The 248,163-nt window shown below is 40.7% G+C and overlaps 9 protein-coding genes across 19 annotated transcripts in view; 7 read left to right on the top strand and 2 right to left on the bottom strand.

The window, feature by feature from the left end:
• The first annotated feature begins 6,905 nt into the window (after nucleotides 1–6,905).
• Nucleotides 6,906–20,496, top strand: LOC131218613 (uncharacterized). 2 transcript variants are annotated; one of them, XM_058213260.1, is made up of 5 exons: nucleotides 6,906–7,292; nucleotides 13,698–13,934; nucleotides 16,979–17,062; nucleotides 18,908–19,037; nucleotides 19,234–20,496. In XM_058213260.1, the coding sequence occupies exons 1-5, from the start codon at nucleotides 6,997–6,999 to the stop codon at nucleotides 20,182–20,184; spliced, it is 1,698 nt and encodes a 565-aa protein (XP_058069243.1). In that variant the 5' UTR covers nucleotides 6,906–6,996; the 3' UTR covers nucleotides 20,185–20,496. The 2 variants fall into 2 exon arrangements, with proteins under 2 accessions (XP_058069243.1, XP_058069244.1); XM_058213261.1 differs by lacking the exon at nucleotides 16,979–17,062.
• A 26,670-nt stretch (nucleotides 20,497–47,166) lies between these two features.
• Nucleotides 47,167–55,734, top strand: LOC131218611 (uncharacterized). 3 transcript variants are annotated; one of them, XM_058213255.1, is made up of 3 exons: nucleotides 47,167–51,230; nucleotides 53,120–53,263; nucleotides 54,731–55,734. In XM_058213255.1, exon 1 carries the CDS (start codon nucleotides 48,241–48,243, stop codon nucleotides 51,082–51,084), a length of 2,844 nt encoding a protein of 947 aa, XP_058069238.1. In that variant the 5' UTR covers nucleotides 47,167–48,240; the 3' UTR covers nucleotides 51,085–51,230; nucleotides 53,120–53,263; nucleotides 54,731–55,734. The 3 variants fall into 3 exon arrangements, with proteins under 3 accessions (XP_058069238.1, XP_058069236.1, XP_058069235.1); XM_058213253.1 differs by lacking the exon at nucleotides 54,731–55,734 and adding an exon at nucleotides 53,352–54,535; XM_058213252.1 differs by lacking the exon at nucleotides 53,120–53,263.
• A 2,803-nt stretch (nucleotides 55,735–58,537) lies between these two features.
• LOC131218610 (uncharacterized) lies at nucleotides 58,538–77,545 on the bottom strand. 2 transcript variants are annotated; one of them, XM_058213250.1, is made up of 11 exons: nucleotides 77,067–77,544; nucleotides 70,587–70,765; nucleotides 69,705–69,927; nucleotides 68,412–68,553; nucleotides 68,138–68,335; nucleotides 67,774–67,908; nucleotides 64,996–65,124; nucleotides 63,859–64,274; nucleotides 61,974–62,190; nucleotides 60,037–60,227; nucleotides 58,538–59,138 (listed from the first exon to the last, which is right to left on the bottom strand). In XM_058213250.1, exons 1-11 carry the CDS (start codon nucleotides 77,417–77,419, stop codon nucleotides 58,961–58,963), a joined length of 2,361 nt encoding a protein of 786 aa, XP_058069233.1. In that variant the 5' UTR covers nucleotides 77,420–77,544; the 3' UTR covers nucleotides 58,538–58,960. The 2 variants fall into 2 exon arrangements, with proteins under 2 accessions (XP_058069233.1, XP_058069234.1); XM_058213251.1 differs by lacking the exon at nucleotides 64,996–65,124 and having other exon boundaries at nucleotides 77,067–77,545.
• An 18,564-nt stretch (nucleotides 77,546–96,109) lies between these two features.
• On the top strand, nucleotides 96,110–108,683 carry LOC131218609 (B3 domain-containing protein Os01g0723500-like). 2 transcript variants are annotated; one of them, XR_009157786.1, is made up of 5 exons: nucleotides 96,110–96,244; nucleotides 97,706–98,153; nucleotides 103,808–104,022; nucleotides 106,997–107,396; nucleotides 108,507–108,683. XR_009157786.1 is itself a non-coding variant. In XM_058213249.1 (4 exons), the coding sequence occupies exons 1-4, from the start codon at nucleotides 96,158–96,160 to the stop codon at nucleotides 107,270–107,272; spliced, it is 1,026 nt and encodes a 341-aa protein (XP_058069232.1). In that variant the 5' UTR covers nucleotides 96,110–96,157; the 3' UTR covers nucleotides 107,273–107,459. The 2 variants fall into 2 exon arrangements, 1 of the variants encoding a protein (XP_058069232.1); XM_058213249.1 differs by lacking the exon at nucleotides 108,507–108,683 and having other exon boundaries at nucleotides 106,997–107,459.
• A 4,511-nt stretch (nucleotides 108,684–113,194) lies between these two features.
• Nucleotides 113,195–129,555, top strand: LOC131218605 (B3 domain-containing protein Os11g0197600-like). 5 transcript variants are annotated; one of them, XM_058213240.1, is made up of 6 exons: nucleotides 113,195–113,456; nucleotides 117,748–119,155; nucleotides 119,278–119,453; nucleotides 127,341–127,843; nucleotides 127,993–128,083; nucleotides 128,527–129,549. In XM_058213240.1, the coding sequence occupies exons 1-4, from the start codon at nucleotides 113,382–113,384 to the stop codon at nucleotides 127,626–127,628; spliced, it is 1,947 nt and encodes a 648-aa protein (XP_058069223.1). In that variant the 5' UTR covers nucleotides 113,195–113,381; the 3' UTR covers nucleotides 127,629–127,843; nucleotides 127,993–128,083; nucleotides 128,527–129,549. The 5 variants fall into 5 exon arrangements, with proteins under 5 accessions (XP_058069223.1, XP_058069226.1, XP_058069224.1 ...); XM_058213243.1 differs by lacking the exon at nucleotides 127,341–127,843 and having other exon boundaries at nucleotides 128,527–129,555; XM_058213241.1 differs by having other exon boundaries at nucleotides 119,296–119,453; nucleotides 127,993–129,547.
• Nucleotides 129,556–132,351: 2,796 nt separating this feature from the next.
• LOC131218606 (B3 domain-containing protein Os03g0212300-like) lies at nucleotides 132,352–218,193 on the top strand. Its single transcript, XM_058213244.1, has 4 exons — nucleotides 132,352–132,466; nucleotides 185,169–185,565; nucleotides 216,717–216,832; nucleotides 217,742–218,193. The coding sequence occupies exons 1-4, from the start codon at nucleotides 132,392–132,394 to the stop codon at nucleotides 218,018–218,020; spliced, it is 867 nt and encodes a 288-aa protein (XP_058069227.1). The 5' UTR covers nucleotides 132,352–132,391; the 3' UTR covers nucleotides 218,021–218,193.
• A 13,111-nt stretch (nucleotides 218,194–231,304) lies between these two features.
• On the top strand, nucleotides 231,305–233,608 carry LOC131218608 (B3 domain-containing protein REM10-like). The gene is made up of 3 exons (XM_058213248.1): nucleotides 231,305–231,386; nucleotides 232,222–232,337; nucleotides 233,224–233,608. Exons 1-3 carry the CDS (start codon nucleotides 231,371–231,373, stop codon nucleotides 233,500–233,502), a joined length of 411 nt encoding a protein of 136 aa, XP_058069231.1. The 5' UTR covers nucleotides 231,305–231,370; the 3' UTR covers nucleotides 233,503–233,608.
• Nucleotides 233,609–236,701: 3,093 nt separating this feature from the next.
• LOC131218607 (putative B3 domain-containing protein At5g66980) lies at nucleotides 236,702–242,913 on the top strand. 2 transcript variants are annotated; one of them, XM_058213247.1, is made up of 4 exons: nucleotides 236,702–236,815; nucleotides 239,367–239,727; nucleotides 240,209–240,336; nucleotides 242,443–242,913. In XM_058213247.1, the coding sequence occupies exons 1-4, from the start codon at nucleotides 236,786–236,788 to the stop codon at nucleotides 242,686–242,688; spliced, it is 765 nt and encodes a 254-aa protein (XP_058069230.1). In that variant the 5' UTR covers nucleotides 236,702–236,785; the 3' UTR covers nucleotides 242,689–242,913. The 2 variants fall into 2 exon arrangements, with proteins under 2 accessions (XP_058069230.1, XP_058069228.1); XM_058213245.1 differs by having other exon boundaries at nucleotides 236,758–236,845.
• A 2,936-nt stretch (nucleotides 242,914–245,849) lies between these two features.
• Nucleotides 245,850–248,163, bottom strand: part of LOC131218604 (probable transcription factor KAN4) — a 3,997-nt gene continuing 1,683 nt past the window's right edge. Inside the window, exons 4-6 of the mRNA XM_058213238.1 lie at nucleotides 248,148–248,163; nucleotides 246,295–246,403; nucleotides 245,850–246,060 (exon numbers count right to left, since the gene is read on the bottom strand). The exon at nucleotides 248,148–248,163 is cut by the window's right edge and continues 123 nt beyond it. Coding sequence (XP_058069221.1) covers nucleotides 245,920–246,060; nucleotides 246,295–246,403; nucleotides 248,148–248,163 — 266 coding nt within the window. The 3' untranslated portion in view covers nucleotides 245,850–245,919. The remainder of the gene's footprint in view (nucleotides 246,061–246,294; nucleotides 246,404–248,147) is intronic.

Raw genomic sequence — 248,163 nt, 5'->3', positions numbered from 1 at the left:
TTAAAAATGTCATGTCTTTCCTATCAACCATGCGACCGCCCTGATGAATGGCCTCGGTTTCAGACATGCTTGTGCGTGTGCCATGGCAATCACTCGATTACAGTTTGCATTCCTCGTCCATCGTTAAGGGTGTTTGGCATCTCTAGGAATATGGGCTTATTGGCTTATATTTTTAAAATATAAGCTTTTAGATTGTTGGGTAAATCTCTAATTATACAACTTATTTAGAAAGTAATGACTAATGAATAACCTCTAATTTCATAAGTTTGGAGGATTCACTTTTTCTTTTAAAGCCTATTGAGCTTAAGTGGGTAGAGGTTAAAGCTTTTACCAATTTTTTAAAATGGCAAAACAGACCTTCACCTCCCTTTGTAATTTACCTCTCTAGCCCTTGGCCCACATACTGAACGATCCATATTGAAGTTGGGCCCCACTTGATGAATGGTCCTCATCAAGTTGGGCCCACGTACTGGACGGTTAACATCAAAGGTGGGTTCACATGATGGATGGCCCACATAAAAGTGTGGCTCCACATGGTGGATAATCCACATCAAAGGAGGGACCCATATGATCAATGGTGGACATTGAAAGTGGGCCTGCGTGATGAACAACACATATTGAAGATGGGGTCCTACATTGATTTTTGTCCACATTAAGGTGGGCCTATGTAATGGATGAAGTGGGCCTCACACAACGGGTGGCCCATATGAAAGTGTGGCATCATGTGATGGACAGTCCGCATCAAGTGGGCCCCACCTAATGGACTATTCAAATTCAAGGTTTTGCATGATGGGTGACCTATATCCAAAGTGGTCCACCATGATGGATGATCCACATAGGTGTGCCACACACAATGGATGGTGGACATCAAAAGTGGTCACATGATGGATGGTCTAAATCAGAGGTGGACCCATATGATGGATGACCTGCACAAGGGGGCCCCACCTGATAGTTTACATGTATTAAGGTGGGCTCCATATAATGGACAATTCACATCCAAGGATGGCCCTAATGGTGAATGATGCATGGCCCGCATGATGGACAACCTGTTTTGAAGGTGGAGCCCACAAGCAGGACACATATGGTGGGTAGTTGACATGGAAGGGGCCTACATGAAGGACAATTAACATTTATGGCCGCCCCACATGATGGATGACATACATCAAGGTAGGCCCACATAATGGGTGATCCACATCAAAGGTTGGCTCCTAATAATGAATGGTCCACATCTAAGGTGGGCCCGGCATGATAGATGGTCTACATCAAAGGTGAGCTCCACATGATGGACAATCCACATCCAACGTCCAACACCATGCACCACCAACACATCCAAGGTGACATGTATGAATTGCATGCTTGTTAGAGATGGAGTTGTTACAGTTTTAAAAACAACTAGTAACCCTAAAAAAAGCTCTTATTTAAATGCTATACCAATGGTGTTTCTTTTAAATAAGATTTATGTATGTGACCAATCCACGTTGTCCATTCGATTTACTGGCAGCTGTTACCATATCAGCCCAAAAAGAGACAGCCAAAACTCAAATGGACAGCACTGAAGGAAATAATGCTCCAAAAGATATCTACTTGTTCATAAGGTTACATAGGCATGGATAACGGTAAACACAAATATCAGCTTTCCAAAACTTCCAGGACATCAAGAAGTTTTCAACCAGTAGGCACACGATCTTCACCGTTTCTTATGACATGGTCCACTTCAGCTTTGGATCTGCCTCTTTTTCACCTCGGGCCCTAAAATGGGTTGGTGGAAGGAATGGACAATGTGGATAAGTTGCATCCATCATAGTGGGTCTCAAGTTTTTGTGCATTTCCACCTGATGTTTAGGGCTCATTTGGATGCCATCAAATAAGTTATTTTTTCTACTTATATCAATAAATAAGTGACTTATTTAATATAAGTAACTTTGATTTATGATTAGTTATAAGTAACTTCTTTACTTAAAAGTAGTAAATTACTTCAACTAATTTTATTTTTTTTTAGCTTTTTTTACTTTTCATAAGTTCCAAAACTGAGGCATTGGGAGAGACAAAAGAAAGAATAAGGTAATAAGTATGTTGTTTGCCAATCATATTTATCTTCTTAATAAGTAGAAACTAAGATAATTATTTACGGAATAAGTAACTTATTTTTATCAACTTACAATCGAGGAATGGATGCAAGAATTACAAATGTAAAAATGTGAATTTAATAGGGAGTTGAAAAATCCACCAGCGGCTCATCATACCATAAAAGCCAGTATTAAAAGTCCTATTTAAAAAGCTCTTATTGAATTAGATGAGAAAGGCCAAATAGGTAATAAATACATTGGGAAGCAAAATCGACAGAGTGGACGACTTTCATCAGCCTTGATTTTTGTCACGCTGTGGTTACCCCATTTTTATTTTTCAGAGCCCAAAACTAAAGCAAATCCAAATCTCAGCTAGACCCCGTGATGCGAAACTGTGATGATTGAACACTCATACTCAAAAACTTCATGGGCCCATTATAATATTTATTTGCGATTCAACCTGTTGGTAGGATAACACAGACATCAATGAAGGGAAAATACAAATATCAACAAGATGTTTTTATGGTTCAATCACAACTATTTTTTGTGGCGTGGTCCACTTGTGATTTGGAACTGCTTCATTACGTAACCGGTGCCCTAAAATGGGACGCGGTTTGGCTTGTGACGCTGTAGTCAGCTAGGTGGCTAGTGGTCGGTGCTATGTGGACACTACCATGATGTGTGTGTTTTATCCATGCCGTCCATCCATTTCAAAAAATAATTTTCAGGCTTTATCTCAAAAAACGAAAACAATAGTTATTGAATCTCCACCATTAAGAACCTCCTGGGGCCGTGTAATGGTTATTTGACATCTAACCTGTTGATTAGGTCATACATACTTGGATACATGCACACCTACGCAGCTTTTTACATATGTCATGGGCATCTAATACGAACAGCCTATATGATGTGGAATCCCATAAAACCCCAAAGTACAAAATTTCACCTGATCTAAAATTTAAATCAAGGGAGGAAACTGATTTTATTTTTCATAGCCTACCAAAGTTTCGGATCAAAGTGAAAAATTAGGACCGGAGTATTTCATGAGGTGGTGCTTCACGCAGACTCTTCAGATTTTGGAGTCACATAGCAATCGACAAGTTCTCAACAAAATTTCCACGGTTCCAAGTACAGTGCAAACTGGTGCACAGCTAACCATTCGTCTCTCTCTCTCTCTCTATATATATATAGACACACACGTGATGGAAAGCTTTGGTAGGTCGAATAGGTTTTTAATGGTGGGCGTTCAAACAACACTGTCAGACGGCGAGGATACAGAACACATAAAATAAAGTGGGCCCCACGGTCACCGCCCGACCGAACTCCGCGTTTCCCCCAACAATCTCACGGAATCCGCTCCCGAATTTTTCGGCATAGGAAATATAGGAAAGTGGAATGCCTGGTGACCCTCTTTCACTATGGATATCCCTCGTATTACATTTATATTTGTTTAATCCACTCCGTCCATTTGTTTTTACAGCTCGTTTAATATCATAAGCTAAAAAAATAAAGCATATAAAAATTCAAGTAGACCACACCACAGGAAACAGTGGTGATTGAAAGCACACCATTAAACATTTTTTGGGGGACAGGATAAAATTTTGGATCGATCCGATATTTCCATTTTTCCTTCATCCAAGTCAGTGTGATCTTATGAGAAGGTTGGATGGCATATAAATATTACGGTGGGCCGTACGAAGATTTCAACGGTGGGAGTCATTATCTCCAACGTTTCTAATGGTGTGGTCCACTTGAGATTTTGATCGAATTCATTTTTGGTATCATGCTCTAAAATGATCTGTTAAAAAGGAAGGACGGCGTGGATATAAAGAACATATGTCAAGGTGGACCCCACAGTGCCCGCCACCAGTCGCCAGTGGAGGAACCTTTTTTCTCCTCAGGCCTACTGGCCTAGGGGCATTTTCGTCATTAGAAGCTCTCTGCGCGGGGAACTTTTCCCGCCCTTTATTCAAGAGGTAGTAGAGAGATGAAGCGATTCGCGCGAGGAGAGATTTTAGCCGCTTATGTGCGAATACGTAATAGATGCGTAGCATCAGGACCATTCATTAGGGAAGGCCCAAAGTGGATATGTTATCATCTTTAATTATTTATTTTTATCGTACTACGTGTGATCATCCTAATAGTTAGACCGCTCTGATTTTTATACCTGAGAGGATTCACGCTGCGTTAATAAAATGAACGGTCCAGATCCCTTACACGTTTTCTCTGTAGTCAAGCGTACCGCGAAGCACCCATCCATCTCACTCGAGCAAACTTCACACTAGAAAGAACTCCGAACACGGAAGGCTCGGAGGCTCCCATGCTCGGGCGAAGTTTTGAGCACGTTCGAGCTTTTGGTACACGTGTGGGAGACCCCAAAAGCTAGTCTGATGGGCCACCCACACCTTGGTCCAAAATCTTTCGGATTTTGAGACGCTAGCTGTAGAATATTTGGTCTTTGGAAGCGGATTGCGTCCTGCCCCCGCCTGGACCGAAATCGGTCCAGACAGGCTCTGTGGGGCCCACCGTGATGTGTGGGATTTATCTATTCCGTTCATCCAATTTTACAGATAATTTTACAGTACAATGAAAAAAAAAAAATCCGTATCCAAAGCTCATCTAGACCACACCATAAGATGTTGCAGTGATAATGATGCCAGCCGTTGAAACCTTCCTAGGGCCCATCATGATGGTTATTTTCCATCCAACCTGTTCATAAGGTCACAAAAACCTGGATGAAGGGAAAGCACAAATTCCAGCTTGATCCGAAACTTCCGTGGCTTCCAAGAAGTTTTTAATGGAGGTTGTTCAATCCTCATTGTATGGACCACTTGAGCGTTAGATATGCTCATTTTTGGGTTCGTATACTAAAATAATATGGAAAATTAATGAACGGTATGGATGAAACCCGTACATCACAGTGGGCCCAAAAGAGCCCCTACATGGACCGATTTCTGTCCAGGCAGGGCAGGACGCAATGTTTAATGGTAAAGTTAAACTATATTTTATTACTGACCGTTCTTTTGTTGGCCACCTATTGAAATGTTTTAGATATTTTATTCTTGAAGAATTTTGGTGCATGAACGATGCATCTTAGGGACCATAATATTAACGGTTTGGATCAGCATACACGTGTGACATGTCTATGATGATCCTAACCAATCAACCTTCTGGCTCCGTCCATGGTTGGATCGGGCTCGTCTAATCGTCTGATGAATGGAACTTGTATCATTCCATCCAGATTTCTGATTAAGTTTGTCTTGTAGAGTTCATTTTTATACTCCCGATTGAAGGTTTGGATGGTCAGAACATTGTGATTTTTACAATGGGCCCACTCGCTGACGGAAATATGAAATGAACGGCTCTGATCGCTTCTCACTTCTACAGAAAAGACATGGTCCGGGGGCATCGGTATAAGGGCGATTCGGTCCGGACCGGGTACATCCAGTTCCGTCAGGCCGTGACCGTAGGATCCACTTAGATGCATGTGTTGTATATCCACGCCGTTCATACGTTTTTCAAGGTTATTTTAGGTCTTGGGCCAAAAAATAACATATATAAATTTCTCAGGTGGACCACACATTAGAAAAATGTGACTATATATCTTTAAAAACTTATTGTGGGGCACAATATTTTTTGATCAAATTGAAAATTTTTATTTACCTTCATCCATGTCTGTGTAACATTATCAACATCTTGGATGGAAAATAAACGTTACGATGGACTCTGGGAATTTTTTAATGGTAGGTGTTCAATCACCACTGTTTTTTGTGATGCGGGCCACTGATATTTTTATCTACTATTATTTTTTGTTTCATGCACTAAAATGACCTTTAAAAACTGATGGACGGCGTAGATATACAACATATAAATCAAGGTGGGCCCCACAGATACGGCCTGACCGAATACGGTGTTACCCCGACCCTACCGAAACCGCTCCCCCAGGAACTCTGCCGTACAATCTCTCGGCCCGAGCAGTGCAGTGCACAACTGGAAGACGAAACGGTAGCGGAGGATGTACAGGGATATGGTACCGCCATCTTTCTGGCGCAAGTGGCCAAGGGACGCATCAATCAGATCCGTCCATCTATAAAAACCTATCTTCAATGGCCTATATTTATAGATTCAAGTGGATTAGAACATTTATGATCCATTATATTTTTAAAAAATTACATGTAACCTTCTTTATTTTACTACCGTTTCTTTGAAATCCATTACTCTGATGGTTGAGACCATCTGATGGACATGAAATTTGACTTATTTTCCATCCAAAGTACGAAAGACCACATAGACGGTCTTGATTGATGATTCACCCATCTACGTATTGCTTTACCTTATTCCTGTTCTAACATGCTCTACCGTCTAATCTCCCATTATCTCTCGGCGAGTATTTGCTACTCTGGCAGCGTATGACTCTCGATACACAGGCACTCAGAAATATACACGTGGCATACAAAAAATTAAACCAAACCGGGTACATTGTGGAGCACGCTGTCCCTAGGTCAGTGTCTCAAAACCAGGTTGGTTGAAAAATCATCTTCTGATTTGTGGACACTTGTCTATTGAAACAGGTATATTTTTCATTTTTGACCGTCCAATAAATCTCCATCAATCCTACAGTCAGGAAATCAATCTAGTCGGCTTTATTTCAACAAGGGTAATTTTTTATTGTAGACACCACCTTTTACCTACCTAGTATATGCGACGGTGGAATTTCTTAGTGCCTGCGTATCAAGCGTCATACGAAGCCAGAGTATTATATACTTCTTTCTTTCTTTTTTCTCCTTCCTCCCACCTCTCTGCATACAGTCCAGGAGTCGACCGTTGGTGAGAGTTTTTCTCCTTCCTCCCACCTCTCTGCATACAGTCGAGGATTCGACCGTTGGAGAGAGAGAGAGAGAGAGAGAGAGAGAGAGAGAGAGAGAGAGAGATGGTGACTCTGAGGAAGAGGGTTCGAAGCGAAGAAATCCATTCAAATCCCAAACGGGCGGAAGAGAAGAACCCATCGAAGAAGCCCGCCAAGAGAAATGAAGAGACAATCCCAAGCTACGAGCAGTCGAGAGATGAGAGGATCAAAGAGAACTTGCTGCGAATGCAGAAGCTCGGCATTATCGATCTATCTCAGAAGCTCAAATGCGATATCGGCTCAGCCAAACGCCCCCCAAAGAAAATCCAGATCCGAAAATCTTCTCCCCCGATATCAGCACCTCCAAGACGCTCTTCCAGGTATTGCTCCTTTCTTGCTTTTGGTTTGCTGATTTTGGTTCAAGATTTCTGCATTTTTTCTGGGTTTTGGCTGGGATTGAAACCATTTTGAGTGTGGACTTTGATTTTGTGGGATTTTCTCTCTGCATTTTTTTTCTCTTTCGTTTTTTTTTTTTCTACATTTTCTTTGTTCATTTGTTGCTTTATATGGATCTTGGTTACTGATTCCTTGTTTTTGTGTTGTTTTTTCTTCATTCTTTTGTGGGATTCAGTAACGATTTCTTTTATTTATTTATTTAATTTTGCATTCCGTGGATTTTGATGAACGATTTCTGCATTTTTGTGGGGTTTTTTTTGGTGTTTCTGTACATTTTTTTTTCTGGGTTGTGGTGTTTTCTTTTCCCTACAGTTTGGTGGGTTTTCTGTGTTCTTGTGGTTTTTTTTTTCCTTCTCGTTTTGGTGTTGTTTCTACGTTTTTTGTGGGGTTTTCCTGCAATTTTATTTTTTATTTTTTATTTTTATTTTTTTTTGCGGGGTTTCCTGCATTTTTGTGGGTTTTGATTCTGATCCTGCATTTTTGTTGGTTTTTCTCTATAGTTTATTTTCATTTTTTTGGTGTTCTTTACTTGCACTGGATTTGACTGATGGTTGGTGTATTGCTGTGGGTTCTCTCTTCATTTCTGGGTGGTGTGTGTGTGTGTGTGGTGCTTCTTTTTTTTTTTTTTTGGCAATTGGATTTTGATTATTGTTTCTGCATTTTGGGATTTTCTGTACTTAAAAATCATTTTGGGTTCTTTTCATTATATAAGGTAGCTGTTTTTAACATGTGGATGTACAGTATGGGCTTCTGAAATTTTTTTTTTTCTCGTCAAAGAATGCAAATGATGCATATCTTTCAGACGTCAATGGGGATATTAAGATATCATTCATTGGGTGATGCGGCCAGCGGCTCTTCATTTTTAGCTTTGTTAGAAGTGTGTGATGTGTTATTGGTAGTAGTAATCGTTTGTGCATATAATCTCAAAGTCCTTGTAGAATGAGAATGAGTTTTTTTGGGGTGTTGGGATTTGACTGTGAAAGAAAAGGAGCTTAAATATGAGATATTGTTCATAGGCATTTTATAAAATATTTGAATTAATGTTAAATACATGAGATACTTTTTTAATTCACCTTGATAAATTCAATGCAAACTTCTACTTCCACAGTCATGCATTTATGCTCATTATCCCAAGTTCATAACTAGTTCCTACAGTTGTCAGCAATCACAGGGATGCAAAATGTTTCTTTGACAGTTGTTGCTACTTTATTCATCGTTGCTTTCCTTAAAAAAATGGTTAGACTATTACCGAAATGGGTTTCCTCGACCGGTAGGTTTATTCATATTATTCGTAAATGGAGTCTACCATATGTATGACCCCCCTTCTGGTTGCTGCTGCTAGCTTTTGCTTGTTGAGACATGCGATGAATAACAAAGAAATGAGTAGTTGATGCTGCTAGGAATAGTACATAAAATGCAATCAGGAAAGAAAACAATGCAGTCATATTACAAATAGCAATCAAATCATACAATGCAGCCTACATTCATATTTATAAATAAACAAATTTCAGAATACAACAGATTGGCATGAGCTCCAGGTTTCTAAATCTTTTTTTTTCCTTGTCTTTTGAAGGGTAATTGGAAATTTTATTAGGAGAGCAAAGCAAAGAGTATACTAAAGGGATGATGATAGATCATCTTGCTAACACAAAGAGGAAGAATCCCCTCCAACTGCCTTAAAAAACCTCTAATGAGCAACCTGCAAAGGATTTATCAGCTCCCCATTCCAAAACCATTTGACCTTATAGAACACTTGTTTTGGAGATAAAGCTTTCTCCTAAAAAGTTTTGGTGTTTTGGTTTGACCAGATTGACCATATGATCACTAACAAAACTACCCACCATATCGTCCTTTTCTCCTTCAGTTCTTGGAAGCATGCCTCATGAATGATATGTTCCCAAATTGATGAGGCATGACCCAAGAAACCTCTAATAGTGAAAAGAACCTTTCCCACACTTTCTTAATGAAGGTGCAGTGGACAAAAAGTGATTGATATTTTCGTTGTCTTGGAGACATAAAATGAAACCATTGGAAAGAATCATCTGTCTTTTCCTTAGGTTGTACGATGTTAGAATCTTGGTTCTTTCCAGCTAACCATCCAAAGGCCATCTTGGTCCTGGGTATCTCCATATTTGGCAAATTGGGTCCTTTCCTTGCTGCAACTATAGTTCTTGGAGCATTGAGCAGAAGTATATGACTGTGAAGGTTCCAAATTTCTTGGTTTCTAAGGCCAACTATCCTTTTCAGCAAGCAAATTTCCACAATTATGAAGGAACTCCATATGCCTGACATGCTCACTGACTTCCTCGTCCAGAAAGTTCCTTCTAAAGTTGGGATTCCCAACTAATTGTTCCCCTACTCTCATGATATTCTGAGCTATAGAAGCAACCCTTGCACTGGCCACTCAGTATAGGGAAAGATACTTTGAGGGGTCTTTCTCCAGTCCACACCAATAATCTTCCCAAAACCTAATGTAGGATTCTTCTCCCGATCAAAGCGAATCTCCTCTCTAACAGAAGTTGCCACCTTTAACAATGCCTTCCAGATACCCAATGCCCTGTATGGGGAGTAAGAGACTATGAATCAATGCCTGTTTTCATCTCCATATTTACATAATAAAACACCTTGTTTGCATAAGTTGTCCGTTTCGTCCCTGAATCTCCACAACCAATTTGACAATGAGAGCTAGACTGAAGAGCTTCAGTTATCTAATACCGAGACCTGTTTTCTTCTTTGGCTTACAAAAATCTTGGCCTAAATCTCATCCAGGTTTCAATTCTTCCCCCACATAGCTTTTATGATCCTTAATCTAAACGCTGCCCATTTCAGTCTCTCCTTCCTAGTCTTGCTGCTTCGGTATTTGCACCCCTTTCGCTTGGCCTCTCTTCAACACCTCACCTTCATCTATCTCCCGCTACCTTCATCTTCTTCCTCACTACCTTCCTTGGTCATTATCGAGGTTAAGATCACAATTTCCATTCACAATGTGATTATGTAAGATACAATATGTGAAGAGGCTATTTTCACTTGTGTATCTAATAGATAAGTTGGAACTGTCTTTATCATATGAAATTGTACTCTCAACATCCCTAGAGGCATGTTCTATGATGTTTGGCAATGGTGCATGCCAAAGATTAAACAACTACCAGTCCCGAGGCTCACAATCATGTCTAAATTCCTTTAGACGATACCAAACTCCATGAAAAGGGTGTGAGGAAATGAGGCATGTTCAGGAACTGTTACGAACTTAATACAAAATTTTCGACGTGATAAAGATTGCAACAAATAAAAGTGAGGAAATGAGGCATGTTCAGGAGTTTGGAACTGTCTTTATCATATGAAATTGTACTCTCAACATCCCTAGAGGCATGTTCTATGATGTTTGGCAATGGTGCATGCCAAAGATTAAACAACTACCAGTCCCGAGGCTCACAATCATGTCTAAATTTCTTTAGACGATACCAAACTCCATGAAAAGGGTGTGAGGAAATGAGGCATGTTCAGGAACTGTTACGAACTTAATACAAAATTTTCGACGTGATAAAGATTGCAACGAATAAAAGTGACTTCGATTGGGATGATAGTAAATGTGTGACTGCAGAAGCGGGAGCTTGGGCTGAATTTATTAAGATGAATTAAAAGAATATTTCATGTCTTTCACATTGATTTATATTTTTTTAGAAAATGCCTACAAAGAGTATCCCATAACTAAACTCTTGTTTCACATTCAAACCTTGAGGCTCAAAAAAATCAGAAACAAGTCATTCCCACTCTACAAGGAGTTTGAGATTATGTCTTTCACATTGATTTATATATATCTTTATAGAATGCCTACAAAGAGTATCGTATAAGTATAACTAAACTCTTGTTTCACATTCAAACCTCGAGGCTCAAAAGAATCAGAAACAAGTTGTTCCTACAAAGAGTTTGAGATTATATGCGAAGACAATTAATGTTACAAGAAACACATCATCTACTCCTAGGGAAGCTGAAGAAGAGCCCAACCACATCACTCGATTTATGACATCCCAATATCTCCATTGCCCTCTAAAGGATATGCATCATTTGCACCTTTTAACAATGAGTATTTGGAGGTGATGTATTCGCAACCTTAACAATCCGGGAGAAGTGGTCCTCCAAATTCAGCTCTGAGGCCAGTGAAGAATAGCAAGGTGACTCCTTATGCAGCTTTCATGCGGAGATTAGGAGTCCTTGCAATACAATAGACAAATACACTTGAAGGAATCCGAACTAGTTGGATATGTGTAGCAGGAGTTCCCTCTCAATCATCAATGGCGACATGATGTGGAAGGCCTCCAGCTACCTTGTGAAATGGCTAAATTTATCCAGGCGCTTCATTAAAATTCAGCTTGAGCTTAAACATATGTGATTTGAGAAGGACATTTTGTAATAAATATTTTTTAAATACACTTTTGGAGTAGTTTTGGATGATGTCTATTTAAACCATATATCTATTTTTACTAATTGCCAGTAATTTATAGTCAATAGTTTCTCTACATCAAAGGTCATTTAAAATAGTGAGCCTACTTTTGTTGTCCTACTTGATCCTTGGATTAGCTTAAGATTGACCTAAGGCTTTATCATGATGGGCTCAATTTAATGGCTTATCTTATATCAAGTCCTTTTTATGTGATCTAAGACTTTGGAGGGATTTACCTCTCCAAGCTCTGTTTGGTGTGAATCCACCTTCTAATTGGTAAACACTTTATAGTTTACCCAAATGCAAAAAATTGTTTACTTGTAAACACTTTACAACTTAAAGCTAAACAGTACAGACATGCATCAAAATGATCGCAATGCGAATGTTTTTTTTAAATTTTTTTTAAAGTAACGGGAGAATATATTGAAAAGAAGAGAAAAGTACAAAGGGAGAACAGCTAAAAACAGAAAAGGAGTAGCAGCACGAATCTGCTGAGATGACAGAGACACACTAAAACCCCAAGAAGCAAAAGTCAAGGCCATGCAAACCCTTGACGGATACAGCCCATTCGATCAGCCATCGTTTAGCTCTAGAAGCAACCGTTATCACCGAGGAGGAGGAATCATTGAAGCATCTGTCATTTCGTTCAAGCCAGACAGACCACCAGACTGCCAGGATCGCCATTCTCCAGACGGTATTCCTAGGATTACCCAACCTGGCACCATACCAGGAGGCCAGAAATTGAAGAGACGACCCCGGGGGACACCAGGAAAAGTTAAAAAGCTGACAGAATTCGTTCCAGATGAGCGAGATGAACGAGTAATGGACAAAAAGATGATCGACTGTCTCCTCGGCCCGCATACAGCATAAACAAATGTTGACAAGGATCATGCCCCTCCTTTTTAGATTATCGATGGTCAGAATTCTGTTGCATCCTAGGAGCCAGCCGAAGCATATAATTTTTGGAGGCACTGGAATTTTCCAGATGAAGGCGCAGGTAGGGCGATCAGTCAATATCCCTCAAGATCCCAATGCGAATGTAGCCCTCAAAGTGCAGTCAATATCCCTGCAACTCAGTCTTAAGTAGCGGAACTGTAAGTTTGAGACCAGAAGATCAATTTGAAGTTATTTCCCTATTATTAGACTAATGATTACAATTCAAATCTTTAGTCTACCCAAGCAAACACTAAGAGATTTCTCCATTTTCATAGGATTTCTCTTCTGGTATGTTTTTTTTATTTGGTTTGTTGCCTCTTTTTTTTCTTTCCATAGGACATATGGGCATCCAAGTGACTCCTCAATGTGAACGTAGCCCTCAAATTGCAGTCGAGATCCTTTCAAGTCTATCTTAAGTATCGGAATTGTAAATTGGAGCCCATAAGATTATTATGAATTCTAAGGAAGATACATTTTGGCTATTTCCATATTATTAGACTAATGCTTAATGTGAATGTAGCCCTCGAATTGCAGTGAAGATCCTTTCAAGTCCATCCTAAGTAACAAAATTGTAAGTTGGAGCCCAGAAGATCATTATAAATTCTAAGGAAGATATTTGGTTATTTGTGTATTGTTAGACTAATGATTGCAATTCAAATATTTAGTCCATTCTCTTCTAGCATGTTGTCTTGGGTTTGTTGCTTTTTTCTATAAATGGATTTTGCTTAAGTTGGTTTCTGTGGGTGCCTTTTTATCCTTAAGATTTTGATGACCGTTTCTATCATCGTACTTTGGGTTGAGATTTACTTAAGCTTGGTGAATTTTGTGGGTCCATAGGTTTGTTGTCAAATGATTTGGTTATGAGGATCTCATGCTTCTTCTTTCTATTTTTTTTTTTTTTCACAATTTGCTTATTGATTGATGTGTTCTTTTAATTATTGGGGGTGGTTAGGTTGCAGAGCATAACTCCTGTTAGCTATACAGAAGTGCGCCCAAACCAAGCTGAAAAGTCATCATGGAATGGAGAGATTTCATTAAAAGAAGGCCCACTTCCTGAGATTTATACAGAGGAACATGATAAGCTACTGGGTAACTGCAAGTTGAGTTGGGAACTCTTTGAGGATGGATATGGTGCAGATGGAAAGCGTATGTATGATCCGGTAAATGGGAAGACATGTCATCAGTGCAGGTTAGGGTCTTCTCTTTCTTTCTTGATAATGCTTCTTTGGTGATTTATTAGTTGCCAATTTTCCCAATTTCAGATTTTTGCATGCGTCTTTTATAGTGGGATTTTACTTCTTGTAAATTGTTGTTAGAACCAATTCAAGTGTTCTGTTGATTTTGTTTTTGATGTCCTGACCTATGATTCTTGTTTTTTTTTTTTCTTAAGTATTATTAGAACTTCGAAGTAACTATTAGGGGGATTGGAGCAATTCGAATACCCTGGTATTGTAATATCCACTACCGTTGCAATTCCCATGTTTGGGTTGATGGGCATTGGAAAACCTGGCAGTTTAAATGCCCACCAGTACTTACAATAACCCGAAAGGGGCACTTCTCTTCCAAAATGATGGTGGAAGTTCGCTCCAATGCCCGCTGAAGATAGATTCCCCAAACCTTGGCCGTGCAATTCGATACACCTCCTAAAGGGAACAGAATCCTCTACACCACATGTTTACGTTGTGTAAAATAGCCAATCTCTATGGGCCACCATGTTGTCTGTGTGACATCTACTCTGTCCGCTCCTCTATGCTAGGCAATAGGGCTAAAAACCAGTCTGATCCACAAATCAGGTGGGCCACAATAAATGGAACTATGGGGATGGGACGCCAATCATAGGCTTGTGTGGGGCCACCATGGTGTGTATCCTTCATCAAACCTGTTTATCAGGTGTTACTCACCATGACGAAGGCAAAGATACAAAAATCAGGCATATTGAGGTACAATTTTACATTGCTCCCATTGGTGCAGTCTATTTAGTTTTTTTTTTTTATTTTAAAATTTTTAATTTTAATTTTTTTAAATTTTAAATTTTAAATTTTATTTTATATCAGTCTGATCTTTTGTATTTATGGTGAACATAAGGGTTCTCATTTGATGGACAAAGTGGATTTTACACATATGCAACATGGTGGGCCGCAAATAGCTTAGGTGTTTTACATGCTGCACAAAACAGGTATTGGAGTGATGATTCTAGACCTCTTGAGGTTTCAAAGAGATACTTTGATACTGTGATGGCTGATAAACATGCCGTTGGAAATTACTGAGAGAGTGCATACGTGGCATACAAGTATTTCAAACTGAACCACCCAAATTATGGGTAGCAGTTTAGATGTAGCATGAACCAACAACTATTCCTAGTTGGCTATCTAGTTATTCGATAGTTGGACATTTATTGGTACAAAATGAAAAATATCCAATGGCATCCCAATGTCCACTGCTTCCTGTGGTAGGGCCCACTTGAGTTTTGAAGTAACCTGATTTTGGGACCACTTGGACATTTATTGGTACAAAATGAAAAATATCCAATGGCATCCCAATGTCCACTGCTTCCTGTGGTAGGGCCCACTTGAGTTTTGAAGTAACCTGATTTTGGGACCACTTGGACATTTATTGGTACAAAATGAAAAATATCCAATGGCATCCCAATGTCCACTGCTTCCTGTGGTAGGGCCCACTTGAGTTTTGAAGTAACCTGATTTTGGGACCACTTGAGTTTTGAAGTAACCTGATTTTGGGATCACATCCTAAATGGATAGGAGTGCATGTTGCACAAACATCACGGTGGGCCCCATAGAGTTTTTTGTTATATTTATTTATTTATTTATTTTTGAGAGATGTTATGGGTTCCTGTAACATGTGTTGTGGGAAACTCATGTCCTTTTGCATGTTGTGGGGCCTGCGCATACGCACACACACGCACAACCAGTATGGAACGCCTGTGCTGTGAGGCCATTTTTGTCCACTCATGACAAGCAAAGACCGTTGAATATGAGGAAACCATTACAGCTAGCATAGAAAAAAAACAATCATACAAGTAGGCATGTGGAAGATAATAATATTTGAATTGTTTTGATTATCCAATCAAGTTGAAAATGGGGATGATTGTGATTCATGGTAAACACTCCTATCTAATGGTCTACTATGATCATAGGTGGACTCATCTAGGCCGTTGAATATGAGGAAACAATTACAGCTAGCATAGAAAAAAACAATCATACAAGTAGGCATGTGGACGATAATAATATTTGAATTGTTTTGATTATCCAATCAAGTTGAAAATGGGGATGATTGTGATTCACGGTAAACACTCCTATCTAATGGTCTACTATGATCATAGGTGGACTCATCTAGGCCACATATAGACATGGCCGCATAGGCAAGCAAAGACCATGGATCAACAGCCTACAAATGAACTGTATGTGTGCGCGTGTGTGCGAGTGCATGCATACGCACGTATGTGTTTGGGCCATTTTGGATGCCATTAGTTCATAAGCGTCCATCAATGACGTCCTGTATGTATGCATGTATATATTTGTTTGTCCCTTTTTTTTTTCTTTTGAAAGGTAATGATTTCTATATTAGATGATAAAGGAGTGCACAAACAGGGATAATCAGCCCGCTGAGATAGCGGACAGACTACTCGCCTAGAAAAGATAAATTACATCCCTTCAAGGAACCAACATTAGAAGCCCATTCTACAATCAGGTATTTCACCCTTTTAACTAGAGATTCTGATGAGTTTGAGGTATCCCTGAAGCACCTTCCATTCCTTTATTCCCACACAGACCACCAGACAGCTAGGAGGGCCATTCTCCAAATCTCCTTTCTTTGATTGCCTAATCTAGCAGCTTGCCATTCATTGAGCAACCGACCTGTGCATTGAGCAAACCCTAAACCAACCCTACCCAACCAAAATACGTGCGATTATTCCCAACCCGACTCAAATTTGCTCAACCCAAGTCCAACCCTATTTCCAATCAGGTTATTTCCAGCCCTAACCCAACCCGAACTTGGGTTGGGTCACTAGATCCGAACCCAAGTTGCAACCTAATATGAAGGATTTTATTTAGTTAATAAATCTATTTGTTAATTAATCAATCTAACATTCCTCGACTAATGATATGGACAAGTTTGTCATTTGTTTTTCTTTGGATTTCTTGATTGGTGTCTTTGTTTCATTGTTTCCTTGCACCAAGTATTTTTCATCTTCATCCTTTTGTGAACTTGCAGGCAGAAAACCCTGGGTAAACGTACACATTGCATCAACTGTAACTTGGTCCAAGGTCAATTTTGTGGAGATTGTTTGTACATGAGGTACGCTATTTCTTTATAGCATTCTCTCCACAGAAGGTAGCTCATACCACCAATCTGAACAACCTAAATGATTATTTTGTACCTTTTTTACCTTTCAAAAAACAAATGTTTTGCACCTTTTTTCCAATGAAAAGTACCATATTTGCAATATCAAACTCAATTGTTAGTCTCCACAGCGTCCCTTAGTAAAAAGAAAGCACCTACAACACGCCAATCTATAATGATAAAAATGACCGGTTTTATTGATGTAGAGGGGAACTATATATCGGTATTAAGTATTTTGTGAATATTGGTTCATGTTTTGATTTTGAGGCCTTGACAAGTGCATTTGCCATCACTATTTTGCAATTGCCGTTTCTTTTCCTTTCTTCTTCTCATGCACTTCGGGTTGGCTACGTTTGGATGTCCCATAAATTCAGGCTTGTGGTTTTTTTTTTTTTTTTTTTAAATTTTCTTTTATGCTTTTCCACCCCAAATCAGTATCCATGGAATTATTGATAGGACCTGAAAAAGCTTGGATAGTGATGTGGAGCGGAAAAGGAGGGAAATGGTATTTATCGTGACGCGATTCCCATTTCAGGTGACACCGGAAACACATGGTAGAATGGTTAATCATTCATTCTTTCCAAATATCTATTCCTTTTGCAATTTAGGAATTATGTAAATGCACATTCAGCAGATTCATTGGACTTGGAGAAACTTACTGAATATAGCATTAAAGTTTTCTGGTTAACGTGTTTCATTGAGTTAAATTTACCATCCCTCTATCATTGTTTGTTCTTGTCACAATATGATTCTAGTAATCACTAGTTATGAATTGATGCGAATACTGCCTGCTTTCATGAATCATATTGCAAAGGAAGCAATTCACAGAGCCATGGAATGCATATCACCCATATGGTCACAATAACAAATCAGTGATGGAAGGGTGCCAACTTCAGCTTAACGAAGAGCGTTTACAAGAAAGCTTGAATGCTATTCTATTCAGCAAGTTTCTCCAAGTCCCATGATTTTGCAGTATGTACTTCCAAGGTAGCTTTAACAGTACTATGGGTGCATTTGGATGTACCCCAAATTGCATTTGGATTGATATGACTTTGAGAAACCTACTGAATAGCATTAAAGTTTTCTGGTTAATGTGTTTCATTGAGCTGAATTTACCACCCTCAATCATTGTTTGTTATTGTGACAATGTGATTCTAGCAATCACTAGTTATGAATTGATGTGAATACTGCCCGCTTCCATGAAGCATATTGCAAAGGAAGCGATTCACAGAGCCATGAAATGCATATCACCCATATGGCCACAATAACAAATCAGCGATGGAAGGGTGGCAACTTTAGCGTAATGAAGAACGTCTACCAGAAAGCGTGAATGATATTCAGCGAGTTTCTCTGAGTCCCTTGATTTTGCAGTATATGCTTCCAAGGTAGCTTTAACAGTACTATGGGTGCGTTTGGATGTACCCCAAATTGCAAAAAGAACAGATAAAGTTGGAAAAATCGAATTATCATACATTATTACATTCTACCATGCCTTTGGGGTGTAATGGAAAAGGATTGCCCATCACCCGTCTCAGAATGTGAGGAATAAGTGCATTTAAAACGTAACAAATCTTCCAGATGTTGCCAACTAAAGAAGCAAATCTCCAAAGATCCTCATCTGCTGAAGAGACCCATTTCATTGTGTTAAACAAAATCACCTTCCATTTTGAGGTTGGGCACACATTCACAATCAGTGATCCCAATATGCAACATACATCCCATGTAAATTGCCGAATCTGCTTACACCGGTAGGACACCACAGCTACTCATCTGTTCATTTCTTTCATCCTCTTTTTGCAGATATGGTGAGAATGTGCTAGAAGTCAACATGAATCCCAACTGGGTTTGCCCCGTCTGTCGTGGCATTTGCAACTGCAGCTTGTGCCGACTTAAAAGAGGATGGGCTCCCACTGGCCCTTTGTATAAGAAAGTAAGGCTAATGCATTTGTGTGTTCGTTCTCCTTTTCCTGCATTTTTATTCGAAGAGGTAGTATGATCGTTCATTAGAGGTAGTATGACCGTTCGTTAGATAGAGAGAGAGAGAGGGAGGGAAGGAGGGAGGGTTGTATATTAGTAGGTGGAGCATGACGGTGGCTATTTCCTCTCCTGCAATTTTCTTTTCTCAGGTTTTGAGCCTTGGGTTCAAGTCGGTCGCACATTATCTCATTCAAACCCGACGTTCTACGGCAAACGCAGAAGACCCAGTTCCCAAGCATCCCTCTTCTGCCAAGAGATCACTGGCCTTCGCAGATGCTGAAGACATGAACGTTGAATCCAATGACTGGGACAAGGAATTGAACAGTTCAGATCATCATGGAAGCAACCAAAAGATTGAAAACAAGCAAGCGGGGCGACAAACAGGCCTGGAGACTGTTGACAATGTAGGGTCAGGAAGCGAATTGAACATTAAAATCAAGCACAAGGCGAGGAAGCCTAGTCTAATAAGCCCAAAGCTCAAGAACAAGCACAGGTCTGCAAAGAAGTCTCCTGGAACTCCACAACGAAGCCTAGACAGCAGTGGCGACTTTGCTTCAGAAAGCGTGCCAGAGCCTACTGTAGCCCCAGAATCGATCCTGGGATGCGTCAGCGATGTGGGGTCCGCATTCGGATCAATGGTGAGAATCAAGCGCATTGCCAGGAAGTCTCATATGAAGCCTACAGCGGTCCTACTGCTGAGCTCGGATGGTGTTGTCCATTTTTCATTGGAAAGTGAGCCGAAGCCTACAGCAGTCCCACAGCTAAGCTCAGATGGTGTCCTCCATTTTCAATTGGAAAGCGAGCTGAAGCCTACAGCAGTCCCACAGCTAAGCTCAGACGGTGTCCTCCATTTTCAATTGGAAGGCAAGCTGAAGCCTACAGCAGTCCCACAGCTGAGCTCAGATGATGTCCTTCATTTTCAATGGGAAAGCGAGCCGAAGCCTACTGCGGCCCCAGAACTGAGCTCCGATGTTGCCTGCAATGTTGTATCAGGAAGCAAACCCAAGGCTGGAGTCCAGCACAAGGCAAGGAAGGCTTCTGTCGCCCCAAGCCCAGATTGCATTGCTCGAAGATTGAGGAAGAGGCATAACATGTCTTGAAGATGTGATCCACAACATTCTCCCTTTCGTGTCAATGTCATGCTTGCTTTTGGTACTCCGGAGAAACAAATCTTGATTGAACCTATATTCGAGGATTCTTGGACCCCACCATTTTGGTTTTGAAGCACTGGGACAGCGCGATATTACGTGATGAAGCAGGTGGGCCGTTTTGCTATCAGCGATTTGGGACTAGTCACTTGGCCAAGTCCGAGTCCTTTATCGTTTTGTTGTTTTTCTGCATTTTGATGTTCAAACATGAATCTTGGGGTCATTCGTCTTATCAGAATGTTGTGGAGCGGCCTTGATTTCTCATTGCCTATACTGTGGATCCAGCATTTGTCCACCATTGGATGCTTAATCGATCTCAATTTCAGCAATTCAATCCAATTGATCTCAATTTCGACAATTCAATTCAATAAAATGGAAACAAGTCACACACTATTGTGGAATTAGACTAGTGTGTGACTTGTTTTCCATTTCTTCAATATTGAGTTGGATTATTGCAATTTGGTTCGATTGGGCATCCAAACATGCCAGCCAAAGTCTCTAATTCCTTGTTTCAAAGTCTCTCACTAATTCACTTACAGAAGACTGCCCTGAAAACTCGATCTGATCAAATGCTAAGCGGTTTTACTATATAGTTTGCATGCTGGATGTGCCTGAGACACCTCAATGCATCTGCACCATGGTCAAAAGACTAAGCAACTCGGACTGAGTCAAGTCGGGACTCGCCTGAACTGGGGGTGAATCATCTGGGTGACTCGAGGTGTTGAATGGATATTTGTCCACAGAGGTCCAAGTCAATTCAACGAACGAGTCGTAAGAGAATTGTCTAAGTTGTAAAACCATGATCTGCATTGATTCATCTATGAAAATTTAGCAATTCTCTTGACCCAAGTTGCATGCCCAAACGGGCAGCGATCGGAGCTCCGAGTATGAAATTTTCATGTTTGTTGGTTGAGTCCAAATTGGATCCAGTTGATTGAAAATCTTTGATATTGGTGGGCAGATGAATGGGTTTTGAATTCTGTATTCATAAAGATTAGTGGGCCATCAGTAAACTTGATGTGCAAAATACGCGGCCCACAGCAACTACAATCTCAATCGTGCATAATGAGTGGCCCACCATAAATTCAATGGGAGAGCGTCCCATGTGCCAATTCAAAACAAACATTTGGGTGGCCATGCGCATCGATTCAAACTTACAGGTAGTGAACAAACATTTGGGTGGTAAAGAATGGCGGGCCATCGGCAAACTTGAGATCCAAAAATAAGTGGCCCACCATAATTACGATCCGAGAGTGTGCAAAATGAGTGCACCACTATAAATTCAATCTGAGAGCGCCCCATGCACCAATGCAAAACAAACATTTGGGTGGCCATGCAAGTTGAATCGAAGTAATGGGTACTAAACAAACATTTGGGTGGTAGGGAATGACAGGCCATCGGGGAAATTGAGATCCAAAATAAGTGGCCCACCATAATTACGATCCGAGAACCGGTGCAAAATAGGTGGCCCACCATAAATTCAATCCGAGAGAATCCAAAGCGTCTATTCAAAACAAACATTTGGGTGGCCATACAAGTCGAATGGAACTTATGGGTACTAAACAAATATTTGGTGGTAGAGAATGGCTGGCCATCCGCAAACTTGAGATCCAAAATAAGTGGCCCGCCATAATTACGATCTGAGAGCCTGTGCAAAATGGGTGGCCCACCATAAATTCAATCCGAGTGCATTGGAGGCGCCTATTCAAAACAAACATTTGGGTGGCCATACACGTTGAGTCGAACTTATGGGTAGTAAATAAACATTTGGGTGGTAGAGAATGGCGGAACATCGGCGAACTTGAGATCCAAAATAAGTAGCCCACCATAATTACGATCCGAGAGCCAGTGCAAAATAGGTGGCCCACCATTCAATCCGAGAGAATCCGAAGCATCTATTCAAAACAAACATTTGGGTGGCCATACAAGTCAAATGGAAGTTACGGGTACTGAACAAACATTTGGTGGTAGAAAATGGCTGGCCATCGGCAAACTTGAGATCCAAAATAAGTGGCCCACCATAATTACCATCGAAGAGCCTTTGCAAAATGAGTAGCCCACCATAAATTCAATCCGAGAGTGTCTAAGGCGCCTATTCAAAACAAACATTTGGGTGGCCATACATGTCAAATCGAACTTATGGGCAGTAAGCAAACATTTGGGTTGTAGAGAATGATAGGCCATAGGCCAACTTAAGATCCAAAATGAGTGGCTCACCATACTTACAATCTAAGAGCCTGTGTAGAATGAGTAGCCCACCATAATTCAATCCGAGAGCGTCTGAGGCACCTATTCAAAACTAACATTTGGATGGGTCATACACGTCGAATTGAACTTATGTGTAGTAAACAAACATTTGGGAGGTAGAGAATGGTGGGCTGCGAACTTGAGATCCAAAATAAGTGGTCCACCATAATTATAATCTAAGAGCCTGTGCAAAATGAGTGACCCACCGTAAATTCAATCTGAGAGCATGTGAGGCACCTATTCAAAACAAACATTTGGGTGGCCATCCATGTTAAATCGAATTTATGGATAGTAAACAAACATTTGGGTGGTAGAGAATGGTGGGCCATCGGTGAACTTGATATCCAAAATAAGTGGCCCACCATAATTACAATCCGAGATCCTGTGCAAAATGACTAACCCAACATAAATTCAATCTGAGAGCATCTGAGGCACCTATTCAAAACAAACATTTGGGTGGCCATCCATGTCAAATTGAACTTATGGATAGTAAACAAACATTTGGGTGGTAGAGAATGGTGGGCCATCGGTGAACTTGAGATCCAAAATAAGTGGCCCACCATAATTACAGTATGAGAGCCTGTGCAAAATGAGTGACCCACCATAAATTCAATCCGAGGCACCTACTCAAAACAAACATTTGGGTGGCCATCCATGTCAAATTGAACTTATGGATAGTAAACAAACATTTGGGTGGTAGAGAATGGTGTCCATTGGTGAGGTTAAAATCCAAAATAAGTGGCCCACCATCATTACAACCTGAGAGCCTGTGAAAAATGAGTGGCCCACCATAAATTTATTTTGAGAGCGTTTGACTTGCCTATTAAAAACAAACATTTGGGTGGCTATAGCGTGAATTGAACTTATGAATAGTAAACAAACATTTAGGTGGTAGAGAATGGCAGGCCATCGGGGAACTTAAGATCCAAAATAAGTGGCCCACCATAATTTCTATTCGAGGCCGTTGAAAATGAGTGGCCCACCATAATTCTATTCAACGGCATTGAATGTGCCGTTAGGAAACAAACATTTGGGTGGTAATACATGTGGAAGTTTTGAGATTTGCAGTTGGTTGTATGATAGAAACCAAAGGCCATCAATCACATCTTTTTGTGTCCAAAATAACATCATTAAGCACTAATCACTGTGATTAAGTTAATTAATCATGAGGATATTGAGGGAATTTGCACTTGGCCGCATGCCTTTGACTTTGACTTTTCTTTTTATCTTATGATGGACGGCTATTTTTCCATGAAAAAGACGACTTTTTCTCTTCTTTTGTAGTGGTAAGTCATTGAGAGCACGCTGGCCTTGTAAATGTATTGATGGGAATGGGAGGTGCACTTAAGGAGCACCGAATTTTCACGGTTAGATTACATGTATACAAGATCTGGACCGTTCATGAGGTAGGCCCCACTTTCCTAACCGTTCAAGAAACGTATTAAGGTCATGCTCATAGGTGGAATGGTCTAGATTAATTGTAAGGGTATGTATCTGTACCCACGAGATGATATCACACTAGTCATCATCACCGGTAGGATAGTACACGTGGCAATAGGGTTTAATCAATCTGGAGCATCCATCTAGTGGGCCTTATCATGGATGCCCATCTTTCAAGAATCACACCCATCCAACAATACAGTGAGTGAATGACTAAGGATCATCTGATCAATATATGTTTTGAACCATTGCCATTCAATGTAGGTGCAACTAGATGCACGGTGCGAATGATGAGGCACCTTGACACGTGTACGGTGGTGAGATGTCTCTACCATATTCAGGTTCAGGTTCAGAGGAGCACAATTTCAATCGGTGCTCCTTCAGTGTACGCTACTCGCCTAATCATATTGAACAGGGACACGACTTGCCTGTAAGCGAGGTTACAGTGCTCCCTTGTACGCTACTCGCCTAATCATATCTTTGGGACCCAAAAAGATGTTTTTATTATATCTGATCCGTCTATCCGTTTCTTAATCTCATTTTAGAGTATAAGAAAAAATATGAGAGAGATCCAACACTCAAATGAGCCACAAAAGTAAGGATTTAGAAAAAACTGTTAAAACCTTAGTTGGGATTACAGAAGTTTTGAATCAGGTTCAAATTCGTTTTTTCCCTTCATCCACATTTTTATCACCTTATTAACGGTTTTGATGGAATCTAGACATCAAGGTTGGCCCCAGGAAGGTTTCAACGGTGAGTGTCTCCATTCCAACTATTTCTTGTGTTATGGCCCACTTGAGTTTTATTTTTCTCTCTTTTTTGGCATAATATAATTAAATAATCTGAAGAAACAGATGAACGGAGTGGATATAATAGAAACATCTTTGTGGGTCCCACAGATATTTGGATTATAGGAGAGCCGTGTAACCCCGGGTTACAGGTAAGTCGCGCACATTTAAAAGTACATACACAAATCACCCTTGGATCGCATCATAAGCTTTTATTGAAATGACAAAAATACCCCTCGGCTCTTTTGCATCGATAGCCCCAAAGGAGCATTAATAGACGACACCATCAAGTGCATTTGCGTCATTTTGCTTACTACCGGCCAAAGGTAGTAGGTTAGCTAATTCTACACGCACGACGAAGCCCCTCCTAACCCCACACAAGCACACGTGCCAGTATTGAACACGTGTGCGAGATCTGAGCTGTCCATCCGTTGCGATACTCTGTTTACATCATATGGCCTAATAATCAGCTCTTTCCCTTTTTAGTGGGCCACAACATACAAGAGATATGGACGGCTAGAAAAAAAAATTAGCGGTCGAGCTTTATTTTTTACATCGTGGCCCACCTGAGGAGTAAAATTGCCTGGTCTAATCATTAGATCTAACCAGATAGAAAGCTCAGATCTCGCACGCGTGTTCCACATTGGCAAGTCTGCCTACGTGTGAAATAGCTCTTGTGGGGCCCATCTCAAGAGCCCAAATTGGATTTAGCTTTTATACTAGAATGGAATCAATGGCTTAGGAAAAAGTAAGCAGACAAGCATCCGTGGTGAGGAATAGCAAAGGCGAGCTATTTGATACTCCGGCAGATTAGTACACTTGATACGCAGGCACTCGACAGAATCGTACACGTAGCATATGTTAACTCAAAATAAATAGACTAAAGTGTGGAATCATCTGTGGCTAAGTTAGCTTCCAAAACCAGATTGGTCGAATAATCCTAACCTTTAATTCGTGGCCACTTGTTTGTTGAGATAACATCACTAGATTGTTTCATTTTCAACCGTCCAATAAATGCCCACAAATCTCATAGTCAGATGTCCAAATAATCCTGATTTTTTATTCCAGATATATCTAAACTGGGAATTATAATTTCGACAGTTTAATTTGAATCACTAACATGGCACGTAAGCAATTTCCAAGTGATTTTTAAGTACCTGAGTATCATTCATCACTCTCTGCCAGAGTAGCAAAAGAGGAAAGGGCACCAATAAAGTTACTAAAAACACATCATTCCACATCCAAACGAAAGCATATGTATGTGGGTTGTGTGGCCCACCATTTGCATACATCATGCGAATACAGTATTCCTCGCACGTGCCATGCATGTAGTAGTACGTGTGGGGGCCGGCATCAGATGGCCCGTGACATGGATGTGCAATATGCATGCCATGATGTACCCTGAGACACGTGGCATTGCTGGGATTGGCGAAGTGCTCCGCTACTCAATGCTGGTACGGTTTGTGCGAGATCCGGTCCGTTCATTAGGTGGGGACCAGCATAATCCTATCCTGGACGAGAAACTAGGTTGGTTTTCTGATCATCTGGTCTTGTCTGAGAAAAATGAATTCCAACGGTCATGTGGGACCCACCTGAAGAGCGGGCTGTCTTGACTTTGGGCTACCCTTGAATTACTTAAAAATGGCGGTGACCCATCATCCCTAAACTGTGAGCACCTATGCATGGCCATCCCAACCATTTACATTGTGGGTCCCATTGTTTGACGGAGAATATATTGACGTGTGATATCTCATTTTTAGGTAAGTTTATAATATAAGCTAACACAATATACGTATACATTAATTTCATATAATCATTATGATCAACCCTACACAGCCTCTTTAAGTGGATTAAGTGTAAGTTCGGCATTATCCAAGATCGCATGGCCTACTTTAATATATGTATTCTACGTTCATGCCATGCAGTCATTTTTCAAAATCATTTTAACACATGAGCTCACAGATGAAGTAGATACAAAACTCAAGTGGACCATATATACACTAAGAAATAGTGGTAATTGAATGCCATACCATTAAAAACTTCCAAAGGCTTACTGTAATGTTGATTTGCTATCCAACCTAGAGATAAGGTCATATAAACTTGGATAAAAGGGAAGAGGCAAATATGAGCTTGATCCAAAGCTTTCGTGGCTCATTAATAGACATTTACCACAGTTTCCTATGATACAGTCCATCTTAGAGTTGAATTTGCTTCATATTTTGGGGTCATGCCCTAAAATAATTTGAAAAAATAAATGAATAAAGTGGATTTAGATTATATGCATTAAGGCAGGCTTCATGGCAAGGGTTGCACTATTTTAGGTGAGTCCAAGTCACACCTAATTTGCTCCTTTGTACTGTTTATGCGGGCTACATCGAAGAGGAGATATATACCAAGGAGTAGGCTGCCCATATAAAAGTGAAATGACCAAAAAAAATAAAAAAAACCTTGGATTGAATGGCCACACATATCTCATTTTCTAGAAGTTAGCTCATGACTAATGCAAGGGAAATAAAGGCCAAACACTACTAAGGCGACACATGATAAAGATATTATCACAATAACTTATATGCAACATTTAATAGCAGTTGTCACCTTCCTCACAACAACTTTTAGAGTTGGCTTTTAAATGGAAGATGGTAGAACCTTCCTATTTCATCCTGGCCAGATAAGTCACTGGACTTAAAGCAGGCCGCCAAGGGCTGTACTCAAACATATGACTACAAAAAATCATTTAAAAAAAAAGTTCTTTTATATATGATTACCCACACCACGCATATGTCAATACAAATGCCTCCACAAACTATATCTATCTGTCGTTGGGCATCAGTTGGATTGATCTAGTGATCTTAACCGTACAATGGACGATCCAACTCCTAGGTGGGGCTTAGCCCAATGTTTCGTCAATTGGTAGTTTATACCGTTATGACAATTAGTAAATTTTTTTGGTGTCAGTTTCATGATCGAAATCAAAATATACAATGCTCAATGGAAACGGATTGGCTACTCCCCCTGCCACCAGCCAAGGGCAGGTGGTCGGTTCTCTGTGGGCCCCATCATGATGTATGTGTTTCATCCATGCCGCCCATCTATGTTTTTAGATCATTTTAGGGTATGAGACCAAAAATGAGATATATCCCAATCTCAAGTGGACCACATTACAGGAAACAGTATTGAATGAACATCGCCCATTAAAAACTTTTTGGGGCCCAAAACAGTTTTGGATCAAGCTGATCTTTGTTTTTGTCCCTTCATCTAGGTCTGTATGACCTAATCTAATTAACAGATTAGATTTCAAATAAACATTACAGTGGGCCTCAGGAGGATTTTAATGATGGATATCCAATCACTATTGTTTTCCTGTGGTGTGGTCCACCTGAGATTTATATACCTCTTATTTTTGAGATCAAGTCCTAAAATTATCTGTAAAAATGGATGAACAGCATGGATGAAACACATACATCATGGTGGCGCCACGTAGCACTGACCATCAGCCATCGGGCTAGTGGCAGGGGAGTAGCCAATCCGTTTCCATGCTCGATGGAGCATTTGTGTAGCCCCACAAACTCTACATGTGAAGCTGACCTTTCGGCGATCTAAACCGTTCAAATGGGGGGAATGGTGGATGGGAGACGACCCTTTAACAAGAACATTCTAGCAGTGAACGTAGATGCATTAAAGGTTCATTGATTCCGTCCTCAAGGTCCACATGGGAAATATGTGACCATCCTGACTGTTGGTCCGGTGAGATACTGTGTGAATGGACCATAGACCAAAAATCCAAGTGAGCGGACAATCCTGACCATCCAGTTGTGAGTTTTTTTAGCAGTTTAAGGTGGATTGCTCATCTGACTAGTCGTTTCGCGTAGGATGGCTTGGTTTCCCTTGGTTTTTAGGATGTGATAGCCCACCCAAAAAACAATGTCTTAACACGCCTGGGGTTGAGATTCTGGAGATCCTCAGCTGCATTTTATTATTTGAAAACAGGAGAATTTGAAGCAGCACAACTCTTTTTTAAGTGGTTCTATGCGGTCGACCTCATGGGAGCTTGTGGCCCCACCATGATGCGTGTTGAACATCAACACCGTGCATTTGATGGGTCCCCTTTCAATTATTGGATATCCCAAAAATCATCCATATACGGAACTCAGGTGGGCCATACCATCTAAAATCATGTGAAGATATGCCTAAAACATATAAAAGCACTTGGTGGAGCCCACATAAAATTTGAATGCATCTGAAACTTGTTCTAACTCCTGATCCAAGTGGGACACACATAATGGATGGTCTGGATTTGTGAACCACACCACGGTGGGCCCAAAAAATGATTATGAATGTTTTAATGGGAGGGTAACCCCTCTCAACTTTTGTACTAGGTGTGGCCCACAAAAGCCATCAATTTACTTGATTTTTAAGCCCAAGGTCCATCATGGAATGGTGCATCTGACTGATGGAGTAGATGTTCGACACGCATCATGGTGGGGCCCACACAGCTCAACCTCAAGGGAAGTTCACATGAGATCAACTGCATAGAACACGCATCATGGTGGGGCCCACACAGCTCAACCTCAAGGGAAGTTCACATGAGATCAACTGCATAGAACACGCATCATGGTGGGGCCCACACAGCTCAACCTCAAGGGAAGTTCACACCCCATATCCAAATGCAATCCTTCAGGCCTAATATTTATTTCTGTTCAAAACTTTGGTGGGCCATGAAAATGAAAATAATAGACTTCGAGGGCTGTAACTAGTGTTGCAGGTAGTGACGGATCATGCCATGAGTAGTTACGTGATTAGACCTCCAATAATAGATTGATTAATGATGCTAATTTGATCATTTTCAATTCTATTTACAGGCTTTTTTCATATATACACACCACATGAGCACTCAAAACTCATGAGCTCAGTGTTGAGACGCAAAGAGTTATGGGTTGGAACCCAACTCTATTTTTAAGCATAGGAGGTATTAGAAAGGATAACAATCACTTCTGTGCTTTTGTCATGTATCCTATGTCTACAATTGGGTGCCGAGGTTATATCGCATGTTGCGTGTTGCTAGCGACACACTCTATAGGACATGCCATGTGTTGCTGGTTTTAGCAGTTTGTCACAACATGGGCATGAACACTTGATTTTCACATCCTTTATTTTCCTTACTCATGCACTTAATGAGAAGAGAGTACTTTTGGAAGCATTTGAATTGACTCGATTATCATGAAAGATGAACTAAAGTCTAATTTTTAAGTGACAACCATGTATTTTAAAGCATGATCCATCCTTGCAAGAATTAATACTTATATGCAGAAGAAAGTGACCTTGATATTGGTGATTGTTTAAATCAAGGATAAGAAGATTTTACCCACCAAAAAATAATTTCATTTCCACTTATTCGTCATGTACACACTAAAGAAGGTATTATAATCAACTGATCATAATCAATCCATATAGTAATCTATTAGACTGCACCTGTGGGAGTTTTATACTCTCATTGCTGGTCCCAACCTGCATAGAAGAGGGGGGTTATGTCAAGTTCACACCTAAAGGAGTCGAACTTAAGCATTAGCTTCCAACATCAATCCTAACAAGATGATGAGATGACTTGATCATGATGAGAGACGGAGACGACGACGATAATGGGAGTTTTACGACAGCTCATGGCAAACTAGCTGTCCTCAAACCCAGGATCTCTCCATCTAATTATCCTTTGTAAATGGAACATTGGTTTTGATTGTCCATTTCATTAGATGGTTGAACCAATTACCTAAAAATGGCCCATAACTCAACCATTCTTGGGTCAGATAAAATATTTTGGTCATGAGGAAAAATCAAAAACAGAAGTAAAAAGAAAATTATTTTTTTAGAAGTAGAACCCAAAATAAAAAAATAAAAAACAAAAAACAAAAAACAAAATTCAATGAAACGTTTTTTGGGTTGGTTTGAAGTTTCGAAGTGAGTCAGATCAAAACTGACAAGAGTAGCTTAGTATAATATTGCATTTCAATTTCATTAAGAATAAAAAAATACATGTTGACTTAGTTATAAAATAGTGCTCCCAGTTGCATTTTGTCACTTGGACAAACCAATTGATTAATCTAAACTGTCCATTAAGTCCACAACATATTTCTTGGGTTACCATGAAAAATTCACAGTGATTGGGTTATCCAATCCACCCATGATCTGGACTTAGTTTTGTAGCCATCTGTTCTCCGATGTACGGACGGGATGGTTAAGATTGCTTTTAAAGTTAGATTTTTTAAATTTTGAAGCAATGCATAATAGGTCCTAATGAATCGATGGGTCGAACAGTTAATTTGAGCTATTTTTGTTAAAATGATCTTGACCGTTCATATCAAAAGCAATTGATCAGATGGTTAAGATTGTTCGATAGGTGTGATGTTATCATGGTAGCCGATGTAATGTGTGTTGGACCTGATGAATGGTCTAGATAAAAGGATAGGACTGTCTAGGTGTCCCATTGCAACTATGAGCACTGTAACTTATAGTGCTCTAAGAGCACTGGAGGAGCATCTCTCAAAACTAAATGATCAGAATGATTGAGAATTAAGTAAGAGATTAGTTCCAATTGCAACGGAACACAAGGACAGTCCAATCTATTGATCCGGACCATTGGTTAGGTACAACATGCATTTAATGGACCACCACGAAAAAATCGCACGGACCGGATGGTCCTAACTATGCAAAAGTAACCTATAAAATGCGGACACGATCACTCAGCAGTTCCAACAAACAATTTCCGCCGTCCATTTGTCGGGGGCCATAATGGATCAGGTAGTTTCTTGAAATGGCAATTCTACCAGTCCTATTCAGGCCTACCAAAACGGATGGCTATAGAAAGGAAAGCTAGCTTAAGAACGAGTTGAACCATCCAACCGGTGTGATTTTTGCATCATAGCCATGAAATGTTTCCTGGACCTAGTGGACGGTCGGGATTGATCAATCAGATTGTCCAAGTGTTCCTGTGCAACTAGGAGCACTGCAATTAACAGATCATTTGATGATTTTTATCCATATAAGTGAGCCCACGTACGATCATGTTGGACACTGGCCCCAATATCGCCCTGATCAGGTGATTAGGTCTACTCAAGTAAGGGCCTGCAAAATGGATGTAATTACCACCGTCAATTTTGCATCGTCTTAGTTGGATGGCTGTGATTATTAATTTTATTTTGGGTCATGCGCAATCTGCCGTTGATTCCTCCAACCTTTTGCTTATCACATGTAGGAGGTGTATACGAGTCCATCTGAGCTCGGCAAAGCCCAGCTCGGCTTGACTCGGCAGCAAGAGTCCTCAGTTCAAACTCGGCTCGGCTCGATTCGGTCATCGAGCCTGAATTGGCAGCTCGGCTCGGCTCGATTAGCAACTCGGTTTAGTTCGAGTTTAAGTTTTGGGGCATAGTCACCAGGCCAGTGGTCAGGTGAGGTCTGCTAATCGGATGGACACTGCTCATCACTCACTACACCCCGGCCAGAGGCAATGTGATAAGATGAGGGGAGGAGTAGAGGAGAGTACCTTTCGATTGCTGGTCGTCCAAACAGACGCTGAAGAATGGAGAGAGAGAAAGAGAGTAATCGCTGGTCAGGCACTAGAGAACGGCGAGAAAGAGAGAAGAGAAGAGTGGTCACCGATCATCGTTTAGGTGTTGAAGAACGGCAAGAGAGAGAGAGAGAGATGAGTTGGGTTAAGGCTATTAGGATTGGGTGAATGGTTGAGAATGAGCATTGGGGTTAGTTTTTTTTTTTTTTTTTTAAATATGTTTTGGGTGACCGAGTATATTACATATACCTAGTCAAAAATTTGATTCAAGCGGAACCGAGTTGACTTCGAGCTTAAGACCAAGTCGAGTCGAGCTCGATTCAGCTTAAACTTGACTTGAAATGTTTCGAGCTCAATAAAACTGGCTCGACTTGGCTCGAACACAATTTTAATCCGAGTCGATTCAAGCGAGCTAACAAGCTAATAGGTATGGGGATTTATAGTCGACTTGTGTACACCTCTAATATGTATGGGGATTTATAGTGGATGCAGACTGAGTGGTAAACAACTGTGATCCCATCATCATGTATGTGTTTTATCTATGCGGCCCATCCATTTTGGCAGCTTATTTTAGGGCATGACTTAAAAATGAAGCAGATCAAAATCTCAAGTGGAGCACATCACAGGAAAAAGATGTGATTAAATGCCCACCATTAAAAACTTCTCCGGGGCCACAAAAGTTTTGGATCAAGCTAATATTTGAGTTTACCCTTCATGCAGGTATATGTGACCTTATCACCAGGTTGGATGGAAAATAAATATTAGGGTTGGCCCTAGAAAGGTTTCGACGGTGGGCGTCAGTATCCACAGTGTTTGCGTCAGTATCCACAGTGTTTCATGTGGTGTAGTCTTCTTTAGCTTCCAATCTACTTAATTTTTTGTATCATGCCCTAAAATGATATGGAAAAACGGATGGACGCTGTGGATGTAAAATATATCTACCAAGGTGGGCCCCACAGTGCGTGGGGCCGCCACCCAATCCGCTTCCATCTGCAGTGTAGACCACTGCTAACGTGGCATTTCTTACTGGAGGTAGGTTTCACAGGCGTCTCCCCTAAGTTGTAAACTTCTGTGATAGCAACCGTTCATTTGGTTGGTCCAACAGCCTATGGGAAACCGTACAGACAGAGTATCATTTGGACAATATGGTGGACCCCATCTGGCCAGAAAAATGGATGGTTACAGTGGACAGGTCAACGGTTCCTATTGGGCATGCAACAAATCTATTATCTATACGATTAGACCGTTCCATCAATTGCAAACATTTCAGTATGCAACTCATAACGAGGAGCAGGGAATGAACGCTTTTGATCATAAATGGTGGGTCCCAAGTACATCAGAGGTGTCGCGGCCTACCTTTTAAGGTAGTCCTGCAATCTCATAAACCTTTCTCCTGTGGGTTAGTGTATTGTATTAACGATAAATGAGGGAGCAGATTCGACCAGGCGGGGGTAACGGCGAGTTGGACGTGGGGCGCACATTTATGTATTTTTTATATATCCATACTGTACATACGTTTTGAAATATCATTGTACGGCATTATCCCAAACTTTAAGAAAATCCAATTATTAGGTGGACCACACCACAAGAAACAGTGTTGATTGACCATTAAAAACTTCTTGTGGGCCAAAATCATTTTCTATAAGCTGATATTTTTTTTTAATCCAAATCTTTGTGACTTTATCAATAGATTGGATGGTAAATAAACTTTAAGGTGGGCCCTAAGAAGTTTTTAATGGTAGGTGTTTAATCACCACTGTTTCCTGTGGTATGGTCCAATTGAGATTTGGATCTGCTTCATTTTTTTCTATATGCCTTCAAATGACATAGAACAATAGATGAACGGCGTGGATATGCAATACATACATCAAGGTGGTCCCATGGTCACGGCCTGACCGTCCTTGGTGTCACCCCGGCCCGACCGAATCTGGTTCTGAGAAATGATGCTTGTACGTAATAAAATATCTATTCTCCCGAATAAATAAATAAATATCATAAATGCTCCGGTGCTCACTTATGGTCACTTGCACAGTCCAATTGACAGATCTGAGCTGTCCATTAGGTACAGAACACATTTCATGGGCTACGATGCAAAAATCTCACTGATCGGATGATCCAATCCATGCTGGCTTTGGTCTTTTTTTTTGTAGCCATCCATTTTCCAAGCCATGAATGGGATCGTTAGGGTGTCCTAACAAAAGTGACCCTTCATAATCATAAGCAATCTAGAATGTTACCCAAGTGATAGATGGACTGAATCATTGATTAGACCTGTTTTATGTACGCGATCTTGACCGTACATTTTAAAGGCTAGTGCTCAGATGGTTAGATTATCAAGTCAGTGTGATGCTTACGTGGTAGCAACTGAAATGTGTGTTTGATTTGATGAACAGTCTAGATTAATCGATTGGACTATCTAGGTGTCCCAATACAACTACGAGCACTATAAGTTACTGTGCTCCTTGTTGCATCTGATTCGACTTATCTGAGCCGTCCATTAATAATCAAATGGCATGGTTTTTAATTTAAATTTAAATCAAGGGTAGATATGTAACTCCAAAGGGTCAAAGGCATAAAGAAACCTCAGTCAAAATTCACAAGCTCAAAAGGAAATGCTTGATGTTTTTAGCTTTTAGGTTACTGAAAGACATAGGGATATGCGCCTCCTACCCTCATTTTGACTGTCTGTGGGGCCCCCTTGTATGATCCTCCACCAAAGGATGTAGGTGTTATCATTTGGGTTTTGAGATTTCACGAGTGGGGCCCATGGTTTCATGATGAATGAATGCCATTGATCTCATGGACCCCTTCTTTGGTGGGCCATCCACTTCCGCCTTTTTTTTTAGTTGAATATGGACCGTTGATGTATTTCTAATTCCCCCCACGGCTGACGTGCTGTAGCAGACCAATGGTATGGATTATTGAAACATGGACCCACTTGTCACAATAAAAAATTAATTATATAAAGAGTATAGAGTCTATCGAAATTCAATAAAAAAATCAAATCAAATCAAATCATAAAAGGATAAAATCTATAATGCAAGGCATTTTACTTTTTGTGTATATCCCATCTAAGTGGATGACCATTATAAATAGTTTGGATCTACTAAAGATGGCCCCACATTTGAAGGCTAAAGTTCATTTTTATTATACAAATTTTCTTTATGGCAGTACAAGTTATCCGTATAAAAATTTTAAAATGTTGAAAATATGCTCATATAACAGATAAAATATACATCATTGATGGAGATGAGCAAATAAATTCTCAATAACCAATTTTTTTTTTCTTTTTTTCACACACCCCCACACACTTACACCTCAGTGGAGTTTCATCACCTATGGATAGACGGACCCTTGACCGGGTGTTAAAACTCCTAAGAGTTTTCCACCTGAGCAAGCATAAGGATCCTCAATAATCAAATGCTTAGCACGAAAATCCTTCAAATTTAATTAAATGCTTTTCTTTTAATTCAAATTTTTTCTCATATACAAATCAAACTTTGTAAAATGGTTCAACAAATCTTTTTAGAGTAGTTTGAAGAAAAACATATTAATAGTCATCATCTATTGATAAAATTAAGAAGGTGAGAAGATTTATTAAAGGTAAATTGTTTATACTGGGTCTGCTTGAATATAAATGATTTGGTGGAAGCATAAAGATAAATGTATCTAATTGTCATTACCTTTTATATTTTGATCTTATTTTTATATAATGTGTTTGCCTATATATATAATTATTTTTTCCACTCCATTATTTCTCATTTAAATCAGGTTGAATTGAAATTTTGTCTAACATTTTACTAATCAATATTGAATAAAATGGGAACATTTCTACACCAATTTTTGTCCATGTGGCATTTTGCTAACTATAGACATTGGCCAATGGAATAAACTTGCTTTAGCTCAACTTATCAATGGCCTGTTTCTTGAATATTTTCCATAGGTACAACATCCAGGGCCATTATCATGTGGGCTATAAATGTGATGGTCCACAACCAAAGATTTACATCACATCAAACAATCCTAACCATTTAATCCAAGTTTTGGAGAGGAAAAATAGATGGTTATAAAGTCAATTAGCAAGTACAACACACAATACCTATGAAGGGATGGAGTCAATAAAAGACAAGGAAAACGGTGGATAACTAGAGTTGTAGATGAGCTTAATTGAGTTGAGCTTGGCCCAACTCTACTTAGCTTGACCAGCAAGTTACCCTAGTTTGAATTGGCTTGGTCATTGAGTCCGACTAATTAACTTGACTTGGCATCGTCGGCAACTTAGCCCAGCTCGAGTTGAATTTGAGTTCAAATATATATATATATGGAAAAGGTGCTATGCGCTCAACCTCACAAGACCGTCTCATGAGGTTGAGTTGTGTGGGCCCCACTATGATGTGTTTCGAACATCTACCCCATCAGTCAGATGCACCATTCCATCGTGGGCCTAGGTCTCAAAAATCAAGTCAATATGTGACTTCCATGGGCCACACCACATACAGAAGTGAGGAGGGGCCGTGCACCATTAAAACATTCATAATCATTTTTTGGGCCCACTGAGATGTGGTTTGTAAATCCAGCCCATCCATTATGTGTGTCCCAATTGGATGAGGGTTCAGACCAAGTTTCAGCAGCATTCAAAACTCAAGTGGGCCCCACCGAGCGCTTTTATATATTTTTGGCATGTCTTCAATGATTTTAGATGGTATGACCCACCTAAGTTCTGTATACGGCTGATTTTTGGGATATCCCATAATTTAGAGGGGACCCATCAAATGCACGGTGTTGATGGTCGACACGCATCACGGTGGGGCCCACACAACTCGACCTCACGGGAGCTTATTGTGAGGTCTGAGCTAATAGTATCTTTTCCCTATATATATATATTAAAAACCTTAATACTTAAATTCGATAAATTCAATCTCAGCTTGGCGCAAGTCAACTCTTAACTGTTGAAGTTAAGCTGAGCTTTCCAAATTTGAGTAGAGGAAGTTGACCAAGTTAACTTGTTTAATGTACAGCTCTATGTATAAACAACCGTAAAAAGGATTAAATCGATGTCCTTTCAATGACTAAAACTACCTATATGATCGGTCTTATCTTGGGTTGAGGACGAGATCTCTTACTTCCAGCTGACGAACGGGCCCTCATCGAACCTGTAGATGGCACGTTGGATCGCTGCGCTGAGGGCTCAGCTCTATTCTCTCTGGACATATTACTCTTTTGTGTTTTTGTTGGGTGACACCATGTGCGACCCCTTTATTATTTTTTTCTTGGTCATGTATATGTGTGTATATATAAATATGCTAGTTCTCTTTCATTTCAGTCGACAGGTGCATTTGTGCTTCATGTTCCAGGAACTCCAGGCTGCGCATTTAAACCCGATTAAATGCATATTAAGGAAAATCGATTTTAAGTGACCCCGGGAACTCGGGAGTCGAGCGTATGCACGACCCCTGATTTTCAGGGTGTTACAGTGGTCACCGGTCATCATTCGGGTGCTAAAGAACGGCGAGAGAGAGAGAGAGAGAGAGAGAGAGAGAGAGAGAGAGAGAGAGAGATGAGTTGGGTTAGGGCTTTTAGGATTGGGCGAATGGCTGAGAGTGAGCACTGGGGTTAATTTTCTTTTAAAAAAATATGTTTTGAGCGACCGAGTATATTACATATACCTAGTCAAAAAATTGATTCGAAGGGAACCTAGTCGACTTCGAGCTTAGGACCAAGTCGAGTCGAGCTCAGTCCAACTCGAACTTGACTCGAAATGTTTCGAGCTCAATAAAACTGGCTCGACTTGGCTCAAACATAGTTTTCTTCCAAGTCAATTCGAGTGAGCTAACGAGCTAACTCGACATGTGTACACCTCTAATCACAGGTGGGCGCTGGGCCGTAACAAGGTATGGGGATTTATAGTGGAAGCAGACTGAGTGGTGAACAACTGTGAGCCCATCATCATGTACGTGTTTTATCTACGCGGCCCATCCATTTTGGCAGCTTATTTTAGGGCATGAGCCTAAAAATGAAGTAGATCAAAATCTCAAGTGAGCCACATCACAAGAAAAAGATGTGATTAAATGCCCACCATTAAAAACTTCTATGGGGCCACAAAAGTTTTGGATCAAGCTAATATTTGAGTAAGGTTTCAACGGTGGGCGTCAGTATCCACAGTGTTTCATGTGGTGTAGTCTTCTTTAGCTTCGAATCTACTTAATTTTTTGTATCATGCCCTAAAATGATATGGAAAAACGGATGGACGCTGTGGATGTAAAATATATCTACCAAGTTGGGCCCCACAGTGCGTGGGGCCTCCACCCAATCGGCTTCCATCTGTAGTGTAGACCACTGCTAACGTGGCATTTCTCACTGGAGGTAGGTTTCACAGGCGTCTCCCCTAAGTTGTAAACTTCTGTGATAGCAACCGTTCATTTGGTTGGTCCAACAGCCTTTGGGAAACCGTACAGACAGAGTATCATTTGGACAATATGGTGGACCCCATCTGGCCAGAAAGATGGATGGTTACAGTGGACAGGTCAACGGTTCCTATTGGGCATGCAACAAATCTATTATATATACGATTAGACCGTTCCATCAATTGCAAACATTTCAGTATGCAACTCATAACGAGGAGCAGGGAATGAACGCTTTTGATCATAAATGGTGGGTCCCAAGTACATCAGAGGTGTCGCGGCCTACCTTTTAAGGTAGTCCCGCAATCTCATAAACCTTTCTCCTGTGGGTTAGTGTATTGTATTAACGATAAATGAGGGAGCAGATTCGACCAGGCGGGGTAACGGCGAGTTGGATGTGGGGCGCACATTTATGTATTTTTTATATATCCATTCTGTACATACGTTTTGAAATATCATTGTACGGAATTATCCTAAACTTTAAGAAAATCCAATTCTTAGGTGGACCACACCACAAGAAACAGTGTTTACTGACCATTAAAAACTTCTTGTGGGCCTAAATCAATTTCTATGAAGCTGATATTTTTTTATCCATTCATCCAAATCTTTTTGACTTTATCAATAGATTGGATGATAAATAAACGTTAAGGTGGGCCCTAAGAAGTTTTTAATGGTAGGTGTTTAATCACCACTGTTTCCTGTGGTATGGTCCAATTGAGATTTGGATCTGCTTCATTTTTTTCTATATGCCTTCAAATGACATAGAACAATAGATGAACGGCGTGGATATGCAATACATACATCAAGGTGGTCCCATGGTCACGGCCTGACCGTCCTTGGTGTCACCCCGGCCCGACCGAATCTGGTTCTGAGAAATGATGCTTGTACGTAATAAAATATCTATTCTCCCGAATAAATAAATAAATATCATAAATGCTCCGGTGCTCACTTATGGTCACTTGCACAGTCCAATTGACAGATCTGAGCTGTCCATTAGGTACAGAACACATTTCATGGGCTACGATGCAAAAATCTCACTGATCGGATGATCCAATCCATCCTGGCTTTGGTCTTTTTTTTTTGTAGCCATCCATTTTTCAAGCCATGAATGGGATCGTTAGGTTGTCCTAACAAAAGTGACCCTTCATAATCATAAGCAATCTAGAATGTTACCCAAGTGATAGATGGACTGAATCATTGATTAGACCTGTTTTATATACGCGATCTTGACCGTACATTTTAAAGGCTAGTGCTCAGATGGTTCGATTATCAAGTCAGTGTGGTGTTTACAACTGAAATGTGTGTTTGATTTGATGGACAGTCTAGATTAATCGATTGGACTGTCTAGGTGTCCCGATACAACTACGAGCACTATAAGTTACTGTGCTCCTTGTTGCATCTGATTTAACTTATCTGAGCCGTCCATTAATAATCAAATGGCATGGTTTTTAATTTAAATTTAAATCAAGGGTAGATATGTAACACCAAAGGGTCAAAGGCATAAAGAAACCTCAGTCAAAATTCACAAGCTCAAAAGGAAATGCTTGATGTTTTTAGCTTTTAGGTTACTGAAAGACATAGGGATATGCGCCTCCTACCCTCATTTTGACTGTCTGTGGGGCCCACTTGTATGATCCTCCACCAAAGGATGTAGGTGTTATCATTTGGGTTTTGAGATTTCACAAGTGGGGCCCATGGTTTCATGATGAATGAATGCCATTGATCTCATGGACCCCTTCTTTGGTGGGCCATCCACTTCCTCCTTTTTTTTAGTTGAATTTGGACCGTTGATGTATTTCTAATTCCCCCCACGGCTGACGTGCTGTAGCAGACCAACGGTATGGATTATTGAAACATGGGGCCACTTGTCACAATAAAAAATTAATTATTTAAAGAGTATAGAGACTATCAAAATTCAATAAAAATATCAAATCAAATCAAATCATAAAACAATAAACTCTATAATTTAAGGCAGTTTACTTTTTGTATATATCCCATCTAAATGGATGACCATTATAAATAGTTTGGATCTACTAAAGATGGCCCTACATTTGAAGGCTAAAGTTCATATTTATTATACAAACTTTCTTTACGGCAGTATAAGTTATTCGTATAAACATTTTATAATGTTGAAAATATATTCACATAACAGATAACATCATTGATGGAGATGAGCAAATAAAATCTCAATAATCGATTGTTTTTTTTTTTTTTTTTTAACACACGCACACACCCCCACACACTTACACCTTAGTGGGATTTCATCACCTATGGGTAGACGAACCCTTGACCAGGTGTTAAAACTCCTAAGAGCCTTTCACCGGAGCAAGCATAAGGATCCTCAATAATCAAATGCTTAGCACGTTAATCCTTTAATTTTAATTAAATGCTTTTCTTTTAATTCAAATTTTTTCTCATATTCAAATCAAACTTTTTAAAATGGTATTTTATTCAACAAATCTTTTTAGAGTAATTTGAAGAAAAACATATTAATAGTCATCATCTATTGACAAAATTAATAAGGTGAAAGACTTATTAAAGGTAAATTGTTTATACCAGGACTGCTTGAATATGAATGATTTGGCCGAAGCATAAAGATAAATGTATCTAATTGACACTGCCTTTTATATTTTGATCTTATTTTTATATAATGTGTTTGCTTATATATATAATTATTTTTTCCACTCCATTATTTCTCATTTAAATCAGGTTGAATTGAAATTTTGACTAACATTTTACCAATCAATATTGAATAAAATGGGAACATTTCTACACCAATTTTTGTCCATGTGCCATTTTGTTAACTATAGACATTGACCAATGGAACAAACTTGCTTTAGCTCAACTTATCAATGGCCTGTTTCTTGAATATTTTCCATAGGTACAACAGCCAGGGCCATTATCATGTGGGCTATAAATGTGATGGTCCACAACCAAAGATTTACATCACATCAAACAATCTTAACATTTAATCCAAGTTTTGAAGAGGAAAAATGGATGGTTATAAAGTCAATTAGCAAGTACAACACACGATACCTATGAAGGGATGGAGTCAATAAAAGACAAGGAAAACGGTGGATAAGTAGAGTCGTAGATGAGCTTAATTGAGTTGAGCTTGGCCCAACTCTACTCGGCTTGACCAGCAGGTTAGCAGGTTACCCTCGTTTGAACTCGATTGGCTCGGTCATGGAGTCTGACTAATTAGCTTGACTTGGCATAGGTAGCAACTTGGGCCAGCTCTAGTTGAATTTGAGTTCAAATATATATATATATATATATATATATATATATATATATATATATATATATATATATATATATATATATATATTAAAAACCTTAATACTTAAATTCGATAAATTCAATCTCAGCTTGGCGCAAGTCAACTCTTAACTGTTGAAGTTAAGCTGAGCTTTCCAAATTTGAGTAGAGGAAGTTGACCAAGTTAACTTGTTTAATGTACAGCTCTATGTATAAACAATTGTAAAAAGGATTAAATCGATGTCCTTTCAATGACTAAAACTACCCACATGATAGGTCTTATCTTGGGCTGAGGATACCCAAAATGACCATCAAATTAAAAGTATTTTAAACCTTATGTTATTTAAATGACATAGGGACCATTCAAAATTTTTTTTAAGAGTCAAATCATTAAAGGATAAAATATTTCCATAAGGATAAAATATTTCCATAAACAAGATTTTTTTTTTATTTTTAATTCACATCACTTAAGCTAAGACCCATCATATAAACGCCTTGGATCAAGATGACCGCAAATCCAAAGGCTAAATCCGAACATATCCTACAACAATTCCTTAAGATACCTACAATGATAATCAAATTAAAACATTTCAAACCTTATATTATTTAAAGGTTACAGTACCCTTAAAAAAAAATTTTAAAAAAGAGTCAAATCATAAAAGGATAAAATATCATTGATTAAATTACCAAAATACCCTCATTAGTACTAAATTCCTAGGAGAGAAAGGGTTAATTTGGTAATTAAATAAAGTGGTTTGCTGACTAATTTCCAATCATATGACTTAAACTAACCAAAATTATTATTATTAAAATAAATTCTTGAATTTGAGTATATTAGGACAGAAAATAGCTTTTAGAAGTTCCTATCTAGTGAGCTTTGATAGCCCCACACGCGACTCTACACGCAGACACGTGTGCCAAAATGGCATATGTGTAGGGCATCACTGCCGGTTATCAAGCAGTGACCCAAATACGAGATGATCTGGCAAAACAGTGTGGCTATCCAAATATCTGATAGGCCATACATCTAGGAAAACAATGGACGGCTTGGAGATGTTTACAGACATACGTGGCTTGTATGTGGGCTATCATGTAGCCGAAGAGCCTGGTGTTTTGGTCAAATGGTCGATGCAGATGGGTCCCACATGATAGACGGCTCGGCTATCCTACTCACATGTCAGTTTGGTACGTGTCCCTTCGTGTAGGGGTGCGTGTGAGTTTAGAAAATGTATTGATATTTGTACGGGCTCTCAGTTTGATTTAGATACAGATTTTTCATTTTGGAATCAAAATAGTACACTTTGGCACTGCTTTACTTTCAGTAATGAAAAATTGGGGGTACAAGAATCAACCGTTGTCAGGGGCAAATTTGTAAATAGAGGCTGCTTTTTCCATTGACTTTGGTCAGGGGCGGCCCACAACAACCAGATGTAGGGCTTGTTTGGTCCGTGGAATTGATTTGAATGGTATTGAATTGTATTAGATAGGATTAACATCATTATTGGGGGATGATTGCATGCCTTATATACCGTATGGTTATAACCATCCAATTTTATGTTTGGGATAAAAATTTTACTGCATATTGGAGTAAGCAAAATCTTGTTTGGTAGACATGAAATTATAATAAATGAAAAAATTTCACGAAAAAATTTCACAACAAATACCATTCACTTGTGCACGTATATAACTTGTATGTCACATATAAATGATCTATGTGAATAGATAGCAATGCATCAATGTGGGGCTCACGTGTATAATAAAAATCAAATCTATAGAAATTCTACCTGAGATTAGATGCAAGTCCATTGGAGTAAATGCAGTTTCATCCCAACTAATTCCAGCCTTTTCCATTTTCAACTAATGAATGGAACTGTATTGACCAAATGCAATTTTATCTCACTTAATTCCATTTGATACCTTGTGCCAAACTTCGCGTTGGGCTATATATTTTTTTAAATAGGTGTAAAATATCTTGTAAATGAGTAATTATTATTCTTTCCCCGTTTAAAAATCCATTGAAAATTCGGTCTTGAAAACCAATTTAAAAGGAGTAATTTAAATTTTTACACCCAATATGATGTATATTATATAGCTGTTCTGTCTTTCATTTTATCATTATATTTTGAGGCGAGCTAAAAAATAATACAAATTTAACATTGAAGTGCCCGTACCAAAATAAACAGGGGCCTTAAGAAGTTTTTAACGATGAGTATTTAATTCCCTTCTTCCGATAGTGTGGGCCACTTGAGCTTTGAATATACCTCATCTTTTTACTCATGCCCTAAATTCAATTAACATAATAGATGAATGATACGAATAATTCACATGTATATTACAATGAGCTCCAAGTATATCTGCCACATATATTTGTCAGCGACTTCGATTCTAATATTGAAAAACGTAGGAGTCGAATCAACCCTCTTACCACAAAAAGATATTAATGGCCACTCACCACCATTTTTGTACTATGATTTATATGGGATTTTCAAGTGCTTCATTTTTTGAATCATGCCCTCAAATGAACCACCGATAAGGATGGACGGCGTGGATGTAGTCACATACATCACAATGGGCTCCACAGTAAAGGGTCCCACCCACCTAGGTAGATCCCGGGTCTCACCTGATACGCTCCAGTTTGGTACAAGGAATCCCGATCCAACGGGACGCGGCTCGGCCAGTGACTCTGCCTACTGGTCGGTACTCTATGGGCCCTATCATGATGTATCTGTTCCATTTTTTAAATTCATGGATTGATACCGAAAATGAGGCAGATCAAAATATCACGTGGACCACACCACTGGAAACAGAAGTGGTTGAACGTCCACCATTTAAAAACCATCTAGGACCCACTGTAATGTTTATTTGACATCCAAAAACCTTTATGGCCTTCAGGAAGTTTTTGACGGTGAGTGTTCAATCAACACTGTGTGGTCCAGTTGAGATTTAGATCAATCTCATTTTTCGACTCATAACATAAAATGATCTGGAAATATTTATGGACAGCAGGGATGAAGCACACATCATGGTGGGGCCCACAGAGCACCGACCACTAGCCATTGGCTAGTGGCAGGGTCACTAGCCAATCCGAATCGGGCCCAACGGCTATTTTCCCGACGTATCCTACTATGGTACGTAGCGATGTACTCAGCTAGCCTCTTTGATACGGAACAAAATGTCCACTCGAGCGTGTAGCGATTCTAATTCTATATCCTCACACGTGCCAATACCTCGGAGCCGTGGGATTCACTGGCCGTTGGTGGACCCCACGAGTATGGAAAAGAGTCCGATCATCAAGTATGCCACCCGCGCATCAGATACTGCTACGGTTAGGATTGATCAGAGTTCAACGTGCACAATAAATGTGTGGCTCACATTCAGATGGACAGGCTTAACCATCAAGTAACGGGAAATATCAACTGGATCTATCTGATGAACGTATCGGATTTCTCACACGCTTACAATTGTGCGAGATTATCTTCGAATGTGTACTCGAGCGAGTTCTGGCGCAGAAGCAAGAAGAATAATAAAGTATATGAAAGTCAATGGGAAGGGTACAACTTTTTTAAAGAGTTATTTGATGCTCTGGCAGAGTATGATTTATCATACGCAGGCACTTATATCCGTACATGTGGAATACACATGGATCAAATTGAACCTTTGAAATAGTTGAATTTTTTTTTGAGGTTTCTGAATCTAAAATTCTATAAATTGAATATTTTAATATCCGATTTATAAAAACATTTTGTTGAGTTTGAACCGTCCATAGTTTTCATGTTAACGGTCCATTATATATCAAGTAATTGGCTGGTTAAGGTATTTATTTGGAATAATTATTGTTTTATAATCCACATAAGTGGGCCCACTACTTGATTTGTTTAATTTGACTTAAAAACATTCGAATTATGCAATTTCCAAGAGTCTGCGTATCATCAAGCCCAATCTGCCAGAGTATCAAAGTTTGTATTTTTTTAAATTTATACCTACCTTCATTTATACTTGCGTGCTCCCTTGACGCACGGAATGCTACACGAGGGTGCACCTAAAGCAAGGGCTTTCGTACGCAAGGATAGCTCGATCTTCGATCTGGACCGTCCATTAAGTTCAACCCCAGCCTTTATTGACCATCCAAAATTTCTCCTTATTTTTTTAACCGTAGGTTTTCGGAGCAACGAGTGGGATGACTATATCACCTGATCAATGTAATTCTCCCGAGATATAGGCTATCCAAGGTGGGCCCTGCCAAATGGATTATCTGATTTAAAAATGGACCTTCTAATTTCAATGATCCAAACCTTCCATATTGGCCATTGATAGTATATAAAAGAAGGTGTATAAAACAATCATCTGATCTGTGTGATCTTTTCAAGATGGCCCACTCGTGGATCTAATGGACTGTCCAGATCTCTCATTAGCTTGTTCAAGTGACAGTTCCCAGCAGGGCGTATTTAAAGCTTGAGTGCAATAAGGTGCACCTGAAGACTCCTCGAATGGATGATTGGTTTAATAAATGGGCCTTTTTGATCCAAACCTTCCATTTCTTTGGCCATTGATTATATCGAAAAAGATCATTTGATCCGTGTGATATTTTCAAGATGGTCCAGTAAGAGTTGGTTAGATCTAATGGACTGTTCTGATCTTTTATTAACTTCTTCAATTTCCTATTTACAGCCCGGTGTATTTAAAGTTTAGGTACAACAACGTGTACCTGAGGATTCCTCAAATCCAGATAATCATAAATTTTTATCTAAAAATAGGGTGGACTTTCTTATAAAAAATTGGGGGTAAAAATATCAGATCCGTTGTTTCTCTCTGTTAGGGGAGTTATTTGATACTCTGGAAATACTTCAATACAAAAACTCAATCTAGACCGTCCAAATCATGAGAAACATTTAGATTAAGTTAAGACCCAAAACCAAACCAACTTGAACCATCCTAACCGCTGATTAATGGACATTTCTTGGTTGAAATCTGACCGTTGAATAATTTTTAAGCTAGCCATCCATTAGATGTCAATCAGTTGACCATTTAGAATGTTAGTTGAGGAGAATTTTGATACATTGATCTGTTGAAAAGTGGGTCACTCATTTTGGACTTTTAAATTGAGTTTAATGAATGCCACGTGTACAGTTTCTAAGTGCATGTGCATGAACTACCGTTTTCTTTCAGAGTATCTAACAGAGAGAGAGAGGGAGAGAGAGAAAGAAGGAGGGATATTTTGAGAAGGAGGGGAATGAAAGAGGGAGGCAATCAATGCAGTCATGTTTGGATTGACTGTTGGAGTAATGAGGCTCTGATGGGGTTAGAGAGTTAGAGGCTCTCTGCTTTTAATTGCCTTTGCAGAGACAGAGAGAGGGAGAGGTTGGGTTGGTGAAGAGAGAAAAGGGGGTGGTTGGGACTTCTTTTCTTTTGTTCTTGTTGTTTTCAATCAGGGTTTTTTATGGGGTTTTGGCTGTGATTAGAGCTTTCTTTCTTTCTTCTCTCTGCAAGAGAATAAGAAAATTTAAGTTTTTTATTTAAAAAAAATTTTAAAAAAAATTTGGGGTGTTGGGGTAGAAGGTTTTTGGGCTCTTCTTTTTTTTTTTTTCATTTTGAGAAGTTGGGTTCTGGGTGTTGGATTGAAATGGATTTGAGCTTTGTTTGAATTTATTTGGGGGTTTTGGGATGTGGGTTTTGATGGGTTTTTAATTGGGTTTTGCATTTGTATGGAATTACTGGTTTTTTGAGGTGGGTTTTTTGCTATTGGTGATGAATATCTGAAAATTTTGAGTGTCGTTGGGGATTTGGGGTTATTAGACTTGGGTTATGTTTGATTTTGGGGTGTTTTGGGATGTGGGTGGGTTTTTTAATGGGGTGTTGGATTTCTATGTAATTTGGGTTTATGTGATGGACATCTGAAAATTTTAGTTTAATGGGGGATATTTATGGTGTTTGATTTGGAGTTTTGTTATTTTCTTTGTTTTTGATGATTTGTTAGGATTTGAATTGGATCTGTGGTTTTTAGCTCTTGAGGTGAGGCTAAAAGTTGGGATTTTTTTTTTTGAATATGGTAAAAGGTTGGACTGGAATCAGACCTCTGTTTTTTCTCCTTTTCCTTTTTCTCTCTTTTGGATGTGTTGTTTTCACCTCCTGCAGTTTGGGTTTTGATTTTTGAAAATCAGTGTCTTGATTTTGGGAAAGTTCAGATTCTTCTGCTTTCTGCGGGAGTTTGGATTTTGAACTGTTTGTGGTGGTGTTTGGCTCTTACATGGGCTAAAACCAGAGCTTTTGGTTGTTTTTCTTGTCTGGGTTTTTTGGGTCAGATTGAAGGGCATTCATGCATCTTTCTCTATGGAAGCCTATATCTCATTGTGCTGCTCTAATCTTAGAGAAAAAGAGCAGAAGAAGAGATGGGTCTGGTTTGAAAGAGGAAGGCAAGAGGAAGTCTTCGATCCTCCGGCAATTGCAAGAAAGCAAGCTGCGCGAGGCCCTCGAAGAGGCATCGGAAGATGGGTCCCTTGTGAAATCTCAAGACATGGACTCTGACTCGTTCGCCAATCTGGATGGGAGCTTTGGGCGGTCGAGATCTCTTGCCCGGCTCCATGCCCAGCGGGAATTCCTCCGGGCTACAGCACTCGCTGCGGACCGCACATTCGAAGCTGAGGATGCCATCCCCAGTCTCCTGGAATCATTCGCCAAGTTCATCACAATGTACCCAAAGTTCCAATCTTCGGAGGAGATTGATCAGTTACGCGACCGCGAGTACAGCCACCTCTCTGATATGGCCGCCAAGGTATGTCTCGACTACTGCGGTTTCGGGCTTTTCTCTTACCTTCAGAACATTCAAAGCTGGGAGTCATCAGCTTTCAGCTTATCTGAAATAACTGCGAATTTGAGCAACCATGCTCTCTATGGCGGGGCTGAGAAAGGCACCGCCGAACATGACATAAAAGCCAGGATAATGGATTATCTGAACATTCCAGAGAGCGAATATGGCCTTGTTTTTACCGTCAGTAGAGGGTCCGCTTTCAGATTACTCGCAGAATCCTACCCATTCCAAACGAACAAGAAACTGCTAACGATGTTCGATTATGAGAGCCAATCTGTGAATTGGATGGCCCAGAGTGCAAAAGAGAAAGGGGCGAAGATTAACAGTGCGTGGTTCAAATGGCCCACTCTGAGACTCTGTTCGACAGAGCTGAGGAAGCAGATCTCGAATAAGAAGCGGAGGAAGAAGGATTCAGCTGTCGGACTTTTCGTCTTCCCCGTGCAGTCAAGAGTTACAGGGGCGAAATATTCGTATCAGTGGATGGCATTGGCGCAACAGAACCATTGGCATGTGTTGCTCGATGCGGGATCTTTGGGTCCAAAGGACATGGATTCACTTGGGCTGTCGCTTTTTAGGCCGGATTTCATCATCACGTCATTCTACAGAGTTTTTGGGTCGGACCCAACTGGTTTTGGATGCCTCCTTATAAAAAAGTCTGTGATGGGAAGCTTGCATAATCAGAGTGGTTGTGCAGGGTCCGGAATGGTGAGGATTGTTCCAGTTTTCCCTCAGTATCTGAGTGACTCTGTGGATGATCTGGATGGATTTGCTGGGATTGAAGACGAGGGTGTCAATGGGAATGAAGAATTCATGCCCGAAGCTCGCCGTGGATCTCAGCTGCCAGCTTTCTCGGGTGCGTTCACGTCAGCTCAGGTGAGGGATGTATTCGAGAGTGAGATGGATCAAGATAACAGCTCGGATCGAGATGGGGCGAGCACCATCTTTGAAGAAGGGGAGAGCATTTCACTTGGGGAGGTCATGAAGAGCCCAGTTTTCAGTGAAGATGAATCATCGGACAACTCATTCTGGATCGATTTAGGTCAAAGCCCATTTGGATCCGACAATTCTGGCCAGTTGACCAGACCAAAGTTGGGATCACCATTGCCACCGTCGTGGTTTATGGGCCGGAAAAACCACAAACTGCTCTCTCCAAAATCAATGTCAAAGATACCTAAGAGCCCAATTTACGACGACAGGCAAGTAAACCTAAGGTCAGGTGAAGACCATGTTCTGTCATTTGATGCAGCTGTCATGTCAGTCTCACAGGAACTGGACCGTGTTAAGGAAGTCCCTGAAGAAGAACTCGCAGATGTGGACCCTGCTCCTGCAAACTCCAGGAAGGATCAGGATTTCCAGTATGTTCGGGAGATTGAGGAAGAACCCGAAATCAGAGAGGAAGCAAATTCGAATGGGGCGAAATTGGATTCTTCTGTAAATAGATCAGGAGCCACAAACCTGATTGGGCATGGTGGCCTTGAGAACGGCTCAACGTCTGAGATATGCCCGGAGGGTGTTGTGGAGACAAAGGAAAGTGCTATTAGGAGGGAGACAGAAGGCGAGTTTAGACTGTTGGGAAGGAGAGAAGGGAATCGATTCGGTGGGGGTAGATTCTTTGGTGTGGAAGAGAACGAGCGGGTCATGAGCATGGGCCGGCGGGTTTCCTTTAGCATGGAGGACAACCGCAGAGAACGGAATTCAGAAGCCGGGGAAGTGTCAGGGACTACTTTAGAAGACGATGACATTATTAGCGACGGAGAAGACGGGGATGCAGATGAGTGGAACCGAAGAGAGCCTGAGATAATCTGCAGGCATCTGGATCATGCGAACATGATGGGCCTCAACAAAACAGCTATCCGGTTGCGGTATCTAATCAATTGGCTAGTGACCTCATTATTGCAATTGCGGCTGCCCAGTTCGGATGAGGGAACGGGAACGCCTCTGGTTCACATCTACGGTCCGAAGATCAAATTCGAAAGGGGTGCAGCTGTGGCTTTCAATGTAAAGAGCAGTAGTGAGTCCGTAATCAATCCGGAAATCGTTCAGAAGCTGGCTGAGAAAAATGGTATATCTCTTGGTATTGGTTTTCTTAGCCACATCCGGATCATGGATGAGCAGAAGCAGCTTCATGGAGCATTAGATGCAGATGGCACATTGTTATGCAGACCAATATCGAACGGTCGGCACAACAGTAAAAACACAGTGGTCCGAGTTGAGGTCGTTACTGCCTCTCTTGGGTTCCTTACAAACTTTGAAGATGTTTATAGGATGTGGGCATTCGTGGCAAAGTTTCTTAATCCGTCCTTTGTCGAAGATGACAGATTATCCACCGTCCCAGAGACTTCAGAAACGTGAGAGGGGAGCCGGCTACACACGTCTTGTATCAAAGTTTCAACAGAAGCCCCTTTGCCTTTTGCACTCGCAGACATGGAAGAACCTTTGGGGTGTATTTTCAGGAGTGTGATGGTTGGGAGATGCAGAGGCAACAGAAAACACGCAAGGTATGCTTTTTTTGCTTTTTCCGGTGTTCTGTTTCTTTTTGTTCTTCCTCGAGAGCTTTACTATACAAAAGCAGGGTGATGGCTGTTGAATCTTTAGTTTAATTTGTTTATTCTTGTTTTATTTCTTTGGTATGATTTTTTCTTCTTTTTTGGGGGGGACTTCATGTAGAGTTTTCTTTAGAAATTGTAACACTCAGGGAACCATTTGGGACCCTCTTCAATCAGATGATGTTTGTTGGAGCAGCAGAATTTGAATAGGAATGGAGTCTGTTCTGGTATTTTTCAAATAGTTCTTGTACAGTTCAACTGCAAGGAAAATCTCTACTGTTTTAGTTTAGGGAAATTAAAATATAAATCAAACGTTTAGGTTGCATTTGGATGCTCAATTGAATTGATTTGCAATAGTTTGATTCAAGGAAGTGGAAATGACTGAATTGGGCTAGTCAATTTGCAATTTAGATCATCGTTCTAAAACTCGGTTTCTCGACTTGAAACTTGGCCTAGTCAACTCAACTTGGTCAGAAATCGAGCCAGGTCACTATGAAACTTGCCGGCAACCTCAATTTGGTTCATGCTCAGCATGACTCGCCAAGTTGGCTCGCCTACTTGGTCGACTTGACATAACTTGGCATGACTCGAACTGAATCACTAGCTGATTTGATCTGTTTTTAAATAAAGAAAAAATACATGGTTGATCGAACTTGAACTCACAAGCTCCTGCACTTAGCAAAGCAGCATCTGCCAGCTGACCAAGCACCAATTCATATTATTCCTAATTTAATTATTAAATATCGAGTCAAGTCTAATTGAGTCTTCAAGTCAACCCGACCCGACTTCCTAATTTAATTATTAAATATCGAGTCAAGTCTAATTGAGTCTTCAAGTCAACCCGACCCGACTGAATGTTGAGTCGAGTTGAATTTTCGAGTTTTTAAACTATGGCTCCAATTTGAAATGCATGCCACTGCATTGGGGATTGGTCGTCATTATGAATTAAAATGGCCCTGCCTCCATTTGGGTAATTTCCTCCATGTTGGATTGGATCACTGCAGAGCATCCAAATGCGCCTCTTGCTTCAATTTGATGTCCCTTTTTTTTTTGCCTCTATTGGAAAAATAGGAATCTGAAAATAAATAGGTTACAATCATTGGCTTTTTCAGCTAGAATGAATGCATTGTTCATTCTCAGGTGTAGGAATTGCAATATCAATTTGTTGAATTAGATGCAGTTGAACCAAAGTTCTTTTAGTTCTTAGTAGAAGCTGGAAGTGGTAGACAGTTTGAAGCCCATAGGATCCACTACATTCAATGTTTCCATAAATGCCCACTGGACATGACTAGATTTTTTTATTTTTTATTTTTAATATGGTTGCCAAAGGTCAAGGTATTCCATAACGGTAATGGTGGCCGTAATGGCCACCACCATTACTTTTACGATACGGGCTGTAACTGTCATTACGGTCTCTTTTTTTTTATTGAAAAAAAAAAAAAACCTATATCGGCCCTGTAATGGACCATTATGGGGGTGTTATGGCTTTTACGGGGAGCATAATGGGCCGTTACAGGGGTTGTAATGGCCGCTATGGGTCCCTTTTTTTTTTTTGGGTAACGGCTGTTACAACCCTGAAACTTGTAACGGTTGCAACCATTAACCTTTACATAACGGCCTTTACAGCCCTCTTAACAGCCGTTACGGCACACCATGGTGAAGGTGATATAGTACACCACCCTTTTTTCTTTCTCCTTCGATCTTTTATCAAATGGACGGTTAGATATAAGATGCTCAGTGGTTGAAGTTCTACAAGAGCAATCCAATCAGATGGTTAAATCATTTGTTTGGTATGAATGTCAGTCCATGCTTTATTCACATTGGGCCCATGATTTGGACAGGTTGCATTGCTTTACATGTATAGCGTAGGTGCGGTGAATGGGACAGATGACAATGGTCTGAAACATAACTACTGCTATTGTGGAATGAAGGATATTTCTCTGATACAGCTAGAATGCCACTAGGATATATAGTTCTGTTGTTAGGTCAGTATCAAAACAGTATTTTCCTTTTCATGAATATGGTAGGTTTTTGGTTGTTTTCATGATAGATATTCACACTGCATATGTACAGGATCTGGGCCGCTCATTAGGTGGACTGCACTGTGTACTCTGGTTCAAAAATCAAGTTGGTCGACTCATCGGGTAGGGAACATGTATGCAATAAAACTGAAGGGTTAGATAAGTTGACCAACGTCCATGTTGGGTATACATGTGCGGCCCATCTGATAAAGGGACCAGCCTGACTTTTGGGTGAGGGCAGGTTTGTGCTGGGGCGAGCCTGATGGATGGCCCATGCACGCCACAATGAGGAGTCTTGAAACTCTTGCAGAAATCCTTGAGAACTCATTGGCTCATGCAGCTCTGCATTTCCTGCCATCATGTCACTCGTGTAAGACATCTGAACCGTGCAAATGGAGGGCCCCACTGTACATTGAATGGTAAGTCTGTCAGCTGTCCATTGATTTCAGTGGCTCAGCCCTGCCCGATGCGTGGACCCAGATGATTTTTTTTCTCCAGTTGATCTTCATGGTGCGGTCCATTGCCTACAAATTGGTGACCGAAATGTAGCTGTATGCTAAGTTAGCAGGCAACTGGGCTGTAGCCTGTAGGTGATCAGTTCTCAGTATCCTTTACTTTGGTAGAAAGACTTGGTGACTTAGAACTCCTTCGGTCCTGACTCAAACCAGATCGGTCCCACTGAGTCTGAGACCGAGTCAGGACAAGTCACATCACCAAAAAAATTCTGCATCTGCTAACCATATCACAAAAATATAAATTCTCTGACTTGGTATTTTGTGAGGCTTCATGGGATTTGGAGAGGTTTGACTTAGGTTCCTGAGATTGGAGGGTAAAAATCTAGTTTTGATGACCATTGACTAGGGCTGCAACTTTGGGTTGGGTTGTCAGGGTCCTCAGGTCGGGTTCGAGTTTGAAAACGGCAACCTTTTTTTTTCAATTTTTTTTTTTTTTTACACGCACACACACCCTCACACACTCATGCTGTAGTGGGATTTCACCACCTATGGATACTCGAAAATGCCAACCTGCTTTGAAATCGGGTTGGGTTTTGGTTGAGCAAGTTCGGGTCAGGTTAGGTCACTGTATCTGTGTAAGATTGGGTTGAGTATATTGGAATTCTGGTTTCAGGTTGGGCATCTAGGGTTGGAATTGGGGTGTGGGTCAGGTTGCATTTGGATCCTCTTGAGGTTGGGTCGGGCTCGGGTTGATCCTCAACCTGACCCAACCCGCAGAAGTTGCACCCCTAGTATTGATGCATGAACTAAAGAATATTAGTAGACTTGGGTCTGTTTTATTCATCTCTAATTCAAAGTTAAGGTTCATGAACAGAGAGTTGTGTAGCTTAATTAATTATTTTATTTTTGTCCTTTCTAACCATTTAATCTTGTATAAAACATAAGAATCTCTACCATCACATGTCATTTTCTGCAGGGAATTTTTCAACCATCCTGTCATTTACAGCTGATATCTCTTCAAGAATTCAAGTATAAGATTGTTGTATGATTGCTTCGACTTTGCAAGATTAAATGGGGTTTTCTAGACGACTACGCTAATCTGAATTTGGAGATTTTCGAGGCCTGTTGTTGCAGTGTTTGGCTGATTGATTGGAAATTCAATGGTTTTCATTTGAAGCTAGCGTGAGCCTGGCGTGGAGATCGTTCAACAGATAAATAGTTTGTCTTTGAGATTTTTTCTTTCTTTCTCTTTCCCCTAATCTCTATCACTTCTCATATAGTTTGTTGAGAGACAAGATTCCATGCATGTGGGGCCCATGGCTTGTGTTCAGAGCCATTAATCCAATGGGACCCACCATGGATGGGGGTTGGTCCAGAAATACTCCAGATTTGAAGTCTCCAACCCTTTGATATCCTGGCCTACAAATAGATGTTTAAAGAGAAAAAAAAGACATCAATGATTCATTTTCAGTGCAGAAAAGATTATATTTTGGAGGGCCATGATTGTTTTATCTGGGAGGTTGGCCAATCATATCAATGGTCTGGATCATCAAACCATGGTCCCACATGTGCAAAGTCCAACCCCATAAATCCTCCTTGTCTAAAAAGGGGAGAAAGAAGCATCAAAATGCCATTTGAAGGCATCATTAGTTCTAATGATGGTTTGAATGATCAGATGATATTGTCCCTTCTTTTTTGGTTGCAAATGGTCCACAGCTATCTAGCCCTGTTGACCATGAAGATTGTTGGGACAAGGGGCCCACTTTATTCTTTAGATGTGATGTTACCGTACGTTTTGAGTGGGGCCCATCATCCAAAGATCACTTCTCTATTTTGGGTTAGAGTGCTAACCCACTCTTCCAAACCTTGCTTTTGATATGGTCAAAAGCTTTCTGAATATAAGAGAATGAATGTAATATTGAGGATTTTCAAGGGAACCAGTATTTATTTTATAGATTTTACTGAAAAATTCCTCAAGAATTCATTATTTTCTAAACAGTAGTCAAACACTATTTTTTTTTTCCTTGCTCCTTTCTGAAGGTGGTGGTAGTGAGCATTGTAGGGTTCATGTGGTGTTTTAAGAGATCTAAGCCGTCCAACAGGTGCATCCAACCATGATGATCAGAGGTACCGAAATTCATGCTAATCCAGCCATTGAATGGGTCACGCAATAGAAAACAATGTGCACCACCCAAAAGCTGCAAATTCACATGTGGCCCACATGATAATTGGGTTGTGTTTAGGAGATCTAACCCGTCCAACATGTGCATCCAACCATCATGATCAGAGTTACCGAAATTCAGGCTAATCCAGCCATTGAATGGGTCTCTCTCTCTCACACACACACACAAAAAACAATGTGCACCACCCAAAAAGCTGCAAATTCACATGTAGCCCACATGATAATTGGGTTGGAATGATTTTTGGTACTCCGTTCATCACGATGGGGGTGAGCATATAGGACTGGTTGGATGTCATTCTCTGACCATGTGGGCCCCACAACGCACCACCACAACGCACCACCTTAAAAGAAAAATGTATGAGGACGTGTGTCGGTCACTTCACCTCAAAAAAACACTTCTTCCTCCTAGTGTGTAGTGTCTGCTGAACCGATCGTCCGTCGGGTGGGTCCCACCACGGATTGGGCAATCCTAACCGTTGATAGTTCCCCATCACTATCTGACAACAAAGGCTCCATATTTATTTCTATAATGAAAAATAATCTGGTTTGCATCTCACATTTAAAATTCCATTGGACACATCCAAAGGTGATGATGATGATATACGGTGGGTGGGGTCCACATCCAATGTTTACAATGTTGGTCAATGAGGAGCAGAGGCAAATATGGAGGAATATGAGGTGTGATATGGACAATACTCAGAAAAGGTGGCCAATGGTGTTGTGTTGACAAAAGATATAACTGTTGAAATTTGGTTTTTATGCCTCTTTTCTGCTTCTTTTTTTTTTTCAAAGGAAAGCTTCAGTGGTGTGGGATGACTAGCTATGTTGACATACACATGGGGTCCACATAATACATGAATAGATGGTTGTCATTATCATCATCATCACCATCAAAGTGGAATATTTTTATTGAATGGGTTAGAATGTGGGAACATGGATTGGCTACTGACAGTGCTTTGTGGGGCCCAACATGATGTGTGTGTCTCCTATCCACTCCGTCCATTTATTTTTTCAGATTATTTTATATTATGGTCCCAAAAATGATGCAGATCCAAATCTCATACGGACCACACCACAGGAAAGAGTGGTGATTGAACACTCACAGTTGGAAAGTTCTTAGGAGCTACAAAAGTTTTGGATTAAGATGATGCTTGTGTTTTCTCTTCATCCAAGTGTGTGTGATCATATCAACAGGTTGGATGATACATAAACATTACAGGGAGACCTATGAAGTTTTTAATGGTTGACATTCAATCTCTACTTTTTTTCATGTGGTGTGGTCCACTCGAGATTTGGATCTCCCTCGTTTTTGGCCTCGTGCTCTATAATGATCTGGAAAAATAGATGGACGGCTTGGATAAAACACATATATATCATGTGGGGCCCACAGAGCATTGTCAGTAGCCACCTTGCTAATGACACTGTCAGTGTCAGTACGTAATCGGCGTCCCGAATGTGGTGATATAGGATAGGAGCTGATGTGGGCCCTCCAGATCATGGACTTGATTGTGGATGGACCACAGGTATGAAAGATATACTGACCAGATGTGCTCCTTGGGAATGTTTGGATAGCAACAATTCCATGGAAATAGAAATGTTTTCCATTGATTAAAAAAAAACTAAGGGATCTATCTCGTGAATATAAGATTTTTATTTTCTATATATATATATATATATATATATATATATATATATATATATATATATATATATGAAATTTATGTTTTAATATATGAAAATAATTATCGCATATTCATTACTTCCACTCTTCATTTTCCTGTTTTGTCTAAACAGTACTTGGATTGGCTAGTGAACACTTACACAGCACTCACATGCGTACTGTATATATATATACATTGTAAAATTGTGGGGCCCTCCATGATGTATGCATTTTATCCACACTATCCATTTATTTTGCCAGATCATTTTAGGACATGAGCTAAAAAATGAGACAGATCCAAACCTTAGAAGTAGGTGGGATAATGACGCTCACTGTTGAAACCTTCATAGGGCCCACCATGATGTTTACTGCCGTCCGACCTGTTGATAAGGTCATACAAACATGGACTATGGAAAAACACAAATATAAGCTTGATCTAAAACTTCATTGGCCCCTAAAAAAATTTCAATGGTAGGCATTCAATCCCCACTGTTTCCTATGGTGTGGTCCACTTGAGCTTTAGATCTGCCTAATTTTTGGACTAATGCCCTCAAATTATCTGGAAAAAAAAAAGATGGATAGCGTGGATAAAACACATACATCATAATGGGCCCCACAGTTTCGCCATGCATGCACAATCCCTCCATGATTGCTCTGTTCTACACTACCCAATCCGAGTCCATCCAAACATAGCCTAAAGTCCTTTAATTGTTAAAAAACTGGTCCGTGGTCCAAATTCAATGGGAAATTTTTGGTATTTTAGATTACCGGATCAAAATGAATTTTGGGTTGCAGGCGTTTCACAATGGGGCTCACCATCACCACTTGGATGGTCTGGATTGGTATGGATGAGTAACAGCCAAGGAAGACTATGGTATGTAGTGCATCATTAAACGTACACATTCTAAAAATTTAGAAAGCCACTCCATTCAACAACTACATGAAAATTAAGGGCTTTTCATATCAAAGAAAGGCCAGTAAATGCTTTTCATTTAAATGTAAATTCATGTTATCTCCTTGTGGACAGCTAAAATAAATCAAAAATAAAAATAAAAATAAAAATAAAAGGCACAAATAAACAAGCTGATTACTCTACATTAATAAAATTACAACAAATCAAGGCTCTTCCTCCCAATCAGGCTTCATATATCAGATGAGACCCACCTTTGGTGGCCGGGCTCGTCATTTTCTCATACCACCCAAACTGGAGATCTGACCATGCCAACATCGACAAAACCAATAAATTAAGGTATATTCTCGTGAGCCATCATTTCGATTTAGAATGTCACTCTGAACAGTCTCTGCGATTTGGGTCTTGATCTAGACCCTCCGTTGAAACAAGCAGATGCAATTTTGTCAACTAGCTAGGAATCCACCATCTTGATAAGGAAAGCAGTCTCTAGCGCAGATTCCTTGCACTGCAAATACCTGTTTTCCTCCACTATATCTATCGTTAGATTAAGCAGAATCGGACGTTGCGGATCATAGAGAGCATGTTGGCGGACCCTCGCAACCCATTTTGCAGCTTCCCATACTCCAAACCTGATGCATCAAATACGATACAGTTATGTATTCACTGCAATATATGTGGCATTTATGGGACACTTCTGCTGATGCTTTTGAAAGTGTGTAGTTTCCAGTACAGTAATTACAGTCACTGCCACCAAATTAACTAGAACCATGATTTAAGGTTTGCTAGTTCCACACATGTAGATCCCAGCCCTACGACGCACCACTCTATGTGCCAAACCAGCAAGTGTGGAGCATCTTTGTAATCTAGGTAGGCCCCACTGTGCAGATCTAGGTAGGCCCCACTGTGCAGATCCCCAGATTCAATAATCAGGCCAGACCACTCATCGTGCTGACAATTGTACAGAGTGGTCCATTTATGTCATACAATGGCTCCCCTGATGAGTGAAGTGGCCTGATTCTTGGGATAGGACGTACGCAGCAGGTCCCACATAAAAGGATAGGTTGGATCTCACACATCCAACAGCTTAGCACATGCTGCGACATGTAGAGATGCTGGGATCTACACGTGGAATAAGGCCCACAGTACTTCATACATGTTTCCTCTTGGAAATGTATTCTATGACCAAAAGAAACTAGAAATGTGCGAGACCATTCTATTTCCTGATCTAAAATGTAAAGTTTTGAAACTGGAAACAAATGCAGGTTTCTGTGCTATTCTCCATATCCAATTAATGCTAATTGTGACAATGGCCCGTTTGGATGTCACCGACTCGACCAAATAGGATAGGACCAGCCCAATCCATTTTGTTTTGAGCGGGAGAAACGAATCGGTAAAGGTGTGCTTTTAACATGCTTCTGCTTCTGCTCAGGGTGATTTGGATACACTGAATATCCAAGATTTTTTTTCCATTTTTTATTTTTTGGCATCCAAACAGACCTGAAAAATAAGGATTTCGAAGCATATTACCTAGTATTAAAAGATGATGTCACCAAGACCGCTGGATAAAGAACACCCTTCTGAATATTATCATAAGGGGAGTATCTTCTTATAGCCTGAAAATCTTCGACGTCCCCAGGATATCCAAACTCTTCATAGTCGACAGGTGTAAGAGGTAAAACAGGATACAGAAGCGTGTTGCAGGCATCTAAAAATGGAACCTGAAAGGAGAGATGAGAGGACATTATTTTTCAAAATGAAAACAAACATGAAAATGAATTTTGCATACTGGAGAAAATGAATAAAGCATATTATCAAAGAAAAAGATGGGTAAAAGATAAAGGTTCTTATAAGTAATTTAATTTCCAAAATTTTATGGTTTTTTAATGTTCTTAGGAAGGGAATGGCTGCTTTATTTTGATTCATAGATCTACATAATTGTGATAATGATGCAAGACCCCTCGGTCAAGCCTACTAATTCAACAATAACTATGACACTGTTTGTAATAAGGCACAATTTGCAGTTGTGCCCTATTTATAACAACAATAACAACTAAACTCAAGCATGGCTCATGGGGGCTTCGCTAAAGGGGGGAAATCAGTGGTCAATGTGTGAATGGTATCTGACAATATTATCCGTATTGCACATGGGTGATACAAAATCTCAAAGTACCTGAAAAGCCCCTTGTATTCTGGTTCCCTACTAGAGAAAGGAAGCTACCAGAACAACTTTGCTCCACTGACCAGACACTACAAGTACTAAGACTCCCACGTACTAGAGTTGCAAAGTGACTGGTCTTTTTAACTTATACCATACGCCTAACACTGTCAATACATGCTGATATATTGTGATATTTGCAATTTTTTGCCGGTATCATAAATATCTGGAAGATATTAGCAATTTTTCAACTTAAGCAGGCAGAAATCAGCAAAAATCAGAAAATTATATTTTTTGGCCTAAATTTTTGGTGATTTTTTTTTAGTTCTGTTTTAACAACTCCACTTGAGTTGTTTCATATCAAAACACGAATTTATTGGAGAAATAATGATCAGAGGGGGATTTTGAACCATGGTTTTGTTGTACCGCATTGTTTGTCCCTTAAACAATGGAAAACTATTTTGTGCATGTTTTTACTTCTTTTTCCCCTTTATTCTTCCTCTTTTCTTTTTTTCAATGTTTTGAGTTGTAAGTGTTGTGTAATCATGTGAATTCTTACATCTCTTAAAGTTTCATTGAAAAATTCCACCATTTTCCAAAGTTCCCAATATTTACCTTAGACTGAGATAAATGCGATATTTCCCCATTTCCTATCATGTTTCCATATTCCAAGGATGTCATATATAGTGCAATAATGATGCATAAAATATCAGGGGGAACAACTTTGCGTGCATGAGATCTACCCGGTCCATCAGGAGTGCAACCCCGAAAGCCAGGTTGATCCAAAACTCAGGTGAGCTACACCACACACAAAAGAAAAAATAAATAAATAAAAGAATTTTTAAAATAAAAAAATAAAAATAAATAAAAACAGGACAAAGAAAAGGTGGGGACGTCCACTGTTAAAATCTTCCACAATGTGTGGGGCCCACTGTGATGTGTATGTGTCGTTGAGTCCATTCAACTGACACGTCCCACTAGGGAAGGAACTCCCAAAAATTCAGGCCATTCCAAAGCTTAGGTGGGCCACATTCTGTGAATTTAGAGGTCTTAGCCTCTTAGTATGATTTATATTATTCCCCATAGTGTGGTCCACCTGGGTTTTGGATTGGCCTGATTGTTTAGAAAGTGAGTTCAATTCTTCAAGTAGAAGACTTGAACCACAGTGGATCAATGAGCATTTGTGTAAATTGCCCTTCTACTCAATACAAATATAGTAACTTCCAAACACATCCTAAAGAACACATACAAGAAAATGCTGCAGACACAGAGATAAAGAGAGTGGGTCAGAAAGTAGCATCATGGATACCTTCAAAACTGCAGCACGAAATAAATCAGGGCAACAATTAATGGCTGAAGCGACAAGAAGTCCGCCAGCACTATAACCCCAACCAGCAAGCTTGTCTTGTTGTACAATTCCCTTCTCGATTAGGAATTTAGCACAGGAAATATAATCATCGATGGAATTGCGCTTTTTTGTGCGCATGCCGTCATGATGCCATCTTTTACCCCCAGACCCTCCACCTCTAAGAACACATCATTCAGACTATTTAATAAGCGTCCAAATGCTGTAGAAAGAATGATTAGGCTCTAGGTCCAGCATCAACACCAAAAAAAATACTTCCAGTGAGACATTGCGCTTGCAGAGTCTAATACCAAATATATATTTTTCTTCTTATTATTATTATTATTACTTGATTGGTATGTTAAGGGCCAGCTTGGGCATTCCTAAGGGCCTGTTTGATTTTTCAAATACCGTGTAAATGCTTTGTAAATAGGTAATAATTACTTACCTAGGTAATTACAACATCACTCCCAAGGCTGACATTGGCACCTGCTTTTTTAACACTAAAACTGAGGACCAATGCCAAATAAATGTGGGGCCCACCGTGATGCATGTGGCTTATCCACACCGTCCATCTGTTATGCCATCTGATTTTAGGACATGAGCCCAAAAATGAGACAGATCCAAAATTCGAGTGGACCACACCATAGGAAACAATGGGAATTGAACACCTGTCGTTAGAAACCTTTTGGGGCCCCAAAAAGTTTTGGATCAACCTGATACTTGTGTTTTCCCCTTATCCATGTCGGTGTGACCTTATGAACCAGATAGATGACCAATAAACATCAAAGTGGGCCCGATATAGGCAAAAACTTTCAATGATGGATGTTTTAAGGCTACTGTTTCCTTTGGTGTGGGCCACTTGAGCTTTGGATCTGCCTAACTTTTTGGCTCACACCCCAAAATGTTTCGGTAAAACCGATGGACAGAGTGGATATGCCACATATATTACGGTGGGGCCCACAAATTTAAGTCAATCCTTTTGAACTCGTTTTCAAGGCGGAAATACAACCCGGTTTTCAAACAAGTTAAAACAGTAATAATTGCCTATTTACAGCCCATTTATGGAGGATATGAAAAATCGAACAGGCCCTAAAAGTGTGGACCAGAGTGGCCAATCACTGTCTAGAACGGACATTCCATTATAATGGGTCGGATCCATAATTGTTGTTGCATTTGCATTTTTGGGCGCATTTTGCTGACAGTAGCATTTAGTGCATGTTGCCATCCACGTTTGGTAGGATGTGGGCTAAATGTGCACAAGCTGATGCACATTTTTTTTCATCATCGTGGGTGGGCCCAAACAGGCAGAATTTGGCTCAAGATTTCAAACGACAACTAGAAAAGGGTTTTTTTTTTTTTTTTTAAAGCATAGACACTACAGAAGGGAAATAAAAACAGGGCCATTCACATGCAGCTGTACTTAGCATGAGAAGACTCCAAAGAAAACACTGAAATGCACTCTGGAGAACAATTCGAGCTGAACAGGAGAGAGAGAGAGAGAGAGAGAGCGCGCGCGCAAGGGGGGGAGGGGGAGAAGAAACAACGAAAAAACTGACGAGGCTTTGTTTGAATGCACAAGCGAATGGAATCAAGAAGTGTCGGTTTAAACAAGAGTAAAGACCAAATTATATAGGCATTTACTAGTATTCATAGCGAGGAAGTAACCCTCAGAAGTTGCGGTTATGTTCCTTCCAAGTCCTATTTGAAAGTGACATTGAAATTTGGAGCCCAATGCTTCAATATGAATACTAAGGTACTTACAATTCGGTCCTTTCCACTTATTGCTATTCATTTATATAGTTTGTCCAAATGCACACCAAAAGAACAATTGAAGTAAAGAACGAACCTGACATCAGCATATGCAATCACCCAACCGCGATCAAGCAAGCTTTTTAACTCACTGCGCCAGCGTTTGTCCAACAACTCACCGTAAGCCCCATGCCCATGAAGCAGCCCTGAACTCTGACCCTCTAGCTTCATTTTGTGTGAGTAAACAATAGTCAATGGTACCATAACCCCATCTTTTGAAGAAACATCATAATACTCACAGGCATAAAACTCAGAAAGATCATTCCATGAGCCATCTGCACCGTCGGCTTCAGGTATAGTGTCTGAGCTCTTTGAGAATGGTGCTTTCGCCATATGGCTAGCAGGAGAAGGTGTTCCATACAATGTCCTTGTCCTTTCGTGTAGCACATTTTGTTGTTGCACAATCACCCACTTGCCATTTGATAAGTTATAGTCTACCACAGCATCGGGCATCTGTAGCAAGTTCACATATGAAGAAAAATTGGCATCCAATGTGAATCTATGATCTAAAAAAGAATAAGGAATATTTTTCTTTTTCTTTGTTTCTTTCTTCTTCTTTTTCCTTTTTTTTTAAAATGTCAATGAGAACTTTTATTTAAAAAGAAAAGAACAAACAACAAGGCTGAAACAGCTATAACACAGGGAATGAAGGATCATCTGGAAATATAAAGTCATGACAAACCCCACCAAACAATAATTGATTCCCTATTGTACCCAGCAAATTCCTTTTGCCCGACACCCAACTCACAATTCTATTCTTAGTGTTTCAGAACTTCATGTGATTTGGCTTTTCAAGGCTCTCGAAGTTGGATCATCTCAACACTCCACAAGAAAGAGAGTCAGCTTCTTCCTCAATATACTTGGATGATGACAGTGGTGCTGTGGTGGTGACATGGTGACGATTGTTTGAAGCTAAAAATTGAAGTTAGGACCAAGATTTTAAGTTACCTTTGCAATTTACTGCCATGAATTTTATTTTTTTATTTTTTAGGATAATCTGATCTTTATTCAAAGGAGCAAAGTACAACACAAGTCCCCTTTTGAGTTTGAGCCCTTTTGGCTAGGGTCCCTGTATTTACTGACATGAAATTACTCATCAAAATGGATATTTACAGGGTGAGCGAACAATTCACAACAAACTTCAAAGAAGAAAATTCAATACCGACTAGCATACCACTGGTGAGGATATTGTGAATCGCATGGTTGAGGAATAGTAATCGTAATTGGGCCCAGGTGAGATTTGACAAACGTGTTTTGGAAGGGCTAGGAAACTCGGATTAACGTCAGCTAGATTCAGTGCTCCCTGCCAACAAAAAAAAAAAAAAAAGAGTCATGAAAAGTAGGAAGCAAAAAACAATCTCTTTTCATCAATGGGCCTTAAAAACTTTGAACCATCATTTTAACAAGGGATCCTTATGAAAAAGCTGGCAAGGGTTTCTCCAAGCAAGAATATTCCCATTGCCCGATGTTATTCAATCCCTGGCGATGTTGTGGTTTGGACTCATCCTTGTTGAAGAAACCTGTCAGACAAGGAAGTGGATGATGTTGTTAGGTTACTAGAGGGTCTTCAGTACATTTGCCCATTGGTAGGAGAGAGGGATGTGATGGTTTGGAGCAAAGATAAATCAAGCCAGTTCTCTGTTCATTCTTCAAGATGATTTGAAGCTGCAGGCCAGGGGAGAAATGAGACCACATTTCTCACATATGATTCTACAGGGCCTCCCCAAAGGTTGTGGCTTTCATGTGGTTGGTGGGAAGAAAAAGGATGCTTACTACAGATAATCTTTAAAAAAAGGGCAATTATCCAGAGATAATGTGTCTGCAAAACACGGAATTGGTGGATTACTTGTTCATTCATTGCCATTTTGCTTATGAGTTACGGGAGAGATTCTTGACTATTTTTCAAGCGTCATGGATAATACTTAGGATCCATTCAGGCACTTCTTTTGGTCTAGCACTGTGGTGGTGTTGGGAAGGAAGGAAAGGTGTTGTGCCCTTTAGTGAAGTTATTGTCCTTTGGGCCATTTGGGGGGAAGAAATAAGAGATGTTTTTAAAATAGATGTGGTACTGTATCGGAGATGTATGGAAAGGTTTAATAATGCAGGGGCATTTTCACACCGGGCTCGAGTGGAGTAGCCCGTGGGATGCGGGGACACACTCGGGGTAGGTGACCCATGTGATTTGGGGCCCACAGGGGAGGTCTCGTGTTCGAGACTCCTCACCAGGGGTGATTAATGCGCATTTCACACCGCACTCGAGTGGGGTAGCCCATGGGATGCGGGGACACGCTCAGGGTGGGCGGCCCATGTGATTTGGGGCCCATGAGATTTGGGGCCCACGAGGGGGGTTCGGCCGAGGTCCTAACCCATGAGATGTGGGGCTTGGGCTATGAGATAAAAGGATTAATTCGCCATACTCTAACAGTTCGAACTTTTAGAGCAAGTGGTTAATTGTCTTGCATCATATTGGTATCAGAGCGGAAGGTCTCGTGTTCGAGACTCCTCATCAAGGGTGATTAATGCAAGGGCATTTTCACACCGGGCTCAAGTGGGGTAGCCCGTGGGATGTGGGGACACACTCGGGGTGGGTGACCCATGTGATCTGTTAATGACACCCAACCGTCAAACAGGTGGACCTAACCACAACTATCATACAACCAAAAAATTCAAGCCCATCCAATCATTAGGTGGGTCACATAAAACAAAACATCATACCCCTTGATGCGGACACAGGTGCATTCAAGGTGTACCAACGAAGAAAGCGCCAACCACAAGTGCCGTCCTTGTGGATAGACGAATATTGAGGAGCTGAAGACCTTTTACATGTGATTGGACATATAAAAGACCCCACTTAGGGAAGACACATGTGAAGGAAGATTGGAGAAAGAAGACCGAGCGCCCAAACTTTCCCATATTTATGTTATTTGCACGTTTTTTGACTTAGTTAGGGGTCTTTTAGTAATCTTATATCTTCATTTGCTTATCCTAGGGGTATTTTAGTAATTTTGTCTTTATTTGCTTATTTAAGTGGGGTAAAGCCCTAAACACGAATGTCAACTATTGATTAATGAAAAGCAAACCCTTTGGTTGCCTCCTTCCTCTCTTCTCTCTAATAGTGCTTCTTCTCTCCCCTTGATCTTCTTCTTCTAATTTCTTCTTGTGCCCCTCCAACTTCCTCAAGGTAATAACTTTCTTTCTTCTATTTTTCAGTTTTGGCTAATTCCTCTTCGATCAAAATCTTGAGAACCGATCTAAACCCTAAATCCCCAAATTCTCAAATCCCTAATCCGAGAAACTTCTTGGTTTTTCGGACTAGTGATCTTCATTGATCGATTGGGTGTGACCATGCAAGATCGGGAGGTCTCATCCCTCGCCGGATCCAACCTAAGTAGTAATTGAATTCCATACTCCATGGTTGTAGTGATGGCCCGCTCCATTGCATGTTTCCTTTATGATTTTCTCAGTTATGATGATTACTGTTAGAATTTTAGATCATTTATTCCTTTTATTTCCGCTGTTTAATTATCTCCATGAGCATGCATCATAATTAGGGCTGTCCTGCGTCACCCCTCCCAAAAAACTCCAACTCCACGTGCGGCCCACCCGATAATTGGATCAACCAGTTTTTTGGGGCATTTGATTATCATGGTGGACCGTACCTTTTGGACAGGCTGGATGCCATGCACAAACCATGTCAAGCCCGCAATGCTCAACCAAAACCCTTTCTATAATAAAATACCTGACAAAGGGCATTTTTGTCAGTATCCCATCCAACCAAACGGTCAGAGGATCCTTTTGAAAATTCAAAACACTCAAAGGCCATTTTCATAAATTCAGATTTTTTGAGTTTTTTTTTTTTTAATAAAATCCCCTTTTAATAATAAATAGAAAATACTAAAGAATGAATTTAACAGAAAGAAAATCTTAAAGCATACATAAAATGCTTGCTTACCTTACCATCCATAGGCAAAGGAAGAGCTATCGAGCAAATTCGCAACCGCCGACCTTCCCTTAGAATAAGCACCAAATGTGTATCACAGAAATCGGCATCCTCAATTATAACATTCGGGTCATCAAGAAACACGTTCTACAAAAACATTCAAATCGAATTCATTCGCAGCAGAAAAAAAAAATGCATTTTCTTAAAATTTAAAATTAAATTAAATTAAATTTTTTTTAAAAAAAATTAAGGAGAAACAATTTGAGGGAGATGTTAGGTAGGAAAAAAACCATGGTTAAACCCAATCGATCAATTCAATGCAACTGGATTACGAATGCTCACTAAAATTGGTCATTGAGGGTCATAACTAGCAAACCTCCCAAGTTCTAGAACCAAAAGCTTCAACAGGATGCCTCAGCAGATAATGGGAATTGACTGGTTGTCCCCCTCTTGCAGCATCCGTAAAAAGATAAAGATATCCCTGATTATGCTCGATTATGCAGTGAGCTTGTGATTCGCATTCCCAAACTAATGTCATACCAGACAATGGATCAGCTGCGTTTATCAAATACACCTGCAAATAAAAAGCTTTGGTCAAAATACCAGTAACAATGGAGTGCAAATCTACAGCATTTTGATTCGAACAGTACCTTTGACGAAGTGTTTGAAAAAGTATTTACAGTCACAAACCGGAAATCTTTGCTGTTCCTAATATTAACATAGACATTCTCATCGGGTTCTTCCAGAACCAAGACATCATCTTTACCAGACCCAAGGACACTACAGTAGATCCTGATAGGAAACAGTAAACACTGGGTATAATCTATCTAGAATTGAGAAATGGTGGAATGCTATTGAAATAGTAAAGGGGCTTGCTCCACTGGTACCAGGCAGATGTGGGGCTCACATGATGTCTACACACCATCCAACCTGTCCAAAAGATGTGCCACCTCAGAAAAGCCCCAAAGTTCAAAAATCACACCTGATCCAAAACTCAGATGGGCCATAGCACAAGGAAAATATTGAGAGGGAACGCTTACTATTGATTAGCGTTGGGGGGGGGTATAATCAAGTCCATTAAGACCCTTCTTCCAGTCCAGATATGAACACGAAGGCTGTTTTGCGGCTCAGGTGGGCCCCTGTGAAATTCAAGGGTGGGCATTTACTCACGGCTCGTTCCCTTTGCTGTGGCCCACCTTAGTTCTGGATCGAACTGAGTTTTAGGTCCTAAAGGTTTTCTTAGGTGACACAGCCGATAGACGGGTTGGATTGTGTGAACCTCATTAGCAAAACTCCATTTTAAACTTTGTATTTTTTAAAAAAAAAGAAAAGAAAAGAAACACGTACGATTGATTACCTCCATATATTTTGGAAGAAGTCTTTTTAAAAAATATATATATAATAAAACACGTATTTAAAATATTTTTAAAAAAAAACTTTCGAGGGAAATTTTTAAAATAGAGATTGCTGATCACAACCCATTGATAAAATTGAGTAGAAGGAGAAAGATTTTAGTAAATGCGGTCTGACTTATATGCAGATTACTTGAAGGATTTGAGAGAGGCAAAGAACACCATTTGAGTATCTATGCATTATTGGTTATAAATAGACATACTAATTATCTTAATAAAAGGTTTCTACTTTAACCTTATTTATATATAATATATAGGCACATATAGGCACATATATGCACATATATAGCCTTCATTTTTTTCACCCCGTTGAGTCCAAACCGTATTAAACCCGAACTTTCATTCTCCGAATTGTGTGTTTCCTTTTTCTACTGAATTTTGGCTGTATTATTAACGATAGAGAACGAATTAGACATGAAAACTTCGCATGCCATTTTGATAACTATGAGTGTCCATATAACATGTGGGCCCCACATCTGCGACCAATACCACTGGAGGGTGCTCCAATAGTAAAAAAGTGGATCTACCAACCGATATGGTCTCTTTTCAGTGTTTGTTACAGTGTAAAGCAGTGCCTTCCCACCCATCACCCATGCCAAATTTGAAACTCCGTCGGCTTGAGGCTTGCTGCAAAGTGAACCCGTATTTAAATTCCTCACGGATAAAGTAAAGAAGTCATTATCCTTGTTATACATGGTGTATGCTAGAAAATGGTGATCTGGGGACACTTCTGATAGTTCTTCATAAGCATAACCTGTCATAGAAGAAGAAGAAGAAGAACAAAAAAAAAAAAAAAAAGAGGATAAAAAATTAATGGAAGATGACATATTATACAAACACACTGGGTCCAACATTTTCATCCAGGCCAGAATTCCAAATGGGTCCACTCCATCCTTCAGTAATCCAGATCATTCTTATGGTGGACCTCACCGTAGATGGGCAAGACAACAATATCTCCCAAACAATTCCAGCCACCCAAATGGTGGATTTTTTTTTTCTCCCATTAAAAATAATCCATTTGCAGCAATTATCAGATAACTATGATAGCATGACAGGAGACATTTTGCAGCATTGACCATTCTTGGCGAGGCCCACCAGATGAATGGTTTGAATGACGGAAGTTGGGCACCGGCTGTACAGAGCACTTCATGAATGAAAAAGCCAGCAACTGGGATTGAGCGTTGTAAATTTAATCCTCTTCAACAAGAAAGCTTTTGCGATTCTTTAACCCAAATTGAACAAAAGAATGTGTATTTCCACCAATTGGCATCATCATGGAATATCATCATACACGTGAACTCTATGGGCGGGCCTATAAAAAATCTGGCTTCTACTCAGCACAGGCCGGGCTCATTGCCAGACTTCATGATCTCACTGAACACTGTAGAAGATTTAAAAAGAAAAAAGCATTACCTCCAAATCTCTCAGCCTCCTGATTGTAATCAACCAGCTTCTGCTCAATCCTCTTCCCAGCTGTGAAATCAAAGCCTGCAGAAGGAGCATTGTATGATATAAACTCGTCGTTCAAACTTGCCAATCTCCGACATAGCACCTGATACTGCTTTCCTTCTTCCACACGCCTGTAATACAACCTGCATCAAAGATCAAACATCATCTGTGACATCAACAGGAGGAAATATACAATGCTTGGAAGAACTAAAGAGGTAATTTTGTTTAGCCAGCAACCATACAGGAAACCCTATATTTCTGTGATCCAGGCTGTTCAACTGGTGGGGCCATCATGAATGAGCTTCGCCCCAGGAAACTTCCCCAGTGGACAATCTTACCCGCACAACTGTGAATTCCTTCACATTGAGTGTACACTGCTGGTTCATCTTTCCGTTTACATGCCACCAATTGAAAAGTTCAGATCATCAACGGAGGAAACTTTGGGGCATCAACCATCCATATTGGGGCCACCAGCTGAATGCTCTAACCCGAAAAAAGGTAGACCCATCTGTACACCAGGCCGAACAAAAATGTTGTTTGGTCTAATCATGCATCACATAATGCCCCAAGAAAACATTCTCTTTGCAGAAGGTCATGCTTGTAAAAATTAGAGACATTTGTGTCCAAGCCAGCAACCCCTACCAGAGGGGCCCATCTTTTGGTGATCCAGAACATTCATCTGGCGGACCAAACTCTTGACGGACAGTCTTGCAAGAAGGATATCACCATCAAACAATTCAAGTAATCCCATCATCGCCTTGAGAATGTATGATAGCATCACCATCAAAATTTTGGGCCACACTGTGGATGGAGCATTTCTCTAAAAATCATACTAATCAAACAATCCTAACCAACGAATAGATGACTATCAAATGAATGGTTGAAGGTAAAATAGTGAGTGGTCCAAATTCCATGGGCAACATCAGATGGTTACAATCATCTTCTTGGTGTAATTTTCAGGTTACACTCCATTAACAATTGAATATGTGATTTAGATAGTCTGAATTGCCAAGAAACTACAACATTTGTACAGTTAAAGAATCACCCCCATTTTTAAAATGTTAGTGAACTCTGATGAGGACATCTGAGCACTATACCAAAGGAGGAGGGCTAAGCCAGTCTCTGTATGGCTAGATGACCATTACATGGGGCCTGCGTGGCCCAATTCACATTCCAAGCCACATTGAGGACCCCACACTGGGAAGATGCACGTGGACTGCGTATACGAGCTTGATGGATGCATCAAACCATTGGATCAAGTGGACACGATGATCGGCCCATTGTAGTTCGACTGTGGACCACTTTGACGGTTGGATAATCATAATCGGACATCTTGATCATGGACCACATGGGCCACAAAATAGTTTAATTGTTTAGTTTGTTTACATGTTTCGTTAATTTTTGTATAGCTCATATTGTATTAAGATTAGAGAGTTAGAAATAACTTTTAATTCATTAAGTGTTTTTATATTGAGTATCTTATCTGAGAGCGCCTTTTTGTAAAAGGTCTTTTTTCATACTATAAAGGGTTGGACGCCCCTACCCTAGCCATTATGCACGTTATGAATGAAAGAGATTTTTCTCCTTTTGCTTTGAGATTGAGCAAAAAATAATAAATAAATAAATAATCCATCATGTGATTGGATTAGTGGTGCGAAACCACGGAGAGCAATTCCCTAGTTATCTTTTCTACTTTTCTCTCTTCTCAACAAGGTATCATCTTCCTTCTTCTATTTTCTTCTCTTTCACTACTTTCTCCAATATCTTTCTTCTTTGATCTTTTCTCCTCCCTAGAACCCAAATCCAATCAAACCTCAAACCATCTAAACCTTAATCCACAAATCCTAATTTCCAAAACTCCCAATTTTTCTAAACCCAAATCCCCAAAATCTGAAAATCCCTTTGTCCAAATTATAAATCCTCAATTCCCACAACTTGAAACCCATATTCTCAATTCTAGAAACCCAAGTCCTAAAACCCTTAACCCAAAATCTGAAATTCCAATCCGAAACCTCCTAAAACCTCAACCCTAATGTTCCAAACTTAATTCCTTTAAGCCTAGATACCCCAAACTCATTTCCCACATTTCCTGGCCTTTAGACCGCCCTAACATGTTAAAACTCGTACAAGACACATGATTTCCATTGAATTCATATTAACCCTATGTTAGGATGGGGATTCTATCTGGTTCATCAGTAATTTATGACATTCACATTGCGGGACTGTCGTGTGCTTGAATTTAGACATGTCAAGAATATGAAATTTCTGAATTTATGATAAATTAGCTTTATTGTGGCGTTATATTACTCTAGTTAATTTGTCTTTTGATTTCATGGCCTCATATTAGGTTAGATCATTCCGTCCTGCATCAAACTCTCATAAGATACGAATCCAGCCCATTAAAACATAACCAATCTGGTGCTTGGGATTGCTCGAAGGAGTTCCCTCATTCCGTCAGACATCAATAGCATGTCCTAACAGTCCAACTGTCCAGAACACTGAAATGAAAACCCTACATACAGAGGATGTCATCCGACTGCTATAACAGACATATCTGATTTCAAAAATCCTGCTATATTTACCTTGAGAGAGAGAGAGAGAGAGAAGAAAATCCTACTATATTTTCATGAAATATCAATCAAACAATGTTGTTGCGTTAATATCATGAGCTTCAAAGGCCAGGCATTTCTTATTTTCTCATGTTTTAACATGAGATTTTCGCAAAATTATCACAGCTTTTTTGGTCAAGTCTGTGTTATTCCATTGTATAAATATGAGAGATGCTCACATCCAACTGGTTGGACCGCTAACATATTGTCCAACTAACAGATGCTTTTCATCCCATCATATGCGCACAACATCCAGCCCATCCAAATGGTTGGCCCCAATACGAGAATCACCTTGTGAAAAATTTAGATTGGTCCACTCATCAACTGGGGGACACCTGCATCTTTTGTATTAAATTAGTGGCTATTCATTGTTTTATATGTTGTGGCCCACCTAATGAGTGAATTGAGCTGATTTAGCACTGGCCACTAGATGATCCTCATGGTGAGCCCAACCTATTGGACAGGTTGGATGTAGCATACAAAACAATAGTTTGGAACTTATCCACTGGATGGACAGTAATTTATCGTCCAAGTGGTTGGATGTGAGCATCTCTCCATAAATATATACTTATTAATTTAAAAATGTTTATTAATTTATAATAATTATTTAAGGGTTTTGTTGAGGTCCCCACCTTCATTGGGAGGTTTGCAACGTTCCCAAACCTCTTAAATGCCATACAGGACAACCAGCCGTCCATTCTTTCATACAACTAACTAGCTGCAATCCATGGTGCAAAAATCACACCAATCAAGATAGTCCTCAGCATCTAATCAATAGCATAGAAAATGGACAATCAAGATTGAGCGGATAAACAAAATAGTTCCAATCATCAACATGAACCATCTATCCAATATATCCCACTTTCCTTATGATTCCAAAGCAGCGCTTTGGTTTGATGATTCTAACCATGCGATCTACAGCTCATAAAAAAACAGACGGTTGTAACAAATTGGCCCCATTCAAAGGGTTAGGATCATCCAATCAACATGATTCTTGCACCATGGCTTGGTCCCAATGGTACTATTGAATAAACCATTCCAATTGATTACTGGGCGTCTCACGTGCCATTCAAAAGCCAATCCACGTGCCAGTCAGTTTGTTAGTCGAAGGATTGGCTTTACTAAGCGTTAGGACCGTACACACACCACAAAGAGAAAGGAAATACTAAAAACTATCTGTATTGAATTGTCTAACTACTTGCTTTCTTTCAACGTGCAACACCACAACCATTTATATAGAGATTTGCTACCATATAAAAAGACTAAAATGCCCTCATTTTAGAGGAGTCTATATGAGGCAAGGGCATTTACCTTAACTACTTTTTACAAAAAAATAAAAAATAACATTAAATGAAACCGGCTTGGTTCCGAGCATCAACCTTATTCATCTGAATGCATCTGTCACTAGTGTCTTGGTGAAAATATCTGCCAACTGTTCAGTAGTATGATAGTATTCCAATTTTACCATTTTCTGCTTTACTTGATCTCTTAGGAAGTGATACCTAGTATCAATGTGCTTACTCCTTCCATGCTACACCGAATTTTTGGCAAGTTCAATTGCCGACTTGTTATCCACATATATAATTGTAGATTCCTCCTGCGAATGTTTCAGCTCCTTTAGCAGGTTCTTCAACCATTTTGCTACACAAACTGTGGATGATGCTGCCACATACTCTGCTTCACAAGTGGACAAAGCAACCACACTTCGCTTCTTTGAGTTCCATGTGAAGGCAGTCGACACGAGATAAAATACATATCCCGTTGTGCTTTTTCTTTCATCTTGAGCACCTCCCCAATCACTGTCTAAGTATCCATACAATATTGTTTCATCGTTGTATAGATAGAAGAGACCAAATCCCAAAGCTCCTTTAACATACCTGAGGTCTTTTTGCAGCGACCTAGTGTGATTCTTTCGGTGTTTCCATGTACTTGCTTAGAAGCCCAACACTGTAGACGATATCTGGCCTAGTGATTGTAGGGTATCTAAGACTTCCAATCAAACTCTTGAATAAAGTCAAGTCCACGCTTTTTTATTCTCCTTCTTTTGTCAGCTTTAAGCCCATTGCTACAAGCGTATTTACAACATTGCAATCGGCCATCTTAAACTTTTCAAAAAGTTGCTTCACATACTTCTTCTGAGATATGTGAATGCCGCCATGTTGTTGCTTCACCTCAATGCCCAAAAAGAATGACATAAGTCCGCCATCGATCATTTGGAATTCATTAAACATGACCATCTTGAATTCATCGAACATCGACTGGTTGTTCCCTGTAAACATCAGGTCATCTACATATATGCATGCAATTAACATATCTCCATGAGCATTCTTCATAATGTAGACTGCATGTTCATATGGGCATTGGGTGAAGCCGTTTTCTTGAAGATAGTTGTTGATACGTGCATTCCAGGCACATGGACCTTGCTTAAATCCATAGAGAGCTTTCTTCGGCCGGTACATTCTGTGTTCCTCCCCTTGCACAACAAAACTTTCAAGCTAGTCAACATAGACCTACTCTTCAAGTACTCTATTTAGAAATGTGGATTTCACATCCAGTTGGTAGATCATCCAACTATGATGGGCTACAAGTGAGATTATCATTCTCACAGTATCAAGACAAGCAACAGGAGCAAAGACCATGTAGCCTTTTGCTACAAACCTTGCCTTGTAGCGATCAATCTCACTATCGGTTGTACGTTCGATCTTGTACACCCATTGACACCAATACTCATTTGGTCTTTGGGAAGAGTAGTCAACTCCCATGTATGATTCTTTTTTATGACATGAATCTCTTCTTCCATGGTAGTTCCCTAGCATTTTTCTTTTACGGCTTCTTGAAATGTAAGAGACTCATGGTCTACATATAGGTAGAACAAATTGACCTTTTCTGTTTGCTCATAGGTATCGCTTAGACTCCTCATTTTGATAGGAGTCATGGGTGAAGGAGAGTTGGATGAAGAAGGGTTGGCCGAATTTTGAATTGATGAAGTACTTCCAAAAGAGACAGTCCATATTCATCCAATTCTATCCATTCTCCCCGGTATTTTTCAGATTCGTCCAAATTCATCAAGATGCATCTCTTGGCAACTAAGAATGGAGGCCGTTGGTTTTCTAATGCTTTAGAAATAGGTTCATTTAATATTATTTTTTGTAAAAAAAAAAAAAAAAACAATTAATGTAAATACCTTTGTCTCACAAAGATTCCTCTAGAATGAGAGCATTTAGTCTTTTTATATGGTAGCTAATCTCTATATAAAGGGTTGTGGTGTTGCATGATGAAAGCAAACAAATAGTTATACGATTCAATACATACAGTTTTTAGTATTCCCTTTCTCTTTGTGGTATATGTCTAGTCTTAAGGCTTAGTAAAGCTAATCTTCCAACCAACATCTAATATATCCCACTTTCCTTATGATTCCAAAGCAATGCTTTGGTTTGATGATTCTAACCATGCGATCTACAGCTCATAGAAAACATATGGTTGTAACAAATTGGCCCCATTCAAAGGGTTAGGATCATCCAATCAGCATGATTCTTGCACCATGGCTTGGTCCCAATGGTACTACTGAATGAACCATTCCGATTGATTATTGGGCGTCCCACGTGCCATTCAAAAGCTTTGGAAACGTTAGCAAAACCCTACTTAAAAATTTTATATTTTTAGTAGGATTTTCCCAGAAAAACATCAAAATTGAAAATCTACCTATCAATTCCCAATCTGAGAAATTGCGAAGAATGATATTCACCACTATCATCTCGACCGTCGAAACATCTGTAATTCAAGCTAAGCATCCAAATGACAAAACTGCCCTTGGAGAATTGGGGGGATTACCTACCAGGGACCCCATCGGACGGGCGGTGTGGAGAGGTGAGACGTCATGCGGCTGGCCATCTCCGACTGGAGCTTGCGCTGGAGGCGATCGGTGTCATACATCACAGCTTCGGTGTACTTCTCCTCCTGCTCCATGTACACGTCCATGTGGCGCATGGCCACCTTGTCCGCCAGATCGGACATCCAGCTGTAGGGATCGTGCCACGTGTCACCGTGGCAGGTGAAAGGCACAGGCTTCTCGGGGGGCTTGGGTGGGGTTGGAGGTGGCGGGGGTCTCTGGGGCTTGGAATGGGCGAAACGGAGGAGCGAAACGTTGTTGCAGACGGCTCTGAAACGGCGTTGACAGAGGAAGGTCATTTTCGGTATACAGAGAGAGGGAGGAGGAGAAGGAGAGGGTTTTTGCGCGTAAAACCCTGGGTTTTAGAGGCCGAGCATTGCACGCTATCCTCGAGCTTTGTTTTCGGTCGTGTCGGGTCCGTTGCAGGTCAGCAAAAAGCGCATCAGATTCGGTAGTGAATCCTCTAGTACCGATGTCGGTGCTGGTTCGTTCTCTGTGGGCCCCACCATGATGTATGTATTTTATCCACACTGTCCATCCATTTTTCCAGCTCATTTTAGGGAATAAGCCCAAAAATGAGTTAGACCTAAATCTCGAGTGGACCACACTACAGGAAACCGTGGTAACTGAACACTCACCATTAAAAACTTATTTTAAGGGGTCACTGTAATGCTTGTTTGCCATGCGACCTGTCGATAAGGTCACGCAAACCTGTGTAAAGGGAAACACAGATACTGGATTCATCCAAAACTTTTTGTGGGCCCAGTAAGGTATTAAACGGGGGTCATTCAATCACCACTGTTTAACTCTCTCTCTTTCATTTTTGCACTAATGCTAAAAAGAAAAAAAGAAAAAAAAGAAGAAGATGGGCTAGAAAAATGGATAGAAAACATGGATGGAACACATATAGTGGAGCCTTTGGAGCTTTTTGAGCACCCACCACCATTCAGCGAGACTTTGTTTACTTTAGTGCGTTAGCCTAAAATTATAAACCATTTAAAATATCTAACATGACTTTGTTTTTGTTAGTACATTAGCCTAAAATTATAAACCATCCAATATATCCAGCACGACTTCGTTTATATTAGTACATTAGCCTAAAATTACAAACCATCCAAAATTAAGAGTCATTTAAAACTAAGCTGAGGCATATTATAAATTGAGAAGTGAGGATAGGACACTACCATTGAAAAAATCAGCAAAGTTCAGAGTTATGGATCAAGCAGATATTTTTCACTTCATCCCAGTGGGACTCACCTTCGTGAACGGAATGGAAGTTGAGTACCTCTGGCTGGGTTCCTATGGTGTAACCTACATGAGTTTTGGATTTACCTAATTTTTTTGTTCCGAGCTGGTGCAAATGATGGTCGACGTAGATGCCACACACACATCAAGGTGGGGCCCACATACAGGATCCTTACAACCATTGGATGAAACTGTCATCTTTAGTTTCTTTCTGGTCTACTAGTCTCATGGTACTTGGTAGGCCCATTTTCAGTCCATGACCCAAAACATCTCTCAGATTCAAAGTCATAAGCACAATCTTAGCTAAGTTGGTATTTTGTTTTTTAGTTGAGTATGGACCTATTGGCTTATTCCTATGTTCCATCCATCTATTTTCATGCCAGCCAAATTGAGAGGTTTGGATCTTCCAATCAGATGAGGCCCACTTTCAATACGTGTTGGCCCAAATTTTGGATCTATTTTTATCTGCCAGCTTAACATCATTTGGAAAATGATGGAGACTCTCCAATTATCCAACCGTACAAATGACTTAATGCTATGGAAATTGGATGGACCAAATTGCTAACCAGAATAACTTAAAAATTAATAAACTGAAAATGTACTAGTAACCATTTGATTTTTAACTTTAAATTTTAGACCTCTTAATATTTGTTTTCTTATTGATGATAAGATGTTTTAATATATTTGGATAGCAAAAGAAACGTTTTATGAAAAAATGCAATCATGTGTAAGTATCATAGTCAAATCTTTATGCACGAAATACAAGTTGACTCTTAGTTTTTTTCTAATTTCAAGATACCATCCAAAGAAAGCTCCAAATCCATGAGAATCCATGTTCGTGGAAAATCTTCTAAAATCATCCATTGACCATCTATTTAATAGATGTCAATTGAATGGTGAGGATTGCTTTAAATCAATGAAATTTTATAAACATTTTCTCTCCATAATGTGAACCACGTTGTTGATGGCCTGGATGGTTGTAAATAGGTACCACATGTGAGGAGGATGAGTCGCCACCATTTTGGAAAGGTGGTAAACTATCACACCAGTCTAGCCCTAGAAACATTATATGCAATGCAAGTGGAAGGTGATGGCATGTTTCAGCCTCATGGGTGGTGCGCATGGCGTCCAACCTATGCAAGTGCCATAATGAAAGTCAGAAGCCAAAACATCAGGCCAGTCCAGCCAGCATACTGGCCATATAGGCAATAGTTGTTAATTGTTTTTTTTTTTTTTTTAATGCAACCTGTAATATCATGTGTGTGCCATCCAACTCAAGAGTTTCGTCATGATGATAAGATATTCTAGAAATCGTGATATACAATCATCAGGTGGTCCACATAATAAGAAGCAATGTTAGTTGTCTGAAAACTTCCAAAATCACATGGTGTGATGGTTAGCTCAGCTTGACTTTTTTAGCATCCAACTTTCATGGTGCAGCGACCCAACAAGCAGGTTAGATGGCATACACAGATCCTGGTGAGCCTCGCATATGATCCTTGTAGAATAACTTAATTCTATTGGGACACTTGTTTTAGGGTCCCATGGCACTCATCTCCAGCTCAGCAAACTTTACCCTGATTTGGCTGAATCCAACTGGATGAGCTGGTTTGAATCAGAGAGAGAGAGAGAGAGAGACGAGCTGGTTTGAATCAGAGAGAGAGAGAGAGAGAGGTGAAATGAATGGATGAGGATGTGGGAAAGGGAGGACTCATCCCGACTTTCTTTTATCGTGTGTTTTACTTGAGATTTAGATCTTCATTATCTTTGGACTAACGTTTTAATATGAGCTGCTACAAGAAATGTACAAAGTCAATGTCAAACATTCATTACTATCTTCACTTCTTTAATATTGTTTGCCCTATTAGCTACTTGTAAAAAGAAAAGGCGGATTCGGGCTAATTACAAGAAGTGAAAGGATGAAAGCACTTGATACACAGTTCGTGACTATATATTCTGGCTCCCAAAGTACTTGTCTTCATTTAAAACTTCTTCCTACATTATTTAAATACTTAAAGTTATCTGTCCAAAGAAACTAATCACATTGCATAATTGGCCAAATTATATCTATTTGCCCACATTACATATAGCATAGACATGAACAAGAGAGTTGAGCCATTAGCTTTTCTTTGAGAGGAGAATAATGGGGAAGAGGCTTAAGGGGCTTGGAGAGAAGGCACACGTTTCTAAACCAAAGAAGAGAAAATCACTAAAATGAGCTACTAGAAAGAGAGAGTTATCCAAAGAGAGAAATCTAAGTTTCGAGGGAAAACGAGGTGGACAAAAAAAGAAGCATAAAGAGAAGTGACTAGCATTTCTTAAACAAGAGTTATATCACGTGTAACACACATGGAGAGTGGGGAAAAGAGAAAATGGAGAAAGAGACCTAGGCAAAGGATGTGGGTACATGCATGTGTGCCACAATCAAGGGGGGAGAGAGAGAGAGAGAGAGATTGATTTCGATAGTTGATGACTCATGTACACTATTTACGTGGTGGAATTAATCTACTACACAGCTTTAGATCTATCTCAATTTTTGGCCTCTATCCAAATACAGGCCAACACAACAAGTGTACAATGGATGTTGCAGATTCATCGTAGAGACCCCATAAAGCCTTTAACACGGGGCTCCTTAAAGGCACGCACGCGTTATGTATGGTAACACACGTTAAAGAAGAGAAGTGGTGAGGTTACTTCGATGAGGAGTTACCACGATAAAAAGGAAGGAAAGAAAAAAAAAAAAAAAAAAAACCAAGTCTCTTTTTGCCCTTGATGATTACTTATAGTAAAAATTATGCAAAGTTACTCGCATTATACACTGTATAGACATATAGAGATGGGCATAAATGTATCGTAAATATATAAAATGCTCAAATTCTCTCAGAGCATAATAAGTAATAGTACTCTCAATTGTTAGGTTTGTGCTCCAGAAAACTAATATAATGTTGGGAACTGCGGAAGCACACAAAGCAAAATCAAGCAAAATACACACAATCGCCCAAACAAGAACAATCTGAGTTATAAATGGAAAAACCATTGCGAAAAAAACCACAACGCAAAGTAACAAAAAATGCATTATGAAAGCAAAAATTACAAGAGATAGTGTTCTTACCAATTCGAACAAGCCTTGAATCTCCTAACCCCATCTATACCCTTGAACCCTTATGAACAATTTAGAAAGCCCTAATACACCTTAATCTTGTCATAATCCTGATTACACCCGATATATATACCATCATAACCGAAATAAGAAACAATATATGCACTTATGCAAATTTGTGCACATCTTCGATTGGACCTTCGATGGCATCAACATCCCTCGAAGACTTGTCGATGGCATCAAACTCCTTCGATGCCATCGAGTAGCACCTCTAAAACAATCCAACAGCTAACATGGATTTTTTGGGGTTTTCTTGATGGGATTGAGCTTTTATCAATGACATCAACATCTGCTCGATGACATCGAGCGGTGTGTTAATGGCATTAGCAAACCTTGTTACTGACAGTTTTAAGACATCAACAACATATAAATCTTGTTCATCAGCGATGTGATTGTAAGATTGGTGATCTTAGTCGCATATCATAATAACCATAGGTCCTAGGTGGGTGTATGCGATTATGTTGTGGTTAATATGACGGAGTGCAACAAATGTGCATGGATATAAGTTAAATGAAAAGGATTTCTCTTATTATCCTTGGAAAGTCAAGAATGTGCACAGTTGTCACCAACCATGAGAGACTTATGTACCGTAGATCTTAATAATCCATTATACCATGACCACCTAACAAGCCGTAAGATAAACCTATGGTGGTTGTCATCAATATGATGATGAATGTGATTATCTTGTGCAAGGGAACTGAATGCGAGCTAAGATGGACTGTTTTCACCATCAGGTGTAACAACAAATCGATGTACCTTTGCCTTGTCTCACATAGAAGTGCATCATAAGAACATGCTTCTGGCGTTGGATCTATTAGACACTTTTGTTGGTGGGTTGGGGTCAAGTTTCTAAACAGGGGACCCATCATGCCCTAACCATGATCAACACGAGGATGCATGAATCCAGTTAATTCTTAAACCAGAGAATGTAAGGATTTTAGGTCTTGATTATATATGCTCGAGCTCACTTAACAAGGTTATCATGTGATGAAAAAAATGGTGTAATTGGGTGCATTTATCGCAACCCCTTAAAACTCATACATGCCAACAATTGATCCACTAGTTTTCCAAGAATTTATTTTTGGCTTAGATTTAAGAGATCAGATATTCGTAAAATGATTTTCTGTTAATCGAGACTCAAAAAGTTCAAAAATAATTTACTAGTGTTTTTAACCATTGACATTTAACAACTAAAAAGGCTCTAATTGCACACAATGATAATCTAATTGTTCGTATTTAGGAGTTAACCACTTGATCTGCATCGGCATCAAGTATTTGATAGTTAGCTATAGAGACATATGGAACACTATATGGTAGTAGAGTACTATAATTAGGGTCTTTGTAAAACCTCAACTCCCTTGTAAATACATCATATTTAAAGGGAGAGTTGCTCCAATAGATAACGATCCTTGAATGCCTCCCCTTGGGCTCTATTTGGAGAGAGAGAGAGAGAGAGATGTCATTCTTTCCCTCCCTCATTTCTACCATACATTCTATGTGTCACGCCCCAAACTCGAAAACCGATCTCACAAAATTCTTGATCACCGAATCCGGTGCTGACAGCCTCTATAGTACCCCATTCTCGGCTCCCAGCGCGCATTCGCCGGATTCCGATCCTGGGATCCTATAAGGAAGATTTTCTAATGTACATTTATCTCATAAGAAACATAACCACAAGTTTACCTAAATTTCAAAAGCAAGATGATCATCATATATCCATTAATATCAAACTTTGAATACAATGCTAAAAGGGAAATACATATGTTAAATAAAATCAAAGCTCTAGAAGACAGCTGCACGCACCAAGCTCAATGTTGCCGCGACCTAACGCCTCCTGCACGCATCTATCGTGCATAAGCTTATAGAAAGCTTAGAGGGTGGTGTAAGTGTGTGCGTAAGGTAAGTGCTAAGTATTCAATACAATGCCGTAATCATATAATGTCGAAAATACTGGCAAGATCATGAATCATATGATATCAGAGTAAGTGGAAACATACTGGTAAGTCCATGAGTCATGCAATGCGGATCGGCTATGCAAATGCGGAATCATAGAGAGCCAGATACCCGATGCCAATGATGCAATGCAATATGTAAATGCTGAAGAGTCACGAATACCATCAACCTCATCTAGGCCATATAAGTGTAGAAAACATAGCAACTCAAAATGTCATATGCCGTAGATGTAATGCAATATTAGGTGCAAATGGAATGACCAAGCTGGAGTGAAATTGGGATGATAGTACGTAGTATCGCAGGTTATGAGGTCCATCACAAGAGACTTCTATCCAAATCAGTCCCGTACCTGAATTTGGATAGTCAGACTTAATGTGGTAAACTCCTTATCTCAGGTTAGTCGTGCGCTCCAACCGAAATCTTGGCCATTGCGAAGGTACACGTAACAATTAATTGCGCACCACCAGCCTCAGTGGATAGTGAATGAAAAAATGAATTATTAAAATGCTGAGTATGCAACTCCTGCTCAATAAGTCCACATATCAATACTGTACATCTCTAGGATCATCACCGGTGTCTAATACACTCTAAGCTGGCTACCGCTCCAGCTGGCCATGCAGCCCAGCGAGTGAAAAAGACCTCATTACCCGCCTATCAGTGGTATACCAATGCCTACCCGGCTCGTCGATAGTAGACCCATTTGGGAGCTAGTCAAAATCAGCCTAACTTACAGCCCCCTTATTCGGGCAGATAAGGCCACACCCCCTCCCAACCGACCACGACACAATGGGAGACGCGGCCTACTGGTATTCGATAATCAGGCGCTCATGTATTCACTCGATTTAAAAGTTGGGCGTCTCCTGGCCACAGAGGTTTAGGAACTTTCACCCACAGACATCCAAAGTGCCTATATGCTTAAACCAAACATTTTCGGTATCCCATCTAGCCATCCACGATATATCTGTGGAGGCTACGGCTCTAATGTCGCTTGGGCGTACAGTAATCACAACACACAATGCAGGATACATACAATCCAGTCATGCATCAATCTGTGCATACCGTGCACTAACGTGAAACAATTTCCACCTATCAGGGAGTCTCATAACAACTTGCTCAATGACATATGCAATTGTCAACCACATCTCATAATAAACATGCAGATGATGCGTATGGGAATGTACATGATGCTATGTTGTCACATACTTATAATCGGCATCGATAATCGGCACCTATAGTCAGCATCAATAATCGGCCTTGATAATCGGCCTATACAATCGGCCTGATAATCGGCCTCGACAATTGATCTTGGCAATCAGAATCAACCTCAATAATCGGAATCGGTCTCGATAATCGGAATCAGCCTCTACAAATCGAAGTCGGCCTCGATAATTGAAATTGACCATGACAATCGGAATCGGCCTCGACATTCTGAATCGGCCTCGACAATCGGCCTAACAAGGGCCTAAGAGAAGGTCACGATGAAGACATTTAACCATCATTGCCCATTAATGTAGACATTTAACCAATATTGCTCTCAAGGAGTGGCCCACATAGAGCCAAACATATATAGTGGGCCCATGGCATCACACAAAGGCCTAATATACATCGTAATGGGCCGCTCATACACAACAGGTGAGTCTCATCACATGGGCCAAATACATGGACCTCATGTATATCACAATGGGCCGCAATACATAGGCCTTATATACATCAAATGGGCCGCAATATATGGGTCAGAATTACATCTCATTGGGCCATACCAAATGAGCTGAAAATACATCACAATGGGCCATATACCCATAGGCCTCAAATACATCATAATGGGCCGCATTATGTGGGCCAATATACACATTAAGTAGGCCGCATCACATTGACCTAATACAATCAAGTGGCCCTCATACCTGGGCCTCATGTACATCAAAGCGGGCCGCATCCTGTGGGCCATACATACATCACATCGGGTCTTACATAGGACCACACATACATCACACTGGGCCTCACTCATGGGCCTCTTATACATCAAGTGGGCCGCATCAATGGGCCGCACCAATGGGCCTCATATACATCAAGTGGGCCGCACCAATGGGCCTCATATACATCAAGTGGGCCACATCAATGGGCCTCAAGTGAGAGTTTGGATTACATCTAAAATCATTTCAATAGTTGCAGGTGCAACATGTGCATCACTATACACAATCAACCTATGGGGCACATGGCACTCTAATGATGATCAACACTATCCAAACACTATTTATGTAAATCAGCACTGTCCAAATATTAGACATGCAAATCGGCACTGTCCAAACATTGTCCAGCACCTGTCCAACTACTGGACAGCGTGTACAATACACGTACATCATGGTCAGGCCCACACAGATGGGCGGTGTGGATCAAAACATACATAACGGTGGTCCACAACACTATCCATACAATCAGTACCTGTCCAAACATTAGACAGCATGTATGAAATACATAGATCACGATGGACCTCACACATGCAGTAAGTGGGGTCCACGACTGGACGGTGTGGATATCACATATACATCAAGGGGACCCACAGAACTTGCTGACGTAACTGCAGCAGCTAATGCTGTTGGCCGTCCACGGATACAGATGGATGACATTGATAAAACACATGCATCATGGTGGGACGTCCACGTCTTAGCTGGACGATGGAGGTTCCACACGTGCAAAGTGGGTCCCACCGTCCAACAATTGGATGGACGGATGGGATATAACGTACACCTCATGACAGGGCCCACACGCGCTGCTGACATCAATACAGCCAGCCAGGTTGGTGGCCGTCCAAAAGATGGACGGACGGGATAGGTCACATGCATGAGGGTGAGTCCAGAAGCATGGGACCCACCAGCTTAAGATTCAAGTTGATATTTGTGTCTCGCCTCCAGACAGCATGGGAGGGTCGCTGGCCCACCAACAGCAGCACGGACGGTGCTGCTTGCTGCAAGTGCAGCCCACTAAAGCCCTGCATGTCCAGATGGACGGTGCGGGATACAATACATCAAGGTGGGTCCACGCCGATGTGGCCCACTCGGAGTTTGGATCAAGCAGATATCTGTGTTTCCATTCATCCAAGGCTTGCCAAAATCCAGCAGTAAGGTGGGCTTCATGATCGAACGGTCTGGTTCAGGTGGGCCACACTCCATCACAAAAAGGGAGAGAGAGAGAGAGAGAGAGAGAGAGAGAGAGAGAACGGTGGAGATGGGAGGGACCTTGCCACTATGGGTCCCTCTTTTATACAAGGCATACATCAAGATGGGTCCCACCATAAATAAGCCCTCAAATACCCAATAATCAATGATTGAAAATTCATAAAATCACTCACCATTGTCATTCCTTCTTGGTCCAATGAAATCCCTAGCTCCTCGGCTTCGACTTTGACGGAAGATGATGGGCATTGGACGGTTGGATGAAGGAGATGGGAGGTAGGAAGATGGGCCACACCTAGCTTCTTTGGGGAATTTGGACATTGGGTTTCATGGGTTGCTTGGGAGATGGAGTAAGAAATGAGAGAGAGAGGGTTGTAAGGAGAGAGAGGGATGGGAAGTGATGGGTGTGTACTTATGTATGGGTGGAGTAAGAGAAAGAGAGAGTTGACTTTAGGGGTTACTTTTGAGGATGAGATATATACTTGATTGATGGGATGTGATGTGATTGATTTAAAAGGTTCTCTTGAGTTTTGCAAAGCGCGGCGTTTTCTTCGAACTAAATATGGGCCCACATCTCCTGGCCCGAGTATCACCTCGATGCGCAAGACGTGGCATCGGAACCGCGGTGACGACGCGGTCGTTAGGGTACAAGTCTTGGGTCGAGTCGACTCTGGAATACGGGATACGACCTAGGATTGCGTGTAAATGCTATCTACATGTCGCGGGTCGCCGGAATTTGACCGCGTGGACTACGGAAGTCTATGGAATGGTACGGTTTAAGGTACGGGTCTTACACCATATGTGTGGATCTACTTGGGTAGATGGCTCTTATATTCCACAAACCTTATCCAAAGATTGATATGTTTGGCCTTACCTCTTCTTTACTTGGGATATTAGGGAGGGACTTCTTAAGTTAGAAGATCAACATCATAAAATATTGATAAGTTCGTCAATGAATACTTGAAAACCTAGATGTATCTAAACACATACCTAAAGGGTGTAATTACACAATTTGAATTTTTGAAAAAAAAAAAATCAGTTTTCACTAAGTTTTAAAAAACTCAATTCTAGATGGACTGGCACATTTGATCATCCATCAAGTCCATGACACAAATTAATGGATCAATTGATTGGACTTATTTTTATGCAAATGATCCTGGCCATTAATATCAAAGACCGCTGATCAAATGGTTCATATTTATCAGATTGGTGTGATGTTTGCATGGTAACCCAAGATATCTGTGCTGAACCTAATGAACAGTCTGGATCAATGGATTCACTGTGTAAGTGTCCCTATACAGCTAGAGCACTGTAACCAAGGTGCTCTGAGATTTCTCGAGCCTCTCTGTGTAAATATAGGGCGCGGATTGGATACTGACAAGTTCAGTAGCCAAATGGCTACTGAAGTGACGTCACCAATCTCCGAGGACCCCATCATGATGCGTGTGTTGTATCTATACCATCCAACCATTTGTAGAGATGGTTTTATGGAATTAAAAAGAGAATTAGATAGATCTAGAGTTCAAGTGGACCCCACCAGAGAAAATAGTGGGGACAGTGACATCCACCACTCAAAACTTCTTAGGGGCCACAGTAGTTTCTGATTAAGCTGATATTTTTGTTTTCACTTCATCTATCTCTATGTTAACTTATGAATAGGTTGGATCTCAAAAATACACCACGGTGGGCCCTATAAATGTTTCAACGGTGGTTGTGACTGCTCCCACGGTTTTTTATAGTGGGTCCACTTGAACTCTAGATCTATCTAATTCTCTTTTTAATGCCATAAAACTATCTCTAAAAATGGTTGGATCGTATGGATATGACACATGCATCATGGTGGGGTCCACAGAGCTTGGTGACGTCACTTCAGTAGCGATTTAGCTACTGACGTTTCAGTATCCAATCCGCGCCCGTAAATATAGCCATAGGCGTAGATATAGTCACGGATATCAATATAGCATAGATATTGACGGAGAATGTGTCAAATCCAACTAGTTGGACTGTAATTACTGTCCACCAACTTAATAGCTTCCAACCTGTCAAATATGTATAAAATCCAACCCGTCCAATAGATTGGTCCCATAATGAATATAATCCTATGAAAAACTCAGTCATATTCACTCATCATGTGCACCATAACATAGTTCGGAATGGTACGAGCGTCAGAGTATCGCACAGCCATCTATCCATAATACAAGTTTTAAGGTGATGTGTCAATCAGGGACGTCCATCTAGCGTTCCTTTCTACAGAGGACAGATGGTTTGAGACAAACACATAGACTGGACGATATTAACGATCCGAACAGTGGCTTCAAGTCATCAAGACCGTTAACGGTTAAGATTAATTGCGGAGAGATTAAAAAAATCTGTGGCTCCAATCGTCTTATAAGCTTGATTTTCGAAACAGAATCCATATATTAGTCCCACTGGATGTAGAGTCCAGATCAACACATCACTCGGCCAAGCACAACGTACAGATTCTTCCATTCTCTTTGGCTTTTCCCATATCTACCGTACCGTATTTTTGAAAAATCCACGAAAAAGAGGAGTTTTTACTACTATAAATCTCACCTTTTACGCGCCCATATTTTCTAAACGCTCTCAAACTTTTCTTTTCAAAACCAAACTATGCTGCACAGGTATACCATTTGCAGACAAAAATACCCTTGCATATTATGGTGCGACCGTTGAATTTTGTCTTGTCCATGGTGGCACCGTCAGAAAAAAGGTTGAAGGCTGTACCTAAATACCTACAGTTACGGATTATAACCATACCCATTTGTTCCATTGCCATGGCTTCATTAAATCGTAGCCAATAATTCTATGGCTACGGATGTAAACCGTAGCTATTACTTCTATAGCGAAAAGTACATATAACCATGGATAATTAAATGAGCCTAACATGAAATTAAGCAAGCCAAACATGAAATTCAACCGAGCCTAACCTACCGAACATGAAATTCAACGATCCTAACATGAAATGGAGCGAGCCTAACATGAAATTCAACAAGTCTCAAAGGTTCAAAGGAAATTGAGTGAGGCAAATATGAAATTCAACGAGGCTCAATGGAAATTAAGCGAGGCAAACATGAAATTCAATGAGGCAAACATGAAATTGAGCGAGGCAAATAGGAAATTGAGCGAGGCAAACATGAAATTCAACGAGGTTCAATCAGCTACTTGGCCCGTACTTGGTCGGATAGCATGAGAGCACCTTTGAGCCTCGTTGAATTTTATGTTTGCTTCGGTCAGATAGCGTGAGAGCAACTTTGAGCCTCGTTGAATTTCATGTTTGCTTCACTAAATTTTATGTTTGCCTCGCTCAATTTCTTTTAACCGTCGTTGAATTTCATGTTTGGCTAATTCAATTTTACGTTTGCCTCGCTGAATTTCCTTTTTGCCTCGTTGAATTTCATGTTTGCCTCGCTCAATTTCTATCGAGTCTCGTTGAATTTCATGTTTGTCTCGCTGAATTTCATGTTTGCCTCGTTCAATTTTCTTTGAAACTCGTTGAATTTCATATTTACCTCGCTGAATTTCACATTTGCCTCGCTCAATTTCCTGTTTGCCTCGCTTAATTTCTTTTGAACCTTGTTGAATTTCATGTTTGCCTTGCTCAATTTCCCCTGAGGCTCGTTGAATTTAATGTTTGCCTCACACAATTTCCTTTGAGGCTCGTTGAATTTCATGTTAAGCTCATTTAATTTCATGTTAATATCGTTGAATTTCATGTTAGGCATATTAGGCTCATTAAATTTTATACTAGGTTCACTTAATTTCATGTTAGGCACGTACAATTTCACATTACGCTCGCTCGATTATCCATAGTTGTATATATTTTTCGCTATAAAAGCAATAACTATAGTTTAAATCCGTAGTCATAGAACTAATGACTACAAATCCAATGAAGTAATGACTATGCTACTAATGGTTACTATTATAATCCAGAGCCATATGCCTTTAGCTATGGCCTTTGGCCTTTCCTCTTCTTTTTTTTTTTTATTGGACAGTGGCACCATGATATACACGGTGTGTCACAGTGGATGGGACAGTTCCACGGTAGCATTGTGAATGCAAGGGTATTTTCATTTGTAAATAATGTGGCCATACATAATGATTTAGTTTTGAAAAGTAAAGTTTGAGAGGATTTAGAAAGGATGGTAGGTAAAAGGTGGGATTTACAGTCCGAGAAATCTCGGAAGAGGAGAGTGTATTTGATACTCTGGTGGAATATGGCGCCTGATATTCGGGCACTCAGAAACTGAACACGTGTCGTATCTCTAGGCAAATCCAAACGAAATCGGATTGTATACGGAGTTACTCAGTGGGCTCTTATCATACTCAGTAAACTCAGTTGGGCCCACCATGAATATATCTAGTTCATCCACACCGTCCATCCGTTTTCCAGCTAATTTAAGTGGTTGAGACCAAACTTGAAGCATATCCAAAGATCAAGTGGATCCTACCTAAGGAAACAATGAGAATAATGATTTCCACCGTTGAAACCTTTCTAGGCTACATAGAGATGTTCATTTTTCATCCAACCTATTCATAAGATCATAAAGACATGGATGAAGATAAAACATAAATATAAGCTTAATCCAAAACTTCTGTGGCCCTTAAGAATGTTTCAACGGTAGATATTCCATTTATACTGTTTCCTGTGATGTGGTATATTTAAACTTTTTATATGCTTCATTTTTAGGCTTACGCCCTAAAATTATCTGGTACTATGGATGGACGGAGTGGATGAGATAAGTAAATCATGTTGAACCTGACAGATTTTGCTCAGTAAGCAATCAGCTTCCAATCCAAACGGACAAATTGCTGTAATTACTCTCGCTGAGTCACGGTCTGAAACCTAGACTGGTTGAATGGTCTAAACGTGTGATGGATGGACACGTTTTTGTTGAAATAAGACCATTGGATATTCTTTAATTCTCAACCGCCGAATAAATGTCCATCAACTCAATTCCCCTATAATTAAATAAGCCTTTTTTTTGGTTGACGGTACATCCATGGCCTTGATAAAAGGGAAAAGGTTCTATGCTCTCGAGCTCATGGGAACTTCCCATGAGGCGGACCTGTGTGGGCCCCACTGTGATATGTGTCGAGCATTTACCTCATCAGTCAGATGCACCATTCCATGGTGGGCCTAGGGCCTAAAAATCAAGTCAATCCGTGACTTGTGTGGCCCACACCACATACAAAAGTTGAGAGGGGTTTCCCTCCATTAAAACATTCATAATCATTTTTTGGGCCTACCGCCCCATCCATTATGTGTATCCTACTTGGATGAGGAGTCAGGCCAAGTTTCAGACACATCCAAATTTCAGGTGGGCCCCATCAAGTGCCTTTATATGTTTTCGACATGTCTTCACATAATTTTAGAAGGTATGATATTCACCTTAGCTCCCTATATGACTGATTTTTGGGATATCCCGTAATTTAAAGGGGACCCATCAAATACACAGTGTTAGTGTTCGACATACATCATGGTGGGGACCACATAGCTTGACCTCATGGAAAGTTTTCATAAGCTGGACTGCATAGAACCTTTTCCCCAGCTAAAATACATATAACATAGTGGGCTCTGTCTTATGCTTGCTTAGTCAACAATTTGCATCTTCTTTTTGCTGGTTTCGATTTTGTCCACACATGTTGCATATGTATGTATATATGTGTGCGTGCGCCGGGCATGTTAGAGCTAATAGTGGATCCACTAGCACATGACACTTTGTGATCCTAGGCACTGAAATAGTTAGCTTAGGATTGGATTTGTAAAAGTTGGCCTGACTACCCGGTAACCAATGTGTAGAGTTTAGCTATTTGTAGAGGAGAAAGTTCAACATTTTAACAAGTTCTTTTACTCTTGAAAAAAAAAGAAGAATAACACTATTAATCAAGTGTGTTTGTGTGATAGTTTACATTGTTCAACGGTAGAAGAATATGATTAAAAAAAGAGAAATTAACCACTGTAGACACCACCTTTTACCCAGTGTCTTTTCAAAATACTCTTAAACTTTACTTTTCCAAAGTAAACCATGTAGTACGAATACATTATTTGCGAGATGAAAATACCCTTGCATTCACAACCTATGGGTATGGATTGGTTGGGAAAGTAAAGTTTGAGAGCATGTTGAAAAGACGTAGGGTATTTTCATTTATAGATAGTGTGTCCGTACATAATGGTTTACTTTGAAAAGTAAAGTTTGGGAGCGTGTTGAAAAGATGCAGGGTAAAAGGTGACCTATACAGTGGTCAATTTCTCTTAAAATAAATAAATAAAACTAGATCAATACTAATAAATTAAATGAGTTCTAAATACACTTGGCTGAAAAAGTAGATAATTTAAAAAAACAAAAAAAAAGATAAGTAACAACAACCAGTTTGTAACGAGACCATAGTTAAAAATGACAACCTATTCATAATAAGAAGATCGTTAAGTATGAAAGCTTTACCGCATGTTCGGCTGGCATGGTGGTTGAACAATTGTTAGGAATGATAATGTATTCATCGTGGGTTAGACTTCGTTATATGAGTTCAACATTTTAACAAGTTCTTTTGCTCTTTTTTTTAAAAAAAAATTAAAATTAAATTCTATTTTAAAAAAGACTTTTAATCAAGTGTGTGATAGTTTACATTTTAACAAGTTCTTTTACTCTTTAAAAAAAAAAAGAAAAAGACTTTTAATCAAGTGTGTGATAGTTTACATTGTTCAACTGTAAAAGAATATAATTAAAAAAAGAGAAATTGACTGATGTAGATGCTGTTATGTTTTTCAGAATAAAAATAAATTTCAAAAATAAAAGTTATTTTTAAAAAGTAAATAAATATATTAATTATTTAAACTTTTCATAAATAGTGTGTATAGCTAGTCGGTAAGAGAATGAGTTTTTGCTTATGCAACCAGGGTTTGAATCTCCTTGAGGACTTCGCATCATCCGCGTACGCGCGCGTGGGGCGTGGGCTGTAGGGTTGCTTGGGCGCTTTATTAGGCACACTTAGCACTTCGCACGTGCGCATCGTCGTAAGGAGTAATAAGAGCCTTAGTCCTTTTGGCACACGGTTCAAAATTTTTTGTGTCATAGTTTAATTGGTATTGAATCGGGGTCTACCCTGATGTTTTATTACCTTTTTTATGATTGAGAGTAATTGTGACATGATTGTACATGTGGCACCTACGTCACGTGTCGCTTATGTGGATACAGTTTTTCCTGTTGGATAACTGCTCTTGTCTGAATGGGTACAGAAATAACTGCCATAAGACAGAGTCATGTTCTTTCATGGAAAGGCAGTTATTTGCTGTGAATGGGTATGGATTTCTTAAAGAGGCTCTTTAGCACCTCTTCAGGAAGAAATCCATAACTTTTCAATTGATATAAATCCTGGATACTATAATCCAGAATAGGATACTCTTAATCATTAAGATTATATCATCTTCTGTGCAATTACTCTCGATATGATCTCTTGCTGAATTTTTTCTGAACGTCTTAAGGTATATCAGTGTTAAAACTAGAGATATGTTCAACACTTAAATATCATCTTCTGAGTTTTTTGCTGTGTACAAGAAACTTTTACAATTTCTAACATATGCCACCTTTTACCCAACGTCTTTTAAAAACGCTCCCAAACTATACTTTCCCATAGTAAACCATTCTATACAGACACAATATTTGGAGACGAAAATACCATTGCATTCACAACCTATGGCTACAGATTGGTTGGGAAAGTAAAGTTTGGGAGCGTATTGAAAAGACGTAGGGTATTTTTGTCTGCAAATAGTGTGTTTATACATAATGGTTTACTTTGGGAAAGTAAAGTTTGGGAGCGTGTTGAAAAGATACAGGGTAAAAGGTGGCGTCTATAATAGTCAATTTCTCTTAAAAAAATAAATAAAACTAGATCAATACCAATAAATTAAATGAGTTCTAATTACACTTGGCTGAAAATTTAGATAATAAGAAGAAAAAGAAAAAAAATGATAAGTAAAATAACTAGTTTGTAACGAGATCATGGTTAAAGATGACAACCTATTCGTGATAAGAAGATCGTTAGGTATGAAAGCTTTATTGCATGTTTAGCTGGCATGGTGGTTGAACAATTGTTAGGAATGTTAATGTATTCATCGTGGGTTAGACTTCGTTATATGAGATAATTGTGGTTTGTAGGAATTTGTGAATGTTTGCTTGCCCTTAATCAGCTTCATGATTAGACAATTATTGCGGCAACTATCTATTCGTTGGACATGACTAGTTTCGTGGCAAGATAGTCATTGAATGATATATCTTTAATAGTTTGCTTGTTGTATAATTGAGTTTTTGTGACAACATGGTTGTGGGAAAATGAAAATCCATGTATTACTTCACACATATGAACTTCGTGGGTAAGTTGATTGTTGTTTAGATGACCAATTGCTCAACACTCAACCAAGTTACTTTGTTGGAATGACCGCATATTTATCACTCAATTGGCTCCGTGACAAGGTAGCTTTAGTTAAATGGTAACCTATTCATAACTTAGCTCGAACTTCACGACAAGATAGTTGAGTCAATTCCTTGGGCACATGATAAGATGGCTTCGCTGGCCATCAATTCTAGTTCCAGAGGTTTACTTAGGTTCGACATCATGGGGTGTTTAATTACATTATTCTAACCTACTAAATATGGGTTTGTTTTGCAACAATACAATGGTTTGTTAGTTGTTGAGTTAAATCGAATAACAATAATAATGATAAGTATCCATGGTAGGTGGAGGATAGACAATGTTCAATTAAAAAGAATAGCATTTAATCATGTAAGAGTAGGTTGGGCTCCAAGCTTTTCATGCTTTGCCAATTTTATAAATGTGTGAGGTGGTTTGTTGCAAGGCGTATTAAAATTAATTTCAAAATTTTCTCTTAATTGTTTAGCTAGTTAAAATGTGTGGCTAATCACATTTCTTATTCAAGATGAGTTGGTGGAGTTTTCTTCTAATCAGCCAATCAATTAGCAAGTATGACTGATTATATTTTTATTTTAAGATAATCTTTCATGAATTTTGCTAATTAACTTATTTTTAATGCATTTAGGTAATCATGTCAAGTCATGTCTCTATTAACATTACTATCTTAAGAAAGAATAATCACACAACCTCTCTTATTTTGCTTTTCTTGAAGAATAGTGACATGTGTCTGTCAGTGGCACATTTCCTCATGCTTCATAATTTCCTCATGCAGAACATTTCAGCGGCGAGGATCTGATCTTGATCTTCATCATTGTTGTACGACCACGTGTTAGCTTATTAGCCGTTAGATCTGTCATGTTAAAATCAGTTGGAAAGAACTCCGATCAATCCAGTAGTCAGATAAAGAAAAAGACATAAACGGGTACCGAAGTTTGGATGGTTTAATCTGGCCACTTGCAAGCCACGTGTGGAATGTCCAAGTGCCTGCACATCATACATCACACTCGCCAGAGTACGGAGGTTTTGCCCTTGCTTTATTACAGTCGCGAGGCTTTTTCCGCATGCAGGTAGAGAGAGAGAGAGGGAGAGAGATGAAAAGAAAGCCTCATTTCTTCAAAGTGCTGTTGGGGGATTTCTCGCATTCTCTGGTCAGTCTCTTTATTTTTCATAATTTTTTTAATATATGTATTTTTATATTTTAATTGCTTGAATTAGAGAAGGAAATGCTAGGATTTCTGTGAGCTGATTTTACTGGCAAAAAAACGCATTTGAGAATGAGAATTGATCAACTACAACCGGCTGTATGCTAAGTTAACATGCATCATGTCTTTCCCGCCAAAATGTCTCACGTGCAGGACATCCGAGCCGTGCAAATGGCAAACCTCACAATGAAGATTGCTCATCCCGGGAATCCGGATGATCCACTCATTGGGTGGGCCACGCCTGTGCATTGAGTCACACCGTCGGATGTGCATTGATTTTGATGCTGCGTCGCCTGATGAGTGGCCTAGCCTACAGGGCCCACCGTTTGGATGGGTCGGATGTTCTGGATAAGTGACACAAAGGCAGGAAAGATGGGGCTGCATGCTAACATAACATTCGTCCGGCTAGCTGTATGATAACTTAGCATGCATCTTCGTCTTGTGACACGTGAACTGCATCTGAACCGTGCAAATGGTAAAACTCTACCATGAAAATCGCTTATCCCGGGAGTCCGGCTGATCCACTCATTGGGTGGGCCATGCCTCCACATTGTGTTAGACTGTCATCTGTGCATTGATTTTGATGCCGGGGTCACCTGATGAGTGGCCTGGCCTGATTTTGCTCCTCGTGATCTTAATGGTGGGGCCCACCGGTCGGATGGCTCGAAATGTTTTGCCGAAGCGAGCAAGATGGTGGAGGGAAAGATGTGGCTATATATGCTACCATAGCATAAGGCTGGCTGTATGGTAACTTAGCATGCATCCTAGTCTTTTCCACCAATGTTTCGCACGTGTATGGCATCTGATCCGTGCAGATGGTAAACCCGCCCATAAAAGTAACGGTGACTGTAATGGCCATCAGCGTTACCATTACGATACGTGCTGTAACAGCCGTTACGACCCTTTTTAAAAATGTTTCTGGACCGTTACAGGGCCGTTATGGTCCATTATGGGCTGTTATGGTCCATTATGGACCCTTTTTATCTGTAATGGTCGTTATTGCCATTTCAGCTCTGTAATGCGTAACGGTTACCACCATTACCGTTACATAATGGCCGTTACGTAACCGATTTTGAATACTTGGAAGGGACTGTGATATCCATCATGATGTTATTCCCATTTTCATCAAATGCACAACTGGTTTGATAGAAGTTTTTTTCCCCATATCATCTCCTATTTTTTGATTTGGAGTACATTCAAATGCACCCATAATATTGTTAAAGCTGCATTGGAACTACATAATGTAAATTCATTGTCTTAGAGAAACTTGCTGAACAACATTCAAGTTTCTGGTTAATTTATTCATTGAGCTTAGTTCACCACCATTAAATCATAGTTTCCTTTTTTATTTTTTATTTTTATTTTTATAACTATATGGTTCTAAGGGTTATTATTTTTTAATTGAAGCGGATACCTCCTGCCTTTGTGAAATATATTGCAAAAGAAGTATCTCAAAGAGCCATTCTAAAGGGTCCTAGTGGTAGGATTTGGCATGTGGAGTTATGTAAAAGGACCAGTGGCACATATCTGCAGAATGGTTGGCAGGAATTTGTAAAGGACCATTCATTACAGGAATATGAATTTCTAGTCTTCAGATATGATGGCGATGTGCATTTCACCGTGCAAATTTTTGATCGAACTGCATGCGAGAAAAAAGACGTTCTTACTATGAAAACTCCCACAGAATCGACCAGCAAAGAAAGCAAGAAACGAGGTAGGGAGGAGGAGAATTCTTTGGATTCCAGTAAATTCTCTCACCGTAAAGCTCACAAAAGTGAAACAGAGAAGCATGAAATTGCGTGTGTGCATGCACCACAACATTCGTTCAGAGATGATTATATCGATGCTATTCAAGGTGAGGAGAAGCTATTTCGTTACTAATTTAGATGTGTTTCTAATGACTTGCCAAAAATAGAGAACTGATCACCTACAAGTGTCTGTACCACCATTTGTGCTACGGGGCTTTCTTAGCCACAAGATGATCAAGGGGAGATTAAAAAAATGTATTTTAATGCATCTTGTGGCTAAAAAAACCCTGAACTGCAAAGCGGTGCAGCCTGTAAGATTGTGGTATCGGTTACTCAAAATTCGGACAATTCAAATGTTTAGAGTTGCCAGTAGCTCGATTTTTGAATGGTTGTGCGTGGAGTGGTAGAAGCTATGCATATCTCAGAAAAACGACTATGAAAATGTCTTGAATCAAAGATCCGAACATGGAACCGTGGTGATGAGGAGAGAATTGTGTTGGGCACCTCTCCTTGCCTGCGAATGCAGTCTCCACTTCTTCTTTTGTGTTTTACGCATGCACTCACATGGTCACACCCCACACACACACACCACTGTGGGATTTCACCACAACGAGTACTCGAACCCATGACCTCGTGTTGAAACTCTTCTGAGTCTACCACTGAGGCATGCAGTGGGAATGCAATCTCCACTTGGTGGTGTATGTAGAATTTGGTTCTAATCAACAAACTCTTGCATTCACATGTGAAAATTGAAGGTGCAATTCGAAAAAGAGAAAAAAAAAAAAAAAACAGAAAAAAGAAAAAAAAAAGGAACAATAATACATATAGAAGGAAATGTAAATGATCAGGAAATGAAGAGATTCTTATCGAAATGCTATACCATCTCTGAATTTGAAAGCGTTTGTGCCACCATGGAGAGCTTTGCTTTGCAACAATCTTAAAAAAGGGTTTGAGGAGATTTATGAAAGCTGTTTCTCAAGCTGGATTGGATGAGTCATGCTCTTTACCCGCTCCCTTTGCAAGCTTCTTCAATATCTTCATACCGTACATTCATTCCTCTTCTTGTGCTGAAAAATCCTCCTGGGGGTGTGAAATAAAGAAGAGACAAATATTGAGAAAAATTTCAGAGATCAAGGATCATTTTTCAAAGGAATTAAAGGGTATTTATGGATGAAAGGTGTGGTGGCACAAGTTTAATTCAAAAGAATCTTAAGGATTATTAAAAGGGTAGTTACAATGACACCTTGGATTGAAGGACAAAAAAAGAGTTGCACAAGAAGAGAGTAAAAAGCAGTAGGAAAAGATTCACTTTTCTGAAATTCAAAATTTAAGGATATAATTGTAATTTCCCAAGCAAAATCAGTTATTATGGCAAATAGGTCAAGCAGAGAGTTGGAACACTAAAACTTTCAAATTCTGGAGGAAAATGGCTCCATTGGATTTGAATGGTCAGAGGGGCATTTTGGGAAACTTCAGTAAAAATTGATGCAAAAAAATGTGGCCAACCATCCATCTTATGGGCCCATAGAACAATCACAATAAAGAAAAATAACCAATAATGCAATCACACAAAAAACACAACGATATTTATGTGGAAAACTCTTGTGGGAAAAAATCACAGCACAAAACAACAAAGATCCACTATAATCAAAACCTTAAGAGTTTTATAAACTCACCTTCTTCGATTACAGATGTACCCGATCTCCTCTTGCGATGCGCAACCCCTTGGAAAACCTTTCCTAAGCCCTTACAAATGTTGGAAACTCTCTCACCTTGCAAACCCTTGCCTTTAGAGTGAAAACGTTTGTAATAGAATACAAGCCCTAATCCTTTATTAGGCTTAAATAGCTTGATTTGCGCAACTCTACGTAACAGATCCTATCGGATTGAACATAACCTTCGGTCGAACCGAATCGACCCAAACAAATTTTTTGTCGAACCAAAATTGACCAAAACATCACAGCGAGCAACCTGAGAATTCCCCAATTTTCGGTTGAACAATGGCTTCGGTGAAACTGAACCTGAGCTTCTCTATACAACAAATTTGATAGAATCAAGGCATCCTATACAACAATCTCCACCTTGATTTGCATTCTGCCAAGTCAACCTCGAAGACCTTCCGCGCAACCTCTACCTCGAGCATTGACCATTCCCTGCATTCTCCAGCTGAAACGCAGCTCCATCTGCACCTCATTGTAATCATGCTCATCATTTCAAACAACACTCATATTCCCCAAAACTCACGCCAGCACATTTCCATTTCACATGCCTAACCATCACACTTAAAATAGTCTTCTCAGAAGAGGCATAATCTAAAGGAGGAAAAACTTTAACTACCTAAGGCAGGTTTATTGCAAATTACCCCCTGGTTCACAAATCGAAAAACTCTATTTTCCCTTTTGTTTTTTTTTTTTTTCCCAATTTCCCTTTCCTCCTTTCTTTTCCCTTTCATTTTTCTCCTTTCCTTTCTTTTCCTTCTCCCTTCATTTCTCCCATCTCTCTTCTTCAACATCTTGTTGCCACAAGATGGTTCAACACCACCCAACAATCACAGACCCAAACCCATAATCCTCCTTGGGTTCAACTACAAGGTACTTCATCATCCTTTTCCTTTGCATTTCATTTTCTTACTTTTTATCAGAGTCATAAGATTGTTATTTAACTAGCACCCCGCATGCAAAGGCACCAACTTTTGCAGATCACCATCCTAATTCCAACCCCACCCCCCCATTTCTAACCCAATCCTCCAATCTAATTCCTTTTGATATTATGTCTTCCTAAAAACTTGATTTTTTCCCCAAGGAATTTAACTTCCCTTGAATATATTGTGAAAACGGGTGCTTTTCCCAAATCGTATGATCCTAATAATATTTCTCTTTTAGTTCCAACTTTCCTTCTCAAGTTCACCAATGGCTACATACACCATAATACTTCAATCATCTCAAATACAGTACCTAATGCTTTCTGGTTTCTACCATTACTCGATTATCATAATCTCCCTTAAAACATTTCCCCTTTCATCTCTACCCATTTCACAAAAGCCACAAGTTTCTGTACTTACAATTGTTCATTTTATCTAACCCAATTATAAATTGCACGACTTGGTATCAATCATAATTGCATCATCACAGCACCCTCAATTAACTTTCATGTTTACTCATACCTCCGGTTCATACCCCTCTATTAGGATCACACAGGTTAAGCATGGATCCACGAGCACAAATAGGATTAATGTCCAGAAAGCCTCCACCCTTGGAAAGCAGGAAAAATATGCACGCTTCAGCCTGGGCTCGTTTAGGACAGACCTCACAATCTGTCCTTGCTATTGCACTCCCCACTCTCATTTCTTATGCATTATTTCCTTGTAGTGGTGCCTATTGAGTGTTGGCTCCGCTTATCACACACACATACACACACACACACACACACACACCCCTTCCGATGCAGCTGACTTAGAGCCCATTGAGTGTTGCTTCTGCTTATCAAGGTCATCATCCTCAACACACCACTAGCCAAGTTTGCTCAAATAAAGCCTCACACCTGCTGCAATGATCTAGTAATGGCTTTAGTGCAACTTTGGCAACCGGAGACTCACACCTTTCACCTCCCTTGCTTTGAATGGGGAATCACACCATTATATTTCAGCATTTAGACCAGCATTCCCTTCGAGGGAGAACCACTAGAGTCGATCCCCAATCCTTCTTTGGAATGCATTGTGAACTCCTAGGGCAGATCCTGTCTGAAGAGGAATGCAATCGTAGTGCAATCAAAATGAGGTGGCTTGAAGCGCTATTAAGACACCGTACCATTCGATCAGTAGAAAAGCAAGAACTTACTAGACATACCTTGTAGTGCAATAAAAATGAGGTGGTTGAATGTGAAGAGCAAGAGCTTACTTGACATACCTTGTCAGTGGCTCAATCCTCTCGCACTGCAATGACCATGCACCCTTCGTGATTGTAGAAGCTTTTGCCAATCTCGAAGTCCACTACAATTGGGCATCTGCTGGCCTACACCATTTGTTTCATCGTCTCAATGGAGTATCAATGGGCAAGCACAACACCATGTACGGGCTATACCACTTGATTGAGTTAAATCCCTTTGCACGCCTTCATCTTGATCTTGTCCATCACATTTGCTTTCGCAGATCACTCAAGCCTAATTTTTTGAAACCATAGGTTTGCGCACTTGAACACTTCAGGGTGGTTCAACCTCAACTTCGAGATCCAAGTGATGTCTTTCCTCGTATCCTTCATTGGAAGTGACAAAACCATATTGGAGGGTATGCCACCTATAACATACTACAAGTACAATTTGATATCTTATCCTTTGACCAAGTAAGAATTCTGTTTTCCTTACCTTACCTTTGATCAGCTCTCAAAAGTTTGTGTGGACCCCCAAAAAACCATTGTGGGGCCCACACTTAATTTTCATTATCTCTTTCATCCGTTAAAGATCAAATGAGGAATATAAATCCAAAATTTACCAACGCAGACCATTTTTAACAAGAACTCAATCAAACTCCAATTTCATAACCTTAATCAAATCCAAACTGTCAATCAGAATCAAAGTCTCCGATCTAGGCTGATCATGAGTGGGGCATCTATAGGTGCATGCGGGTGATTAGTTCTAGCCAAAATATTGTTTCTTCCACGTGCATGGAAAGAGAACTGATCACCTGCATGGCAAGAGCCATACAGTCTATTTTCAGCCATGAAAAGTCCAGGATAAAATAATTTTTTAATCCTTCCATCCCAATTTATTTCATGTGGTTTTGGGCGAATGGCTTTTGTTGTGGGTTTGCTCCCCGCAGACATGAGTTCAATTCCCCTCCCCATGGATACCCGATGCATGTGGTTGGTGGGTGATTGCATGGATCTTAATACTGCAAAGGTCCACATTCAACTCATCATCATCATTATCATCTAAGCATTATCCCAATTAATTGGGTTCCGCTACATGAATCCTTATTTGTAGTTCCACTCATTCAAGGGCCAGCCTTTTCTGGCCTTGGAATTTCATATTGTTTGGATTCATGATGAAAGTTATCGCATAAGTTTGATGCTAGCTGCCAACCCGATGCATCTGTCCTTCATTTGTGCTGGGGACCAGCAATGAGAGCACAAAACTCCCACAGGTGCAATGTGATACACTCTTACATGGGTTGGTTACAATCAAGTGCTACCTAATAGTCTACTGCATAGGTTGTTTACAATCTATGAGTTGAAGATGGGATGGCTAGGATCTTCAAATGTGGAAGACTTTAGTACATGGTCCATCTGCGACGGTCGGATCTCATCAGATTAAAGGTCCAGACAATTGAACCCTGGGTCCCACTAGTTCAAACTGACAATATGACAACACTTGTATATCTTAGGTCTTGGATCATATAATTCCATTTCCTCTATGGTTGTAGTCTAGAATCTGTCTTTCCTTTTGATAAGAGTGATTTTTTCCCCATCGACGTTTCTTCTAGGCTTGAAGGTGTACTCATGCTAGGTGCCTAATCAATTGCTCATGTAATCATAATTATGAAAAAACTCTCCCTTTTTTTTTTTTTTGGCTAAGCACACCTGCTTCCTTTTTCTTGTTTTGGGGTCCTACTTGTACAAACTAAAAACTCGAGTTCATTGTAGGAACTCTCTATCGATGTACTGTATAATACCTCTGGTTTTTTACTTGCACCTTTGAAATGCTCCCTGGATGCCAAGCCTTTCTCCAGGTCTTGCTGTTTAGAGAAACCATTGTTTCTGTGATGCAGGCCTACATACACCTCCAAAATCTGATGGGTTTGTGAAGATCAAAACAGAGGATGTTGAATTGCCCATATCTGGAATTGCTTCACCGGCTGTGAAAGTTGATTTTTCACCAAGAATGCAGCTCCCAGCTTCTGAAAAGGCCGACTCTTTTACTTCCAAATTTCCGTATTTCATAACACAGTTGAGAATGTTCAATGTGCGCACGACATTGGTACTGGTGAGTTTGGCATTACCAACATTTTTTATATTTCGATTGTCTAACTGTACTTTTTTTAAAAAAAATCGAAAGCTAACACTATCAGGGTTTGAACCCTGGATCACTCACACACACTACATTTTATGTCTGGTAGGCTAAAACTTGCATGAATGTTGTACTAGAAACCTTACATTGTTTTCTGCAGGCATCCAACCAATATGTCATGCCTGTGAATCAAATAACATTCACATGGCATTAGGTATTTAAGTTTTATCTTTAGAAATCGCATGGCTTCTCACGCCCATGATCAGGTTTCGTCCATAACTAGTTTGTGTCACCCATGAACAATACGGTTGTATCGGCCCATATTGGCCTGAAAATGCCTGATATGGGGCAATACTGGGCCATATTGGTGGTGAAGGACACGATATCCGATTCACCAATTTAAAACCTTGCCCATGATGTAGCTGATGGTTTGTCGAGGCAAGGGGTTCATCTTCAATCTCTTTTCTTTATTTTCAAACAAAATTTCCCATCCTTCACAGGGAAACAAATTATGTAAGAGCGAGATTTGTATGATATTTGTTTGAAATTCATGGAGTTCCAAACACTTATTTACTGCAAATATAATGTGTTGGAGAAACTTCACCTCCAAAGATTATGTGGTCCCAATTTCCACCAACTTTTTTTTTTCTTTGAGTGCTTTTGTAAATGCACACGTGTGTGCGATAAAGCTCCTATAGCAAGGCACATATGTGCCCAATCTAATCCATCCATCAGGTTAGTCTGGCCTTGTACATTTTTTTTTTTCCCATAGAGAAACAGTTGGGAGGGGTTAGAAAACTTAAGCCAAGTTTTTCAGAGCCTTACCTTTGTTTTGCAAACTGGGGCCCACCTGGTGAGGGGATCAACCTGATTCTTGGGATAGGGCATCCATATAACGGTGACATTATGATGGATGGATTGGATCTCAGATCAATCATGCCATGCTGGTACATGTGCAGAGTGTACATGGGCTTTACTGCAGATGCATATGACATTAGCAAAGTTCTTTCTTTGAACAGCGACATAAATTTTATTATTAGTCTGAAATATGGAAAGATGCATCATAAATTGTGGACCATATGTCCATGACAGAGAAAAATTGCCATGTTAGACATGTTCTCAGACACTCTTCAATACTTCTATCAGGAAGGACTTGTATTTTAGAGGTATTTATATACATTTTACATAGTTTTATGTACCTTTAGCTGCCAAGATATAGGGGATCCCACATAATTGGGATTAAGTCTAATCCTGATTTTGATGGCCCCATGCCCACCACATGGAGTTCATTGCAATAAAGCGGTGCTTTCCTTTGCATAATCACAATTAATGGCATTTTTGGTTTTTTCAAAAACTTCCTTGATTGCGTTTATGCAGAGGAAATCACCGCTTTAGTGCAGCGAATCCTACCTGTAGGACGTGGGGCATATAAAAATTGGGATTAGACTTAATAATTATTATGCAGGATCCCCTAGCCAACCGGACCCTTATGTTTCTTATGCATGTATTTATGTACAGAGTTTGTAGTATCGGTATCGCTAGAAGTTTCTCTGGCCAGGGATACGCAAACAGTATTGATATCGCCAATAACCAGAAATGCAGTGAAACAATATTGGGGAAACATGGGAAAACGGTGGGTTTTTTCAATGAAACTTCAAGCGATGCTAAAATACACATTTGCATATTTAGGAATTAAAAAATTGCAAAAAGAATGCATAGATAATGAGTTTCTATTTAATTGGGGCCTAAAAGCATGTGCTATCGTAAGAAATCAGTCCCACTATCCCATCCATCCCGTCTATCCATCCAAGCATCCGATCTTCCATCCAGAAATACATCGATATTTCTGAGAAATCGTCGACAGTTGGAAAGGAAATGAAAAATCGTGTCATCGATATCGCCCATGTTGCAATAACGATAATATCGATATCATCGCCAACAAACTGAACATTGCATACAACCATGCCTCCATAAAAAAAAATTGAAACTTTTTTTAATAAACAGATTTTTGGCAATATTGATACATTGTCGATATTATCAAAATATTGCCGATACACTGATGATACAACCAACACTTGGAAGTTACACAGTCGAAAATATTGGTGATGCATTCGCGATATTGATACATTGGTAATACAAGTGACACCTGGAATTTACATAGTCAAAAATATTGGCGATACTTAGCAATACATCACCAATACTTGGAATTTCTGATACTACCAGTATTATCAGTATCGCTACCAGTGTTATCGGTGTTGCCGAGCTAGAGATATGGATAATATCGGAGATATTTCAATAATATTAGGGATACTTCAAACAATTTTTATGTACCATATTGTTATATTTCTCCCCAACAGGTCAATCTTCCATGTCCAAGTCCAAGTTACATAGATCACTGTTCAGCTGAATTGAATATCGAAATGTGCCTGACAAGACCAGAGCTCTAAAATTCGCTGGCTCAACATGAAACTCAGCCGATTCGACTCAACTTGAACAAGATTTCAAGCAGAGTCATTAGGAAACTCGATCCCGACACGGACTTGGTTCTGACTCGGTTGACTTGTGATGGCACCTTGTTAAAAAAGGAGAGATGGGGAGACAGAAGTTGAATAGAAAACCTACAGACTAGTATGCTACACTTGAGGTTGCTATTTATTTTAGTATTTTATATTTACTTATACCTATATAAAAAATTTAAATAATCACCACAAACTCATTTATTTTTAGTATTATAATTATTAATATCGAGTCAACTCGGGTCGAGTCTTCAGGTGTTTGAACTATGGATACAACTCGCGTCGGTTTTGCTTTGTTTATTCTTTTGGGCTCGGTCAGAAGTCCTTGGCATCCGAGTTTTAGGGGCAGCTATGAGTTGCGCAGGCTCGTTACTGTGTTATAGTTTTCACTGCTTCAATAACTGTTCTTTACTGATCTGCTATCACTTGTGCAGCACATACCAATTAGCTTCTCGAGGCTATATCTTCCTACAGAGAGAACCACACTGCTTGTCCGAGATCCGACTGGGAGGCCGTGGGAAGTGAACTACCTCTATAGAAATGGAAGAGGCTTCTTGTCTGGTGGGTGGCCTGCCTTTTCACGCAGTAACAGTCTTAAAAAAGGAGATTTCTGTGCATTTGAGCTGGTGGGTCAGAAGGAAATACAAGTGCACATCTTCCGCTTGGTCGAAGAAATCATGCCGTTGATCAAAGTGTCCGAGCCAATGTAACTATGCTACTGATCGCAGTGGCTCATATATATAACCTCCCACAATACCATAGTTTCGTTCTGGCGATGGACGGTCCAACTACACTGCAAAAGCTGTGTATCTCAGTGTCTTTCTGCTTCCACAGGTATGCATTTTTGTCTGTTGTAAGTCGCCATTTGAGTTATGCATTTTTCTTGAGAATAGCGAATCTTGAGCCGTCGCTTTGGGGGGGCAAGTATGTATTCCACCGTTGATCATGGCTATGATCGTCTGCTACTGAACAACTCAGAAACAAGCAACCAAAACCACAGTAGGAAGTTAAGATCATTGCTACATTTTTTACACCCTGGCCCATCCATGTTGGGGTCCACTTTTTGGATAGTTCTAATCGCCGAAACAAGGGCTATAATTGAATCCATCACTGTGCAATCTTCGGTCCCACTGGATGGATCATAGCTTGGTATGTTGGGGGACCGCAGAAGCACACAAAGATGAATCAAGCAAATTATTCCAATCGCACGATCAAACACAAGCACAGAGACTCCGAATTTAACATGGATAAACCCTTTTGGGAAAAAATCATGGCACAAAGAGACATTAATATGAAAGCATAAAATATAAGAGAGAGAGAATACCTTATTCGAACAAGTCTTGTATCTCCCCTTGTAAACCCTTGAAAACCTTATGAATGAATTAGAAAGCTCTGAGATATACCCCAATCCTAATTACACCCCTATATATAGCCTTAGGAAGAATCACAATCCCACATATACGCAACTCTGCGTAATGCCGCGCATCCGTTTGATGACACGTCGATGGCATCAAACCCTCGTCAATTGCATTAAACTAATATCAAAATGTTCTAGCGACTAAACATGATTTTTCCAGATTTTACCGATGTCATCGAACAACCTTCGATGGCATCGAACATAACACTTAAAGCGTCCAGCAACCAACTCGATAAATTCCGGATTTTTACGATGGCATCCAGCTAGACTTCGATAGCATCGAAGTCTGCTCGATGGCATCAAACCGTTATCAATAGACATGTTGATTTACAAATTTAAGACATCAATCAACATGGTATTGATGAGATGATCCCAACCATCCCTTTTACCATTGTGATCATTGACTGTTTTCTTTCAATTGCACTTTTGATGGCTTCCATTTGGACAGGTAGGATCATCTACTTATGTGAATGCATGTTACCCATTACCACATGTTCAAGCTATGGGGCCCATCCGTTTGTATGCAGAATCCAAACAGTGCATCTGGAGAGATTCCTCATGGGCACCATACATCCAAATCCCTGTCAGAAACTCAAGTGGGACACACCACAGGGAGCAATGTACAATCATGCCTATAGACTGTATATTCACTTGTTTTGGCCCACCTAAGTTTTGTAAAATCTTTGAGTTTCAGTGTCCCTTAATCCTAGTCAGAATTGCCCCATCACTGAAATTTTGGCCTTCAGGGCAACCATGAAGTGGCCCACCAGATGGACGATTTTCTCCCAATTGGCATTGACTCCAAAATCTTATAGATTGGAAGATCTTAACCCTTTGATTGGGTGGTCCACAAAAATATAAGTAAATGGTCCATGTTTAAATAGTTCAATAATTGAATGGTCCACCTGTGAAATCTGGTTAAGTAGATTCCATACTTTGATTTGAGCGATTATGTAGCTGTACCCCATCCATGGTGGGGTCTATCATATAAACGGTTTGGATCATTGAAACATGACCCCCACGTGGATCGGGATCTGTGTTGGCAGACAACCTGTGTTGATGAGTGGGGCCTGTATTCCTTCCAAGGTGGGAGAGAGCTGTTTTGAGGGAAAGGCGGATAGAAGTTAGAACAGGAGATTAGAGGTAGCATGTCATACGTATGCAAGATCCACACCATTAATCAGGTGGGGCCCACCTCATTGATGCCCTTGCCTGCATATCATGCATCTCCACAGGCACTCGTCAGGGCCCGCTATCTTAATACTCCGCCCACTGATGTGAAACATGGCTAAAAGACTCGGTGAATCGGACCGGTCCATTCAGTCCTGAGTCGGGACTCGCCCGATCGGATTAGGTGCTGCCTCGGCCTCATCCAGGATGGTGAGGCCCTTACCGTGGGCCCCACCTTGATATATATCACACTGTCCATCCGATTTGCTAGATCATTTTAGGGCTTGAGCCCAAAAATGAAGCAGATCCAAATCTCAGATGGACCATACTATTAGAAGTTTTTAATGGTGTGGCCTTCAATCACCGTTGTTTCCTATGGCATGGTCCACCTGAGATTTGGATTTGTTTAAGCCCAAAAATGATCTGGCAAAACGGATGGACGGTGTTGATATATAATACATACATCAAGGTGGGCCCCATGGCAAGGACAGCACCCAATCCTCTCCCATCTAACCTGATCGGGTCCTGACATATCCGAGTTTACATGAAGCTTGGTCTGCCCATGGGCCTTAAGGTTCAGCCCAATCCGCCCCAAAGTTGCTGGAATTGGGCCGTTTGCGAGGTGGGCCCAGAAAATAGGATGGATCTTTCGTGGAAGTGAGGGACATTTTTGATAGATCAGAGCCATTCATCAGACAATCCCAATTTCATAGGTCCCCTGTCCTAGTAATGATGCCATTTGATCATCAGGTAGGCCACACGTGCACAGATGTACGCCATCCCCGGCCTTCAAAAAAATCTTTTGAAGTGATCTTTTTTGCACGTGTAGTGGACCCAACCTACCGTAAAATCGGCCCCAATTTCGTGTGCTGGTCGCCACACGGTGGGACACATTCAAGAACGGCTCTGATCTTTCACACGCACGCGCAATTTCTATATGTGAGGCCGTCGGGTACTCGTGACGTGAGTAGCCCATTGAAGAGGAGATTTCTGGGCTAACGTGGCATTGATCACGATCTAGCCATTCATCAGGCGAGGCCCACCATTTAATTAATGGATAAAAAGAAAAAAGAAAAAAAAGAGAGAGAAAGGCCCAGTCATCATGTGGATTTCCTGTGGATGAGCAAAATAGACGGTCAAAAATTGACAAAGAGAATATACATGGTGCCCATGTGGGCCACACCACCTAATGAACGGAGTATCCTGAATTTCTGTCCGGGAACCCTCTCGTGGGCCCATCTAGTGAATGTGCCTGATTAAGAACACGTGTGCTAAGTTAGCACGTGTGCAGCGAATCTCCCGTTCGACCCTCGTAGCGAATCACCTCCAAGAATCACGTGCACACCAGAGCACGTTCTGTGAAATTGATGTCAACCTTTTAGCTCGGGGCCCACCTTGATGTATGCATTACATATCCACACCGTCCATCCATTTTTTCGTATTATTTTAGAGTATGTGTCCAAAAATGAGGCAAATCCAGTTCTCAGGTGGACCATAACATAGGAAAAAGTGGTGATTATCTATTAATGGGCCACAATTTTTGGATATTTGTTTTTGTTTTTTTGTTTTTCTCCTTCATCCAGGTTAATGTGACGTTATCAACAGTTTGGATGTCAAATAAACATTACGGAAACATTAAGGTAGGCATTGGGAAGTTTTTAATGGTAGTGCGTTCAATCACCACTGTTTCCCATGTTATGGTCCATCTGGCATTTGTATATGCTTCATTTTTGGGCTCAAGCTCTAAAATGATTCGGAAAAACGGATGGACGGATTGGATTTAAAATACACACATCAGGGTAGGCCCCACGGCAAGGCCCGCACCTAATCCGCTCCCTTTTAGTCTGTGGTGAGGTGTATATCGTGCTGGGGTTACTTTCTCTAGCGTGGGGGGAATGAATTAGCATGCATGAAATCCATGCCGTCCATCAGACACATCACCTCTTATCTAGTCTTGATCTGAAAAATCAGACTGATTCAACACGCTAGGTGAAACTAATGATGGGCATTCAATGTTAATGTGCGGTTATTATTAATACTTCCTCTTTAAAAAGAAAAACATTGATAGCCTAGCAGAGCATGTACAACTGTACTCACTCGTACATAAGATAAAACACAGTGGACTCATGCCCTAAAATGAGCCGGCAAAACGGATGAACAGCGTGGATAAAACACATACATCACGGTGGACCACACAGAGTCCTGACACCACATAGCTACGTGGTGTTGGGGTCACCACATAACTAATTTAGACAGCTTGGATCTACATGATTTTGAGGGGATTATCCCTCAAAAAAAAAAAAAAAAAAAACAGAAATAAGACTGGTCCAAAACTTCTATGGCTCCAAAAGGGTTTCAATGATGGACGTTCAATCTGTACTGTTTCTTGTGGTGTGGTCCACATGAGTTTTGAATTTGGTTGGCGCAACTAATGGATGGAGTGGATATAACACATACATCATGGTGGGCCCTACAGAAGTTTTCAGGGATTCCGGAAAAGTCCCATCCACCTACGTTAAAGAATGGACCGTTTGGATGGGACTAAAACATCATGTGGTCCCCACACAGCTAGAACTTAAGATAATTGGAGTCGGCGAATTACTCATAAACGCACTCATGCAGTCACACGAGGGTTGGATGGCATATAAACGTCACTCACAAAAATCCGCACCGTTTCCTATGGTGTGGTCGACTTTAACTCTGGATATGCTTCGATCTCGGGCCCATGGCCTAAAATTAGTTGGCAAAACGGATGGACGGCGTGGATAAAACCCATACGTCCATGGTGGACCCCACAGAGTCCTGCCACCAGGGAGGTCAGAGGTGGTAGGGACACCACGCAATCCGCGTCCGTTTCAACTGCCCTGGTTTTCATATCCCGAGTTTGCTGTGGCGTGGCCCACTTGAGTTTTGGATCTACGTCATGTTTGGGCCGGGTCCACAAATGAGCAGAGAAACGGATGGACGGGCCCACTAGGGTTATAGGCAAGTTGCGATGGACGGATTGCGTGGTGTGTTGGCGTCACCAAGTTGTGGGCCCCACCATGATGTATGTGTTATATCCACACCGTCCATCCATTCTGCGAGATCATTTTAGAGTTTGGACCCCAAAATGAGGCAGATCATTTTAAACTTGCATTTAATGAACATCAAGGTGGAACCCAAAATCAGGTTTCAACGGTAGCCGTTTCTTTTCCCACTGTTCCCTTTCGTGTGGCCCACTTAACTTTTGGATATGCCTTATTTTTGGTCTTATGTTTTAAAATGATTAGGAAAAACGGATGGACGGGTTGAATTTATCAAAAACACCAAGGTGGGCCCCATCTAGCTTCCCTTTAGCAGGAAATCCGCGTCCAGTGCCTGCGTATCAACTATCACACTTTGTAAAAGTACCGAAGTTTTCTCCTGAATCATTCCCCAAATCTCCAAAGATCCGGAGATCTCGGGAATTGGGGAAGCGGATTGGCCGGTGTACCTCACACCCTGCTGTATTAACATCAGCAAGTTTTATGGGTCTGATCATGAGGTATGTGTTATATCCAAACCGTCCATCCATTTGGCGATCGCGTATTAACGCTTGAGACGAAAATAAGGAAGATCTAACTATCAAATGGGCCACACTACAAAAACCAGTGGGGGATTAAAGGTCTACCATCGAAACCCTTTTTGGGGTCACAGAAGTTTCAGATCAACATAAAATTTGTTTTTCCTATTAATTCAGGTATTTGTGACCTTATGAACAGATTGGATGTAAAATAAACGTTATGGTGGGCCCTAAAAATTGTTTAACGGTGAAATCATTACCTCAGCTGCTATTTGTGGTGTGGTCCAGATAATCTTTAGATATGATTCATTTTTTGGATAATGCGCTAAAATGAACTCTAAAAGTATATGAACGGTGTAGATATAATAAATACATCACTGTGGGGCCCATGTAACTTTGATATCCTTTGAACTGTTTCAGTGCTCGTCTTCGCACACGACACGTACCTACAGCAGCTATATAAGCTGGTGTGAGGTACGCCAGCCAATCCGCTTTCGGAATTAGGGTTTCAAATCCAAAAATCCCGCCAAAAAAAATTCCCGAATCCGAATCAGAAAGAGAGAGAGAGAGAGAGAGTCAATTTCTTTTCGTTTCCGGCCCAAGATCCAAATCTCAAAACCCTAGAAAAAAAGCCACTGAGATCCTGCTGCAGATCGATAACAGAAGATTTCAGGAAAATCGAGAGAGGATGAGTTCGTCGCAGGAGGAGAAGAAGCCTCATTTCTTCAAGTTCTTTCTCCCTGGACTCACCGATCAATTTCTAGTAAGCTCTATCCTTCTCTCTCTATGGAATTTGACATTTACGCCCCCTGTAATTGGTACTTACGCCCCCTTTTTACTTTTTGTAATAGCATAGTACAATTTTGTAGCATTGAACTACCAAAAGTAGAAAGTGCAGGCTGGTCAGGAAAAACAATCATCTTGCATTGTTATTTAAGCTGATTGTTGGTAGTCTCTTGTTGTGGACCTTTTAGCTATGCTGCCTGTTGTTCAATCTCGAATCGGACCATTGATTTAGGCTCAGAATACTCATCTGGACCGTTGATTTGGTCCTCATCTTTTGATCAGGCCCATATGAACGGTTGGACGGTCCGGATTTTCAACATGTACGTTTAAATCTTTAATCAGTGCACTTGGATGCACCTAATCTCTGATTTATCATTGATAGGACTGCATTTTTGTATCCCATTGGATGATTGGACCATGTTGCATCACTGTCAGGTTCCCCACAAAAACCGGTCAAGTTGGAGTGGGGGTGGGCATCTGGCGATTTGCCTCATATCATTTAGTGGTAAAGCTGTACACGAACTGAGTTAACTCGGTTAACTCGCTCAACTTGACTCGAAAAAGCTCGATTCGACTCGGCTTGGAACTGAGTTCGAGCTGACTTTTGGAGCTCGAAAAAATTTTGAGCTTGTCCGCGCTCGAATCGACTTGGATCGAATCCCAACTGGAATCGAACTTGGATCGGACCAGTTCGGTGACTCAGTTATTTTGATATTGATGTTGCTCACCAAGTGTTTGATGAAATGACTTAACAAAGTGTCGGCTGGTGGTGAGGAAGGTATGGATATGAAACAAATATCCTTGTACCTTGATTTTGATGCTGCCTATTGAGTGTTTGATGAAATACCTGTAAACTGATGTTGTTGTTTTATATATTGTGAGAAATTGAAGGTGCACTCCATGTGTTTGAGAAAATGCCGCACAGGCTCAATCTTGGCTCGAACTCGCCCGAGCTGCTGACCGAATTGAGCCGAGCTAGCCAGTCAGGCTCGAGGACTGAGCTGAGCCGAGTTGGGGTCAACTAGTGGCCGAGCCGAGTCGAGTTGTGCCAAGCTCAACTCGGTTCAACTTATGTACAACTCTATTTAGCGGGCCCATCTTCCCAAGCCCAAGGAGGAGGGTAATGGACTCATCGATTGTAATCAATCTATGTAATAGACTATTAGTGGTCCTCTGGATGCTTGTAAATGGTTTAAGTGGTAAATGATTTACAAATAAGCCTCTCCTATTTGGCTATAAGATGTAAATGATTTACAAGTAAATGATTTTTTGTGTTTGGATAGCTTGTAAATTGTTTAAGTCCTGTAAATGGAGAGTCAATCTTTGAAAATATAGCTGTTTGGCTGTAAATGGAGAACCTATAAATGAAATCACAACTTTTTGCCGGTAAATCAAATGGGGCTGAAAGCGGTAAATGATTTAAAGGCAATTTTCAGCACCCAAACACATACTGTAAACATTTACTTCTAAATCATTTATAGTTAGCCCCATTCATAGGCATCCAAACGACTCCTTAGATAGTGCTTGATTGTAATCATTGTTTGGAGTATCCCAATATTATTGGAATATTCCTGATGTTATTTGTATCTCCAGCTCGACAATATTGATAACATTGGTAGCAATACCGATAACATTGGTAGTATGACTAGTATTAAAAATTCTAGGTATCGGCAATGTAAGTATCGCCAATGCATCGATACCGCCGATATTTTTTACTGTGTAAATTCTAGGTTTTGCCTATATTGACAATATTTTCGACTGTGTAAATTCTAGGTATTGCTTGTATTGCCAGTGTATTGGCGATATTTTGATAATATCGCCGATGTATCGATGTCGCCAAAAATCAGTTGTGGTTGTATGCAGTGTTCAAATTGTTGACGATAATATTGCGATACTATCGTTATCTTAACATGGTCAATATTGAGACAACATTCTTTTGTTTCATTTCCAGTTGTCGACAATTTCTCAGCGAAATATCATGTGTTATCGATATTACGAAATATCGATGGGTGTTTGGATGGAAGGTTGGATGGATTGATGGATACGACAACAATTTCTTTTGGGCCCTCGTTAAATGGAAACTTATTAAGTATGATGCATTCTTTTCACAAATTTTTTATCCCAAATATGCAAATGTGTATTTTAACATCTCTTGAAGTTTCACTGAAAAATTCCACAGTTTTCCCCATGTTTTCCAATGTTACCCCACATTTTTGGTTATCAACGATATTATCGGCAATATCGATATTGTTTCTGCATCCCTGGCCAGCGAAACTTGTAGCGAAACCGATACTTGGAATACTGATTGTAATCAACCTATGTAATATACTATTATATAGCGCTTGCTTGTAATCAACTTATTTAAGAATAGACTATTAGATAGTGCTTCATTGTAATCAACCTATGTAATAGTCTATTATTACATGGGGGCTTGTTGGAGTTTTCTGCTCTAATTGTTGGTCCCAAGCCTAGATAAAGGAGGGTTGTGTCAGGTTTGCAATCATCATCAAAGTTATGCCATAACTGCTATCATGAATCCAAACAATTTGACATTCCAAACTCATGCTAGGTTGCAAGTTATCATGCTTGATGAAGTGGAATGATGGAATGGGATTCATGTAGCCAACCCTAATTAAATGGCTTATGGCTTAGATGATGATGATCATCTAGTGGGCCATGGTAGGTTGGTCGTGGCACAGAAGTCCTTAACCATCCTATCAATATCTGGCAATCGAAAAGGATGTTTACAACAGTCAACTTTTGATACTAAAAAAGTCTAAATGCCTAGGTTTGTTGCCGCCCTTTTGACAGTGGGTCCCACGGACAGTTCCGAACACTGGAGAGATGAGTTCATGACCCGGTGCACTAGAATCTGAATAGATAGTCTTTTTTATTTTCTATGGAGATCACCTGCAGATGAAATCTTATCCATACAAAGCATGCGGATTTAGTTAACCTTTTTGCTACATAAAGAATTGAACATGTTGCGTATTATACTTTGATTGAAACCATTCATCTGGTGGGCCTTATGGTGGAGAAAATCATTGATATTTACCGCCTGATCAGTGACCTACAATGGACAAAATAGAGGTGCATTAGCAACTCACCATTGAATGCATGGCTGTGATGGGTGTATATATGCAAGATTGATCCAATGTTGTGAAGATGAACTGACTTTGTTAGGGAAAGATTGTAGCACGCTCAAAGGATAGTCATTGAGGACTGTGGGCCTCCATTGATGGGAAGCAAGGCCCCACGCTGAAAAGTGGAGTCCGGGAGCTCTTTATTTCAGCAGTCAATGGGGACGTACAGTCTCTTGTACTACCATTTGAGAGGACTACTTACCCAGGCCTCACATTGTAATGCTGCAACTTGAATTGGTGAATCTGAAATTCCACTGTATTTTTTCACTTGCTTAAGAGCCTCTGGGAACCAGAACTAGCCAACGACAGCGAAGATATGATCTATTCTTCTCAATTGCACTCACAGTCTGTTTGGATGTACTACTGAAGTGAATTGCTGAAAATAATCAAATCGTGATTTTCTTCCTCAGCATTCATATTGAGGGACTTGGCTTGGAATTGCAATTTCATTACTTTCAAGTTGGATTTGGAAGGAATGTAGCTGCAATTTGGGGCAGACTTCTTCAGTATGAATGCTAGGAACATCATTAACTTTTGTCATCACCTCCTGATTAAACTGAATGTCTACAATTCAGTTCACTTTTGAATCCAACTGCAACCTCATTGCATCAACTATGTTGGAAATGATGCAGGCAGAATGGGTTTTGTTCTAAGATTAAAACCCAAAATCAAGGTTCAAACTACCAGTATTGTTGTCGGCATTGGTTTTTCAGAAAAAAACGATATCTATCAGCTGTATCTGGTGACATATCTGTTGTGTCGGTTGTACCAGATTGGTTTTCAGTTATCATCTGACACAGGCTGATATTTTGAACCATGCCCAAAATTGTCCCGAGACCATCCACTGGAAAAGGGAGATTCCCTATTGGGCCAAAATAGATATGCATCTGTTGGAGTCTGAAATAGTTTACTTCAGCATTCCCTGTTTTTCTACAAGAAATCAAGAGAAGAAGAAAAAGGCAACAAAGAAGCCCTGCTTTGATGCCTACCCATGTTCCTTTTTTAGGAGTTATTGTTGCATTGAGCAATTATATATATATATATATATAAATGGAATTCTTTTGATAGTTCACTTCGGTTCATGAGTGCTTGAGCCGTGTTCTAAATTGGATTTTTGTATTGCAGCGTATCCCACAGGCATTTTTAAAAAATATTGATGATGGATCCCATGGAACAGTTTCTTTAACAGGTCCGAGTGGGAATGTTTGGCATGTAAATTTGGTTGCGAATATGAATGGCTTGTTCTTTCAAGATGGTTGGAAGGAATTTGTGAGGGACCACTTTCTAGAAGTTGGTTACTTCTTGGTTTTCAGATATGATGGTAATCTGCGTTTTACAGTGCAAATTTTTGATACCAGTGGATGTGAGAAAGGCAATTCCTTTTATGCCAACTGTTGTCAAGAAAGTAGCAGTTTTGAAGAAGACAAGGGGAACGATAAAGTGAAAGAGGGGGTTGCTGAGGCCTTGATTGTTTCTCCATATAAAGATTATGAAGATGTTTCGAGTGGGAGGAGTGGCGAGCACAACCAAATTACAATAGAGGACTTAGAAGACGAGAAACCAATAGAGTCGAGTAAACGAATCTCGGTGAGAATATCTTGTAAATCTGGGTCAAACTGCAACCAAGTTACAATAGAGGACTCTGAAGGTGAGAAACCAATAGAGTCAGGTAAAAGAAGCACGGTGAGAATATCTTGTAAATCCAGATCAAACTGCAACCAAATTACAACAGAGGACTCCGAAGATGACAAACCAATAGAATCGAGTAAAAGAAGCCCGATGAGAATATCTTGTAAATCTGGGTCAAACTATTTGACCGTGGATGACAAACAATCAGCACAAGGCTCTGTGCGTGAGAAACCCATCAGTTCAAAAAGGTACATGACAAGGTTATCATACACAGTTGAGCGCAACCAACTTGCCATACAAGACTGTTGCCAAGTTATTTTGAGTTGTTCAAGTAGGAATAATCAACTAGCAGTGCAGCGACCCTTGTTTAAGAAACCTGCCAGTTCTACTAAAACCAGCATGAAATGCTTGTCTCGTGAAGTTTGCTCAAATAGTTTGACCATATGTGACAAACAAACAGCTCAGCGATCTTTGCGCAAGGGACCTGTCAATTCTCCTAAAAGAAACGTGATACGACCATCTCGCTTGGTTCGTTCAAGTTGTTCGATCAGGAATAATCAACTAGCAGCTTGGCAACCCTTGTTGAAGAAATCTTCTGGTTCTACTAAAAGAAGCCCAAAGAAACCATCTCATCAACTTCTCTCAAAAACTCTAGCCCGATATAAGAAACAACCATCTCGCCAAGTTTTCTCAAAAACTTTAGCCCGATATAAGAATCAAGTAGTAAACCGATCCTTGCTTGCTACTAAAAGAAAAATGGGATCGTCTCCACTAGAAGCATGGCAATCCTTGTGTAAGAAACGTCTCATTTCTACTGAAAGAAGCACGAAGAGGCCATCTCGTCAAGGTCAATCAAATTCATTTACAGGGAGTGAAGCGAAGCTGAAGTGTCAGACTAAAACAGGTGATTTCGAGCTCCTTTCCACCAAGTTCATTAGGGTGCAGGCCTGCTATGATTTTATATTTTTCTGTATGTTTATGTCATTGATCATAATAGCATAATTGTACTCATCTAGAAATCTTCAGATGTTTGTGCTGTTACAGATTTTCAGTTACGGGTTGGAGCTTTAATATCACAACGACGAAGAGTCACAGAAGAAGAAAAAGCAAGGGTACTTGATGACGCAAAGTCGTTTAAGTCAAAAAATCCTTCTGTTGCTGTGGTTATGCGAGCTGGTTATGTGTATGTTGGGTTTTTCATGGTGAGTTTTCCATAGTCAGGTAGACTTATGGAGTGGTAGGTGTGATATCATTCTAGGGAAAGCTTCTCTGTATTTTAGGGAAACCTGATGAGGAAACATGTAGATTACCTATTTTTGATAGATTAAATTTGACCTATGGTTTAACTGTGGATATAGTTCTCTCTCTCTCTCTCTCTCTCTCTCTCTCTCTCTCTCTCTCTCTTTCAGAAAAAGAAGAAGAAGAAGAAGAAGAAGAAGAAGAGAACAGGAAGAAGAAAAAAAGAAAGAAAAGAAAACAGATATGGTCCTTGATAGAGTGGATTGTTGGAAACTTGGAACAGGTTTCATGTTGCCGACCTCAATTAGTTGTGATAACACTTAGATTATGATGCCGATGATAATTTTTGATATATTGAACTGATTTGGAATCAATCTAAGAGTTGGGAAATCATTGTTAAATATTTAATTGGATTCTAGCATCTCCATTCGGGTGTCTTTAAAAGGGGGTTGTTTTTGCAAGTAGAGAGATTAAACGTTTTCTGAATTTTGCGAAGTTGTCAAGTACTTGTAAGTTGTAACCAATGTTATCAAAATCGTATGATTTGCAATTTTATGATTTTAGTAGAATCTTAAGTAAAACTACTTGAATCCCACCTTGAATCCCTTTTTATATGAATCCTACGATTCAATGATTTGAATCCTATGATTTATGATTCAAATCCCGATTATACTTGTTCTTTCTATTTTAAGCTTCACTTGGCTTTCATTTTGTATTTTTAAATTGGTGGGGACCTTAAGAATCGTTTAGAAAAATAAATTCGAAAAAAATAATAGTAATCATTTAGAAAAGGTAACTTGTTTTATTTTGTTCTTTGTAAGAGATTAATTGATATATTTTCTTCATCAACATTAAATCATAGAGCTTTTTTTTTTAATTTTTTTTTTTTTATAGTGATTTCTTACTTCTTCTTAACTGGTGGAAACACAAAATTGATGTATGATTTATTTGGAATGTTTTTATGGATGGTTATGATCATGTTGACTTGTATATATTGTGGAATCGTGGTTACAAATCAAAATATCTTTTTTCATTTGTTTATAGAATCCAAATGCTGCTTTTCCAACTTGATTTTACATTCAAGAAAGGTACCAAGAACATAAATTAAGATGTTTTCTAAGGGAAATTTCTTGAAAGACAAAAAAAGAAAAAAGAAAGAAGGAAAGATAAGAATCCTTTGACAATATCATGACATGGTACTACTTGGTGCATATTGATGGCAAAAAGGATGATGGATGAGTTTTTTTATTTATTTCTGATTTATTTTTTCATATATGTATTTTTAAATTTTAAAGAAAATCATAAAAGATCTTATGATTTTCGATGCAATTTGCGATTCGATATGATTCAGCCCCTATTACAATTTGTGATACAATAACGATTTTGACAACATTGCTTGTAACTAAGTGCAAGATTTTTTATACTGATAAGTTGTTTTATCCATCTTTACTTGAATACTCTTGTGTAGTTGGTTACCTCATTTTTATTGAAATTGTATTATACGGTAACCTGGTTGCATCAATTTGAGTCACTCTCCTGCTGTAACTGAAAATATTCACTACTATAGATCCATAAAATAGAAAATCTGCATTGAATATATCCATTCTATTATTCTACACTTACACATGCACACACTGACACTATAGTTGCAGGTGAGACCTTCCCATGTATGTGTGCACGCACATATCTTGGACGACAGGTTACTGTCCACCCAGCAGATAACTTTCAATGTTTAATGTGCACGCGACATGCACCCGTGCGATAGGTTGGTCCCACTGTAAGGATCACTATATTTTAAAAAATTCAGCCCCATCCACTCATCAGGAGGAGCACACTTCTATTGTTTTATTTATCTGCGACTATACATTATTTTCTATGGTGTGGCCCACCTAATAAGAGGATGGGGGCTGATTTTTGCGCGAGTTGATCTTCATGGAAAGGCCAATCTTTTGGACAGGGTGGATGCCACATGCACATTAGAGGTTGGAAGTTATTTGCTAGGTGGATGGTAACTTATCGTCACACTGGTTAGATGTGAGGATTTTAACGCAAATGCATGCATGTATGGGAATGATGCTAGAGTGTCAATACTACTGTAACTTACGGTTTTGACCTTTGTTGGGCTCACCATGATGCATGCATAATATCTGTACCATTTGTCAGCTGCAACCCCTCAATTTTACCTCGGAGTCTTACAATTGGGCTGATTGGACACTCAGGTGGGTCACACTTGAGGGAAACAACATAAAATCATGCCTAAAACTTCTAAATTCACTTGTTATGGCCCACCTTAGTTCTCTAGTAGCTTGAGTTTTGGTATGTCTCTCCGTCTTGGAAGTGTCCGATTGTTGGGCCCCCACAAACAGTCTGGAAGGTACTTGCAGAGATAAATATGGTGGAAAGGGTGCAACCATCATTCTAGTGGTCGGTACTTGCAGAGATGTGAGAGTGCGTGCTTCTTTCTCAAATTAGGGTATGGCTGAAAGCTTGTTGCGGATTGGAGGGTGATTACAAATTCAAGCCCCTCTCAGTGATAAAGATTTGGATCTCGATGAAGCTAGGACTGATTATTGATCAAATGTTGATTGTCGGAGTCATGTTTAATGACAGTTTGATCCTATCTATTCGAAAATGGGAGGGCTCCATACTCAGTTGCAAAATTGCCTGATATTTATTTTGGGAAACCCCCTTGAGTTGTGGAACAAGGAAGTCTTCAAGGGGGTAGGGGAATGCATCAGTGAGATTCTTGTAATTGATGAAGCTTCTGAGGTGGGGGAAGACATTAGTGCAGCTCGTATATGTATAAGGCAAGGAAGAGCACTTCCACTACCGAATGGAGTTTTCTTGTCTATTAGGGAGGTGTGGCTTCAAGTGAAGGTGGAGAAAGAGGTTTCGTGGGGAGTTTCATGTAGATGGGGTGAGATCTGGAAGCAACGGAGCAACCATGCCTTGGCGGAGGGAGAATGCGAGATGGAAGAGTACATCATCAGTGGTTTGGCGGAGCTTCGAGTGGGAATGTGTTGAGGTGTTAGCAGCAGGGGTCGTTATAGTGGGTAGGTGGATAGGTGGCATTCTCTCATTTGCCTTCTATTGTTCCGTGCCCTGGGTGCACTGCTCAGGTTTGTTGTGCCTCATTGCCCTTACGTGGAGTGTGGAGACGATTCGCACGGGTCATCTTGTGTGGAGAGACCTTGTCGCTTTGATCGATAAGGCGCTTTTTGGCCGAGGCTTGGCTTGAAGCGGAGATTTCGTCCAAGGCTCAAGCTCATGTGGCAAGACTTGAAGAGATTCAAGTCGTTAATCGCAACCAATCCTCTCGCGGGTCTCTCTCTTTAGCGACATGTGGTTGTAATGAGTTGCGGGCAGTTCCTTCGGAATCGGAGGAGGCTTTCTTGGCAACTAATTTATCTACATGCGTAGGGGCTAGCGAAGTAGCTGACGTCAACAAGGAGAAGAATGAAGACACATGTCATCCGAGTGGTGTTGTTATTTAGCTCTCTTGGTCACATGTGATTAGTGTTTAGCGGTAATTTTGGCACGTGTAGAAGCTCTACCACGTGTTTTGTTTCTCGCACGTGAGTTATACCCGGAATTTTTTTATCACCTTAGAGGAAAGTCATTTTTCCTTATAGTTGAGGGGGCCCAAGAGCTATTCTCTTTTGCCAGTATCCTTTTGTCTCTCAACCAAAAAGGGAATCGATTGTTGGTGGCAATGATGCTCACCTTCCATTGCAGCAGGAGAGCTCTGTAGATTTGAGGTGCGAAGAGGTATCTTAGGATCAGTTGTGGGAGGCGGGAATGAGGAAGAAGCTCATGCAGAGTTTGGGAATGAAGGGGTCCCAGGGGCCTTAGCCATTTCGGTTGTTGGGAGGGAAGCAATTATCGAGGGGATGGATTTTGGGGACACTTTGGATATGATTCCTCTTTAGACTTCCGTTGTAAGGGTCGAGGAGTGTGACGCCCATGAAGTTCAGCTCTGCAAGGTGGAGGCCTAGGTTGGTAGTTTAAGCAAAAACGTTATGTTGAATGAAGAACTGGATTGGACTAAGGATGTCATCATTAGGGTGGGAAGGAAGCTTGGGATGACCATTCAAGCCTGCAATGACGATGCTATGACACTGTGGCTAATATGGGGGAGAAGGGCGCGTTCTGTGTCTCAATGATCATCCTGAGTTGGAATGTTAGAGGTTTGGGGGACTGGGGAAAACGTTGTCAGATCAAACCTTCTTGTAAGAATTTCAAAGTTTAGGATATTTTTTTAAGAAATGAAGCTCTCCTCCTTTAGCAGATCTAATTTGAACTTAGTATGGGGGTAATGATTGAAGGATTTTGTTAGTTTGAATGTAGAGGGATCTTTAGGGGGCATTGCGGTAGCTTGGAACTCGGACATCTGGAAGGAGGATTGCTGGTGTGGTGAATTCTCTATCTTAGTGGTCCTCGTAGATATTTCTTTTTGGTTTAGATGGATTTTCTCCGACGTTTATGGGCTGTGCAAATTGAATCGGAGGCACGATTTTTGGGAGGAGTTGAAATCTATTCCTACGAGATGGTCTATCCTTTGGTGCATGGGGGGAGATTTTAATGTAATTCAGTTAAGCTATGAGAAGTTTCTTAGTTTGAAGATAACCAGGAGCATGCAAGATTTTATTGCATGAGTTTAGCAATTCGACTTGATCGATATTCTCAGGTGCCAACCAAGTTCACTTGGTTTAATGGTAGAAGCCCTCATACCATGTGTTGGCTGGACCGATTTTTTGTCGACCCAAATTGGATGGCGAGATTCCCTTTGGTTCGGGCGAGAGGTTTACTGAGACCCATGTCAGATTACAGACCGATTTTGCTTCAGGTTGAGGCTGAGAGTTAGGGCCCGAAACCATTCGATTTGAGTTGATGTGGCTTGAGTTTGAAGGGGTAGCAGAAATAATCACAGATTGGTGGAACTCCTTTCAGGTGGAAGGTGAGGTTGGGTTTAGACTCCATAATGAACCGAAACTTCTCAAACATAAATTAAGGGAGTGAAGCAGAGAGGTTTTGGGGGTCTAGAGAGGCTATGCTTCCAGAAATTTTGGAAGAACTTCATGTTATTGATCTCAAGGAGCAAGGAGGAAAAATGACAGTTAACAGATGAGGACATCGAGAGGCGGGTGGTGTTGGGGTTGAATTACTCCATATATCTCAAGGAGGAGGAAATTAAGTGGAGACAATGCTCGAGGGCCTTGTGGTTGAAGGAAGGCGATAAAAAATACACACTTCTTCCACTGTATTGCTTTGGTTAGAGTGAGATGCAATCGAATCTTGTTATTACTAGTGGATGACTCTAGAATCGAGAAGAAGGAAGAGGTTTGCGGGGCCATAGTTCGTTACTATCAAAGGCTTTTATCCAAAGAACATTAGGTTCAACCAAGGTTGGATCTCCATTTCGATAAAATATCCGAAGAAGCTGCGAGTTTATTGGAGAAGCCGATCTCGAAAGTTGAAGTCAGAAGCTGTGGATAATTTAGGAAGTGACAAAGCTCCAGGACCTGATGACTTTCCAATTGCCTTCTTCAAGGTTTTTTGGAATGTGGTGAGAAGGGATGTGATGGATTTTATGCAGAAATTCTTTGAGGATGGAAGTTTTTTGTTTGAATTGGGTGCTTTTTTTATTACCCTCATCCCGAAGGTAGAAGGTGCAGAAGGGTTGAAAGGCTTCAGTCCAATCAACTTGATAGGAAGGCCGTACAAAATCCTAGCTAAGGTACTTGTTACGAGATTCAGAAATGATTGCGTAGGATTCTCTCTCCGAATCAAGGTGTCTTCGTGGGGGGAAGACAACCTGGAAATAACCTTAATAGCTCATGAGTGTATTGACTCCTCTTATAAATAGAAGAAGCTAGGGTCAGTCTGCAAGTTAGATGTGGAGAAAGCCTATGATCATGTAGACTGAGAAATTTGGATTATTTGCTTTACAGAATGGGTTATTAGGCCAAATGGAGGAAGTGAATGAATATTTGTGTGAGGTTTGCCTCTGCGGTGCTAGTTAACGGATCCCCTAAAGGTTTCTTCAAATCCTCTAGTGGTCTTCGGCAAGGATATCCCTTTATCTCTTACTCGTGGTGGCAGATGCCTTCAGTCGTATGTCAGTTAAGGGCCAAGATTCCAGTCTTATTAGAGGCTTCTAGTTGTCCGGGGTGGTGGACCCAGTTTCTCATCTTCGGTTTGTAGACGATACAATTATCTTTTCTGAAGCAGATCCAGTTATGTTGGACAATTTTTGAAAAGTGGTAATGTGTTTTGAGGCGGTTTTTGGGTTGAAGATTAATGTGGGCAAAAGTGAACTTCTTAGAGTTCACATTTCTCATGACGATATGTCAAGTTGGCTGGAATCCTGCACTTCACTTATTTGGTGCTTCCATTATGCTTTTGTAAACCCGCACTTCACTTATGGGATAAGGTGATAGAGAGAATCAAAAGAAAACTTTCCAAGTGGAGGAGTTAGTACCTCTCTCTTGGCGGGCGTCTAACCTTGATAAAGGTGGCCTTTTCGAATATGCCGATCTATTTTATGTCCCTCTTTAAATGCCCTCAAAGGGTGCTATCTAGACTGGAAAAGAGATATTTGGTCATTGTGAACACATGCTGCATGCGCAAACAAGATGCAGAAACTGTCGACCACCTTTTCATTTTTTGCCCGTTTACCCAGAAGATATGGGATTGTTTCTTAGAAGTTCATGGGGTTTCATGGCCAATGCCAGGGTCGTGGGACCTTTGTGCTTGGCTTGGGGGAGGAGGGGGGAAACAATCCCACTCGAAGTGGCTCTTGACCTTGCCTGTGATTTGGTGGTCCGTTTTAGGTGAAAAGGAACTGAAGATACTTCTATAACCAGTTGCTGCCACTTCAGGCAGTTGTGATGAGGACAAATTTGACGCTGTCTGAATGGTCTGCCTTGTAGTGCCCCTTTTGGGTTGTGTTTGTTTATGTCTAGGCTTGGGGGAATTGGTTTCTTTGTTCTTTTTGTTGTATTCTTTTCCTGTTCAGCTTTGCTGATAGGCCTTTCTAATAAAATTTCAGCACTCTTCGAATTTTTTTTTAAAAAAATTAAATGTATTAAACTGTTAAAGATTCATAAAAAGGGTGAACTAAGGAGTTAGCAAGTCTGTGACAGTATCATGGAGGAGGTCACGCATTGTAGACAATGCAACCAGACCACTATAAGTGAATGCATGCTGTTAGCAATTTGCGATTCATGCTTTTGTTTGAATATGGATCAAGTTGTTAAGCGTCTCTTGATCACCTAAATTCAAGAGTCATACGTATATCCGATGCATGTAATACATAGACGTTCTGCATTTTTATATGGTTTTAGCTTCCATGTGTTAAATTTTCAAATCAAGTTTTTTATTATTTTGATTCCTTGATCAATGATCCAATGCGAATTTCACTTTTCCTTATTACGGTGAAAATTGTCTGCGGGACTCATGGCCAACTACAATCATTGTGTTCCATTCTGATATTGAGGTTCACCATAGACTTAATAGGGTGCTAAAACCACTATGATAAAGGGCACTGTCCATTTTTCATGCCCTTAAATGAATAGCGTTGATCATGCCGATCATGCTGATTTGGGTGAAATGTGCAATTCATTATGGATTCCTACAATCCAACAATTGTCATAGGTGATTTCGTACTGGGCCCCGCAGATGGTTTGCACTGGATTTTGGTAAGAAGAATTCATACTGGATCATTGCTGCTGATTTATTGCTTTCCAAAAAATTAAAAAAGAATGCACCTTGCGAGTACTGGAAAAAAAACTCCTGATTTGTATGCATTTTGACCCACAAAAGATTAACAAAAGGTCACTCTCAAACAGGTTCTTCCGAGGAAATTCGTGACATCTTATCTTCCTAAAGAAGATAGAGTGATGACTGTTTTGGATCCAAGTGGGAGGTGTTGGACCATGAAATACCTTGCTCGCAAAACTCTTGGTGCTCTCAGCGGCGGTTGGGCCTCCTTTTCCCTTGCTAATAATCTTGAGGAAAGCGATGTCTGTGTCTTTGAGCGTATCAAAAAGGACAAGCTGCAGGTGCATATTTTCAGGGTAGTGGAAGAAATCACACCGTTGATCAAGGTCGTCTCAAGTAGAAAGAAAAAGAATTGATAACCATTGTGCTGATAACTGTAGTATGTTGTTTGCGGCAATACATGGTTGCAGTGATTCTATTTATGTTTTTAGACTCTGGTTGGGACATGCTTGCATTGGCAGATTAGACAAACCCAGGAATATGTGGTACTGGTGTCAGCACAAGTGGGCTGTATTGTTTGTGTGAGCTCCAACCATGTGTCTCAAATCTGTTAACCTGTATCATGTGCTGGGTAAGTTTTTTTAATTTTTTATTTAAAATTTTCCTTTTGTCTTTTAATAAATAATTTAAATTATTCCCTTTATCTTTGCTTGTTTGATTTTACATTTTCTGGTCTTTGCTATTTTATTTCACTGATACATACTTCTCTTTGCATTGTAGATGCAATTTATTGGTGCTACCGGCTGCAACGGATTAAATACTGGCATGGTATCTTTTCTAGGAAAGATTGGGTGTTTCAGATAAGTACAAGGTTTATTGTGCACCATGATCCCTGCCTACCCATTCATGTGTGTGGCCACTGCTGATGTGGTGCCGTATAAGATAGTGACCCCCACCAAACTGGTCCTGTAAGTAGGATTTGTCGAGAATCTTGCCCCGAACTTTAAGGTTCTCCGATTGAGGCCTTGCACAGTTCTGACAAGTGGGGTGTATGTTGGTCATCTGCACATTGCTGTCGATGGACTATGCCCTGAATATCATCTTGATGAGCAATCCTAAACCATTGAATCTGTGGCCGAATAATAGATGGTCGAAAGAGAAATACAGCAAGCGTTAGCATTTGAGTGGAAAATGGCCTGAGAGTGGTTGCAAGGATCTTACCATCCCCAGATTTTCAGGGCATGGTCCATCCAGTGTAGGGCACAATGCACGGTTGGTTTGGGTTACTGAACTGTGGGTCCTACCTCTTGGCAGAGATTCTTGCTGACCTTGAATGGACGGGGGGAGCCACTGGTACATATGTTCAAAGGTGAAAGTCAGATGTATTCTTACAAACCTATTTTGGCAGTACACGAACACAGATGTATTGTTATATTACCAAAAGCTGAAAGAAAGGGGGGGAATCTACATATCAGCATGGGTGGAAATATAAAAAAGCAGTAATATATAGGCATGCACTCCATTTTTTCCAGCCCTTGCTTTCCCAATTTTTCTGGAAATATAGTAGGCTTCCTTTCTACTATTACTCTTCTTTTTTTTTTTTTTTGCTCACTTCCGGACCGTTTACACAATGGGGGCATCATTGTTTTGCCAGATTTTTCACAATTGGATGTTCTAGACACGTGACGAGTTTGCAGGCAAAAAAATGGATGTATCTTAACTTATCATACAAATGAGCTCGGCCAGCACTGGGTGAGGTTGGCCTTGGCCTTGCCATGGTCCCCTATGCTGTGGCCCTAGCCACGGCCCTAATCAGGCTAAAAAGGCCTTGACCTAGGCCAGCCTGTGCTTAGGGCCCTTCTTTGACGTAAAAGAGTGGCATGATCAAATGTTTGAAATAGTTTAAATCTAAGCATTTTTTGCAGTATCCTTTCCATGTTTGATGAACACCATCTTATAAAGGATTGTTTGGGAGGATGGATTTGAAACCCTGGGTTTCAATCCTGGATTTTAAATCCTAAATTTTTAGTTGTGTTGGGGAGATTGGTTTTGACTCCTGGTATTGGGAGTAAGTTTCTGTATATTCTTATGATAATGAATCTGATGAGATAAATTGTCTAAAAAATATTAAGATGGCATGTGCAATATGTAAGAGATAAATAGTCTAAAAAATATTAAGATGTCATGTGCAATATGTAAGACATCCACTTTTTTGTTTTGAAGATGTATAGAAGAGAATCACTATATTGAGTTTAATGGAAGATAGCTTTGGTGCATTAAGAAGATAATTGAAGGCTTTGGTGTAACTAATTTCATAGTTGAAACAAAATTTCATGTTTCTTTATGAATGAATTGCCAATTCTTTTCTTTTTTTTTTTTTAAATGATATATCGTATAATGATTATATAGGTTTGGTTTCATCATGTGGTATATGTAAGTGCAAATATCCAATAGTGTGAATATCTTAAAGAGTGGAGAGGATGGTTATGACAATCGAAGAGGAATGTGAATATTGGATTTAGCCACTTTTTTAAGGTTTCATGAAAGGGCATTTTTCATGGATTTGAAATCCAATTAGAATTGAAATCCAGTTAGAATTAAACTACAGCTTTAGGGCCCAAACATTACCCCATTTTCAGTTCCTAGATCTCAATTCCCCGACCTCCTTAAATCCTGTATTTTCAGGGGTGACCTGCGACCCACAAATGGCATTGACGATAGAAAAATGTCCCTACCTTTAAATTACACTAGGGCTATTGCAGGTGCAATGCGTAGAGGGATGAAGCCATCCAAAACTGCTGGTGTTATATTTCGTCCAAAATCAATGGCACGGGCAATCACCACTGTTTCTTATGGTATGGTCCACCTGTTAACTGTATCTGCTTCATTTTTGGTATAATCTCCTAAAATGATCTGGAAAAATGGATGGACAGCGGAGATACATAATACATACTTCAAGCTGGCCCCAAGGCAAACCCATGGTAAGGGCCTCACCATCTTGGGTGAGGCCGGGGTCTCACCTAATCGGCTCTCTACACACCGGTAGCGAAAGTTGCCAGGATGATACACAAGCATTTAGAAATTGCACATGTGGCACACAATTACGTTAGAATAAACTAATCAAATTATGTTTCTAACTTTAGATGTATCATTAACTAAAAAAAAAATCACATGCATTTGATTACCTGACTATTGGATTGGTGGACATTTATGGATAGTTAAAAATGAAGAGTATCTAATGGTCCTATTTTAACCAACAGGCATCTACAAATCAGAGGATAAGATTATTAATATTGCTCACTAGCAATTTATAGGTAAATGAATTGGGAGTAAATGGCTCATATAATTGTAAGGTGAGATTAAATGAAATCAAAATATTCTATTTGGATGAGAGTAAATGGAAGAAATTGGAATGTATTGAAATTTTGTTATGCATTCACAACAATATATATGATATACTAAATCATCTTGAATATTCCAAGGTGTGTGCAATATTTAATAAAATGATTGTAACAAATCAATTGAAATAGATACTTTAATTGAAAATGAGGAAAATTTGAGCTTCAGGTAAGCTAAAAAACGTAAGGATCACACGCAAGAAACTTGTTAATGTTTTTTAACCGTCCTTTAGATAGCCATTATTTAAACATTTGGGGTCATTCTTTTGGTGTGATTTTAGTAACCTTGACAATATTTGGATTGTTTACTCCATTTACTTCCAAATCCTTTCCTGAGCCTTGGAATTTCTTGATTTTTTAGGATTTGACATAAAATGATTTGGAAAAATCAATGATCAGTGCAAATGAAACTCATACATCACAGTAGCCCTTAACGTTCGTAACTAAGGAGGGAAGGGTGGTACTCTCGTTGACCGGCACGGGCACGGATTCGGTGGATCGCTAGCTGTGGGCTCCACTGTAATGCATGTGACTTACATCTGGGACGTTCATCCGTTTTGATTCAAAAAGTAAAGTAGATCCAAACCTAAGATGGACCACACCACAGGAAGCAGTGGTGATTAACCATTAAAAACTTCCCGTGAGCCACAAAAATTGAATCAAGTTGATATTTGTGTGGTCCCTTCATCCAGGTCTCTGTCACCTTATCAATAGTTTGGATGGCAAATAAACATTCCGGTCGCTCCCAAGAAACTTTTAATGTTGGTTGAATTACCACTGTTCCTGTGGTGGGTCCGCCTAATATCTGGATCTACTTCATTTTTGCATCATGCCCTAAAATGAGCTCTTAAAACGCGTGCACTGCATGATTAAGGAAAAATACATCACAGTGGGACCCACTGTTAGGGATCCACAGACCGATGGACGGTGTGGATATAACACACACATCACGGTGGGCCACACAGAGATTAGGGTTACACAGCGGATTCGTGTAGTCCCGAGTCACACGAAAGTCGCGTCCGTACTTATGGAGGTGCACAGGAAACGGAACGTCAAACGTCTGACGTCTCTCTCTCTTTCCCATGCAACGTTATTACGCAGGTCGATGCATGGAAGTTCTGTACGTTTTCCATCTTGAACGTACACGTGGCAAATCCTTTTGGAGATCGAAACTGTTGTTATGGTGGCCCACCACACTGATAAACCATATCTTAAAATAAAATGGGATTGGACTGTTGTAGACATTCCCGTACGCGGTCGTCAGAAGGAACCGTCAAAAAGGCGGTACCGTAAAACTCAAGCAACAAATGGGTGGTCAGAGTCGTCCAATCACTAAATTTTCCAACCTATCAAGACGATGGCCCGTCAGATCAGCAGTCTTTTCACTATAGCTGTTTGACACTTGTACCATCTGCACATGGTTCATTTTCAGTGTACCCCACAATTTGGATGGTCTAGATAATCTTACACGAGTGGCATTATGTGAGGAATGGGTAGTGCCCGAAGAATTTTTCAACGGTAGGCGTTCAATCCACCTATTTCCTGTGGTGTGCTCCACACGAGCTTCGTTTCTACCTCAATTTTGGGTTCATGCCTTAGAAATGAGCTGTCAAAATGAATGGATGGGCCACGGAGCTCTTCCACCACTGACTAGGGTCGTGGAGGAGTCACCACGCAGTAGGATCCGGAAATGGTGGTGAACTATCACGGGAATGTGTATAACAGAACTTTGATAACCAGCCTCCTGTATTCATCTCAGGCGTACAGTCTCTCTTTCTCATATGCAGAGGAAGGAAAGGAAAATGGAGAGGGCATCCTTCTTTAAGGTGATGATAGGAGATTTTGCTGAGAAAATGGTATGTATTCTACTTCTTTTTCTCTCTACCGCATTCAAATACAAACCGTTGATTAAATGAATGGCCCGTACACTAACATAGTAATATTTTATGTTTAATGAGTATTACATCGATACATATATAAAGAAGTGGGTTGTTTGAGGCCCACTAGTCAAACAGTTTGGATGGTCCTGATTTCATTCGGATGGGCCTGATTACAAGATTTTTAGAGCTTCCACTTGCTTGGTAGGATTCCAACTCAGTCCTGACATTCTCAGGAACGAACTGACTCGCCTCACCAGGTGTGGTTGTATCCAATGCTGGATGAGGTATCAAACAGCAGGTTTTTGCTTTCAAGCTTTTGCAAGGTGGGCCCATAGTTCGGTGATCAAAGCCGTTGACCCAATGGGCCTTCATGTATCAATATCCCCTTTTACCTATTTTATTGAATTTGAACCGTTCCAAATCCATGATGGACTGGGTGGGTGCGTGTCAAAATCAATCCCATGACTAACACATGGGCCTTTGATTTCAGGTCCAAATCCCCCCCAAGTCAAATCAGGTCCATGACTAACACATGGGCCTTTTTAAAGGGTGGCTTCCGAAATATTGTGGGGTTGACAAATCCACTCTGTCATCAGTTTCGCAAGACAACAATAGTACAGGAATCCAAAAATCAGGCTTATCCAAAACTTAGGTGGGCCACACCACAAGAAACAAAAGGGATTTAATGCCTACCATTGGAAACTTTTTGGGTGCCACGAAAGTTATGTATTGGAATGATATTTGTACCTATACTTTATTTGAGTGATAATAAGCCTATGAACGGTTTAGATGGTCGGCTCCAGGAAGCTTTCAATGGTGGATGTTTCCGTTCTAACTGTTTCTTGTGGTGAGGCCCAGATGAATTTTGTATCCACCTGAATGATTGCGTCCTACTAAGGGTATGCACCGAGGCGAGCTGACCTCAGCTTAATTCGGCTCGGTCACTAGCTGACCTCAGCTTGAACTCAGCTCGGCTCGGTTTGGTCAGCAGCTCAGCCATTCAAGTCGAGTTAGAGCCAAAATTGAGCCTCTGCTCCCTTTTTGCCAACACATACAGGGCACTTTTGGTTTCTCACTATTTATAAAATAGTAGCAAGTATTTCATCAAATGCCTTATAGGCAATATCAAAATCATGGAAAAATGGTATTTGTTTCATGTGCATACCTTCCTTGCTACTAGCCGACACTTTGTCGAGTCATTTCATTAAACACTTGGTAAGCAACATCAATATCAAAGTAACCGAGTCATCGAACTAGTTCGATTTGAGTTGGGAACTCAGCTTCGAACTGAGTCGAATTGAGCTTTCTCGAGTCAATTCAAGCAAGCTAACCGAGGTAACTCGGTTCGTGTCCACCCCTACATCCTACCCCGCCTGTCTCTAGCCACGAACAGGCAGTTTTGTGGGCCCACTGTGATGTATCCGCTTATCTATGTTGTTCATCTCTTTTATCAGATCATTTGAAGATACAAGCACAAAAATGAGATAGATCCAACCACAGATGACTCTTACATTTAATGCAATCCAAGCTTATTATTTGGTGTGGTCAACTTGTACGTTGGATTTGTATTATTTTTTGTGCATATTCCTTAAAATGATCTGAGAAAAGGGATGATCGGTGTGGATAGACTGATACATCACGGCCACACACAGAATGTCCATTTTGGACTCCGAACTTATTGGGGTCTTGCAAAACTCGACTGAGTTACGACTCGACTCAGCATAGGACGAGTCAGTCCGAGTCACCACTGAGTCGTAGCTGATTCTTGCAGTCCATGCAATTTTCCATTTTCAACGGTGCTGACATTTGAACTGTTTTGCTCCTTGCAGCACATCCCCATGAAATTCCTTCTCGATTTCGGGAGAGTATTATATAGCATTGACACGGCCATTCTAAATGGGCCCCACGTGACCGATTGGCCTGTCCGATTGGAGGTGGACGATGGCCGGATGTTTTTCCAACGTGGATGGCGGGAATTCATCAAACACCATGATATTCAAGGAGGCTATTTTTTGATTTTCAGATTCGATGGGAAATCCCATTTTGACGTCGAAGTGTTTGACAAAAGTGCTTGCTTGAAGAAGTATGCATGTGGTGATGAATGTTTCGATTCATGTGATTCGAGCAAAGATTCATTGGAAATTCGGGATTGCCAATGCTGTAAATTTCTTTGTCAAACCAAAGAGAAGAAGAACTATCCTGCATTGCGACGACATTCTATCAGTCGTTCCAGACATCTAATCCAATGAAGAGAAAGAAATCAAGGAGTGAAAACAAGATGAAAAATGAGTATAAGGAGAAACTACGTTCTCATAAGAAAAAGAAAGGCATGGAATGTCTAAGTGGATCGAAAAGGTCGAATTTTGAAGTTTCAGAGAGTGAAGATAATAGAGAAACCCAACCTGGTAATTTCCTCTTTACTTGGAAACTTTGTTTTTGTAGACTTGGTTGGACTCATTCAATCTCGAGTCGAGTCATGACTCGTCTGAGTCATGGATGCAACTTCTGATACCTAACTTGATCTGATATTACCGATTACGAATCGACTTGAATGAGTCGTATTCAGGCTTTAAATCATGTTCAAGACGACTGTTCAGATAACTTCGCTATAGATTTTAAAATAAGGCCCTGGTAGAACTTCAAAAACTCTCTCCTCTACATACCTGTTTTGATGATCCTCTTCTCTGTACCGTCATCCTATATAGGAATTCGGATCCTCTTCTCTGTACCGTCATCCTATATAGGAATTCGGATCCTCTTCCCTGTTTGGTGCAAACAGAAATTCTTGTGTTGTTGTAATGCAATTGTGCTGCATTTAATGCGGTGGTGCCTGTAATGCTAGGGATGATGTAGACCCACAAGGATGCATAGAAAATTTCTATTTGAGACAAGCAATGTTCCAAATCCCTGATAAAAGAAATTAAATGCACCTTGTCAATTCATTAAATGACAAAATAACCCCCACGTGCCAATGGGCACACTGCAAGTCTAGTCTATTCATAGGGTGGACCATTGAAAACTCGGTGAGTCAAGTTGTAACTCACTTGATTTGACTTGGATATATATATATATATATATATATATATATATATATATATATATATATAATTAGCTTATACTATGGATAGCCCAACCATAAAGTATATGTTATATTCAAACTGTTCATCTATTTGCAGAGATAATTTTAGAGCATGAACTAAAAAATGAAGCCAATCCAAAGCTCATGTAGAACACACCACATAAGGTAGTGTGGATTGAACCCTTACCATCGAAATTTTCTCGGGGTTACAGAAGTTTTGTATGAAACTGTTCTTTTTTTTTTTTAAAAATAATTTAAATTTACTTTATCAAGATTATGTGACCATTTGAATAGGTTGGAATGCAAATAAACAACACAGTGGGCCTTATTTCAACGGTGGTTATCATTATCCCACTTCTTTGGGAGGTATGATCCAGTTGGGGTTTTGATTTGAAAGTTTTTTAGGCTCATGCCTCCAAATGATCTTGCCAAATGGATGAATAGTTTGGATACAAAACACATCATGGTGGGCCCATATTACTGCTCACAATTGTGCTATTGCATTGCTCGCAGCTGTGCGACTTCACCGTAGGAAGGTGTTGTGGGACCGCACAATAGTGTTGCTCGAGAAGTGATATCACACGTGCGAATGGCTATAAATACCCTATTAGGCCTCTCATTTGAACGCTTGGAGATTCCAGAGCTCCCATAGAGGTCTCACTTGCGGAATTGAAGGTATCGCAGAAGACCCGCACAATGAACCCATTCTTAGAGTCATGCACTGGCCATAGTGAATCGCATCTTGAGTCAGGAGTTTGCTGGGATTAAAGAAAGAGAACTTGATGATGTTAACACACCACGAAAGTCATTGGTGTGGCACACCACACGGTCGGCCATAAATTGGGTATTATCCCTGTTGGGGCTTAGCTAGAAATGGACAGTCCTGTTAGGGGATCTGTTAGGTCCACTATGATGAATGTATTTTATAGACACTATCTATCCAATTTGAAAAATCATTTTAGGACGAGCTAAAAAATGAGGTAAATTGAATGATCAGGTGGGAACACCACAAGAACAGTGGGGATATAATGCCTACCACTGAAAACCTTTTGGAGGCCTCAGAAATTTTGGATTGAGCTGATATTTATGTTTTCCTTTCATCTAGGTCAACGTGATGTTACTAATAGGTTAGAGTCAAACAAACATCACAGTGGGCCCTAGGAAGGTTTCAATAGTGGGTTCATTGTCACCACTTCTTTTTATGATCTGATTCACCGGAACCTTTGATCTACCTTTTTTTGGGCTCATGCCCTACTATAGTCTTTCAAAATGGATGGATAAATTAGATAAAACACTTATACCATGACGGCCCAACAGACTTCTTGACAGTGCCATCCATCTCTGGCAGGTCCTGGTGGTTGTAATTCCCAATCCTCGCTCCACAGTCCGCTTCCATTCCATCTGGATGCAGATTTCTTGCCAAGGCTTTCTTGTGCAGGAAAGTTATATGTGCCCACCATGATATTTGTGATAAATCCACTCTGCCCACTCTTTTTGCATGTTTACTTTAGGTCATGTGACGCAGGGATGAACGTGATGAGGTCGATCACTATCTTCCTTAGGGGGGTATCACTATCTTCCTTAGGGGGATTAACTACTTCGAATCCATGAAGCTTCTCCAAACTCCTCATGGATACTTCTCGAATCTACGAGGAAAAATAGAAATTAGAAATAATTATATAAAGTAGAAATAAATTTGTTCAATATTGATGGATGAAATAAATTAGTATACAACCCTTTAAATAGGGATACCAAGACTTTGAATAAGTTTCGGAATTAAACTATAACTAAAACTCTTTAAAATTCGTAACTTATTATAAATAGTAAAATTTAGTAAATTTTCTATTCATAAAAAGTGTCCTATGGGGCTTAACCACATTTTGTCCTAATTTTTCTTAACACTTTTCATGTTGAGCGCAACTCCTAAAGCCTAACGGATGAAGAGTTATAATCAAACTAAAACTTACTATTTATAGTAAAAACGAAATTAAATATGAAATTCGACCATCGATATGATGGAATCTTGCAAATTCGGCATGGGCAACCAGGCATAGCCGGGTTGGTTGGATAAAGTAGCTCTTCTTACCCTAAAATCATATATGGTACGTCGAGTAACTCATTCCGGTTTGTGAGATACGTCTGTTTTAAGGTTCCGACGGTCTTGATGACTTTTGCCTCCGATCAGGCCTTCTCTGATCCATCTTGGACACGAAAGTGTTCGCGACCCGCTTTGCATCAACATGACTCAAAAATGTGTTGGGTCCAAAACTCAAGTGGGCCACATGTGAAGAACTAATGGAGATGAAATGATCACTCTTGAAACATTCATATGACTATAAAATTTTTGTATCAGTTAAGTTTTTTATGTTTTCAATTCATGCCAATTGAAATGACCTTATAAGTAGTTTGGATGACATCTAAATATTAAGTGAAGTGCAAGAAGGTTTCAACGATAGACATTTCTTTCCCAACTCTTTCTTTACGTGCGACCAGTTTAAGTTTTGGATCCTAGTCATTTTTAGTTACATCCCCTAAAATGAGCTTGAAAAATAGATAAATGAAGTAAATTTGTCACAAACATCACAATGGCCCCCTCTCCATTTGCTGCGGTTCGTGCGACCTAATGCTCAATGCAGAACAAGTCCAAGTAAAGCATTTTAATTATTATAAAAGTTTAATGATTCAATACTTTTGTACGGTTCTTTTAAACTTTTGACTACTTGACTAAGTAGAAAAATTACTTAATGAACCATTGATCTACCATATTTGTATCATAAATAATTTCAAACCATGAGAGAATGGACCTTGATAGATACACAATAATTTCTCAAGTTAAACATAGACCAGAAATGATTGGACTCTCTATCCAAATACTTAACCTTACCAATGCAAGTACATAATAAGTCCAACATTATGATCCTGAATCCAGCTTTATGTGGAGAAGGCAAAAGTATACCCACTTGTCTTTATTTCCGATGGTGGAAGTCTTGATCCAGACTTGTCATCAGTCCCCTAATAGAGGATGACTATGCCTATCATCATCATTATCATAATGATGAAAATCAACACTAGTTTATCTTAAAACCTGATTGATGGTCATAGTGTAATAAAATATTGAAGTACATGGACTATAAATTTACATTTTAAGAAACTTCATATATTAGCCAACGCATATCAATCATGTGTAAGATTTGAATGCGGAATTGCAGGGATTTGAAGAACTATAAGGCGTACCTTGTTGTGTCACCATTGTTGTCAAATTGGATTGCTGGGATCTTCATCTTCTTATGCCTTTTAGAGAAGCTGTGATGAGGTTGTAACTTCCGTCGGTGGTGTTGGATTGGGGACCCAACCCTGTTAATATAGGTTGAAGGGACAAGGAGTTTGAAACTCATCAAAACTCTTCTCTCCAAGGCTCCATCCTAATTCTTCTATGTGTGTAACGCACTTTGCCCCTTATACGATTCACACGAATTGGTAATCCGAATTCCTCTAAACTACTATGTGAGTATCACAGTCGTAGCACTCTGCCCCTTATGCGAATTTCTGGATGTGCACAACTTAGTGGGGCCCACTAGTACACCCGATCATATTATCCAACACTTTAGGACAATCCAGACCATTGATCAATAAGGCCCACCTTATAGGATTCTTACAACATGAATTCAGATCCAACGGTTAGCAAACCCCTCTTCCTCATTTTTTGTTATTTATGTTTAATGTGTTTTTTCAGGTAAATGGTTGAAAGCAGAAAATGAAGTCGTTGAGAGAGAGAATTCTCACCCCAACCCCAATCTAAAGCATTCTCATTTCAGGGCTGTGATTAATCGATCTAATATCATGAAGTCATATATGGTGAGATTTATGTTCTACCCTTTCTCTTTGGCATGTATACAGTTTCCATTACAACGTTGAGGGTGTCAGCAAATTGGCATTCATTGAAACTTTGTGGTGCCCACGTGCCATCTAACCCCTTCATTAGATGTGCATCCTCATGTTAGACCTAGATCCCCAAATGCAGACTGATCCATAACTCAGGTGGGCCACACTAAAGGGAGCAATGTAAGACATTGGATTGGGGTTGCTCACCATAGAAACTTTCTGATGGAATGTGGGTCCACCGTGTTGTGGATGTGCCATCTAACCCACTCATCAGGTGCAAGTCACAAGTATAAAGCGACCCTCCAAAATCCAGACCATTCTAAAATTCAGGTGTGCCAAACCAAGTGAAGATGTAGGTTTTGGTTGTCACGGTACATTGCTGGCTGTGTTGGGTCCCACTTGAGTTCTAGACCAGGATGATTCTTGGGTTCTATGGTGAAAAAGAGACTCACAAGATGGATGGTTTGGATTCCACACAAACATCACGGTGGACCCATGACATCTTGAACCTTCGTTTGCAAACCATTCGTGTGTGATCATTTCCCATCCATATATACAACCGATGCTGTGTGTGGCCCACTGTCTTCAATTATTTGCACGTGTGAAAGTTCATGCCGGGGAATCGGATTGGCGACTCCCCCTGCCACCAGCCAATGGCTGGTGGTTGGTGCTCTGTGGGCCCCACCATGATGTATGTGTTTCATCCATGCCGTCCATCTATTTTTCTATATCATTGTATGATATGAGGCAAAAAATGAGTTATATCCCAATCTCAAGTGGACCACATTACAGGAAAAAGTGTTGAATGAACTATGACCATTAAAAACTTATTGGGTGCCATAAAAGTTTTGGATCAAGCTGATCTTTGTTTTTTCCCTTCATCTAGGCCTGTAAGTCCTAATCAACAGATTGGATGTCAAATAAACAGTACAGTGGGCCTTAGGAGGATTTTAATGGTGGATATCCAATCACTATTTTTTTTTCCTGTGGTGTGGTCCACCTGAGAAAATTGTCCCTCTCATATTTTAGATCAAGTCCTAAAATGATCTGTAAAAATTGATGAACAGCATGGATGAAATACATACATCATGGTGGGGCCCACAGAGCACCTTCCATCAGCCACCAGGCTGGTGGCAGGGCGAATAGCCAATCCGTTTCCCATGCCGGGGCTATGTATGGTCATTTATCATGGAAGCCACACCCTTATCTATGTGTGGAATGCGGTCCATTCAAAAGGTGGTCCCAATCATCATTATCACATGTCACACTGAAAATCCACTCCGTTTAAAAGATGCGTCCCATCATGAAGATCACCTGGGAAAAACCTCAATCCGATCCGTTCATTAGGTCAGGGGTCCACCTGTACATGTGTCCAATTTGATAGATGGATCAAATTACTCTACTATTTGTATTGGGCCACGTTGTCCTAATCTATGCCGTTATTTTGTGTGCTTGCAGTGCATTCCGAGGGTTTTCGGTGTAGGAAAGGACCTTCCAATCGGACGGACGATGACCCTTAGAGATCCGAAACAAAGGTCGTGGAAGGTGAAGATTGCTAGCCGGAGTGATGGTAGAATTTATTTTTCAAGTGGTTGGACGGAATTGATGGTTGCTAATGGCCTGAAAGAAGGAGATGTGTGCGTCTTTGAGATCATTCCTTCGATGAAAGATGTGATGAACGTTCAGATTAAGAGGCTAGCCATATAGGTGAAGAATCGCCAATGTGTTGTTACTTGGGGTGGGCCCTACTCAGTATTTGTCCTAGAGCAAAGATCTGTCCGTTGGTTCTTACAAACAGTTGTAATAGATCTGATCAATGGTCCAGTTTTGGTCCACCTGTTTACTGGTCTGGCCTGAGTTTTGTGGGTTTTATGTATGTGGTATGAGACACTTAATGAACGGCCGTGATTTCTCTCCTTTGAGTCACATTTGTCATGAACTAACATTAATAGAGACCATCCAAAAAGTGGCCCCCAATAACCCTCGAGGAGGAGACATTGCCGCATTGTTGAAGTTGGATCATTTGCTAATCGCATGAAATGGTAGCTTTCACTAATAGTTTAGACGGTTTAGATCTGATACATGTGTGTCTAGGGCTGAAAGTCGTGCTGGTTCAACCCGACTGACCCGGCATTGGGGTGGTCTTAGCCCTTACAAACACCAACCCCATAAAACTTGAGTAGGGCTCTGGTTGTATGATGCAACCCATGTTATATAAGTTACTTATAAATTATAATTGAGTGGGGAATGTTTGTGTCGAAGGCACATAAAATTTCAGTGCGTGTGGGCTCATTGGTCAAGTCATTTCTGATGACCGAAAGTAACAAGATATTCTCTCTCCCAAATAGATTACGTGCTACACGACATGATTTTTGAAAGAATAGTCTTACATTTTAGCACGCTTGTTTAGGAAAAATGAAGCTCTTCTTGATAAATAAATACATATATAATTAATTAAATCATATGTAAAAAAAATAAGACATATATTGGAGTATAATAAATTAATGTAATAATGATAATATAAACATGTATTCACCCTACCAACCCAATTAACTTGATCGAGCCGGCTTGGATTGAGCTTCCGTTGAGAATTCCCGACTTGAGGTTTGGTTGGGTTGGGTTAAGATTGAGGTATAGGAACCTTACGTTGGTGCTTAGGTATAAATACCAACCCGACCAACCCAAACCGTTCGACTTTCAGCCTTGTGAACAAGGTGTTTCGTATTTGTTACGATACGTCCATAGAAGCCGATATGTATAGGTAACGGCCATGACCATTACATGATATGGGGGTGAAATGGTGCAATTAATTTTTTGAGACTGTATCTGTCGTTACGGTGGTTGTAAAGACTGTTACAAGGCATAACGACTACTGCTTCCGAAACGGTCCAAAAATGGTTACTTTAAAAAATAAAAATAAAATCATTTTTCTCATATTTTTCACTTTTCTCATTCCAAAAACTCTCCAATATCATTTTACAACAGATTTCGACCACTCTCACTAACTTTTAAAATTAAAACTGTTGATTGAAGTGATTTGAGTGAATATAATTTCTAAGGGTCTTTTCTTTTTTTTTTTTAAAAAAAAATAATTAAAAAAGTAGTATTTGTATCTTTTTTTTATTTCTAATTCTAATGCTTGATTGTGATGTGTAAACATCAGAGATATAATCATATTAAACAATTCACTAGATAGATTAATACAATACTCTCACCAAAGAGTGGACCGTTACACTACCATAAATATGTTCAATACAAAAAATGAATACATATTAGAAATAATTACATTATCTTGATTTTCTAGATATTAAAAAAAAATAAATCGGGCAAGAGAAAATTTTCAACCGTTACGCACTTGTATCATCCGTTATGGCCGGTACCCGTATCAGTAATGATGATGACTATTACGGCCACCGTTACCGATACGGAATACTTTGCTCATGACCATAATTATGTTTTTAAATACCCAGATGCACTTAATTTTCCGTACTTAGGACTGTGTGGAGGGCACAAAGTTGTTTGCAACAAATTCACTCCATCCATCTATTTTGAAAGACCACAATAAGAAAGGATTCCAAAAAATCAGATAGATCCAAAATTCAGGTGGGCCACACTAACAAAACAATGGAATAACATGTTCCACTGTTGAAATCTTATTGAAGCTTACCACGATGTTTATATGCCATCCAAACCGTTCATAGAATTATTACCACTCAGATAAGATAAACTGTAGTAACAAATATCATCCCTGATACAAACACACTGTTTCCTGTTGAATGGCCTACATGGGTTTTGGATTTCAGAATCCTATCATGGTCTTTCAAACTAGATGGAGGGAGTGGATTTGTCGAGAACATCTCTATCGACCCCACGCAGTCATAGGCAATCCTCTCTCCACAAGTGTGTGCAATGAAACTTATGTACACGACATGCGTGTGCCAGCATGGCACGTGCCAGATCTAATCCATCCATCTGGTTGGTCCGATCTTATGTGTTTTTCTAAAAATTAAACTGGGCGGTCAACGTACTGGCCTCAATATAGAAAACAGGTGGACGGATTAGAAAGTTTCAAAGCAAGATTTTCAGAGCTGCACATTTGTTTTGAAAATAGGGTCATCTACACCGTCCATCCATTTTTCCATAAGCATAAACCTAAAAATGAGGCAGATCCAAGGCCTACCCTGATGTTAATTGCCATCTAAACTTTCCATAAGGTAAAATAAACCTGGATGAAGGGAAATACAAATATCAGCTCGATCCAAAACTTCCGTGGGCTTAAAAAAGTTTTCAACGGTAGGTGTTTAATCCCGACCCTTGGAACTGCCTCGTTTTTGGGCTTTCACCTAGAATGATATGGAAAAATGGATGAACGGTGTAGATATAACTCATACAGCCCTCCAATGCCCTGATCGTTCGTAACTAAGAAGGGCTGGGTAGTACCCCTTTCGTTGACCGGCACGTGGGCGGCTTTGGTGGATCCCTGACTGTGGGCCCTGCTGTGATGTATGTGACTTACATCTAGGACGTCCATCTGTTTTGATAGATTATTTTAAGCAATTATCCAAAAAATACAGCAGATCTAAACCTTATGTGAACCACACCACAGGAAGCAGTGGTTATTGACCATTAAAAACTTCTTGTTGGATGACAAATAAACATTTCGTTGGCCCCCAAGAAAATTTTTACGGTTGGTGAATTACCACTGTTTCTTGTGGTGTGGTCCACCTACTATTTGGATCTACTTCAATTTTTATCATGCCTTAAAATGAGCTCTAAAAACCTGTGGACGTCATGATTGAGGAAAAATACATCAAAGTTGCCCGCACTGTCAGGGATCCACCGATCGATGGACGGTGTGGATATAACACAGACATCAAGGTGGGCCACACAGAGGTTAGGGTTACACAGCGTATTCGTGTAGTCCCAAGTTACACGAAAGTCGCGTCCTAACTTTTATGGAGGTGCAACAGGAAACAAACCGGTCAAACGTCGGACTTCTCCCTTTCCCATGCAACGTTATTACGCAGGTCGCTGCATGAAAGTTCTGTACGTTTTTCATCTTCAACGTACACTTGGCAAACCCTTTTGGAGATCGAAACTGTTTTCATGGTGGCCCACCACGCTGATAGCCCATATCCCAAAATAAAAGGAGATTGGACTGTTGTATCCATCCCTGTAAGTGGCCTTGAAAAGGAACCGTTAAAAAGAAGGTTCCCGTTCAACTCACACAACAAATGGGTTTAGGGCCGTCCAATCACTAAAATTTCCAATCTATAAAAACGATGGCCCGTCAGATCAGCAGTCCCTTTCACTATAGCTCTTCCACCGTGCACATGTTTCATGTTCAGTGTGCCCCACTATTTGGAAGGTCTAGATAACCTTACACGAGTGCCATTATGGGAGGAATGGACTCAGATTGGGTAGTGCTCTCTCCACTATTCAAGTCGCTGGTGAAAATGCTATATGGGCCGTTCATCCATTTTGCTAGCTCATTTTATACCATGAGATACAAATGAGGCAGAATCATATATCTCTCATGGGCCACATCTCAAGAAACAGTGTAGATTGAAGACTTCTGTGGGGCCCACCACAATGTTTATTTGACATACAACCTGTTAATATAGCCACGTAAGCATCAGCTTAATCCAAAACTTATGTGCCTGAAGAAGTTTTTAATTGTAGGCATTCAATCCCCCTATTTCCTGTGGTGTGGTCCACATGAGCTTTGGTTCTACCTCAATTTTTGGTTCATAACTTAAAATGAGCTGTCAAAATGGATGGATGGTGTGGATAAAACATATACATTATTGTGGGGCCCACACAGCTCTTCCACTACTGACTTTGGCAGTCGAGGGGTCACAACCCTATCCGATCCGGGAATGGTGGAGAACTATCACAGGAGTATGTATAACAGAACTTTGATAATCAGCCTCCTGCATTCATCTCAGCCGTACGTACAGTCTCTCTTTCTCGGATGCAGGATGCAGAGAAAAGAGAAGAAAATGGAGAGAGCATCCTTTTTTAAGGTGATGATAGGAGATTTTGTAGAGAAAATGGTATGTTTTCTCCTTTTTTTTTTTTTCTCTACCATATTCAAATACATACCGTTGATTACATTGACCTGACCATGGATGGCCCATGCACGAACATATTCAGTAATATTTCATGTTCAATGAGTATAACACAGACACATGTATAATGAAATGTGTTTTTTGGGGCCCACTAGTTAAACAGTTTGGATGGTTCCGATTTCATTCGGATGGGCCTGATGACAAGATTTTTGGAGCTTCCACTTGCTTGGTAGGATTCCAACTCAGTCCTAACAGGCATTCTCAGGAACTAACTGACTCGGCTCATCAGGTGTTGTTGTATACAATGCTGGGTCAGGTGTCGAACATTAGGTATTTGCTTTCAAAGCTTTTGCAAGGTGGGCCCATAGTTCGGTGATCTAAGCCGTTGACACAATGGGCCTTCATGCATCAATCTCCCCTTTTACCTATTTTATTGAATTTGAACCGTTCCAAATCCATGATGGACAGGGTGGGTGCGTGTCAAAATCAATCCCATGACTAACACATGGGCCTTTGATTTCAGGTCCAAATCCCCCCTTAGTCAAAATCAGGTCCATGACTAACACATGGGCCTTTGATTTCAGGTCCAAATCACCCCTTAGTCAAAATCAGGTCCATGACTAACACATGGGCCTTTGATTTCAGGTCCAAATCACCCCCCCGTTCCATGACTAACAGATGGGCCTCTGATTTCAGGTCCAAATCACCCCCCCGTTCCATGACTAACACATGGGTCTTTGTAAAGGGTGGCTTCCGAAATCTTGTGGGGTTGACAAATCCACTCTGTCATCGGTTTCTGAAGACAACAATACTACAGGAATCCAAAAATCAGGCCGATATAAAACTTAGGTGTGCCACACCACAAGAAACAAAAGGGATTTAATGCCATATCATTGGAAACTTTTTGGGTGCCACGAAAGTTATGTATCGAAATGATATTTGTACCTATACTTTATCTGAGTGGTGATAAGCCTATGAGCGGTTTAGATGGTTGGCTCCATGAAGGTTTCAATGGTGGATGTTTCGGTTCTAACTGTTTCTTGTGGTGAGGCCCACATGAATTTTGTATCCACCTGAATGATTGCGTCCTCTACCCCGCCTGTCTCTAGCCACGAAGGGCAGTTCTGTGGGCCCACCGTGATGTAACCGCTTATCTATGTCGTTCATCTCTTTTATCAGATCATTTTAAGATGCAAACACAAAAATGAGATAGATCCAACCACAGATGACTCTTGCATTTAATGCGATCCAAGCTTATTATTTGGTGTGGTCCACTTGAACGTTGGATCTGTATTATTTTTGTGCAAATTCCTTAAAATGATCTGAGAAAAGGGATGAACGGCGTGGATAGACTGATACATCACGGCGGGCCCGCCCACAGAATGTCCATTTTGGACTCCGATCTTATTGGGGTCTTGCAAAACTCGACTGAGTTACGACTCGACTCAGAATAAGACGAGTCAGTCCGAGTCATCACTGAGTCGTAGCTGATTCTTGCAGTCCATGCAATTTTCCATTTTCAACGGTGCTGACATTTGAACTGTTTTGCTCCTTGCAGCACATCCCCATGAAATTCCTTCTCGATTTCGGGAGAGTATTATATAGCATTGACACGGCCATTCTAAATGGGCCCCATGTGACCGATTGGCCTGTCCGATTGGAGGTGGACGATGGCCGGATGTTTTTCCGACGTGGATGGCGGGAATTCATCAAACACCATGATATTCAAGGAGGCTATTTTTTGATTTTCAGATTCAATGGGAAATCCCATTTTGACGTCGAAGTGTTTGACAAAAGTGCTTGCTTGAAGAAGTATGCATGTGCCGATGAATGTTTCGATTCATGTGATTCGAGCAGAGATTCATTGGAAATTCGGGATTGCCAATGCTGTAAATTTCTTTGTCAAACCAAAGAGAGGAAGAACTATCCTGCATTGCGACGACGTTCTGACATCGTTCCCAGACATTTAATCCAATAAAGAGAAAGAAATCCAAGAGTGAAAACAAGACGATAAACGGGTATAAGGAGAAACTATGTTCTCATGAGAAAAACAAAGGCACAGAATGTCTGAGTGAATTGAAAAGGTCGAATTTTGAAGTTTCAGAGAGTGAAGATAATCAAGAAACCAAAACTGGTAATTTCCTCTTTACTCGGAAACTTTGTTTTTTTAGACTTGGTTGGACTCATTCAATCTCGAGTCGAGTCATGACTCGTCTGAATCATGGATGCAACTTATGATACCTAACTTGATCTGATATTACCGATTATGAATCGACTCGAATGAGTCGTATTCAGGCTTTAAATCATGTTCAAGACGACTGTTCAGATAACTTCTCTATAGATTTTAAAATAAGGCCCTGGTAGAACTTCAAAAACTCTCTCCTCTACATACCTGTTTTGATGATAATACTTTTTGAACCGTCATCCTATATAGGAATTCGGATCCTCTTCTTTGTACCATCATCCTATATAGGAATTCGGATCCTCTTCTCTGTTTGGTGCAAACAGAAACTCTTCCTGTTGTTGTAATGCAATTGTACTGCATTTAATGCGGTGGTGCCTGTAATGCTAGGGATGATGTAGACCCATAAGCATGCATAGAAAATTTCTATTTGAGACAAGCAGATGTTCCAAATCCCTGATAAAAGAAATTAAATGCACCTTGTGACGTAGAGAGGGCCGCAGACACTTTCATGTCTAAGATGGATCAGAGAAGGCCCGATCAGAGACAGAAATCATCAAAACCGTCAGAACCATAAAATAGGCATATCTCGCAAATCGGAATGAGTTACGCGACGTACCATATATGATTTTGGGGTAGAATGAGCTAATTTAGCCAACCAACCTGGCTATGCCAGGTTGCCCATGCCGAAATTTGCGAGATTCCATCCTATTGACAGTGAAATTCCATGTTTTAATTTCGTTTTTACTATAAATAGTAAGTTTTAGTTTGATTATAACTCTTCATCCGTCGGGCTTTAGGAGTTGCGCCCAACGTGAAAAAAGCTTAGAATAATTAGGAGAATGGTTTGGTGAAGCCAAATAGGACACTTACTATTTTTGGCCGAAAACCTTGCGCACTAGTAGACATCACGACCGTCTATAAATAGTAAGTTTACTATTTATAGTAAGTCGCGGATTCTAAGAGTTTGAGTTATAGTTTGATTCTAATTTCTTTCCCATTGCTTGGTAGCCCTATTTAAAGGGTTGTAAACTCATTTTTATGCATCAATTAATCAGTTTCGAATTTCTTAGAATTTATTTCTATTTTCTGCTTTCTTTCCTCGTGGATTCGAGAAGTCTCTGTGAGGAGTCCAGAGAAGCTCCGTAGATTCGGAGTAGTTATCCTCATCACGTTCATCCCTGCGTCAATTGGTATCAAAGCGAGGATTCCCCTCGGGCCAATGGCAAACAATGAAGGTATGAATCAAAATCTTGTGGACGGTGATCCAGGAATTCGTTATCTTTTGGAAAGAATGGAAGCTTTCCACCGGGAGAGTCAGTTGACTATGCAAGGGCTGCAGGCAACCCTCAACCGTATTGCGGATGCGCTAATTCCGCCCCAAGCTCAAAGTGATGCTCAATCGCCCGTGGCCGCTGTACGACACAACCCCAATTTCTGCAAAGCACCATCAGATGATAGTAAATCACAGGCCACCACTTGGATCATAAGGAAGCCGTTATACATGTCAAAGGTAGAAATAGAATTACAGCGAGACAACATCTTTCAAACAAGGTGCACTGCATACAAAAAAGTCTGCAATGTGATCATCGATGTCAGGAGCGATGAGAATTTCATATCGAAAATAATGGTGGAAAAGCTATAACTGAAAATAGAAAGACACCTATCTCCATACACGATTGGATGGATCAAGGAGGTCAACAAAACAGAGGTAACTGAACGATGTCGTATATCCTTTTCCATTGGTAAATATTATAAGGATGAAGTAATGTGTGACGTGGTCGACATGGAAGCTTGCCACATGTTACTTGGCCAACCCTGGCAAAATAATATTAATGCTACACATAGGGATCGGGATAACCTATTTATCTTTATTAAAGATGGTAAAAAGATTATCCTTGCCCCTATGGGAAGGGAGAACCAACCCAAGACTTCTAAAGTGGAGGGACAATCTCTCACAATTGAACAGGCTTTTGTTAGACAATCTGAGGAAACAAGAGATATATATATATCCATTAGTTGAAAAGGAAAAAATATGTGGAGCTTGTGAATATCCCAGAAGATTTGAAACCAGTGTTGCAGGAGTTCAAGACGAATGTGCTCGATGAACTCCCTAATAAATTGTCTCCTAAACGAGATATACAAAACCACATTGATCTTGTTACAGGGATAAGTCTGCTTAATTGCCCACATTATCAGAAGGAATGTGAAATCTTGAAGGCAGAAGTGAAGGAACTGATTCATACTAACCAAGTCAAGGAGAGCATGAGTACATGTATTGTGTCAACTCAAGAGCCTAATGTCATGTACAAGGAAATGACTAATAAACATCGGTATCAAAAGTTATCTCAGAATCATGAACTAAGTCCCTTGAGTAACTTGAGGATGAGTTTTTTCCAAGCAGAGGGGTCTGATGTAGGACGTGTCATAGATACATTCCTAGCATGGTTGGACCAAAGGAAGGTGGACTATAAATTGATCGTAACTTTTGATCCAGGTATCTTTACTGCGCACTAGACCAAGTATTATGAACCGAAGCAACACGAGAACTCGAGGACGAGTTCTTTTGAAGTGGAGGAGACTGATGTAGAGAGGGCCGCAGACACTTTCATGTCCAAGATGGATCAGAGAAGGCCTGATCAGAGACAGAAATCATCAAAACCGTAAGAACCATAAAACAGGCATATCTCGCAAATCGGAATGAGTTACTCGACGTACCATATATGATTTTGGGGTAGAACGAGCTAATTTAGCCAACCAACCTGGGCTATGTCAGGTTACCCATGCCGAAATTTGCGAGATTCCATCCTATTGACGGTGAAATTCCATGTTTTAATTTCGTTTTTACTATAAATAGTAAGTTTTAGTTTGATTATAACTCTTCATCCGTCGAGCTTTAGGAGTTGCGTCCAATGTGAAAAGAGCTTAGAATAATTAGGAGAACGGTTTGGTGAAGCCAAATAGGACACTTACTATTTTTGGCCGAAAACCTTGCGCACTAGTAGACATCACGACCGTCTATAAATAGTAAGTTTACTATTTATAGTAAGTCGCGGATTCTAAGAGTTTGAGTTGTAGTTTGATTCTAATTTCTTTCCCATTGCTTGGTAGCCCTATTTAAAGGGTTGTAAACTCGTTTTTATGCATCAATTAATCAGTTTCGAATTTCTTAGAATTTATTTCTATTTTCTGCTTTCTTTCCTCGTGGATTCGAGAAGTCTTTGTGAGGAGTCCAGAGAAGCTCCGTGGATTCGGAGTAGTTATCCTCATCACGTTCATCCCTGCATCACCTTGTCAATTCATTAAATGACAAAATAACCCCCACGTGCCAATGGGCACACTGCAAGTCTAGTCTATTCACAGGGTGGACCATTGAAAAGTCAGTGAGTCAAGTTGTAACTCACTTGATTTGACTTGGATATATATATATATATATATATATATATATATATATATATATATATATATATATATATATAAATATATATATATATAATTAGTTTATACTATGGATGGCCCAACCATAATGTATATGTTATATTCAAACTGTTCATCTATTAGGAGAGATCATTTTAGAGCATGAACTAAAAAATGAAGCCAATCCAAAGCTCATGTAGAATACACCACATAAGGTAGTGTGGATTGAACCCTTACCATGGAAATTTTCTCGGGGATACAGAAGTTTTGGATGAAACTGTTCTTTTTTTTTTTTTAAAAAAAAAAATTTACTTTATCAAGATTATGTGACCATTTGAATAGGTTGGAATGCAAATAAACAACACAGTGGGCCTTATTTCAACGGTGGTTATCATTATCCCACTTCTTTGGGAGGTATGATCCACTTGAGGTTTTGATTTGAAAGTTTTTTAGGCTCATGCCTCAAAATGATCTTGCCAAATGGATGAATGGTTTGGATACAAAACACATCATGGTGGGCCCATATAACTGCTCACAATTGTGCTATTGCATTGCTCGCAGCTATGCGACTTCACTGTAGGAAGGTGTTGTGGGACCGCACAATAGTGTTGTACGAGAAGAGATCTCACATGTGCGAATGGCTATAAATACCCTATTAGGCCTCTCATTTGAACGCTTGGAGATTCCAGAGCTCCCATAGAGGTCTCACTTGTGGAATTGAAGGTATCGCAGAAGACTCACACAATGAACCCTTTCTGAGAGTCATGCACTGGCCATAGTGAATCGCATCTTGAGTCAGGAGTTTGCCGGGATTGAAGAAAGAGAACTTGATGATGTTAACACACCACGAAAGTCATTGGTGTGGCACACCACACAGTCGGCCATAAATTGGGTATTATCCCTGTTGGGACTTAGCTAGAAATGGACAGTCCTGTTAGGGGATCTGTTAGGTCTACTATGATGAATGTATTTTATAGACACTATCAATCCAATTTGAAAAATCATTTTAGGACGAGCTAAAAAATGAGGTAAATTGAATGATCAGGTGGGAACACCACAAGAACAGTGGGGATATAACGCCTACCACTGAAAACCTTTTGGAGGCCCCAGAAATTTTGGATTGAGCTGATATTTATGTTTTCCTTTCATCCAGGTCAACGTGATGTTACTAATAGGTTAGAGTCAAACAAACATCACAGTGGGCCCTAGGAAGGTTTCAATAGTGGGGTCATTGTCACCACTTCTTTTTATGATCTGATTCACTCGAACCTTTGATCTACCTTTTTTTTGGGCTCATGCCCTATTATAGTCTTTCAAAATGGATGGATAAATTAGATAAAACACTTATATCATGACGGCCTAACAGACTTCTTGACAGTGCCATCCGTCTCTGGCAGGTCCTGGTGGTTGTAATTCCCAATCCTCGCTCCACAGTCCGCTTCCATTCCATCTGGATGCAGATTTCTTGCCAAGGCTTTCTTGTGCAGGAAAGTTATGTGTGCCTACCATGATATTTGTGATAAATCCATTCTGCCCACTCGCTTTGCATGTTTACTTTAGGTCATGTGACGCAGGGATGAACATGATGAGGTCGATCACTATCTTCCTTAGGGGGGTATCACTACCTTCCTTAGGGGGGTAACTACTTCGAATCCATGAAGCTTCTCCAAACTCCTCACGGATACTTCTCGAATCTACGAGGAAAAATAGAAACTAGAAATAATTGTATAAAGTCGAAATAAATTTGTTGAATATTGATGGATGAAATAAATTAGTATATAACCCTTTAAATAGGGATACCAAGACTTTGAATAAGTTTCGGAATTATAACTAAAACTCTTTAAAATTCGTAACTTACTATAAATAGTAAAATTTAGTAAATTTTCTATTCATAATAAGTGTCCTATGGGGCTTAACCACATTTTTCTCCTAATTTTTCTTAACACTTTTCATGTTGAGGGCAACTCCTAAAGCCCAACGGATGAAGAGTTATAATCAAACTAAAACTTACTATTTATAGTAAAAACGGAATTAAATATGAAATTCGACCATCGATATGATGGAATCTTGCAAATTCGTCGTGGGCAACCAGGCATAGCTGGGTTGGTTGGATAAAGTAGCTCTTCTTACCCCAAAATCATATATGGTACGTCGAGTAACTCATTCCGGTTTGTGAGATACGTCTGTTTTAAGGTTCCGACGGTCTTGATGACTTTTGCCTCCGATCAGGCCTTCTCTGATCCATCTTGGACACGAAAGTGTTCGCAACCCGCTTTGCATCAACATGACTCAAAAATGTGTTGGGTCCAAAACTCAAGTGGGCCACAGGTGAAGAACTAATGGGGATGAAATGATCACTCTTGAAACATTCATATGACTATAAAATTTTTGTATCAGTTCAGTTTTTTATGTTTTCAATTCATGCCAATTGAAATGACCTTATAAGCAGTTTGGATGACATCTAAATATTAAGTGAAGTGCAAGAAGGTTTCAACGATAGACATTTCTTTCCCCACTCTTTCTTCACGTGTGACCAATTTAAGTTTTGGATCCTAGTCATTTTTAGTTACATCCCCTAAAATGAGCTTGAAAAATAGATAAATGAAGTAAATTTGTCACAAACATCACAATGGCCCCCTCTCCATTTGCTGCGGTTCGTGCGACCTAATGCTCAATGCAGAACAAGTCCAAGTAAAGCATTTTAATTATTATAAAAGTTTAATGATTCAATACTTTTGTACGGTTCTTTTAAACTTTTGACTACTTGACTAAGTAGAAAAATTACCTAATGAACCATTGATCTACCATATTTGTATCATAAATAATTTCAAACCATGAGAGAATGGACCTTGATAGATACACAATAATTTCTCAAGTTAAACATAGACCAGAAATGATTGGACTCTCTATCCAAATACTTAACCTCACCAATGCAAGTACATAATAAGTCCAACATTATGATCCTGAATCCAGCTTTATGTGGAGAAGGCAAAAGTATACCCACTTGTCTTTATTTCCGATGGTGGAAGTCTTGATCCAGACTTGTCATCAGTCCCCTAATAGAGGATGACTATGCCTATCATCATCATTATCATAATGATGAAAATCAACACTAGTTTATCTTAAAACCTGATTGATGGTCATAGTGTAATAAAATATTGAAATACATGGACTATAAATTTACATTTTAAGAAACTTCATATATTAGCCAACGCATATCAATCATGTGTAAGATTTGAATGCGGAATTGCAAAGATTTGAAGAATTATAAGGCGTACCTTGTTGTGTCACCATTGTTGTCAAATTGGATTGCCTGGATCTTTATCTTCTTATGCCTTTTAGAGAAGCTATGATGAGGTTGTAACTTCCGTTCGTGGTGTTGGATTGGGGACCCAACCCGATTAATATAGGTTGAAGGGATAAGGAGTTTGAAACTCATCAAAACTCTTCTCCCCAAGGCTCCATCCTAATTCTTCTATGTGCGTGACGCACTTTGCCCCTTATACACTTCACACGAATTGGTAATCCAAATTCCTCTAAACTACTATGTGAGTATCACAGTCGTAGCACTCTGCCTCTTGTACGAATTTTTGTATGTGCACAACTAAGTGGGGCCCACTAGTACACCCGATCATATTATCCAACACTTTAGGACAATCCAGACTATTGATCAATAAAGCCCACCTTATAGGATTCTTACAACATGAATTCAGATCCAACGGTTAGCAAACCCCTCTTCCTTATTTTTTGTTATTTATGTTTAACCTGTTTTTTCAGGTAAACGGTTGAAAGCAGAAAAGGAAGTCGTTGAGAGAGAGAACTCTCACCCCAACCCCAATCTAAAGCATTCTCATTTCAGGGCTGAGATTAATCGATCTAATATCATGAAGTCATATATGGTGAGATTTATGTTCTACCCTTTCTCTTTGGCATGTATACGTTTCCGTTACAACGTTGAGGGTGTCAGCAAATTGGCATTCATTGAAACTTTGTGTTGCCCACGTGCCATCTAACCCGTTCATTAGATGTGCATCCCCATGTTAGGCCTAGATCCCCAAATGCAGACTGATCCATAACTCAGGTGGGCCACACTAAAGGGAGCAATGTAAGACATTGGATTGGGGTTGCTCACCATAGAAACTTTCTGATGGAATGTGGGTCCACCGTGTTGTGGATGTGCCATCTAACCCACTCATCAGGTGCAAGTCACAAGGATAAAGCGACCCTCCAAAATCCAGACCATTCTAAAATTCAGGTGTGCCAAACCAAGTGAAGATGTAGGTTTTGGTTGTCACGGTACATTGCTGGCTGTGTTGGGTCCCACTTGAGTTCTAGACCAGGATGATTCTTGGGTTCTATGGTGAAAAAGAGACTCACAAGATGGATGGTTTGGATTCCACACAAACATCACAGTGGACCCATGACATCTTGAACCTTCGTTTGCAAACCATTCGTGTGTGATCATTTCCCATCCATATATACAACCGATGATGCGTGTGGCCCACTGTCTTCAATTATTTGCACGTGTGAAAGTTCATGCCGGGGAATCGGATTGGCGACTCCCCCTGCCACCAGCCAATGGCTGGTGGTTGGTGCTCTGTGGGCCCCACCATGATGTATGTGTTTCATCCATGCCGTCCATCTATTTTTCTATATCATTGTATGGTATAAGGCAAAAAATGAGTTACATTACAATCTCAAATGGACCACATTACAGGAAAAAGTGTTGAATGAACTATGACCATTAAAAACTTATTGGGTGCGATAAAAGTTTTGGATCAAGCTGATCTTTGTTTTTTCCCTTCATCTGGGCCTGTAAGTCCTAATCAACAGATTGGATGTCAAGTAAACAGTACAGTGGGCCTTAGGAGGATTTTAATGGTGGATATCCAATCACTATTTTTTTTTCCTGTGGTGTGGTCCACCTGAGAAAACTTTCCCTCTCGTATTTTAGATCAAGTCCTAAAATGATCTGTAAAAATTGATGAACAGCATGGATGAAATACATACATCATGATGGGGCCCACAGAGCACTACCATCAGCCACCAGGCTGGTGGCAGGGGGAGTAGCCAATCCGTTTCCCATGCCGGGGCTATATATGGTCATTTATCATGGAAGCCACACCCTTATCTATGTGTGGAATGCGGTCCATTCAAAAGGTGGTCCCAATCATCAGTATCACATGTCACACTGAAAATCCACTCCGTTTAAAAGATGGGTCCCATCATGAAGATCACCTGGGAAAAACCTCAATCCGATCCGTTCATTAGGTCAGGGGTCCACCTGTACATTTGTCCAATTTGATAGATGGATCAAATTACACTACTATTTGTATTGGGCCACGTTGTCCTAATCTATGCCGTTATTTTGTGTGCTTGCAGTGCATTCCGAGGGTTTTCGGTGTAGGAAAGGACCTTCCAATCGGACGGACGATGACCCTTAGAGATCCGAAACAAAGGTCGTGGAAGGTGAAGATTGCTAGCCGGAGTGATGGTAGAATTTATTTTTCAAGTGGTTGGACGGAATTGATGGTTGCTAATGGCCTGAAAGAAGGAGATGTGTGCATCTTTGAGATCATTCCTTCGATGAAAGATGTGATGAACGTTCAGATTAAGAGGCTGGCCATATAGGTGAAGAATCGCCATGTGTTGTTACTTGGGGTGGGCCCTACTTAGTATTTGTTCTAGAACAAAGATCTGTCCGTTGGTTCTTACAAACAGTTGTAATAAATCTGATCAATGGTCCAGTTTTGGTCCACCTGTTTACTGGTCTGGCCTGAGTTTTGTGGGTTTTATGTATGTGGTATGACACACTTAATGAACGGCTGTGATTTCTCTCCTTTGAGTCACATTTGTCATGAACTAACATTAATAGAGACCATCCAAAAAGTGGCCCCCAATAACCTTCGAGGAAGAGACATTGCCGCATTGTTGAAGTTGGATCATTTGCTAATCTCATGAAACGGTAGCTTTCACTAATAGTTTACACGGTTTAGATCTGATACATGTGTGTCTAGGGCTGAAAGTCGTGCTGGTTCAACCTGACTGACCCGACATTGGGGTGGTCTTGGCCTATACAAACACCAACTGTATAAAACTTGGGTAGGGCTCCGGTTGTATGATGCAACCCATGCCCCAATCCATGCCCAATTGTTATACAAGTTACAAATTATAATTGAGTGGCGATCGTTTGTGTTGAAGGCACATGAAATTCCCGTGCAGTGTGGGCTCATTAGTTCAAGTCATTTCGGATGACCGAAAGTAACAAGATATTCTCTCTCCCAAATAGATTGTGTGCGACACGACATGATTTTTGAAAGAATAGTCTTACATTTTAGCATGCTTGTTTAGGAAAAATGAAGCTCTTTTTGATAAATAAATACATATATAATTAATTAAATCATATGTAAAAAAAATAAGACATATATTGAAGTATAATAAATTAATGTAATAATGATAATATTAACATGTATTCACCCTACCAACCCAATTAACTTGATCGAGCCGGCTTGGATTGAGCTTCCGTTGAGAATTCCTGACTTGAGGTTTGGTTGGGTTGGGTTAAGATTGAGGTATAGGAACCTTACGTTGGTGCTTAGGTATAAATACCAACCCGACCAACCCAAACCGTCCGACTTTCAGCCTTGTGACCAAGGTGCTCCGTATCTGTTACGATACGTCCATAAAGGCCGATATGTATTGGTAACGGCCATGACCATTACATGATATGGGGGTGAAATGGTGCAATTAATTTTTTGAGACTGTATCTGTCGTTACGGTGGTTGTAAAGATTGTTACAAGGCATAACGACTGCTGCTTCCGAAACGGTCAAAAAATGGTTACTTAAAAATTAAAAAAAAAAATCGTTTTTCTCATATTTTTCACTTTTCTCATTCCAAAAACTCTCTAATATCATTTTACAACAGATTTCGACCACTCTCATTATAACTTTTAAAATTAAAACCGTTGATTGAAGTGATTTAAGTAAATATAATTTCTAAGGGTTTTTTCTTTTTTCTTTTTCAAAAATTAAAAAAGCAATATTTGTGTCTTTTTTTTTTTTTAATTTCTAATTTTAATGCTTGATTGTGATGTGTAAACATCAGATATATAATCACATTAAACAATTCACTAGATAGACTGATACAACACTCTCACCAAAGAGTGGACCGTTACACTACCATAAATATGTTCAATACAAAAAATAAATACATATTAGAAATAGTTACATTATCTTGATTTTCTAGATATTAAAAAAAAAAAAATCGAGCAAGAGAAAATTTTCAACTGCACTTGTATCATTTGTTATAGCCGGTACCTGTATCAGTAATGATGATGACTATTACGGGCACTGTTACAGATACGGAATACCTTGCTCATGATCACAATTATGTTTTTAAATACACAGATGCACCGAATTTCTGGTACTTAGGACTGTGTGCAGGGCGCAAAGTTGTCTGTAACAAATCCACTCCATCCATCTGTTTTGAAAGGCCACAATAGGAAAGGATTCCAAAAAATCAGATAGATCCAAAATTCAGGTGGGCCACACTAACAAAACAATGGAATAACATGTTCCACTGTTGAAATCTTACTGGAGCTTACCACGATGTTTATATGCCATCCAAACCGTTCATAGAATTATTCCCACTCAGATAAGATACAGTGTAGTAACAAATATCATCCCTGATACAAACCCACTGTTTCCTGTTGAATGGCCTACATGAGTTTTGGATTTCAGAATCCTATCATGGTCTTTCAAACTAGATGGAGGGAGTGGATTTGTCGAGAACATCTCTATCGACCCCACACAGTCATAGGCAATCCTCTCTCCACAAGTGTGTGCAATGAAGCTTATGTACACGACATGCGTGTGCCAGCATAGCACGTGCCAGATCTAATCCATCCATCTGGTTGGTCCGTTCTTATGTGTTTTTCTAAAAATTAAACTGGGCGGTCAACGTACTGGCCTCAATATAGGAAACAGGTGGACGGATTAGAAAGTTTCAAAGCAAGATTTTCAGAGCTGCACATTTGTTTTGAAAATAGGGTCATCTACACCGTCCATCCATTTTTCCATAAGCATAAACCTAAAAATGAGGCAGATCCAAGGCCTACCCTGATGTTAATTGCCATCTAAACTTTCCATAAGGTAAAATAAACCTTGATGAAGGGAAATACAAATATCAGCTCGATCCAAAACTACCGTGGGCTTAAAAAAGTTTTCATCGGTAGGTGTTTAATCCCGACCCTTGGAACTGCCTCGTTTTCGGGCTTTGACCTAGACTCATATGGAAAAATGGATGAACGATGTATGTGTTGTATCCATACCGTCCAACCATTTGTAGAGATCGTCTTATGGCATTACAATGAGAATGAGATAGATCTAACAGAAAACCGTGGGAGCCGTCACACCCACTGTTGAAACATTTATAGGGCCCACAGTTATGTATTTTTGAGATCCATCCTATTCATAAGTTAACATAGAGATAGATGAAGTGAAAACAAAAATATCAGCTTCATCGGAAACTACTGTAGCCCCTAAGATGTTTTGAACGGTGGATGTCACTGTCCCCACTATTTTCTATGGTGGGATCCACTTGAACTTTAGATCTATCTCATTTTCTTTGTATTAACATAAAACGATCTCTAAAAATGGTTGGACGGTATGGATACAACGCATGCATTATAGTGGGGTCCACAAATCTTGGTGACGTCACTTCAGTAGCAATTTGGCTACTGACCTTGTCAGTATCCAATCCGCGCCGTTTATGGAGGTGCAACGGGAAACAAACCGGTCAAACGTCGGACTTCTCCCTTTCCCATGCAACGTTATTACGCACGTCGCTGCATGAAAGTTCTGTACGTTTTTCATCTTCAACGTACACTTGGCAAACCCTTTTGGAGATCGAAACTGTTTTCATGGTGGCCCACCACGCTGATAGCCCATATCCCAAAATAAAAGGAGATTGGACTGTTGTATCCATCCCTGTAAGTGGCCTTGAAAAGGAACCGTTAAAAAGAAGGTACCCGTTTAACTCACACCACAAATGGGTTTAGGGCCGTCCAATCACTAAAATTTCCAATCTATAAAAACGATGGCCCGTCAGATCAGCAGTCCCTTTCACTATAGCTCTTCCACCGTGCACATGGTTCATGTTCAGTGTGCCCCACTATTTGGATGGTCTAGATAACCTTACACGAGTGCCATTATGGGAGGAATGGACTCAGATTGGGTAGTGCTCCCTCGACTATTCAAGTCGCTGGGGAAAATGCTCTATGGGCCGTTCATCCATTTTGGTAGCTCATTTTATAGCATGAGATACAAATGAGGCAGAATCATATATCTCTCGTGGGCCACATCGCAAGAAACAATGTAGATTGAAGACTTCTGTGGGGCCCACCACAATGTTTATTTGACATCCAACCTGTTAATATAGCCACGTAAGCATCAGCTTAATCCAAAACTTATGTGCCTGAAGAAGTTTTTAATTGTAGGCATTCAATCCCCCTATTTCCTGTGGTGTGGTCCACATGAACTTTGGTTCTACCTCAATTTTTGGTTCATAACTTAAAATGAGCTGTCAAAATGGATGGATGGTGTGGATAAAACACATACATTATTGTGGGGCCCACACAGCTCTTCCACTACTGACTTTGGTAGTGGAGGGGTCACCACCCAATCCGATCCGGGAATGGTGGAGAACTATCACAGGAGTATGTATAACAGAAGTTTGCATTCATCTCAGGCGTACGTACAGTCTCTCTTTCTCGGATGCAGGATGCAGAGAAAAGAGAAGAAAATAGAGAGAGCATCCTTCTTTAAGGTGATGATAGGAGATTTTGCAGAGAAAATGATATGTTTTTTTTTTTCTTCTCTACCATATTCAAATACAGACCATTGATTACATGGACCTGCCCAAGGATGGCCCATGCACGAACATATTCAGTAATATTTTATGTTTAATGAGTATTACACGGACACATGTATAATGAAATGGGTTTTTTGGGGCCCACTAGTTAAACAGTTTGGATGGTCCCGATTTCATTCGGATGGGCCGGATGACAAGATTTTTGGAGCTTCCACTTGCTTGGTAGGATTCCAACTCAGTCCTAACACGCATTCTCAGGAACTAACTGACTCGGCTTACCAGGTGTTGTTGTATACAATGTTGGGTCAGCCGTCAAACAGCACGTTTTTGCTTTCAAAGCTTTTGCAAGGTGGGCCCACAGTTCGGTGATCTAAGCCGTTGACACAATGGGCCTTCATGCATCAATCTCCCCTTTTACCTATTTTATTGAATTTGAACCGTTCCAAATCCATGATGGACTGGGTGGGTGCGTGTCAAAATCAATCCCATGACTAACACATGGGCCTTTGATTTCAGGTCCAAATCCCCCCCTAGTCAAAATCAGGTCCATGACTAACACATGGGCCTTTTTAAAGGTGGCTTCCGAAATCTTGTGGCGTTGACAAATCCACTCTGTCATCAGTTTCGCAAGAAAACAACAGTACAGGCATCCAAAAATCAGGCCGATCTAAAACTTAGGTACACCACAAGAAACAAAAGGGATTAATGCCTATCATTGGAAACTTTTTGAGTGCACGAAACTTACGTATCTGAATGATATTTGTACCTATGCTCTATCTGAGTGGTAATAAGCCTATGAAAGGTTTAGATGGTCGGCCTCGGGAAGGTTTCAATGGTGGATGTTTCCGTTCTAATTATTTCTTGTGGCGAGGCCCACTTTATCTATTTGAATGATTGCGTCCTACCCCACACGAACGGGCAGTTCTATGGGCCCACCGTGATGTATCCGCTTATCTATGCCATTCATCTCTTTTATCAGATCATTTTAAGATATAATCACAAAAATGAGACAGATCCAACCACAGATGACTTTGCATTTAATGCAATCCAAGCTTATTATTTGGTGTGGTCCACTTGAACATTGGATCTGTATTATTTTTGTGTGCATTCCTTAAAATGATCTGAAAAAAGGGATGAACGGCGTGGATAGACTGATACATCACTGTGGGCCCGACCACAGAATGTCCATTTTGGACTCCGATCTTATTGGGGCTTGCAAAACTCGACTGAGTTACGACTCGACTCAGAATAGGACGAGTCAGTCCGAGTCACCACTGAGTCGTAGCTGATTCTTGCAGTCCATGCAATTTTCCATTTTCAACGGTACTGACATTTGAACTGTTTTGCTCCTTGCAGTACATCCCCGTGAAAATCCTTCTCGATTTCGGGAGAGTATTATATAGCATTGACACGGCCATTCTAAATGGGCCCCACGTGACCGATTGGCCTGTCCGATTGGAGGTGGACAATGGCCGGGTGTTTTTCCGACGTGGATGGCGGGAATTCATCAAACACCATGATATTCAAGAAGGCTATTTTTAGATTTTCAGATTCAATGGGAAATCCCATTTTGACTTCGAAGTGTTTGACAAAAGTGCTTGTTTGAAGAAGTATGCATGTGTTGATGAATGTTTCGATTCATGTGATTCGAGCAAAGGTTTATTGGAAATTCGGGATTGCCAATTCCGTGAAGATCTTTATCAAACAAAAGAGAGGAAGAACTATCCTGCGTTGCGACATTCCATCCGTCATTCCCACACATCTAATCCAATAAAGAGAAAGAAATCAAAGAATGAAAACAAGTCAAAAAATGGGTATAAGTAGAAACTACGTTCTCATGATAAAAACAAAGGCACATAATGTCTGAGTGGACCGAAAAGGTCGAATTTTGAATTTTCAGAGAGTGAAGATAATCGAGAAACCCAACCTGGTAACTTCCTCTTTCCTTGGAAACTTTGTTTTTTTAGACTTGGTTGGACTCATTCAATCTCGAGCCGAGTCATGGGTGCAACTCATGGTACCTAACTGGATCGGGAATTAGTGTATTACGGATTCTGAGTCGACTATTGAGTCTTAAAATCATGTTCAAGACGGCTGTTCAGATAATTTCTCCATAAATTGTAAAATAAGGCACTTGTAAAACTTCAAAAAGTCTCTCCTACATACCTGTATTGATGATAATAATTTTTGAACCATTTTCCTATCCATGAATCCGGATCTTCTACTTGTTCCAAACGTAAATTGGACGCCAATTTCCTATGGAAGCCTTCCGCAGGAAGTTCCTATGCAAGGATGATAGGTGGGGCCCACCTAGATGTTTGTGAGAAATCCACCCTGTTCATCCGCTTTGAGAGCTCATTTTAGGACATGTACCCAAAAATAATGTGTATCCAAAGCTTAAGTGGGTCATATGAGAGGAAACAGTGTAGATTTAGTGTGAATCGTTAAAACATTCTTGGCGCATAAAAATATTTTTGTGTCAGGCAATTTAAAAAAAAAGTATTTTCACTTTATCCCAGTGGTAATGACCTTATAAACGGTTTGGATGACATATAAACATCATGGTGGAGCCCAGGAAGGTTTCAATAGTAGGAATTCCTTTCCCCATTTTTCTCCGTAGTGTGACCCACTTGAATTTTGGATCCACCTCAATTTTGGAAGCATTTCCTAAAATGAGTTCTCAAAACGAATGGTCAAGTGGATTTCTCACAAACATCTCTATGGGCCCCACCCAACATCCTTGCGCATGAACTTCTTTCCAAAGGCTTTTGCAAGAAATTGGCGTCCATCTTGTTGCAATGTGATTGGTCACATCATCACATGCTACATTTAATGCAATAATGCTTGGCAATAACAACGATGACTTCGACCAATCTGTATGCAGAAAATAGAAAATTCATGTGTGTGGCAAGCAGAATCTGATTCCCTATAATAAAAAATTAAAAAGACCTTTTTGTCACTTCATTAAATGACAAAATGACCCCCATGTGCCAATGAGCACATATGTGCATGTCTAGACCATTCATGGCGTGGACCATTGTTTTGAAAACCCAGTGAGTCAGCTAGGAACTCACTTTGTTTGACTTGGATAGTAAAAAAAAAAAAATCTATTTACACTATGGATGGTCCAACCATGATGTATATGTTATATTTAAACTGTCCATTCATTTAGAGAGATCATTTTAGGACATGAGACAAAATACGACCCTAATTCAAAGCTCAAATAAGCTACACCACAGAAGCTGTTCGACTGCATTGCTAGCAACTGTGTGACTTCACCATAGGAAGGAGTTGTGTGCCATACAATAGTGTTGTGCGAGAAGGGATTTCACCCGTGCAAATGGCTATATTTGAACACTTGGAGATTCGAAAACTCTGATACAAGCCTCACCCACGGAATTGAAGGGATCGGAGAAGACCTAGAAAACCTGAACAATAAGTTATTTCTGAAAGTCATGCACTGGCCATAGTCAGTCACATCTTAAGTCGGAATCAATGATGTGGCACACCACCTAATCGGCCATAGATTAGGTACTACCCTCATAGGGACTTGGCTAGAAACGGACGGTCCTGTCACAGGATATGTGAAGTCCACTATAATTTAATGTGTTTTATCCACATTGTCCATCCATTTTGAAAAATTAGTTTAGGAGGAGCTAAAAAATGAGGCAGATTGAATGATCCAGTGGGGGAACACCACAGGAGCAGTGGGGATTTAATTCCTACCACTGAAAACCTTTTGGAGGCTCCAGAAGGTTTGGATCAAGCTAATCTTTATGTTTTCCTTTGATCCAGGTCCACATGACCTTACAAACAGGTTGGATGTCAAACAAACATCACGGTGGGCCCTAGTAAGGTTTTAACAATAGAGTTTATTGTCGCCACTGCTTTTTATAACATGGTTCACTCGAACCTTTGATCTACCTATTTTTTGGTCTCATGCCCTACAATAATCTTTCAAAATGGTTGGATGGATTAGATAAAACACGGTGGTAGTACCCAATCCTTACTCCACGCAATCCGCTTCCATTCCATCTGGATGCAGGTTAAGGGTTTCGTGCTCAGGAAAGTTAGGTGTGCCCGTCATGATATTTGTGATAAATTTGTTGAAAATCAGTGGTTTTAAAAATAATAAAAATGAAAATTCAAAATTTTCAAAATTTCGGGATTTTTTCGCCAAAATACTTTTTGAATTTTTTGAATTAAAAAGTGCGGTGTATGTGCTTTGTCCCACATCGGAAATGCAAAGAATAGTTTTGTGGTTTATACGAGATGTTGAGAAGGGTATTCTTACTTGGAGCTTTTTGGAGGAGATGAAACACGGGTTGTTCGCACTGGAACACATGCATGCACGCGCGCGCGCTCACGCTCGGGCACGGGCATGGGCGAGGGCGAGGGCGTGGGCAGTGAGATAGTGTGGCTGTAGTGGCGCTAGATGACGCACTTTGCACTTCGCGCATGCGACCTCGGTGCGATGGGTCTGGTCAGAGCCTTAGGGCGGTGCGGATCTGAAAAGTTGGAAATGAGCCTGGGTTTTATAGGTGACTGAGAACGGTCGGATCTTAAATCTGAAACGTCCAGCCATTTCTATAAACGAATAGCTACCTTAAAAGCCACAACGGTTTGAAAACAGATGGACCAGGATGATCCAACGGTCAGATTTATAGATCTAATGATCGGAAACGTCTGGGATTAATGGACAACGGCTAGAAACGTTTTTCAAACGTTCTGAACCATTGAATACCACAGAACAACGGGTCTAAACCTGAGGCCCATATAACTGGACCATTCCAGTCCGATTTCATCATCTCATCACACCATCTCTCCCATCAAATCAAATACAGTCCATAGCTCCATTTTAGAATACTGTTATCATTTCCATCGTCTAAGTCTGCCAAAAGAAATCTACTGCGTTAAAACTGTTCCATAGTGGAGCTATCGTGATTGCTGCACGCTAGATTCAGATAAGGCTTGTCTTATCCTGGGAGCAATTCGTCTGTAACCCATCAGCAGTTGATAAGGGGGCGAATTACGCTTTAAGGACAACGTATATTATACGTGATTCAGCCTAGTGATAATTTATTTTTCTATTTTTTTATATTTTCGGTGTATCCAAAAGAAATTTAAGCAACAAAATTTACTCCACCCACCCATTTTGCAAGTTTACTTTAGGACATGCGACCAAAAATCAGTTAGGTCCAAAACTCAGGTGGACCAAGGAGAAGAACCAATGGTGATGAAATGATTACTAGTACTGTTGAAACATTCATATGGCTACAAAAGTTTTTTATCATGTTAAGTTTTTTTGTATTTTCAATTCATGCCAATTGAAATGACCTTATAAGCTGTTTAGATGGCATATAAACATTAAGTGAAGCCCAAGAAAGTTTTAATAAAAGGCATTTCCTTCCCCACTCTTTCTTCATGTGTGTCCGGTTTGAGTTTTGGATCCTAGTCATTTTTGGTCGCATATCTTAGAGTGAGATTGATAAATAGATGAACAAACTGGATTTCAATGGCCCCACCCAGCTCCGCGTATACTATGGTTCGTTTGACCTAATGCTCAATGCAGAGCAAGTGTGAGTAAAGCATTTTAATTATTTAAAAAAGTTTAATGATTCAATACTTTTGTATGGTTGTTTTAAACTTTTGACTACTCTAGGAAAATTACTTGATGAATCGTTGATCTACCATATTTGTGCCATAAATAATTTCTCAGAAACCATGAGAGAATGGACCTTGATAGATGCACAATAATTTCTCAAGTTAAACATAGGCCAAAAATGACTGGGCTCTCGATCTAGAAACTTAACCTCGATTCACCAATGCAGGTACATCATAGGTCCAACATCACGATCTTGAATCCATGTCACGCTTTATGTGGAGAAGGCAAAGTTATACCGACTTATATTTATGTCCGATTGTGGAAATCTTCAATCCTGACTCATCATTAATCCCTTAATAGAAGATAACTATACCAGTCGTCATCATTATCATGGTGATGAAAATCTACACTAGTCTATCTTAAAACCTGCTTGATGGTCATAGTATAATTACATATTGAAATCCATGGACCATAAATGTACATTTTAGGCAACTTTATGTATTAGCCAAGGCATATCAAACCATCCATCCAGGACACTTGGTCATCATAATTTATAATCGATATCATTGATATCACATCTATATTTTTAAAGGAAAAGGTTCTTATCAATTTTTCAGCCACATTTCTCAAACTAGACATCTTAGCAAGAACCGGCGAAATTAAGGAGTTAAATTAGTTCTCATATAGACTTGAATGAACAGTATCAATTGCTTCTTTTTGCAGCTTGATGGTCTGGATCACTAAACATGAATTCAGACCCAACGGCTAGCAAACCCCTCTTCCTCATTTTTAGTTATGTATGTTGAATGTGGTTTTTCAGGTAAACGGTTGAAAGCAGAAAAGGAAGTCGTTGAGAGAAAGAGCTCTCATCTTAACCCAAAGCATCCCCATTTCAAGGCTGTGATTAAGAAAATTAATCTCATGAGACCCTATTTGGTGAGATTTATCTTCTCCCTTTTCTCTTTGGCATGTTTATAGTTGCCATTTCAACGTTGAGGGTGTCAGCAAGTTATCATTCATTAAAGCTTTGTGGTGCCCACCTGGATGTCTGAGTGCCATCTAAACCGTTCACTAGATGCGCCATCCCCATATAGTTTTTGATCCCCAAATGCAGACTGATCCATTACTCAGGTGGGCCACACTAGAGGGAGCAATTATGGAAGACATTGGGTTGGGATTGTCCACCATAGAAACTTTTGGTTGGAATGTGGGTCTATCATGTTGTGGATGTGCCATGCATCTAACCCACTCATCATGTGCAAGTCACAAGGGTTGGCCCCTTCATGAATATCAGCTGGCAAAATCCTCAATCCAATATGCTCATTAGGTTAGGGGTCACACATGTACATGAATCTAATTTGAAGGATGGATTAATGTTAGGGAACCGTAGAATAACACATATACAAATCAAGCAAAGTACTACCAATCGACACAACCAAATTCATACACAAATAATCTAGATTTTACGTGGAAAAACCTTTTTTGAGAAAAAACCACAGCACAAAGCGATGAGTAGTGCACTATGAAAGTAAAAATTACTAGAGATAAAGAGCTAACCATTTGAACAAGCCTTGAATCTACTTCACAAGGTATGCCGTTAAAATCCTTATGAATGAATTAGAAAACCTAAAACTCTTGAATTTCCTCCCAAATTCTGATTACACCTAATATATATATATATATAGTACTATATAATATCACAAATGGATTGGGAAACAAATCCCGAGTGGTAACACTAAAACGTTCTAGTAACCAACATGGATTTTTTTTGAATTTTTTTGATGGCATCGATAAATTCTATTGCATACAAATTTATAACATTGACAATAATTAAATGACTGTATTATTGGTGCTAAGCCACATGTTGTCCTAATCCATGCCACTATTTTGGGTGCAGTGCATTCCAAGGGTGTTCGGTGTGGCAAATGATCTTCCAAGAGATCCAAAACGAAGGTCTTGGAAGGTGAAGCTCATTGGCCATAGGGATAGTGGATTTAATTTTTCAGGAGGTTGGCATTGGCGGATGCTAATAGCCTGAAAGGAGATGTGTGCTTCTTTGAGGTCAGTCCTTCGATGAAAAATGTGATGAACGTTCATATTGAGAGGCAGGTCACATGAGTGAAGAATCGCCAATGTGGGTTCTATTTGTGAAATCTGTGTTGTCCATGGGGTGGGCCCTACTCAGTATTTGTCCTGGAACAAAGATCGGACTGTTGGTTCTTACAAACACTTGTAATAAATCTGATCAAAGGTCCAGTTTTGGTCTACTTGATGACTGGTCTGGCATGGTTTTTGTCAATGGAATGTATGTGGTAAGACACACTTAATGAATAGTCAAGATCTCTCTCTCTCTCTCTCTCTCTCTCTCTCTCTCTCTCTCTCTCTCCTGTGAGAAGTCAAAGACTCATGGCAGACGTTGAAATTCTGGGCTCACATCCTACTTTGATATGGATGCCACAGTCGTTATGATCACTTGCTGTATTTATTTCATTCTTCTATGTTCACTTATCCACTTTGCTCAATGTGTGAGATGTGGTACAAACTCGGGGAGGTTGACTGTGTGGGACCCAATGTGATCCATGTCGGACATCCACCCCACCAATCAGATGTGTCCTTTCATGTTGGGTAATGGTCTTAAAAATTAGGTCAGTCCATACTTTGGTGGGCCACACCACAAACATTAGTTGAGAGTGTATACCCACCCATTGAAACCTTTGTGATTGTTTATATTGAGATGTGGTTCAGACAACCAGCTCATCCATTGTGTGTCCCACTTGGACGGGTTATCATACCAAGCTTTCTGATTGTACAAGTACTACACCAAAATCCCTATTTAGGAACGGTTGAAAACCGTTCTTAAACCATTTAGGAACGGTTTTTTGGTGTGGTGAAGTGAGCCCATTTAAAGCAGAGATGACTAGGCCTCTCTACATGTCAGGTTCGGGTCGTTTTGCCTGACCGTGAGCTTGAAATTGGTTAGGCCTGACTAGACTGGACCCAATCTAGCCCAAAATTGATAAAATCCATTTTCTCACTTGAATCTCTTGCTGTATCCATTAATCAAGTGGGCCATACATGCACAAAGAAATAGATACTTGGGAGAAATGAAAGCGCAATGGTTTACAAGAAGAATGGGTTGTTCAACTAAATTTTAGAGTTGCATATTTGTAAGATAGAACACGGACTTGTGAAGTTGGGTCATGCCATGTGGGCTAAAATGACATAAACCCAAGCCTGACCCAGTAAATGTAGGTCAAAGCCTGTCCTAAAGACAGATCCGACTCAGCCCCGCAGGCTACCCGGCCCATTTCAGCCCAAGAATGGGATCGTGATGCAAACATTAGAACCTTCCTGATGTAGAGCGGGTCGCGGACAGTTACATGGCCAAGATGGATCAGAAAAGGCCCGGTCGACGACATAAGTGATCCAGACCATCGAACCTTAAATCGGGCGTATCTTGCAATCCGGAATGAGTTATCTGACGTAAAATATATGATTTTGGGGTAGAACGAGCTACTTTAGCCAACCAACCCCGCTATACCGGGTTGCGCAGCCCGGAATTGCGAAAAACCCCTGGATCGGTGGTCGTTTCCCTGTTTTAATTTCGTTTTTACTATAAATAGTAAGTTTTAGTTTGATTATAACTCTTCATCCGTCGGGCTTTAGGAGTTGCGCCCAACGTGAAAAGAGCTTAGAATAATTAGGAGAACGGGTTGGTGAAGTCAAATAGGACACTTACTATTTTTGGCCGAAAACCTTGCGCACTAGTAGACATCACGACCGTCTATAAATAGTAAGTTTACTATTTATAGTAAGTCGCGGATTCTAAGAGTTTGAGTTGTAGTTAGATTCTAATTTCTTTCCCATTGCTTGGTACCCCTATTTAAAGGGTTGTCAACTCGTTTTTATGGAAGGAATTAATCAATTTCGAATTTATTAGAATTTATTTCTATTTTCTACTTTCTTTCCTCGTGCTTTCTTTCCTCGTGAGGAGTCCAGAGAAGCTCCGTGGATTCGGAGTAGTTATCCTCATCACGTTCATCCCTGCGTCAATTGGTATCGGAGCAAGGATTCCCTTTGGGCCGATGACAAACAACGAAGGTATGAATCAAAATCCTGTGGACGGTGATTCAGGGATTCGTTATCTTTCGGAAAGAATGGAAGCTTTCCACCGGGAGAGTCAGTTGACCATGCAAGGGCTGCAGGCAACTCTCGACCGTCTTGCGGATGCGCTACTTCCGCCCCGAGCCCTAGGCGGTGCTCCACCACCCATGGTGGCTCCACCACCCATGGTTGCTGTACGACACAATCCGATTTTCGTAGGGCACTACCAGTGGCAAACCGTAGGGCTACACCAGATGATTCAAGTTCTAGCGACGAGGACCTTAATGAGGGTTTTGCTCGACGACCAATCCATGGAGGTGATTATCTAGATCGTGCTGAAAGAGACTATCGAGGTAAGGCTGAACTTCCTAGTTTTAACGGTTTATTACGTATAGAAGATTTTCTCGATTGGCTAGCCGAAGTAGAGAGATATTTTGATTACATGGACGTGCCAGATCATAAAAGGGTAAAATTGGTAGCGTTTAAATTAAAATCTGGTGCTTCTGCATGGTAGGAACAATTACAACTCTCACGAGCCCGCCAGAACAAGGCACCCATCTCATCATGGCCACGGATGAGACGTCTTCTTCGATCACGATTTCTCCCCAGTGATTATGAGCAGATATTATTCCAGCAATATCAAAATTGCAGATAAAGAAATCGAACAGTCACAGATTACACCGAAGAATTTCAACGGCTGGCTACACGAAACAATCTGTCAGAATCTGAGTCACAGAAGGTGACACGATTTATAGGTGGGTTGCGACCGACAATTTAGGACCGAGTTCAGATGTACCAAGTCAAGACTGTGGATGAAGCAATTCAATTAGCGGGTAGGGCAGAAACACAACTTGCAAGAGCTCCTGCTCGTCCATATCCTTCAAATCGACCCCCCATGACGGGTCCCACGCAGGATCCAGTGCTGCCACGAGGAAAAGATCCAGTACCTCAACTTCCTACAACCGCAAACCGTGATACGGGGAGCGGCTCATCCAGACCTCAACGTGCAGCACCCACAACAGCAGGTCCGAGTAGGATTCCAAATCCTTATACTCGGCCAAGGTCGAACAATTGTTACCGCTGTGGCCAACCAGGCCACTTATCAAACACTTGTCCTCAACGTCCCGCAGCGCACTTGACTATAAACGAAGGGGGAACTGAAGATGAGGCTGCAGAAGAATACCATCACTTTGATGAACATGAACAAGCCACTGAAGAAATAGCAGGTGGCGATGAAGTGACGGGCGAGGATCGTGGCGAATTTCTAGTTGTGAGGCGATTACTGTATGCCCCACGAAAGGAATTACATCCACAGCGACACAACATATTTCGTACTCGGTGCACCGTCAACGGAAAGGTCTGTGATGTGATCATAGACAGTGGTAGTAGCGAAAATATCGTCTCAAGAGTAATGGTGGACAAGTTGCGGCTACCAATGATGAAACATCCTTCCCCATACTCTATTGGCTGGATAAAAAAGGTGAATGAGACCAAGGTAACTGAACAATGCACTATCTCGTTTTCAATTGGCAAAAATTATAAGGATCAAATACTTTGTGACGTGGTCGATATAGAAGCTTGTCATATGTTACTCGGTCGACCCTGGCAGTCGGACCGTGATGTGACCCATCGGGGACGAGATAATGTCTACGTATTCGTCAAGGATAGTCGAAAAATAATCCTTGCCCCTATGACACCAGAGAACCACCCTGAAGCCTCTAAAGTGGAGGGGAGTTCTCTCTTGACCATTCGGGATTTCATGGAGGAATCTAAGGAAACTGGCGAGGTATACGCCGTAGTAGTGAAGGGCGAGGAAGAGGAACCCTCAAACATCCCTCCAAGTTTAAGACTGTTGCTAAACGAATTCAAAGAAGTCTGGCCTGAGGATTTACCTGATGGATTGCCCCCCATGAGAGACATCCAACATCACATAGACCTCGTCCATGGGGCTAGCCTACCTAATCGCCCTCATTATCGGATGAGTCCGAAGGAGTGCGAGATACTTCAGGGGCAAGTGGAGGAATTGATCCGTAAGGGTCTCTTGAGAGAGAGCATGAGCCCATGTGCTGTACCAGCATTATTAACGAAGCTGGCGCATGTGTGTCGACAGCCGAGCAATCAACAAATTTACCATCAAATATCGGTTTCCAATACCACGGTTGGACGACATGCTCGATATGTTAGAAGGGGCCAAGGTGTTCTCTAAACTAGATCTAAGGAGCGGGTACCATCAGATTCGTATTCGATCCGGTGATGAGTGGAAAACGACATTCAAGACCAAGGAAGAGTTGTATGAGTGGCTGGTCATGCCCTTCGGCCTATCGAACGCACTAAGCACTTTTATGCGTTTAATGAATCAAGTTCTAAAACCGTTCACTGGCCGATTTGTGTTAGTATATTTTGATGACATATTGATATATAGCCAGGATGAGGCGGAGCACAGGAAACATCTCATGTAAGACCCGTGTCCTAGTCCGTACCGTTCCGTTGGCTTCCGCAGTCCTTTCGGTCAAATTCCGGCAACCCTCGACCCGTATCCGACGTTTGCGGGTGATCCTAAACCGAGTCCCACATACTGGAGTCGGTTCGAACCGAAACTTATACTATTACGATCGCGTTGTCGTCGCGGTTCCGATGCCGTATCTTGCACGCTGATGCGGTACCCATGCCAAGAGATGTAAGCCTGCGTTCAGTCAGAGGAAAACACCGCGCGTCGCAATCTCCAAGAGAATCTCTACCCTAAACATCACATCAATCCATTAATGAAAGTAAGTACACAACCTTACCTACCCATCCCTTTTTCACCAATAAGGAATGACACCCATTCCTCTTTCCACCCAAAAGTCAATAAAAGACCATCACCCATCACTCACCATCCCTCTCATCCCATCATTCCACCTCACCACTTCTTTCCCTCCCATTTTCTCTCTCATCATTCCAAGAAACTCCCATGGGAGCAACCCTCGTCCAAGCAAAAACTCCATGAGAGGCTTTGTGTGGCCCACTTCCTATCTCTCATCCCCACCCTCCAAAAACAATCTCAACCGCAAAAGTTTGTCCTTTGGAGCTCTAGATCACGTTGGCGGAAGAAGGAATAGGAGATCAAAGGTGGGTGCTTCTCTCTCTCTCTCTCTCTCTTTCATTTTTGTGTGATGTGTGGCCCACTCGGATGGACCCCACCTTGATGTATGCCTTAACCAAACCATCCAAGTCATGTGGATCATACCCTTTGGTGATGGGAAAACATAAGCATCAAATTGATCCAAGTCAAGTGGGCCACGTCGACGTGGGACCCACCAGCTGTGGTCCCCACACGTGGGACCCATCCTGATGAAATGGATAGTCCAGCGTCCAGGGAACGCTGGATGTGGCCTGAAGCTTGAACAGGCAGCCACTGCAATTAAAAAAAAAAAAAAAAACTAAAATTAAAGTTGTTATTACTTTAGCCTTTTTTTGAGTGGGCCACTCATGCAGGCACCACCTAAATGTATTGATCAAATCCACACCGTCCATCCCATCCCCTAGATCATTTTATGCGTTAAGACAAAAAATGAAGCCAATCTGATCCCCTGGCGGGCCATAACATGGAAAACAGTGAGTTTCACCGTTAAAAAATTTACTCTGACCTTTCTACACACCGAAACATATCAATATTGGGCTCGTCTGGCTTGTCTTGAGCCATAGGAGCCAGTGAATGGAGTGGATTCACCTGATGTGAGCCCCACCTGAGAAATCCTTAGAAAAAAAAAAAAAAAAGCAAACAAGGCAGCGCCTGCTGCTGCTGCTGCCAATAGTCAAAGGACGCCAGGACGTCCTGCTCCACTGACGCTGGGACGTGGGTCCCAGCCATGGCCCCACCATGATGTATGTAGAACATCAACACCTTGCATTTCATGGGCCCCCCTCAGGGCAGCTGGCCAACTCAAAAATCAGCCATATATGGTGTTCAGGTGGCCCACATCAAAGGAAACAGTGTTGATTGAACGTTTGCCATTGAAACCTCATTTGGGCGTCCAGCAATTTTGGATTATGTCAAATTTATTTTTTCATTTTCATCCAGGTCCGGGTGACCCTACCAACAGATTAGATGGAAAACAGACATTATTGTGGGCCCCGCGTGGGACCCACCAATCGTATGTGCCCTGTACCAAGCCGTCCGTCCAGCAGAGCTGGGACGGCAGGCCACCTTGATGCATGTATTCCTGTCCAGCCGTCCATTTTGGACGCTGGACGTTGCGGCTCTCCTTGATGATAATTATTATTATTATTATTATTATTATTATAATAAAATATAGCAAATAATATTATGTTATACTCCATTACATCTGGTGGGACCCACTGGTAGGACAGATTGGCTGGCGCAATTGCTGGTGTGGGACGTCAGTAAATTCCTTGGACACTACCATGATATATATGATATTCCACACCATCCATTGTTTAATAGTGGACACCACCACTGATATATTTGTTTCATCCACACCGTCCAGACTGTCTGGACGGTGCTGGACAACGTTTGGAAGGTGGTGTGTGGACCACCACACTGCATGTGTTTCATCCACGCCGTCTAATCCAGGTGACGTGGACCCCACCTTGAGTTATGTGTTCAGTTGTCCATCTGGACGATTCATTCGGTGGACCCATCTTTGATTTTCTTTTATACAAGCCATCCATCTGTTTTGCCAGCATGAGACCACCACGGTGTATTTATTTCATCCACACCGTCCAGATTTTACTGGACAGCACTATGCAGTGTTTGGCAGGGCCGATTTACATAGACAATGTTTGGGTGGTGCTAATTTACTTGGGAAATGTTTGGACAGTGCTGATCGCATTGGTGAACCATGTACTCCTATAATTGTGTACCGTAATACACCTGATACACCTATAATTATTGAAATGAATTTTGGTGCAGTCTAAACTCACTTGAGGCCCATTGTTGCGGCCTATCTATGAGGCCCATCATGATATACTTATGGCCCATGCGCGGGCCCATCTGTTTATATTTTGACACATGTGACAGAGCCCACTTGCCCTGTATTTTGAGGCCCATATGATAGGCCCACCTGCCTTGTATTTAAGACCCATATGATAGGGCCCACCTTTGACACATGTGACAGAGCCCACTTGCCCTGTATTTTGAGGCCCATATGATAGGCCCACCTGCCTTGTATTTAAGACCCATATGATAGGGCCCACCTGCTTGAATCGGAGGCCCAGTAGTGCGGCCCATTGATGCAACCCACTTGATGTGTAATAGGCCCATATCGTGCGGCCCATTGTGAAATGTATTAGGTCCGTTGGTGTGGCCCATTTGATGCATATGAAACCTATGTATGGGGCCCACATGTTACGTATTTGAGACTCATGTAAAGGACCCACCTGTTGTGTACATGAGGCACATTAATGCGATCCACTTGATGAATATAAGGCCCATTAGTTCAGCCATTGATGTAGCCCGGTTGATATATATGAGACCCACCGGTGCGGCCCATGTGATGCATATTAGGCCTTTGTATGAGGCCATGGGCCCACTTTATGTTTGGCTCTATGTGGGCCACTGCTTGAGAGTAATGTTAGTTAGATGTCCGCATTGTTGGGCAATGATGGTTGGATGCCCACATTGTGACCTTTCCTTAGGCCTTGTTAGGCCCATTCTCATCATTCTCTTAGTGGGTTAACCCTAATCAGTGGGCCCCATTCACATAAACGGATGGCTCCGTGCTATTGGATTTGATATAACCACGGCCACGGGCCAATCCTTACATTATGGTTGATCGGATGTTCATCAATGGACCCCGCCTTGTTTATGTGCTGATTTATCTTAGCTGATTGCTGAATACTGATCGAGGCTGATTATCGATCGAGACCGATTACCGATTTTGATTATCTTGACCGATTTGTCGATTCTAACTATCGATCGATCTGATTGCCTTGACTGATTTGCTGATTCTGATTATCGATCGATCCCGATTGTCATGACCGAATTGCCAATTCTGATTATCGATTGATCCCGATTGTCGTGATCGATCTGCCGATTCTAATTGTCGATCGATCCCGATTGTCGTGACCGATTTGCCAATTCTAGCGATCGATCGATCTAATTGCCTTGACTGATTTGATTCTGATTATCGATCGATCCTGATTATCATGACCGAATTGCCGATTCTGATTATCGATCGATCTGATTGTCGTGACTGATTTGCTGATTCTGATTGTCGATCGATCCCGATTGTCGTGACCAATTTGCCGATTTTGATTATCGATTGGTCCGATTGTCGTGACTGATTTGTCGATTTTGATTATCGATCGATCCCGATTATCGAGGCCGAGTATCGAGGCCGATTCCGAATGTCGATTTTGATTGTCGAGACCTATATAATGTATATGCGACCCATAGTTAGGGCCCATTGTGATGTATTCATGGCCCATGATGCATGGCCCACTCGATGTGTTCGAGACCCATGTGTAGGGCCCACATGTCATGTATTTAGGGCCCATGAACAGGGCCCGCCTGTTGTGTATATGTGTCCCTTGAGTAAGGCCCACTATGTTGTATATCAGACCTTTGTGTGAGGCCGTGGGTCCATTATATGTTTGGCTCTATGTGGGCCATTCCTTGGGGGCAATGTTGGTTAAATGTCCACATTATTAAGGTTGATTGTCGATACCGATTGTTGATACCGGTTATGAGTATGTGACAAGATAGCATCATGATACATGCCCATATGCATCATCTGCATGTTTGTTATGAGATGTGGTTGATCATTTCATATGTCATTGAGCATGTTATGAGACTCCCTGATAGGCGGAGGTTATCTCACATGAGCACGCGGTGTGCGCAGGATTGATGCACGACTGGATTGTATGACTCATGCATCTCGCATTATGATTACTTTACGCCCTAGCGACATCAGGGTCGTAGCCTCCACAGGCATATCGTGGATGGCCAAATGAGACACCGGAAATGTTTGGTTCTAGCATACGGGCGCCATAGATGTCCCTGGGTGAAAATCCCTAAACCTCCGTGGCCAGGAGACGCCCCAACGTCGAGACCGAGTGGATGCATGAGCGCCCGAGTGCCGAATACCAGGAGGCCGCGTCTCCCACTGTGTCGTGGTCGGTTGGGAGGGTGTGGCCTTACCCGCCCGAGGGTAGGGGCAATACTAGGCCTGAGTTTGACCGGCTCGTGAGTGGGTCCGCTATCGACGTGCCGGATAGGTATTGGCAGACTATTGGCCAAAGCGGATAGTGAGGTTTCTTACGCTCACTTGGGCTGCGCGCTAGGAGAGCGGCGGTGCCATTTGGAGTGTACTAAACCCGGTGATGATCCCGAGATGAACTATACTGATATGTGGATTTAGTGAGTAGGAGTTGCATACTCATTCATGCATTCATTCGTTCACTATCTACTTGGGTTGGTGGTACGCAACTAGTTGTTACGTGTGCTTTCGCAATGGCCAGGATTTCGGTTGGGGCGCGCGACTAACCTGAGATCAGGAGTTTACCACATTGAGTCTGACTATCCAAATTTAGGTATGGGACTGGTTTGGATAGAAGTCCCTTGTGATGGACCCCATAGCTTGCGATACTACGTATTACCATCCCGACTTCACACTCCAGCATGGTCATTCCATTCGCACCGCATATTGCATTACATCCGCGGCATATGACATCTTAGGTTACTGTGCTTCTGCATTTATATGGTCTAGATATGGCTGACATATTTGTGAACACATAAGAAATTATATACCCCATTGCATTTTCGGCATTTGATATTTGGCTCTTTATGACTCCTCGTTTGCATAACCGTTATATATTGCGTATTCTGATATTGATTGGCTCATGGACTTGTTCGTATTTTCGCTTACTCTGTTATCGTATGATCTATGATCTTGTGAATATTTCTGTTTACTGTATAATTCCTGCTCTTGTCAGTATTTCTGCTTACTCAGATAATTCATGATCTTACTAGTATCTTTGCTTATTCCGATATTGTACGATTATGAATTACCAGTATTTTCAGTTTGTATGATAATGGCAGTGTATTGAATACTTGGCACTTACCTTGTGCACACACTTACACCACCCTCTAAGCTTTCCATAAGCTTATGCACGATAGATGCGTGCAGATGATGATAGGTTGCAGCAGTGTTGAGCATGGAGCGTGTAGCAGCCCTCTAGAGCTTGATTTTTTTTTTTTATGTATTTTCCTTCCAGTATTGTATTCAAATGATTATATTAGTGGATATGTGATGATGATGTTGTCTTTGTAATTGGGTATACTTGTGATTATGCTTATTACGAGTTAAATATATATTGGAAAAAAAAAAATCCTCCTTGTAGGATCCCAGGATCGAAATCTGGCATATGGACGCTAGGAGCCAAGAATGGGGTACTACGGAGGCTGTCGGCACCGGATTCGGCAATTGGGATTTCTGTGAATCCGATTTCCGGGTTTGGGGCGTGACATCTTAGGCAGGTGCTACAGGTCCTACAACTTAACAAGTTGTACCTCAACTTGAAGAAGTGTAGTTTTTTAACTGACAGCCTATTGTTTCTAGGATTTGTTGTAACGTCCACAGGCATTCGTGTGGACGATGAAAATGTGCGAGCTATTAGGGAATGGCCGATCCCGACAAACATTCATGAGGTGAGGAGTTTTCATGGGCTGGCGACTTTCTATCGTCGATTTGTGCGAGATTTTAGTACCATAGTCGCGCCTATAACAGATTGCATGAAAAAAGGACCGTTCCAGTGGACCGATAAAGCTGATAAGAGCTTTCATGAGATCAAGCATCGTTTGTCTACAACACCGGTCTTGGTGCTTCCTAATTTCGACAAATTGTTTGAGGTTGAGTGTGATGCTTCATACGTCGGAATTGGAGGAGTATTATCACAAGAAGGCAGGCCGGTAGCCTTCTACAGCGAGAAGCTCAGTGAAGCCCGAAAGAAGTGGTCGACTTATGAGCTTGAGTTGTACGCAGTTGTTCAGGCGCTGCGACATTGGCGGCATTATCTGATTCAAAGAGAGTTTGTTTTGTACACTGACCATCAAGCATTAAAATTTATTAATAGTCAGACTAACGTGAATCGTGTGCATGCTAGATGGGTTGCGTTTTTACAGGAATTCACGTTCGTTCTGAAGCACAAGTCAGGGCAGCAGAACAAGGTGGCTGATGCACTTAGCCGTCGTGCATCACTACTAGTTACAATGAGCAACGAGGTAGTCGGCTTCGACTGTCTCAAGGAGCTGTATGCCGAGGATGAGGACTTCAAAGATTCTTGGATGAAGTGTCAAGAAGGTCACCCCAGTGACCTTCATATACAGGACGATTTTCTCTTCAAAGGGAATCGATTGTGCATCCCCCAAAGTTCTCTGAGGGAGCAAATTATTCAAGAGCTACATGGAGGTGTCCTTGCTGGATACCTGGGACAAGACAAGACGCGAGCTCTTGTGGAAGAGTGGTATTACTGGCCGCAGTTAGTACGCGATGTGGGAAAAGTCGTACAACGTTGTCATGTTTATCAGACCTCCAAGGGGCAATCTCAGAATACGGGCCTCTACACCCCGTTACCTGTGCCTAACGGTCCTTGGGAGGATTTATCAATGGACTTCGTGCTTGGTCTCCCACGAACACAACGCGGCATGGATTCGGTGTTCGTGGTGGTAGATCGTTTCTCAAAGATGGCGCACTTTATCCCATGCAAGAAGACCCTCGATGCAACACACGTGGCGAATTTATTTTTCAGGGAGGTCGTTCGGCTACACGGGGTCCCCAAGACCATTACTTCCGATCGTGACACGAAGTTCATTAGTCACTTTTGGCGGACTTTATGGAATCGATTTGATACACGACTTCAATTCAGCAGTGCTTACCACCCATAGACTGATGGGCAGACCGAAGTTGTGAATCGCACATTGGGAAACCTCCTTCGCTGTATTTTAGGAGAAAAACCGAAGCAGTGGGATTTGTCCTTGTCCCAAGCAGAGTTTGCATTCAACAACATGGTGAATCGCTCGACAGGGAGATCACTGTTCCAGATTATCTACGGACGAGTGCCTCGCCACACACTTGACTTGGTCCCTCTACCCAAGCACCCGGGCACAAGCATTGCAGCAGAACATATGGCAGACAAGATCATGGGCATCCATGCAGAAGTGCAGACCAAGCTACATGCCTCGAACGAGAAGTACAAGGAACAAGCGGACAAGCATCGGCGACAAAAGGTATTCGAGGTGGGCGACCGCGTTATGGTCCATCTGCGCAAAGAGAGATTTCCGACCGGGACGTACAACAAATTGAAAAATAAGAAGATTGGACCCGTCCCAATCATCCGAAAGATCAATGATAACGCTTATATTGTTGATCTTCCAGATGACATGGCAATCTCACAGACTTTCAATGTCGCGGACCTGACCGAGTATCATGAATCAGAGTATGACGAGAACTCGAGGACGAGCTCTTTTGAAGTGGAGGAGACTGATGTAGAGCGGGTCGCGGACAGTTACATGGCCAAGATGGATCAGAAAAGGCCCGGTCGACGACATAAGTGATCCAGACCATCGAACCTTAAATCGGGCGTATCTTGCAATCCGGAATGAGTTATCTGACGTAAAATATATGATTTTGGGGTAGAACGAGCTACTTTAGCCAACCAACCCCACTACGCCGGGTTGCGCAGCCCGGAATTGCAAAAAACCCCTGGATCGGTGGTCGTTTCCCTTTTTAATTTCGTTTTTACTATAAATAGTAAGTGTTGGTTTGATTATAACTCTTCATCCGTCGGGCTTTAGGAGTTGCGCCCAACGTGAAAAGAGCTTAGAATAATTAGGAGAACGGGTTGGTGAAGTCAAATAGGACACTTACTATTTTTGGCCGAAAACCTTGTGCACTAGTAGACATCACGGCCGTCTATAAATAGTAAGTTTACTATTTATAGTAAGTCGCGGATTCTAAGAGTTTGAGTTGTAGTTTGATTCTAATTTCTTTCCCATTGCTTGGTACCCCTATTTAAAGGGTTGTAAACTCGTTTTTATGGAGGGATTAATCAATTTCGAATTTATTAGAATTTATTTCTAATTTCTGCTTTCTTTCCTCGTGGATTCGAGAAGTCTCTGTGAGGAGTCCAGAGAAGCTCCGTGGATTCGGAGTAGTTATCCTCATCACGTTCATCCCTGCGTCACTTCCTGGCCCACAACACGTTTATATGACATCTGAACCTTTGATTAGTTTATCTCCATGGCAATAAAGGGGAAAATCAAACACCTGCCTCATCTTAAACCTTCGTGGGCCCGCCATGATGTATGTGTTCTATCCACACCGTCCAACTATTTTTCCATCATTTTAGGGCTTGAGCCAAAAATGAGGCCTAGCCAAATCTTCGGGTAGCCTACACTATAGGAAACAATGGCAATTCCCTGTTAAAAACTTCTTGAGGCAACAAAAGTTTTGGATCAAGCTGAAATTCAAGTTTCCCATCATCCAGGTATGTGCGACCTAGGTTGGATGGCAAATAAACATCACATAGGCATCTAAGAAAATTTTAATGATGGGCATTCAATCACCACTGTTTTCTTTGACTTGGCCTACTGGAGATTTAGATCCACCTCTAGACATGCATGCGGATGGTGTCCTACCCCACCAGTCTCTAGCCGTGGGAGGGTCTACCATGATGTATTTGTTTATCAATGCCATCCATCTCTATTTTCATATCATTTTTAAGTATGAGTGTAAATATGAGGTAGATTTAACACTTAAGTCGACATTAAGCCCACTAAACGAATGTCTTTTTATTGTTTTGTGTTTAGCGACTTACTAACAAGCGTTGTATAGCTTGTTTGGATAATCGTAGCATTCTAAAGTGAATTAAACGGTGAAACTTTTTGTACATGATGAATTGGGTTTTGATGAATAGATTAAATCTGGGCTCTAGATTAAAATTTGCGGTCTGTTGTTTAAATTTTGGCTCTAGATGAATAGAAAATAAACGTTATGTTGGGCCCTACGAATTTTTCAACAGAGAAATTCATTATCTCCACTGCTATTTGTGGTGTGGTCTAGATGATCGTTGGATATGGTTATTTTTTTTGGGATAATGCTCTAAAATTATCTCTAAAAATTAATGAATGGTGTAGATATAATAGCACTACGGGGCCATGTAACTTTGATCTCATTTAAACCGTTCGTACAACTCGGAGCTCGAGGAGCGTCAGTGCTCGTCTTGGCACGACACAGTACCTACGGGAGCTAGATTTCGTCTGTGGGAATTGCCCTATTAAACCATGATTCACTCCCCATTATCCGGGAGCAGATTGCCTGTGACAAGAGATATCTCTGTGCCTGGAGCGGCGTGGGGACCACAGAGATGTTCGTGACAAATCCACTCCGTCCATATGTTTTGAAAGGTCACAGTAGTAAATTATTATAAAAATCAGGCAGATCCAAAACTCATGTGGGCCACACCAACAAAACAGTGGCAGACGGAACATGCACCGTTGAAATATTCCTAGACCTGACGATGATGTTTATATGCCATTCAAACCGTTCATGGAATTATTACCACTCAGATAAACTGCAGGAACAAATATCTTCCTATCCAAAACATCTCTCACCGTCAGCTTTCAATCCTCACTGTTTCATGTGGTGTGGCCCACATGAGTTTTTTTTATCTGCCTGATTTTTAGAATCCTATGCTACCGTGGTCATTCAAAACCGATGGACGAAGTTGATTTTTCACAGACATCTCTATGGGGCCCACACAGCCCCGGGCACAGAGAGATCTATGTACCCAAGGCACGGGCAATCCTCTCCCCCATTATCCTCGGTGAGGTGACGCTTTTCTCGGAACTAACAAGTAACGTGTGGAGGCCTCTTCACTTTTTGGATGGCCCACATGATGTATGCATGAGATCCTCTCCGTTCATTAGATGTGTAATCCTATGTCTTTTCATAGACCTGAATAAAGATACAATATAAATATCAGCTTGATCTAAAATTTGTGGCCTTAAGGAAATTTCAGCGGTAGATGTTCAATCCCCATTTTTTCCTGCGGTGCGTTCCACTTAAGCTTTGGATCTAACTCAGTTTTGGGATCATGCCCTAAAATGAGCAGGCAAAATGGATAGATGGCATGGATAAAAGACATACATCATGGTCAGGTCCACGGAGCTTTTTTAGCACTTACGTGGCAGTCGAGGGGTCACCAGCCAATCTGAGTTGGGAATGGTGGTGAACTATCACAGGACTCCACCGTATTCTATTAGAACTTTCATAATCAGCCTCTTCCTACATTCATCTCGGACATACAGTCTCTCTGCAGAGGAAGGAAAGGAAAATGGAGGGGGCATCCTTCTTTAAAGTGATGATAGGAGATTTTGAAGAGAAAGTGGTATATTTTCTATATCTTTTTCTTTCTACTCCGTCTATTGTTTTTTTTTCTTTTCATTGCATTCAAATACACATGTATAATGAAAAGGGTCATTTGGGGCCCACCAGTCAAACAGTTTGGATGGTCCCGATTTCATTCGGATGGGCCTGATTACAAGATTTTTGGACCTTCCACTTGCTTGGTAGGATTCAAACTCAGTCCTAACACGCAATCTCAGGAACAAACTGACTCGGCTCACCAGCCATGGTTGTATACAATACTGGTTGAGGTCTCAACCAGCAGGTTTTGGCTTTCAAGTTTGTATAAGTAGGGCCCATTGTTCCCTGATCTAAGCCGTTGACTCAATGGGTCTTCATCCACCAATAATCCCCTCGTCGGTTTAGCAATGGGGCCTTTGATTTCAGGTCCAAATCCCCTCGTACCCTCAGTCAAAATCAGGCCTATGGCTAACACAACCCACGTCCTAAAGCTTGTGGAGCCCACATCAATCTTAGAGGCAGATCCAAAACGTCAGTGGGCCCCACATACGAAATAAAGGGGATTGAACTTATATTAATAGACTTTAATACTGATTTTTTAAATCTCACTTAGACTTCTGCTTTAATATCGTGTTAAATAACCACTTGCTATAAGAGCTCGAGCTATTAGATGATGATGTGTCAATGTATGTCGAGGGACTTTAATGGTTTAGATGGCATTTAAATGTCATTGTCAGCTCCATGAAGGTTTAAACGGTGGATGTTTCCATCTTAAATATTTCATGTGGTGAGGCCCCCATGAGTTTTGGATCTACCTTATTTTTGGACTTACTGGGGTCTTGCAAAATTGATGTACGGAGTGGATTTGTCATAGGAGTCTCTTTGGGCCCCACGTTGCTTCCAGCCACGTTTATTTTCTTTTCTTTTGGTCACCTGTTGAAGGGAGAGTACTTAACGTAATTAGGAGGATTTTTGGTTTTGTTCGAGTTGACTCAGACTCAATCGGATCTGACTCAGTTGCCTCGACCCAAGATCGGACGAGTCAGTCCGAGTTACCACCGAGTCGTAGCTCACCTTTGAACTGTTTTGCTCCTTGCAGCAGATTCCCATGCAATTCGTTCTCGATTCTGGGAGAGAATTATGTAGCATTGACGTGGCGATTCTAAATGGCCCCCGCAGAACCGGTTGGCGAGTCGGATTGAAGGTGGAGGACGGCCGGATGTTTTTCCGACATGGATGGCGGGAATTCATCAAACACCATGATATTCAAGAAGGATATTTTTTGGTTTTCAAATACAATGGGAAATCCCATTTCGATGTTGAAGTGTTCGACAAAAGTGCTTGCCTGAAGAAGTATGATTCATATGATTTGAGAGGAGATCCAATTGAAATTCGTCGTTCCCAGCCATCCAACCCAATGAAGAGAAAGAAATCAAGCAGTGAAAGCTCGAATTTTGAAGTTTTAGTGAGTGAAGATAATCAAGAAATCCAACCTGGTAACTTCCTCTTTACTTGGATACTAGTACGTCGAGTCGAGTCACGACTCGCCTGCATAAGAGGTTATTCAGGGTACGACTCGTTGTTGAATCTGAGTCAACTCAGCGAGTCGTATTGAGTCTTAAAATCTTGTTTGATGCATCAGCAGAGTGTGACAGTTGATATACAGGCACTTGGAAATTGACCTAGAAATTGGTTGGATGGGGTACAAAGTAATTTAATTAAACTGTCCAAATGATGGGTCCCATTTTAAATACATCATGAATACCCAACACTAGTCAGCTAGCCAGTGTCAAAGCTCTGTGGGACCCACCATGATGTATGTGTTTTTTCTACCCTTCGTTTTCTAGGGTATGAGTCCAAAAAAATGAGGCCTTTTTTGTTTTTGGGAGGAGGAGATGGAAGTTTTGGATCAAGCTGATATTTGTGTTTTCCCTTCATTTAGGTCTATGTGACCCAATCAACAGGTTGGATGGAAAATAAACATTACAGTGGGTACTAGGAAGTTTTTAACAGTGGTTGTTCAATCAACACTGTTTTGGTGTGCTTTGGTCCACCTGAGATTTGCATCTAACTCATTTTTGGGCTCAAACGCTAAAATGAGCTGGCAAAATGGATGTACAGCGTGAATAAAACACATACATCATGATGGGGCCCACAAACCTTGGACACTAGCTAGCCGGAACCAAAAATTGCTTGTACTTGCTTATTTGACTATGGGATTGGTGGACATTTATTGGACAGTTAAAGATGGAAAATATCCAATGGTCCAACTCAATACCTAGGTACAAATCCCATGGCTCAGCAGTAACCTTAGACGGATTGAATCCCGGTGTGGGTCTTCAAGACAACACACAGAATGGGAACGGACTAAGAACTGGCAAGACCCAAACCATGTTATTCCAGATATGGGTACTACAAGATCCGATCAGACCCCGACCAAATGACCGCCCTAAACATTTGTTTTGTTGTACATTCATCCAAAATTCAGGTTCTTCCAGTCTTGAAGAATTTCAAGGCAGCCATCATCAATTGCTTCTCTTTCCATCTCAATGGTCTGGATCATTGAACATGAATTCAGATCCAACAGCTATCAAACCCCTCATGTGTGTTTATGTGATTTTTCAGATAAACGGTTGAAAGCAATAAAGGCAGGTATTGAAGGAGAGAGCTCTCACCTCAACCCAAAGCATCCCCATTTCACTGCTGTGATCAAGCGAACTAATCTCATTATGCCCTATATGGTGAGATTTATCTTCTCTCTTTTCTCTTTGGCATGTATATAGTGCCATCTAACCCGTTCACTAGATGTGTATACCCATGTTAGGTCTAGATCCCAAAATTAAGACTGATATATAACTCAGGTGGGCCACACTAGAGGGAACAATGGCAGACATTGGGTAATGGGCTCCAACCATGGAAACTTTCGGAAAGAGTGTGGGTCCACCGTGCTGTGGATATGCCATCTAACCCACTCATCAAGTGAAAAAACCCAGCATGAAGTGCTGCCTCGAAACTCAGACCGTTCTAAAAATCAGTTGGGCCACACCACTTGAAGATGTACGTTTTATGCGTCACTGTACATTGGTGTTCCACTTGAGTTCTAGATCAGGGTGATTCTTGGGATTTATGATGCATGGTCTGGATTCCACACAAACATCACAGTAGATCCAAGACATCTTGAACCTTCCGTACCAAACCATTCATGTGTGATCATTCCTCATCCATACATTGCCTAAAAATAGGACGAACCGTTCATCAGGTGGGCCCACTCTCGAGCATTGATTCACATCATTGGCTGTTGTTGATTTGGATGTCGTGTCCTGCTCAATGAGTGGATCAAACTGATTTTCACATCATGTGGTCCTTGTGGTCTGGCCCATCCATCTCTCTGCGCAGCTCCAATTTCCTACACATGTGGCACTGAAAGACATGGCTGTCACATACATCGCCATCTTTCCCATTAATCCATTGCTTGTTTAGAAAATCTGCTCCGTTCAAAAGATGGGCGCCATAAGGAAGGTCACCTGGCATAAAATTCAAGCCATTCCCCTATGGATGGATCAGATCTCTGTACGATTGGTATTGGGTGACACTGTTGGCCTCATCCAGACCGTACTTTTGGGTGCAGTGTATTCCGAAGGACTTCAGATCAGTGGCGAATGACCTTCCGATCGGATGCACAATGACCCTTCGAGATCCAGAACGAAGGTTGTGGATGGTGGAGATTGCTCGCAGGTGCGAGGGCTATGGTTGTTATTTCAGAAGCGGTTGGACCGAATTTGCGGTTGCTAATGGCCTGGAAATGGGAGATGTGTGCTTCTTTGAAATCATTCCTTCGATGAAAGACGTGATGGACGTTCGGATAGAGAGACGACACACATGCCAAGAATGACCAATCTGGGTTCTGTTCATGAGATCTGAGTCGTTCATGGGGTGGGCCCCACTTTTATTTGTCCTGTGGGTTGTAGAAACAGTTGTAAAAAGAAATCTGATCAAAGGTCCAGTTTTGCTCCACCTGATGACCTGATTTTTTGCGATGGAATGTGTGCGGTGGGACACACTCCATCAACGGCCGTGATCACTCTCTCATGAACCAAATTGGCAGGTATGCGGTGGTAGACGTTGAAATTTTCTGCCCAAATTGTACTTAGATGTACATCCAATCTGCAGTGCATATGATAACTTGCTGTATTTATACCAATGGTCTAAATACGTTCACTTCTTATTTACTTTCATGATGTGCTGGTCGCAATTTGGACCGTCCATTTGATGGGTCCCCTCTTTGGATTGCTCAATGACCAAAAAATGGTGGTGATCGAACAAATACACTTTAGTCACGTACTTTCACACCTCATCACTTGATGAGGTCACGGCTGTTTCCCTGGCAAGCCATAAGGTGGTTGTTGTATGATCAGGAACGGTCCACAAATCACGATGGGGTGTCCATGTTGCGTGGACCTTGATTGTGTACTGATTAAACTCTGTGGGGCCCACCGTTGATGTATGTATATTATCCATGCCATTCATCTGTTTTTTCAGCTCATGTTAGGCCACCAAAAATTGAAGAATATCCAAATCTGAGATGGAACACACCACAAGAAACATAATAGATTGAATGCTGACCGTTAAAAATTCCTAAGGTCCACTCAATGTTTATCCACCATCCAACCCGTTGATAACGTCAACCAGTTTAAGATGGAGGGAAAATACAAAGATCAACTTGATCCAAAACTTGTGGCCCACGAAATGTTTTTAATGGTTATTCGCCACTGTTTTCCAGTGGTGTGGTTCACTTTAGAGTTGGATCTATTTACTTTCTAAGATCAGGCATAAAGTGAGCTGGAAAAATGGATGGACGGCTTGGATATACAACACATTCATCAAGGTAGCCTTCACAAAGTAAGAGTAACACCCACTTATGGGTTACTTGGGTAACACCTGATCCACTCGTTCAATTATTTTATAATTTGGCTTTTGCGTTGGTGGAAATTCATTGGACGGTTAAAAATGAAATATATCCACCGATAACAAGTGTCAGGAATCAGATATCATGAATGCCACCTTTCTCAGTTGGGGATTACTTGTGGTTGCTGTCTGCCACATGTAACATTTTGGATGTGCTGTGTATCAATTGCCACTGACAGAGTATCATAACTTGACTGACAAGATGTATCATGGCAGTGATCGTCTGATTTCTTTTCCGGTGGGATTTGGGTCACCAATCATCTCTTTACGTCTGTTTTAGGTCAGTATTTATTAAAGGATAGGATTTGGTGCAGCTCGGAAACGGATTGGCTACTCCCCTTCCACCAGCCCGGTGGCTGATGGTCGGTGTTCTGTGGGCCCCACCATTATGTATGTGTTTCATCCCTTCAGTTCATCCATTTTTACGTATTATTTTAAGGCTTGATCCCAAAAATGAGATGGATATAAATCTCAGGTGTACCACACTATAGGAAAACAACAGCGATTATAAATCCACCATTAAAATCCTCCTAAGGCCCGCTGCACTGTTTATTTAACATCCAATATGTTGATTAGGTCATAAAGACCTAAAGACCTAGACGAAGGGAAAAAAACAAAAATCAGCTTGATACAAAACTTTTATGGCCCCGAAAAATATTTTAATGGTTGACCTTCATTCAACACTTTTTCCTATAATGTGGACCATTTGAGATTTGTATATACCTCATTTTTTGTCTCATATCATAAAATGATCTAGAAGAATAGATGAACGGCATAGATGAAACACATACATCATGGTGGGGCCCACAGAGCACCGACCATCAGCCAGGGGGAGTATCCAATCCGTTTCCGTGCAGCCCCACTTCCACTGCAGCTCTTACGGTAGGTCCTACCTTTATCTATATAGATTCTATTTCCAAACCGTCCATCCATTTTTTTCGGATCATTTTTTATTTGATCTTAAATACGAAGAAGATGCAAATCTCAGATGGACGATACTAACAAGTGATTAATGTCCTACCATTAAAAAATTTCCTACGGCCTACCTTCCGTAATGTTTATTTGCCATCGGAACGGTTGATAAGGTTACATAAACCGAAATGAAGGGAAGAAATAAATAAGAGATTGATCCAAACTCTTTTTCGCCCAATAGTAGTGAATCACTACCTTCTGCAAATATATGGTCCACCTGAGAATTGGATCTAATTAATTTTTAGAATAATGCCTTAATATTATCTTGAAAAGCGTATGAACGGTGTGGATTTATAATACATACGTCAAGGTGGGCCCCACGGTAAGGGCCGCACCTTCTTGGGTGAGGCCGAGGCCGCAACTAATCTGCTCCCAACTTAATAATAATATCATACACGAATGTGAGTAGAGTGCTTTGCAAGGAATGCGAGTAACAGAATACATCTGTCATTGGTGGCCCACCGTGATGTCTACGTGCAATCCACTCCGTCCATCAGTTTCTCCATCCCATATCAGGACATGTTGCGGAAAAAAAAGGCCACCCAAAACATAAGTGGGCCACACCATGGGAACAATGTAAGATGAATACTATCAGCATTGAGACCTTAGTGAGGCCCACAATGATGCCTTCTTCATTGATCCAACCCATTCATTAGATTATTCCCAATAGGATGAGGAAAAACCTTAATTACAAGCACGATCCGAGCATCACGTGGTGAGATCTTGCATCAGATCTATGCCGTCCAGCCGGTTGCTGCTCGTGCTCAGCATGTAAACTCGAAATAAGGTCCGTCCAAAAAATTTAGGTTGGTTACACCATAAGGAAGAGTCTACGGTGGTTATTATTTCCGATCCGATCCATTCATTTGATATTTCCCCACAAGATGGAGTCATTATACAAAAATCACTTTAATCTGAATCTCAGGTGAACCACGCCACTTGAATGTAGAGTTTATACCCATATTTTACACCGTTTAATATGAAGAGGCCCACCTGAATTTTCGATCAGTATGATTTCGGGATCAAGGCTTAGCATAGGGCTGGACACCTGATGAACGGGGAGGATCGTCTCTGTATGAAGTCTTCTGCGAAAAGCCACCTGCGATTGATTCTAATGAAGTTCTCGCAGGAAGCGAATTGTCATGTATGATTCGTGCCTACGCGTAGTCTGGCCAGGCTACCGGTCCTGAACTGGGAGCGCCGACTGCATACTGACACTGTCATGAACGGTGCTGGATGAATCGGATTGCCATAGACCCGGACACAGATATTCCTGTAACCGGGCTGCGTGGAGCCCACGGATATGTCAGTAACAAATAGACTTCGTCCATCTATCTTGAAAGGCCATGATATGACATGAATTAGAACATTTTTCGTGTGAAAAAAATGTCTAATTTTTAATTTACTGTAACTGAAGCTTTCAAGAAAAACTTTTTTTAATTAATTTTTTATTTTTTATATGCTGTAAATCAAGTGCAGGAGCTATTTGAGTTACCTTAAAAGCTATATTAAAGCTTCCAGCCGGCCCTAAATTCTAAGGGGTATTTTGGCGCAGCTTATTAGATGGGATTAGATAGGATGAAATTGCATTTGGTCCCTTGTAATTCCATTCAGTAATTGGATAGTATGGAAAAGTACAGGATTAGATGGAATGGAATTGCATTTAGTTGCATATAATTGTATTTGGTCTAATGCAAAATTTTTGCGAATTTTGAAAGTCACTATATATGTGGCCTCACATTGATGCATGCGACAATTCCATATGCACTGTTTATGCGTGACATTTGGGTTATATACATGTGTGTGTGTGTGTGCACGCGCGCGCGCGCAAGTCAGCATCATCAGCTATGAATTTGGCCTGTTGATTACAATTTCTTGGTCCACCAAACATGATTTGGCTTAATTGGGTGTTTTCAGTGGCAGAATCTTTATCCCAGATTGGATGGCTACAATACCATCTAATACAATTTAATAATGATGTTTATCCCATCTAATACCATTCAATACCATGAATCTTAGCTACCGTCCAATGGATATGCATTAGCACAGCTCATGGTAAGGTAGACAGCTACGTGCGTGTTCCACTGTACGGGGAATTCACTGTACGGATTAGATTTGTCACGAAATCTCTGTGGGTCCCACTTTACCCGGCACAAGAATATCTGTATGCCCGAGGTCACAGGCAATCCGCTTCCGCCAGGTGCATTGGTGAACCGCATGAAAGTTCTGTGCTTGTTCTATCTTCAAAGTAGACGTAGAAAATCCTCCCGGTGATCGAAACTGTTGTGATGGTGGCCTACCATGCTGATATGCCATATCACAAAATAAAAGTGGATAGGATTGTTGTAGCCATCACTGTAAGCAGTCTTCAAAAGGAACCGTTAAAAAAAACAGTAGAAATAAAACTCATAAAACAAATAGGTGGTCAGAGCCGTCCAATCACTAAAATTTTCAATCTATCAAATTTCAAATCAATGGCCCGTCAGATCAACCGTCCCTTTCACTATAGCTGTTTGCCAGGTGTACCATCAGACGTAACGAGATTTCCCACCTCGAAAATGGTTCGCCGCCTTCCGCGTACGGTTTATCTACAATGTCCCCCACTACCCCTACTTGGATGGCTCCCTAGCCTTCCCATGTCGGTGGTACTTAATCCATGCCGTACATCAATTTTCCCTGCTCATTTTAAGTCATCCAACATAAAAATAGTTAGGGGCTGAACGCATACCGTTGAAAATTTATTGGGTCCTGACAATGTTAATTTACCATACTTATGTTATAAGGGAAAATACAAATATAATATTAATCCAAAACTTTTATGGCTGAGGAAGTTTTCAAGCCATATGTGCTCAATCCCAATTATTCATGCTGCTTGCTTCACTTGAGCTGTGGATCTATCTCAACTTTGTATTCGTTATTTATTTTTATCATTGTAATTTCTCACGGGATTCAACCGAATATATTACATGTGGTTTGTATAGATCTGCATGATATATTCAAAGATCAGGAAAGATAGATGAAAAAGATTTCTTGATATTTGAAGATTTGCAAAAATAGTTGAAAAAGATTTCTTAGTAATTCAATACAAACACACTAAATAATACTATGCCATTATTTAAGTGATGGAGGAAAGAGCAATTGAGATGAAGTAATTACGGAACATATGGTAAAAGAAGAAACAAAGGAAGCCGAGTAGTGATGAACAATTATTGTAACTGTCATAATGTAAAAATGGTATAAATTGTCATATCTAGACTATAAACAGTATATGAGTTCAACAAGAAAATGGGTCTGATACCAATCAAATCAAACCAAATATTATCTTTTAAATTACCAATCTTTTATATTCCGTATGGTAATCATTTAGTATTCTTGTCCAATAAGTTATATTTCTTAGTGTAATTTTTTATTTTCATTATGTTGTTTATACTCTGTAATATAATTCATAGCATTAATCAAGTAGTTAATAATCTTATCTATAATTTGATTCTTGATGTAGAGCGGGTCGCAGATAGTTTCATGGCCAAGATGGATTAGAAAAGGCCCGGTCGACGACAGAAGTGATCTGGACCATCGAACCTTAGATCGGGTGTATCTCGCAATCCGGAATGAGTTATCTGACGTAAAATATATGATTTTGGGGTAGAATGAGCTACTTTAGCCAACCAACCCCGCTATGCCGGGTTACGCAGCCCGGAATTGTAAAAAATCCCTTGATCGACGGTCATTTCCCTATTTTAATTTCATTTTTACTATAAATAGTAAGTTTTAGTTTGATTATAACTCTTCATCCGTCAGCTTTAGGAGTTGCGCCCAACGTGAAAAAAGCTTAGAATAATTAAGAGAACGGTTTGGTGAAGCCAAATAGGACACTTACTATTTTTGGCCAAAAACCTTGCGCACTAGTAGACATCACGACCGTCTATAAATAGTAAGTTTATTATTTATAGTAAGTCGCGAATTCTAAGAGTTTTAGTTGTAGTTTGATTCTGATTTCTTTCTCATTGCTTAGTACCCCTATTTAAAGGGTTGTGAACTCGTTTTTACTCATTCATTAATCAATTTCGAATTTATTAGAACTTATTTCTATTTTCTGCTTTCTTTCCTCGTGGATTCGAGAAGTCTCTGTGAGGAGTCCAAAGAAGTTTCGTGGATTCGGAATATTGAGGAAGACGGTGCTCGACCTCACGTCCTCCCCTGCGTCAATTCTACACTCACACATTTAATTCAGTTATTTACATTTGAAAAGTTGGTTTGCAATTATTCTTTATGACTTACCATAAGAATTTCTTTCTCATTTCGCTTTATCTATATTAAAAATTTCTTTTAAACAGATTGCATAAGTATAACCCATCATCAAAGGATGAACCCCAAGGCAGCCAATATCATCGAATCTCAATGATACATTGTTTATCTATTTATTTTGGTGCTGGAGTCATAATTACTCGATTTAAATTGAGGGCAGATCCAATTTTGGCGCGTCCGCATACTTATGGCCGAAACCAAAGCAGCAACACTTGTGTCCTAAAATAAAAGGGGCAAAATGGATGAACGGCATGGATAAAACACATACATTGTGGTAGGCCTACAGAGCTGGTTCCCCCGACCCAATTTGCTCCCGAAAGGTGGCGAATCATCACATGCATTCGTATCATATATCTCGGGCCAAATGAGGTTCCTATTTGGGGAGCTGTGTGGGGCTAACGGAGATTCCCGTTACAAATCCACTCCGTTCATCCGTTTATAAACATCAAATAAGACAGGATTAAAAAATAAGAAGAAGAGGGTAGATCAAAAACTCAGGTGGGCTATAACACATGAAACAGAGGGGATTGAATACACACCATTGGAAACTTTGCAGGGCCACAGAAGCTTTGTATGAAGATGCTATTTATTCATACGGCTTATCTGAGTGGAAATAACCTTATGAATAGTTTGGATGGCATATTAACATTAGTGTCAGCTCATTTGACAATAGCTATCTGGAACCATAAATTACTTGTACTTGCTCATTTGACTATGGGATTGGTGGACATTTATTGGACGGTTAAGGATGGAAAATATCTGGGTCTTCAAGAACAACACACAGACTGGAGCGGACTAAGAACTAGCAAGACACCACCCAAACCATGTTATCCCGGGTATGGTACTACAAGACCAGATTAGACCCGACCAAATGACTTCCATAAACCTTTGTTTTGTGGTACATTCATCCAAACTTTAGGTTCTTCCAATCTTTAAGAATTTCAATAGAGCTGGGCATCTGGGACCCGATCCGGTGGATCCGACCCGACCCAAACCGACCCGACTCGGTACCGTTCCAAACAAAACCAACGACTGAAATCGGCCTGATCGGGTCTGGCCACCTAGATCCGTTCGTCTGTCGGATCGGGTGTGGATAGAGGTCTATCTGGACCGACCCGACCCGAATACCCGAACCGAATGGAATCGACCTGAACCGAACAGACCCGACCTGGTGGGTACTATAAATACTCTTTTTAAGTTTTTTACCCTAACCCCACCCCTCTTTTCTTTCTTACCCTACCCGGCGAAGAACGAGCGATCCTTTTTCTTTTTTTACCAAGTTACCCTATCCGATCTTCTCCTGTTTTCACCCGATCTTCTTCCTCTTCTTCTTCAGCGCCTGATGTCCGTCACTGTCCCGCCGTCCGTCATTGTCCCGCCAGAACGAACGCACGATCTGAACCCGCCGTCCGTCACAGTGCCGTCCCATCCATGTCTGCTCGACGGTGGTCTGAAAGTATTTCTACCTCTCTCTCTCTTATGCAAAATTCCGTATTTCATTTATATATATATATTTTTTCTCCCCATTTTATTTAATGCTGGAATTTGGTTCCGATTTGGATGTATGATGACTGCATGCTGGAATCTTGATCTTGATTAAACATGGTTTACAATGGTAGCTTATTAAACATGGTTTCCGATCGCACGTGTACATTCAGTTAGAAGGTTTGAGGCCCACTTGCCGGATGCTGTTGAAGAGGCGAGAACATGGGTTGTACTTGTAGCAGTGGTAATATGTGTAGTAGTACCAGTGTTACTGGTGCTAGTATGTGTAGCAATGGTGTGGAGGGGGAAGTGTTGGGAAGGAGAGGAGGAGAAATCATCTTCATCCATGGAAAGATGGGGACATGCTTCTTGATGTGGGTGGTTTTGGTTTGATGATATTGAGGCTCATGGAATTCTAGTAGAGTTGAAGGAGTGGTGTGATTAGAGACTGAATAGTTTAAACAAACAAGGAGCCCATGTAAGCTAAACCCACATCAAGAAACCAAGGAAGAGAGAGATGATCATTCCCTAGTGGAGGTTTTCTTTTCTAGCCAGGGAATGATAGTTATTATCTCTTTCTGGGTCTTTGGTCAGAGATGAAAGGATGCAAGGAATGTAGCTGGTTTTTAGAAAAAGGATTGATAAGATAGGGGCAATGTACCACAACTTGAGGGACAGTACCATGTTCCCACAAACAGGCCTCTCATGTAACAATCTATCTTTCTCATAGATGTATGGGTAGCCTGATGAGTGGACTGGCCTGTTTTTATGGTTAGGCATGTCAAGCCGATCCCCGCCTGATGACTACTCACCCATATGCCACACATGTGCTATATTGGGATGCGTTTGCAAAATACCTCTTCAGCCTCACCTTGAGCAAATTGCTGCAACACTAATGAGATTCTAAAGCATGCTTGGCACTTCATGACTGGTCGCTGTGTTGCATTTCAATGTTGGAACCCATTTTGGGCCATGTATCACAAATTGCACACACATATTTTCAGTGTGTTGAAGTTTAGGACACTAGTTTGTTTCTAAACAGCCATTAAGCCATTTTGGGCCATGATGGCTCAGATTTTCCAAATAGATCTGTAGTATACATGTGAGTATGTTTATCAATTATGAGCTACACATGCTTGTAGGATTACCAAACAGATCTGTAGTGTACATGTGAGTAAAAGTGATACCTTATAGTTATATACTTTGCATGATCATATTGGTGTTATTAAGTCAATTTGAGTTTAAACATGGAGACTGAATGCTTTTTAGGAAAATTTGTGGCCTTTTTTTTACAAAAAAAGTTTTACTTCAATTTATTTTCTTTTTATTTATTTATTGTCTTTCTGACATTTTTCTGGTGGATTATTAGATGAAGATTTCAAAATACTATCACTATTTTGTGCAAGAAGCAACATTCGATCTCTCCTAGATTTTGGGTTTGCTAAGTTCTGCAAGAAGTTTATTTTGTTGCCATCGACTGATTTGATTGATTATGGAAATGGTTATGAATAAGAGAAATTTTATCTTGTGGTGCCATCTTCATTGCACACGTCTAAACATGTGATGATCAAGGTATTTCACATGGTGGTCGCCACTTTGGATTCTCAAAAGTCAAAGATTAGACGATTGCAACTGTTTCAATTTTCTACTATATATGGGCAATTGCCAATTTTCATTTGAACTGTTGTTTTTCTGGCCACCTATCAATTGTTAGGATGTCTGATTGTTGTGATGTTGGATCCTACTGAATAAACAGTTGGGATCAGCAGTTGCTGGTTGAATAACTCACGTGATATACTTCTCTGTGAATAATGCATCAAACTGTGATTTAAATTCTTTTCTAAAGATAATTTTAATGAAGTGGTATTTTGTAACTGATCGGTTCTATTTTTCTTCTTATCCTTTTTTGCCAGTCATCTCCGGGGTGTAAAGAATTTCTTGAGAATAGTGTAACATCTCTCATTAGAGCAACTGCAGGTCAGTGCTTGGTTGATCTTACCAAACATCAGATAGATGTAGCTATATGTTTTTCTTTGGGTTCTTTTTTTGAATTTCTTTTCACTAACTGTTTCTGTATACCTTTGCAGATTATCCAAGGGGAAGAGGAAGAAGAAGAAAAGAAGAAGAAGAAAAGAAGAGCTGCAATGGCCCTCTTTCTTCCTCAGATTCAACAAGAAGAAGCGATGCCATATCAAGGTACAAAATCTCTCTCTCTCTCTCTCTCTCTCTCTCTCTCTCTCTCTCCTTTTTTTTTTTTTTTTTTCTTTGGATTGGATCCGAACCTGGGCCAATCCGATCCGACTCGGTTTTCCTAACCGAGTCGGACTCGGATCGGTCCAGGGCCACATGGGTTAGGATCGGATTGGGTCAGAGGACCAAGACTCGGTCCCGGTTTTGACCGAGTTCGGGTCAGGCCATGCAGAACTCGGATCTGGTCGAGTTGGGCCCAATCCGATTCGACTCGGTCCGATGCCCAGCTCTAAATTTCAAGGCAGCCATCATCAATTGCTTCTCTTTCCATCTCAATGGTCTGGATCATCGAACATGAATTCAGATCCAATGGCTATCAAACCCCTCATGTGTGTTTATGTCATTTTTCATATAAACGGTTGAAAGCAATAAAGGCAGGTATTGAAGGAGAGAGCTCTCACCCCAACCCAGAGCATCCCCATTTCACGGCTGTGATCAAGCGAACTAATCTCATTATGCCCTATGTGGTGAGATTTATCTTCTCTCCTTTTTCTTTGGCATGTATATAGTGCCATCTAACCCGTTCACTAGATGTGTATCCCCATGTTAGGGTATATCCCAAAATAAAGACTGATCTATAACTCAGGTGGGCCACATTAGAGGGAACAGAACAATGGCAAACATTGGGTAGGGGGCTCCAACCATGGAAACTTTCGGATGGAATGTGGATCCACCGTGCTGTGGATATGCCATCTAACCCACTCATCAAGTGCAACCAACCAGAATGAAGTGATGGCCCAAAACTCGGTCCGTTCTAAAAATCGGTAGGGCCACACCACTTGAAGATGTACGTTTTATGTGTCACTGTACAATGGTGTCCCACTTAAGTTTTAGATCATGGTGATTCTTGGGATGTATGATGCATGGTCTGGATTCTACACAAACATCACAGTAGATCCAAGACATCTTGAACCTTCGGTACCAAACCATTCATGTGTGATCATTCCCCATCCATACATTGCCTAAAAATAGGACGAACTGTTGATTTGGATCTATAACTCAGGTGGGCCCACTCCCGAGCATTGATTCACATCATTGGCTGTTGTTGATTTGGATGTTTTGTCCTGCTCAATGAGTGGATGAAACTGATTTTCACATCAGGTGGTCCTTGTGGTCTGGCCCATCCATCTCCCCGCGCAGCTCCTATATCCTATACATGTGACACTGAAAGACAAACATACATCGCCATCTTTCCCATTAATCCATTGCTTGTTTAGGAAATCTGCTCCGTTCAAAAGATATATGGGCCTCATAAGGAAGGTCACCTGGCATAAAATTCAAGCCATTCCCCTATGGATGGATCAGATCACTGTACCATTGGTATTGGGTGACACTGTTGGCCTCATCCAGACCGTACTTTTGGGTGCAGTGTATTCCGAAGGAGTTCAGATCAGTGGCGAATGACCTTCCGATCGGATGCGCAATGACCCTTCGACATCCAGAACGATGGTTGTGGATGGTGGAGATTGCTCGCAGGTGCGAGGGCTATGGTTGTTATTTCAGAAGCGGTTGGACCGAATTTGCTGTTGCTAATGGCCTGGAAATGGGAGACGTGTGCTTCTTTGAGATCATTCCTTCGATGAAAGACGTGATGGACGTTCGGATAGAGAGACGACACACATGCCAAGAATGACCAATCTGGGTTCTGTTCGTGAGATCTGAGTCGTTCCGGGTCGTAGAAACAGTTGTAAAAAGAAATCTGATCAAAGCTCCAGTTTTGCTCCACCTGATGACCTTGCTGGCCTGATTTTTTGCGATGGAATGTGTGCGGTGGGGCACACTCCATGAACGGCCGTGATCTCACTCTCATGAGCCACGTTGGCAGGTATGCGGTGGTAGCCGTTGAAATTTTCTGCCCAAATTGTACTTAGATGCACATGTGGAATCTACAGCCCATATGATAACTTGCTGTATTTATATCAATGTTCTATATATGTTCACATCTTATTTACTTTCATGATGGGCTGGTCGCCAATTTGGACCATCCATTTGATGGCCAGGCAAGCCATAAGGTGGGTGTTGTATGATCAAGAACGGTCCACTAATCAAGATGGCGTGTCCATGTTGCATGGAGATCTAGTGCATCTCAGTCTAGTGGGCCTAACTGGTCCAAAGAAATGGATGGCCATGGATTACATTTGAAGTGGATGGTGGTCCACTCGATGATCGGTCTAGCATGGTTTTTAATGATATGATACATTCAAAGTAGGCTTGCTAGCATCACTTGTTTTTGTTTGCACCAACGCACCTCTTAGATCATGTTTACTCATCCACTGTATAAGTGGAATATCTATATGTGAATATGGACTGTTCAAACGTTGGGCCGCTATGGTGATGAAGCATAGGTGATCTTAACCATCTGATTTCACCCTTTGAACTGAAAGGACCCGAATTTATTAATGGTTCATCTTACTTTATGCAATGAGCAACACATTTTTGAAAATGGTGTGGTTTATCTTCATCCGTACACAGTAAACGGCAGTGGACCTTGATTGAACTCTGTGGGGGCCACCGTTGATGTATGTATATTATCCATGCCATCCATCTATGTTTTAAGCTCATGTTGGGATGCTAAAATGTAACACCATGGGTTTCCGATGGCCGTGTAAGAACTCGGCTTTCGAATTCCCATGTGTCATGGATGCCCTAATGGGCTTCATAATTTGATTTCATTTAGATGATTCATCAACAATGGAAGATTTAATAGGGCAGGAAGCATAAGTACGTCATAAAGCAGTATCAATTGCTACTAAATATAAAAATATTCAAACAGCGAATCCAAAATCATCTTAATAGAGAACTAGTCTTACCCATACATGACCCAAAGCGACTAGGGCCCTGGTTCATACTCTGCGGTAGCCCGAACTCAACTAAAAGGATCCGTCGAAAGTCTGGAAGCAGGGAATCTCCTTTTCCCTATCCTTGCTCACCTGCATCTAGTAAAATGTCTGGTTGGTGTTTTAAAATACCGTCCCAGAGTGGGAGTGAATGATCAACTCAGTGGGTGCTATTAATCTTAAGTTGTAACAGACATTAATTACATTATAAACTTAATGAAAAACAATTATTTACAAATACCTAACTAATCTTGTTAATGCATATGCATAATAGATGATATGATGCATGCCCTCGCCACAACACTCCCTTGATTGACTCTATCTAACGATCGCGTATAACCAACACTCCTCAAAGCGACCTCGACTGCCGAGTTGCCACCCTAACTAGTGCGATGTAATGCGATCATGTTAATCGAGTTCTTAGTTAAGTTCATTCATCCAGCAGGTTGGGGATTCTGATACACCCCACATATCATGCCCTGAACTGGTTGTGAGGCCAAGGCCCCTCAACGTGTGAGGCCGAGACCCTATGGTCCTTGATCCCGTCCGGTTCCCCATCCTCGACTTCAAGCACATGGGGAGTGCCGAGGGAAAGGGATCGCTCGCAGTCCGACAGCTCGGACACAGTGTCCCATTCCACCATGCCCGACTCACGAGGCTGTGGACCAGTTTCAATTTGGTTATTGATGGGCTACATCGGTTGTAGGGTGTTCTAGGTTCCATACATATGTGAGCAAACAGGGTTAACAAGCCAGGTTGGTCAGTAACAGGCTATACTGCACAGGTCCAGGCAAACACGGGACAGATGATATCGGGTACGAACGACCCATGTAGTCCAACTACTGCCGTCCTTCTGTACTCGCCCAAGCCCATGGGTTTAGCCCGGGGTAGTCCTTCCAACGGAACTACCCTCACTCTCCTCATTTTTCCTAACCAACCAAAAGGTGGAGGGTAATTCATAACATGCCACAAACATGGTTAACATCTAACATAAGTGAAGCATGCGTCCATAGCTTCCAACATAGTATCTCAAATTTCTCTACCAAGCAAAGCAATTTATGATATGAATTAGGGGTGCAAGTGTGTGGCGTGGGTTTGTGAGGAAGCTAAATACTTCCCACACTTCATGGAATCATATAGCACAAGAAATAAGAAATTACACATGTTATAAAATAATGCCTTATGAGAAAAATCAAACAAGACATGAACATATAATCAACCATGGTAGCAAATCATGTGAAAGGCAAGAACAACATCATGTGAGAACTAAACAAACATACCATTCCGTGCAATTTCAAACAAAACATACAATTCCTAGGTTTTCTCTAGAATTTCCAAATACATCATTCAAGCAATCAAAATCATTAGGCTCATAGTATAGTTGGTACTAGACTACCTAAGGATAATAGTCCGCACCTATGGTTCGTTGAGATCTTGGAAATGACCTATAAATGCCGAACTCGGAGTCGATTAGCCGGAATCCTAAGGAAGCGCATTTGCATGTTAGAATCTCATGCAAAACCTCCCTCAATATGAGGGGTTCCAAAAAAATGAGAGATTTACTTACCCAATCGGTAGAGAGGGGTTCTCCCGCTTATGGATGATGGATTTTCTTGAGGGAGAGGTATGGTTTTGTAAGATAGGACTCCCTTGGGCCCCACTTTGATCTATGACCCACCTTCACTCTTCTTCACTCTCCCTTCTTCTCTTCTTCCTTTCTTCTTTCTCCCTTTTCTCTCTTCTCTCTTTCCTTCCGTAGGGCAAATTCGTATGGGGAAAGGGGGTGCCCAAATGAGGCCCTTTTTTAGTGCTAGATTTGGTGTAAATGGCCCCAATGACTAGGCTTTTACTATACTAGCCCTATGGGAGGGTCTTTCTAACCTCTAGGGCCCACTATGGGGCGTGCATGTCGATATACACCGTAGGATAGTTAGCCTTAATGATGATGTACGTATGAACATGATCGGCCCGCCATTTGGATGCGCCGATCGATAGATATGATTAGAAGTCTGTTCAATGGTCACCGATGGTCGATCGGGGCCGCGGCTATACAGATATGAGAAGGGAAATATCCTTACTCTATGTGTGAAGTTTGGTCACAAACCGACGGTCTGAAACTCTCAACTTCGCATAAGAGTGGACTACCTAATTCACTTAAGTTTCAGATTCTTCCTTTAGGGTATTTGCACTTATCATGCACTCGTCCTTTGGCTCAAATTGAGCGGTTCTGGACAACACCCAGGTCCGACTCCTAAGATGGACGTCAAGCCCAATAAGAAGGACATTATTCTATAGTTTTGGAACCAGTGGCCCACCAACGAGCGGTCTAGAGCTTGTTCGGAGAATCGGGACATTTCTGGAATGAATTTGGTAATGAGATTTCTCATGGGCAGTAATTAGAGTTTTGATTAACTATGTTCATAGTGTGACCTATTTATAACTAGTGAAAGTGGAGATTAGGTCATGATTACTCTGAACCATCAGTTTTGGGCTAAAGGAGTAACGGGGTTGATTTCGTCTATTAGTCAAGATTTGGGCGGATTCGTTGGCTTCCTACGGTTGATTAATCAGACTTGTGCGGTTTTTTACTAGTACCACCCCTGTATAAACTAACATTGAGTACTAATGGTCATTAAGTGATATTATAAGTTAATTACATTTAAAAAAATAAAAACTTAAGGATTTTTGAAAATCCAAAACAATGAAAATCTAGGATGTTACATAAAAAATTGAAGCATATCCAAAGCTCAAGGGGACCACAATGATGTTCAATTATCATCCAACCTATTCAGAGACATGGATTAAAGAAAAATACAAATATCAACTTTATCCAAAACAACTTTGCCCAATAAGTTTTCAACAATAGGTATTCAATTCTACTACATATGGTTTGGTCCACTTGATTTTTGTGTATGGTTGAGTTTATCTCATGTGTTACAACATTAGGAAATATGGATGAAGTGCATGGATAAGACACATACAACATGGTGGGTCTAATTAGGGTTGTACATGGATTGAGTTAGCTTGCTATACTCGCCTCGAAAAAGCTCGATTCGACTTGGTTTGAAACTGAGTTTGAGTCGAGTTGAGCTGATTTTTTTAACTCGAAAATTTTTTGAACCAAGTTTAACCTTGCTTGAGCTCGACTCGACTCGGATCAAACCCCAGCTTGAATCGAACTCAAGATCAAACCAATCCCATGACTCGGTTGCTTTGATATTAATGTTGCTCACCAAGTGTTTGATAAAATGACTTAACGAAGTGCTGACTAGTGGCAAGGAGGTATGTATATGAAACAAATACCATTTTTTTCTTGATTTTGATGTTGCCTAGGGGTATTTGATAAAATACTTATAAAATCGTTGCTGCTATTTTACATTCATTGAGAATTTGAAGGTGTAGTTCATGTGTTCGTAAAAATGCCAGGCGAACTTGGCTCGAACTGGCCCGGCCTGTTGACCGAATCAAGCTGAGCTGGCCAATGACTCGTGTGCACCTCTAGGTCTGATAGAGGATTATGTATTGTGGGGCCTACTGTGATGATTTGTCCTATATCTATGCAGTCCATTTTTTTAAAGCTTGTTCTGTGATGCTGTCCAAAAAATTAAGCAGTTCCAAATACCAATACCACAACACAAGAAACAAAAGAAATTGAATGCCAACCATTAAAACTTCCTAAGGTCCACTGAATGTTTATCCACCATCCAACGCGTCGATGAGGTCAACCAGATTAAGATGGAGGGAAAATTACAAAGATAAACCTGATACAAAACTTTTATGGTTCGCCAATGTTTTCCGGTAGCGTGGTCCTTCTGAGATTTGGATCTTCTTACTTTTTAGGGTAACATTCTAAAATGTGCTGAAAAAATGGATTGACGGCTTGGATATACAATACATTCATGAAGTTAGTCACCACACAGTAAGGGTAACACCCACTTATGTTTTACTCGGATAATACCTAATTCAATCCCTTATTTGATAATTTGGCTTTTGCGTTGGTGGAAATTTATTGGACGGTTTAAAATGAAATGTATCCACTGATAACAAGTGTCAGGAATCAAAGATCAGCGATTCTCACCTTTCTGAGTTTGGGATTACTTGCGGTTACTTTTGGTTGGTGTCTGCCGCATGTACCATTTTGGGAGTGCTGTGTATCAATTGTCACGGACAGAGTATCAAAACTTGACTGACCAGATATTTCATGGCAGTAATCGTCTGATTTTTTTTCTTTTCCACTGGGATTTGGCCCCCAAATTCTCTCAACCAATCATCCCTTTATGTCTGTTTTATGACAGTATTGAATCGGATTAGGTGTAGCCCACTCGCACCTAAGACGGTGCGTCTCTTACCGTGGCGACTACCTTTATCTATATATCATATTTCCACGCCGGCCATTCGTTTTTTCATCTCATTTCACGATATGAGCTTAAAAATAAAGAATTTCCAAATCTAAGGTGGAACATTCTATAGGAAACAGTGGCAATGAATGTCGTACCGTTAAAAAGTTTCGCTTACCTATCGTAATGTTTATTTGACATCTGAACGGTTGATAAGGTGACATAAACCGGAATCAAGGGAAAAAATAAATAAGAGATTGATACGATCTCTTTTGTGGCCCAATAGTGGTCAATCACCACATTTTGCAAAGATATGGTCCACCTGAGAATTAGATTTAATTAATTTTTAGAATAATGCCTTAAAATTATCTTGAAAAACGTATGAACGGTGTGGATATAAAATAGATACGTCAAGGTGGGCCCCACGGTAAGGTCAGCAACTACTTGGGTGAGGCCGGGGTATGAGTAGAATGCTTTACAAGGAACGTGTGTAACAAAATAAAACTGTAATTGGGCTCACCGTATTCTCTGCGTGGAATCCACTCCGTCCATCAGTTTCTTCATCCCATATCAGGATATGTTACCGTAAAGAAAAAAGCCACCCATAAAACAGGTGGGCCACATTGACGCCTTCATCATTGATCCAACCCATTCATTAGATTATTCCCAATGGGATGAGTAAAACCCTCAAATACAAGCATGATCCGAGCATCACGTGGTGAGATCTTGCATCAGATCTATGCCGTCCAGCAGGTTGCTGCTCGTGTTCACCATGTAAACACGAAATAAGGTCCGTCCAAAAATTTAGGTAGGCTACACCATAAGGAAGAGTTGGCATTGAAAGCTGACCGTTAGTTCTGTATGAGCCCACCGTGGTTATTATATCCGATCCAATCCATTCATTTGATATTTCTCCACAAGATAGAGTTATTATACAAAGATCACACCAATCCGAATCTCAGGTGAACCACACCATTTGAATGTAGAGTTCATACCCATATTTTACACGGTTTAATATGGAGAGGCCCACCTGAATTTTCGATCAGTGCGATTTCGGGATCATTGCTTAGCATAGGACTGGACACCTGATGAACGGGTAGGATCATCTCTGTACGAAGTCTTCAGCGAAAAGTCACCCGCGATTGATCGTAATGAGGTGATCGCAGGGGACGAATAGTCTGTATGGTCCGTACCTACTCGTAGTCCGGTCAGGCGACTGCTGGTCGAATGGGGACGCCGACTGCATACGGACACTGCCAGTGCCAGTATTGACCGGTGCTAGACGAAGGAAGCGTATTACCACTGGCCCGTACACAGATGTTCCTTAGGTAACGGATTGGCTACTCACGGTGCTCTGTGGGACCCACCATGATGTATTTGTTTCATCCATGCCGTCCATATATGTTTCCAGATTATTTTATGGTATGGGACCAAAAATTAGATATATAAAAATCTCAAGTAGACCACGTTACAGTAAACAGTGTTGAATGAGCGTCGACCATTAAAAACCTTTTTGGGGCCATAAAAGTTTTGAATCCAGCTGGTCTTTGTTTTTTCCCTTCATCTAGGCCTTTATGACCTAATAAACAGATTGGATGTCAAATAACCAGTACAGTGGGCCTTAGGAAGATTTTAATGGTGGATATCAAATCATTAATGTTTTCCTATGGTGTGGTGCACCTGAGATTTATATCCCTCTAATTTTTGCGATTAATAACTAAAATTTTCTGTAAAAATGGATGAACGGAATGGATGAAACACATACATCATAGAGGGCCCCACAGAGCACCGACCATCAGCCACCGGGCTGGTGGCAGGGGCAGTTGCCAATCCCAGGGCTGCGTGGAGCCCACGGATGTGTCAGTAACAAATAGACTTCGTCCATCTGTCTTGACAGCCCAATAATAACACAGGAATAAGAACATTTTTAAAACTGTAAATCGATTGCAGGAGCTATTTAATAACTGGACTTGCGTGTTCCACCGTACGGATTGGATTTGTCACGAAATCTCCGTGGGCCCCACAGCCCGGGCATCAGAGTATCTCTGCAAGGATGCAGGGTGGGACCACCTCAATTTTGTGAGATATCCAGTCCGTCCATTCATTTTGTGAGCTCATTTTACTACAGACTATCAAAATGATGTGTAGAAAAAACTCAAGTGGGCCACACGATAATAAACAGTGAATATTCAGTGAGAGCCGTTGAAACATTCTTATCACAGTAAAAGTTTTGCATCGGGTTAACTTTTTCATGTTTTCACTTAATTCTACTTAGAAAGACCTTATTCTACTCAGAATATTCAGTGGCCCCACAGCCCACGGATTGGATGTAAGCTGATGCTTATTGTTTCCCTTCATCTGGATGTTTATGACCTAATCAACAGATGTCAAATAAACAGTACAGCAGGCGTAAGGAGGATTTTAATGGTGGATATTCAATCATTATTATTCTCATGTGGTGTGGTCCACCTGATATTTATATCCCTGTCATTTTTTATTTCAATCCCTAAAATGACCTGTTAAAATGGATGAAACAAATACATAATAGTGGGCCCACAGACTACCGACCACCAGCCGCGGGGCATGTCGGGGGAGTAGCCAATCCGTCTCCAACAAATTGGTGGTCAGAGCCATCCAATCACTAAAATTTTCAATCTATCAAATTTTAAATCGATGGCCCATCAGATCAACGGTCCCTTTCACATTAGCTGTTTGCCAGGTGTACCAGCAGACGTAACGAGATTCCCCACTTCGAAAATGGTGCGCCGCCTTCCTCGTACGTTCCATCTAAAATGTGCCCCACCATTTATATGGTCTCCCTAACCTTACACGAGTACCACATTAGGAGGAATGGCTTCGGATTGGGCGGTGGCCCCTTCACTTTGGGTGGTGCAAATACTCCATAGACCCCACCATGATGTATGGACTTTATCTATGCCGTATATTTATTTTCTATCATGCTCATTTTAAATCATCCAAAGCTCAAGTGGACCACACCATAAAACTAGTTAGGGTTGAATGCAGACCGTTGAAATGTTCATACGGTCCACGGCTATGTTAATTTACCATACAACTATTGATAAGATGAAGGGAAAATATCAAGTTCTTAAGTCATATGCGTTCAATCCCGATTATTCTTAGCCCAGAGAAGTTTTCAAGCCATGTGTTAGATCCCATTTATTCCCGTGGGGTGCTTTACTTGAGCCGTGGATATATCTCAACTTTGTATTAATTGTTTATGTCTATCATTGTCATTCTTGGTGAGAATCAGTTGAAATATGTTGTGTTACGGATGTGAATGGTGTATTCAAAGATTCATAGAGTTGTATAAATTGTTTTTTTCAGTAATACAATTGGAATATGACAAAAAATGTTAGGGCATTGTTTAAGTGATTGAGTGAAGAGCAATAAAAAAAAAATGCTACAAAATTGAATGCAGAATAAAAAACAAAGGAAGTCAAGAACAATATTCATGATAATTGTCAGAACATAAAAATGATATAGATAGTCGGATCAAGACTATAAATAAAAAAGGAATACAATAAGAAAATGGTTCTCATACCGACCAAATTAAACCAAATATTATCTTTTAATTATTATTTAAAATATTAGTTTTTTATATTCCATAATCTAATCTTTTGCTTTTTCTTGTCAAATAAATTACATTTATTAGTGTAATATTTTACTTTTAGATTGTTATTTAGGGCCTATTTGTTTTTTCAAAGTGACACGATTTCACCGTCTTTGAAAATTTATACAAATTTGTGCCTTTGAATCGGGTTCAAAAGAGATAATTTTAATTTTTGAACTGCAAGATAATGCATATGATATATCTGTTTTACTACAATATTTTAAAGCATGAGACAAAAAACGAATTATTCGATAGGAAATGCATCACGTGGCCCACGCCAAAAGAAACAGGGGCCCCACAAAGTTTTTAACGGTAAGTATTCGATTCCCTTTTTCGTATGACATGGTCCACTTGAGTTTTGAATATACCTCATTTTTTTACTCATGCTATAAATTCAATAGGAATAATGGATGAACGGTGTGGATAAGCGAAATGCATCACAGTGGGACTGACAGATATTTTGTAATATTCTTGGTTTTCGTGTAAAAAAGTAAGCTGTCAAATCAAGTATGTTGTAAATGTATAGGAAAATAATTATTACTTTTTTTTACACGGTATCTACTAGTTCACCGGAAAATCAAACAAGCCCTTACATTTCATGGCGTAATCCATATCGTTAATCAAGTAGTTGATGATTTTAACTGTAATTTGAGTCTATGCTCACACGTTGGATTCAATTTTTTATTTAAAAAGTTACTTTGCCGTTGTTCTTTATAATTGACTCTAAGAATTAATTCATTTCACATTTTCACATTATATGTACTGAAAAGTCCGTTCGTACATATAGAAAATGTATAATCCATCATCAAAGGATGAACCCTACCTCTTAAAATATACGATTGATATCATAAAATCTGAATAATACATTATGTATCTATCTATTTCAACACTTAGGGTCATATGTGCTCAATTTAACTTAAGCTGCAAATCCAATAGCACCTGCATATGTATAGCTAAAAACATAGCCTCAACACTCATGTCTTAAAATAAGGGGGCAAAATAGATTATTGGTGTGGATAAAACACATGCATTATGGTCAGCTAAAAGAGATTGTTCACCACTGACTTGGGTAGTAGAGGGGTCTTTGGCTCATTCGGACTCTTGAATGGTGGCGAGCCATCACAGGAATTCATATCATGTAATAAAGTTCCTGTGTAGGAAGCTGTCTGGGGCCAATGGAGACGCCCATTACAAATTATAAACATTAAATAAGATATGATTTAGGAAAAATGCAGATACAAAACTCATGTGGGCTACAACAAACAAAATAGAGGTGATTGAACGCACACCATTGGAAACTTTGCAGAGCCACATAAGCTTTGTATGAGGATGATATTTGTTCATGCAGCTTATATGAGTGGCAATAACCCTATGAACAGTTTGGATGGCATACTCGACTCGAGACTGAACGAATCGATCGAGTCACCGATTCTAAAAGCCATGATTTGGGCAGTTCATTAGTTGTATGCCCCACCATGCATGATACATAACAAAAATGCCCTTCGAATCCTAAACGGGCCAGGCTTACAGGCTAAGAAATGAAGCCCGAGCCTAAAACGAGCCATGCCTGATAAACCCATGTCCCGGACGGGCTCATTGATAGCCCACAATGAAATGAGTATCTATTTTCATCTTTTCATTCCGTGGGACATCCAAACAGGCCCATTGAAATCTAAGCTTTACAAAGCCCACACGCGTGTACAAGTCAGCTAATGCAATGCCATCATGGCACACGGATGCAATTATCCAAGCTATTCATCGGAAAGGAAGCAATATGTAGATTCCTTATCCCAAGAATCAGGTCTGTCAGCTAGTCAGGTGGGCCACAATTAACTGAAAAAATGTACGGTTGTGAACAAATTGACCAAAGTTTTCTAATCCGTCCACTTATTTCTAACATCATGGCAGATCTGCTGAGTAGACCACCTTTATCTTTCATCTGGGCGGTGAAATCCACATAACCCACCAAATCAAGAGTATGATCAACCAAGATATGGGCCCCACAAGATATGACCATTTCTATGAAGTGGATATCACATGTGGGCCTCATCTTGAATGATCTGAACCATCCTTTTGGCGGGTCCATCTTCGATTAACAATTCTCATCGTTGGATTTAATTTGGAACCGTGGGTGTGCGTCTATCTCTATCTTTATACATAGGAAATCATCTCTTTATCTTTAGACTTTTGAAATCATCCGTCCACAAAATGGCCCATGATCCCGATCATCTGGACTGACATGCATGTATACCACCGTATATATATATATCCATATTTCACCCCTGAATGTGAACTTCCACATGCAACCCTGTTTATTTGCCACATAGAAAATCTGAACCGTCCAAAAGATGGGCCAACCAAGAATCTTAGATGCCACAAAAATCTGTCCGATCCATCTCATTTGGTGAGCCACACCAATGCACCGAGTCAAACCAGCATCTGTCCTTGTATTTTGATAGTGTGGCCCGCGGAATGAGTGGATGAGTCTGAGTTTGCGCCAGGTGATCCTTATGGTGGGACCCACTTATGCACGGTTGGATATCCTACTTGACTGATACGTGGCAAGATCCACTCATTAGATGGACCCCACATGTGGTTAGAGCCTCTTTGCAAGATCCTTCACATTCAACGTACAGGCCACAAGTTAGACTGGACTGGCCTGATTTTTTGAGTCAGGCACTACACTGTGGATCCTAAATGATAAACGGGTTGAACCTTACACACGTTAATTTGCCATGTTGGCACGTGTATCATGGAAATAATCTGCCAACGGCCAAAAGCAGCCAGTAACATGGTTTAAATTTTCTCCATCGCGATACACATCTTCCGCATTTCTCTATCCATTGGGGCTAAGGTTCAGAGATATTTATATGATGTGAACCGTCCATATTCTCTTTAAAACTAAAATGAAGCTATTTCACATAATCATAGTTTAAAGATAATCATAATATTTGATTTTTGAAGTTGAATAAAAACCATTGAAACTTATCAATGTATAGTAATGGTGACAGTTATCTTTCAGGAAAAGTTTATTAAAGTAGACCTAGAGAATGGATCTCAAAATATGGGCGGTTCTGATCATTGGACACTAGGTGGAACGGATTATGAATATCCGCCGCGACAGACACAAAACAAACTCCGGAAATGTAAGCAGATACCTACAAACTAATATACTCTGAAAGAATGTGATGGATGATACACAGGCACGTATAAGTCACTTCAAAATTTGAATGCTTTGAAAATAAATAATTGAATTAAACCGTCCAAGTTGTGGGGCCCAGTTTATATGTATTATAAATTAAATAATTAAATTACTTTATATGGTAAATATCCGATCAGTAGACATATTATACGGTTACAAATGAATTATTGAGCAGTCATATTTTCCCATGAGAAGTTTTTATGAATAGATCAAATGGTATTTTATATTATGAGTTATTGATGTAGTATGCAACAATTTTATCGGTACAGTTTCAGCTAATATATATTTTGTAATTAATTTGTAAGCGCCTGAGTATGAAGACTCATACACAGTAAAGTATCAAATAACCCCCTAATGGTCACGCAAGATTCACCTCTCCCTTCTACTTCTTCCTCTCTCTCTCACTCTCTCTCTCCCTCTCAAAAAACGCTGAACAAGAAAATGGAAATGAAGAAAGCATCATTCTTTAAGGTGATGATAGGAGATTTTGCTAAGAAAATGGTATGTTTTCTATTTCTTTTTCTCTTCTTTAATGTGAAGATAGGAGAAATTTTTTTTTTTTTTCCTCGAGCAATGTGAAAAATATCTCTTCTCACCGAGTCGACCCCGGCGAGTCAGGTCGAGGTTGTTGGAGTTTTTAAACTATTGTTCATGAAAACATGGGTGCAGCAGTGTATGATGAAATGGGTTGTTTGGGACCCACCATTCAAACTGTTTGGATGGTCCCGATCTCATGCGGATGGGCCTGATGACGAGATTTTTCGACCTTCCGCTTCCTTGGTAACATTCCAACTCAGTCCTGACTCGTTTCCATTGAGTCCAGTTCTTGGACTCTGTCATGGCAACATCAAAAATTTTGAACAGGGATGTCCCAGCCCAACCAGTTCAAAATCCAGGGCGAGCCTGACCCAATGCCGGGCCGTGTCATTGTTTAAGCTATTAACGGACCAGATCCTCGGTTAAACCTATAGATGGTCTAATCTTTTATTACTACCTCCACCCAGGACCATGGTCCATTTAGAGCCTTCATCTCAACTATCTATCTGAAGATCATAAATTTAAAGGCTGTGATCGATTCCTTCTATCGAGGCATTTTTGGGAATGGTCCCATGATGGGAATGAACCTAGCAATGGTTTGGATTACTGGAGCATGGTCCCACTGATTGGAACGTATGGATGGTGCTTGACCAGAGTATGAGATACATGGCTGGTAGGATCTGTTCTGGCAATGGTCCAGGCTTTTGGACCGGCACATGCTTATTGGGGCTAAAGGCATTCATGGGCTCTTTCAGGCCCATATACAGGCTTGGGCCTTCTTGTATTAATTGGTCCTTCAATTCCGGCATGGTCCTGACCATGGGTGTTTGTTAGACCCTGAACTCAACCTGCACTGGTGGGCGGTTCTGCCGACATGACGAACCCATTCACGAGTCAAATCAGGCCCATGACTAATGCATGGATCTTTTTAAAGGCCCATGTGCGACCGAGTATTGGGGCAGGGCAGAAGACCGAGCAGCCAATCTTTTTTTTAAAATTTATTTTATTTTTAAGGTGGGCTTCAGTGAATCCCGTAGTGTGGGGCCCACTGTGATACTGTGATGTATATGCCTTACATTCATGACGTCCATCCGTTTTGACGGCTCATTTCAGGACATGATTCCAAAAATAAAGCAGATCCAAATCTCAGGTGGACCACACCACAGGAAACATTGGTGATTGACTGTTAAAAACTTATTGTGGGCCACAACAGTTTTGACTAAAGCTGATAATTTGTTGGTCGCTTCATCCAGGTGTTTGTGACCTTATCAACAGGTAGGATGGAAAATAAACATTCTAGGGCCCCCAAGAAGTTTTTAATGGCGGGTATTCATTCACAACTGTTTTCCTGTGGTGTGGTCCACCTAAGATTGGATCTGCTCTTTTTTTTTTCCATCGTTCCCCCAAATGAGATTTCAAAATGGATGTACAGCGGAGATGTAAGGCATACATATCATGGTGGGCCCCACAGTCAGGGATTCACCAACCTCGGTCTGGATCCCTAACCCACCGAAGCCGCGCCTCTTTTACTGGCGGACGGTCAGGACTTGCCTGTGACCCGTACGCAGCAAGTTCCTACGGTCGGAAAGGACGCGTGTGCTTCAACTGCCAGTAGCAATGGTGCTATGTGGGCCCCACAATGATATATATGTTTTTCATCCACGCCGTCCATTCATCTTGAATCATTATTATAGGACATTTGCCAAAAATGGAGCAGATCAAAAATCTCAGCCGAACCACACCACAGGAAAACAGTGGTGATTGAACGCCTACTATTAAAAACTTCCCAGGGCCCATTATAGTGTTTATTTGCCATCCAACTCGTTGATTGGGCAACAAAGACCTGGATGAAGGGAAAACACAAATCTCAGCTCACCCAAAACTTTTGTGCTCCCCAATAAATTTTTAATGGTGGGAGTTCAATCACCACTGTTTTTGTGGTGTGGTCCACCTGTGATTTTGATATGCCTCATTTTTGGGTTCATGCCCTAAAAGGAGCTGGAACAATGGACGGTCATCATGGATAAACCAAATACATTATAGTGGGCCCCACAGAGAAGCTGGCGACAAATCTACGCCCTTTCGCGAGACGACAATATCACGAGAATCGCCACAAAAATGACAAGCAGATTTAAAACTTAGGTGGGCCACACCACACGAAACAGACGAGCGTACCGTTGGTTACTTTGTGGGGGCCACAGAAGTTTTGTATCAGGATGATATTTGTATCTACAGATTATCTTAGTAGTAATTACCCTTTGAACGGTTTGAATGGCATATAAACATCATGGTCGGCTCAGGAAGGTTTCAACAGTGGACGTTTCGGGTCTAACCGTTTCACGTGGTGTGGCCTGATTTGGTTTTCGATCTGCCTGGATTTTTGGACTCTGGCACTAATATTCTCTTGCAAAAGTGATGAACGGAGTGGATTTTCCATGTAAATCTCTGCGGACCCCACATAACTTGCGACTGCAGGAACTCGCAGTAGCCAGTGGTTGCAAAGGCGTCCCGGCGTGTCGTCCGAGTCGACTCAGACTCAATCGGGTTCGACTCGGTTCGGCACAGTGAGTCAGAATTGAAAACAGAAGTTAAGTCGAGTGAGTCGCGATTCGAGTTAGGTTTGGACGAGTCAGTCCTGAGTCACCACTGAGTCGTAGCTGATTCATGCAATCCATGCAATTTTCCATTTTCAACACTTTATGTGGCTCGCCTTTGAACTGTTTTTCTACTCCTTGCAGCCTATCCCCATGCAATTCCTTCTCGATTTCAGCAGAGAATTATGTAGAATTCACGTGGCCATTCTAAATGGGCCCCATGGCACCGGTTGGCGTGTCCGATTGAAGGTGGAGGACGGCCGGATGTTTTTCCGATGTGGGTGGCGGGAATTCATCAAACACCATGATATTCAAGAAGGCTATTTTCTGATTTTCAGATACGATGGGCAATCAAATTTTGACGTTGAAGTGTTTGATAAAAGTTGTTGCTTGAAAAAGTATGCATGTGTGGCGAGGAAGCATTATCCTGGGTTGCGACGTTCCGCCCGTCATTCCCAGACATCCAATCCAATAAAGAGAAAGGAATCAAAAAGTGAAAACAAGGTGAAGAATGAGTATAAGGAGAAATTACGATCTTATGAGAAAAACAAAGGCACAAAATCTCTAAGTGGATTGGAAAGGTCGATTTTTGAAGTTTCAGATAGTGAAGATAATCAAGAAACCCCACCTGCAGGTAACTCCCTCTTTACTTGGCTACTTTGTTTTTTTTTTTTAAAAGACTTGGATGGACCCATTCAATCTTGAATCGAGTCATGACTCGCCTAAGTCAGGGGTGCAACTCATAGTATAGTATAATAGTACCGATTCTAAGTTGGCTTGGGCGAATCTCCATGTCGAATCTCAAATTCCCAAGGACTTTCAAAAGAATTCTTCTTCTTTAACTCTAGTATAAATGTAAGTTTTAGGCACTTCTACGCATTAACTAAGGCCTTTAGTCATCATGATTTATGGTTGAGATTATTGATATCAATGTAAGAATCCTATAAGGTGGGCCTTATTAATCAACGGTCTGGATTATCTCATAGATTCAATAATGTGATCGGGTGCACCGACAGACCCCACTAAATTGTGATACATCCAGAATTCGTGTAAGGGATGGTGTGTTGTAACTGTGGTAAGCACACAATAGTGTAAGGGGTGGTGTGTTGTAACTGTGGTATGCACACATGTATGTGTAATCCAATCCATCCACCACATAAATGCTCTTATTTGCTCATAACCCAACTCAAAACCTAGATTAAGATCAATGGACCATAAAATTAATAGACTTTGGGTCCGGGTCTCAAGAACAAGACTCAGACCCGGCAAGACCCAAACCATATTATCCCGGGTATGGGTACTACAGGACCCGATCAAACCCGACCAAATGACAGAACTGAACCATTGTTTTGTGGGACATTGATTGAAAATTCAGGTCCTTCCAGTCTTGAAGAATTTCAAGGCAGCCAGTATCAATTGTTTCTCTTTGTAGCTCATTGGTCTGGATCATTGAACCTGATCAATTCAGATCCAACGGCTAGTAAACTCCTCTTTCTCATTTTTAGTTATATATATTTAATGTGGTTTTTCAGGTAAACGGTTGAAAGCAGAAAAGGAAGTCTTTGACAGAAAGAGCTCTCACTTCAACCCAAACAATTACCATTTCAAGGCTGTGATTAATCGATCTAATGTCATGAAGCCATATATGGTGAGACTTATCTTCTACCCTTTCTCTTTGGCATGTATACAGTGGCTGTTGCAACGTTGAGGGTGTCCGCAAACAACCATTCATTGAAGCTTTGTGGTGCCCACCTGGATGTCTGAGTGCCATCTAACCCGTTCATTAGATGTGCATTCTCATACTAGGTCTAGTTCCCAAAATTCAGACTGATCCATAACTAAGGTTGGCCACACCACAGGGAAAAATGGAAGACATCGGGTAGGGGTTGGCTACCATGGAAAGTTTCGGATGGAATGTGGCCATCTAACTGATTCATCAGGTCCAACCCACCAGGATGAAGCAACGCTACAAAACCAAGGCCATTCTAAGACTTAGGTGGGCCACACCAGTTGAGGATGCATGCAACGGATGATGTGTGTGGACTACTGTCTTAGATTATTTATACGTGTGATAGTTCATGCCAGGGTCGTTTCTCATGGCAGCCCCACCGTTATCTGTGTGGGGAATGTGGTCCATGAAAAAGGTGGGCCCGACCATGATGATCAGTTCTGTCCTAAAAATACTTAGAACCGCTCATCAGGTGGGCCCGCTCCTGAGCATTGAATCACATCATGCATCATTGGCTGTCTGTTGATTTTGATTTTGTGTCCTGCTTAATGAGTGGATCAACCTGATTTTCACATCAAGTGGTCCTTGTGGTCTGGTCCATCTATCTCTCTTCGCGGCTCCTATATCCTACACGTGTGAAAATGAAAATCTGCTCCGTTCAAAAGATGGGCCCGATCATGAAGATCACTTGCCATAAAATTCAATCCAATCCGCTCATTAGGTCCGGGGCCACACCTTCACATGAGTCCAACTTGATGGATGGATCAAATCACTGTATGGTATTGTGCCACGTGTTGTCCTTATCCAGGCGGGTTCTTTTGAGTGCAGTGCATTCCGAAGAAGTTTACACTGACAAATGACCTTACGATCGGACGCACGATGACCCTTAGAGATTCAGAACAAAGGTTGTGGACGGTGACGATTGATCGCCAGAGGTATAGTTGCAGCACTTATTTCAGAAGCGGTTGGACCCAATTTGCGGTTGCTAATGGAATGAAAGTAGGAGATGTGTGCTTTTTTGACATCGTTCCTTCTATGAAAGACGTGATGGACGTTCGTATTGGAAGGCGGGCTACTAAAGTGAAGAATGCCCAATTTGGGTTCTAGCTGTGAAATCTGAGCTGTTCGTGTGGTAGGACCTACTCTGTATTTGTGGTGCTATTGACGGTTTATAGAAATTTTGAATTAAGTTGATATTTATCTTTTCACTTTATCTAACTCCACGTGCCTTATGCATGGAAAATTAACATAAATAGGGTATAGGGAAGTTTTCAACTATAGTTCTTCCCATTCTCTTCTTTTTGTGGTGTGATTTACTTGAGTGTTCAAAACTGCATCTATTTTTTTTGCATCATATTTAAAATGATTTAAAAAATATTTACCACCTTATAGAATTCTTACACCCAAAATAGTGGACAGGGAAATGCATACCGCTGGAACCACCATGTGGTCCACTGTATATTTATATATCATCCATACCTTCATCAGGGCATTCTTAGTGAATGAATTAAAAACACAAACGTATTTGCCTGATCCAAAACTTTTGTTGCTACGAATGTTTCAACACTAGAATTTCAATAATCACTGTTTCTTTTGGTGTGGTTTACTTAAGTTTTAGATCTGGCTTATTTCGTCCATGTCTTAACATATCTAGCAATAGGGATGGACAGAGTAAATTTCTCAAAAACATCACGTTAACCCCACCTAGCTTCCCATCACAGGATCTTCATGCCAAATGCTCAATCCTTCTCCCGTTTTGGCTACGGTCTTTAAGGGTAACAAAATTAGAAAAAAAATAAAATAAAAAGATAAAACAAAAAATAAAAAATAATAAAAATCATATGTTTGTCCACACTATTGATGAACGAACAAGACCCTGAAAATTTCCTTAATAGTAGATTTTTGGGGCATGGTCCATCTACAGCAGGTGTTGACGTATCAATGGTCTGGATGACTGAACCGTATGCCCCACTTGCACAAACTGAAACCCTGAGTGGACTATGTCCGTTGGGGTTGGTGAGGGTAACAGTTCATCTTCGGACTCCATTAAAAGTTGACGGCTCCAATTTTGAATTGGTTTAAACAGACGCGGTGGTGGAGGTTGGTACGTCCAGAAATTTGCCTCCACACGGAAAACAAACACGGGTTAGCTACTGACAGGTTGAGTAGCGAGACTCACTACTGAAGTTTCAGTTGGTCTCGTGTTTTGTATTTTATATCCACCCTGTCCATTCATTTAGAGAGATAATTTTAGGACATGAGCTAAAGAATGAGGTAGCCTTCCTAAGATACACCTAGATGTTTATTTGAGATCTAAGTTATTCATAAGTTAACAAAGACATTAAAGAAACTTAAAAACAAATATTAGCTTGATTTAAATCTTTTGTGGCCTTTAGAAAATTTTAATGGTGGGCATCGGTCGCTTTACCATTTTTTGTTGTGGGGTCTACCCGAGCTTTGAATGACATATCTATATTGCGGAATTGACAGATCATCTATGCATGATAAGGGAGATTCAACGCAATAATCTCAAGGTGTACTTGATTGGAAAGACATCCTGCTACATTGATATTGTTGACAAGAATCTTGATCCTCCGCATCTCACACCCTTTAGGAGAACCTTCAATGGAACTAGGGTTTTCTCACATGTATTGGTGATGAGACCAAGACATTTATTTATAGGAAAGAGGGCTAGAAGCTTACTTATTACATTTCTCACCTATAGGGTCTCCATATAATAGGTTTTCATATCCGGCTCAATAACTATGTATAGGGACCATGGTTCAAGTGTTCTGCCCCAAACCTATTTACAATGATTGCAACTGTAGTGGGGCCTATTGAATCGCTCAATCTAAATAATCCAACAGTCAAATATAAATGGATGATCTTACTCATTCTTTGGCTCGTGACCTGAAATTATCTCTCAAAATGCATGTACGGTGCAGGTACAAAACATACATTTTGTTCGACGTAGACTAGTAGGGGTGAGCAATCACTAGTGGGTGCGTCCCATGTTTTAGGTCTCTTTCGGCCTCTTCCTTTCAGTTAGTTTTCAAATTCAATTTTGAATTTGATTTTGGACGAGAGATATGGAGAAGATCAGATAATCTAATCTCATCCATATTCCATCTTTTCCTATATAAAGGAATGAGTTTCTTTCGTAAAAAATCAATCATAAGAAATACCGAGAGTATACAGAGAGATATAGTGTGGACAGTAATTTGCCCATTTTGGCTTATCCTTGGGACGATTTAATCCATAGATCGTGATTCGGGGCCATCTGTACCGTTGAATAGACCAATTACTCCAGTAGTAAATAGGTGGGCCGCTGGATCTAGAGCGTTAATGTTCGGCTTCGTGAAGGTTCCAAAAATTGTGTAGACCGTCAGATCTTGAGGGCTTACACTTCCGCACTTCCCAACAATGGTATCAGAGCATTCAACGGCGGATCTCCGATTTTCATCCAAAAAGGTAAGTGACCCTTTTTCTTTGGACAAGATTCCTGTCTATGTTTTTTGAATGGTATCAGATCACTCATTGTGTACACCATGACTCTTGATGTGCACATATGAACTGAACTAAGGCCCACACAGATGCATGTACACATGTAATATCTGGACTCATGAACGTGCACGCTGAGGACAGTGCACTCTTCATGGTTCCGTGCGGAAACATAAGAAAGAGCAGGAATTCGTGTACAAAAAGAATTTGTGTACAAAAAGTTAAAGTCTCTTTTCTCATCCATTCTCCCCGAGAAATGATGACTTGGCCTCAATACGGCTTAGAAACGTATTGGGTCATTTGACTTATCTCTCATCAGTGGGACCCGTCCTTTACGTAAATCGGACTGTAGTTTTGTTGGGTTCTTAAATACATCATGAAAATGGATGGTTAGAGAAAGATATAATAAGATGGACCACAAAATGTGACTAGGACCTTTTGATCTTGGATATTTTGGGGACAACATCTATCAACGGTGGGTGGCATAAGAACAATGGTTTAGATTATGGAGACACAGTTCCCATTTGTCAGAAATGGAATCAGCGTCACTCGTGTAGAAGTATCATAACCGCAGAGTAATTCGTGCAGAAAAGTAATGCTCCCTATCTCTTCTCCCCAAGGGATGAAATGACTATACTGCCCTCATTCAAAGGGCATTTATGGGGCTACACTATGTGCGTGATATCCAAACCGTCCAAAGGTACATCTGGAATGATAATCATAGTGGAACAAAAATAAATAATTACTGGTAAACATGTGGCTAGACTATAATGTTTGCATGCATTGTACACGTGGCTAACATGCCGACTACATCACCCACTATCACGACCCTGGTTACTAGATGATCCCAGCATTGATTTCACCTGTTTGGATTTAACCCACTTAAACATATGGCCAGACCTTTGATGGTTAAGATTGGGTTTTTCAATCCCATTATTTGGATGTTATGGATTGACATGAATGTATCCATGTGTATAGTTATGACTAGCTAATAAGTACTAAGGTATGGTAAATCCACATTATAGTCTATTAATTCCAATGGTGGTCAACTTTAAATACTCGGACAGAGCATGAACATCCATACATAGGCATGTTGAAAGTGCAAACATGTCATTCATGTGGACTAATTCAAACCGTACTTCCATTTGGAGAGCTCGTGATTAGCAAGTCCTATTTGTTTGATCACGAGGTATGTGTTATATCCAAACCTTCCATCCATCAGATTAGAGGCACTACTAACACACACACACACACACACACACACACACATATATATATATATATATAAAGGACTGGGCCCACTGATTAGGTAGGCTGCATATGTTCATTTAAGTGAGACATGATCCTGGTATGTATTTAGCCCACCAGATAAGTCACCCAGATCTCACGCATTTCAGCATATTGGGGTGTTTGCTACAAACTAGCCCTCTGGACTCTCATCAGTCATAAATACCTTAGGCATTTTGTAGTGGGAACACGTGATTGCTTTCTGGGGACTCATTTGATATTCTGGCAATATGTTGAGGTTGATCTACAGCTACTCAATTGTACACGTGACACACATGGGCTCATCCATGTCCATACCCATTTATCAGATGAGAAACCCCAGGATCAAGCGACAATCCAAATACTAAAGTGGGCAGTGGGCCACGCCATGAAAAAAAGAAAAAAATAGTGTCTTTTGGTGTGTCCCATTTTGGATGGGAATGATTCACCGATGGATTACGTTTACACAATAGGGGTGGACCCCCACACATCTAGAATGCATGAATTCATGGTTTAGATTAGACAAACACATTTTGGGTGGGGTTCCACATAGCGTGAACTTGTGGTAAAATATTACCATATGCCCTAATGTTTGTGATGATTTTGCTGGACTGATATGATCTTTCAATTCACACCTAGGGACAATCATATCTAATTGGAATAATAAGTTAGCAAAATGGATGGATGGTGTAGATAAAATCTACTTTGAGAATTAGTGATCTAGAGATCATTAGTGATCGAAACGATAATCAACCATGATGATCAATGTTGATGAAAGGATCCATCATCAACAATGATCATTAATAGTGATGATCGGATCTATCGCTAATGGACATGATCACTAGTGAAAATAGAACTCTCTTCATATCTTAGCACTTCTTTTTTTCTTTCTTTCTGATGATGTTTATATGTGTGATATAATTTGGCTTGATGTGATTAAATATAAGCCAATTTTTCATTTACAAATAAAAAAATTAGTGATAGAATGCTCCCTACACATAAATAGGTTGTGCATAACCTGAGTGGTAGTTAATTCTCCTCCACCAAATGATGTATGTAACATGTAATGAAAGGTTGCATGTTGTACAAATATAATTTTATAAAAGCATCAATTTTATCTTAAAAAGAGAACTTGATTGTTCTACACCGCCCATTCGAGTATATGGACTTTCAGATCTCGTTAATATGTGTTGACTACTCTTATACTTTGAAATTTTATATAACACATAGAAATGCTGATGATTATAATTAATACCTTAGATCATAGCTAAGTAGTGATACTTATACAATGTAGAGATAGTCATCAAAGTGTTAATCGCTGAACAGCTGAAAGGACAACATTTCGGTGGTAATAACTACGAAAACTAGTCTCGCGCAGTGCAAAGCCTTCTGGATGAGGACGACATATCGCACACACTCGATGAGGTTCAAGAGGAGAACATAGGGTTGTAATGATCCACTACAATAAGTGGCATAAACAAAATTGTTTAGCTCATAATGTCCTTATTAACACTATGCACAAAGAACTCATACCTACGTATGAAGTGCATGACACCGCTAATTTGGGAAGCACTGACAAATGCCCATGCGCAAAAGTCAGATGCGAAAGTTCAGGCAATGAAATTAGAATTCTAGGAGTATCGGATGTCAGTCGGCTGCCCTATCAAAGATCATATCTGTAAGATGGAGCAGATGATAGGTGCCCTTAGGAATGTTATGTGTAAATTGACTGAAAATCAAAAGATAACAGCAGTGCACCGTTCCTTGCCTGAATCTTGGGCCCCAATTAAAATAACTCTGAATCATACTAATTCTATCACTACGTTCAGAGACTTGTGGCCACTTGGTACGTAAGGTTGAAATGAATGCAATTCAGCTAGGTTCAGCGAAAGCCTTTGTAGTAGATACCTATAAGCGGAAAGCTAACAAGAAACAGTTCAAAGCTCGCAAGAAGGCGAGAAAGAATAACCAAGAACAGAAGTTCACAACATCTCGTTCAAATCTTAAGAAGGGGAATGGAAAGAAGAAGTAGAAAAAGACAAATATAATCTGCTTTGTCTGTGAAAATTTTGGCCATTATGCTCGGCAGTGTATCCATAAAAAGACAATAATTTCTAAGTCACTAGATACTTTATATGTAGGCGTTTGTTCTGAAATCTTTTTCGTTGATATTATATCTAATGAGTGAATTTTAGATTCAGGTACAACGAAGCACGTGACATGGAGTCGTCGAGGATTCGAGGAATTCTAGCCTGTAGCCAAGGGAAGTTACGAGGTGTATAAGAGAAATAATGCTGTCGAAGACGCACTAGGGATTCACGTTTCCCATCTTCGTACGCGCATAGGGCGAACAATTATCCTCTGTGGTACTCTTTATGCACTGGAGATGCGTCGAAATTTATGTGGCTCACCTTTGAACTGTTTTTCTACTCCTTACAGCCCATCCCCATGCAATTCCTTCTCAATTTCAGCAGAGAATTATGTAGAATTCGTGTAGCCATTCTAAATGGGCCCCATGGCATCAGTTGGCGTGTTCGATTGAAGGTGGAGGACGACTCGATGTTTTTCCAATGTGGGTGGCGAGAATTCATCAAACACCATGATATTCAAGAAGGCTATTTTCTGATTTTCAGATACGATGGGCAATCGAATTTTGACATTGAAGTGTTTGACAAAAGTTGTTGCTTGAAGAAGTATGTATGTGTGGATGAATGTTTCGATTCACGTGATTTGAGTAGAGATTCTTTGGAAAATCGGGGTTGCCAATGCCGTGAAGATCTTTGTCAAACAAAAGAGAGGAAGAACTATCTTGGGTTGCGACGTTCCGTCCGTCATTCCCAGACATCCAATCCAATAAAGAGAAAGAAATCAAAGAGTAAAAACAAGGTGAAGAATGGGTATACGGAGAAACTACGTTCTTATGAGAAAAACAAAGGCACAAAATCTCTAAGTGGATTGGAAAGCTCGATTTTTGAAGTTTTAGATAGTGAAGATAATCAAGAAACCCCACCTGCAGGTAACTCCCTCTTTACTTGGCTACTATGTTTGTTTGTTTGTTTTTTTTTTTTTTAAGACTTGGATGGACCCATTCAATCTTGAATCGAGTCATGACTCGCCTAAGTCAGGGGTGCAACTCATGGTATAGTGCCGATTCTAAGTCGACTTGGGCGAATCTCTATGTCAAATCTCAAATTCCCAAGGACTTTCAAAAGATTTCTTCTTCTTTAACTCTAGTATAAATGTAAGTTTTAAACACTTTTACGCATTAACTAAGGTGTCACGCCCTAAACCCGGAAATCGGATTCACAGGAATCCCGATTGCCGAATCCAGTGCTGACAGCCTCCGTAGTACCCCATTCTCGGCTCCTAGCGTCCATACGCCAGATTCCGATCCTGGGGTCCTACAAGGAGGGTTTTTTTTTTTTTTTGGTACATTTAACTCTTAATAAGCATAACTACAAGATTACCAATTTACAAAGGCAACATCATCATCACATATCCACTAATATAATCATTTGAGTACAATACTGAAAGGAAAATACATAAATCGAAAATCAAGCACCAGAAGACCGCAGCACGCTCCAAGCTCAACACTGCTGCAACCTAACATCACCTGCACGCATCTATCGTGCATAAGCTTATAAAAAGCTTAGAGGGTGGTGTAAGTGTGTGCATAAGGTAAGTGTCAAGTATTCAATATCAGAGTAATCAGATTAAGTGGAAGTACTGACAAGTCCATGGATCATATAATATCAGGGTACACAATACCAATCAACTATGCAAATGAGGAGTCAAAGCGAGCTAAATATTAGATGTCGAGGATACAATGCCATAAATCACAATATCGAAAGTATTGGTAATCTATAAATTATATAATGTCGAAATAAGCAGAAATACTGACAAGAGCATAAATTATCATAGTTAATGGAATATTGACAAGATCATAAATCATACGATAACAGAGTAAGCGAAAATATGGAATATATAATATAGAACAATTATGCAAATGATGAATCATAGATAGCCAAATATCAGATGCAATACAACATACATTCCTGATGAGTAACACAAATAGTGTCAGCTGTACCTAGGCCATATAAATGCAGAGACACAATAACTCAAAATGTCGTATGCCGCGGATGTTATGCAATATGCGGTGCGAATGGAATGACCATACTGGAGTGTGAAGTCGGGATGATAGTACGTAGTATCGCAGGCTATGGGGTCCATCACAAGGGACTTCTATCTAAACCAGTCCCATACCTAAATTTGGATAGTCAGACTCAATGTGGTAAATTTCTGATCTTAGGTTAGTCGAGCGCCCCAACTGAAATCATGGCCATTGCGAAGGCACACGTAACAAATAGTTGCGCACCACCAACCTGAGTGGATAGTGAATGAATGAATGCATGAATGAGTATGCAACTCCTGCTCACTAAATCCACATATCAGTACAGTTCATCTCTGGGATCATCACCGGAGTTTAGTACACTCCAAATGGCATTGTCGCTCTCCCAGCCGCACAGTCCAAGTGAGCGTAAGAAACCTCACTATCCGCCTGGCCAATAGTCTGTCAATACCTATCCGGCACGTCGATAGCGAACCCATTCACGAGCTGGTCAAACTCAGCCTAGTATTGCCCCCTACCCTCAGGCGGGTGAGGCCACACCCCCTCCCAACCGACCACAACACAGTGGGAGACGCGACCTCCTGGTATTCGGCACTCGAGCGCTCATGTATCCACTCGGTCTCGACGTTGGGGCGTTTCCTGGATACGGAGGTTTAGGGATTTTCACCCAGGGACATCTATGGCGCCCGTATGCTAGAATCAAACATTTTCGGTGTCCCATTTGGCCATCCACAATATGCCTGTGGAGGCTACGACCCTTGTGTCGCTAGGGCGTACAGTAATCATAATGCGAGATGCATGAGTCATACGATCCAGTCATGCATCAATCCTTCGCATATCGCGTGCTCATCAGAGATAACCTCCGCCTATCAAGGAGTCTCATAATAACATGCTTAATGATATATGCAATGATCAACCACATCTCATAACAAACATGCAGATGATGCGTATGGGCATGTATTATGATGCTAAGCTGTCACATACTCATAATCGATATCAACAACTGGCATCAACAATCGACCTCGACAATGTGGACATTTAACCAACATTGCCCCCAAGGAATGACCCACATAGAGCCAAACATATAATGGGCCCACGGCCTCTCATAAAGGTCAAATATACAACATCATGGGCCTCACTCAATAGCTTAATATACATCACGATGAGCTTTTCACATGGGCCTAACATACATTACAATGAGCTCCATCACCTGGCCCTCAAATGCATCACAATGGGCCTCAAATACGGGTCGCATATGCATCTCATTGAGCCTCGACAATCGGAATCGACACTCGGAATCGACCTTGACACTCGACCTCGACAAAAGGCCTATACCATCGACCTCGACAAATCAGAATCAGCCTCGATACTTGGCCTCGACAATCGGAATCGGCCTATACAATCGGCCTTAAAAATCGAAAACGATCGATAATCAGAATCGGTAAATCGATCACGTCAATTGGAATTGGCAATCGGTCATGATAATCGGCTTTAATCGCTAATCGGCAATCGGCCAAGACAATCAAGATCGATCAATAATGGGAATCGGCAAATCAGTCACGTCAATCGGCCACGAAAATCGGGATCGATCGATAATCAGAATCCGCAAATCGGTCATGATAATCTGCCTCGATTGCTAATCGGCAATCGACCACGACAATCAGAATCGATCGATAATTGGAATCGGCAAATCGGTCGAACAAGGCCTAAGGAAGGTCATAATGTGGACATCCAACCATCATTGCCCATCAATGTGGCCGTTTAACCAACATTGCTCCCAAGGAGTGGCCCATACAAGGGATTCATACGTAACATAACGGCCACACATACATCACATCGGGCCTCAAATACCTCACAATGGGCCACAACCCACGGGCCCTAATACATCACAATGGGCCTCAACCCATGGGCCCCAAATACACAACATGTGGGCCCTGCACATGGGCATTAAATATATAACAGGTGGGCCCCATCACATGGGCCTCAAACACATCACGTTGGGCCTCGAACATGGGCCGCATAAACATCGCGTCATGCCTCATCACATAGGCCTCACATAAAGGCCCTATGTACATCATAATGGGCTTCATAGCAAGTGGGCCCTGTACAGCTAACAAGTGGGCCTACACCTCCCAAATGGGCCCCACCAGATAAATATGGACAGCATGGATGTAATTTACACAGCAGGTGGGCCACTTTGGACGGTCAGCCCAGCTGCACGCTGGACCTAATGGGTGCATGGACAAGTGGGTAGCCTGGATAGAATACGTACAACATGGTGGGATGCGGTTACACAGCAGGTGGGCCCCCACTGTCCCATTCCAGATGAACGGCGTGGGATATAAAACACATACATCTTAGTAGGGCCCACCGTCCAGACAACTAGACAGTGAGGGATATGTACATACAGTAAGGTGGCCCACCGTCTAGGTGAATGGACGGTGCAAATATAATAAATGCATCATGGTGGGTCCCACGGCACCGTGTAAGCATGATCCAACACCTATGTGACTCCCAAACAGATTCAATGGTAGACACCGTGTAAGCATGATCCAGCACCTATGTGACTCCCAAACAGATTCAATGGTAGACGATCACACCACTGAAGTGTGGTCCACCCATTAGACGGTTTGAATCAACATACCTCCTGATTAAACCCATAGAACTTAGTGACGTCAGCCAATAGTGGGACCCACCGTCCTAACATTGGACAATGTGGATAAGATGCATAGATTACGGTGGGTACCACTGTCCTGATGGACGGCTGGTTACAACACATTGGTAAGGGGGAGCCACGTGGTGGCCCATCAGCTGGGAGTCCTAGCTGCAACAACAGCTGGTATATCATGTGGGTCCCACCGTCCTTTGCTGGACAATGGATAACAGGGATGCTACACACATGCTAAGGCCATGCAACCCACAGCACCGTCCATCCATATCTAGCACAGATGGATGGTTGGATGAGACGCATGCATCATGGGATCTCCGTCCGGATGAATGTAAATGGTGGACGGCCAAGATAAAATGCATACATCATGGTGTGGTCCCCACACACGTGACAGGAGGGCTTGGATGCAACAATACCTGATACTTCAAGTGCGTCAGCACCTTCCCACCATCCAAGGGTTGGACAATGAGGATACAATACAAACACCATGCCCCGCCCCCCCCCGGTCCTTTGCCGGACGGTCTTGGTGCAGTACACATAACATGTGGGTCCACGTGGGTGTGGCCCACCAGAGATTTGGATCTTCCAACGTCCAGAGCTAAGGCCTGGATGGACGGTGTAGATGGAATTTATACACCAATGTGGAGTTTCACCATCCTCTGCTGGTGGACGGTGTGGATATACTTCACATCCATCCTGGTGGCTGGTGGGAGACATTCCACCCAATCCACTTCCGATCCAGGTGGGTCTCACGGACCTGCTGCGTCAACACACAACCTTGCAGGTGGTGTGAGGTGCACCAGCCAAGCTGCTTCCCACCATCAAGTGATTGGACGGTGGATACAACACATCCACATGGTAGGCCTCACAGAGATGGACAGACAGGGATGGACACAACACATATATCATGTGGGGCCATAACCTGGATGGTCTGGTGACCCACAGAACTGCTGACACGACACAACAGTTGAGGCTACTGATCGCCCAGCGAATGGACGGTCCAGATATCACACATGCATCAAGGTCAGCTCACAAAGGCTGACGTCAACAGCAACATGAGTTGCTGGATGGCTCGGATCTGACCCACCGTCCAAAGTGCTGGACGGTGCAGATCTGACCCACACATACCTCTAATCAGACCTGTAGGACTTGCAACGTACAAACTGCAGCCATATAGCTGGTGTAGATGTGCACTAACTGATGTACTTCAAAGTAAGTGGGTCCTACCACATAATATGTATTATTATTATATTAGTTCTTTTCTTTCTTTCTTTCTTTCTTTTTTTTTTCTCTTTCTTTCTCTCTCTTGTTTTTTAGGCTACAACAATTCGGTGCGCAGTGTCCTGAATGGACGACTTGGGTAAGGCACCTGTACCATGTGGGTCCTATGTCCAACCATGGGACGGTGTGGACACCACACATGGATCATGGTGGGGCCCATAGGTCAAGCCGACATTTATGTTTCTCTTGTAAATAGGCTCGTCCAAGTAGGTAACCTTTCCTGTGGTTGCTGTTACTGTGCAGCCCACAAATCATCGGATTTGGGCCGTGCAGATGGACGGTTGAGGATATAAGACACATACATCAAGGTGGGGTCCATGTCAGTGAGCCACTCCACTCCAAAAACCGAGCAGAGATTTGTGCTTTCCCATCATTTAGGGCCTGCCCCAAAAACGAGCAGCAATGGTGCTGCTGGACGATCAGTAGGGAGGGCCCTGCTTGATGTACGGCAAGGCTGTCCCACTTGCGGATAGCGTCTATAAACTCATATATCAGGTGGGCCACAAACGGGGAAGGGAGAGAGAGAGAGAGAGAGAGAGAGAGAGAGAGAGAGAGAGAGAGAGAGAGAGAGAGAGAAGCACTCACCTCAAGGCCCTAGATCTTCTTCTTCTTCCGCCTTCGGTCTTTTCAGCTACAAGGGAGGGATTTTAATGGTGGAGATGGGGTTTGGAGGGTTGGATTAGGAGGGGCTAAAGCTTGAAGTTGCTGGATTTGGGGAGCTTTCATGGACGGTTGGAGATTGCAAGGAATAGAAATGGAGAAGGAGAGAGAGGTAGGAGAGAGATATGTAATGATGGCTTTGTAAGGCCATCATTAATTGCAAGGAGGCATGCTATAATGAGATGTAAGACAATCATTGCTTTGACTAAAAAGCAATGATGACTTTGGATGATGTCACCCCAGTTGGGAATGGTGCCATGTGATAAGTGGGTCCCGCAACATGCGGTCCACGACCTTTATAGTGTGCGGGCCAAAACTTGTGATGTAGATGTTGGATTGGCGCACGAGATGCGGCGTCGGAACCGCGGCGACGACGCGGTCGCAATGGCGCAAGTCTTGGACTGAATCGCTTTGGGTTTATAGGATGGAACTCAACGTCGCGCGCAAATGAAATTTAATGGTCGCAAGTCACCAAAATTTGACCGAAAGGACCGCGGGATCCTACGGAACGAGATGGACATTAGGACACGGGCTTGACATAAGGCCTTTAGTCATCATGATTTATGGTTGAGATTATTGATATCAATGTAAGAATCCTGTAAGGTGTGCCTTATTAATCAACTGTCTGGATTATCCCATAAATTCAATAATGTGATTGGGTGCACCGGCAGGCCCCACTTAGTTGTGATACATCTAGAATTTGTGTAAGGGGTGGTGTGTTGTTACTGTGGTACGCACACAATAGTATAAGGGAATTGGGATTCACAGTCGAGCCTTTTCGGGGAAAGGAGTTTTGATGGGTTTCAAACGCCTCCGCCCCTCACAAATATAAAAATAGGCTGGGTCTCAATCCAACACCATCGATAGAAAAAGAAAAGAAAAGAAAAGTCCCATCTCGTCTTCTCTAGAGGGGGTAAGGAAAGTAAGACTCCAGTAATCTGATTCTACAGTAATGAAGTCTCAGATAGGTAAGCTATCTCCCTCTCTTTGATCTCCACATCCAATGCACAGCAAGGTCCTTCGTCAATTCCGCATATAGACCTAACAATGACATCCATATTTCTAATGGATAATGTTTATATTGATTTTTAATAGCACAATCCCATCTTCCTCATCTTAAAGCAATCATGCTTAAGTCTCTCAAGTACATTTGTCCAACTGGACAGTCCATAGCAATAATCAAGAGAATTAAAGAGATCACATTGATTTTCTTATAAAAGTTCACATAACCTCTTTAATTGTAATTTCCACTTTTTATCATATGCAATCAATCCTGGTCCAGACTAGGTATGCTCAACATTAGTTTTATAGTTGTCAGAGTGGGACATGCATGTGTAATCTAATTCATTCATCAGGTGGGCCAACTCAACTCAACTCGAACAGTTGTCAAAGTAGGACATGTATGTGTAATCCAATCCATCCACCACATAAATGCTCTTATTTGCTCATAACCCAACTCAAAACTTAGATTAAGATCAATGGACCATAAAATCAATTGACTCTGGGTTCGGGTCTCAGGAACAAGACTCAGACCCGGCAAGACCCAAACCATATCATCCCGGGTATGGGTACTACAGGACCCGATCAAACCCGACCAAATGACAGAACTGAACCATTGTTTTGTGGGACATTGATTGAAAATTCAGGTCCTTCCAGTCTTGAAGAATTTCAAGGCAGCCAGTATCAATTGCTTCTCTTTGTAGCTCAATGGTCTGGATCATTGAACATGATCAATTTAGATCCAACGGCTAGCAAACTCCTCTTTCTCATTTTTAGTTATATATATTTAATGTGGTTTTTCAGGTAAACGGTTGAAAGCAGAAAAGGAAGTCGTTGAGAGAGAGAGCTCTCACCTCAACCCAAACAATTACCATTTCAAGGCTGTGATTAATCGATCTAATGTCATGAAGCCATATATGGTGAGATTTATCTTCTACCCTTTCTCTTTGGCATGTATACAGTGGCCGTTGCAACATTGAGGGTGTCAGCAAATAACCATTCATTGAAGCTTTGTGGTGCCCACCTGGATGTCTGAGTGCCATCTAACCCGTTCATTAGATGTGCATTCTCATACTAGGTCTAGTTCCCAAAAGTCAGACTGATCCATAACTAAGGTGGGCCACACCAGAGGGAAAATGGAAGACATCGGGTAGGGGTTGGCTACCATGGAAACTTTCGGATGGAATGTGGCCATCTAACCGATTCATCAGGTCCAACCCACCAGGATGAAGCGACGCTACAAAACCAAGGCCATTCTAAGACTTAGGTGGGCCACACCAGTTGAGGATGCATGCAACGGATGATGTGTGTGGACTACTGTCTTAGATTATTTGCACGTGTGAAAGTTCATACTAGGGTCGTTTCTCATGGTAGCCCCACCGTTATCTGTGTGGGGAATGCTGTCCATGTAAAAGGTGGGCCCAACCATGATGATCAGTTGTCCTAAAAATACTTAGAACCGCTCATCAGGTGGGCGCGCTCCCGAGCATTGAATCACATCATACATCATTGGCTGTCTGTTGATTTTGATTTTGTGTCCTGCTCGATGAGTGGATCAACCTGATTTTCACATCAAGTGGTCCTTGTGGTCTAGTCCATCCATCTCTCTTCGCAGTGAAAATGAAAATCTGCTCCGTTCAAAAGATAGGCCCGATCATGAAGATCACTTGCCATAAAATTCAATCCAATCCGCTGATTAGATCCAGGGCCACACCTGCACATGAGTCCAACTTGATGGATGGATCAAATCACTGTATGGTATTGTGCCACGTGTTGTCCTCATCCACGCCGCTCTTTTGGGTGCAGTGCATTTCGAAGGAGTTTACACTGACAAATGACCTTACGATCGGACGCACGATGACCCTTAGAGATCCAGAACAAAGGTTGTGGACGGTGACGATTGATCGCCAGAGGTATAGTTGCAGCACTTTTTTCAGAAGCGGTTGGACCGAATTTGCTGTTGGTAATGGAATGAAAGTAGGAGATGTGTGCTTCTTTGAGACCGTTCCTTCTATGAAAGACGTGATGGACATTCGTATTGGAAGGCAGGCTACTAAAGTGAAGAATGCCCAATTTGAGTTCTAGTTGTGAAATCTGAGTTGTTCGTGTGGTGCGACCTACTCTATATTTGTCGAGCTATTAACGGTTTACAGAAATTTTGAATTAAGTTGATATTTATCTTTTCACTTCATCCAACTCCATGTGACTTACGAATGGAAAATTAACATCAAGATGATATTAGGAAGTTTCCAATTATAGTTCTTTTAATTTCCATTTCTTTTTATGGTGTGGTTTACTTGAGTATTCAAAACTGCCTCTATTTTTTGACATCATATTTAAAATGATCTAAAAAAATATTTATCACGGTGGCCATGGAGCCGATGATGGGATCGTTCGTCTCTAAGCAGCTCATGGTGGAGGTTGGTGTGTCCAGAAATTAGCCTTCGCACAGGAAACAGATGCAGATTAGCTACGGAAGGTTGGGTAGCGAGACTCCCTACTAAAGTTTTAGTTGCTCTCGTCATGATGTATGTTTTGTATTTTTGTATGTTTTGTATTTTATATCCACTTCGTCCATCCATTTGGGAAGATAATTTTAAGACATGAGCTAAAGAATGAGGTAGCCTTCCTAAGATACACCTAAATGTTTATTTGAGATCCAAATTATTCATAAGTTAATAAAGACATTAAAGAAACTAAAAAACAAATATTAGCTTGATCTAAATCTTTTGTGGCCTTTAGAAATTTTTAATGGTGGGCATCAGCCTCTCTGCTATTTTTTGTAGTGGGGTCTACTCGAGCTTTGGATAACATATCTGTATTGCGGAATTGACGGATCATCTATGCATAATAAAGGAGATTTAACGCAATAATCTCAAGGTGTACCTGAATGAAAAGACTAGGGTTTAACGCAATAAGATTTAATGTATTAATCTTAAGGATCATCTATGCATGATAAAGGAATTTTGACAGGATCCTTGATCATCCGCACCTCATGCTCTTTAAAATAACTTTCAATAAAATTAGGGTTTTCTCACACTTATTAGTAAGGGGACTAAAATATTTATTTATTGGACTACAGGCTTACCCATCACATTTCTTACCTCTAATGTTGACACAACTTAGATTTTTATATCTGACTCAATTACTTAGATATAAAGGCCATCGTTTGAGCCTTGCACCCAAATTCAATTTAAAATGATTACACTGGCTTATTGGATCAATAAATGAATAATCTAATAGTTAAATCTGAACCGATGATCATGTACGGCCACATGATAAGAGTATTTTAGCCCTTCTCTGGCCCATGCATTGAAATTATCTCTCCACGTGGATGTACGGTGTGATACAACACATACATTGTGACCTGTCACTTCAGTAGCGAGTCCCGCTGCACGACCTGTCGCTGGAAACCTGCTACCATGAAGATCTCCTGGTTGAAAAAAATCACGTAAATCTTGGGCAACTTGAAGGTCAGGTTAAATCATCACATTGATGCGGCCGTTGGATAGAAAGATCAAGGTTCATGGATTCTGATGGTAGGGCCCACATGATGATTGGACTGACCTGATATTCGTGCCACGTAGGTCCCTGTGAGTTTAATTGTTTAGGTCCTCGAACGGTGGGCCTGCAGTAAATCACCGTTCGTGGGCTCATGCATCGGGATCGTACGGTAGAGATAATTTTTATTGCTTGGTTCATACGCATCCTAGAAAACTGCCAATGGTCTGGATCAATGAAGATGGGCCCCACTTGTACAAAATGGAGACGCGAGTACAGTACATATATTCGTGCGAAGATCTACATTCTCTGCGTGGAACAGCGCCTATGCGTTATGATGACAAATCTCACTAGGTCAGAGTGACAAATCTCATTCTAGGCAATTTCTCGGGATATGAATTCTCTGGAGATTATCAGATTTTGATGTTTTCTCGGGATATTGTTAGGAAAATTAGGCCAAAAATAAATATTTATAATAAATTAATAAATAAAATGCTAAATGGTCTGAATGTAGTATTTTAAGTTCTAAATATTTTTACGTTAAATTCACGATAAATTAGAAAGATTTCACGATATTATCGCATATCTTTTGCTGGATTTTCAAAATCTCGTTTATGTTTTGTCATGCTAGTACGCACTTCTCTTGAATCAAAGTTCTGTTCGCGATCCATCCTAAACGTACACATCAAAAACCATTTTGATGATCTAAACCGTTGTTCTGGTGGGCCATGATGTTGATACACCATATGAAAATATCCAAGGTGATCGGACTGTCATAGCCCTGCGATAAGGGCATTCAAAAGTAACCGTTGCAAATGACGTTCACATTCAACCAGAGCTATCTAATCTGGTAGTTGAGCTGTGCCATCATTGAAGTTTCTGGGTCTACGGCAAATCAAATCAACATCAGGCATGTATGGCACGTGTACCCCTAGAGGGAATAGACTCTTTATCAATGTTTACCACCGTTTTGAAAATGGATTGGTGGCCTTCCGTCGATACACATTTTCCCCCCTGAATGTAGATGGAGAATTTGGGCCGCTGACTAGTTTACTCTCGACCATCCATTTTGATGATGGTTAGATTTCATTTTTAGCATGATTTTAGAGATATAGGCCATCCACAATGTGACCCACTATTTGGATGGTCTGGATAGCTTTACATAATTGCCACTTTACAAGGAGAGAAGGGAGTGGATTAGGTGTTACCCAGGTAACACCTTAGTGGGTGTTACCCTTACCGTGGGGCCTACCTTGATGATGTGTTGTATATCTACGCTGACTATCCTTTTCTCCGGACCATCTTAGGTGTGATCTCAAAAATTAAGAGGATCCAAATCTCAGGTAGACCACACCACAGGAAAAAGTGGTCATTGAGTCCATCACCATTAAAAAATTTAAAGGGCTAATCTTAAGGGTTCAGTAATTTTTAACTCCCATCCAACCTGTTGATAATGTCAAGAACATTTAGATGAAGAGAAAATGAAAAGAACGGATTGATCTAAAAATTTTGTGGCCCACAAAAAGTTTTTAATAGTTATTCATCACTGTTTCTAGTTGTGTGCTCTACCTGAGATTTTTTATCTACTTAAGGTTTGAGATCGAATAATAAAATGATATGAAAAAACAAATGGACGGCGTGGATATGAAAATAAACATCAATATGGACCCCACATGGTTGGGGTAACACCCACTAAGGTTTTCTGGGTAACCAGCAAATCCGCTCCCGGGAGAAAGAGCCACCGCAAGATGTCAAAATGGTGGTGAACCATCACGAGAGTCTGTTCCACACAACTTTTCAATCCAGCGATTCTGCAATTTTCTCAGATCATCGCAACATCTCTCTCCGAAGGACGAAGAGAACGGTGATGGAAACGAAGAGAGCATGCTTCTTTAAGGTGATGATTGGAGATTTTACAGAGAAAATGGTATGTTTTTCTGTATTTTTTTAATAATTTAATTGACTTTTCAGTCATTTTTTTTTTCTTTCTCCCTCCAAAATCCATTTTAATTGAGATGGAAAAAAAGTTGGTAGACAAAACCCACTTCCACCACATATCAGCTTTATCCAAAACCTTACAGTTAGATTTCTTAACAGCCTCTCAAGTCAACCGTGTGAGAAAATGGGTTGCGGCTTGGGTGGGCCCCACCGTGACGTTTATTTAAAATCCACCCCGACCATGTGTTGTGTCACCCAATTCTAGGCCTATGTTGAGAAAATTAGTCCCGTCCATGATTCAGGTGGACCACACGATTATAAAATAATGTACAAGGCAATGATCACCCTCAATGCTGTTCCCGTTGGTGTAGCCAACCTGAATCAGGGATGGGATTATTTTTGGGCCCTAGGCCTAAATGTTGGTGTGACACTTAATGGTCCGAGTGGATCTTATGTAATCATCACGGTGGGCCCTGCAAAAAGCAAGGATGGATGTCTCACAGCTAACCGTCTCCTTTGGTGTGGCGCACGGAATCACATGATATCATGTTTACACATCTAATGGTAATGGTAAGTGGATTACACATACACATCATGGTGGCCCCCCTCAAAAATAATAACATGCATCCCTCTTCTAACAATTACAAAAAAAATGAAAGGCTAAAAATGAAATTTTGGTGGCCCCCCTCAAAAATAATAACATGCATCCCTCTTCGAACAATTTAAAAAATTGAAAGGTTAAAAATGAAATTTTATAAAAAAAAATGAAAGGTTAAAAATGAAATTTTATAGAATGCCCCTTAAATTAATCAGGCTCGAGTTATATACCCTCCTTACACTTATTAAGAACTAGAACTGACTAATCCTATGGTAAAAGGTTAGGACTCACTATAATGTACATGTGAGATTCACTTCGACAATTAGATACTTAATCCCATTATAAGTCCATAGCTAAAAATTAGGCTGACCCATGATTCGGGGGGCCATGCCTAAAGAAATTGCTGGGAGAGAGACGTCCACTCTTGATTTTTATCTGGCCTACTACGATGCTTATATAAAATCCACTCCAACCATTAGATGATACACCACATTTAAGCCAAGGGCTAGGGTTGTCAATGGGTAAAGTCGGCCTGTCTGCCTTCTAGGCCTGGCTTGCATTGGGATGGAGTGGTGGACCCAATGGGCAATGTAAATCGATGTAATGGTTTATTCAAGTGTCCCGATGCAACTAAGGGCACTGTAACTTATCATGGTGCTCAGAGAGGCGAGAGCAATAGATTAATTTTTATTATATATTATGATAGTTCAAGTAATATTATTTAAAGGTTATAATCTATCTATGGTGAGTTCAATGATTTGGATGGTTGAATTTGAATTACACATGCTACATGTACAAATGTTCAACAGGGACCACAAATTGTGGTACCATACCCATCTTTCTCCCGACATATACCTTTGCCTGACATCAGTAGCATGAAAAAGGCAGACTCCACCATGATTTCATAACCTGGAAAACAGATAAGGCCTGTCTTGCATGACCCAACATACAGGCATGGCCCACTTTAGAGAAGGGTAACTTCGTGATGGGGCCTGTTGTTTTCATTGTATGAATTTTCTAAATAAATGGCATGTTGGTGGGAATTAAAGGTGGTAGGGTTGTGCTCCAGTTGCCTATAAGTGATTGCTTGTTCTAAGTTGTTTACTCCTCTCTCACCCTAGAGGTTGTGGCCCTTACTGTGGGGCCGGCCTTGATGTGCATATTCTGTATCCACCCCGTCCATCCGTTTTTCCAGGTCATTTTAGGCGATTGTAAAAAAAAAAAAGAAAAAAAAGAAGCAGATCCAATTAGCAGGTAGACCATAACATAAGAAACATGGTGATTGAACATCCTACCATTAAAAACTTCTTAGGGTGCACCTTAATGTTTCGACAGTGCTTATATGCCATCCAATCCGTTGATAAGGTCACATAATCTTGGATGAAGGGAAAAACAAAGATCAGCTTGATCCAAAACTTGTGTCCCATTAATGGTCAATCACCACTGTTTCCTATGGTATGGTCCACCTGATAATTGCATCTGCTTCATTTTTTGGATAATCCACTAAAATGATCTGGAAAAACGGATGGACGGTATGGATACATATTATGAATATCAAGGTGGGCCACACGGTAAGGACCACACCGTCTTGTGAGCACCATGAAACTGTCATATAGCAAGTGTCCCAGCCCTTTTCTTAATATACATCACATGTGTTTTCTCTTTGTTTAGTTCATTTAACAAACTTCAATTCAATTAAATAGTGAATTTGCATCCAAACACATCCTTAAAGAACTATATAGCTTTTTCAATCAATGCATATCAGACTAAGATTACTTCCACCATCCTAGTATTACCTGCAAAAGCTTCCAACTGTACAAACACCTGTTTTATGAAGTTGGAGTTTGATTCTGTTACTTGATGGGCAATGTTTATTATTGTTGTTGTTAAGCTAAAGTGTTTTATTTTATAGCGGATACCACCAGCTTTTATCAAGAACTTTAATGGAAAATTACTTGAAAGTTCGATCCTCAAAAATTGCGCGGGTAGATTTTGGCTTGTAGAGGTGGAAAATATTGTCGGCAACTTGTACTTTGGAAATGGTTGGCAGTCCTTTGTGGAAGACAATTCAATACAAACCGGAGATTTTTTAGTTTTTGGGTATGATGATAGTTCTGAATTTGAAGTTAAGATATTTGGTACAAGTGGATGTGAGAAGGACTATGATCAGTGGGACAAAAGAGAAAATTCCATCAAAGGAACCGCCGTCTGTCCTTGTAAATACATCCGAAGAGTCCAAAACAAGAAATTGGCTTTACGGGGTGGAACGAATTGTGAGTTCATGTGACTATTATTTTCTTTGGATGTGTCTAGAATAGCTTATCTGAATAGAAGTTTGATGGTAACCAAACAGGCCGCTACGGGTCTTGATACATGAGGGCCATGGTTTGGTGATCTGATAGGCCCCACTATAAATGGGGTGTTCAAAAAATCAACCAGAATCAAATATCCTTACCATCTAATGTTTGGCCTTTCTCTATCTGTTATATTTTCTCAACCATACATTTTTAGGCCAATGTTTGTAGAATTATATAATCTTCCAATATGAGAGACTTTTGTGGAATCCCAAATCAAGTGGCATCTGATTAATGATATGGATGACCAAATGATGGGGCCCACATGCATGGATGGGCGTATCAGGATGTTAGTCAGGTCCTAATGCATCAAGACACTATAATTTATCCTCAAACTCTACCATTTTTTGTTGTTGATGTTGTCGTCTATCAACATTCAACTTACAATTACATGATACAGGTGGTAATGTTCGGTCAAAAAGGAGACATTCGGATGAGATTGAAACAAAGGTGGTGTTTGAAGCTGATTTTTGCCCATTCAAGTTAAAGTATCCCCATTTTACTGCATCTTGGAGGCTATATAACATGGTACGTTCTACTCTTAATGCTTTACGGTCTTACAGTTGTTTCTTTGAACTACTAAGCTTTAGCGCATCAAAAGATGTTCTTGGTGTTTGGATATCTTGTATCTGGTTTGCTTAGACTGCATTCTGCGAATCAAATAGATATTTCAAGATGATGATTGGGCCTATTTTGTTTCTCTGTTCGATATTGACTGTACATTTTTCACACTATTGATTGGATGTTTAGGATCATCTGATTGGCATGATTTTTGTACCATGGTTTGCGCCTAGTACTTGTAGGAATGAATGAACAGTCAGGTCATCTCATGTGTCATTTAAAAGCTTAAGGAGCAAAATCTGTACGCACAGATGCAAGTTTCCATCTCTTATGGAGTGGAAATCTCAACGCCCTTGAGAATCATGAAGAATGTGATTGTGAAGCATTAGCTTGAATTGTGTGCTTTAGATGGAAACACATGAAGACACTTGCCTCTGATCGGCAAAGTGAGGTAATTTGAATCTTGACTGGTGTAAAAATTGCTAATGCATTTTCAATTTGATTCCACCACTAAACTAAAACTATGTTTGGCTGTTCAATTTAATTGAATTTCAATAATTCAATTCAAGAATGCAAAAGATGACTAGTGGGTCTATCTTCATGAAGGGATAGCCCTTGAATTGAAATTATTATTGTTTCTCAGGTTGGGTTGTCATTATGGATTGAAGGGATAGCCCTTGAATTGAAAGTTACTTTGGTCATTTTGTATTTAATGAATTGAATGGATTGTGATTTAGTTCAATTGAGCTTCTGAAGCACCCACCTTATTCAAGCTGTCCCCAACCACCCCAAATCATCAATTTGCAATTGCCAATTTCCCCTATGTTTGCTTCTGATAGTATTTGCAAGCACCATTGTAGAGAATCTAATTAACGTAACTTTCTATCAAGATCAGTCTCATGTAAGCATGAAGCTAAATCTCGTCTGCCAGATTTGATTGGGTGGTGCATTTTGATCAAGAGCTTCACCAATCTGTACCATGTTTACTCTTAAGTAGAATGCTTGCTGTTGTCTTTTGTAGCTGCCACAACTGCAACTACAATTATTCATCATCATTGTATAAGCCTTATCCCAAATAAATGGGGTCAGTCACATGAATCCTGTTCCACCATCTATTCTATCAAGGGCCACCACTTCAGGTGCTCCATAGGCCATCATCAGGTCTTTTTCTTACTACCTCCACCCATTCCTTCTATACCTTCTCCTTACCCTTTTAGAGCCTTGAACATGTACCGACTTGCTTCTTCTAACTAGTGTAGTTCTTGATCTCCATAGCACATAACCAAATCATCTAAAGTCTATTTTCCCTGATCTTATATTATATGTTAAGCTACTCCTAAGTCTCGAATGCATTTATTTTTAATTCTACCATTCCTCGTCTTGACACTGATGCATCTCAACATCCTCATTTCAACTACACTCATCCTATGAACATGTGTATTAACTACCCAACATTCCATCTGATAAAGCCATCGTCTTATAGCTATCCTATGAAATTTCCCTTACGGTTTGAGCGGTACATGGTGATCGCATACAATGAGGATTCTCTTTACAATTTCCTTCTCTGTTTTCCCCCTTTTAAGATAAGGTGTGCTTTTGCTATTTATTTGACATGAATTTCAATCAATCCACTCCCTTATTACACGAAATAATGACCCATTTTAATTCATTCTAGCAACGAGCCGCTGCTCACAATACCAGGCATTCCGAGTTGGACATGGAATCGATTTGGGGCTAGCTCCGCCTTAGTCATGTACTCTTGATTGAGTTGAATTCTAGCAACCCAATTCAATTAAACATCCAAACGCCTCGAAATGTACCTCTGGCAAACTACTCAGAGCTCACATAGCCCATGCCGGATTAATCGTATTCTGGCCCGGAGCAATGAACCTATTTGCTCTAGATCATATATACTGTATTTGTATATATCATGTTCCCAAATAAATTATCTTGAGCCACCCATGAGTTGGGCATTTTCTCCCATTCTATTTTTTCGTTTCGTTTTGTTTTGTTTTTAGATCACATTATCGCACTATGATTTCTGTTTACTATTGAAAAGATTATACTACGCAGAAAATTCCAAAGGGATTCGCGAGAGACAATGACCTTAGAGGTGTAGTATCGAAGTTCTTTCGTGGTTCGAGTGGTAAGCTATGGCCTGTGAGGATCAATCACTGCAAGGATGGCCGAACCTATTTCGGGGCCGGGTGGCGCGATTTTTGGACCGGGAACAAATTGCGTAAAGGCGATAAGTGTGTTTTTGAGTTCATACAACAGAATGTGATAAGGGTTCATATTCTCCGTGCAACATTGGAGTGAATTAAGACCTTGGGTGTTGTTCTTCCCAATACAAAGATCGAAATCAACCGGGTTTGGGTTTTTGGGGTGTTACGCTGGAGAAATTCCGATCAATTCCAAGAAAAAATCTTACGGTTCGGATGAAAATTGCACGACGAAATTGTGTACATTTGTTGTATATGAGTTATGTAGAACAATGTATTTGAACCTATTTGTGTGTGAAAAGTTATATGCTTGTAGAGGTTATTAATATGTTCATTCACCTTGCTTATTCACTTATTCACTTGCTTGTTATACCTTTGTGGGCCCACCATATTCCATCCAACCTGTGCGCTAAGGTGGGCCCTACCATAAAAATCATCTTGACAACCACCTAGAAGCCCAAAATTCACATGGTAGCCCACATGATGTCAGATCGTCCTATTTTCACAGCGTCCGTCTTTCACAATAGGGCGATCCTACTAGACAAGTTAGATGCCATGCACAGATCATGGCGGGCCCATCCGCAACCACTGTAGAATGAGCTTATTCCAAGTAGGGGTGGCAATGGTCTGGGTTTTGTCGGGGCCAAAATGACTTGACCCCAAGCCCAATCTGAAAATTAATTGAGCCATGCATGGAAGGTCCAAGTGCAGGCCCGTTGCTGTGTCGGGCTTGTCAGGTCGGCGTTGCCGCATCGGGCCTGTCGGGTCGGTGGGCTGGTCAATTGCCACCCTTGATTGAAGGATTCGAGGAGGGCTGGCCTCAAGAAGGCCTTTACAAGTTGCGTGTATGGCTCCTACCTGTACAGCAGCGTCGCCCTACGGATAGGGCTGTCAACGGGTCCGGCCTGTGGTTGGATTGGGCCCAGATTTTGAACTGTTTGTGCTGGGCCTATTCAAAATTTTGATTTTGAGCGTGTAACACTGGGGTCGATAGCTATTGGGGCCCATCGTGATGTTTGCAAAAAATCCATCTCGTCTGTCCGTTTTCTCCATTTTTCTAGACATTTTAGGATTGGGTCCAAAAATGAGGTGGATCGAAACTCAAGTGGGCCACACCACAGGAAAAAGTAGGGTGGGAAATGCCTTCGTTGAAACCTTTATGGGGTCCACCTTGATGTTCACGTACCATCCAAACCATTCGTAAGGTCATTTCCACTAGGATGAACTGAAAAGCTAAAAATATCAGCCTGATAGAAAACTTCCGGGGCCTCAGGAATGTTCAACGGTAGGCGTTCAATCCCCACTGTTTCCTGTCGTGTGGTCCACTTGACTATTCGAGTAGCCTCATTTTAGTCTCTTGTCGAGCTGGCAAAACGGATGGACGGGTTCGATTTCTCACAAAATTCACGGTGGGCCAGCTGACACCCCAGAAATCAGACCATCCATGAATTTGGAAGTTCTTGGATGGTTTCTCCATTGTTTACTTAGTGGGCTGGGCCTGTCATGCCTTGCATATGCCATCCAATCCGTTCATTATGTGAGCCCCACCGTGATGATGGATGCCACAAATCTGATCATACTATCATTAGGTTGGTTTTTATCTAGAAATTACAAGATTTTGACAATTCTATCCGTAGGATTGGTTGTTATCAAGTGGACAGTCCAAATGAAAACTATTCTGCTATCCAGATCTATGTAAATAACTGAATGGTTAGATTCATCAAATCATTGTGACTTTCAGGTCTTGCCCCTATCCATCATGAAACCTACTGTTTGCACGGCCTAGATTGATGTGCTTGGATGCCACGTCAACAACGGATAGGTGCGTGCGTACACTACCAGAGGATGCCATAATTCCCTTTCCCCAAAATAACGGTATTTGGTCCTATGATCTGAACCGTTGATCTGATAACCTACATAGTTGATTTGGGCTGCCTCCAAAATATTAAGATGTGGAGACGCCCATATTCAAAAGAAAGCAGTTCGATGATCCAACGGTTGAAATGTGCCAATGTGGGAGAGTTGTTTTTTGGTGTCAGCCATCAATGGTAAGCCCCATCATAGAAACTGGTTTCATATTATTGGACAGCAAAAGGGTTCTTGCGAATTTATCAAAAGGCCCATGTACCTCGAGAACCGTTGTTCTGGTGGGCCACCACGTGAATGGTCTTCCTACCAGACCCTTCATCCCCCACGTTGATGAAAATGGGTCTTCATTAGATAAACGGTCTGGATCACCAAACAGTGGGACCAATTTGCATGACATGAAACAAATGGCACTATGAATTGGGATGAGTTTGAGCTGTGTTGGAATCTGATGTGATTGGGTGAGCGCCATCTAACCCGTCCATTCGATGCGTCCCTCGATCTTAGGCCTGGATCCAAATACATACGCTGATCCATAACTGAGGTGGGCCACATCAAAGGGAAAAATGGGGGACTCCAACCATAAATGTGGGACCCACTACGTTTTGTATATGTTATCCAAACCGGTCATCAGGCGTCCCCCATCACGATTAAGGGACATCGAAACTTCAAAATTTTAGTTTGGACACAACAACTGGGTATGTGTGCTGTTGGCATGATTGCGCATTTCTCCCTCTGCTGTGTTCCACCTCAGTTTCTGATATGGATGATTCTTCAAATGTACGGTGTCCATGAAGAACCTCACCAGATGAACGGTTTGGATTCTACATACACATCAATGGGCCCCACAAATGCAGAACTTTTGGTATTCCCACTTCTCTTCATGTGCATCCCAGGAAGCATGCCTGCAAGCTGGGCTTCAGCCCAGGTCCTTAGGCCCACCATAAGAGATCCCATACCAACCATCTGCCACCACACATTGATCACGGCGGGAATCCCAACGCACATTTGGGCCCACCATTTGAAAACTTGGTGGAAACTGAGATTTGATGTGCATAGGATTCCCGTAAATCACCGATTTTTTATTGCTAAAATTGGACGGCTCTTGTGAGAGATCCTAATGTCCCCACACGGGCCCAATGTAATAAATCTGGATCGGTGATCTGGTGGGCAACACCAACTGTGTATTCTGGTCCAGTAATCAGGCAATCCCAGTCGTCAGATGGGTCACAAGTGCATGACTGAAATGGACCACTTCAAGAAACGGACAAGGGTCCGCCTACATTGTATCCAACCTGATGACCAGACCCGCCAGATTTTTGGGCCATGCCACATACATGGGGTGGCCGAGCCAATGAACGGTCTTGATCTCATTCCCACATGACACGTATATGTAATATCATTCATATATAGAAATCTGAAACCAAACAGCATTTTTCCTTGGCTAGAGAACACAAAGTATTTAACACTTAAGTAGGGTTAGTTCATTTGAAGAGTCAACACAATCCATTAGCCAACTTTCTCTTCCCAGAGTGAACTCTAGATTGGGCAATTTAGGAGCCATATGTGACACGTGGACGGCATCCCTGTATCCGTGGTCCACCTATATTAACAAAGAAAATCAAGACCCTAGTTAGTACAAATCCATAAAATCTAAGGACCGTCTTTTAGCATTTTCTCCTTTTGAAACTCATGTCAAGATGATATTAAAATATCAAAATTTTATTTTATTTATCATAATATTATTTTACTAAAGTGCAACTAAATTTAAATTTAAGTACAAATTAAAATAAAGTTAATATATGAATTAAAATTTCTAATTAAATATAATTCATACCTTGTTCTCTTCATTTATAAAATCATCAAATTTGAAACGGGGCTGTGTCGAGGCATTTTCTGTGATTGTGATACAAGCGCCATTCCCGTCCGTCGATGGCCATGGTCCTCTGTGGATAAGATCATCAGATATTCATGTTCATGGATTAAATAAAAGTTAATATACTTTCACTGAACTTGGATAATCTTCCTGATAGAACTTCCATTTAAATGAAGAACTTGTTGATTTCAAGGTGGGGCATTATGTGTATGACGAATGAGGACCATTGGTTACTTTTGTTTGAACATTTATTTTCTTGTGCATGTGTGGCCCACTTAAAAAAAGAAGACACAAGCATGCCAAGATGTGCATTTCACAATTAATTGAGAACATAAACACAAGCATGTAGCACATTTTGGAAGAAATGAATATCCATGGTCATGAGGCCATGACATAACATTTGTTATGTAAGATCTCCATCCATCATAACACATGTATGCATAAATAGATACAAGCACGTATGGCCTCAGGTGATTCTACCAAAACAGATGATTTGCATTTGTTCCACCAACCATCCTTCCATATATGGGCCACCTTGATCAATGGTTACTGACTAACCTTCCTCATAATTTCCAATTCTTCAAACCAACCAATGAACAATGTACTAGAGCTCTGCTAGAATACATTTGGATGTACTGCAATAAGATATGCTGGGACTTTATTCTACCAATCGAGTCATCTTCCCATCGTCCAAACAGTTTATCCGATGGTGCATAGTGTTAGGAGCGGAAATAACCTCAGCTAAGAATTAAGCAAGTAATGAAGAATGAAAAATTCAAGTAAACACAGAAAATACAGAAAAATCTTGGCACAAAGTGATGATCAATATACTATAATCAACAGAATGTTACAGGAGATGAAACAACTTAAAAATCCTACATTTTCTCTCAAAATTCTACACACTCTTTCTAACCCTAATTGCAGTTAGGAGGGTATTTATACACTCCCATACAAAATTAGTAAATAAAGCCTGCACTTACGCATTCCGTTGGTCGGATCGATGGGACTTTTAGTTCAACCGACAAGAACCCCCACACACACCAATCGAACCAAAAACATACAAAAGGTCACAACGTACAATATGAGAATTCACCTACTAATTTAATCGAATCAATGGAAAATTGGTCCAAGCGAGACAGATGTCTTCTCTGCTAGTATTAAAGGAACTTGATCAACACAGAGAGCTGAAAGAATTCTTAGTTGGATTATTTAAACCCTTTCATAATTTGACTCTTTTGCATTATATATGGACCGTCATCATAACTTTTGTATAATGAAAGGGTAGTAGTCAACTTGAGAGTTTTTTCCTGACATCCCGCATCAAAGGTGAGTCCCTTCTAATAGATAGTTTGAGTCATTAAAAAAAAAATCGGAGTTGAACCGCTAGAGTCCCAGTGTATCTTACTAGCAAACCTCTCTTACTGTATGGTCATTCCAAGATTACATTCATCAATGTACATGTATATTAAAACCCTATCACTAAAGTCATCATCTACATTATTAACTTGTAAACAATCATATTAACCAAACCAACACAACACGCCTAGGCACGTCCACAAGTACACATGCACACATGGTTGTCTACACATTCATTTAATGCTCGTGCTAGCACACGCATCTATGGACCCATGTAATCTGCACAATGGGATAATACACAAGGAAATGCCTAATCTTTTGATTAACTGACAACCTATATATATATATATATATATATATATATATAATTTAATTAGAAGGAATGGAAAGAAAAAGACCAAACTACCCTAAGCATGCACATATATCTAACACAAACAAGGTGATGAAATGTTACATACCTAGGAGAATTGGATA

This window comes from Magnolia sinica, chromosome 11, assembly GCF_029962835.1.
Source record: "Magnolia sinica isolate HGM2019 chromosome 11, MsV1, whole genome shotgun sequence".
NCBI classification, from domain to species: Eukaryota; Viridiplantae; Streptophyta; class Magnoliopsida; order Magnoliales; family Magnoliaceae; genus Magnolia; species Magnolia sinica.
Note: the sequence above shows the minus strand (reverse complement) of the source record. Positions and strands in the feature narration are given on the sequence as shown.

Excerpts from the sequence above, each read along its gene's own strand:
- LOC131218613 (XM_058213260.1), top strand. The coding sequence starts at position 6,997 with ATGGTGACTCTGAGGAAGAGGGTTCGAAGCGAAGAAATCCATTCAAAT. Across the intron at positions 13,935-16,978 it reads AAGACATGTCATCAGTGCAG|GCAGAAAACCCTGGGTAAAC; the intron begins GTTAGGGTCTTC and ends GTGAACTTGCAG. Across the intron at positions 19,038-19,233 it reads CTGGCCCTTTGTATAAGAAA|GTTTTGAGCCTTGGGTTCAA; the intron begins GTAAGGCTAATG and ends TTCTTTTCTCAG.
- LOC131218611 (XM_058213252.1), top strand. The coding sequence starts at position 48,241 with ATGCATCTTTCTCTATGGAAGCCTATATCTCATTGTGCTGCTCTAATC.
- LOC131218610 (XM_058213250.1), bottom strand. The coding sequence starts at position 77,419 with ATGACCTTCCTCTGTCAACGCCGTTTCAGAGCCGTCTGCAACAACGTT. Across the intron at positions 65,125-67,773 it reads CTTTGCCTATGGATGGTAAG|GGAGCACTGAATCTAGCTGA; the intron begins GTAAGCAAGCAT and ends TTTTGTTGGCAG. Across the intron at positions 62,191-63,858 it reads ATTGCATATGCTGATGTCAG|AGGTGGAGGGTCTGGGGGTA; the intron begins GTTCGTTCTTTA and ends ATGTGTTCTTAG.
- LOC131218609 (XM_058213249.1), top strand. The coding sequence starts at position 96,158 with ATGCAGGTAGAGAGAGAGAGAGGGAGAGAGATGAAAAGAAAGCCTCAT. Across the intron at positions 96,245-97,705 it reads GGGATTTCTCGCATTCTCTG|CGGATACCTCCTGCCTTTGT; the intron begins GTCAGTCTCTTT and ends TTTTAATTGAAG. Across the intron at positions 98,154-103,807 it reads TTATATCGATGCTATTCAAG|GCCTACATACACCTCCAAAA; the intron begins GTGAGGAGAAGC and ends TCTGTGATGCAG.
- LOC131218605 (XM_058213240.1), top strand. The coding sequence starts at position 113,382 with ATGAGTTCGTCGCAGGAGGAGAAGAAGCCTCATTTCTTCAAGTTCTTT. Across the intron at positions 113,457-117,747 it reads GACTCACCGATCAATTTCTA|CGTATCCCACAGGCATTTTT; the intron begins GTAAGCTCTATC and ends TTTGTATTGCAG. Across the intron at positions 119,454-127,340 it reads TGTATGTTGGGTTTTTCATG|GTTCTTCCGAGGAAATTCGT; the intron begins GTGAGTTTTCCA and ends ACTCTCAAACAG.
- LOC131218606 (XM_058213244.1), top strand. The coding sequence starts at position 132,392 with ATGCAGAGGAAGGAAAGGAAAATGGAGAGGGCATCCTTCTTTAAGGTG. Across the intron at positions 185,566-216,716 it reads TAATCAAGAAATCCAACCTG|GTAAACGGTTGAAAGCAGAA; the intron begins GTAACTTCCTCT and ends GTGGTTTTTCAG. Across the intron at positions 216,833-217,741 it reads ATGTCATGAAGCCATATATG|TGCATTCCGAAGAAGTTTAC; the intron begins GTGAGACTTATC and ends TTTTGAGTGCAG.
- LOC131218608 (XM_058213248.1), top strand. Across the intron at positions 232,338-233,223 it reads ATGTCATGAAGCCATATATG|TGCATTTCGAAGGAGTTTAC; the intron begins GTGAGATTTATC and ends TTTTGGGTGCAG.
- LOC131218607 (XM_058213245.1), top strand. The coding sequence starts at position 236,786 with ATGGAAACGAAGAGAGCATGCTTCTTTAAGGTGATGATTGGAGATTTT. Across the intron at positions 236,846-239,366 it reads GAGATTTTACAGAGAAAATG|CGGATACCACCAGCTTTTAT; the intron begins GTATGTTTTTCT and ends TTTATTTTATAG. Across the intron at positions 240,337-242,442 it reads CTTGGAGGCTATATAACATG|AAAATTCCAAAGGGATTCGC; the intron begins GTACGTTCTACT and ends TATACTACGCAG.